General features: G+C 46.7%; 2 protein-coding genes across 2 annotated transcripts in view; one reads left to right on the top strand and one right to left on the bottom strand.

The window, feature by feature from the left end:
- Positions 1-55,932: 55,932 nt before the first annotated feature.
- Positions 55,933-260,928, top strand: STARD8 (StAR related lipid transfer domain containing 8). Its single transcript, XM_030208740.1, has 15 exons — positions 55,933-56,086; positions 78,047-78,080; positions 200,205-200,276; positions 205,519-205,600; positions 215,142-215,205; positions 225,749-227,052; positions 234,056-234,229; positions 245,040-245,199; positions 246,634-246,832; positions 247,099-247,309; positions 250,930-251,044; positions 253,677-253,889; positions 256,354-256,571; positions 257,876-258,052; positions 259,352-260,928. Exons 1-15 carry the CDS (start codon positions 56,039-56,041, stop codon positions 259,467-259,469), a joined length of 3,189 nt encoding a protein of 1,062 aa, XP_030064600.1. The 5' UTR covers positions 55,933-56,038; the 3' UTR covers positions 259,470-260,928.
- An 8,717-nt stretch (positions 260,929-269,645) lies between these two features.
- Positions 269,646-288,358, bottom strand: part of LOC115473702 (relaxin receptor 1-like) — a 106,151-nt gene continuing 87,438 nt past the window's right edge. Inside the window, exons 14-18 of the mRNA XM_030208741.1 lie at positions 285,374-285,445; positions 281,848-282,077; positions 278,123-278,533; positions 275,291-275,506; positions 269,646-270,657 (exon numbers count right to left, since the gene is read on the bottom strand). Of these exons, the coding sequence (XP_030064601.1) occupies positions 270,470-270,657; positions 275,291-275,506; positions 278,123-278,533; positions 281,848-282,077; positions 285,374-285,445 (1,117 nt within the window). The 3' untranslated portion in view covers positions 269,646-270,469. The remainder of the gene's footprint in view (positions 270,658-275,290; positions 275,507-278,122; positions 278,534-281,847; positions 282,078-285,373; positions 285,446-288,358) is intronic.

The raw sequence follows: 288,358 nt of genomic DNA, 5'->3' as shown, positions 1-288,358 counted from the left end.
ATACCTGTATGAACACTCTGTAGGGTGTTCTTCACGCTTCCACATATATTTCACTTCTAATAGATAAAGCTTTATTGTTTACCATTTATTCTTTTAATTACAGTTACTGTCTCCTTTTACTCGGTGTATTTCAGCATGTTATGTATTGTGGTTTTTTTTTTTACTAGAGATTTGCATATAATGGAGGCAGTGTATGCAAATCAAGTTAATGCATATTCATTGTAGATATCCTGAAAACCCGGCTGGCAAGGGCTGCTCCAGGACTGGACTTGGGAAACACTGGTGTAGGGGACTTGGTGCCTGTCTTCCAGGAGTGAAGCCTGGGTTGTTTTCCAGCAGATAGCCAAGACCTGTCACTTCTTCCTCTTTAACATCAGCAAAATTTGCCCTTTCCTCCCTGAACACACCACCCAAACTCTCGTCCACACTCTCATTACCTCTCGCCTTGACTACTGCAACTTACTCCTCACCAGCCTCCCACTTAGCCATCTATCCCCCCTTCAATCCATTCAGAACTCTGCTGCACGTCTTATATTCCGCCAGAACCGATACACTCATATCACCCCTCTCCTCAGATCACTTAACTGGCTTCCAATCAGATACCGCATTCAATTCAAGCTTCTCCTTACCTACAAATGCACTCAGTCTGCAGCCCCTCATTACCTCTCTACCCTCATTTCCCCTTACGTTCCCGCCCGTAACCTCCGCTCACAGGACAAATCCCTCCTCTCAGTACCCTTCTCCACCACCGCCAACTCCAGGCTCCGCTCATTCTGCCTCACCTCACCCTATGCTTGGAACAACCTTCCTGAGCCCTTACAACAAGCCCCCTCCCTGCCCATCTTCAAGTCTTTGCTTAAAGCCCACCTCTTCAATGCTGCGTTTGGCACCTAACTCTTACCGTTCAGTGAATCCAGACTGCCCCAATTTGACTGCCCCTATCGGACCGACCGTTCACTTGTCTATTAGATTGTAAGCTCTTTGAGCAGGGACCGTCCCTCTATGTTAAATTGTACAGCGCTGCGTAACCCTAGTAGCGCTTTAGAAATGTTAAGTAGTAGTAGTAGTAGTAACAGTTAGTCTCACTTGTGTCCATTCACAGTACAGAGATGGAAGCAGAAATGCTTTGCAGCTGCCACCAGATGGCAGCAGCGCAAGCCAATACAAGGGAGAAAACACCTGAAAGCAGAGCTGCAGGTCCAAAGCCATAAAACGTGGAAGTTTGCATACTATAGGTAACTAAGAATTACAATCGGTGGTTCATAGTTTAGGGGGTCTAGCATGACACAGAACAGAGCGGTGACTGTCAGATAAAATTCTTTTTTTATTCATTGTTCCTGAGCTTTGCGTGATCTACCTGATTCATTCCTATTTTTTCTTCATATGACATGCAAAAGACAGCTCATGCCTTCATTCTTCTTTTTTTCAAGAATCGATTATTCACTTTATCTGGACTTTTCTACAATTCTATTTCTAGGATTCAACTACTGCAAAATACAGCAGCAAGGATTTTGCTTTATAAATCAAATTTTGACAATGTAACTCCATTACTTAAAACTCTACATTGGCTTCCTGTCAGGGCCGCCAAGAGACTGAGCCAGGTCCGGGGCAAGGCTGCCCCCCGGGTCCCGCCATCCCCCCCCCCCAATTGCTACTCAGGCCGCCGGCGCCGCAGTCCCCAGTCTCCACCCGCCCATCCCCAGCCCCGTTGACAGCTGCCCTCCGTCCGGCACCAGGCCCCCTGCATTCAAATCGGCAGCAGCAGATTGCCTCCCTTCGGGCCTTCCCTCCCTATGTCCCGCCCTCACGGAAACAGGAAGTTACATCAGACGAGGACGGGACACAGGGAAGGCCTGAAGGGAGGCGATCTGCCGCTGTGCTTTCACACGGCGGTGAGACGCTGCTGATTTGAATGCAGGGGGCCTGGTTGCGGACGGAGAAGGGCTGTCGACGGAGCCTCGGGCAGGTGAGACCAGGGTCTGCAGCGCTGGGCCCCCCTTGGAGGCCCGGGGAATTTTGTCCCCCCTGCCTCCCCCTCTCGACAGCCCTGCTTCCTGTCACCACGTCACCCAGGATAGAAAGGTGCCCACCTCTGGCTTATGCACGAGGGCTAATGATGGTGGTAATGATTAGTGCAAAACCTTCACGAGAACAAAACATCCCTGATGCAGCCATAGGCCATGTTGAACATGTTTGGGAACCCATTGCAGTAGTAGATAAAGCACAGAAACTGATGAAAAAATTAAGAGGATTAAAAGTCCACCTAAGAAGATAAAAAGCAGCTAGTGTACCGCTATTATCATGCTGTAAATCCTGTATTTGACGATAGAGGGTACATGAAGAGAGCTCATCAGAAATTGAAGGAAAGAGGAAATATATCAAGCTTCAAAGGGCAACTGATGCCAATCTAAGGTCCTTGACTGGACAAATTAAACAATGGTACCTGATCCTGCAGAAAGAGAAATAGGGAGAAAAGGGATTCAACAAGGAACGTAGGAGGAGAGGTGCCACAGAATTTTGAGGCACCAACGGGGAAGGTTTCTGTGATGGCTGAGGTGGAGATGGAGAGGAAAGCTCCAGAAATGCAAGACAGCTTGATAAAAGAGGGGACAGGAACAGAAGTCAACTGAAGAGGAGAAGGACCCAGAGGTACAGCAATTAGCTATTGAGATATGGAAATATATGCTGGGCTCCTGAAGAAAGAAAGGTTAACCGTTGGATTTAACACCTAGAGTAAGGAGTTTGATAAATAAAATGAATAATACCTAATAGGATCATGGTTGATATTGTGTATCTGGATTTTCAAAAGGCGTTTGACAAGGTACCTCATGAAAGTAAGTTCTGGCATCTCCCTTCCTCCACCCCGCTCCCTGATTTTACCTTCTTTTTATGGTTTAAAAAGCCGGAAGCGATTCCCATATGCTGCCCTGCCCCTGGCCTCTCCTCTACTGTGGCTGCCTCTGAGAAAACAGTAAGTTCAGTCAGAGAATCGGCCACAGTAAAGGGAAGAGGCAGGTGCCTTGAAAAGCCTGATGTGCAAACTAGAAAACTCCTCCATGCCCACGAGGTCATCTATAAGAATCAGTGTATGCCTAGACTGTACATTCCTAGATCTGACGGAGGGATGGGTCTCACAGAAATATATTACACCTATTGAGCTACTATTATAAGTCTCCTAATGGTATCATCAGATCCCACATGCACAAATGTTGAAATATGAATGAAAACTTCCAGAATCCAGTTCCATCATTAAACTTGGACAAATATTCCAATGAGTAGAAGGAACAGTTGAAAATTCATCAGTACTAAAAGGGAAGGAAGCAGTGGCGTACCAAGGGGTGGGGGCGGTCCACTCCGGGTGCACGCCGCTGGGGAGTGCCGCGGCGCGCGCCTGTCAGCTGCGAGTTTGAATCGCTATGCTAAATTTTCTCGTTCGCTGCAGCTCCCTCCCTCTGCCCCGGAACAAGTTATTTCCTGTTTCGGGGCAGAGGGAGGGAGCTGCAGCGAACGAGAGAATTTAGCGTAGCGATTCGAACTTGCAGCTGACAGGCATGCGCTGCGGCACCCCCCCTAGTGGCGTGCACCCGGGGGGGGGTGTCATTTTGCCTGGGGGGCGCACTGCACCTTGGGGGGGGGGCGCATCGGCGATCCGCCCCGGGTGTCGTCGAGGCTAGGAACGCCACTGGAAGGAAGCAACAGAATTTGTGACGGAACAGAAAAATTCTTCAAGGAATTGGATCAGCAGAGGAGAAATGTCACGTATGTGGCCGTGACCACCCTCATATTTACCCTGTTTCTGGGAGTCAGTGGCTGTGCTGGCTTCTGCTTGTCTCTGTGTCTGTGTCTGTCTTAGTTTCTCTCTGGCTCTGTGTGCTGTTTGCCTTAGTGGACCTCACCTGTGTGGGCTATGCCTCTTCCAAGATGGCTCCTGCTTGTCCTTCCTGTGGGCTCACTTTTCTGTGTGTCAAGCCTCTGTTTGGAGGCAAGGAATTTCCTGCTTCTGTCCTGCTGGTGGTGACTCATCGGTGAGTTCCTTTATAAGGAAGGCCTGTGCTTGCAGTCAGCGCCTTCGCATGGTGTCATTGTTTGGTGTCATGCCCAGAGGACTACAGGTTAGTCAGTATCTTGCCTGCCAATGCCGCTCCACGGTACTGGCCCAAGGACTCACGAACCCAGTGCTCCCGGGGAAGAAGCCTGACAGTATGCCAAGAAATAACAAGTGGCAAATGCATAAGTACAGTAGGAAATACAAAATGTTACTCCGTGAACCATTTGTGGATCAACATCAGACACATGAATGGTTAAGGAGAGATGGGTGATTGATAGTTACAGCCCAGGACAACGGATTACAGGCAAGATGGTTGACTGCAAGCACTGAAAAAAACTGGTGCCACGGACATCTGTAGACTCTGTAAGAAAGAGCTAGAAGCAGTTACTCATTTCGTAGTTGGCAGTGAAGTGCTGATGGCGGAAATGTTTTATACAGAAAGGCACAACAAGGTGGAATCCAATAGGTTACAAGATCTGAGACAACATGGTTTTATAAATCATGCCAAACAAATCTGATTGAATTCTTTGACTGGGTGACCAGAAAATTGGATCAAAGACATGTGCTAGATGTAACCTAGTTAGATTTCAGCAAAACCTTTGACACGGTTCCTCATAGGAGGCTCTTGAATAAACTTGACAGGCTGAAGTTAGGACCCAAAGTGGTGAACTGGATTAGGAACTGGTTGACAGACAGACGCCAGAGGGTGGTGGTGAATGGAATTCACTTGGAGGAAGGAAAGGTGAGCAGTGGAAAGCCTCAAGGATCGGTGCTGGGGCCAATTCTGTTCAATATATCTGTGACCGACATTGTGCAAAGTGATGCATTTAGGGAGCAGAAATTCAAGGGAGACATATATGTTAGGTGGTGAGAGACTGAAATGAACAGGTGGGGAGAGGGATCTTGAGGTGATAGTATCTGAGGATCTGAAGGCGACAAGATAGTGTGACAAGACGGTGGCCATAGCCAGAAGGATGCTAGACTGTACAGAGACAGTGGCGTAGGAAGGGAGGGGCGGCCCGCCCTGGGTGCACGCGCTTGGGGGGTGCCAGCCCCGCTGGTTCCCTGCTCTCTCTGCCCCGGAACAGGTTACTTCCTGTTCCGGTTCAGAGAGAGCAGGGAACCAGCGGGGCTGACGCAGCTCCGAGTGACATGTACTCAGGGCGGATTGGCCCTCCCGCACGTAAGAATGTGGTCTGGGGGGGGGGGGGGGGGGGTGCGCAGTGCCAACCCGCCCCGGGTGCCATTAGCCCTCGCTACGGCACTGTATAGAGAGATGTGTAAACAGCAGAAGAAAAGGTGTTGATGCCCCTGTCCAAGTTGTTGGTGAGGCCCCACCTGGAGTACATTGTTCAGTTTTGGAGGCTGTATCTTGCTAAAGATGTAAGAAGGTGATTAATAAATCCCAATAAGTAAATAAAAATAAATAAATAAAATTGCAATTGGCTGTATGATGTGTTGAGATGCAGAGACAGAGCAGAGAATGGCCACCAAATCCAAGCCAGTTTTCACACTGCAGGAACAAAAATCATAAAACCTCAGGAACAATTTAGCAGCGGTAACAGAGGGCAAGCTTTCAAACTTGCAGTCACCCATCAGTAAAGTGAAAGAACTGGACTCAAGCACAAAAATGCATAAGCTGAAAGCCTGACTTTGTGCCCCAAAAAGACCTTGTAAAAGCTATGGAGCGATGGACGTGTGGCAGCCCCTTCCCAGGAGAGGAGAATGAAAAGGCAAAGCCTGCCAGGGGTACATCCCTGTGATACTGCTGCGGATGCTGGAGGGGAGCACACAGAAAAGGACAGAGAAGTCTTAACAAGCTGAGACCAATAGTGTAACCCCTGGAGTCTCATGTGGTGTGATTATATTATTTCTTACCTGCTTTGCAAGTTGTGAGATCTGTCCCCTAAACATTTTTGCAAGTTTCCTCTTCTAATTAGTTCCTATTAGAGAACCTTGTATTAATTAATTTATTTAGATTTTGCTCACACCTTTTTCAGCAGTAGCTCAAGGTGAGTTACATTCAGGTACTCTGGATATTTCTCTGTCCCAGGAGGGCTCACAATCTAAGTTTGTACCTGAGGCAATGGAGGGTTAAGTGACTTGCCCAAGATCACAAGGAGCAGCAGTGGGATTTCTGGTGCTGTAACCACTAGGCCACTCCTCCAGCCCAAAGAATCTTGTTACTCTTTGGGGTTCTACATGGAATGTTGCTACACTTTGAAATTCTGCATGGAATCTTGTTATTCTTTCGAATTCTAGAATCTTTATTTATTTAGATTTTGCTCACACCTTTTTCAGTAGTAGCTCAAGGTGAGTTACATTCAGGTACTCTGGATATTTCTCTGTCCCAGGAGGGCTCACAATCTAAGTTTGTACCTGAGGCCATGGAGGGTTAAGTGACTTGCCCAAGGTCACAAGGAGCAGCAGTGGGATTTGAACCGGCCACCTCTGTTTTGCAAGACCGGTGCTCTAACCACTAGGCCACTCTTCCACTTTGACCTACTAGTGCACTCTACCCACTCTAATTTTATAATACAACTTGAGTTTCAGACTTGTATTCTTTAGTTTCTCTGTTGTAAGCCACGTGAATGCTGATAAATAAGTAAGCCTGTCTCACATAGTACCACAGGTCCATCCAGTCTATCCGAGAAGATAAACTCATTACATAAGGTATGAGGTGATACAAGATATGTATACCTGATCTTGATTTGGCCTTGCTATTTTCGGGGGACAGACTGTAGAAGTCTGCCCGACACTTGTTCTAAAACTTCTGAAGTTGTCACGTCTGTGGCCGTGACCACCCTCAGACTTACCTTGTTCCTGGGGGTCAGCTTCCTAGCTGGCTCCTGTTTCTTCTGTCTGTCCTTTCTGAGCTAGCTCTGGCTCTCTGTGCTGGCTGCATCCAGCAGCATGACACTAATTGCTTCACTATACTGCACCTGTAGGTGTTGCCTGGGTTAGATCTTTCTCTCTCTCTGTGTGCTGGCTGCTTCCAGCATGACTCTAATTGCTTCACTACACTACACCTGGGTGTGGGAAGCCTCTCTGTGTTTCACTGTGCTTTCTGTCTGCTCTGTGGTTTGTGCCTGAACAGCCTCCTTAGTTACTTAGAGATTGCTGCAACTGTGTCTCTGGTGTTGAAGGGCTTTATTAAGCACTTAGAGACTGCAGCCTTTGCATTGTATAAGGTCCCTGGTATGCTAGAGTGCTCTGTGCACTGCTCATTGTCCAGTTCTGTGTGATTGACTAGTTAGCTTGGGCACAGCCTTGCTTGGTAGCCTGTGTACAGCTTACTAGTTCTTCTGTGGTTGCTCTGTGTGAGTTCCTAGTGTTTGCCTAGTTAGCTTGGGCACTGCTCTGCTTGTTAGCTTGTGTACAGCTTCTAGGTCTCCTGAGTTTAGCCTCTGGTTTTCCCCGGTGGGGTTTCCTTGGTTTCTGGAGCTTCAGCCCTAGTCTTGTCCTTTGCCAGTTCTCCTTGTTACTGGAGCTCCAGCCCTAGTCTTGCTATTGGTTCTGACCCTTGCCTGTACCTATCTACTGCTCTGTTAGCCGCCTGTCCAGAGACTCCTGCTTTGAACCTGACCATGCCTGTCTCTGCCTATTGCCTATACTCAGATATTCTCTGCCAGCCACCTGTCTCTGCCTATTGCCTGTACTCAGATCTTCTCTGCCAGCCACCTGTCTCGGACTATTGCCTGAACCCGGACATTCCCTGCCTGCCTGTCTCACGTTAGCCTAGGTTCCTGGGAGCACGGCTGGATCCTGACTCCGGTTGTTCCTGTTGCTGGTTCCAGTTCTGGTTTTTGCTGTAAGCCCTACCGGCTGCTCAAACCTGAGGGCTCAACCCTCGGGGAAAGGCAGCTAAGCGTAGGTGAAGCCTACTCCAGTGTGTTCCAGTCCGGTGCGTTCCAGTCCCAAGTGTTCCAGTGCAGGACTCCAGTCCGGGGTTCCAGTCCAGCCTTGTCTCTTCTCTGCTCCGAAGGTGATCTTGCCTGCCACTGCCACTCCTCGGCCGTGGTCCAAGGACTCACGTATCCAGGGTTCCCGGGGAAGAAGCCTGACAGAATGCCAAGGTCCTCGAGAACACGACAGAAGTTGTCATCGAAGCCCTTGAAAAGCTCCAATCCAGCCCATCCAAATCTATCTAGCCACGATCAAGGCACAGACCCAGCACTGGCTTTGTTTCCCAGCTACCGGTGAAGCCACCTAACATCTGCTAAGCTTCTTTGGAGCGATTCCTTCTAAACAGGATTCCTATGAGTTTATCCCACACGTTTTTGAATTCTGTTATAGGTTTCCCCCACCACCTGCCACAGGAGAGCATTCCACCACCCTCTCAGTGAAAAAATACTTCCTGATATTATTCCCGGCCGGAGGGCTCAGGGGCTGGAAGGATTGGTTGGCTTAAAAGAAGCCAGCCAGCCCTTGAGCCTGATTCTTGCTTTCGATTAGAGGAGAGGTAGCTGGGGGCGGGGCAGTGGGGAGGGAATGAAGGCTGGGCTTCCTCCGAGGCTCAGGGCATTTCCTGATCCTCGGAGGTGGCTTTGCCCTCCCTCCCGTCCGCCCTCACATTTAATTGAGGGGGCGAGGCTTCCTTTGTTGTGTTGTAGAATTCTGTTTTTCAGGTGAATGGCGTTGGATTTATCTCAGTGGCAAAAACCCGAGCTACAGGAGCAATAGCTCTTGGGTCTGAGCCAGGGCATTAAAGGTGGGTCGGGTGACCCGGAATAAATGTGTGGAGGTCCACACAGGCCAGGGCTCCTGCTGTTAGGGCGGAGCCTGGAAGAGGAGGAGTTGCGGACGGTGACAGCAGGAAGTGGAAGTTGCTGCTTTGCTATCAAGGCGAGCGGTGGAGGAGGGCAGCTGTTGATGTTATGCTTTGACAACTGTAGCTCGGGGGGGGGGGGGGGGTTATCCTTTACTGATGTTAATTGAAAGTTTTAAATTGTTTATAAATCAAGCTGCGGCCTATGGTTATCCCACAATTGCGTGCAGAAAAGTTATGGATTGATGAAGTATTGGGGGTGGGGGGGGCAAGCTCCAAGGGTTGTCAGATCCCACATTCTGACTCTTGCTACTTTGTATCAAAATCCAGAGTGATGTGGGCTGGAAACCAGGCATTTCTTTTACCCAACAACCAAGGGATAAACACCATCAGCAGTTGTGACCTGTTTCATAGCTTTGGTTCACTCCCCTTCCTCTCCCCCCAATTATTGAAAGGTGCTGAGTTTGTTCCCCCCCCCCCCCCCCAAATACTCTGAAATCACTCACTAGCTTCAAAGTGCAGACAAGTCCAATATCCCTCCAAGAAACAACTTACTTTCACACAAATTGTAGTGGGTCGGGGGGGGGGGGGCACATAAAACACATGCATTTCTTAGTTAAACCCCCTCCCCCAATTGCTTAGGACCTACCTCTACACAGTGTTTGATCCAATCTTAGAAGGCGAGGAAGGGGGAAGTGAGAGGGGACCACACACACATGAAAACACAGATTGTAACACCAGTACAATGTGAGAAATCTCTCTGAATGAACCAAGCTTAGAACTGAAGGAGATTGAGCCATGCTGACAGTCACATGAGGATGGGAAATAGATATGCGAGCTCCTTGCTAACAGCATAAAAACATTTTCCAGGACAAGGGTTCGGTTTCAGGATATCCGTACGCGTGAAATAAATGCGCATCAGCACCTCAATTGTATGCAAATCTCGCTCATGACTATTCAGTGTGGGTATCCTGAAAACCCGACTGCTGGGTGTGTCCCCGAGATTCCTCACATCAGGTTATCAATAGAAGTCAAACCAAATAAAACATGGAAAAGAAAATAAGATGATACCTTTTTTATTGGACATAACTTAATACATTTCTTGATTAGCTTTCGAAGGTTGCCCTTCTTCCTCAGATCGGAAATAAGCAAATGTACTAGCTGACAGTGTATATAAGTGAAAACATTCAAGCATTACTGTGACAGTCTGACAGGGTGGGAGGATGGGGGTGGGTAGGAGGTATGCATGGGGACATCAAAGCATATCATTGATATTCTAACAGGATAGGTGTGGATAGGTGAGGGGTGGGGTGATCAACAGAGAAATACAGCTTTATCTCCTCAGTCTTGAAAGGGTTAAGCCCTACCTGGTGCTGCTTTCTGCAGTGGAAGCCAGAGGTGACGTCATGTCATAGCCACGCCTTCTTTTCCTCTTCCCTGGAGAAGCCGCGGGATCCCCGGGCTCACAGGAGCAGCAGTGCAGACACCCCTGGGGTGCAACTGGTCAGCCTATGGACATCTTCCTTGAACCTCCAGAGTCTGGCACAAGGAACAGTTTCAGAGGATTTCAAAGCAAAGGTAAGGTAGGGAGAACTCAAAACTTGACTGGCCCCCGAGAGTCTTCTGAAATTGCACTGGATCGCCCCCCCCCTGCAACACAGGAATAAACATATCCGGTGTGTAACGTGTGTTCACTTTTTGGATTCGAGCACCAGAGCTGCAGAACACCGATCCCGCTTTGCATAAAGAGTGCACTGAACAGACACACAGGACTGTCCCGAGTCTGAAGCTGAGGTGCAAGCTAAAATGCACTCCAGCCCATGTTTCCCCATCTCTCACTTTACTTGACTGTATCTGGGTGAGGGGAACTGTAAGCGTATTATTTTCCCTTGATTTAAATGTGACTGTTCACTGTTCCTTTACACATCGAAGTCGGGTACAATCAAAAAGCAACATTTAAAGCTCAAATGCCTGATAGTAGGTGGAGGCTTCTCTGCATCTTTCTTACCACACTTCACAGATATGGGTCACAATTCCAGTCATAATTGTTTCTCATGGTGCAAACTTCAATATGAGAAAAGGGCAGCTGCAAGTTTAGCCATGCCGGGATTGGAACCCCTGAGCCTCAGGCATCCTAAAAGGTACAATAGTACAGCTCTGGCAGGGTTAAGCTAGGAAGTTTGGGGCTAATTTAACGAGAAAAGCATTGCACTTTTGGTCTGTTGCCTTCTAGAATGGATTTGGTATAAATTCAAACCTGCACTTTCGGCATGTGAGGTTGGGGGCATTTGAGCTACCCACTTTGGTTTGTTGGAAATTTGATAACTCTTTGATGACCTCATCAATGAAGCCATACTCCTTCAGAGACTTTCTGACCTTAGGAGTGGCCTAGTGGTTAGGGTGGTGGACTTTGGTCCTGGGGAACTGAGGAACTGAGTTCGATTCCCACTTCAGGCACAGGCAGCTCCTTGTGACTCTGGGCAAGTCACTTAACCCTCCATTGCCCCATGTAAGCCGCATTGAGCCTGCCATGAGTGGGAAAGAACAGGGTACAAATGTAACAAAAATAAAATAGATACTATTGGAGATTCTACATGGAATGTTGCTATTCCACTAGCAATATTCCACGTAGAAGGCTGCGCAGGCTTCTGTTTCTGTGAGTCTGACGTTCTGCACGTACGTGCAAGATGTCAGATTCACAGAAGCAGAAGCCTGCGCGGCCACATTGGTGATCTGCAAGGGCCGACTTCTACATGGAATGTTGCTAGTGGAATAGCAACATTCCATGTAGAATCTCAAATAGTAGCAACAGTGGAGGAGTGGCCTAGTGGTTAGGGTGGTGGACTTTGGTCCTGGGGAACTGGGTTCAATTCCCACTTCAGGCACAGGCAGCTCCTTGTGACTCTGGGCAAGTCACTTAACCCTCCATTGCCCCATGTAAGCCGCATTGAGCCTGCCATGAGTGGGAAAGCGCAGGGTACAATTGTAACAAAAATAAAATAGGAGATTCTACATGGAATGTTGCTACTATTGGAGATTCTACATGGAATGTTCTATTCCACTAGCAACATTCCATGTAGAAGGCTTCTGTTTCTGTGAGTGTGACGTCCTGCACGTACGTGCAGGACGTCAGACTCACAGAAGCAGAAGCCTGCGCGGCCACATTGGTGATCTGCAACGGCTGACTTCTAGTGGAATAGCAGCAACATTCCATGTAGAATCTCAAATAGTAGCAACAGTGGAGGAGTGGCCTAGTGGTTAGTGTGGTGGACTTTAGTCCTGAGGAACTGAGTTTGAATCCCACTTCAGGCACAGGCAGCTCCTTGTGACTCTGGGCAAGTCACTTAACCCTCCATTGCCCCATGTAAGCTGCATTGAGCCTGCCATGAGTGGGAAAGCGCGGGGGTACAAATGTAACAAAAATAAAATTTAAAAAAATTTATATCCTCATGCCTCTTCACACTTGGACAGATTCAGTCAATTTGATCTATATTGGAACCCACGTCTCTTCTTGTCCTTTTACATGCCTTAGTGGAATCCAGACTAGACTACTGTAATTCCCTTGCTTATTGATCTCCCACACGCCTAAATACATAGACTACAATTAAACTCATCTACAGCCATAAAACATGTGATCACATTACTCCCCTTTTCTTAAGTGAACACTGGCTTTCTATTGCCTATCAAATACCATACAAAATACTTGTCCTTTGCCATCAACATTGGTCCTCGGGTCTCCCCTCTCTTCTGGCTAGTCTCCTCATACTCTATTCTCCAAAAAGGACCCTTCGTTCATCCCAGCAGAATCTTCTTACTGTTCCTTCGTTCTGTCTTGTTCACGTAGATGCCATCAGAACCTTGTACTTTAGTATGGTCGAACCTACTCTCTGGAATAATCTCCCCTGTATCTCAGACTTGAAGCTTCTCTCAATACATTTAAGTTCCTTCTGAAAATGCTCTATTTTTTTGTTGGTTTTTCAAGCCTCCTCTGTTTTCACATGGCCTCATGGACCAACAACTAATAGCAAACAAGAATTTGTAATCCCCTTCTTTCATGTCTTCCTTCCCCACCTTTCCCTTGATCGCATTGTAGGTTTTCCATTTCCTTTCTTTCCTTCTGTGTATGGCCAAAGTACTGACCTATGTTTGATGTCCTGCACTATTGTCTCTGTCCTTTGTGTTGTATTCTTTCCCTATGTCTTTTAACATTTGTAAACCACTTACATTTTCAATATATAAGTGGTACATCAAATGAACTGAACCCCCGCTATGCTGGAGACTGAAGACCAATGTTCTCACCGGCACCATAAAAACATAAGAATAGCCATACTGGGTCAGAGCAATGCTCCATCTAGTCCAGTATCCTTTTTCCAACAGTGGCCAATCCAGGTTCACAAGTATCTGACAGAAATCGAAATAGTAGCAACAGCCGTGCCTAAAACCAGTTCTGGTAGATTTACCTTCCAAATACTGACGTATTCTAATCAATAAATAGAAAATAAAATTCCTTTTTTCCTTTGTTGTCTGGTCATTTTAGTTTTCTTCTTGTGTTGGTCCCAGTCTCTGGTTTCTGTTTTCCTCTGTTTTCTCTTAATTCTCTTGTCAAGGTTTCCTTGTCCATTTGGCATTGCTTCTCTCTTCAGGTCCATCATTCATCTTCCCTCTGCATCCCTACCTTCCCACCATGTTGAGCATTTCCGCTTTCAGGGTCTCCATTCTTACCCTGTTCAGGATCACCTTTCTGCATCCTTAACCCCCTCACATCCAGCATTACCCTTTTGTGTCTCTATCCCTTCCCCCACATGCCCAGCATAGCCCCTCTCCTCCTGCCATGTTGATCATCTCACGTCTCTGTCCATTTTCTTGTCCTCACTCTTCCCTTCCTCCTGAACTGCCCCCAGGGCCAGCATCTCTCCATCTCTTGTCCTTACCTCTTGTCTCCTCCCTCTCCTGGGGGACAGCAGCTCTCTTCATTTCCTCCTCTCCACCCCAAGGGCCAGCATTTCTTTTCCTTCGCTCCAGTCCCCTTCTCCAAGGGTCAGCATCTCTCCCTACTGTCCCCCATAGGGGTTCAGCATCTTTTTTTTTTTCTCTCTCTCGCGCCTTCCCCTGCAAGTCCCAACACCTTTTCCTTTCCTCCCCCCCCCCCCCCGACTGGTATCACTTCCTGTTTCCTGCCCTGGCTGCTCACCAACTTTGGCTAGCAGCATTGAAGATATGCTGCCCCTGGCTGGCCCAAGCTTCTTCCCTCTGCTGTGTTCCACCCACCAGAAATAGGAAGTTGCACCAGAGGAGGCGGGATATGGCAGAGGGAAGGGAATGGAGGCAGCATGTCTTTAACACTCCTGGCCAAGGAAGCAAGGTTGGTGGGCCGCAGGGGAGGGTGAGAGATGCAGGGCCATGGGAGGAAGTAAGGCGAGAAGGAAAGAGAGGGAGCAGCTGGGAGCCAATGCATGTGATGAGGGCATTTAAGCATGTGAGCTGGAGAAGAGGCCCATATGCATGTGGCTTAGCATGTCACACTTCACACTAGACATAAACTCAAGGGAGGCTTCACAGAAGGCAAAAACTGAGCCCTAGAGTCACACAGCTTCTCTTAACTGATCCACACAAATCCACCACACACTCCCGGAGGGGGATGCTGTACCCAAATGTGCTCTGGCTTGGTCTGGTCCTGAAACCAGGAGCTCACTGGGCTAGTGAGGGTCCTGAAATGAGCCTGACATTTCTTTGCACTCCCAATTTTTCCTTGAGAAAGTAAGCGACAGTACAAGACAGGTAGAGGTCTTCTCTTATTCTCTGTGCACGGAGCTGAGCTTTGCCTCCCGTTCCATGGACGTATTTCCAGTAACTCTTCCCGTTTACCCCACAGATCATGTTGTGACTTTCATCTATCGCTTTCTCCTCCCCCTACCAACATATTTTAACATTTCTTCATCATCTGCCTATAAGGATTTTGATTTTCCTTATGTTGCAGTTAAATCTTCAGCTCTGAAGAGTGAGCCATGGATGACCAACTGTGGAAGTCCCCTCCCATGCTACTACCGATCAAGAGCCCGTTAACCTGCTGACATGTCTGGGGAGGTGGCACGGAAGGTATCTTTGGACGGACAGAGCAGGCTGATCTCCTGAATGTGTCATGGATCTGGCGAACACTGCTGAGAAGGGTCCAAAGCCTGGTGCTCACACCCGCCCCCCTGCTCCTGACCATGCTGTGGAGGCAGGTGCGCATGGGGTCTTTTGTCTACAGTGTCCCTTGGGTGACCCAGTAGATGATCCGGACTATACATCCTTTGCGGGAGACTGTGCCAAGCTTTCCCCTGAGGGGCATCCACCCAAGAGACATTTGAGAGTCCTGAAGCACAAACCAAGCGCTATCATCTTTACCAAGAGCTGTGCATGGTCCAGGGGAAGTGGAGCTGTCACGTCCGGACTGAACCATAGCAGCACGTTCAGTATCTGCCACGAGCTGACCCAGACACTCGAAGGAGCAGGTCCCTGGGAGACAACAGAAGCTGGGAGATGGCAGAGCCTGCATGCCTGGCACAGAAACTCTCCCTGCACTGGCAACCCCTGTCTGGTAAGATTTTTAAAAATGTTCTAGACAACATGCACTGTGTGGCCTCAGGCGAAGCCCCTCTGTCTCCCCACCTCTCACTTTATATGTCTGTAGCTGGGAGACAGGAACTGTAAGAATATTTCCTCTTTATTTAAATTTGATTATTCACTTTTCCTCAATGAGATTGAAGGGGGGCAGACTCAAGAAAAATGTCAAGAAGTATTTTTTCACGGAGAGAGTAGTGGATGCTTGGAATGCCCTCCCGTGGGAGGTGGTGGAAATGAAAACGGTAACGGAATTCAAACATGCGTAGGATAAGCATAAAGGAATCCTGTGCCGAAGGAATGGATCCTCAGGAGCTTAGTCAAGATCGGGAGGCGGGGCTGGTGGTTTGGAGGCGGGGATAGTGCTGGGCAGACTTATACAGTCTGTGCCAGAGCCGGTGGTGGGAGGCGGGGCTGGTGGTTGGGAGGCGGGCATAGTGCTGGGCAGACTTATACGGTCTGTGCCAGAGCCGGTGGTTGGGAGGCGGGGATAGTGCTGGACAGACTTGTACGGTCTGTGCCAGAGCCGGTGGTGGGAGGCGGGGCTGGTGGTTGGGAGGTGAGGATAGTGCTGGGCAGACTTATACGGTCTGTGCCAGAGCCAGTGGTGGGAGGCGGGGCTGGTGGTTGGGAGGCGGGGATAGTGCTGGGCAGACTTATACGGTCTGTGCCCTGAAGAGCACAGGTACAAATCAAAGTAGAGTATACACAAAAAGTAGCACATATGAGTTGTCTTGTTGGGCAGACTGGATGGACCGTGCAGGTCTTTTTCTGCTGTCATCTACTATGTTATGTTACTTTTCCTCTACACATCACAGTGGGGCACAATCAAAAGACAACATTTAAAGCTCAGATTCCTGATAGCTTCTCTGCATCTTACCATACTTCACAGATGTGAGTCACAATGATCCAGTTGTGTTCTCATGGTGCGAACCTTAAAATGAGAAAAGGGCAGCTGCATTAGCCGTGCCGTGATTGGAACCTCTGAGCCTCAGGTGTCCTTAGAAAAGTACAGCTCTGGCAGGGTTAAGCCAAGGAGTGTGTGTGTGTGTGTGTGTGTGTGGGGGGGGGGGGGGGGGTTAATTTAGAGTATGAAAAACAGCAGAGTAGCACTGCCATTTCCATCCAGCTATCCTAAAGAGAAGTATTAGACCATCATAAATAAACCAAAGGTCGCAGTTAAGGCTGTATTTATCAAAAGAGCACACACTACACCCAGCACACTGACGACTTCCCTATGAAGAAAGGCTGAAGCGGCTAGGGCTCTTCAGCTTGGAGGGAGATATGATAGAGGTCTATAAAATAATGAATGGAGGGGAATCGTTTGTTTACTCTTTCCAAAAATACTAGAACTAGGGGGCACGCGATGAAGCTGCTAATTAGTACATTTTAAAACAAATCGGAGAAAATGTTTCTTCACTCAACGTGTAATTAAACTCTGAAATTTGTTGCCAGAGAATGTGGTAAAGGCAGTTAGCTTAACGGGGTTTAAAAAAAAAGGTTTGGACGGCTTGTTAAAGGAAACGTCTATAGACCCTTATTAAAATAGACTTGGGGAAAATCCACTGCTTATTTCTGGGATAAGCAGTATAAAATGTATTGAACTTTTTTGGGATCTTGCCAGGTATTTGTGACCTGGATTGGCCACTGTTGGAAACAGGATACTGGGCTTGATGGACCATTGTCTGAGCCAGTATGGCTATTCCTGTGTTCTTGGTGTTATCAGTGCAGTGAGGACTCTTTTGGTAAATCAGCTTCTCGGTGTTATTAGTGCAGTGTGCACTCCTTTACTGAATCAGCTTTTTAGTATCAGTGAAGTGTATGCTCCTTTATTAAATCAAACCCTGCTTTCAATGAGGTTATTATCTTTCTCATTTCTCATCTAAAAAGATTCCATCTCTCCCTCCCTCCTTATCATTCCCCTCTCTTCCTCCATCCTCCGATTTCCTGTCTCTCACTCCACTGTCAGGTTCCTCTCCATCTCTCCCCCCTCATCTGATTCTTCTCTCTCATCTTACTCTCAGGTTTCTCTCCCTCTTCCCCTACATCCTCGGATTTCTCTTCTCTCGGAAGGGGCTCTGACGAGTCCCAGCTCTCACCGAATCATTTCTATGGTGTCTGGTTTTACGAAGCTTGACCCCCCCCCCCCCCCCAAGCATTCTGGGATTTGAAATCCTTTTCTCAAACTTCCGGTACCCAGGGAAGGTAAAAGCCCTCCTTCCCCCCCCCCCCCCCCGAGATGACAGTTGATGCCCCTCTTCCCCCTCCCCCGGATGCTCTGTGGGTTAAATATTTCCAGTGTATCCTGCATGGGTGACCCCTTTTAGAAACATGGTATTCACAGCAAGTCCTCTCAGCCCTTGGACCCTCTCATTTCTTCCTTGGCCTCCTGCATTTCTGTGGCCTTGAACAGACTCTATCCTTGCCACATTTCCTTTGTACAGTTCAAGAAAACTTGTTTGCAAGCTCTTCTAAATATGTTTCTGGAATAAAACATCATCCTTTCCATGCCTCTCTTTCCTGCTGTAGTGGCCGGTTGAGCACCTCTCCAGTCCACCTCTGGGATCATCTTTCTTCTCTTACACACTGAACCTCCGAAACAATTCAGCAGCAAAACTGGTTCAGCCTGTGACCTGCTCCTGGGGCCTCAGCTGTGTCACTCAAGGGTCCTTTTTCTAACTCAGTGTGGTAGAGAGAAGTTACCTGCACTCCAGAGAACGTGGGGCTCCCTGGCTGCATGTCTGCAAAATTTCTCTTTGTACTTACTGCAGTGGAGAGGTGTGGTAGCCGTGTCAGTCCACTCTTAAAGGTTATCAATAGAAATCAAACCAAATAAAACATGGAAAAGAAAATAAGATGATACCTTTTTTATTGGACATAACTTAATACATTTCTTGATTAGCTTTCGAAGGTTGCCCTTCTTCCTCAGATCGGAAATAAGCAAATGTGCTAGCTGACAGTGTATATAAGTGAAAACATTCAAGCATTACTGTGACAGTCTGACAGGGTGGGAGGAGGGGGATTGAATATTTTAACACCCAACAGAAAGGACTTAACAAGGATCTGGGGTTCCTAGCCCATTATAAACCATAAAGCTGTATGTCTCTGTTGATCACCCTCCCCTCACCTGTCCACACCCATCCTGTTAGAATATCAATGATATGCTTTGATGTCCCCATGCATACCTCCTACCCACCCCCATCCTCCCACCCTGTCAGACTGTCATAATAATGCTTGAATGTTTTCACTTATATAAACTGTCAGCTAGCACATTTGCTTATTTCCGATCTGACGAAGAAGGGCAACCTTCGAAAGCTAATCAAGAAATGTATTAAGTTATGTCCAATAAAAAAGGTATCATCTTATTTTCTTTTCCATGTTTTATTTTGTTTGATTTCTATTTATAACCTTTAAGAGTGACTAACAGGGCTACCACACCTCTCTATTAAAGATAAGGTAAATTACAAAGTAGTTTTGCATTAAAGGTCTTAAATGATAGAGTAGATTATAGAGTAAATTAGACGATCAAATATAGAAGGTTCATCCGCATAAGAAGTAAAGTGGTAGTGAGTAATGCGTAGCGTTCATTAGTGGCTGTGTAAATGAAGCAGTCACGTGTAGAGAGTTCCGTTTTGGTGAAGTTTCGTTTTCTAGTATTTAGGATGGATCATTGTGGTATGCTTTTTTGAACAGGTTGGTTTTCAGTAGTTTTCGGAAGATTGTTAGGTCGTGCATTGTTTTTATTACATTTGGCTGCCTGTGCTTCTTCGAATATGTTCTAAAGCACCGTTTTTGGTCCATCGGGTCTTGTACTCAGCACTGCAGTATTTTGTTCAAGCAGTACATGTTTACTCTCCATTACGTTCGGAAAACACAATGCGTTTGTCTCTAGACACAGTAGGGAACGTTCGTTATGTTGAATCGAAGCTATCTGCCTTTTCTGTCGCTGGGGTTCATTTACGGAATGCCCTTCCGGGACCACTTTGCCTATGTAGCGAGGTGGCTCAGTTTAAGAAATTTTGGCAAAAACACAGTTGTTTGTAGAAGCTTTTATGTAACAGCAGTGGGTGTTAATAGTACTGATGCAGAGCAATACTTCCAGTACTGTATATGCGATTTGTCGTTGAGGAGTGGCCTAGTGGTTAGGGTGGTGGACTTTGGTCCTGAGGAACTGAGTTCGATTCCCACTTCAGGCACAGGCAGCTCCTTGTGACTCTGGGCAAGTCACTTAACCCTCCATTGCCCCATGTAAGCCGCATTGAGCCTGCCATGAGTGGGAAAGCGCAGGGTACAAATGTAACAAAAATAAAATAGATACTATTGGAGATTCTACATGGAATGTTGCTACTATTGGAGATTCTACATGGAATGTTGCTATTCCACTAGCAACATTCCATGGAGAAGTCTGCGCGGCCACATTGGTGATCTGCAAGGGGCCGACCTCTACACGGAATGTTGCTAGTGGAATAGCAACATTCCATGTAGAATCTCAAATAGTAGCAACAGTGGAGGAGTGGCCTAGTGGTTAGGGTGGTGGACTTTGGTCCTGAGGAACTGAGTTCAATTCCCACTTCAGGCACAGGCAGCTCCTTGTGACTCTGGGCAAGTCACTTAACCCTCCATTGCCCCATGTAAGCCGCATTGAGCCTGCCACGAGTGGGAAAGTGCAGGGTACAAATGTAACAAAAATAAAATAGATACTATTGGAGATTCTACATGGAATGTTGCTACTATTGGAGATTCTACATGGAATGTTGCTATTCCACTAGCAACATTCCATGTAGAAGGCTGCGCAGGCTTCTGTTTCTGTGAGTCTGACGTCTTGCACTTACGTGCTGGACGTCAGACTCACAGAAGCAGAAGCCTGCGCGGCCAGATTGGTGATGTGCAAGGGCTGACTTCTACATGGAATGTTGCTAGTGGAATAGCAACATTCCATGTAGAATCTCCAATAGTAGCAACATTCCATGTAGAATCTCCAATAGTATCTATTTTACTGTCATAGTAATGCTTGAATGTTTTCACTTATATACACTGTCAGCTAGCACATTTGCTTATTTCCGATCTGAGGAAGAAGGGCAACCTTCGAAAGCTAATCAAGAAATGTATTAAGTTATGTCCAATAAAAAAGGTATCATCTTATTTTCTTTTCCATGTTTTATTTTGTTTGATTTCTATTTATAACCTTTAAGAGTGACTAACAGGGCTACCACACCTCTCTATTAAAGATAAGGTAAATTACAAAGTAGTTTTGCATTAAAGGTCTTAAATGATAGAGTAGATTATAGAGTAAATTAGACGATCAAATATAGAAGGTTCATCCGCATAAGAAGTAAAGTGGTAGTGAGTAATGCGTAGCGTTCATTAGTGGCTGTGTAAATGAAGCAGTCACGTGTAGAGAGTTCCGTTTTGGTGAAGTTTCGTTTTCTAGTATTTAGGATGGATCATTGTGGTATGCTTTTTTTGAACAGGTTGGTTTTCAGTAGTTTTCGGAAGATTGTTAGGTCGTGCATTGTTTTTATTACATTTGGCTGCCTGTGCTTCTTCGAATATGTTCTAAAGCACCGTTTTTGGTCCATCGGGTCTTGTACTCAGCACTGCAGTATTTTGTTCAAGCAGTACATGTTTACTCTCCATTACGTTCGGAAAACACAATGCGTTTGTCTCTAGACACAGTAGGGAACGTTCGTTATGTTGAATCGAAGCTATCTGCCTTTTCTGTCGCTGGGGTTCATTTACGGAATGCCCTTCCGGGACCACTTTGCCTATGTAGCGAGGTGGCTCAGTTTAAGAAATTTTGGCAAAAACACAGTTGTTTGTAGAAGCTTTTATGTAACAGCAGTGGGTGTTAATAGTACTGATGCAGAGCAATACTTCCAGTACTGTATATGCGATTTGTCGTTGAGGAGTGGCCTAGTGGTTAGGGTGGTGGACTTTGGTCCTGAGGAACTGAGTTCGATTCCCACTTCAGGCACAGGCAGCTCCTTGTGACTCTGGGCAAGTCACTTAACCCTCCATTGCCCCATGTAAGCCGCATTGAGCCTGCCATGAGTGGGAAAGCGCAGGGTACAAATGTAACAAAAATAAAATAGATACTATTGGAGATTCTACATGGAATGTTGCTACTATTGGAGATTCTACATGGAATGTTGCTATTCCACTAGCAACATTCCATGGAGAAGTCTGCGCGGCCACATTGGTGATCTGCAAGGGGCCGACCTCTACACGGAATGTTGCTAGTGGAATAGCAACATTCCATGTAGAATCTCAAATAGTAGCAACAGTGGAGGAGTGGCCTAGTGGTTAGGGTGGTGGACTTTGGTCCTGAGGAACTGAGTTCAATTCCCACTTCAGGCACAGGCAGCTCCTTGTGACTCTGGGCAAGTCACTTAACCCTCCATTGCCCCATGTAAGCCGCATTGAGCCTGCCACGAGTGGGAAAGTGCAGGGTACAAATGTAACAAAAATAAAATAGATACTATTGGAGATTCTACATGGAATGTTGCTACTATTGGAGATTCTACATGGAATGTTGCTATTCCACTAGCAACATTCCATGTAGAAGGCTGCGCAGGCTTCTGTTTCTGTGAGTCTGACGTCTTGCACTTACGTGCTGGACGTCAGACTCACAGAAGCAGAAGCCTGCGCGGCCAGATTGGTGATGTGCAAGGGCTGACTTCTACATGGAATGTTGCTAGTGGAATAGCAACATTCCATGTAGAATCTCAAATAGTAGCAACAGTGGAGGAGTGGGCTAGTGGTTAGGGTGGTGGACTTTGGTCCTGGGGAACTGAGGAACTGAGTTGGATTCCCACTTCAGGCACAGGCAGCTCCTTGTGACTCTGGGCAAGTCACTTAACCCTCCATTGCCCCATGTAAGCCGCATTGAGCCTGCCATGAGTGGGAAAGCGCGGGGTACAAATGTAACAAAAAAACTTAGTTTTTTTTTGTTTTTATTATGTATTGTAAGCCGCCTAGGTTCTAGGCGATATATACATTTTAAAAATAAATAAATGAAAGCTGTAAACGTTCCTGGGGCCGGTACGTGTATTTCATTGCAGGGTTTCCTCACTATGAATTCATTTACCGTTGCCAGCTGCTCTAAAGAACAGATTGGCCGCTTGTCTTCCCATTAACCAACTCATTATCTTGTGTTGTAGGCTTTGAAAAGAAAACTTGAGCCATGCTGTCATATTTCAGGTGTTTTTGTGGGTTCTCATAACCCACATCTGAGACAGGCGCCAGGATGAAGAAATGCTTTCTTGTTATTGTGAAGCATCTCAGACACAACACTGCAGTTTGCAAGGGAGGAGGTGGCAAATCCCTCCGACATGAACAAACGTCGTTCCTCTGGAAGCGCTTTAGAATTTCTGTTGCTCTTTTTAGCTCTGCCAGAAAGCACAATAGAAACCATCCCTTCATCTGCTCCCACACAATGACGTGGATTATAAGGATCGCTCTCTTTCAGAGCTGTGCCAAGGAAAGCACACGCCTGTCAATCAGCAGAAAACTAGTGCTGCGGGCTGGCTTCACATGGAGGCTGTTAAGAAGGATGCTTGAGGGAGGGGGGGGGGGGGGGATGCAGTGGGCAGAGCCAGGGGCCTCAGGTTAAAGAGGAACAGGTTCTGCTGATAGTAGCTGGTTTGGAGTCAGAGGGCCACGGGGCACTTGTCTTGAAGGCCTCACATAGAACTTCAGCAAGTGCATCATCCCATTTTCCTCCTGAAGTCTGAGGGCCCCACCCTGAGCTTCAGCAAGTGTATCGTCCCAGTTTCCTTCTGATGGCTCAGGGCTCCACACAGAGCTTCAGCAAATGCATCGTCCCTGCTTCCTTTGAGATCTGAGGGCCCAACCCAGAGCTTGAGGAAGTGCATCACTCCAACTTCCTTCTGAAGTCTGAGGGCCCAATACAGAGCTGCAGGAAGTGCATCATCCCAACTTCCTTCTGAAGTCTGAGGGCCCCACCCTGAGCTTCAGCAAGTGTATTGTCCCAGTTTCCTTCTGATGGCTCAGGGCTCCACACAGAGTTTCAGCAAATGCATCGTCCCTGCTTCCTTTGAGATCTGAGGGCCCAACCCAGAGCTTGAGGAAGTGCATCACCCCAACTTCCTTCTGAAGTCTGAGGGCCCAATACAGAGCTTCAGCAAGTGCATCATCCCAGCTCCTTCTGAGGACCCCACCCAGACCTTCAACAAGTGCATCGTCTCAGCTTCCTTCTGAGGTCTGAGGACCCCACCCAGACCTTCAACATCATCTCAGCTTCCTTCTGAGGTCTGGGGGCCCCACCCAGAACTTCAGCAAGTGCATCATCCCAGCTCCTTCTGAGGACCCCACCCAGACCTTCAACAAGTGCATTGTCTCCGCTTCCTTCTGAGGACCCCACCCAGACCTTCAACAAGTGCATCGTCTCAGCTTCCTTCTGAGGTCTGAGGACCCCACCCAGACCTTCAACATCATCTCAGCTTCCTTCTGAGGTCTGGGGGCCCCACCCAGAACTTCAGCAAGTGCATCATCCCAGCTCCTTCTGAGGACCCCACCCAGACCTTCAACAAGTGCATCGTCTCCGCTTCCTTCTGAGGACCCCACCCAGACCTTCAACATCATCTCAGCTTCCTTCTGGGGGCCCCACCCAGAACTTCAGCAAGTGCATCATCCCAGCTATCTTCTGAGGTCTGAAGGCCCCACACAGAGCTTCAGCAAGCGCATCATCCTGGCGTTTTTCTGGGTTGTGCCACTGAATATCACCGCTTACTGCTGAAATCAAAGCTGGCTATTTTATATAATTATACATTAAAAATAGGGACAGTGTTAGGGTCTGAAATTAACAATTTCTCATGACAACACTTCTTCCATATTAGGATGTTATACCTGACCTGCGGGTGATCCAGGGGTGGAGTCAGCACTTATGTGGTTACATGCCAGTATTTGCATTTAGCCACCTAAGTTTAGCAGTGAAATCAGACTACATAAAAGTCAGTCCTATCTGTAGGTAGTTAAGTGCTGAATATCACACTTAACCTCCAGTGGCATAACCACACCGCGGCGGGAGGGGATTCACAACCCAAAGTGGGGAGCACATTTTAGGCCACCTCCCCCTGCCGCCAGCATTGCAAGGCACCTTTGTTGGCGGTTGTCGCAAAACCTCCGCCAGCCGAAATCTTCTTCAGTGCTGGTCTCCGGCGCACCGCGTTCGCTGCTGATCTGTGCTTTCTTTGAGTCCTGACATCCTGCATGTTCTTTAAGTGAAACTGAGCAGTGTCACTTAAAGGAACATGCAGGACGTCAGCACTCGAGAATGCACAGATCAGCGAACGCGACGCGCTGGAGACCGGCGTTGAAGAAGGCTTTGGCTGGCGGGGGTTGGGGACCCCCCCACCAGCAAAACCAGGGGCCTGGACTAAATCTGTGGGGTCCAGACCCCCGTGGCCCCACATAGCTCTACGCCCCTGTTAACCTCATAAGAAATAGGCAGCCACATAAACCCAGATATTCAAAGTCAGTATCTGGGTATGGCCTGCAATTAAACATCTGCGTGTGAAAAAATGCTCATCGCTGAATATTGATCCTAGAGACGGTGGAGAGATTGTGGCAGAATTTCTCCTTCAGTGGGTGACCACCAGTATCAAGTATCTTGGGGTTGAAATAACAGTGAACATAGCCATACTAGGTTAGAACAAGGGTCCATCTAGCCCAGTATCCTGCTTCCAACAGCGGCCATGCATCAAGGTCAAGTACCTGGCACTGCAGAAACCCAAATAGTAGCAACATTCCATGCGACCAATCCCAGGACCAACAGTGGCTTCCCAATGTCCACCTCAATAGCAGACTATAGACTTTTTGTCCAAGAACTTGTCCAAACCTTTTTTTTAAACCCAAATACGTTAACTGCTGTTACCACATCCTCCGGCAGGGAGTTCCAGAGCTTAACTATTCTTTGAGTGAAAAATATTTCCTCCTGTTTGTTTTAAAAGTATTTCCATGTAATTTCATTGAGTGTCCCCTGGTCTTTGTACTTTTTGTTGTTGTTACATTTGTACCCTGCGCTTTCCCACTCATGGCAGGCTCAATGCGGCAGGCAATGGAGGGTTTAGTGACTTGCCCAGAGTCACAAGGAGCTGCCTGTGCCTGAAGTGGGAATCGAACTCAGTTCCTCAGGACAAAAGTCCACCACCCTAACCACTAGGCCACTCCTCCACTGTTGCTACTATTGGAGATTCTCCATGTAGAAGTCGGCCCTTGCAGGTCAGCAATGTGGCCGCGCAGGCTTCTACATGGAATGCTGCTAGTGGAATAGCAACATTCCATGTAGAATCTCCAATAGTAGCAACAGAATCTCCAATAGTAGCAACATTCCATGTAGAATCTCCAATAGTAGCAACATTCCATGTAGAATCTCCAATAGTATCTATTTTATTTTTGTTACATTTGTACCCTGCGCTTTCCCACTCATGGCAGGCTCAATGCGGCTTACATGGGGCAATGGAGGGTTAAGTGACTTGCCCAGAGTCACAAGGAGCTGCCTGTGCCCAGGGGCGTATCTGCGTGGGGCCACAGGGGCCTGGGCCCCCGCAGATTTCGCCCTGGCCCCCCTCCCCGCCGTCAACCCTCCCCTGCTGCTTACTTTTGCTGGCGCCGAGGTCCGACCCGCAATCTCCGTTTTTCGTCTTCCTCCGTGGCCATGCTTCCAGGAAGTAACGCTGCAGTGCTGATTCGTTGAATCCAGTTCGGCGTCTGACGTCAGACGTCGAACTGGGGTCAACGAATCAGCACTGCAGCGTTACTTCCTGGAAGCATGGCCACGGAGGAAGACGAAAAACGGAGACTGCGGGTCGGGACCTCGGCACCAGCAAAAGTAAGCAGCGGGGGAGGGTTGACGGCGGGGAGGGGGTGGAGAGAGGCGGCGGCGGGGGGGGGGGGGGGGGGGAGGGAGGCAAAAATGTGCCCCCCCTCTCTGGCTCTGGCCCCCCCTACCGCCAGATTCCAGATACGCCCCTGCCTGTGCCTGAAGTGGGAATCGAACTCAGTTCCTCAGGACCAAAGTCCACCACCATAACCACTAGGCCACACCTCCAATACTTTTTTTTTTTTTAAGAGTAAAAACATTGTTGGTCTTATTTTGCATCCCTCTCCTCTAGCATCCTGTCTGCTTTTTTGGAACCCTCTAGACTTTATAAAGCAAACTATGGTCCCCTTATTTAATCAGTAGGAACACCTGACCCTATCTTATTTGAACGGGATAGTTCAAGGGTAGACAACCTCTGGCCGGCCCCTCAGCCCAAAGCCAGCCATCACTGAATTTTATGCAGCCTCGAGATTGGAGTTAAAAGAGCTCTCTATTTGAGCTTCTCTGAAGGGGAACATGGGGACACAAGGCTATAAGGCGTTGAGGAGTGTCCATGAGGTTAGATCACTAGTCTTGACGTCCATAGGTGGCCGGTTCAAATCCCGCTGCTACTCCTTGTGATCTTGCACAAGTCACTTAACTCTCCACTGCCTCAGGTATAAACTTTGATTGTGAGCTCCCAGGTACAGGGAAATACCCAAATGCAACTCACCTTGAGCTACTACTGAAAAAGTTGTGAGCAAAATCCAAATAAATAATATATTTAAAATATACAGCATGTTACAAGGAGGGACCCTAGAAACACCAAACCTTATTGCAGTTTGAGAAGAAGAATTAGGACTGAGTGGAGGAAAACTAGAGTAGAAAAAGGTTTTTTACAAACATTAGAAACATTTCTATTTTGGCTAACCTGGTTGAAAACAGGTGGAAAATGCTCTCTCACTGGCATCTCACACTGGAATGTTTGGGGGAAATTCATAGGACTTGGGAAGGGGTCTGCTGGTGGAATTGCCCTCCCGCGGGAGGTGGTGGAGATGAAAACGGTAACGGAATTCAAACATGCGTGGGATAAACATAAAGGAATCCTGTTCAGAAGGAAGGGATCCTCAGGAGCTTAGCCGAGATTGGATGGTAGAGCCGGTGGTGGGAGGCAGGGCTAGTGCTGGGCAGACTTCTACGGTCTGTGCCCTGAAAAAGACAGATACAAATCAAGGTAAGGTATACAGAAAAAGTAGCACATATGAGTTACATTGTTGGGCAGACTGGATGGACCGTGCAGGTCGTCTTCTGCCGTCATCTATTATGTTACTATGTTACATATGCTGTATACCTGATTGTCTTAGGATCTTGTTGTTGTAAATTCTACCCATTTCTTTCCTTTTGAGTGGAAATATATTTTTTTGAAATAAAATAACTAACATTTACCCACTAAATCATCAAAGAAAATAAAAAAAAATCTAAATATTCTCACTTCATTTATCATTAAGAAAATTCTCTGATTTCAATGTGTCCAAGTCTTGATAAGTAATTAAACACGAAGAAAATAGGCCTTCACTATGTTACATATTGAAGATTAAGAGGTCACCCTAGTGGAAATATCGTCTGAAGAGGATTGAAAAAAGCTGTAAGATCTATCTATAGCATCAGAAGAAACAAGGACATCGTTGTCACCATCTGCTGCATTCCTAATCACAGATTTAGATGGAAAATAGGAACAGTGTTAGGGTCTGAAATTAACTATTTCTCATGACAACACTTCTTCCATGTTTCCCTAGGAGACAAAAGACAAGTCCTAGGACGTTTCAAAAAATGAAGATTCCTAGTTCACATCTGATCCATCATTGATACACCAAGTTATCCCTTCATATTGACAGTGCCGAAGAAAGCAACTCTAAGATCCAAGTGAGAGGGTGCCACCTGCTTTTCACGTTCAAAGAGCTTGGCAACGGTCTTCTTAGCAAAAGCAGTGACTTTATCCATAAAATCTGACAATCTGTCATCAATCCAAGATACTATTTTGTAAATGTTCACTAAACATATCTCACTTTGCTAACATGAATGAGAGTGGGCCCGGTGCCCAGGAAAGACAGCCACTCAACAGTTGCACGTAAAGGAAAATAACATTTATTAAAGCCGTTAGGTCAGGGGTCCTGTTCCATTTACAGGTGGGAAGCTACGTAAAACTAGTCCATACATGTAACAGTGTCCTCGTGTGGCCTTCTCCTGCAGGGTCACCGTGTACCTTACTGCCTCTCAGCTCAACAGCACACTTTACTTGTCCCCCTGGCCTGGTTCCTCAAAGTTACCAGTGTAGTCTTTAGCAATTACTCAGGTCAAAGTACAAACTCTGCAAGGTTCCCAGGGGAGCTTGGCCTAGGGTTACCATATGGCTCCAGAAAAAGGAGGACACATTGATCCAGTCCAGGTTTTGCTTCCATTTGGGTTCCAGAAAAAGGAGGACACATTGATCCAGTCCAGGTTTTGCTTCCATTGAACGCAATGGAAGTAAAACACAGGCTGGCTCAATCTGTCCTCCTTTTTCTGGAGCCATATGGTAACCGTAGCTTGGCCTAGCTCACTGTAGCAGTTGCAGCTCACATATAAGGGGTGGAGGTGCATGGCATCGCTGCTTCCCTCCAGATCACCTTAACCTAGCTATGGCCTCGGCTTATATACTTCCTGGACCATGCCCTCCTAGCTCCACCTCTCACATGTCACTTCCCCCTCGGGCTGGACTATTGGTTTTGAGGTGGCTCCGACGTTTTGAGGGAATGCTATTAAGGGAGAGGGTACGCATCCTATTGACTCCCTCACACTTACCAATGGCTCATTAGGGGCAGAAGACAACAGCTCCATTGCTATTGTGGGGAGAATCACAAAACGGAATTTGGTCCACTCCAGACAATTCCCCCTCTCTCCGGATCAGGGGTTTTAATTAGTTTCTGTGAGTCAGTACCAACATAGTGTCTATTAAGTCTAAAGGCAGAGGGTGGAGGAGTTCTAGAAGCAGGGCTTACAGAAGCCCCAGAAACATGGGTGAAGATGTTAAAACAGAGGCAGTAGCTGAAGTTGTTCACAGATGGTTATCTGTGGATCCTATTATTGCCTTTGACCACGCCCCTTAGGCCACACGCCAACAGCTAATGAGTGTACCACAGGGGGGGAGGGGAATTGAATTTTGAATGGATACTCTGGCACCACAACAATGACGTCACCTAGGTAGGCGTGGTCTCCTTACTGGAAAGCTTAGTCAAACTACTCCACCTCTGTCGGTCTCCCATGGGGTCCCCTGATCTCAGTTTCCACAGCCCCCGAAAGGCACTCCTTCCTCCCTCTCCTTCTCTTCATATTTCTATGTCTCGTTTGTGGTCATTTAGTCTGCATTTGGTGTGGGTCTGTGTTCTGCGTGTGAGTCAGAAGTAAGGTATTCTCCTAATGAGTAGTTTTAGGGATTTGTAGCAGTCCGGTTAGTTCTATTTTTACTGTAGGGGTTGTATTGGTGTTCTAGGGCTCATGTAATATTTGCAGTGTTGCCTTTTCAACTAGAAGTTTTGAGATTTGAGTTCTAGGAGTTACTGCTGTTTTGATATGGCAGGTTTGTTATACAGATTATTGGATGGTTTTGTGTTCCTTCACCAAGGGGATAAATTCTGTAACTGTGCAGCTATATATAAGTGCCCAGGGGGCACCCGATTGTTAAATATTTGATAAAGGAATGTAGGTGCCTACTTTTATACTGTCTTTAATACAGAGACCGCTACAGAATAATCAGATTGACACTGAGATTCCAATACAACCACTTTACTATTCACAGAGTCAATCCTTTTGGGCCAAAACCTGAAATTTGGTAAGTGACTCAGTTATAAATATGCACAACCGAGAGACTGTGTATTGCATCACATCCTTAGTCCTAATAAGAACTTTCCAAATATCCATCAAAGAAATTTCCAAAGTAATGTCAGATGGACCAAGAAGTAACTCCAAAGATGGTGACATCATCACAACTTTAGGGACAGGGGTTAGACCATATAGAGGGGCATTTTCGCGCCGCGAAGGGGTGGAGCCAACCGTATTTTCGAAAAAGATGGCCAGCCATCCTTTTTTTTTCTCGATAATACGGTTGGGGCCGCCCAAATGTCAAAGATGGCTGGGTTTGAGATGGCCGGCATCAGTTTTTGCCCTTAATGGAAACCGAAGCCGGCGATCTCAAACCTGGCCAAATCCAAGGCATTTGGTCATGGGAGGGGCCAGCATTTGTAGTGCACTGGTCCCCCTCACATGCCAGAACACCAACTGGGCACCCTAGGGGGCACTTCTAAAAAGTTTAAAAAAAAAAAAATTTAAATGGCTCCCAGGTGCATAGCTCCCTTACCTTGGGTGCTGAGCCCCCCCCAAAACCCACTACCCACAACTATACACCACTACCATAGCCCTAAGGGGTGAAGGGGGGCACCTACATGTGGGTACAGTGGGTTTTGGGGGATTTTGGAGGGCTTTTTACCACCACAAGTGGGGGTGGGCCTGGGTCCGCCTGCCTGCAGTCCACTGCACCCACTAAAACTGCTCCTGGGACCTGTATACTGCTGCGATGGACCTGAGTGCATTTGAGGCTGGCATAGAGGCTGACACAAAAAGTTTTTAAAGTTGTTTTTTTGAGGGTGGGAGGGGGTTAGTGACCACTGGGGGAGTTAGGGGAGGTGATCCCCGATTCCCTCCGGTGGTCATCTGGTCAGTTCGGGCACTTTTTTGGGACTTGGACCTGAAAAAAAAAGGGACCAAATAAAGCAGACCAAATTCTCGCCAGGGACGCCCTTCTTTTTTCCATTATCGGGCGAAGACGGCCATCTCAAAGCACGCCCTCGTTCCGCCCCCGTCCCGCCTTCGCTACGCTACCAACACGCCCCCTTGAAGTTTGGCTGCCTCTGCGACGGAAAGCAGTTTGAAGCCGGCCAAAATCGGCTTTCGATTATACTGATTTGGCTGTCTTCAGGAGATGGCCGGCCATCTCCCGATTTGTGTCGGAAGATGGCCGGCGATCTCCTTCGAAAATGAGCTGGCTAGTGCTCCTGTAGAGGAGCTGAATTCAGTTGCTTCTGCCCCACAAAGGCTGATAGGGTGGTAATTTTCAAAGAAGACCCCCTGCTAGTATTGAAAGTCCCAGGTGGTAGAGATGGAGACCTTCCACCAGAAATGAGGAAAGCAACCTAAGCTAAAGCTGGATAACCTTTACCTGTTCTTTGCTTCTCCACCACCCTTCTCCACCACCGCCAACTCCAGGCTCCGCTCATTCTGCCTCGCCTCACCCTATGCTTGGAACAACCTTCCTGAACCCTTACGCCAAGCCCCCTCCCTGCCCGTCTTCAAGTCTTTGCTTAAAGCCCACCTCTTCAATGCTGCGTTCGGCACCTAACCCTTACCGTTCAGTGAATCCAGAATGCCCCAATTTGACTGCCCCTATCGGACCGACCGTTCACTTGTCTATTAGATTGTAAGCTCTTTGAGCAGGGACTGTCTCTCTTTGTTAAATTGTACAGCGCTGCGTAACCCTAGTAGCGCTCTAGAAATGTTAAGTAGTAGTAGTAGAAGTAGCTTCAGAGGCTGGAACAGCACGTTACCCATGGGCCCTGCCATTTTAGGAGTTGAGAATGCTTTCATGAATTCTTAGTTCATATATTCTAATCATTTAAACATAAGGACTTTAGTATCGCTATACTGGAACAGACCAAAGGTCCATCGAGCCCATTATCCTGTTTCTAACAGTGGCCCATCCAGGTTACAAGTACCTGGCAAGATCCCAAAACAGTACATTTTATGCTGCTTATCCTAGAAATAAGAAGGATTTTCCCAAGTCAATTTTAATAATGGCTTATGGACTTTTCTTTTAGGAAGCTATCCAAACCTTTTTTAAAACCCGCTAACTGTTTTTACTACATTTGCTGGCAATGAATTCCAGAGCTTAAACACACGTTGATAGAAGAAATATTTTTCCAATTCATTTTAAATTTACTACTTTTGTAGCTTAATTGCTTGCCCCCTAGTCCTAGTATTTTTGGAAAGAGGAAACAAGCGATTCACGTCTACCCATTCCACTTCACTCATTATTTTATAGACATCTATCATATTTCCCCTCAGCAAAAGCTAATAACTTCTCAATTCAGCATCATTGTAGTGTAATAAATAGAGGATCCTCTGAAAAGGCAACTTTCAAGTGAGCGGTGTTTTAACTCACTACCGCTGGCATCATCGGTCTCCCCAATTTAATTTTCAATTTTTTTCAAAAATCTTTCTAATTTTGTATGTTAAAATACTGATAACTTATATATAGTGTGCAAAATCTGTTCCAGAATGAGTCGCTTAACTTAGGAAAACATTCTTAAATTCAACATTTTAACATGTTTTGTAAATCTGCGTCAGATTGTTATAATGGAGGAGAGAAAATTATAGAGCTAAGAACAGACCAACACTCTGATGCAGATTACAAAACATTGGCCATGTTGGAATGTTGAACTGAAGAATGTTTTCCTAAGTTAAATGATTCATTTTGGCATATATTTTGCACACTATATATGAGATGGGAATAACTAGTGAGGTAATTAAATTCGCCGATGACACAAAATTATTCAGGGTCGTCAAGTCGCAGGAGGAATGTGAACGATTACAGGAGGACCTTGCGAGACTGGGAGAATGGGCGTGCAAGTGGCAGATGAAGTTCAATGTTGACAAGTGCAAAGTGATGCATGTGGGTAAGAGGAACCCGAATTATAGCTACGTCTTGCAAGGTTCCGCGTTAGGAGTTACGGATCAAGAAAGGGATCTGGGTGTCGTCGTCGTCGAAGATACGCTGAAACCTTCTGCTCAGTGTGCTGCTGCGGCTAGGAAAGCGAATAGAATGTTGGGTGTTATTAGGAAGGGTATGGAGTCCAGGTGTGCGGATGTTATAATGCCGTTGTATCACTCCATGGTGCAACCGCACCTGGAGTATTGTGTTCAGTACTGGTCTCCGTATCTCAAAAAAGATATAGTAGAATTGGAAAAGGTACAGCGAAGGGCGACGAAAATGATAGTGGGGATGGGACGACTTTCCTATGAAGAGAGGCTGAGAAGGCTAGGGCTTTTCAGCTTGGAGAAGAGACGGCTGAGGGGAGATATGATAGAAGTGTATAAAATAATGAGTGGAATGGATCAGGTGGATGTGAAGCGACTGTTCACGCTATCCAAAAATACTAGGACTAGAGGGCATGAGTTGAAGCTACAGTGTGGTAAATTTAAAACGAATCGGAGAAAATTTTTCTTCACCCAACGTGTAATTAGACTCTGGAATTCGTTGCCGGAGAACGTGGTACGGGCGGTTAGCTTAACGGAGTTTAAAAAGGGGTTAGATAGATTCCTAAAGGACAAGTCCATAGACCGCTATTAAATGGACTTGGAAAAATTCCGCATTTTTAGGTATAACTTGTCTGGAATGTTTTTACGTTTGGGGAGCATGCCAGGTGCCCTTGACCTGGATTGGCCACTGTCGGTGACAGGATGCTGGGCTAGATGGACCTTTGGTCTTTCCCAGAATGGCACTACTTATGTACTTATGAGTTGAGTATTTTCACGTAAAAATTTATTAGAAAGATTTTTGAAAAATGAGAGAGAAATTGGAGAGACCGACGATGATGCAAGCGGTAGTGAGTTAAAACTCCGCTCACTTGAAAGTTGCCTTTTCAGAGGATCCTCTATTTATTATAACACTAGTAAAAAAAGGCCCGTTTCTGACACAAATGAAACGGGCGCTAGCAAGGTTTTTCTCGGAGTGTGTATGTTTGAGAGAGTCCTGCTTATAATCGAATGAGAAAAACGCCCAAGTTCCGACCTAAATCGGGAGATGGACGTTTATCTCACAAAAACGAATAAAGCGGTATAATCGAAAGCCGATTTTTGGACGTTTTCAACTGCAATCCGTCGCGGATGCGGACAAAGTTGATGGGGGCGTGTCAGAGGTGTGGCGAAGGCGGAACTGGGGCGTGATTATCTGCCGAACAGAGATGGGCGCATTTCACCGATAATGGGAAAAAAGTATGCGTTTTTAGCTAGAATTTAGGACACTTTTCCTGGACCCTGTTTTTTCACGAATAAGGCCCCAAAAAGTGCCCTAAATGACCAGATGACCACTGGAGGGAATCGGGGATGACCTCCCCTGACTCCCCCAGTGGTCACTAACCCCCTCCCACCACAAAAAATGAAGTTTCTCAACTTTTTATTTTCACCCTCAAATGTCATACCCACCTCCCTGACAGCAGTATGCAGGTCCCTGGAGCAGTTGTTAGGGGGTGCAGTGGACTTCAGGCAGGTGGACCCAGGCCCATCCCCCCTACATGTTACAATTGTGCTGCTTAATGCTTATTAGTCGTCCAACCCCCCCAAACCCACTGTACCCACATGTAGGTGCCCCCCTTCACCCCTTAGGGCTATAGTAATGGTGTAGACTTGTGGGCAGTGGGTTTTGAGGGGGATTTGGGGGGCTCAACACACAAGGAAAGGGTGCTATGCACCTGGGAGCTCTTTTACCTTTTTGTTTGGTTTTGTAAAAGTGCTCCCTAGGGTGCCCGGTTGATGTCCTGGCATGTGAGGGGGACCAGTGCACTACGAATCCTGGCCCCTCCCACGAACAATGCCTTGGATTTATTCGTTTTTGAGCTGGGCGCTTTCATTTTCCATTATCGCTGAAAAACAAAAACGCCCAGCTCACACATTGTTGAATAAAACATGGGCGTCTATTTTTTCCCAAAATACGGTTCGTTCCGCCCCTTCACGGACCCGTTCTTGGAGATAAACGCCCATGGAGATAGGCGTTTTCGTTCAATTATGCCCCTCAGTGTGTGTGTGAGAGAGAGAGTGAATGTGTGTGTGTGAGAGAGAGAGAGAGTGAATGTGTGTGTGTGTGACAGAGAGAGAGTAAGACCGCTGGGTGTGAGTGTGTCTCCTATCTCCCCTGCCCCCCCTCCAGGCACCCAGCGATTGTCCTCTCTCCCCTGCCCCCCCCTCAGCCACCCATCGATTCTCCGAGTCCCGCCTGCTGAAGTCATTTCCTGTTTCTGCGAGGGGAGGACTCTGAGGGAACGAACTCGAAGGGAAGGCTATAGATGTTGAGGTTGTACCTCGTGCTGCTATCCTGTGGTTGGTCAGTGCTGTTTGTGACGAACCCGGAAGTGCGTGACGTCAATTCAGGAGATGGATAAAGCATTGGAGGTAGCACGAACCCTTCAACCTTTCACTGCCATGGAGTCAGCTTCAGAACGTTGGAGGTGCTTTTTATTATATAGGATAATGCTTTTGAATTGATACGTTATTAGCTTTTAAATGATTAGAAAATATACACTAAGAATTAATGAACATATTTTAAACTGCTGGATATACGTGGCTGATTGTGTATTTGTAACCCCGCAGTATCAAATTTGGACCTTTTAAATTTAATTTATCATTTTAGGAGTTGAAGCAGTTGGATGTTTACTTTTGATCTTCCATTTTCCCACGACTCCACCATACAGTAGAAAGGTTGAATCCAACATGAGCTCTTCAAAACTACATTCGGGCTTCCCAGTCTCCTCAGATGCTCTGAAGGGGATCCAAAGGGGCCTGAGCCCGCCCCTTTGGGCATGTGCCTGTGGCCATGCACCACAGTCTCAGTGTGCTTTTAACACCATAAGGAGGTTGGGTCAGTGATGTCACAGAGAGGTGACCCTCCTCAACACCCGTTCTTTTCAGCACAGTGGTGTTTCAGGCACGTTTGAGCAGGCAGGGGTAATACCTTCCCAACTTCTTTTCTCCCTGAATGGAGATTAGTTCTTACATTTTGGGGTATATATTGGCCCCTAGGATGTACATGTCTCTATTGATTTGATTTTCTAGATTCTCCCTCTGTAATGGGGGCTGGATTTATGATGGGTTTTTTCTTAATTTGACACTAATCTAATTTCTTGGTTTTTTTTGCTTTTTGTTTTTCCTTTGGATTTCATTTTTTAATATATTAAAATATTTAAAATGAACCCCCCCCCAAATATTAAGACAAAAACTGAATTTACTCAATGCTCTCCCTCCCCCAAGCCAATATCCCCATCTCCTTCTCACGCTCCTCCAGCCCACCAAGGCCAGTATTAACTGTACCCTTTTTTCCTGCCTCACCCAAGCAAGATCGGTACTAGCTGTGTCCTTTTCTCCAACAAGGCCAGCACTAGTAATGGTTACTAGTATTCATTTTGAGGTGGGTGGGGGAAGGCGAGGCAGATGCTCCATCATATTATATTTTAAAATTCTATGAACGTTTGTTTTGACAAGGCAGTGTTGTTTTGATTGTCCTTGTTCACTGATGCAGTGGACAGTGGTTACGTTGGTTGTGGGGAAGGGCTGTGATATTAGTTATCAGACCCATTGGGTGTGGCACCTTCTAACCACTCGGTAACATGTTACGCAGAAAGTTTTATGGACGGAAATACCAGAAAGAACCGACCAAAATTTCACCTAATTTTAAATTGTTTAAAAGCCAGCAGTTTCCTGCAGCTCCTTTGACTTCCAGCTCAATTGGAACCAGGCTTGGCATCTGATGCCATGAGCCTTCCTTGGCAGACGCCCTGGGGTTTTCCCTTTGTTTTTAGAACATTCTGACTAGTTCAGCCAGTAGGTGTCACCGTTGAGCAATGACTGAGATTTCCTTCTGCTGTGGGGCTGTGAGTGTTGCCTTAACAGCATCCCAGTGCCAATCACTCTGAAAATCAAACCCAGGCTTTCTACACAGCAGCGCATCGCACGGGCTAGCCCAAAAGTTTACATTTCTAAATTCTTGGTGGGCAAATACTGCTGACATACTAAGAAGGAGAGATAATTATGCAGCTCTGCTATTGCCTTACGTTCTTAAATTTCTGACAGGCCTGGGTTAAGAGTGGAAAAGAATACCCACTTCTATCTAACCAATGTGGTCTGGCAGGCTGCCTGCCCAGCGAGAAAGAATTGTAATAACAGCATTCAGATGCTGCAACTTTTCCGAGCACTGAGCAGGACGGCAGTCTCCAGACAGCCTGGAGGAGAAAACCAGCTGCTACCAACTCTCTGTGAAACGGGGGAGTTCCTTAGCTTAGAGAACCTGTGACTTTCTGGAGAGGGCTTTCCTCCTCCTCCTGCCCATCCAGATATCCCTGCCCTTCCCCTCTAGAAATCCATTTTCTAGGAGAATGAAATGCAGACACAACCAGAACCTGAGCTGAAATGTAGGCTTAGAGAGTAGAGCAGGAAGTCCATGACCTAAGATAAAAATATTACTAACAAACGTCCGTTAACTGATATGTCTGTTTAGAGCTGCACGTAACAGACATGACTTCTTTTAGATTCAAGATTTATTTATTTTGACTTAATATACCGCCCTTCCTGTAGGCATCACAGGGCAGTTTACAATTAATATATATCAATAAGTAGAGGCGTGTGGTAGCCGTGTTAGTCCACTCTTAAGGTTATCAATAGAAATCAAACAAAATAAAACATGGAAAAGAAAATAAGATGATACCTTTTTTATTGGACATAACTGAATACATTTCTTGATTAGCTTTCGAAGGTTGCCCTTCTTCATCAGATCGGAAATAAGCAAATGTGCCAGCTGACAGTGTATATAAGAGACTGTCATAGTAATGCTTGAATGTTTTCACTTATATACACTGTCAGCTAGCACATTTGCTTATTTCCGATCTGAGGAAGAAGGGCAACCTTCGAAAGCTAATCAAGAAATGTATTAAGTTATGTCCAATAAAAAAGGTATCATCTTATTTTCTTTTCCATGTTTTATTTGGTTTGATTTCTATTGATAACCTTAAGAGTGGACTAACAAGGCTACCACACTCCTCTACCAATTAATTTATAAAATCAATACAAGATAGAAAGCAGAAAGGAATGCCGAAATATGATGAGAGGCTGAGTTAACATGACCACTGAGGAAGGGTTAAAAATGAGCCTATTTAGCCTGGACAAATGAAGACTGGTCTCATTTGATAGAGGTATTCAACTGCACAGAAACGTTTATATAGATATGATCAGGAGCAGCTTAACCTTTAGGTAGATTAATTTAGGTGACAGCTCGGGGGGACGGTAAAACGTGACTGGAGACAAAGCAAAAAAACAAGAGATCTGGACAGTCCCATGGAGAAGCATCAATGAATACTTTTATCTATGCAGGAAGATGATAAAAGCCGTGGAGGGGCATAATCGAACGGGGACGACCATCTCTAAGGGCGTCCATCTCTAAGGACGTTCCGGCGAAGGGGTGGGGAAACCCGTATTATCGAAACAAGATGGATGTCCATCTTTTGTTTTGATAATACAGTCGGGGACGCCCAAATCTCAACATTTAGGTCGACCTTAGAGATGGTCGTCCCCGGTTTTCGGCCGTAATGGAAACCGAGGACGCCCATCTCAAAAACGACCAAATCCAAGCCCTTTGGTCATGGGAGGAGCCAGAATTTGTAGTGCACTGGTCCTCCTCACATGCCAGGACACCAACCGGGCACCCTAGGGGGCACTGCAGTGGACTTCACAAATTGCTCCCAGGTATATAGCTCCCTTACCTTGGGTTCTGAGACCCCCAACCCCCCCCCCAAAACCCACTCCCCACAACTGTACACCACTACCATAGCCCTTAGGTATGAAGGGGGCACCTACATGTGGGTACAGTGGGTTTCAGGTGGGTTTTGGAGGACGCACATTTACCACCACAAGTGTAACAGGTAGGGGGGGATGGGCCTGGGTCCGCCTGGGCTGCCTGAAGTGCACTGCAATACCCACTAAAAACTGCTCCAGGGACCTGCATACTGCTGAGATGGAGCTGGGTATGACATTTGAGGCTGGCATAGAGGCTGGAAAAAAATGTTTTTTAATTTTATTTTTTAGGGTGGGAGGCATAGGCGCCCGGTATAAGAGACTTGGGGAAGCTACGCCTCCCCTGCTGCAGCAGGATGGATCAGCTGTGGAGTCCCGCTGATCTGGGGTGGGGGGGGGGGGGCGCGGTTTAAATTGTTGATTTACCTCCATCCTCACAACAGGAGCTGCAGTGAAAGCCCATCTTTAGCCTTGTGTAACCAGTTGTAGAAATTGGTTTATGGCTTAATTTGTTTACCTTACCGCTGGGAGAGCAGGGGGGGGGGGGGGGTTGGCTGGAGGTGTCCTGAGTTGCCAGAGAGATATTTAAGGAGGATGACTTCCTGACCTGCACTGAGGACAGATAGCAGCAGAATCGGATACTGGGCCAGCATGATCAGAAAAAGTCACCAGACAACAAAGGTAGAAAAGATCATTTTATTTTCATTATAGTGTTTGGAATATGTCCACTTTGAGAATCAGGTGCTCAACATTAAAAGTTTATATTTATTTACTTATTTATGGCATTTTATCCCACATTAAACATGAATTAGGGTGTTTTGTGGCTCTACATGAGAATTGTGATGATATGATCCCTTGTTTCATATTGTTGATGGTCTGCATTTTCCGTATGGGTGGTATATTGGTGTATTAGGTTCTGCCCAGTGTAATATTTATGGTACAGTAAGGTTCTGAGTGTGTTTTTGGACAAAGTTGTGCATAGTGTTTTGCAGTTGAGCGATTGTGGTTAGAATATGCTTTGAGCAACCACTTTATTCTTTGACATATGATACATATCTAATATCTAAATTTAATAAAAGGTATTAATTGTGACTTTTATTTGTATTTATTTTTTCTGTATGTTATCAGACAATTATGGATTTAAGCTCCACCCCTGGCCCCACCCCTAACCCCGCCCCTTTTAGCCTTCCCAAACAGTTGGGCCACCGACCGCCTATGGTGGGAGGGGGTTGGTGACCACTGGGGGAGTAAGGGGAGGTCATCCCTGATTCCCTCCGGTGGTCATCTGGTCAGTTCGGGCACCTTTTTGAGGCTTCGTTTTGAAAAAAAGGGACCAAGTAAAGTCGACTAAATGCTCATGAGGGGCGCCCTTCTTTTTCCCATTATTGGCCGAGGACGCTGCACTGCTATGGATTTACAGCCTGCTTCACTGACACAGACTACTCAGTAATTACTGTGGATTCTTTTGGATTCGTATTAGATAAATGAAACCTTTATTAGAGGAGCTAAATTCTACAATGATTAAGATATATACAATGATTATCTATATAAACACAATGATTAGCTATATAACTGAAAAGAAACAATACCTATAACTGAAAAGAGACAATACCTATCTGTAAACAATTATTACATCACCAATCATCACTGGTCCTTACGTCTTCCAGGCTCTTATCAGCTGGGGGGGCCCATTACAGCGAAAGCCAGGAGCTTTTTAGACCAGGAACAGATCCTCTGCGCAGTATGTACATTACTCACAGATGAGCTCCTGATTTCACTGCAAGAAACTTCCCTTGTTATTAGGCTCAGAGCTCATGTACAGAGCTGAGGAAAGTTACAGAATGCTTCTCTGTTTAGGTAAGCAAGCCATACTATGGGAATGTGGTCACATGCTCCCCAAGTCCAGGTGGCCAAGCTGGGCCTGGAAAACAAGTGCCATACTCCTCTTCACATACCAAATTAATTAGAGCTGTGTCTTATCTTCTGCATTTCAACTTGTTTTCACATAATCAAAGTTAAACAACCATTTTTAAACAGAATTACTTCTAATCAACAATACAGACCCCGAGTGTACTGGTCGGTCAAGACAGAGATGAAAAACAATCTTTAAAATTCACTTCCATTACAGACGCCCATCTCTTAACCACGCCCCTGTCCCGCCTTCGGTACCCTGACGACACGCCCCTGTGAACTTTGGTCATCCCCGCGATGGAAAGCAGTTGAGGATGTAAAAAATCGGCTTTCAATTATGCCGATATGGGCAACCTCAGGAGAAGGATGTCTATCTCCCGATTTGTGTCGGAAGATGGGCATCCTTCCCTTTTGAAAATAAGTTAGATAGTGAGTCAGACCAAGGACCATCAAACCCACCTTTCTGTCTCCAACAGTAATCAGCCCAGCAGATCCCATAAAGTAGATCTAGATCTAATAGATTATTTTCAGGGCTGAGCAATGGTGCTCCCAAGTCTACCAGACTAAACTAAGGAGCACGCAAAAGGATCAAGTTGAGCTCCTTTGTGCACTCCTTCATGTGAACCCTGTGTGCACACCAATTACTGATAGTCTGCTCTGTATTTGTAGCTTTCCCTGCTGTGTCCAACATCTCCTCCATCTTGGTACAAGGGCAGCTCAACGACCCAAGGCCCTTCATGCTGTCCTCCCCCAGGTAAGGTTCCTGTGTTATCTTCCTAGGGCTACTTTCTGTGGAACCGTCTCTCAGCTCTCCACTTCTTCTTTTCAAGTGGGACTCTTGAACTTACGTTTGCTTACAGGCAAACAATTCTTAGTTAAGGACGTAATTAAAGACCACCGTTTAGATGTTTCATGTTTGGTAGAGAGTTAGTTAAATGACATTGATATCTTATATAGGCCACACCCGCAGGATCTGAGTCTCTTCATACTAATAGGATGGATAGGAGGGGAGGTGGTTTGGCCATCATTTTCTCTTCCACCCTTCAGTTATGTGCTCAATATGGTTTAGTTAAAAACCTTTTATTTAAAACTAAGACCATGTCTAACCTTGATTTCCTTTTCCTCTATCACCCAGTTCCCCACACAGCTGCTTCTGAAATTGAGCTTCAAGAATTGTCCTCCCCACATCTCATTGCGTTAGGGGACCTGAATTTACATATGGATAACACTATTGCATCTTATATCTACTGTTTTCTATTATTTATGCATGATATACATTTAAGGCATTTTATCACCTCCACTATGCACGTTAAGGGTCACACCTTAGATGTGTTTTTTTTTCTAACCTACCCATAGATAAAATATTGTGTCCCATTTTCTCTGACCCCTGGCCACATACAGATCATTTTTTTTTATTACATTTAAGATCACTCACCTTTCTCAGACGTCATAGAACTCAACTGGCTCCAGATCTATCAGAAATCTGGAAGCAATAACCATTGATTCCCTAGAGTCTGGCCTTGACTTAGATTTGGAACGTTTTAATGGGCTATCCTTGGAGCGTCTAACGTACACCTGGCATTCATCGCTTTCTACCAGCTTGGCCCCGCTGAAGGAAATTTCCCCCAGTCAAGTATGGAAAAAGCCATAGTTCAATACCAAACTCTACCTTATGAAATGTCAACTTTGTCATCATGAATGTAGATGGAGGAAATATCATTCCATCATTCTGTCAGACCTATAAGTATGTGGCTTAATTATACAAAAAAGAGTTATCTGCAGCAGGGCCAATTTTATTCCTATGGACCGTACTGTAGATAGCCCGAGCTAAGCTTTAGTAAAAGACCCTTAATGTGACAAGGCAGTGGCCACGGCCAGAAGGACTGCATAGAGAGAGAGATGATGCCCCTGTACAGGTTGTTGGTGAGGCCCCACTTGAAGTATTGTGTTGAGTTTTGGAGGCCTTATCTTGCTAAGGATGTAAAAAGACTTGAAGCGGTTCAAAGAAAAGTGACAAAAATGGTATGGGGGTTGCATAGCAAGACGTTTGAGGAGAGACTTGATGACCTGAACATGTATACCTTGGAGGAAAGGAGAAACAGGGGTGATATGATACAGACGTTCAAATATTTGAAAAGTATTAATCCACAAAAAACCTTTTCTAGAGACGGGAGGGTGGTAGAACTAGACATGAATTGAGATTGAAGGGGGGCCGACTCAGGAATCAACAGGGATTTACTCAGTAATCCCCAACCTAACAGGGGATTACAAGAAGTTGGAGAACAAGGCCACTGCTGGGTCTGTGCCCTGATCATGGCTGAATAGTTTTGGATGGGTTGGAGTAGAGCTTTTCAGGGGCTTCGATGATAACTTCTGAAGTTTTAGAACAAGGACTGTGCCGGGCAGACTTCTATGGTCTGTGCCCTGAAAATGGTAAGGACAAATCAAGATCAAGTATACATATGAAGTATCACATCATACCTTATGTAATGAGTTCATCTCATTGGGAAGACTGGGTGGACCATGATAGAGGTCTATAAAATAATGAGTGGAACGGGTAGACGTGAATCACTTGTTTACTTTTTCAAAAAATATAGGACTAAGGGACTCACAATGAAGCTAGAAAGTAGTAAATTTAAAACAAAGAGAAAATTTTTTCTTCACTCAATGTGTGGTTAAACTCTGGAATTCCTTGCCATATAATAATAGTAAAAGCAGTTAGCTTACCAGGGTTTAAAAAAAGGTTTGGATGGCTTCCTAAAGTCCATAGACCATTATTAAAATGGAGTTGGGGAAACCCCACTGCTAATTTCTGGGATAAGCAGCATAATATGTTTTGTACTTTTTGGGATCTTGCCAGGTATTTGTGATCTGGATTGGCCACTGTTGGAAACAGGATGCTGAGCTTGATGGACCTTCGGTCTGTCCCAGTATGGCAATACTTTTGTACTGTCATCTACTATGTTACTGTTACATTCGGTCTTCAAACTGAACTCTGTTTACCACTACCCTCTGCCATCTGTCATTCAACCAGTTTCTGATATTAAGCAGTAGAACGGACCCTTGCATTGAAGAGCCTTAGAGTGGATGCCTCCTACAGATATAGGCATGGGAGTGCTGAACAAAACACAGTGCAGCCTGCAGGAGGTGCTCACGGGCTGCTAGACTTCCTCAGCTTGGCTCAGGTTCTCTGTAGAAAGCCATTCATGTCAGATCGCTGGTCTGGGAGCGTGGCTACTAGGTGGCTTGGGATATTAACATGCATTGACATTCCACTTCTGCTATGCAAAGAATTTCTAAAAAGGTCAACAGTAAATCAGTACCACTACTTGTACACAAGAAGCCTTTGCTGAATGAAGGAACAGTGGCTCTTTCTCTGATGAAATGCTCGGTGGTGGAACACACTGGAAAGGGGAAAGGGGGTGGGGGGCATGGCCGATACACACAGCAGCTGCAAACAGACCTCTTTCACCCCATCGTATCCACACAGAGGAACAGGTCGTGACAAGCTAAAGACAGAACTCTGCTCCTGAAATTCCAGGGGCTGCAAGACGCGCTGGAGGAAAGCAGCTGCGCAGTGGGCTGATTGCGGCCAGCGCCAGGCGGAATGTGGCCCTAGCTGGCTCTTGTGCTTCTGCCCAGCTCTCTATTACTGTCTTTCGGGATGGTTTCAAGTCACTTAGGACGAGCTGATCACCAGTCCATAAGCCATTATTAAAATGGACTTGGTGCAAATCCACTGCTTATTTCTGGGATACACAGCATAAAATGTTTTGTACTTTTTTGGGATCTTGCCAGATACTTGTGACCTGGATTGACCACTGTTGGAAACAGGATTCTGGGCTTGATGGACCGTCGGTCTGTCTCAGTATGGCAATACTTATGTACTTCTTGTGTCCCTGATCGCATACACAATGGTCATGAAAGAGCCCAGGCTCTGAACACTCAAATGCACACTTGGAGAGCACCCCCCACCCCCCCCACACAGGAGAAGCACTGTCTCCAGCCAGTCCTCAAAGGCTCAAGGGAGATTGTGGACGGAGGCTCGTACTATAGCCAGTAACAGCTCATTCTTTGCAAAATGTGGGAGACACGGGCTACAGAGTCTGAGCTGTCCAGACAAATAAATACAGCAATTTGAATGCCAACTATGTGAATCCGAACATGCAATTTCTATGATTTCTTTGTATTTGCACAATAGAGAAGGAAATGTATTTCTCTGCAGGCAGAGTCTAGATTCTTGCAGTTTCCAGTTCTGCAGATTTCTGTTTCTATTATGTGGTCATTTATTCTGGATGTTGTGAAAGTCAAGGTTAGCACGATCCACTCTGCAAACTGTGTACCTGCAGGAGGGCAGTAGAGGGCAGTCAAAACCCGAAACTGAATCTGTGGCCAAAGTCCACCGCACAGCTTCAGCTGAAGTTGAAACTGAAGCCAGGAGGTATTGCCCCCACAGTCTCCCTCCATAGAAAGGTGCCACACCCCTCCCAGTATCCATAAGCCCTCTCCGGGCCTACCCTAAAAACCCAATCACTCCTGCCCATGCCAGCTCCACATTCCAAATAGCTGACAGGGCCTCTTGCAGCAGCCATTTTGAGGTTGGAACCAGCATGGACAAGAGCCATCCCTAGTCATTCCCGTTTATGCTGGCTCCAATCTCAAAATGGCTGCTACAACTTTCTGTGGCAGTGTCGGCAACCATTTTGACTGTGAAACCAGCATGGCCAGTAGTGACTGGGGATTGCTCCTGCCCTGAAAAGGTCACTAGACCACCAGGGCTTCTAAGGTAGGCCCAGAGGGGGCTTATGGGTGGGGAGAAGGTGGCAGCTTTTAGGGGGCGGAGATGGGATGGAGAGAGAAAAAGAAAGAAAGAGGGGAGATGTTGGCTCATGGGGAAAGAGGATAAAGGTGGGAGATAGGGAGATGCTGGAATGTCTGGGTCAGAGCAAAGAAGAGATGCTGGACATGATGGAACTACATTGGAGTGGCTATAGGGAGGTAGGGATGGCAAGGATATGAGTGAGAGGAGGATAGTGTGGAAATGTGGTTAAGGGAATTAGATGAAAGACAGAATTAAGAGACCAGAGAAATGGGAGAGCTAGAGGGCAGGAGGTGAGAGAAGGATATAGAAAGTGGATAGATAGGTGAAAAGTTATTTTAAAAAAGGAGGTAGATGACTGGAGGATGAAATTTGAGTGAATAACAATGCAGAATAAATAAATAGATGAAAAAGGTAAAAGGCAGAGATCAATATGTCCGAAACAGATGTAAAAGAGGAAAGGAAGAAGACAAAAAGAAGAAGAAATGGCAAATGGGCAGCAAATACTGGAAAGAGATGCAGAAGGAGAAAACAGACAGAGGAAAGCAGAAAAGAGAGACTGGGACCAGCAAAACTGGAAAATCAAATGTCCAGACAACAAAGGTAGAATAAAATTGTTGAATTTATTAACTGGAATATATTAGCTTTGGGAATGTGGATTGTGGATGTCTTTGTATTATGTTCAGTACAAGAGGAAATGCATTTCTGTTTTTTATTTCACTCGTGTTGCAGTATATGCCCAGTTTGATTTCTGGAGATTCCCAGTTCAGTTTTTGTCTTCATATTTCTATTTCAGGCAAGGTTTATGTTTAAGGTTTTTCAATAATTTAATTATTTCTAAAGTTTGAACAACAGGCCAAGCAGTTTACTTACGGACAAAGCGGTCAGCAGCGTAACTTGTCCAGATAGTGGCAATATTTAGTCTGCTTCCCAGATGACTTAGGACAGCTCTGGCTGATATTCAAAGCCATTTAACTGGTTAACAGATATTGCTTACCAGATATTACTACTGAATAATCCTTCTGACCAGCTTATTACTATCCAGACAGTGCCAGGGCGGTTGATGAGTGGAGCTTGGGCGTAGGTTATCCAGTTAGTGGAAATATTCAGACCAGTAACACGATAGCTAACCAGATAAAGTTAAGACAGAAAAAAGGCTGCCATGGGAATCAAGATGGCATTAGGCATAGATGCTCAATTTGGATGGATTGCACTGCTGAGTGTTCCCTGAGATGGGAAAGAAGAGGATGGTGACTGCCTTTACCTCGGTGTCCACACAGCTCACCCTTGAAGCACGCAGTTCAAGGATTGAAACTGGCCGCTTATTCGACTGGGTTGGTGGATTGCTACGTGGACGAGCCCTATACAGACAGTGCCCCTGCAACCCGGGAGTGCTGATGGAGGAGAGAGGCACAGTGGAGTCGGGCTGGTATGGACACCATGCTCTCTAGGGGGGGTCTCCCTATGGCTTCTTCCTCTCCCATTACAGGGGACATAGGGATATCATCTCTGCAAGGAGCTTTTGCTTCTGATGGTGGATCTGGAGAGAATCGAGTGGGAGAACTGCAGTCCGGGATTCTTGAGGTAAAAAGAAAAGTCTGTTGTTATGTTAGGTTATCGAGTTCTCATAACCCGCCAATTCTCCCAAAAGGAATTCAAGGCGCGGTAACAAGACACTGAGTTGTTATCAGGAAGTTACAAAAGAAAAACAAATGAACAATAAGAAGCAGTAACCAAATTACTTCAATTAAAACATAATCCAGAAAATAAGTGTGTTTTTAAAGCCTTCCGAAAAAGAAAAAGGTTCATTACATAGTAACATAGTAGATGACGGCAGAAAAAGACCTGCACGGTCCATCCAGTCTGCCCAACAAGATAAACTCATATGTGCTACTTTTTGTGTATACCCTACTTTGATTTGTACCTGTGCTCTTCAGGGCACAGACAGTATAAGTCTGCCCAGCACTATCCCCGCCTCCCAACCACCAGCCCCGCCTCCCACCACCAGCTCTGGCACAGAACGTACAAGTCTGCCCAGCACTATTCCTGCCTCCCAACCACCAGCTCCGCCTTCCACCACCAGCTCTGGCACAGACCGTATAAGTCTGCCCAGCACTATCCCCGCCTCCCAACCACCAGCCCCGCCTCCCACCACCAGCTCTGGCACAGACCGTATAAGTCTGCCCAGCACTATCCCCGCCTCCCAACCACCAGCCCCGCCTCCCACCATCAGCTCTGGCACAGACCGTATAAGTCTGCCCAGCACTATCCCCGCCTCCCAACCACCAGCCCCGCCTCCCACCACCAGCTCTGGCACAGACCGTATAAGTCTGCCCAGCACTATCCCCGCCTCCCAACCACCAGCCCCGCCTCCCACCACCAGCTCCGCCTCCCACCACCAGCTCTGGCACAGACCGTATAAGTCTGCCCAGCACTATCCCTGCCTCCCAACCACCAGTCCCGTCTCCCACCACTGAATCTGAACTGGCAAATTTTTCCAAAGGTGAACAGCAAAAAAACAAAAAGCAAGAAAACTTTGCTTTAAACCGAACAAATTTGGCAGATGGAAAAACCAAAGATAAATAGTTTCATGTTGTGACTGTTGATTTGCTCTGGGAAGTGATTCAGGTGGTGAACTGTTCTTTTCAGCAACTAGTGAGTGACTGTAGAGATTTTTAAAAAGTTCAGCAGGATCAAGCTACCTCTTTGGAACATTATATTTTTACATTTGAATCCATGTGCCCCCTCACCTCGGGCTCTGGACCCCCCTCCTGCCGAAGTCTGGCTACGCCCCTGGTTGGAGAAATTGTCTGTATTTCTTTATTCACTTTGACTAATTGCGAATTATTTTTTCAAAGCATAAAGAAAAAAGGCTGCCATAACTTTAACTGGTTAGTTATCCGGTCAGTGACCTGAATATCAACACGAACTAGATGTCACCCACCGGTCAGTGCCGATTCCCAGATATTCAGTGCTGGCTGGTATTCGGATACTGGCACCTAATAGCAGGAGGTTTAACTGGCCAGAAATGGCTCCTGGCTGATTAATTCGCTTGTTTGGGGCCAATGGATCATATTCAGCAGCACTTAAGTGGGTAGCACTGCTGAAAATGTCCGCTTAGCACTCAAGTCTGGGCGTTCTGGGGTTGGAGTGGACACTTGGCCGGTTAAGTACCGATATTCAGCACTTAAGCGGCCAAGGTAACCTCATAAATAGGACCACATGAAACTCAGTCATCTTTATGCAGTTCACCATAGCCAGTGAAATGCTGAATATTGGATTTAGCCGACTATGGTTTCACCAGCTCCGTAAACCCGGAAGTTCAGTGCCAGAGCCTGGATGTGGCCTGGCACATATTGTCACTATCTGGATAATTTCTGGGACTGCCCTGGTTCTGCCCACCCTCTAACCCAGCACTATCTGGTCTGTAAGAATATTCGGAGACACTATCCGGATAGTACAGAGGGGATCTGTAAGGATATTCGGTAGCACTATCCGGATGGTGAGTCTGAATATCCCAGTCGGCAGCTTATCTAGATTGCACATACTGTTACTGTATCTGGACAAGTGCTTTTGAGTATTGACTACTACTACTACTACTACTATTTAACATTTCTAAAGCGCTACTAGGGTTACGCAGCGCTGTACAATTTAACATAGAAGGACAGTCCCTTCTCAAAGAGCTTACAATCTAAAGGACAAATGTACAGTCAGTCAAGAAGGGGCAGTGAAGATTTCCTGAAAGGTAAAAAAGGTTAGGTGCCGAAAGCAACATTGAAGTGGTGGGCTTTGGGGCTGATATTTAGACTGCTGGAGTTAGCCAGGCCTGCCTCCCATGGCTGGCTCTGAGTCTGGATATTCAATACCAGGCTGTTTCTGGTGACTGGCATTGAATATCCGGTTTATTTTTGGACGGTTTCAACTTAACCCGCCAAGTCACTATTGAAGGTTGGCCAGTTTATTTATTTATTTATTGCATTTGTATCCCACATTATCCCACCTCTTTGCAGGCTCAATGTGGCTTACAATTCGTCATGGATACTGGAAATAGAAGAGAATATACATTTGGTTTTACAGAGGGTTATGGGTTACATGGTGGTAAGATACATGAGAGTGTTAAAGCAAAGGGCATTAAATGACATTTCTGGATATATTAAGGATTGTACAGTTACATGTGTTGACCGTTATAATATATCTTGTCGAAGAGATAAGTTTTCAATAATTTACGGAAATTGGTCAATTCATAAACCGTTTTTAGGTCACGTGGCAACACGTTCCAGAATTGCGTGCTCATATAAGAAAAGGTAGATGCGTACATTGATTTGTGTTTCAGACCTTTACACTTGGGAGGATGCAAATTGAGGGGTGGGCGAGAAGATTTTTTTGCGTTCCTGGGTGGTAGTTCTATTAGGTCTGACATGTAGGCTGGGGCGTCACCATGGATGATTTTATGGACTAGGGTGCAAAGTTTGAACGTGATGCGTTCTTTAAGTGGGAGCCAGTGTAGTTTTTCTCGTAGGGGTTTCGCGCTTTCATATTTTGGTTTGCCGAATATAAGTCTGGTTGCCGTGTTCTGGGCTGTTTGGAGTTTTTTAAGTATTTGCTCTTTGCAGCCAGCGTAGAGTGAGTTAGAATAGTCCAGATGACTGAGTACTAATGATTGTATCAAGTTAAGTTAAACCGGCTAAAGATAGGCCTGATGTTTCAGCGATGTGCTGAATATTCTGATAGCTGGCTATATTGCGCGATATAGCCGGTTATCCGCTAAGAGCTGACCGGGAATGCTCAACGGGAGATAAGCGGCAATCTCCTGCTGAATATTCACAGATAGCTGGTTAAGCGCTATTTATCCAGCCAGGAGCCGTTCCTGGTCCGTAAAATAGCAGTGATTATCGGGCTGTCTCTGTTTAAGCTTCGAAGACATGGAATGCCTTACCTTGAGAACGTAGACTTTCTGGAGACTGTTTGCGTTTTGTGAAATTTGGTTAAAGCTTGGCTTTTTAATTTGATGTTAATAATTTTTTGGTAGCCTGGGCTGGCAGTTGGGTGGCATTTATTTATTTTCGATGTGCTGGTGATAGATTTTATTTGCCTTTTAACATTGTTTTATGTGAACGATTGTACGTTGCCTAGAGCAGGTTTTTCTGAGAGCAAATAAATTAAATAATTCTTGACACTAAAGTACAGAACGTTGACCCAGCAGACTGATTTATAGTTTTGCTTTAGGCAGTGTTATTTCAGGAGATCAATAGTCCCTCCTAGACGAACAAACTGCTAGCACTGGACGACTGGCTTAATGTGCTGTCAGGTGGGAGCTTCATGGTGCTGGTGTAAACATTATTAGCAAATGTGGTCTGATAACCTTATCAGGTCAGTGTAGCTCCTGTGTGTTGATGATGTTGTGTATGCAGGGCCGGTGCAGACCAGTTCAGTGGACCCCTCCACCCGTGCCCGCCCGCCAACATAAGCCATAATTTATCAGTTTAAAAGGAGGTTTAGAGCTCTCGGAATCCCACCTCACCCCGTACCTTGATGTGCGTCCATCAGGTTTCAGTAGAGAGCGGCAGACAGTGGCAGCGATTTTCATATCCCATCAGCTGCCGAGCCTAGAGCCTCTTCGCTGCTGCATCCCGCCCTTGCGGAAGCAGGAAGTGACATCAAAAGGGGGCGGGATGCAGCAGTGAGGAGGCTCTGGCCTTGGCAGCCGATGGGATATGAAAATCTCTGCTGCCGTCTGATGCTCTCTACTGAAATGTGGATGCACATTAAGGTACGGAGCAGGGAGGTGTTCCGAGAAAGGAGGACAGATGTACCAGACATGGGGGGGAGGGGGGGGCCCTAGGGGGGGGGGCCTAGGAGCACGAGGCCCTGTGCAACCACCGCTGTCGCCCCTGCCTAAGTCCGGCCCTATGTGTATGGGTATAGATGCAAAGTCAGAAGAGAGTCTGAATAGATCAAGTTTCACATGATATGATATATTTATATATAAATGCTCATAGTAACATAGTAGATGACGGCAGAAAAAGACCTGCACGGTCCATCTAGTCTGCCCAACAAGATAAACTCATATGTGCTACTTCTTGTGTATACCTTACCTTGATTTGTATCTGCCATTCTCAGGACACAGACCATAGAAGTCTTGCCCAGAACTAGGCCCATTTTCAGGACACGGACCGTAGAAGTCTTGCCCAGAACTAGCCCCACCACCCAAACACCAGTGGCATAGTAACAAATTCTCATCATCTCGTACGCGTTTCACTGACATTCCAAGAGCTCCTGGGCCAACATCAGCCTTATTTTCAGACCTGGACCGTTCACATACTGTATGTGCACAGGACCTTTGTAGCTGGAAGGTGCGAGGAGAGCAGTAGCTTTGGACCACTTAAAGGCTTCCCAGGCTACAAAGGATCCAGATTTTTGCTCTGCCCGCAATTCAGTAACAGAGCACAGATGAAAAGTTACCCAGGTCCCAGAGGGCGTCTTGAATCCAGGCCTAGATTTTTGACAATCCCATTCCTGGAGCATTATGGGACCTGCAGTATGGATTTTAATGAGTAGAACGAGGGATTAGAAATTCCACACTGCTCTGGGATTTAAATTCAAAACCAGGAACGGCCAAAACATCTCTCTCTCTCTCTTTCTCTCTCTCTCTCTCTCTCTCTCTTGGAACTGTGCAGAAGCAAAGGGAGAGTGACAGGAAATGCCAATCTCTGTCTCATCTGCTGACACTTCCTCTGTCTTTGCTGTGTGAAGAAGGTTTAGCACTGCTGAAACCATGCCAAAATTCTCCAAAGAGAAAGGAGTAAGACCTTCATGTTTAGGGGCACCTTCTGCTCTCCAGGGCCACTTCGTAGGAAGCCAGTCACTGCATGAGTACAAGGGTGTCCTTCTCTAAACCAGTGGGGCCTGGGCCCAGGATCTGCAAAATCCTTTTTCTTATAAAGTGGTCGCATATCTGAGACGTTCAATCCACAGCATATTGTCTCACGCTGTGAGACGCCTATTGTAGCAGTCACAGGCTGTCCGTCTTGGTCCTGGAGAGACTTTTTGCAGTGCAAAATTTTCAGAACAGCACAGGATCTTTCTAACCTAACCGACTCCATCTCTTCCTAAAGCAGAATCCTTCATGACACAATGAGAAGAGTGTTTCTGTGTATGCACAATGAGTGTCATGGACAGGGGTTGAAGTGTTGTCTGTCCTGTTCGGATACCAGCACTACAGAAGGAGAGAGGTGCCCTGCGTTCTCCAAAGCGAATGAAACTTTCTGGGAATGACAGTTCATACATGTAACACATAGAGGGGTAGATGTGAGAAAAGGCATCAGAAATTCAGCGTGAGAAATATGGGTAGACGTGAATTGCTTGTTTGTTCTTTTCAAAAATACTAGGACTAGGGGGCATGCAATGAAGCTAGAAAGCAGTAAATTTAAAACGAATCAGAGAAAATATTTCTTCACTCAATGTGTAATTCAACTCTGGAATTCGTTGCCAGAGAATGTGGTAAAAGGAGTTAGCTTAGCAGGGTTTAAAAAAGGTTTGGCTAGCTTCCTACAAAAAGGCTATAAGCCATTATTAAGATGGACTTGGGGAAAATCCACTGCTTATTTCTAGGATAAGCAGCATAAAATGTATTGGACTGTTTTGGGATCTTGCCAGGTATTTGTGACCTGGATTGGCCACTGTTGGAAACAGGATGCTGGGCTTGATGGACCTTTGGTCTGTCCCAGTATGGCAACACTTATGTACTAAGCCCCAATAACAGCAAATCCACACACAACTGGGATTGTAGAACAGAGTGTGTCAGCATGCATATGTCTAACTTTAGGTGTGAGCCCTTATGCCGTGCCTAGAGTTAGTGGCTGCGTGGGTGGGTGATAGTATTCTGTAATTTACATCCGCCTCTGATCTGTTCATGGACACGCCCCCTTTTAGAGTTATGAGCTGTAGCGTTTAGGCGCTATGTTTATAGAAAAGCACTCGGATGCAGTTCCACTCGTAACAACAATTTAGTGCCAATTAGCATCCATGGATGCCATTTAAGCAGGGGCATAGATACTGTGGGGCCACGGGGGCCTGGGCCCCTGTAGATTTGGCTCTGGACCCCCCTGCCAATGACCCTCTCAACCCCCCCTCCCACTGCCAACCCGCCGTCTGCTACCTTTGCTGGCGGTGGACCCCAACCCCCGCCAGCCGAAGTCTTCTTCCTTCGTTTTGTTTCTGAGTCTGACGTCAGACTCGGAACGAAGGAAGAAGAGGACCTCGGGTGGCAGGGGTTGGGGTCCCCCGCCAGCAAAGGTAGGCGATGGCTGGTGGGGGGGGGGGGGTCGAAGTTGTTGGTGGTGGTGCTGGCAGCGGCGGGGGGGGGGGGGGGGCTAAAATGTGCCCCCTCACCTTGGGCTCTGGATCCCCCTCCCGCCGAAGTCTGGCTACACCCGTGGGGCTTTATTATTCTATTCTATTCCGATGCTTCTGTACTGCCTTTAACAGTCTTCAAGACAGTTAACAGCAAAGATAATATCCTAGTCGGATATGACCAACAATTGTAAGCCTTTCAAAGCTTTCCAAAATAGAGCATAGTTAGATATCAATCACATAGAAATCGGTATATTAAAAAGTTTATTCCCAAATAGATTTCAATTTGATTTTCTTTATAAAAGGAATGCCAAGTGTCAAATTTTTTGAACTTTTCATTTATCCTCTCAGACCTGGAGATGGTGTTAATTGCCCCACCATAACCAAATTCATTCCATAAAGACATTTATAAACTTGACAAGGAACGTTAAATTGAAGACGTTCTTCTAATCTTAACCAACGTAATTATTTCAAAAGAGGACTGACTTCACTCAACTTTCCCAAGCCAAAAAGTCAGCCGAACAGCAGTACTTTGCAAAAGCTGTAAACGACGCAATTGCTGTTTACTAATATTATAACCGCAAAAACAAAGTGGGGTTCGCAATTTCCACAAAAGTCCAACAGCACAAAAGGAAGTGGAAAAGAGACCAACTCCAAGAGATCAAACAAAATGCAAGGATAAGATGTTTTGTTTGATCTCTTGGAGTTGGTCTCTTTTCCACTTCCTTTTGTGCTACTAATATTATATTACAATGAATTACAATAGTCAAGTAAAGGGATCAAAATCGTCTGTGCAACAATTCGAAATCCAGATGAACTCAAAGACGTTTTAGTAACTGAAAGTTCATGTAAATGGAAGGAAAGCTTCCTTACTAGAGCATTAATCTGATTTTCATAAGACCAGAATCCCAAATTATTCCAAGCACTTTAGATTTGAATCAATCTTAAAAGATATTCCTGAAGTACTTAAGGACACCTAGGGGCCTACACGCGTCCAGCTTGCTCCAAATTGACATGACCGCCCAGCTATCGCGTGCCCTGGGTGGTAATTGTGAATTTGGCGCATGCCAAAAACACACGGTAGATGGCAGTTAGCGTGCACGGCATTCTTACTGTCTGGGTAGCGTATGAGACCTTACTGCTAAGTCAATGGGTGGCGGTAAGGTCCCAGGCCAAAAATGGACCCACGCTGGTTTTCATTTTGCTGCACGTCCATTTTCCGGCCCATTAACAACATTCCCTTTTTTCCAGACGCGGTACAATAAGGGTCCGACACTGCCGCAGACCAGTTTTTGGCACACCTTTGTAAAAGGGCCCCCCAAGTTAGATACTCAATTGGCGCTATTCTGGAACTTGCTAGTCAGACATATAGAATCACCCAACGCATAATTAAACTCTGGAATTCGTTGCCGGAGAACGTGGTGAAGGCGGTTAGCTTGGCAGAGTTTAAAAAGGGGTTAGACGGTTTCCTAAAGGACAAGTCCATAAACCACTACTAAATGGACTTGGGAAAAATCCACAATTCCGGGAATAACATGTATAGGATGTTTGTACGTTTGGGAAGCTCGCCAGGTGCCCTTGGCCTGGATTGGCCACTGTCATGGACAGGATGCTGGGCTCGATGGACCCTTGGTCTTTTCCCAGTGTGGCATTACTTATGTACTTATGTAAAATGTCTTAAATGAAAAGTCTCTCTGACAGTTCTGTTGTGTGTCTCTCTCTCAGCATCACCCTCCTCCCTTTCTCTGTGTTTTGCTTTTCATTCTCCGCTCTGTCCCCTGCATTTGGACAGGAAAGGAGGTTCTGTGCCTTTAACTTCTTGGGAATATCAGTTATCTCCTGCCAAACACAGAGCTATTTCCAGCCAGCTGAATAACGTGCAGGATTTAAATTCTCTCCTGGTCCCACCCCTCTCTGGCCCTGCTCCCTCCCCAATAGCTCTGTTCTCCAGCTGTTCCCTGCCCTGGTGCTGCTCTCAGCAACATGCAGCTGCCAGGGAAGGATTTCTGCCCAGCCAGGGGCAGCTGCTAGGGCTTCTTTCTGCACGATTTGCCCCCTCTCAGGGTCTCCCTCATGATGCCATTCCTGGATTTTTTCTGGGCCTGCTTCAAACGGGCAAAGGTAAGACCTCCACTTCCAAACTTTTAGTAGCTGCCTGGGGCGGAGGGGCTATGCCTCTGCCTGGCCTCAAATAAACCTCCGACTTGGCAACCAGTCCTGGAGAAGTATATACTGGGCAGTTCTATAAATATATACCGTGTGGTCCTATATATCTGTACTGTGCATTCTGTTGCTTGGCTGTCTGAGGCTGGTGCTTGCGAATAAATAAATATCTACCCCTAATTCAGTATAGTACACGTAACGTTTGCCTTCTCAGACTTAACCTATGCACCAAAAGCAGGTGAAACAGTAGTTAGATGTCTTAAGTTCTCTTAGACGCATTTCTGTTACTTAGCACCCAAGTGGATCTAGAGCATAACTGCAGTGGGGGAGGGAATTCACATGGGCAGGTCTTGGGCATTCCCACTATTTAACCCCCTACTGTCAGGCACCTTAACTGCTGCGTTTAGACGCTCCCATTACACCTGCCAGGGAGCAAGCGCAAGTGGTTGCACTTTTAAATTTGGGCGCCTAATTACTGACACCCACTAATATTCTGTAATGCATTAGACACAGAAATTTTGCGGTTATAGAAAAGCAGCGTAGCGCCTAGATTTTGGGTGCCTAACTTTTACTGCCCTTTGTAGAGTTGCCCCCCCCCTGCACCCTTTAAATGGCTTTTCGAGTATGTTGCAGACGGACACTGTGACTGTGGAAATTACATGCAAATATTGTTTTCACTCAACGAATGGCTAAGCTCTGGAACTCGTTGCCAGAGGACGTGGTAACAGCGGTTGGCGTATCTGAGTTTAAAAAAAGGTTTGGACAAGTTCCTGGAGGAAAAGTCCGTAGTCTGCTGTTGAGATGGACACGGGGAAGCCACTGCTTGTCCCCGAGGTCAGTAGCATGGAATGTTGCTACTCTTTAGGATTCCAGAATCTTGTTAGTCTTTGGGATTCCGGAATCTTGCTACTCTTTTTGGGATTCCGGAATCTTGCTACTCTTTTTGGAATTACGGAATCTTGCTACTCTTTGGAATTATGCCAGGTACTTGTGACCTGGATTGGCCACCACTGGAAATAGGATGGACCATTGGTCTGACCCAGTATGGCTATTCTTATGTATGTTCTTATCTGGCACTGTGTACCATACATACCAATACCTGCTGTAGCTGAAAGTAATTCATCTCGAATTACTACTGGGAAGGTACGAGCAAAACACTAAATTAAAAAAAAAAAGTATCTTTCCTGTGCATGATCTATGCTTGCCAGAAGCTCACCTATTTGAGGTTGCACGTGGTGGCTACATGCCCTGTGCAATGCAAACCAGAGCTGGGAGTAGTTTATCAAAGACCCCCATGCGACTGCACGGTCTGCGGCACAGATACTGCGCTGGAAATCAGCACAATGCAAGTGAATCCCATTCTGAATAAAGATTATCCCAGGTGGACTATCACTCGGCACCTTCATGGAAAATGATGTGGGGGCTTTTGTATACAAGACCATTAAAAAAAAACTTTCAAAGAGGGACAGCCGAAAATATGCTAAAGTTATGTGGTTAGAAAGGCGCTTGACTGGATGGAGTCAAGCGGGGGGGGGGGGGGGGGGGCTGTGCCTATGTTAGAAAAATCTGTGTACATTATTATTATTAGCGTTTGTATAGCGCTACCAGACGCACGCAGCGCTGAACACCTGACACAAAGAGACAGTCCCTGCTCAAAAGAGCTTACAATCTAAATAATACAGACAGACAAGACAGTTACGGGTGAGGGAAGTAATGGGTGAGAAGGGAGGAAGGAACAAGGGAGGGCAAATGAGTAGAGGCTAGGAGCCAAAAGCAGCAGTGAAAAGGTGGGTTTTCAGCATAGATTTGAAAATAGGTACAGATGGGGCTAGACATATAGGTCCAGGAAGTCTGTTCTAGGCATAAGGTGCCACGAGAGAAAAGGAACGAAGTCTGGAGTTAGCAGTGGAGGAGAAGGGGGACGACAAGAGGGATTTGTCCAGTGAGCGGAGTTCACCGGAAAGAATGTAGGGGAGATGTAGGGAGGGATGCATTGACTGCTGAGACCCAGGCTCCAGAAAGGGGCTAATTTAGGAGCAGATATATCTGGCCACTCTGCAGTTGTCAAATGCTTCGATCTGGCCAGCTAATGTCTTCTTTAACCAGCTGGACCCCTTTCACATGCAGTTAACGTGTGCTCTGTATTTAGTTATAAATCACCCACTGGTCCCTGGTACACTGGGAGCATCTGTGATTCAGTCACCATATGGCTCCAGAAAAAGGAGGACAGATTGGGCCAGTCCGGGTTTTACTTCAAGGGACGTAAAATCCGGACTGGCTCAATCTGTCCTTTTTTTTTTTTTTTATGGAGCTGCAATATCTTATTGGATCACGTCTGGGTTATGCAATTTCTGATCTCATTAGGAAGAACCAATGAAATCCCGAGTGATGTTTGAAATGTTGATCAGCGCTGAGTGGGTTGCCACGTTCTGTTCTGCACTAGCCAAGATTCTTTCACCACTGATGAATTCACATAGCAGCTGCCTGCTGGTTCCCAGGCTCTTAACAGCTGAAACGCACAGCGCTGAAAGCATTACACTTCACTCTATTACAGGGCTTCCCAAACCTGTTTTGGGGACCCCACAGTCAGTCAGGATTTCCATAATGAGCACGCATGAGAAAAGCTGCAGATCCTGAGCCTGCAGGGCATACAAACGGTCTCCTATATATTTATTGTGGATATCATGAAACTCTGGCTGGTTGTGGGGTCCTCAGAACAGAAGCCCTGCTCTCTTTCATAAATTTTGGGTGGTGTCAGAGCCCCTTGTACCTAGGCCTGGCTCCGTCCCACATATGGTTTCCAGCTGCTAGGCACTATGTCCCTGTATTTTGTCACGCTAGATTATGTGGTCCTTTGTGCTTTAATCATGGCTCATTCAGCACAAACAGGGCAGGCACTACAGGTCAATATGGGCCTACAGTCAGCACTTGCACAATCTATCAGGCAGGTCAGGCGGTTGCCTAGGGTGGCAAAACAGCTCTCCTGGGAGTGCCTACCACTGCTGCTCCTTGTATCCCTATTACCCCCCCCCCCCCTTACAGTAGTGCGTCTCTTTTCCCCTTATTGGTCACTGGTGTCCACAGAGATGTTGAGATACCCAGTTCCAGCCTGGGGATTTTACTACTACTACTACTTATCATTTCTATAGCACTACTAGACGTACGTAGCGCTGTACACTTGAACATAAAGAGACAGTCCCTGCTCCACAGAGCTTACAATCTAATTAGGACAGACAAACAGGACAAACAAGGGATAAGGACAGAGTTTCAAGATTCCGGAATCCCAAAGAGTAACAACATTCTGTGCAGAATCCCAGAGAGTAGCAAGATTCCGGAATCCCAAAGACTCCTATTACTACTCATCATTTCTAAAGCGCTACTAGACCTACACAGAGCTGTACACTTGAACATGAAGAGACAGTCCCTGCTCCACAGAGCTTACAATCTAATTAGGACAGACAAGCAGGACAAACAAGAGATAAGGGAATATTAAAGTGAGGATGATACAATAAGGGTTCTGAACACGTGAATAAGGGTTAGGAGTTAAAAACAGCATCAAAAAGGTGGTTTTTGAAGACGGCCAGAGATGGAGCTTGACGTACCGGCTCCTTGATTTCAAACCACCTCATCCTGGTACATTATGGAACTTGCAGCAGTGATTTCAATGGGCAGGGTCAGGCACTACAAATCCCACACTGCTTTGCAATGTAAGTTCCAAACCAGGACTGGCCCAAAATCTCCAGCCTGGAACTGGGTAACTTGGCATCTCTGTGTCCATGAAACTGTGCAGCAGGAAACCAAGGCCGTTGCCTGGCATCTGAGCACAGAGGAAATGCCAGCAGAATACAGGAATGGCAACTGGAGCCCAGGGTCACAGGGCAAGTCACTGGCCTACAAATGAGAATGACAAGGTACAGAGCGAGGGAGGAGGCAGGCGCTGGACTGGGGACTGAACAGAACTTTATTTAACCAGTACCAGACCTGGAGAGGAGAAAGAAGAATTTGACTTTCAAAAAGTATTTTTGTTTTTAAAATGTTTGTCCTTCTAATCTTTGATTCACCAGAACATTTCCAATAGGTGAAATATTTGTGTTTCCAGACTTAGACTTTTGAAGAACCGTGTGGTGCTGGTAGGGTTAACTTGTGCTCTAGGGCTCACTGGTGGGCAGGGCTTCTGGTGGTCTATTTTGGAAGTCAAGGGCCAGCTCCCTAGAGCTATACACAGTCCCCAACAGACCTGGCTTCTCCCTCACAGGAAGTGGGCCAGGAGGACTGTACAGGGTGCAGTAAAACAGTGCCTGGGAAGAATGCAAACTCTTCAGCACAGGCTGGAAAATGCAAAGCCTGCCAGTCCCTGGACTCTCTCAGATCCTAACCAGCTGCATGAAACAACGCTCTGCTTATAGCAGCTCCAGCCCCTCGTGGGGGATGGGAAATGTCATGCTTTCGGCTTTGGAATTCCAGTATTCCATGCAAATATACACACATTCGCATAGATATAAGTACATGTATATATAGAAAGAGAAACAGAACATTGAGATTTCACAAATACACACACACGCCTTTTTGGGTTACTATTTGTTCCAAATATTCCTATTCGATTCAGCCCCGAATAGTACCCGGAATACATTATTCGTATTTGACCAATATAAATTCAAATACAAAGAATCTAGGGCTCTACTGTGCTAAATCCTACTGAATAAACACTTGGGACTTGATATTCAGACTGCAGGAGTTAGCCGGGCTCATTCCTGTGGTCAGCTCTGAGCCTGGATAGTCAATGCTGGGTTGTTTCCGGTCCCCTGCATTGAATATCTGGGTGAAACTTAACCTGCCAAGCCGATATTCAGCTGTGGCCGTTTAAATTTGAACCAGCCAAAGACAGGTCTGGTATTCACACAGCCAAATATCAAATATTTATTTGATATTCCCCTTAAGGTCATGCCATCAAAGCAGTTACAATCACAGACAATTAATGGAAAACAGAAGAGGACGCCATTCCATAACAGTTGCAAACAGAGGCGGCCTGACCATTAGGCCACTTGAGGCGGGGGCCTCAGGCGGCACGTTTCTGGGAGTGGCATCTCCCCCCTTCCTTCTTCCACTCTGTTCCCAAGTTTACATTCTTTTAATATTTTTTTATAATGGCGGCGGTGGTAGTGATTCCCATACGCTGCCTTGGCACCGGCCTCTTCTCTTTACTGTGGCCCGCCTCTCTGATGTAACTTCCTGTTTCCTCAGAGTAGAGAAAAGGCTGGTGCTGGTAGCAGGACAGCATATAGGAATCGTTGCTGCCTCCAGCTTTTGAGATACAGAGAAGGTAAACTTGGGGAAGGGGGGAGATGTCAGAACTTGGCCCCAGGGGGAATGGATGGACCGGCATCTCAGCCCTGCCTCAGGCGGCATCTTGCCTTGGACCACCCCTGGTTGCAAAGAGGGACAGGAAAGGGAAACTTAGGTGGCGATACACTGACAATTGGAAGATATCTGGTTATATTGTGTGATAAGGAGGGGCATAATCGAACGAAAACGTCTATCTCCATGGGCGTTTATCTCCGAGAACGGGTCCGTGAAGGGGCGGACCGAACCGTATTTTCAAAAAAAATAGACGTCCATGTTTTATTCGACAATTTGTGAGCTGGGCGTTTTTGTTTTTCAGTGATAATGGAAAATGAAAGCGCCCAGCTCAAAAACGAATAAATCCAAGGCATTTGTTCGTGGGAGGGGCCAGGAGTCGTAGTGCACTGGTCCCCCTCACATGCCAGGACACCAACCGGGCACCCTAGGGGGCACTTTTACAAAAACAAAAAAAAAAAAGGTAATAGAGCTCCCAGGTGCATAGCACCCTTCCCTTGTGTGTTGAGCCCCCCAAATCCCCCTCAAAACCCACTGCCCACAAGTCTACACCATTACTATAGCCCTAAGGGATGAAGGGGGGCACCTACATGTGGGTACAGTGGGTTTGGGGGGTTGGACGACTAAGCATTAAGCAGCACAATTGTAACAGGTAGGGGGGGATGGGCCTGGGTCCACCTGCCTGAAGTCCACTGCACCCCCTAACAACTGCTCCAGGGACCTGCATACTGCTGCCAGGGAGGTGGGTATGACATTTGAGGGTGAAAATAAAAAGTTGTGAAACATCATTTTTTGTGGTGGGAGGGGGTTAGTGACCACTGGGGGAGTCAGGGGAGGTCATCTCCGATTCCCTCCGGTGGTAATCTGGTCATTTAGGGCACTTTTTGGGGCCTTATTCATGAAAAAACAGGGTCCAGGAAAAGTGCCCTAAATTCTAGCTACAAACGTGTACTTTTTTTCCATTATCGGCAAAAGGCGCCCATCTGTGTTCGAGTGATAACCATGCCCCAGTCCCGCCTTCACCACGCCTCCGACACGCCCCCGTCAACTTTGTACGCTTCCGCGATGGAGTGCAGTTGAAAAACGTCCAAGTTCGGCTTTCGATTATACCGCGTTATTCGTTTTTGGGAGATAAACGCCTATCTCCCGATTTAGGTCGCAATATAGGCGTTTTTGTCTTTCGATTATAAGCTGGAAAGCCACCTATCCGTTAGCTGCTAACCGCAAATTTTCAGCAGGTCATGGCGAGCCATAGCCCAATGAAAAAAATTGTGGATAGCTGGTTATGGTGCATTTCACCGGCCAGGCGCTGATTCTAGCTGATTGAATGTTTTTGAATATCAGGGGGTTGATCTTTGGTTTCACGTTGCTTCTTTTATTATCGGCTATGCTAAAGCTTAATGCCAATTATTTATATTCAGAGTTCATATTCAGCCAAATAGTAAAATATACTTTTCAGTACAGCTCTAGTTTCTTACACTGTTTCTTAGAATACATTTGCTGGATTTATATTTGACCTATCTCAGTTTAACACAAGAAGGGGTTTGGATTCAGTGTGGCATTGAGGGTTTACTCTAAGATTCATGCACTGCAGTGTTTTTAAAAAGCTATAACTTTGTTTCTTAAAAGAGCAGGCAAACAAGAAGTATATTCTGCACTGGGACAGAAATGCCTGCTGCAGCCACTCCTCGAGGTGGATTGTGAGCTGCAGCTCCAGGGATTTATAGATGTCATGTGCAGGGGGGATCCCTCTCCTCACCTCTTCGAGTTGGGGGGTCCTGAAGGGACACAGTCTTCTGGACGTACACCCCACACCCCCAGTGTCTTGCTCCTATTGACTGGGTGCCAAAGCCAATTCCAGGACCTCTACTGTCCACACCAGAAAGCTGTGTCTAACTGGAATTCGTTGCCGGAGAACGTGGTGAAGGCGGTTAGCTTGGCAGAGTTTAAAAAGGCGTTAGATGGTTTCCTAAAGGACAAGTCCATAAACCGCTACTAAATGGACTTGGGAAAAATCCACAATTCCAGGAATAACATGTATAGAATGTTTGTACGTTTGTGAAGCTCGCCAGGTGCCCTTGGCCTGGATTGGCCGCTGTCGTGGACAGGATGCTGGGCTCGATGGACCCTTGGTCTTTTCCCAGTGTGGCATTACTTATGTACTTATGTCCTCTACTTGGCTCACTTTTATTACATAGAGCAGTGATTTAACCTATTGTGATGTCATAGTGGCTCATTCCACCAATAAGAGCCAACCTCATTAGTGATGTCACAATGGCTTGATTTTATAGAATGTTTGTACGTTTGGGAAGCTTGTCAGGTGCCCTTGGCCTGGATTGGCCGCTGTCGTGGACAGGATGCTGGGCTCGATGGACCCTTGGTCTTTTCCCAGTGTGGCATTACTTATGTATTTATGACATCTTTCAGCTTTGTTTTGTTCACCTTCAGTCTGTGGAAAAGACAAATGAAGGTCTATCAATTTCTTTAATTCACCCAATAAAGATATATCTGGCTGAATGAAAGAAATGAATAAACCTTCATTTGTCGTTTCCACAGGTAGAAGATGAACAAAAGTTTAAAAATAAGCGTGCAGACAGCCCTGATTCCAATGCAGCTTTGCAGTAGAATTAATACCGCTGCCCGACAGAGATGTTAAGGGAGGGAGGGAACAAAATCTGCAGCATGCTTGTGGGTGGCTGGGGGAGGTTGAGTTGCAATACTAGTGAGCAGCAGGTGGAGGAAAAAGTGGCGGATTGGGCTGCGGAGGCGTGGAGGGGCATAATCGAACGGGGCGCCCAAGCTTTCATGTGGGCGTCCTCGCAGGACAGCCCCGCGAAGGGCGGGGAAACCCGCATTATCGAAACAAGATCGATAATACGGTCGGGGACGCCCAAATCTCAACATTTAGGTCGACCTTAGAGATGGTCGTCCCCGGTTTTCGGCCATAATGGAAACCGAGGACGCCCATCTCAAAAACGACCAAATGCAAGCCCTTTGGTCGTGGGAGGAGCCAGCATTCGTAGTGCTCTGGCCCCCCTGACATGCCAGGACACCAACTGGGCACCCTAGGGGGCACTGCAGTGGACTTCACAAATTGCTCCCAGGTGCATAGCTCCCTTACCTTGGGTGCTGAGCTCCCCAAAACCCACTCCCCACAACTGTACACCACTACCATAGCCCTTATGGGTGAAGGGGGGGCACCTACATGTGGGTACAATGGGTTTTGGAGGGCTCACATTTACCCCCACAAGTGTAACAGGTAGGGGGGGGAATGGGCCTGGGTCCGCCTGTCTGAAGTGCACTGCACCCACTAAAACTGCTCCAGGGACCTGCATACTGCTGTCATGGAGCTGGGTATGACATTTCAGGCTGACAAAAAATGTTTATGTTTCAACAATTTTTCTTGATGAAGCAACAAAATGAACAATCACCATCTTCAATATATGAAAAAAACGTTAGTGACCGAGTTATCCGGATGCAGACATGGTAATGGTTACATCATCACATTTTCGGAACAATAACCCCCTCTCCCCCTACCTAAACCTAGAACCCAACTCTCCCCTATACAAAAAAAAAAAATTTACGTTTTTTTTAGGGTGGGAGGGCGTTGGTGACCACTGGGGGAGTAAGGGGAGGTCATCCCCGATTCCCTCCGGTGGTCATCTGGTCAGTTCGGGCACCTTTTTGAGGCTTGGTCCCAAGAAAAAATGGACCAAGTAAAGTCGGCCAAGTGCTCGTCAGGGATGCCTTTCTTTTTTCCATTATCGGCCGAGGATGCCCATCTCTTAATCACGCCCCAGCCCCGCCTTCGCTACGGTTCCGACACACCCCTGTGAAGTTTGGTCGTCCCCGTGCCGGGAAGTAGTTGAGGAAGCCCAAAATCAGCTTTCGTTTATGCCGATTTGGGCGATCCTGAGAGAAGGACACCCATCTCCTGATTTGTGTTGGAAGATGGGCGCCTTCTCTTTTGAAAATAAGCCTGATAGTCTCCCCAAGTCTCTTATACCGGGCGCCTATGGGGCGCACCATTGTCGGGTGTGCCTGAGCCTAAAGTGGGTTGGCCTAGGCCCACCCGTGGCTACACCCCCTAGTCGCCTCCTGTGCATTTATGCCGCATAGGTATTTAAATGTTTCTATCTCCCCTCTCCTGCCTTTATTCCAGAGTATACATATTGCGATCTTTAAGTCTGTCCCCATATGCTTTATGATGATGACCACTGACCATTTTAGTAGCCGCCCACTGGACTGGCTCCATCCTTTTTGAAGGTGCTTCTCCAGAATTGTACACAGTATTTTCACGGAGAGAGTGGTGGATACTTGGAATGCCTTCCCGCGGGAGGTGGTGGAGATGAAAACGGTAACAGAATTTAAAAAACGCGTGGGATAAACATTAAGGAATCCTGTTCAGAAGGAAAGGATTCTCAGAAGCTTAGCGGAGATTGGTGGCAGAGCCGGTGGTGGGAGGCGAGCTGGTGGTTGGGAGGTGGGGCTAGTGCTGGCAGACTTCTACGATCTTGCCCTGAAAATGGCAGATACAAATCAAGGTCAGTATACATATAAGTAGCACATATAGTTTATGTTGTTGGGGCACACTGGATGGACCGTGCAGGTCCTTCTCTGCCGTCATCTACTATGTTACTATGATAAGGTTCACCAGAGTCTTACACAGGGGCATCATCACCTCCTTGTCATATGGCCATTCCTCTCTCTAGTATAAATAGCCAATATGTCATACATTTGTACGCAATCAGTTAGATCAGTCCTATGGCTGGTTATAAATGCTTGTGTCTGGATTTTAGCACAAGTGCATGTAAATTCTATAATTTACATGTACACCTGTCCACTCTGCCCAAACTCTGCCAATCACACACCCACCAACAAAGTATGAACCATCAAAGCATAGCTTGTACTTTCTTCTAGTCATATTCTGTAAGACTTAATTTAGGTGCATAACTGGCTTCTCACACCCATGTGAATGACTACAATGTCACCTTTTCTATAGGTAGCTCCTTATATAATTACCCCTATAGGGAGCAGGGTCTGGATGTGAAGGGCACAGAGAGGAGCAGCTTGCTCAAGGGTTGGGGGCCATGAGGATAGACATGTAGGCATATTTTCAAAGCACTTTGGGAGGCTAAGTTCCATAGGTTTCTATGGAACTTTGGGAGGCTAAGTGCTTTGAAAATGAGCCTGATATCATAGTGTGAGGTGAGAAGAGAGGTAGTGAAGAGATACAGAGTTGAAGGCACTCGTGAGAGGAAATAGTTTGAGCTGAAGGTGGAATCAGGTAGGAAGCAATGTAGAGCCATGAGAGGAGGGAGTCACGGCCATGATGATCCTGGAGGAAAAGTCACACAGTTGAATTCTGGATAGACCCAACGGTTGTCATGGCAGAGGTGTAGCCATGGGTGGGCCTATGCCCCTCCTCTTTCACCTTAGGCCCCTCCAGCCAGAGGAGCACCATTTGTGAGGGGATCCCCCTGCTGAAGACATCCTGAGTCCATTGCCCCCAGTCAGCAAAGGACAGCAGGCACTCAGTTCATGGGCGAGAACCGAGTATGTCTACAATCCTGGCATCGCTTTTCTGACAGGAGACAACGGATTTTGCATGCCTTCAGCTGGAAGGGGCTGGGGATCCTCAGCAATGTCTCTCTCCTGCTCCTGAGTATCAGGACCTGAGTGATTGCGCTAACCCAATAGCCCAGGTCCTGGCACACAAGAGCAGGAGAGTGACAGACTGAGGGAGGAGCAGATGCAGGAAGGTAAGGGGGCTGAGGGTGGCGGGTGTGGTCTGAGTCGAGTGGGGGTGGTGGCAGTGGTGGCCTTGCCCTGGGCCTGGCTCTATTTCTTGGCAGCCCTGTTGGGAAGCACTGAATGGCTGATGCAGTGCACGGATGTCTGAACCCGTGGCTTCTACTGCAAGCATTATACTGTGCCAGGTTCAATATATGTGTGGAAAACTTGCAGCTAATGGGGGAGGGGACTGTGCCAGACCCATGTGCACAAAGTTTTCATGGTCACAGCAGTTTTCACACACACGTGCAAACAAAACTGAAAGTGTAAGCAGCAGTATCGGCATCCGATTTCTGCGTATAAATTTACGCCTTGCAATAATGTACGGGCAGAAAATGTTTGTGAGGCTCATATTTCGATGCAGAACAGACACCAACGATGTGTGCTTTCACTTTTTGTTCAAACACACACACACACATGTGATACCTCCTGTCTGCCTTTGAAACTTCTAGGTGCTTTCTTCTGGTTACAAAAGAAGACAAAACTGGCAGCTAAGTCTAAAAAACCAGCATAAAATCCTCTCTGCTAATGTCCATTAGTGCTTTAGTTAAAAGACTCATAAGAACATAAGAGTAACCATACTGGGTCAGACCAATGGTCCATCTAGCCCAGTATCCTGTTTTCCAAACAGTGGCCAAGCCAGGTCACAACTACCTGGCAGAAACCCAAAGAGTAGCAACATTCCATATAGAACCCCAAAGAACAGCAAGATTCCAAAATCCTAAAGAGTAGCAACATTCCATATAGACCCCCAAAGAATAGCAAGATTCTGGAATCCTAAAAAGTAGCAAGATTCCATGTAGAACCCCAAGAATAGCAAGATTCCGGAATCCTAAAGAGTGACAAGATTCCATGCAGAATCTGAGAGTAACAACATTCCATACTACAAATCCCAGGCCAAGCAGTTGCTTCCCATGTCTGTCTCAATAGCAGACTATGGACTTTTCCTCCAGGAATTTGTTCAAACCTTTTTTTAAACCCAGATTACACTAACCGATGTTACCACCTCCTCTGACAAAATATTTCCAGAGCTTAACTATTCGTTGAGTGAAAAAATATTTCCTCTATTTAATATTCCTAATCTATACCAGAACCTTGCCTCCTATCCCATGACTTTATTTTTCTCAGGAGTGTCTCATGCAGAACTTTATGTAAAGCTTTCTGAAAATCTAGATACACCACATCAACAGGCTCACCTTTATCCACTTGTTTATTCTCTTAAATGCAGTCATTACCATACATATTAATGGAGTATGTGGCAGTGGAGTGGAGGAGTGGCCTAGTGGTTAGAGCACTGGTTCAAATCCTACTGCTGCTCCTTGTGACCTTGGGCAAGTCACTTAACCCTCCATTGCTTCAGGTACAAACTTAGATTGTGAGCCCTCCTGGGACAGAGAAATATCCAGAGTACCTGAATGTAACTCACCTTGAGCTACTACTGAAAAAGGTGTGAGCAAAACCTAAATAAATATGCAAATTAATTCATATGCTCAACCCCATTCTGTGTTCAGCCTCAATAATGTGCACATATACCCCATGGTAACTGCGCAGCTGAGCTCGCAGTAGCCTCTGCATCAGCCTTGAGATGGTTCTGCAGGAGACCCTTGAGGAGGCGGTGATTACGGTGTATTATTTGATAGACATGTTCTCTCATATGAATGATATAGACTTCTGTTAGCCATAGGTATTGTCACAAAATAAATCATAAATGATTTTAACAAGAGGCCTCATCAGTCCTAGGGAACCACCAACTCAGTGGACACACCTAACAAGGCTTATATCATGGGCCAACCAGCGCCTCCGAAAAACCTACAGAGTGAGATAAGTAAAAAAAACAGAGGGTGGTATCATAACACATAAATGATAATTGACTATAAGCAAAGAGAGAGAGATTCTAAGAGATTGAGAGAGACTGTTTATGAGAAAGATTACTGTAGACTGAAGTTTCCTGCGGCTGATACCTTGGCATTTTTAGAGGAGCCTCTCGCGGATGTGAATCATTTTTCTTCCCAGGTCTAAAGCGAAGTATTTCCTTCTTTTTTCCCCTCTTTGGTTTCTGTTCCGCAATAAGTATTTTACATTCAGTCCTCTCTCTCTTAAATATTTTGGCCTTACTCTTCCGATACTCTGTATTACATTGATATGACTCAAGTGATATTTTCTGTGCTTATAGTCAATTATCATTTATGTGTTATCATACCACCCTCTGTTTTTTTTACTTATCTCACTCTGTAGGTTTTTCGGAGGCGCTGGTTGGCCCATGATATAAGCCTTGTTAGGTGTGTCCACTGAGTTGGTTCCCTAGGGCTGATGAGGCCTCGTGTTAAAATCATTTATGAAATATTTTGTGACAATAGCACAGACAATACCTATAGCTAATTAGAGCAAGTTTCTATATACTTTTTGCTCTAAGCAGATTTGTTAATTTTTTGATAATACACTTCTGTTAGCCATACTGGACCTTAAGGAAAGAGACTGCTGAAGCCCTGAGCTTTCAAGGCCACACAGGTCTCTTAGACACAAGGCCAAAGGAAGGTAGCGAACTACGTTCTCAGGTTAGAGCGCTTCCTTCTTTCAATCTTGCAGTCACATTTCAAGAACGACCTTGGCTGATCTCAAAAGTTCATTTATTACAACTTCTGCTGCCTGCAGAGAATCCAGTGCTGTAAGGCAGGGCTTCTCATCCCAGTCTCGGGGCACACCAAGCTTCATCGTGTTTTCAGGATAGCCACAATGAATGTTCATGAGATAGATTTGCATACCAAGGAAGAAGTGCATGCAAATCTGTCTCATGCATATTGATTGTGGAGATCCTGAAAACCAGATGGGACTTGATGTGCCCCAAGGATTGGGTTGAGAAGCCCTGCTCTATAGGGTTACCAACTGGATCCATTTTTGCCTATCAGGGTTGATCCAGTGCTGAGTTTACTCTATTGCATGCAGGGACTTTCAGTCTTGATTTTCTTAGGGAAAGCAATACAACAGGGGCCCTCAAATCCACAACCCGGCCTGGTTTTCAGGATATCTGCAATCAGGGGCGTAGCCAGACACCCAATTTTGGGTGGGCCTGGGCCCAAGATGGGTGGGCAGAAGAACTCTGCCTTGGCCAACAAGTGATTTGGTCTCACCCTCGCTCACCTGCATGCCATATGGTCTCTCAAATATCCCCCTCCCCTGCATACCTTGTAAATAGCGGATTTTCACTGGCAGCAAGCAGCAGCTAATACACACTACTCATGTTGGCCCCACAGTCTTCCCTCTGATGCAACCTCGTGTTTCCGCATAGGTGGGAATACATCAGAGGGAAGGCTGTGGGGCCAGTGTGAGCAGTATGTATCAGTCGCTGCTCACTGCAGGCTAAGATCTGCTACTTAAAAGGTATGCAGGCAGGACAGTTGTTGGGAGGTTTCGGCTAGTGGGGCTTGGGGATCCTTGTCAGCCACATCATAGGTACGTTGGTACTGGGTGGGCCTGAGACCAAAGTGGATGGGCCTGGGCCCACCCTTGGCTACGCCACTGTCTGCAATAGCAACATAAGAACATAATCTGCGCCATACTGGGTCAGACCAAAGGTCCATCAGACCCAGTATCCTGTTTCCAACGGTGGCCAATCCAGGACATAATATAGCAAATGGTACATTTGGGACAGATTTTATGCTGCCTATCCTAGACATAAGCAGTGAATTTTCCCAAGACCATCTTAATAATGGCTTATGGACTTTTCTTCTAGGAAGTTATCCAAACCTTTTGTAAACCCTGCTAAGATAACTGCTTTTTACCATGTTCTCTGGCAGTAAGAGTTCTGAAGCTATCATTGAAGCCCCTTAAAATTTACACTCAAGCCCATCCCTCTCTATTTAGTTACAATCAGGGCGTAGACCGTAGAAAACTGCCCAGCGCTGGTTTTGCTTCCTAATTACCGGCGTTGCCACCCAATCTCTGCTAACATTCTGTGGATCCATTCCTTCTAAAGAGGATTCCTTTGTGTTTATCCCACGCATTTTTGAATTCCGTTACTGTTTTCATCTCCACCACCTCCCGCGGGAGGGCATTCCACGTATCTACCACCCAGTAGGGTAAACTGAGGACTGGATCAACCTTGCTGGGTGAATCTGGAACCAGTTAGTATCCCAAGGAGAAAACCTTACAAGGACCAGTTGCCACAGGGCTCTCTTAGATTCTGAGTGGCCTGTAGAAAACAATCTTTCAGTTCCAGCAATTCTGCCCCTTGCAATATATGTGAAGGGCCAGGGATATGAGGACAACACCACACGTACAGAAATGCAGCCCCACTCCTTAAATAACACAAACTCCTCTTCTGAAGGACAAATATGTAGCCTGAGAGGGCCTGGGGCCTGGGAACAGCTGCGAATTTAGGAGGGAGAAAGCTCAGCTGTTCTGGGATGACATCTCTATTTAACTATTTCACTGAAAGGGGGGGGGGGGGGGGGGATGAGCTTTTCCTGATGTCTTCATGTAAGCTGTTAGCGCTCCTGTTGCAGCCTTAAAGAATTCAGAAACAGGCAATCTGGCTTTCCTGTTTTTCTCAGATCTGGTAGAATCTGAGGCACAGGGAGATGTGATTTACCCAGGCTCACAAAGTCTGTCACAAAGCAAATACCCGGATCCTAATTCAACATATCTGTTCTCTTAAAAACTAAGGCTAAGCCTGACACATTAGCCAGAAAAAAACTACATTTTTTTTCACGTAAATGAAATTTTAACTGGCTCTAACTTATCTGCTTAGCTTCTAAATTTCAGATATGTGTTTGTCCGGCATTAGGAGAGGGATAACTTCTCTGTTCACTCAGCAGGGAATGGGATTAGCATTTAGGGTCAGAGCCGTGGGTTTGTTCTGGGTTGCTGGAGAGAGGAGGGAACAAGCTCTTTCTTTCTTGCAGCAAAACCAGCAACCAGCAGATGGCACCATTCAGCTGTACAACAATAGCAGGTTGAATGGAACTTAACATTACAGTAAAATTATTAAGACTTATTCAATGCATCATTCAACATTTCCTGATATAGAGAGGGAATTCTGGAGTCTTATCATTACCTCCAAACTCTACAGGATGGGACAGAAGCTTGTACATCCAGTTCTGCACTAAGGGGATGCAAAGCAGAATCCTTCCTCTTAAACGCACACACACACTTTCATATTGATATAGATAGACATAGCCAGCAGGTCCTCCAGTTGGGGGGGGGGGGGGGGGGGGGCGGATGAGAGGGACCCCAGAGGCGGGTACACACATTACATTTGGTGTCTGTGACTGTCTCTTGCTGTGCACACAGTACAAAGGTGTAATGGTTTGGTGGCTGGCTTAATAGTCTCTGGGCATGCACACGCAATCACACTAGGTGTTAAACCCAAAAATTCAATGTTGGGTCATGTTGGTGCAGCAGCATTAAATTCCCAGGTTTCCACAGTCAGCTTAAGTATAGCTGGTTAGCAGGGCCGCCGAGAGATGGGGCTGGGCCTGGGGCAGGGTTGTTGTGGCAGCTGCTGCCACCCCACTTGGGCCGCAGCTGCCCCGCCTCCATTTGGGCCACCACCGCCCTCTCACTCGGGCTGCTGCCACCCCCTTCCCCCTTACCTTCCTGCATCTGCTCCTCCCTCGTTCTGTTCCTCTTCTGCTCCTGTGTGCCGGGACCTGGGTTATCGCATTAATGCAATCATCTGGGTCCCGATAGACAGACCCCTCTTGGAGGCCGGGCCCAGGGAATCTTGCCTGCCTCCCCCATCTCCCCTCTCGGTGGCCCTGCCAGTTACGTGTAATCGGTGTTTAACCGGCTGTGAGTTACCACATAAAGATAGGGCTGACTGTATGAGGTCGTCCCCACTGTACCCCCAAAATAGCCAGTTTTGAGTTCAGCACTAACCAGTTATGTTCAGCGGCAGTAACTGGAAACGAGTGTGATTTTATCCAGCCAGGAGCTGATTCTGTCTGGTTAAATCACTGTGAATTCAACCTCGTACATTTTAGTGTCCAGGTCCAATGATATGTCTACAGGTACAGGTAAAGGTTGTCCCCTATTCACAAGTCCCAATCTAGGAAGGACTCGTGGGGGCTGCTACTTGTGGGATTATTGGCAGGTTGTTAACGGGAAGGTTGCCATTGCTTTCCTAGTCACCTTTAATCCCTGGCTAAGGCTGGGGGGCTCATTCAAAAATGCTCTAAAAACCCACCTCTTTTCTTCTGTTTTTGACCTACAGTCCTAATTTTCTTTCTGTTCCTTACTATCTGTTACTTTGTTCTGATTTGCTGTTTGTCTTATGTCTTTTATCCTATTGAAACTGTTTTTCCTTTCCTTTTTATTAATTGGTTTTCATTTGTAGGCCGCTTTGCCATTTTCTAGGAAAAGCAGTATATTAAGCTCAATCTCAACCATTAACCATTTACTGACTGACTGACTGAAAGTGGATGCATGGCTGAGTTGGCCAGAGGCTGGTTACCTGACTGAAATCCTAGTACAGGATTCAAATTCAGGTGATGGACACAGTAGGCAAATGACCTACCATATACACTATTTATTTATTAGGATGTATTTACTGCCTTTTTGAAGGAATTCACTCAAGGCGGTGTACAGTAAGAATAAATCAAACATGAGCAATTTCAAGTAATATGTAGTATACTACTTACAATGCCAACACAATACATAATAAAACATTTTAATAGACAGCATAGGGTGTAAACAAAGATGAATCATATAGATAGGTAAGAGAGTATAATTAACGTATAATTAAACTCTGGAATTCGTTGCCGGAGAAAGTGGTGAAGGCGGTTAGCTTAGCAGAGTTTAAAAAGGGGTTGGACGGTTTCCTAAAGGACAAGTCCATAAACCGCTACTAAATGGACTTGGGAAAAATCCACAATTCCAGGAATAACATGTATAGAATGTTTGTACGTTTGGGAAGCTTGCCAGATGCCCTTGACCTGGATTGGCCGCTGTCGTGGACAGGATGCTGGGCTCGATGGACCCTTGGTCTTTCCCAGTGTGGCATTACTTATGTACTTAGAAAATAAGGTGACTAAAGAAAGTTTATTTATTTAGATTTTGCTCACACCTTTCTCAGTAGTAGCTGAAGATGAGTTACATTCAGGTACTCTGGATATTTCTCTGGCCCAGGAGGGCTCACAATCTAAGTTTGTACCTGAGGCAATGGAGGGTTAAGTGACTTGCCCAAGATCACAAGGAGCAGCAGTAGGATTTGAACCATTGCAAGACCGGTGCTCTAACCACTAGGCCACTCCTCCACCCCAAAGAGTCTTGTTACTCTTTGGGGTTCTACATGGAATGTTGCTACACTTTGAAATTCTGCATGGAATCTTGTTATTCTTTAGAATTCTAGAATCTTTATTTATTTAGATTTTGTTCACCCCCTTTCAGTAGTAGCTCAAGGTGAGTTACATTCAGGTACTCTGGATATTTCTCTGTCCCAGGAGGGCTCACCTGAGGCAATGAAAGGTTAGGTGACTTGCCCAAGATCACAAGGAGCAGCAGCAGGATTTGAACCGGCCACCTCTGGATTGCAAGACCAGTGCTCTAACCACTAGGCCACTCCTCCACTCCAAAGTTGCACATGAGATCAGAAAGGTATCTTTATGTATTCAAATTTTGGTATCATCTCAACAGCGACACAAATCACTTTCACCACCAGGCAGTTCGGGATGTAACACAAAATCCTGGAAAGAGCACACGTAATGCATATACCACATATGACAAACTTGCCCTGCTAACTGTCAGGCTTATTTTCGAAAGTGATCACTGGCCATTTTCCCACATAAATCGGGAGATGGCCAGCGATCTCTCAAAAGCGGTGAAATCGGTATAATCGAAAGGTGCTTTTTTAACGCCTTTGCCGCTTTCCCGTTGCCGAGCCAGTGAAAGTTCAAGGGGGCGTGTTGGTGGCGTAGCGAAGGCGGGACTTGGGCGGGCATGGGCGTGGCTACCAGATTGCCAGCTTTCGCCGGGTTTACTTGGTCCTTTTATTTTCACGACCAAGCCTCAAAAAGGTGCCCCAACTTACCAGATGACCACCGGAGGGAATGGGGGATGACCTCCCCGTACTCCCCCAGTGGTCACCAACCCCCTCCCACACTAAACAAATAAAAATAAAAACCTTTTTTTTGCCAGCCTCAAATGTCATACCCAGCTCCCTGACAGCAGTATGCAAGTCCCTGGAGCAGTTTTTAATGGGTGCAGTGCACTTCAGGCAGGCAGACCCAGGCCCATCCCCCCCCTACCTGTTACACTTGTGGTGCTAAGTGTTGAGCCCTCCAACCCCCCCCCCAAAAACCCACTGTACCCACATGTAGGTGCCCCCCTTCACCCATAAGGGCTATGGTAATGGTGTGGAGTTGTGGGGAGTGGGTTTGGGGGGGATTTGGGGAGCTCAGCACCCAAGGTAAGGGAGCTATGCACCTGGGAGCTATTTGTGTATTTTTTAAAATTTTTTAGAAGTGCCCCCTAGGGTGCCCAGTTGGTGCCCTGGCATGTGAGGGGGACCAGTGCATTACAAATGCTGGCTCCTCCCATGACCAAATGTCTTGGATTTCGCCGGGTTTGAGATGGCCGGCATTTTTTTCCATTATTGCTGAAAAACAAAACCAGCGAACTCTGGCATTTGGCCGGGCCAAACCGTATTATTGAAAGAAAAGATGGCCGGCCATCTTTTTCGATAATACGGTTCTGGCCAGCTGTTGCGTCGCCGCCAAAATAGATCGCCAGCGCCGTTCGATTATGTCCCTGTGTAACACTCAGTACCCAGACAGCAGCACGAAGCCTAGAAAGACAGGCAATCCACGCACTGCACTGTAGCCAGAGCATCAATGCAGCTCCTACTGACAGGCACAGATAGGAAAAAAAGAGCAATCTGGATTGCACAACTACACACCAGCAGTCACACACGTACAGCACGGAGAGATGCTCAGCAGATACAGAGTAAGTGATCACAGATTAGAAATAGAAACAAGAAAGTAAAAACTGAACTGGAAAACCCCAGAAGCCAGAGTTCCTGAAACTGACAAAAGTCTGAGCAGGGAAAACTTTGTATAATCCAGAGGGAAAGAGGAGAAACAGCAGTGACAAATGTGACCCACTCAGGGACAATACGAGATAGCACCAGAACCTGGGAATTATCTTCTCCGTGCCTTGTAATGTCATTTTAACGTTACTCCTATGTTGTACATGATTTCTTTCTGTTTTATACCTTAGCTGTTTAGGTCCTGAGTTTACAGTAAGACACTTATATGAGAGGTCCACAAAGCTGCTTTTCTTAAAGTCCAGTGTGGTTGCTGTGTTGGCCCACTTCGAAGATGAATAAGTAAAAAGGAGGACCTTTTTATTGGACTAGCTTAATTCTTTTTTTTTTTTTGGCTAGCTTCCAGGAGCCAAAACCCTTCCCGCTTCCCTTTAGTTCAGGCCAGAATAGATAAGTTGTTTTTATCAGAAAATAATGCGAACGGCAGTCCAAGGGGGGAGGCTGGTAATGTGATAGGAATCCTAGATCTTTCTCCAGACTTTTTTTGTTATCTTCAAGTGTCTGATCACTTAAACTTTAGAAATCTTCTGCTTTTCTGCATTATTTTTCAGTTCTCATTTCGCTTCCTGACCAGAAGGTCATTGGTGCACTGCTCTGGTCTGGAGACGAGCCCGCCCCCCCCCCCCCCAAGTTTGTTCTGGGGTGTCCAATGTGCTGTCTGTGTAAATGGTCTCTTCATTAAACCTGCAGCACGGAAATGGTGATGACAGATTTCTCTCTGCTCTGAAGCAGGTGTCAATGTGTGTGTTCTCTGTGCACGTGTGTGTTCTGTATACATGTGTGTGTTCTCTGTGCACGTGTGTGTTCTCTGTGCATATGTGTGTTCTGTATACATGTGTGTGTTCTCTGTGCGTGTGTGTTCTCTGTGCACATGTGTGTTCTGTATACACGTGTGTGTTCTCTGTGCATGTGTTTGTTCTCTATACACGTGTGTGTTCTCTGTGCAAGTGTGTGTTCTCTATACACGTGTGTGTTCTTTGTGCACATGTGTGTTCTATGTGCACGTGTTTGTTCTCTATACACGTGTGTGTTCTTTGTGCACATGTGTGTTCTCTCTGCACGTGTTTGTTCTCTATACACGTGTGTGTTCTTTGTGCACATGTGTGTTCTCTGTGCATGTGCTCACATGTTTTATGAATTCTGTGCATATACTTAACTCCACCCCTGTATTGTCTATCCCGCACCCTCAGAAACCCCCTACTCACAGCGTTCTCACTTTCTGTACACCATGGGGCAGATTTATCAAAGAGCTTTTCCAAACATAAGACCACCTTCAGAAAATTACCCTCCTAATGTGCTGCTTTGGCCAGACGTAAAATTGTTATGCCAGTGAAATTATGTAAATCTGAAAGCTGAGTGAGGTTCCTTCCACCCAAAAAAAGCCTGTGAACCAAGACTTCCTTCTCCCTGCTCGTGTGCGTGTGTCCCTCCCTCGCCCCAGCATCTCCTCACTTCTGTTTCGGGGTGCTAAATGGGGTGTGACAGTGGCTGATCTCTGTTGTAGTGAGCAGGAATCTGAACCCCAACTCCATGGTGTGACCCCACCCAGCAGCTAGGAGTGAGAGGAGTAATCAGACCCCCCTCCCTGCTCTCTTGTCCTCCTTATATTGAGACACTGCCCCCCCCCCCCCACACACACACACAAAGGGGCAGGGTACAATGTAGATTTTGCACTTCAGGGCTGATAAATGAGTGTTTTTGATTTTTAGCATTTGATTTTTCTTTTGCAGTGTTTCACGTTCCCCGACAGTAAAAAAGATGCGGGTAAGTGAGGCCTGTGGGTCTGATTCTTCTGTCTGTCTGTCTCTGGAAATTAAATAGCTGCCTCTATTGGGAGGAGCAGGTGTTAGACATTCAGGGGCTCAGGGCAGAAAGTGGAGAGGGGGTCCGAAAGGCCACTTACAGACTAATCTTTCTTCAGTTTGAGTCAGACCTGGGGACCCCTGTGGCATGGGGGCCCAGGGCAATTGCTGTGTTTGCCACCCCCCCCCCCCCCCCAAAACCAGCCCTTGGGAAGAGGGTCAAGGATGTACAGACACCTATCATGTATATATTAACTCATATTAGTTTTGTTCTGTCTATGGTCAGGTCATTATTTCAACTCCACAGTTGGCGGATAGTCACCAGATAAAGTTAGGAAAGCAATTTTTCCATCCTAACTTTATCTGGTTAGCTGTCTGAAATATTGCCCTGTCCAGATAACTCAAACAAAGAAACCCCGTGCGGCAATTGCATGTGACTTTCCCTGAACGTTTGAAATGAATTTATTTCCTCTTGATATTTGTCTGCTCTGTCCAGATAACTGCCAGGCAGGACCAGCCTTACCAATTGCAAGGCCCTGTGTAGACCAGTTTGCACCCTCCCCGGTGGTCGAATATGTCCTCCTGTCTCTGAACTCCCCCACCTTAAAACATGCCTCTCTCCATGGAGGGCTCAGAGCAGCAACAGTGATTCGCATAGGCCATCTGCCGCCGACCATGGAGCCCCCCCCCTCTCTTCTGCACCCCGCCCTTATAGAAGCAGGAAGTTATGTCAGAAGGGGGTGAAATTCAGCAGAGAGCAGGATCCGGAGATGGTAGTCTGTGTGAATCAGTGGCGTAGCCACAGGTGGGCCTGGGTGGGCCGGGGCCCACCCATTTAGGGCTCCGGCCCACCCATCAGTAGCACATGTTTAGCAGTAGCTGGTGGGGATCCCAAGCTCCACCAGCTGAAGATTTTGTGATGGTGGTGGGGGAGGGGTAGGGAGAAAACTTGGTGCCCACCCACTTCTTGCCCAGGCCCACCCAAAATCTGTTGTCTGGCTACGCCCCTGGTGTGAATCACTGCTGTTACCTTGAACCCTCCAAGGAGAAATGCACATTTTAAGGTGGGGGGGAGGGGAGATAGGGCCGTGTGCGGCTACCCCTGTCGCCCATGCTTAAGGCCAGCTCCTGCTGCCAGGTCTCCCCTCGTTGCGTCCACACACTGCCTGCTAACTATCCGGACAGTGCCACTGAATATATGTGGCCAGCATTAGGTAAGGGAAATATTCTGATAAAGGTGCATTGTTTGGATATTTTCCTGTGCAAAATATTTCTGTTCAACTTTTCTGTTTTGCCTAAACGTTTGATCATGGCGATTATGGCTTCCTGTCAGATACAGAATCCACTGTAAGATTTTCTGTAGTGGTTCACTCACACAGCTCAAAAACATTTTAGCTTGTGCTCGTTTCAAATGAGTTTTCTTGCTTGTTGGGCATGTGATGACGCTACAAAGTAGTAAATTTAATACGAATCAGAGAAAATGTTTCTTCACTCAATGTGTAATTAAACTGGAATTCGTTGCCAGAGAATATGGTAAAGGCGGTTAACTTAGCGGGGTTTAAAAAGGGTCTGGACGGTTTCCTAAAGGAAAAGTCCATAGACCATTATTAAATTGACTTGGGGACAATCCACTGCTTATTTCTGGGATAAGCAGCATAAAATGTATTGAACTTTTTTGGGATCTTGCCAGGTATTTGTGACCTGGATTGGCCACTGTTGGAAACAGGATACTGGGCTTGATGGACCTTCGGTCTATCCCAGTATGGCAATATTTATGTACCTTTGTTTTTCAATTGAGTGTGGTGTATTGGTCTGATATAATGCCTTTTGATTGCACAATGCACCGCGCGCATGCTGTGCGCAATTGACTGTACTTGCATTAATTTGTAAGTGCACTTCAGATTTTAGGTACCTAAAAGAACAGAAGCTCCTGAACTAGCTGGTCACCTTGGATCTTTTCAGGCTAATGCATTTGCCCTCCACTCATTTTGTCAGCAGTATGATGCCAGGCCTTGAAACGTTGCTTGTTACCTTAGCCATTAGATGAGAAATGAAGTCCATTTTGGTTCTGTGACTTTCGGTCATGCTGCAGTGATGTTCTAGTTATCTGGGGTTTCTGTGGTTTAGACTGGCTGCATTATAGGGTTAAACAGTGGCATTCCTAGCTTGCTTGCCACCCGGGGTGAGTCATCACTGCACCCCCCCCCCCCAGGCACATCACTCCCACTCCCCAAAGTGCATCACCCCCACCACCCTTCCTCCTATCAAGGGGGTGCACGGAGCAGTCGTGCGGCTGTCGGCTCCGCCGGTCCCCTGCCCCGGAACAGGAAGTACTACTACTTAACATTTCTAGAGCGCTACTAGGGTTACGCAGCGCTGTACAAAATAAACAAAAGGATGGTCCCTGCTCAAAATATGTCAGAGAGGGCAGGGGACCGGCACAGCTAACAGCAGTGCGACTGCTCGAGCGGACCACCCCCACGACCCTGCCTTTGGTACGCCACTGGGGGTAAATATTCAGCTGGCGGCTGTTTTGCCCAGAAATTGACTGCTAGACTCTGGGTTTATACAGCCGGCTGTTAGAAGCATAGAAAAATGAAAGTAGATAAGGACCGTATAGCCTATCCCGTCTGCCCATGCCATGGGTGGAGAGGAGAGAGGGACAGAGTGGAGGGGATGGAGGGAGAGAGGACTGGGAGTGGGGGTGGAGGGCATGTAAACAGGCTTCCCTGTGCCAGGTGAAATAATGCCTCGTTACAGCTGTGCAGAGAGCCTGGGTTTGAATCCTGGGTCTGTCAGCTAGGGCAGGGGATGTGGTGGAGGGTATCATTTACATCTGTGAGCCCCAACCATTGCTGGATTTAAGGCTCATGATATCAGCGGTTCAGTGTGGCTTGTGTCTCTGGCTGAAGACTATCACTGCAGTGCTGGGGCTCATTTAGTGTAATAGAGAAGAGGGGCTAAGAATCAGGGAAACCAGGGTTCGAATCCACAATATCTCCTTGTGACTTTGGCCAAGTCAAGTAACCCGCCATTGGTTCAAGTACAAAAGGGGACAGAGAAATACGTAGTTTACCTGTTGTAACTCACCTTGAGCTACTACTGAAAAAGTAAATCCAAAAGCATAATACAGAGGGAAATAGTGAGGTATATTTGTGAAAAAAATTCTCAGTGCCATAGTCCCAAAGAGACCCCTTGTGACTGAACTGGAAGAGGCAGCAGGAAGCTGAGAAAAAAAAAGCAATTATCACAGCTTTGATTTCTCTCTTGAGGGGTGAACAAGGAGGAGCAGCCTAGTGGTTAGTGCAGTGGACTTTGCTCCTGGGGAACTAAGTTTGATTCCCACTGCAGCTCCTTGTGACTCTGAGTAAGTCAGGTAACCCTCCATTGCCCCTGGTACAAAATAAGTACCTGAATATATGTAAACCACTTTGAAAGTAGGTTGCAAAAACCACAGAAAGGCGGCATGTCAAGTCCCAGTTCCCTTTCCCTATTTGAGATCCTGCATGGAATGTTGCTATTATTTGAGGTTCTACGTGGAATGTTCCTACTATTTGAGATTCTGTTGCTACTATTTGAGATTCTAGATGGAATGTTGCTACTATTGAGATTCCACGTGGAATGTTGCTATTATTTGAGGTTCTACGTGGAATGTTCCTACTATTTGAGATTCTGTTGCTACTATTTGAGATTCTACATGGAATGTTGCTATTCCACTAGCAACATTCCATGTAGAAGCCTGCCCTTGCAGATCACCAACGTGGCCGCGCAGGCTTCTGTTTCTGTGTGCAGGACATCAGACTCACGGAATCAGAAGCCTGCGCAGCCGCGCTACTAATCTGCAAGGGCAGGCTTCTGTTTCTGTGAGTCTGACGTCCTGCACGGCCGCATTGCTGATCTGCAAGGGCAGCCTTCTACATGGAATGTTGCTAGTGGAGGAGTAGCCTAGTGGTTAGTGCAGCAGACTCTGATCCTGGGGAACTGAGTTTGATTCCCACTGCAGCTCCTTGGGACTCTGGGCTTTGAACTAATGGGTCAGATGACCTGGTTTGAATTAGGCCGACGTTATTGGCCCTTGCTTGGCTGAGGCGGGGCTATGCTAATTTCATACCACTTTGCTGAGAGGGTGCAAATGTGGATTCTTGGACATTTATTTATTTATTTATTTTATTGCATTTGTATCCCACATTATCCCACCTCTTTGCAGGCTCAATGTGGCTTACATATATCATGGATAGTGAAAATGAGAGGAGAATTGACATTTAGTGTTACAGAAGTATTCTGGGTAGCATGGTAATGGAAAACAAGATAGTGACATAACATAAGGCATTCTTAACATTGCTAGATATGAATGGGGATTTCACAAGTTTTGGTTTTTGTGGTATATCTTGTCGAAGAGATGGGTCTTCAGTTGTTTGCGGAAGTTGGTCAGTTCATAGGTCGCTTTTAGGTTCCGTGGCAGTGCGTTCCAGAATTGCGTGCTCATATAGGAAAAGGTTGATGCGTGCATTAGTTTATATTTTAGGCCTTTGCAGTTAGGGAAGTGAAGATTAAGGAATGTGCGTGATGATCTTTTAGCATTCCTGGGTGGTAGGTCGATCAGGTCTGACATATAGGCTGGGGCTTCGCCGTGGATGATTTTATGTACTAGGGTGCATACTTTGAACGTGATGCGTTCTTTGAGTGTTAACCAGTGTAGCTTCTCTTGTAGGGGCTTTACGCTTTCGTATTTTGGTTTTCCAAATATGAGTCTGGCTGCTGTGCTCTGGGCTGTCTGGAGTTTTTTGAGTATTTGCTCTTTGCAGCCAGCGTAGAGTGAGTTGCAGTAGTGTAAGTGACTGAGTACTAATGATTGTACCAAATTCCGGAAAATGGTTTTAGGGAAGTATGGTTTTACTCTTTTTAATTTCCACATTGAGTGAAACATCTTTTTGGTTATGATTTTCGCGTGATTCTCTAGTGTCAGGTGTTGGTCAATGGTGACTCCTAGGATTTTCAGGGTTTTTGAGATTGGTAGATTTAGTTTTGGGGTGTTGAGGGTGGTAAATTTGCTCGTATTGTGCTGGGAGGTGAGTATTAGGCATTGGTTTTTTTCTGCATTGAGTTTTAATTGAAAGGCGTCTGCCCATGAATGCATGATGTGTAGACTTTGGTTGATTTCATTGGAAATTTCTGTCAGGTCTTGTTTGAATGGGATGTAGATCGTTACATCATCAGCGTAAATATATGGGTTGAGGTTTTGTTTTGATAGTAGTTTGGCCAAGGGTGTCATCATTAGGTTGAATATAGACGGTGAGAGGGGAGATCCCTGTGGAACTCCACATTCAGGTGTCCATGTGGCTGATGTAGTCGAATTTGATGTCCCTTGATATGAGCGTGTGGTTAGGAATCCTTTAAACCAGTTGAGAACGTTGCCTCCGATGCCGAAGTATTCAAGGATGTGAAGTAGGATTCCATGATCAACCATGTCGAAGGCACTTGACATGTCGAATTGTAGAAGTAATATATTCTTACCGATTGCAATCGTTTGTTTGAATTTAGTCATGAGCGTAACTAGTACTGTTTCAGTGCTGTGATTAGAACGAAATCCTGACTGGGACTCTTGTAGTATTGAGAACTTGTTTAGATAGTCTGTGAGTTGTTTGGTGACCATCCCTTCTGTTATTTTGGTTATTAGGGGAATGGATGCTACTGGTCTATAATTGGTTAACTCACTCGCATTTTTCTTTGCGTCTTTGGGTATGGGGGTGAGTAGGATGTTTCCTTTCTCCTTTGGGAAGCGTCCATTTTGTAGCATGAAATTCACATGTTTCGTTAGATCTGTTATGAAGTGTTGGGGGGCCGATTTCATAAGGTTATTTGGACAGATGTCTAGTTTGCAGTGAAATTTGGCGAATCGTTTAAGCGTTTGGGAGATGAGGACTTCCGATAGTGGCTCGAATTCAGTCCAGATCCTATCTGCAGCGTATGCTCCAGGGTCTGGATCCAGACAGTCTAGGAGTGCAGTGCATTGTTATTGTAGCTCAGGGTTGGTTAACATTTAAATTATTGTTCCCCCCATACAGGTGTTCAGTCTCATCATTTTGGTAAGAGTGGGCTATGTGGGGGTTAAAAGAGGATTTGAAGGGGAGGGGGGTTAAGAGGGAAGGAGGGATCCCCATCTCTGAAGTTAATAGGCTGAAGAGGGTGGAGAGAAATAAAACCGAATGCAGGAAGAAAGGAAACAAAATCCAGGCTGAAGTGAGAAACCAGCAAACTACAACTCCCAGCCTGCTGTGTGCTGAGGCTGGGGGAGGGGAGGCACTTTAAAACCTGGCTTCAGCTCCTGTGAGACCGAAGGAGTAAAAAGTCCCTGAGATCAGATGAAACCTCACAGAGGAACGTGAAGGAAGGGAGCCAGCAGGGTCTTTCTCAGAGAAGGGAAGAAGACGTCTGGCAGCTGGCATTTGTTGCGCTCTGAGATGCGACAGCAGAATGGATGAGGATGTGAGGGGATCCAGCGGGGCTGAGGGCTGCCTGACGCCCTCCTTCAGGAAAAAGTGGAAGCAGCGAATGTCCAGGATTTGGGAGCACCTGCTGCTGAGCCCATCCACTGATCGCAACTGCAAGTTAGGTGAGTTCGAATCCCCACTTCTTCCAAGGAACCGAGAAACTGCGGAGTGTTAAGGTCTTTGGGGGACAGGGGAGCCTACCCTGGGTGCTGCTGGGATCACGTTTCATTTCTCTGGTGCACAGGTTTTGGGGTTGTTTGACAAGTGAGGGGGGGGGGTACAGGCATGGTTTGCTAAATTGTGACAGAAGATGGAGTGGTTTGTGCCAGGCTTAATCCAGTGGGGGTGAGCAGCATGTGTTTTGGTTTAGGGTTTTTTTTTGTTCAATCCTTTTATTGAGATTTATATAAACACGTAACATGTAAAACAGTAAACCTGTAGCAACAACAAAAATTGCAGTTTATCATAAGTTTAGTGAGAGAGAGAAATCAAAAGACGGACCACAAACTCTTGCAATCATTATGTACATTTTGCTTAGAAAATGAGTCCAATGGTGCCCAAGTTTTCACAATACAGTGTAAGGGTCCTGTTTACTAAGGTGCGGTAGCTGTTTATTTATTTATTACATTGTACCCCGCGCTTTCCCACACATGGCAGGCTCAATGCGGCTTACATAGCAACGATTTAAAGAATTACAAAGTCTTAAGAATAATGTACAATTTGTAGTGAACTCAATATTGATGGGGTTAACGGATAAATAAATTGATCATGGGAGGAATTGGATGTAGAAGGAAAAGAACGTAGGGAGGTAGGCGTCGTAATAGCGTGTGCTAAACAGGGATGTAGCTACATGGGGCCACAGGGACCTGGGCCCCCTTAGATTTGGCCCGGACCCCCCTGCCGCCGACCCTCTCGACCCCCCCCCTCCCACCGTCAACCCGCAGTTGCTTACCTTTGCTGGCGGGGGACCCCAACCCCCGCCAGCCGAGGTCCTCTTCTTCCTTTGTTCTGTTTCTGAGTCTGACGTACGTGCAGGACGTCAGACTCACAGAAACAGAACGAAGCCTTGCAGATCAGCCAGCGAGTTCCTCTTCTTCTGGCGCAAGGCTTCGTTCTGTTTCTGTGAGTCTGATGTCCTGCACGTACGTCAGACTCAGAAACAGAACAAAGGAAGAAGAGGACCTCGGCTGGCGGGGGTTGGTGTCCCCCGCCAACAAAGGTAGGCGATGGTGGGGGAGCATTGGCGGTAGGAGGGGGGGGGGTCGAAAGGGTTGTTGGCGGGGGGGGGGGGGGGGGGTCAAAGTTGGTGGTGGTGGTGGCAGTGCCGGGGGCTAAAATGTGCCCCTCCCCTCGGGCTCTGGACCCCCCTCCTGCCGAAATCTGGCTACGCCCTTGGTGCTAACCATGTAAATGTCTATAATATTCCTATGGGCGTCTACACGGTTAGCGTGTGCTCATTTTTAGCATGTGCTAAAAACACTAGCGCACCTTAGTAAACAGGGCTCCAAGTTTCCTTTTTTTTGTAATCCGGTTTATTATAAACAGTCCAACATTTACCAAAAGAATTGTTAAAATGAACAACACTTATTTGATTAATACACTAAAGCTCTGAAAAATACAGAAGTAAAATCCCCGACCTCTGTGGTTGTAAATTTTTCTTTTTCAATAAAACCATATCCTCCTCCCCCCAACCAATTCTAACATTCACAGCCAGCACCAACAATTTTCACATAAGACATAGCTGACCCCCACCCCCCCACCCCACCCCCATTCGTACAAAGATAATTCAGTGGGATCCTTCCAGTTTGAAAGAAAGTTGTAAAGCTGAAACTATCACTGTATCAAAAGCTTAAAATGTTTCAGCATTTGTGATATGTCTGTGTGCCTGGCTGTCACCCCATGAAAAATTTAGGCAATACAGGTACAGAGGCTGCCAGCCCCTACGTGCATTGAGCTCAGTTTCACGCAATGAGTGAGACAGAGCTGGGATTGAAACCATTTTGCTCCATTGCTGTTTGATACTTATTTTAAGTTTGTGGTTTGGGAGGGAACATTATAATTAAGCACTATTTACTTATTGCTCTGAAAAGTTTGGGTCATTCGGGCAGGGACTGGCAGTGAGCCTGGTAGCTCCCTTTGACCCGGCCCATTGGGCTTTGGACCCTCTACAAAGTGAGTCTTTCCTGCTCTGAGAACTTGCTGGGATGTTTCTCTGGCAGAATTCCTGATCCGGTGCTTATAGGGTCACAAGATGTTACCGAGGGGGTGTGACTCTGGGACTTTTGAGTCACCAGCCGGCAGTACTGTGTATAGCTCTGACACAAGCCACACAACGCTCGACTGTGACACTGCGTTACAAACTGAAGCTGTCTGTGTCTGAGTATTTGGGTCACCTGTTGCCGTTTGTGGTTCTGTGACCCTCAGGTCATGTGATGCTGCTGTGGTGTTGTGTGCTTATTTTTGGGACTCAGTAGGTAACACAACCAAGAGAATAAGGGAAGTGAAAGTTACTCTGTCAAATGCAGTCCTGCGATCTATAGAATTCATTGAGCTGTCACTTGCAGTGTGATTTTTATTCTGACACTGAGCCTAAAGTTAGGAGAGAGGGGGGTTCTGATCTGAGCAGTATCTGGCTGGTGACACAGGCACTGACAACGAGGGGTCCTTCACAAGTCACGACCCGTTTCTTCTTAAAGAAGCTGAGTTTGTGGTTGACTCTGCTGCTTTGGAAAGTCGAAGCTGTGTTCATTTTTTTTTTAGAAAATGTGGTCATGCGTGTGCACTCATTAACACGCTCTGCTCTTTCTTGTGCTGGTTAGACTGTAATGTGACCTGTTTCCACCCTGAAGGAATCGACTGATAATGAGGAAACTCCCCGGTCATTCTCAGGAACTGAGCCCCAAGTCCTCCTCATAGTGAGCCACAGCGCTGCCAATGAGCAGCCAGGCCGGCCCAGTAGCTCTAAATTTTACGTACATTTTTGAAATACTTTATTTTGATATGCATAAGGAAATATTGGAGAATAATGCAGCACAGGTATCAGAATTGGAGTATTAAAGCCAATAAACATAACCTATGAACCATAGGAGCCAACTTTTCAAAATTAGTGGGGGTGCTAAGCCCAATGGAAATAACCCGTCCTTGGACACACACAAGGAATTTTCTCAATATTGGGGGTGCTCAAGCACCCACAGAGTCGGCTCCTCTGCTATGAACTGCAATGCAAAGCAACCCTTAATTTCCAGCAGAAATAAACATAAACGTAGAAACATAGACAAATGTAGGCAGGTAAAGCCCATATGGCCTATCCAGTCTCCCCATCCATGCCATCTACTCTATTCCTCCATTACAGATCCTTCGTTCTTGTCCCAAGCTCTCTTGAATTTAGATACTCCATCTCCTCCACTTCCACCCAGGGCCACCAAGAGACTAGGCCGGGCCCGGGGCAAGGCCGCCCCGCCTCCGCCCCCCCCGGCCGCTGCTGACCCGTCGCTCCCCCCGCCGCTGCAGTCCGCGGTCTCACTTGCCTGCCTCCACGGCTCCGGACCCCCTGCATTCAGGGCGGCAGTTGCAGATGGCCTCTCTTCTGGCCTTCCCTTCCAGTGTCCCACCCTCGTCTGATGTAACTTCCAGTTTCTGCAAGGGCGGGACACAGGGAGGGAAGGCCTAAAGGGAGGCGATCTGTGACTGCCGCCCTGAATGCAGGGGGCCCGGAGCCGTGGAGGCAGGCAGGTAAGACCGGGAACTGCAGTGCTGGCGGCCTGCGGACCCGGGGAATTTTGTCTCCCCTGCCCCCCCCCCCCTCTCGGTGGCCCTGCTTCCACCGGGAGGCTGTTCCACAAATTCACCACCCTTTCCGTGACCTTTTTAGTAGCCGCCCCCTCTGGGCTGACTCCATCCTGTTCTCCATTCCTTTCCTAATAATCCCTAACCTTCCATTTGCCTTCTTCGCCACCGCTGCACACTGAGCAGAGGGTTTCGACGTATCATCAACAACCACATCTAGATCCTTTCCTGGGTGACTGGTTTACTGCAGGAGGCCCAAATTTTATTTATTCGTTAGGATTTATTTACCGCTTTTTTTGAAGGAATTCACTCAAGGTGGTGCACATTAAGAATAAATCAAACATGAGCAATAGGCAATTACAGCAGTAAAAATACTCAAATGATAATACAAAGTATGGCATAGTAGACTACTTACAATGTCAACACAATACGTAATAGAACATTTTAATTGATAGTGACGGATAAAGCAAAGATGGAGCATATAGATAAATAGGAGAGTAAGAGGAGTTAGAAAATAAGGTGACTAAGAGGGGCATAATCGAACGGCGCCAGCCATCTATATGGCCGACGCTGTAAAGCGGCGCACCGACCGTATTATCGAAAAAAGATAGCCGGCTATCTTTCGTTTCAATAATACGGTTGGAGCCGGCCAAATCTCAGCATTTGGGCCGGCTTTAGAGATGGCCGGCATTGGTTTCCGGCGATAATGGAAACTAATACCGGCGATCTCAAACCTGGCCAAATCCAAGGTATTTGGTCGTGGGAGGAGCCAGCATTTGTAGTGCACTGGTCCCCCTCACATGCCAGGACACCAACCGGGCACCCTAGGGGGCACTGCAGTGGACTTCAAAAATTGCTCCCATGTGCATAGCTCCCTTACCTTGGGTGCTGAGCCCCCCAAATCCCCCCCAAAACCCACTCCCCACAACTCTACAACACTACCATAGCCCTAAGGTGTGGAGGGGGCACTTACATGTGGGTACAGTGGGTTTTCGGGGGGGGGGGGGGGTTGGAGGGCTCCCATTTACCACCACAAGTGTAACAAGTAGGGGGGGATAGGCCTGGGTCCACCTGCCTGAAGTGCACTGCACCCACAAAATCCGCTCCAGATACCTGCATACTGCTGTCGAGGAGCTGGGTATGACATTTGAGGCTGGCATAGAGGCTGGCAAAAAAATGTTTTTTATTTTTTTTTTGGGTGGGAGGGGGTTGGTGACCACTGGGGGAGTAAGGGGAGGTGATCCTTGATTCCCTCCGGTGGTCATCTGGTCAATTGGGGCACTTTTCTGAGGCTTGGTCCTAAAAATAAATGGACCAAGTGAAGCCGGCGAAATGCTCCTCAGAGCTGGCCTTCTTTTTTCCATTATCGGCCGAAGCCGGCCATCTCATAACCATGCCCCCGTCCCGCCTTCCCTACCCTTCCGAAACGCCCCCCCCCCCCCTTTAACTTTGGCCGGCTCTGTGACGGAAAACAGTTGGAGCCGGCCAAAATCGGCTTTCCATTATACCGATATGGCTGGGTTCAGGAGATGGCTGGCCGTCTCCCGATTTGTGTCAAATTTTATGGTTTATAATGTGATAGAAAGCCCAAATCTTTGTTAAATCCTGTCTGGTGGGTGTCAAAATATTTCAGCATTTTGATTTCAAAGGTGCTACATTCCTGGATTTTTTTTAAAGTTCCCTTTTAGTATTCTCATCATAAAATCATTGATATAGTGTTCTGGTTTTGTAAAGTGCTGTCCCATAGGTTTGACGTCCTGGTCGGCTGGGGCTTTTCAGCTTGCAGAAGAGACGGCTGAGGGGAGACATGATAGAGGTATATAAAATAATGAGTGGAGTGGAACAGGTGGATGTGAAGCGTCTGTTCACGCTTTCCAAAAATACTAGGAGCAGGGGGCATGCGATGAAACTACAGTGTAGTACATTTAAAACAAATCGGAGAAAATGTTTCTTCACCCAACGCGTAATTAAACTCTGGAATTCGTTGCCGGAGAACGTGGTGAAGGCGGTTAGCTTGGCAGAGTTTAAAAAGGGGTTAGACGGTTTCCTAAAGGACAAGTCCATAAACCGCTACTAAATGGACTTGGGAAAAATCCACAATTCCAGGAATAACGTGTATAGAATGTCTGTACGTTTGGGAAGCTCACCAGGTGCCCTTGGCCTGGATTGGCCACTGTCGTGGACAGGATGCTGGGCTCGATGGACCCTTGGTCTTTTCCCAGTGTGGCATTACTTATGTACTTATGTCCTCTACTTGGCTCACTTTTATTACATAGAGCAGTGATTTAACCTATTGTGATGTCATAGTGGCTCATTCCACCAATAAGAGCCAACCTCATTAGTGATGTCACAATGGCTTGATTGTATAGAATGTTTGTACGTTTGGGAAGCTTACCAGGTGCCCTTGGCCTGGATTGGCCGCTGTCGTGGACAGGATGCTGGGCTCGATGGACCCTTGGTCTTTTCCCAGTGTGGCATTACTTATGTACTTATGAGTACTGGTGAAGTGTTATTTCCGATTTTTTTCCTTTGGAGTGGTTTATTATTATTTTAATTTACAGTGTTTATTCATTAAAACCTTGAGTAAAGTGGTGAATTTCTGATCTAAAGAAGAAGGGTATTGCTTTCAAAAGCTAATCACAAACCCCCCTATTTAATAAGCCGCACTCTAATGCCGACGCAGCCCATTCACTTTGAACAGAATGTGTCAGCATCGCCACGCGGCTTAGTAAACAGAGGGGGAAATGTATTAAGTCCAATAAAAAGGTATCATCATCTTCTTGTTTTATTTTATTTCTATTTATTTTCATTACAACCTGAAATCAGAAGTTGTAATTATAAATTCTCATTTGCAACTAATTATGAAGAATCCCAGTATAAAATGCTGTCCAGATCCCAGTTAAGTCCAGTGAAAACAGGACGATTCCACATTGAGCTGAAGGGGGTGTGGAGGTGCAGGAACCCATTCCCTATATGGCAAGAATACCCTATAATTAAAGATTTACTGGGCTGAGACTAGAAACTGGATTTAAAAACTCACAAACCATAATGTGTAGCTGGATTAAAACTTTTCCATCTGGTCTTCATGGTGCTGAACAAACACTAGCTCCGGAACCTTCCTTCGGCCTCATCCTTCACTTGTTGAACCGCTAGAACCTGTGGGCGTTCAAAACCAAAAGTGGCCCAAGTCCTGGAAATGGAAAACAGAAAGAGAGGGATGTCTGACATCTCCCAGCATCCTGAGTTTCTTCTTAATTTTAAGTAGAGGAGTGTGGTAGCCGTGTTAGTAGAACTTTGTTGCTCAAACCGTTTATATCCTGACGGGAGGTTTGATTTATTGGGATGCAGCAGGAAAAAAACATGATTTCATTACAGATGTTCATGTGGATATTTGGATGAAAGATGATATTTGGGAGCTCTGTGGTTTTTCATAGAGATGAGATTTTGTTCATGCAAAAATTTGATGATTTTGTTTTTCTGCACTGCCCTTTTCACTAAAAATGGGACTCAAAATTGGTTTACAAAAATAAATATTTCACAATGATTAATCTCTAATACAACATTTCCTACCTTCACCTCTCACTAGAAAATAAAGAGAAATGATCTACTGCAGTAAACCAGTCACCCAGGAAAGGATCTAGATGTGGTTGTTGATGATACGTCGAAACCCTCTGCTCGGTGTGCAGCGGTGGCTAAGAAGGCAAATGGAAGGTTAGGGATTATTAGGAAAGGAATGGAGAACAGGATGGAGTCAGCCCAGAGGGGGCGGCTACTAAAATGGTCACGGAAAGGGTGGTGAATTCGTGGAACCGCTTCCCGGTGGAAGCAGGGCCACCGAGAGAGGGGGGCAGGGGAGACAAAATTCCCTGGGTCCGCAGGCCGCCAGCACTGCAGTTCCCGGTCTTACCTGCCTGCCTCCACGGCTCCGGGCCCCCTGCATTCAGGGCGGCAGTCACAGATCGCCTCCCTTTAGGCCTTCCCTCCCTGTGTCCCGCCCTTGCAGAAACCGGAAGTTACATCAGACGAGGGCGGGACACTGGAAGGGAAGGCTAGAAGAGAGACCATCTGCAACTGCCGCCCTGAATGCAGGGGGCCCGGAGCCGTGGAGGCAGGCAGGTGAGACCACGGACTGCAGCGGCGGGGGGAGCGAGAGGGGACAGCAGCGGTGGGGGGGGGGGGGGGGGGGGGGGGGGGGCGGAGGCGGGGCGGCCTTGCCCCGGGCCCGGCCTAGTCTCTTGGTGGCCCTGGGTGGAAGTGGAGGAGATGGAGTATTTAAATTCAAGAGAGCTTGGGACAAGAACGAAGGATCTGTAATGGAGGAATAGAGTAGATGGCATGGATGGGGAGACTGGATAGGCCATATGGGCTTTACCTGCCTACATTTGTCTATGTTTCTACGTTTATGTTTATTAAAATATTTGCTATACTGCCTTTCAAAATGAAATCAAAGCAGTTTACAGCCTAATCAATAAATACAGGAGCCCTTTTACTAAGCTGCGCAAAAGAGGTGGCCTGCGATATCACTATCATGTCAATTTCCCTGTGCTCTGAAATCACATTTAGCATGGCTGTAAAATGGTCAGATTTTTATTTCTTCAATTAATGGCCACTCCCTGATTTCCCAATTAGTGTAGGAGCCTGTACTGACACCTGTTTACCAGGCGATAAGGGCTCTCGCGCTAACCGTGAACTCATCAGTTGTTGCGTGGCAATGCAGCTGCTCTAACCAATTAACGCTGGGCATGCGCGCACTCTGCCCGCAATCACGCCCCCAGCGCTAAAAATACAAAGTATCATTGGACGCCTGAGCGCGCCCTGCAGTAGGAAATTCTCCCGCACAGTAATCACACATCGGTGCTTAGCACCACTTAATAAAAGGACCCGATGAGTAAAATCATATTAGAAAATTAAAAATGATGAGAGAAAACAGAACAAAAGGAGGAAAACAAATCAAAAAGCAGCAAAACAATTAACAACCTAGTTCTGGTCCAGCAGTGCACCTCCAGCGACTGTCAATCGAATCCAGGGGTTTTCAACCCAGTCCTCGAGAAACACCTAGCCAGTCAGGTTTTCAGGACACCCACAATGAATATGCATGAGATTAATTTGCATGCACTGCCTCCATTGTATGCAAATCTACCTGGTGCATAGTCATTGTGGATATCTTTAAAACCTGAACCGAAGACTGGTTGAAAACCCCTGATCTAATCCCAATTTCTTATACTAAAAATACTATTTGAATGCCAGGCCAAAATAATACGTTACCTTTCCTAAATTCAGTCTAAATAAAACAGGGCTCTCGTGTAACGTCTACCCTGGTTCGATTCAGAGATGGAACAGCCAAACGATTTTGGGTCAGTGACTGCAGCGTCCTCTGTGGAGGTTGTGAAAAGCCTCTATAAAACACCTTTTGATTGAGAACTAATGCCTTAAATCTTTAATATTCCCTTATCCCTTATTTGTCCTGTTTGTCTGTCCTAATTAGATTGTAAGCTGTGTGGAGCAGGGACTGTCTCTTCATGTTCAAGTGTACAGCGCTGCGTACGTCTAGTAGCGCTAAAGAAATGATAAGTAGTAATAGGAGTCTTTGGGATTCCAGAACCTTGTTACTCTTTGGGATTCCGGAATCTTGCTACCCTTTGTCCTTATCCCTTATTTGTCCTGTTTGTCTGTCATAATTAGATTGTAAGCTCTGTGGAGCAGGGACTGTCTCTTCATGTCCAAGTGTACAGTGCTGCGTATGTCTAGTAGCGCTTTAGAAATGATAAGTAGTAATAGGAGTCTTTGGGATTCCGGAATCTTGCTATTCTTTGGGATTCTGGAATCTTGCTACTCTTTATCCCTTATTTGTCCTGTTTGTCATAATTAGATTGTAAGCTCTGTGGAGCAGGGACTGTCTCTTCATGTCCAAGTGTACAGTGCTGCGTATGTCTAGTAGCGCTTTAGAAATGATAAGTAGTAATAGGAGTCTTTGGGATTCCGGAATCTTGCTATTCTTTGGGATTCTGGAATCTTGCTACTCTTTATCCCTTATTTGTCCTGTTTGTCTGTCCTAATTAGATTGTAAGCTCTGTGGAGCAGGGACTGTCTCTTCATGTTCAAGTGTACAGCGCTGTGTACGTCTGTAGCGCTTTAGAAATAATAAGTAGTAGTAGTTATCCAGTAACTGACTGGCAACCAGTGATATACTTTTAAAAATTGGTTTAACTGACAAAATCTGCTAGAGCCCGAAATTAACTTACTTGCTGTATTCTGAATGAGTTGCAAACAATGCAGGGTTGTTTTTATAACACCATTATACAATGAATTATGATAGTCTATACGGCTAATCACTACTGCAGACACAACAGAGCCTCGTCTTGCAGAAATGGTTCAGTCGTTTTAATATTACTTGGCACAAAATAAAAAATGCCTACCACCGCTGCAAGGGTCATGGATTTGATACGCTGCCTTTCTGCGGTACAGCCAAAGTGGTTTACGTATTATATTCAGGTACTTTCTCTGTCCCTAGTGGGCTCACAGTCTGAGTTTCATACCTGAAACAGCGGAGGGTTGAGTGTGCCCAGGGTCAGAGGGAGCTGCAGTGGGAATCAAACTCTTTTCCCCAGGTTCTCAGCCCACTGCACTAACCGTTAGGCCCTCCTCTTCCACTCACAAAAATGCGTTTGGAATCAAAATCTGCTAAGGTTTTTATATGTGGCCCAAAACTCAGGGAGATAAGATGGAACCGACAACTCACCAGTAATTCACATTGGTGTTTGTACTGTCATATGGATCATGTCCAAGTTAATTTCCCCTTCTTATTGCCCGGGGGGTGGGTGGGGGGGGGGGGGTGGGGGCTGGCATACAGCCAGTCATTATTCCTCCAGGAGCTTTGCTGTGCTGATAATGCTCTGTGCTTTTCTGTTTGGCCAGCAGAGGGCACCTCAGCTGAAGGTTTGTCCTGCTGCTTCTATTACAGAGTCTGAGCCCTCTGGCTTGGGGTGTACAGCTGTACAGTCTCTTCTTGTGGGGACAGGGCTTTGCAGTCTCTCTTGAAATGTTGATGTCATCCTCCCAGGTCTGAGAGCTCTTTATTCCCTCTGAAAAGGGCTGACATTCTTAGACTATGACTGCATCTGTCCTGGAGACTCCCTCCTGTTTAAACCAAAAATGTGTAATATACTTTCCACTAGTCTTTTCTGAAAATTTCCCAGCCCCGGGGCATATGCAACCCCTCCTGCTGAGCACCAAGGGCTGTCCAGTCCTGGAGCATTAAAGGGGGAAAGGGAAATGGGGCTTAATATACTGCCTTTCTGAGGTTTTTGTAACTACATTCAAAGCGGTTTACATATATTCAGGTACTTATTTTTTACCGGGGCAATGGAGGGTTAAGTGACTTGCCCAGAGGTCACAAGGAGCTGCAGTGGGAATCGAACTCAGTTCCCCAGGATCAAAGTCCACTGCACTAACCACTTGGCTACTCCTCCACTCATTCCACCAATAAGAGCCAACCTCATCAGTGATGTCACAATGGCTTGATTGCCTGATACTTGGCTCACTTCTGATATTGTGATGTCATAAGGGAAAGGGGGAAAGGGAAATGGGACTTGATATACCGTCTTTCTGAGGTTTTTGCAACTACATTCAAAGCGGTTTACATATATTCAGGTACTTATTTTGTACCAGGGGCAATGGGAATCGAACTCAGTTCCCCAAGATCAAAGTCCACTGCACTAACCACTAGGCTAAGGAGAACGGCCATGAGCTTGGACTGCAGTCCTCTACAAAGCTGCGTCTAAGATAACGTATTTAAAGGTCCTTTTACTAAAGGGCGGTAGAGCTGCCATGTGGGTAGCACATGGCAAAACAGCTTCACAATGGGGGCGTGCTGTGATCAGTGCGCTAGAAAGTAGAAATTATTTTCTAGGTTAGGGGGCGGGGAGTAGGCATGTCCTGTGGTAATCGGGCAGCGAATGCCCATCACTGCACATTGCCTGAGTACTACAGAATTAGCACGTGAACCCTTACCGCCAACTAAACAGATGGTAAGGGCTGAGACGGGAATGGCCACATGCCAATTGTGAAATTAGTGCATTTACTGAAGCAAATAACAATTCTGGCATTTTTCGCCACACTAGAAAGTAGCTGGAGTGCATGGCAAACCCAGGTGCGAATCGCAGCACCGGCCACTTTCTAGCGCGGCTTGGTAAAATAAACCCTTAATGCCTGCAAGAGTAGATGAAGGCTGCGCCAAAGTGTCTGCTCGGCCTAACTGATTCTCCTTGCCACTGAATATGGTAAAGGCGGCTAGCTTAGCGGAGTTTAAAAAAAGGCTTGGACGGCTTCCTAAAGGAAAAATTCATAGACTGTTATTAAATGGACTTGGGGAAAATCCACTATTTCTGGGATAAGCAGTATAAAATGTTTTGTACTTTTTTGGGATCTTGCCAGGTATTTGTGATCTGGATTGGCCACTGTTGGAAACAGGATGTTGGGCTTGATGGACCTTTGGTCTGTCCCAGTGTGGCAATACTTATGTACTTATGTTTTGGGGATTCTGAATGGAATCTTGTTACTCTTTGGGGTTCTACATGGAATGTTGCTACACTTTGAAATTCTGCCTGGTATCTTGTTATTCTTTAGAATTCTAGAATCCTGCTACTCTTTGGGGTTCTATATGGAATATTGCTATTCTTTGTTTTTCTGCCAGGTACTTGTGACCTGGATTGGCCACTGTTGGAAACAGGATGCTGGGCTTGATGGACCTTTGGTCTTTCCCAGTATGGCAATACTTATGTACTTGGGATTCTGAATGGAACCTTGCTGTTCTTTGGGGTTCTACATGGAACCTTGTCACTCTTTAGGATTCCAGAATCTTGCTACTCTTTGGGGATCTTGCCAGGTATTTGTGACCTGGATTGGCCACTGTTGGAAACAGGATGCTGGGCTTGATGGACCTTTGGTCTTTCCCAGTATGGCAATACTTATGTACTTATGGGGGTCCGTCCTCTGTTTTGAGGGGATGCTGGTGTGTAAGGCCTCTTCCACATTAATCTGTTCAGACACAGGCCTCTTTCCCAGCTGAAGTGGAAGGGGCGTTGCGTACCACGGCTGATGCACATCAGCCTAAAGAACTGCTGAACAGCCATCTTGTAAGACAGACAGAAACCAAAGCAGGCAAAAGACTTGTTTTAAAGTAGGGCTGCATTTCGATTAAAAAATGTAATTGCAATTAGTCAAATGCTTAAATGTATTTTATATATGCATTTTATTTATTTATTTATTTCCCACTGCAGGTCACTTAACCCTCCATTGCCCCAGTTACAATCTAAACACTTGTATATAATATGTAAACTGCGTTGATTGTAACTACAGAAAGGTGGTTTATCAGATCCCACCCCCTTCCCTTTCCTAAAGGATTGATAATCTCCCTCCCTCCCTACACCAGTTCCAACATCTCTCCCTTTCTCTTCCTTCCCTCCCTCTCCTCTTTCTCCTCTTCCCCCAGCAGATTGCCAAGACCTGTGGTTTCTTTCTTTACAACATCCGTAAAATCCGCCCCTTTCTTTCCGAGCACTCTACCAAAACCCTCATCCACACTCTTGTCACCTCTCGTTTGGACTACTGCAATCTGCTTCTTGCTGGCCTCACACTTAGTCACCTCTCCCCTCTCCAGTCGGTTCAAAACTCTGCTGCCCGTCTCGTCTTCCGCCAGGGTCGCTTTACTCATACTACCCCTCTCCTCAAGTCGCTTCACTGGCTCCCTATCCGTTTTCACATCCTGTTCAAACTTCTTCTACTAACCTATAAATGTACTCACTCTGCTGCTCCCCAGTATCTCTCCACACTCGTCCTTCCCTACACCCCTTCCCGTGCACTCCGCTCCATGGATAAATCCTTCTTATCTGTTCCCTTCTCCACTACTGCCAACTCCAGACTTCGCGCCTTCTGTCTCGCTGCACCGTACGCCTGGAATAAACTTCCTGAGCCCCTACGCCTTGCCCCATCCTTGGCCACCTTTAAATCTAGACTGAAAGCCCACCTCTTTAACATTGCTTTTGACTCGTAACCACTTGTAACCACTCGCCTCCACCTACCCTCCTCTCCTCCTTCCTGTACACATTAATTGATTTGATTTGCTTACTTAATTTTTGTCTATTAGATTGTAAGCTCTTTGAGCAGGGACTGTCTTTCTTCTATGTTTGTGCAGCGCTGCGTACGCTTTGTAGCGCTATAGAAATGCTAAATAGTAGTAGTAGTAGTAGTAGGTCTGTTCCTCTCTCCCTCCCTCCCTCCCTTCTCCTCTTTGAGCAGCGGCACACAGGGCCACCAAGAGACTGGACCCGGCCCGGGGCAAGGTCGCCCCTGGGGGCCCTGCCCCCCGCCACCGGGCCCCCCTGAATTCAGATCATAGCGCCTCACCTCGACCTTGCTCCATGTGAAAGAAGCGCAGCAGCGGCAGTCTGCAGATCACCTCCCTTCAGGCCTTCCCTCCCTGTGTCCCGTCCTCACGCAAGTTACGTCAGACGAGGGCGGGACACAGGGAGGGAAGGCCCGAAGGGAGGTGATCTGCAGACTGCCGCTGCTGCACTTCTTTCACACGGAGCAAGGTCGAGGTGAGGCTTATCATTTGATTTCAGGGGGGCCCGGCCCAGTGGTGGACAGAGGGGTGCGGCTTGGAGGCCTGGGCTCGGGGAATTTTGTCACCCCTGCCCCCCCCTCCTCAGCGGCCCTGGCGACACAAACTTGGTGGTGAGCAGGCATCAAGCTGTTCTTGTTGCTGCTGGTGCTCAGCACCTTGGCCGTAGCTTCCACCGGTGGCCCCTCACTTCTGCTGTCGGATCTGCAGCTCACTCCCCTCCCCCACCCAGGGTTCTACGTCTGCTTCCCTCTCAATTTCTCCCCCCTCCTGTCAGTCTACCTTAAAGGAAGTCTTCTGTTGGTTTCTGGCAGCAGATACATTGCACATAGCTGCCTCCAACCCATCCCACCCATGCAGAAACAGGAAGTGATGTCAGAGGAGGCGGGATGAGCCAAAGGCAAAGCTTTGGACCAGGTCACAGGCAGCCCAACAGAAGACCAGCCCGGGGGTTGGGGAAAGATGCTAGATCATGCCTAGGTCAGGGGCTGAGAGTGGAAGAGAACAGAAGAGATATTTGGAGGAGACAGGAGATGCTGCAAAATGATTAATTATTTTAATCACAATTAATAATTAATGCAGTAACTTGCTGCCTTACTTTAAAGATATACTAAAAGCAAAGCTGATGGGATGGGATTTTGGCAGCTAAATATAGGGGTATTTGGCTGCAGTTAATTAAAGAAGGCATCACAGTCATACATAGTAACATAGTAGATGACGGCAGAAAAAGACCTGCACGGTCCATCCAGTCTGCCCTACAAGATAAACTCACATGTGCTACTTTTTGTGTATACCTTACCTCGATTTGTACCTGTCTTTTTCAGGGAACAGACCGTATAAGTCTGCCCAGCCCTATTCCCGCCTCCCACCACCAGCCCCGCCTCCCATCACCAGTTCTGGCACAGACCGTATAAGTCTGCCCAGCACTATCCCCGCCTCCCACCACCAGCCCCGCCTCCCATCACCAGTTCTGGCACAGACCGTATAAGTCTGCCCAGCACTATCCCTGCCTCCAGCCACCGGTTCTGGCACAGACCGTATAAGTCTGCCCAGCACTATCCCTGCCTCCCGCCACCGGCTCTGCCACCCAATCCAGTTCTTTAAGGAAAACCATGTTAACCTGGATACAAAAAAATCGCCAGGCGTTCTCATACTGTATTTTTCCCAGCTCAATATTCAACAGTCAGCTAAACCAGCCCACTTCACAGAAGAGTCTCAATCTAGTGTCAAGTTTAGTTTAATCTGATAACAGTGCGTTATAGGCAGACCATGGAGGCAGTTAACAACATAAATAATCACAAGAAAATAGAGCAAAGTGGAAATGATGAAGTGCAGTTCAGCTAGGAAAGAGGGAGAGAGAATACTCTGTTGCTGTATCCACAGGGCCTCAACATATCAGTATCCATATCCCCCCCCTTCCAAAATCAGGGGGAACATAATAGCCAAATGCTCTTAGAAAGAGAGAGGTCTTAAGGGAGTTTTGAACTTCTGTTCTGAAGGTTCTGAATGCAAGAAAAAGGGGAACCCATTCTACAACGTAGAACCGGTGACACCGAGCGTTGTGTCCAGCTGATTAATACATATAAGTCAAGACAAGTGACTTCCTGTGTGCAGTAGATTGAAACCAGAGTTCTGTCCAGGCAGACAAATCCATCTGAATTAATTACTTCAGGTCAATAACCACTGACAGGAAGGACTTTCTTTGCAGGACCTTCATATGAGCGGATGTAAGTGAAGGCTGCCAGCACCATTGCATCTCTTATATACCACATATATCGATTTGAGATCATTGCGGTTAACGAAAAAGAGAAGTAGGAATTACAATGCAGTCCTTCTCTAAAATAACATGAATTGCCAAATGGACATAATCTCAATTTCTCTAGAACAAATTTTTTTTTAGAGATGAATTTTGAGATTTTGTTTTTTCAAAAGATCTTATAATTCACTTTGGATCTTAAGGCTAAAGACGATGAATCTCAAACAGGTGAAAAGATAAGGGATTTGCAGGGGTGGGGAAAGGGAAGAGGATGCTCATGTGACTTGGCTTGCTGTGCTGGGGGCCAATATGGAGATTTTCTCCCTTGGGCCCCCTCCCAGAGGGATGCGGAGGATTGCCCAAAAGGCTAGAACCTTAGTCTGCTTCCTGATCATTCTTCTCGTTACTGTTTTGGTGGAGTTCCTGTTCTGCAAGACTGCCCTGTTGGGTTTGGTTACAGTGTTCCTCCTATGCCCCAGCCCACCTCCTGTCTCCTTCTATCGGATGACCCGCATCTACTCAACCTCTGTGGGAAATACCTCAGGCTCATGCTCCTCGTAGCCTCCAAATAATTCAGGGCTCAACCCAAAGGGAAAAAGGGGGCTTATAGGTGAAAAATGCATGACCTAGGCCTGGGGTCCCTGGTGTTCCTCATGGTGGTTGACCTGGCCATGACACAGGGAAGCCAGTTAGATCTAGGAATGTTCACAGAATAAATGTTGGGTCTGGCTGTGGGACTACCTACCCCCATCACTGGGAAGAAAAACATGAAAAGTCCCTGGAGCCCCCCAATCTCTTCCCTGATCTGTGGTGTCTTCTTGGTGTAGCAGCAATCCTCAGTGGGTCCTGTCCTATTCGTGCTGTTCCTCAGAATAGATCTAATGCAGTGCTTATTAACCTTTCTACAATCAATAAAACTGTGCGACACCCCCCCTCCCCTGAAGGTGCAGAATAATGATGCACCTATAGAGAGCCCACCCAAGTCACAGTTTTGCGACCCCATTTGGGAAGCTCTGGTCTTGAGACTGGTGTTGTTTTGAAATTTTTTTTACAGAACGATTTGACACAGGCCTCTTTTATCTAGTGTCATTTCAATATATGGCAAAATTCAGCCTCAGCCTGACATCCCCATTTTGGGAAACAGCGCCAGAGAGGCCAAAGTGACTGGGAATTCTTCTCCGTGAAGATACCACAGATGGAGTAAAAGAATAGGAGTGGATGAGTTACTGGCCCAGGAAGGTTTTCTTAGTTTCTTCTTTTAGGGTAGGGATAGGGGCTTAAATTTAAATCTGAGACTGGTGATCTTTGTGTCTGAACTGAGCTCCAGTGCTTGTCTTCCGAGAACTGGGCCTTTAAGAACCTTTTCCGGAGATGGGAAGGTGGTAGAACGAGAGGACATGAAATGAGATTGAAGGGGGGCAGCCTCAGGAAAGATGTCAGGAAGTATTTTTTCACGGAGAGGGTGGTGGACGCTTGGAATGCCCTCCCGCGGGAGGTGGTGGAGAGGAAAACGGTAACGGAATTCAAACATGCGTGGGATATGCATAGAGGAAACCTGTGCAGAAGGAATGGATCCTCAGGAGCTTAGTCAAGATCGGGAGGCGGGGCTGGTGGTTGGGAGGCGGGGATAGGGCTGGGCAGACTTATACGGTCTGTGCCAGAGCCGGTGGTGGGAAGCGGGACTGGTGGTTGGGAGGCGGGATAGTGCTGGACAGACTTGTACGGTCTGTGCCAGAGCCGGTGGTGGGAAGCGGGACTGGTGGTTGGGAGGCGGGGATAGGGCTGGGCAGACTTATACGGTCTGTGCCAGAGCCGGTGGTGGGAAGCGGGACTGGTGGTTGGGAGGCGGGGATAGTGCTGGACAGACTTGTACGGTCTGTGCCAGAGCCGGTGGTTGTGAGGTGGGGCTGGTGGTTGGGAGGCGGGGATAGTGCTGGACAGACTTGTACGGTCTGTGCCAGAGCCGGTGGTGGGAGGCGGGACTGGTGGTTGGGAGGCAGGGATAGTGCTGAGCAGACTTATACGGTCTGTGCCAGAGCTGGTGGTGGGAGGCAGGGATAGTGCTGGGCAGACTTATACGGTCTGTGCCAGAGCCGGTGGTGGGAAGCGGGACTGGTGGTTGGGAGGCGGGGATAGTGCTGGACAGACTTGTACGGTCTGTGCCAGAGCCGGTGGTTGGGAGGTGGGGCTGGTGGTTGGGAGGCGGGGATAGTGCGGGGCAGACTTATATGGTCTGTGCCCTGAAGAGCACAGGTACAAATCAAAGTAGGGTATACACAAAAAGCAGCAAATATGAGTTATCTTGTTGGGCAGACTGGATGGACCGTGCAGGTCTTTTTCTGCCGTCATCTACTATGTTACTATGTTACTATAAAACAGACTGAAAATAATTGCTTTCTAGAAGATGGTCCTTGTTTAAGAATTACTGTCATAAGAAGAGAGCAATGACACAAAGGAATTCAAATTGTAGCGCTAATGGTTAATGCAGGGGAACTGACTTCAGCTCCCACTGCAACTCCTTGTGGCCCTCAGCAAGTCACTTAATATAGAAAATGAGGGCAGATAAAAGCCATATGGCCCATCAATATCATCCATTATCTCTTCCTCTCACTAAGAGATCCCACATGCCTGTCCCATGCTTTCTTGAATTCAGTTACAGTCCTTGTCTCCACCAGAGGCGTAGCCAGACCTCGGCGGGAGGGGGGGGCCAGAGCCTGAGGTGGGAAGGGCTCTGTTTAGCCGCCGCCTCCCCCTCCCCCGCTGCCGCTGCCGCCACTGCAAAAACCATCCCCCGTCGCCACCAGGTACCTTGTTTGCTGGCGGGGGTCCCCAATCTGTGCCAGCCGAAGAGTCTTCTTCAGCGCCGGTCGATGCTGGCGCCTTCGCTGTGTGATGATTTGTTTCGAACTCCTGACGTCCTACACCGTGCACATCCTGTATGTAGCCCCGTGCAGGACGTAAGGCATCAGAAACAGATTATCACAAAACGAAGGTGCTGGAGTCGACCGACGCTGAAGAAGACTCTTCGGCTGGCGGGGGTTGGGGACCCCCGCCAGCAAACAAGGTACCTGATGCAGCGGCTGGGGGGGGGGGGTCAATTGTAGAGGGGGCCAGGGCTTAATCTGTGGGGGTCCATGCCCCTGTGGCCCCATGCCCCCGTGGCCCCACGTAGCTACGCCCCTGGTCTCCACCACCTCCACCGGAAAGGTTGTTCCATGCATCCACCAGCCTTTCTGGTACACAACTTAGACTGGACAGAGAAAGTACCTGTAAATATATGTAAACTGCTTTGCACCACAGAAAGGCAGTATATCAAATGCATTAGCCATTTTCAAGACGATTATGGCCCAGCTACAATGGAGACCTTCATTTGCTTAGCAGTCTTTCATGACATTGACAGACACTCTGCCTCCCTTTTTAGCGTATTGTACTTTCTGAAGCTTTATTGTTTTGGTGCCCTGGCTACAAGAATGTTCAGGCCGTGTCGGGGAAGACATGAAAATCCTGACAGAGGGATAGGGGCTTATTCCAGATCCATTTGTCTCAGACACTAAACTGCTTTAGTTCTGGGTGGACACCTTGTTACAGCATAAGCTCAGTGAAGCAGCTGCATTTCACTTACTCTAATGTGTACATGTGTTTCGTATTTACAGTTTTCAAAACTCTGCATGAGCCAGAACAAAAAGTAGCAGGAAACCAACTCAGGGAGTTTGAACTGAACTAAAATGGCTGCCTCCATGGCAATTAAAAAGTCCTAGAAAATCTTGGAAAACCCGCTGACTCTTTGACTTCTATGAGTATGGGGGTGGGGGTGTCATACCTGGAATCTTTATCCCTGAGAGGTCATATGATGTCCTTAACTTCCCATGGATGCTACTTGCTCAGCAATTTAACTGCAAGCCAAGCATGGATGGTGACTGTGGCCTCAGATCCTGGGTTAATTAGAGTAGGGATGGGGTGGTATAAGGTGTTACGGCTACCAGCTGAGTAAGGACAAGGCCAGCCCCAGACACAGCCGGTATCAGTTTTCCTCTATGTGGTTGTCTTTAAGCTACAGTATGGATGTTAAGTATCTCTACAGAGGTAGCATGTTTGGTTGAGTAATCTAAGTTGGGGGGACGTGTGAGACTTTGGCCCGGCAGAGGGAGGTGAGTACCCATGATCTTCTCTGACTGCTGGGGGTGGGGCAGAGAGTGCTGTCATTGAGGGAGGTGGTACGGCAACCTTTTGAAAAGTAAATTTTTTGCCTCACTTTTCCTCTACGTTTTGGAGACTTGGGAACTGGGGGCCAGGCTGGGGGTTGGGAGATAGGTGGCATTCCTGTTGACACCACCACCACCTTGAGGGCCTTAACAAAATTTTGTTTGTGGGGCCCCTCATTTGGAGCAATGATTTCAACGACCTCCCAAGGGGGGGGGGGGAGCGCTGTAGCACAAAGGTGCACCCTGTTCTGCTCTGCTTAGCTTAACCTTTCTACAGGGACCCACTAATCTAGCTGAGTTCCCTGTGGGACCACAATGTTTAATTGGTACTTGATATACCACCTTGTCTAAGAAGGTCAAAGCGGTTTACAATAACAATAATCAAACATATAAACGGCAAGTGACCGACTCACCTGCAAATGCACAGTAGAGACTTCCCTCTCTGTCCCGCCCTTGTGTCAACGTGATGATGTCAGAGGACGGAACAGAGAGGGAAACGGAGTCGGAGTCACTGTCGGATGCTGCCGCCTGGAAACGAACATCGCGCGCACCAACCACCACCCTCCCCCCCATCCCCGCCGCCGCTCCCACCCTCCTCCTTATCGGGCCCCCTGCACTGACCTGACAGTGCCTCTCACCTCCGTGTGGAAGCGCTGCAGGCAGCAGCAGAGAGCGATCTGCTGCTGCCTGCAGCGCTTTCACACAGAGGTGAGAGGTGCTGTCAGGTCAGTGCAGGGGGCCCGGTACGGAGGGGGGAGGGAGCAGCGGCGAGGAGGGTCGCTGGAAATCTTGCCTGTTTTAACGGGCTTAACGGCTAGTAAGAATATAGCAAGGAAAAGAACTCTATTTTAGGATAGGAAAGACAAATTCAACAAGTGATTCAATCAAACAATAAGTTAAAATTATAAGTAGCAAAGCTGCAATTGCTCTATATTACAGGGGGGACAATCCGGAGGCCAACTGAAAGCCAGTTGAAAGTAATAGGGTCTTCAACGGGATTTTAAAACATGGAAGGAAGAGCTCAGATCTTCCGAGGGCAGGTTATTCAACAAAGAAGGTGCTAAAACATAAATCCTAGTAGATTCCTGATGCTTCACCCTAAGAGAGGGTAGGACTGGACGACTGGAATGTCAAGAACGGAGTCCTCGAGTTAGGAATAGGGGATGATTATAGAAGATAAATACGAAGATTTACCTGTATGTAAAACTTTATGAGTAAGGAGAAGGACCTTGAATTGTATTCTGTATTTTGCCGGAAGCCAAAGAGGTTGTTTCAAAAAGGGGTCATGTGGCCAAATTTCTTTACTTTACAGAGAATTGTGTAGGATTTGTAGTCAGCATAACTGGAAATGAGGAAGGCCATTGTAGATCGCATTGCAGTAATCTAGTCATGATATAACGTATGCGTGAACCAAAGTTTGAAGGAAGGTGGAGACGATGTAATGGGAAATAGAACGGAGGCGACGTAGCCAAAAGAATCCAGTCTTTATGACATGTGAAATCTGTTTGCCAAAAGAGAGATTAGTGTCAATGATGATATCAAGACCCTCTCAGGAAAGAGAAATAGCCACAGTACCTGAATGTAATTCACCCTGAACTACTTTTGAAAAGGCCTGTGGAAATCCAAGATAAATAAATACATTTCAAAAGGAATTACCTTGTTTTAAGGTCTATAGTGCTGTCCCTTCCCAGGTAGCTGATTAATTTATTTGGATTTTGCTCACACCTTTTTCAGTAGTAGCTGAAGGTGAGTTACATCCAAGTATATTGGGTATTTCTCTGTCCCTGGAAGGCTCACAATCTAAGTTTGCACCTGAGGCAATGGAGGGTTAAGTGACTTCTCCAAGATCACAAGGAGTGGTGGTGGGATCTGAACCGACTGGTGCTCTAACCACTAGGCCACTCCTCCACCCCAAAGAATCTTGTTACTCTTTGGGGTTTTACATGGAATGTTGCTACGCTTTGAAATTCTGCATGGAATCTTGTTATTCTTTAGAATTCTAGAATCTTTATTTATTTAGATTTTGCTCCCACCTTTTTCAGTAGTAGCTCAAGGTGAGCTACATTCAGGTACTCTGGATATTTCTCTGTCCCAGGAGGGCTCACAATCTAAGTTTGTACCTGAGGCAATGGAGGGTTAAGTGACTTGCCCAAGATCACAAGGAGCAGCAGTGGGATTTGAACCATTGCAAGACTGGTGCTCTAACCACTAGGCCACTCCTCCACCCCAAATAATCTTGTTACTCTTTGGGGTTCTACATGGAATGTTGCTACACGCATGGAATCTTGTTATTCTTTAGAATTCTAGAATCTTTATTTATTTATTTAGATTTTGCTCACACCTTTTTCAGCATTAGCTCAAGGTGAGTTACATTTCTCTATCCCAGGAGGGCTCACAATCTAAGTTTGTACCTGAGGCAATGGAGGGTTAAGTGACTTGCCCAAGGTCACAGGGAGCAGCAGTGGGATTTGAACCGACCGGTGCTCTAACCACTAGGCCACTCCTCCACCCCAAAGAATCTTGTTACTCTTTGGGGTTCTACATGGAATGTTGCTACACTTTGAAATTCTGCATGGAATCTTGTTATTCTTTAGAATTCTAGAATCTTTATTTATTTATTTATTTATTTGGATTTTGCTCACACCTTTTTCAGTAGTAGCTCAAGGTGAGTTACATTCAGGTACTCTGGATATTTCTCTGTCCCAGGAGGGCTCACAATCTAAGTTTGTACCTGAGGCAATGGAGGGTTAAGTGACTTGCCCAAGGTCACAAGGAGCAGTGGTGGGATTTGAATTGGCCACTGCTGGATTGCAAGACTGGTGCTCTAACTACTAGGCCACTCCTCCACTTCACTTCTAAGTATTGAGAGAGATTTTTGTGCCCCAGGTGTCTCTCAGAGCTGGGTCTCTCTCTCTGTCTCTCCCCTCTTTGCTTTTCACTTTGATCTTTTTCCTCCTTTTTTGCTGCTGATTCTTCCCTTGTCCTCTCGTGGTCTCTGTATCCCTCCACGATGGCGGCTTCATCTCTTTGCTTTCTCTTTCCCCCTCTTTCTTTTCTCTCTCCCTCCATTTTACCAACACACTTTCCGTTCTCTCTGCCTGTCTCTCCTCATGGTCCGTCACTCCTGAGCTGAATGAGGTGCACTAGCGCAGGGCCGGACACGCTGCTCTTCTCATTCCACTGTGCATCGGAGCCCGGCCTTTGGCACTCTGCCAGTTTCCACACATTGGTTCTGAACTATTAATATCTTTCCTCTGTGTGAGCCCTCTCAATGCTGTCCATTCACAACATTGGGGGTGGAGGTGGCGTTCACTGACTTCTCCAAATGTCAGCTGCTGCTCTCCCTTCCCTGCTAATAACAGACACTGGCTTAATGCGTCACCCCACCCCCTCCCCTCTCATCGGATGTGGGTGACCATGCGATGGAAGCACAGCAGCTCCTGGCCCTGTGTCACAGTTTGCCTACACCTCTGGTCTGCTGGCTGCACTTGGATTTGAAACTGATCAGTGGGTGATGCCCAGGAGAGGGAGGAGGGTCTTCGAGTCTCACGTCCAGACCTTATTTTCAGGACTCAGGCTGGAGGTGCCACTTCCAGCGTTTTAAAAATGTCTGCTTTTTGGAACTGGATACTAGAGCCATTCAATTATTCACCCAATAGGTACAACACATGTGCACAAACCCACAAGAACACACATACAGAGGTAGGAAGGCAGACGCAAATGCACTTGTAAGCTTCACGTACACTTCAGTCTGGTGGGAAAGTGTCCCTGACCTCACCTGGGAAGACCCTCAGACCCCTGGCTCGTTCCTTACCAGTTCTCTATAAGAACGTAAGAGTAGCGATACTGGGTCAGACCAATGGTCCATCTAGCCCAGTATCCTGTTTTCTAAACAGTAGCCAAGCCAGGTCACAAGTACATGAAAGAAACCCAAATCGTGGCAACACTCCATACTACAAATCCCGAGGCAAGCAGTTGCTCCCCATGTCTGTCTCAATAGCAGACTATGGACTTTTCCTCCAGGAACTTGTCCAAACCTTTTTTAAACCTAGATACACTAACCACCGTTACCACATCCTCTGACAAAGAGTTCCAGAGCTTAACTATTCGTTGAACGAAAAAATATTTCCTCCTATTTGTTTTAAAAGTGTTTCCATGTAACTTCCTCGAGTGTCCCCTAGTCTTTATACTTTTGGGACGAGTAAAAACTCAATGTAATTCTACTCATTCTACACCACTCAGGATTTTGTAGACCTCAATCATATCTCCCCTCAGCCATCTCTTTTCCAAGTTGAAGAGCCCTAACCTCTTTAGCCTTTCCTCATACGAGAGGAGTTCCATCCCCTTTATCATTTTGGTCGCTCTTCTTTGAACCTTTTCTAATTCTGCTATATCTTTTTTGAGATACGGCAACCAGAATTGAACACACAATACTCAAGGTGCGGATGCACCATGGAGCGATACAAACGCATTATAGTATTTTCAATCTTATTCACCATCCCTTTCCTAATAATTCCTGGCATCCAGTTTGCTTTTTTGACCGTTGCCGAGCAGCAGATTTCAGCGTATTATCTACAACGACACCCAGATCTTTTTCTTGAGTGCTGACCCCCGAGGTGGACCCTAGCATCAGGTAACTATGATTCAGATTATTCTGTATCTACCAGGATCCTTTCCTTCCAAACCTGCAGCCCTTGCGAGTAATACAGTACAGGAACACTATGATTCTTGCAGGGCAGATGCCGTGAACTTGCATTAAAGTTAGCACACGGCTTCCTAACGCAAGTGTAATGTCACAATTTATGCTTGCTGATGAGTAACCAGATTACATAGTAAGAGACCCTGTGCAAAACTTGTCTATTAATCTGGGAGGGCACACTGGACACGTGTGCACACAGGTCGAAAAAGAAAAGCAGTATCAGCTTGTTCTGGAGTGTCATTCTGTGCACGAAATGTTTATAATCCTAATATAGCACCCCAGCACATGCACAGATCTGAGCTCATACCGTCTATTTCTGCTCAGACTTGTGCTCAGCTCCAACTGCCCTTAGCACAGAACCGATTGCTCTGAACAGTGCCGCTCTTCCAGCACACCTCCCCCTCAGCTCTGTCTGATTTTTAACCATATTCTTCATTGTGGTTCCTGTATGCACACAGTGAAAAGAAGAAACAGGCATGAAATTCTACTACTAATACTTATCATTTCTATAGTGCTACTAGACATACGCAGCACTGTACACTGGACATAAAGAGACAATCCCTGCTCAACAGTCTAATCAAGACAGATAAAACAGGGCAAATAAGGGATTAGGACAAAGAGTAGCAAGATTCTGGAATTCCATAGTAGCAAGATTCTGTGCAGAATCCCAAAGAGTAGAAAGATTCTGGAATCCCAAGGAGTAGCAAGATTCCAGAATTCCAAAGAACAGCAAGATTCTGTGTAGAATTCCAAAGAGTAGCAAGATTCCGGAATCCCATAGTAGCAAGATTCTGTGCAGAATCCCAAAGAGTACCAAGATTCTGGAATCCCAAAGAGTAGCAAGATTCCAGAATTCCAAAGAACAGCAAGATTCTATGTAGAATTCCAAAGAGTAGCAAGATTCCGGAATCCCATAGTAGCAAGATTCTGTGCAGAATCCCAAAGAGTACCAAGATTCTGGAATCCTAAAGAATAGCAAGATTCCAGAATTCCAAAGAACAGCAAGATTCTGTGTAGAATTCCAAAGAGTAGCAAGATTCCGGAATCCCATAGTAGCAAGATTCTGTGCAGAATCCCAAAGAGTACCAAGATTCTGGAATCCCAAAGAGTAGCAAGATTCCAGAATTCCAAAGAACAGCAAGATTCTATGTAGAATTCCAAAGAGTAGCAAGATTCCGGAATCCCATAGTAGCAAGATTCTGTGCAGAATCCCAAAGAGTACCAAGATTCTGGAATCCCAAAGAATAGCAAGATTCCAGAATTCCAAAGAACAGCAAGATTCTGTGTAGAATTCCAAAGCGTAGCAAGATTCCGGAATCCCATAGTAGCAAGATTCTGTGCAGAATCCCAAAGAATACCAAGATTCTGGAATTCCATAGTAGCAACATTCCGGACTCCCAAAGAGAGTAGCAAGATTCTGGAATCCCAAAGAGTAGCAAGATTCTGGAATTCCATAGTAGCAAGATTCTGGAATCCCAAAGAACAGCAAGATTCTGTGCAGAATTCCAAAGAGTAGCAAGATTCCGGAATCCCATAGTAGCAAGATTCTGTGCAGAATCCCAAAGAGTACCAAGATTTCAGAATCCCAAAAAGCAGCAAGATTCCGGAATCTCAAAGGCTACTATTTCTATAGCGCTACTAGACATATGCAGCACTGTACACTGAACATGAAGAGAGTCCCTGCTTATCAGAGCATACAGTCTAATCAGGACAGACAAAACAGGTCAAAGAAGGGAATGACTAAGGTGGGAATGATAAAACATGGGTACTGAACAAGTGAGTGAGAGTTAGGAGTTAAAAGCAGCATCAGCTCAGAAGAACGAGCTCTCCTTCTATGCCGTCTCAGACTCGGCATTAAAGCCCTGGCATTATGCTCTGCATCTGCACAGAACAGTTAATGGCTTCGTTAACATGGTTTTAATTAAGTTTTGCACATGTATCTAACGCAGTGCTTTTTTTCACTTGTGCACCCCCCCTCCACCCACAGTGTGCACTAAAGCCCGCACTAACTCTGTGCAAATCCTAGTGCACTTTCTTTCATGAGGTCTTCCATCTGGTTGTCCAGCAGTCAGCTTCCACTCACTCTTCCATAGGCAGCAGAACGGGGTGGGTCATGATCCCACCAATATGCCCAGCACAAGGTCAGCTGCCAGAGAGCTTGGGGCGGGCTGGAGGTTGGTTTACTTGGCTTCTCCTTCCAAGCCATTTTCTGCTGCCCCTGCTCTCTTGTATGTACAAGAAATGAGTGCCCGGGACTTTGACTGGAGTCTGTTGAAGACCTCTGTACCGTGATGTACCTGGGAACGAGAGGTGCTGCCAACAGGACATAAGGTTCCTCCTCCCCTGACTTTCTGTAGCAGAATACTGAATGGTACCTGCTACTGGACTGAACACTGCTGGAAACAACCAGGCTAGAAACCAGTGGCTTTTCTGACCAATTGTACATAAGTATTGCCATACTGGGAAAGACCACAGGTCCATCGAGCCCAGCATCCTGTTTCCAACAGTGGCCAATCCAGGTCACAAATACCCGGCAAGATCCCAAAAATGTACAAAACATTTTATACTGCTTATCCCAGAAATAGTGGATTTTCCCCAAGGCCATTTAATAATGATCTATGGACTTTTCCTTTAGGAAGCCATCAAAACCTTTTTTAAACTCCGTTAAGCTATCCACCTTTACCACATTCTCCGGCAACGAATTCCAGAGTTTAATTACACGTTGAGTGAAGAAATATTTTCTCCGATAGTCCGATTCGTTTTAAATTTACTACATTGTAGCTTCATCGCATGCCCCCTAGTCCTAGTAAGTTTGAAAAGTGTGAACAGATGCTTCACATCTACCCGTTCAACTCCACTCATTATTTTATTGATTTCTATCATATCTCCCCTCAGCTGCTTTTTCTCCAAGCTGAAGAGCCTCAGCCACTTTAGCCTTTTCTCATAGGGAAGTCGTCTCATCCCCTTTATCATTTTCATCGCCCTTCTCTGCAGCTTTTCTAATTCCACTATATCTTTTTTGAGATACGGCGACCAGAATTGAACGCAATATTCGAGGTGCGGTCGCACCATGGAGTGATACAAAGGCATTGTAGCATCCTCATTTTTGTTTTCCATTCCTTTCCTAATAATACCTAACATTCTATTTGCTTTCTTAGCCGCAGCAGCACACTGAGCAGAAGGTTTCAATGTATCATCAACGACGACACCTAGATCCCTTTCTTGGACGGTGACTCCTAACGTGGAACCTTGCATGACGTAGCTATAATTCGGGTTCCTCTTTCCCACATGCATCACTTTGCACTTGCTCACATTAAACGTCATCTGACATTTAGACACAGAGTCTCCCAGTCTCGTAAAGTCGTCTTGTAATTTTTCACAATCCTCCTGCGATTTAACTACTTTGAATAACTTTGTGTCATCAGCAAATTTAATTACCTCACTAGTTACTCCCATCTCTAGATCATTTATAAATATGTTAAAAAGCAGCGGTCCCAGCACAGAGCCCCGGGGAACCCCACTAACTACCCTTTGTGTTGAATTTGCTTTGAAAGCTTCAATTTTCAAGCTGTCATGTAGTATTTTTACTTGGAGAATGTTTGGGGAACACTAAAAATACCTGGGATGCTTATGACCATTGAAGAAGTTGTGTAAGTTTGCTGTTGGTGACTCTATACAACTTGTTATGACTCTAAGGAGCTGGAGCTGGTTCCGTCATGGAAGACTTTTGGTGTTTGTTGCCATTTGTATTTTAACATTATGTTCTGGGAGAATGCAAAATGATTAATATATGATAAGATACAGCCTTTGTCTAATATTATGTATTAGCTGAGAGCTGAGTTACATGTGTGTACATTTGTATCATGATATTGTTATTCCCAGGGGGGAGGTTTTGAATGCTTTTGGTCTTAGTGGGAATTTATATGATGTATGTTTTAGGATATTGATTTTGGTAAAATGAAAAGTAAATATTATTTTATTTATGTATTTATTGCATTTGTATCCCACATTATCCCGCCTATTTGCAGGCTCAATGTGGCTTACAGAATTTTGTTATGACATTGTCATTCCAGAATATCAGATACAGGTTTTTTTTTTTTTGTTACATTTGTACCCTGCGCTTTCCCACTCATGGCAGGCTCAATGTGGCTTACATGGGGCAATGGAGGGTTAAGTGCTAGTGGAATAGCAACATTCCATGTGGAAGTCGGCCCTTGCAGATCACCAATGTGGCCGCGCAGGCTTCTGCTTCTGTGAGTCTGACTCACAGAAACAGAAGCCTGCGCAGCCTTCTACATGGAATGTTGCTAGTGGAACACAACATTCCATGTAGAATCTCCAAGAGTAGCAACATTCCATGTAGAATCTCCAATAGTATCTATTTTATTTTTGTTACATTTGTACCCTGCGCTTTCCCACTCATGGCAGGCTCAATGCGGCTTACATGGGGCAATGGAGGGTTAAGTGACTTGCCCAGAGTCACAAGGAGCTGCCTGTGCTGGGAATTGAACTCAGTTAGTAGTGTGTAGGGATTAAGTAGGGAAGAAAGAGGAAGTGATTAGGTGGGTGAAAGTAGATGTAGATTTTCATAACTGGTTGGGTTGGGAAAGTGAATTAGTGAGGCTGTTGGTTCTCGTTGTAGGCCTTGTTGAAGAAGTGGGTCTTCAGAGATTTGTGAAAGTTATTTGTTTCGACAATTGATTTCAGGTCTGTGGGTAATGTGTTCCATATCTGCGTGCTCCTGTAAGAGAAGGTGGTGGCATGCATCAGCTTGTATTTTAGTCCTTTACAGCTGGGGAAGTTCAAATTGAGAAATTTGCGGGATGTCCTTGTGGCGTTTCTGGGAGGTAGGTCCACGAGGTTTAGCATGTAGATTGGGGCGTCTGCATGAATGATTTTGTGCACAATCGTGCAGATCTTGAACGCAATGCGTTCTTTGTGGGAGCCAGTGTAGTTTCTCTCTTAGGGGTTTTGCACTTTCATATTTAGTTTTTCCAAATATGAGTCTGGCGGCCGTATTCTAGGCTGTTTGGAGTGTTTTGATAGTCTGTTCTTTGCAGCCCGCATACAGTGCGTTGCAGTAATCCAGATGGCTTATTACCATTGACTGTACCAGGGTGCGGAAGACGTATCTCGGGAAGAATGGTCTTACTCTTTTGAGTTTCCACATGGTGTGGAACATCTTTTTCGTCGTGTTCTTCACATGGGTATCGAGAGTGAGGTTTCGATCAATAGTAACTCCAAGAATTTTCAGGTTTTGATAATAGGATACTTTATGAATGTTTTATTTATTTATTTATTGCATTTGCGTCCCACATTTTCCCAGCTTTCGGTAGGTTCAATGTGGCTTACGTAGTACAAGAGAGACGATTACAGAACTTCAGTTTGATGATGTCCATCACTTAATACAAATGATCAGTAGTAGCGTAGACTGCGCTTACGTAACGGATAGGGAGACTAGGTGGTATTTGCAGGAGTGAGGTATGCATCCAAGGTTTTTCATTTATGAGGTTGTTTCATGTAATTTATCGAGGTTAAGAGGTTATGATGACGTGGAAGGAAGGAACTTTCTGAAAAGATGTGTTTTTCGTTTTTTTCCGGACGTTTAGGTAGTTGTCCATGAGTTTCAGGTGTTTTGGCTATAAGTTCCAAAGTTGGGTGCCCATGAAGGAGAAGCTGGAGGCTTATGACGATTTGTATTTCAGGGGTAGTGAAGGGTTAGGTATGATCTTGTTATTGTTTTTTTTATAAACTGTTGTTTGATATTTTCAACCAATTTTATGTTGATTTATTTGAATTGTTGATTGTTTTTGTTTGGTAGCCCTTTGTATATTATTCATGCATATCCATTGTGGATATCCTGAAACCCTAAGTGACTGGGGTTCCCCCAGGACTGGTTTTTGAGAACCCCTGGCATATACACAAAGGCAGACTTTCAAAAGTGTGTTTTTCATTGCATGTTTGCTGAACTCATGCACTGTGTGGGATCTGGACTTTTTGGTGCAGATTGGTGGGGGAGGGGGCCATGGCATGTCAGTGTGCTTTGGAAGACAGTGCAGTTCTTGGTGTGCCGAAATATTTCAGAAGTACACAGTGACTGTTAATATTCACCGTAGCAACATTTGAAACCTCCAAGTCAGGGTTTGGGAAAATTCCTTTCAGCTTCTGTGCCCTGGTGGAGGCTGTTGAGTAATGCTGACAGTTATGTGCTCAGTGTGGTGGTTCTGGTATCACGGGTATGGTCATGGTCCAGCTTAATTACAGCTGGGCTGGATTTAACTCCCTGTGTACCAGGGAGCTGGCTTTGTATCAACTGTAGCATTTGGATCTGTAGTTATACACTTTCTACCATGGCCAGTCTGGAAAGCTGGATGGCTGGCAAACCCCCTTCCTTAGACTCAACATGTACCATGAGGAGAGCTGCTGACTGCAGGGAGGTATAGGGTCGGGATCTAAGATATTTAAGGAATGTTCCTATATTGCTGAATGAACTGGTATTACCATCTGGGCTTGGAGTCCTGGCCCAAACCTTTGCACAGCTGTATAGTGACACCGGCAGATGTGAAAGCAGATCTTTGCAGCAGATTGGCAATGCAGTGTGGGGGGGGGGGCGGATTGGGGGGGCCTCATTTCGGGCTGGAAAGCACACCTTGCCCTCCTTAGCAGCTGAGGTGCCTCTTGCCCTCCCCCCCCCCCCAAAGCTTTGTGCTCCCTAAGATTCAGCATCCGCTCCCCCTTGTCCGGTTCCCACTTTCCTGATCGTTTACCCTCCGAGCTCCCAGTTCAGATTCCACATTGCGCGCACATCTGGCAACCAGAGCCCCGCTGCAGCGAGCCGTGGCGGGGCGGAGCGGAGCCTGGCCGGCTTCCCATTGGTCGCTGCCGCCGAGGGGCGGGGCCTCGATCTGCAGCAGGAGTTCGGAGCCCTCTAGGCGCGTCAGTCGCCGCCGGGACAGGGGAGAAACAACTGGGCAGCGGCGGCTCTGGGATGCGGCCCCGGCGCCCTGGACACAGCCTCGAGGTAAGGGGGATGCGGGTGCAAGTCAGTGGCTTACTTACTCTTTCTGCTCTCAGGGACCAGTTGCCCACATGGCACCCTGTCAGTCTGTCTGCGCTGCTGGCCCCCAATTGCTACCTGTTGGTCCCTGTGCCATGCCGGCTACCCTCTGATTCCTGTTAGCACGACTCTGCGTCCTGTTGGCATGACTGTGTGCTGCCAGCCTCTTTCTGCGCCCTGCAGTGTCCTGACCTTCTGCCTGCACTTAACGTCTTTTGGAGACCAAATAGAGAGTCTCAGGGTACTGGGATATATCTGCTTTGCCCTCTGGGGATTACTAGATTCCGAGTTTGAAGCACTGGTTTCCTACTGGTTGATTCTGGTAGATGTGGACGGCAGCTGCAGTGCTGGAGGATCTTTTCACTGCTTGCACTACTGATTATTTCTGTAGCACTACTGTACAGAAATGTGTAAGAGGCAGTCTGTGCTAGACAGAGTTAACAATCTGTTCAGGACAAATATGGGATTATGCAGTATAATTTGTCATGAAAAAAAGATTAAAAGAACCTGGGTGCTGAACAGGTGAATGAGAGGTTATGATGTGTTCTGCTTCCTGGATTTCCCCTGACTGCTTCACTCAGAAGGCACAGATTCTTCTGGGAGAGACCAGTAACTGTTTAACCTACTGTAAGGGACAGCAGACTGGCCCGTTTCTCTGGTCCAGTGGTTTTAGAGCTGGGAAGTGAGATTGGTTACCAGAAGGAATCCTGGCTCTCTCCCCCCCCCCCCCCCCCCCCCAGTGTGCAGCCAGCTGTGTGTTTCAGCTCCCAGGAGAAACTCTTGTGGTTAGGGCAGGCTGGCATTTCTTTTCTTGCAATGAATGAACATTTCTGCAGCAGGGTTTGTTTTTCTCAGCATAGGGGATGCATTCTAAAGGTCCCTTCCACCCAGTCCAGGCCCAGGTCAGAAATGGAGATCTAGAGGTGTCAGAGGGATATACACAGGTCTGTGTTACTTACCTGTGCCCTCCTCCTGAGTCAGGCGGCTGACTGGGAATTCTGCTGGGATCAGTGAAATGCCCACCTGGCACCTTTTCTTCCTTAACAGCCCCCCCCCCCCCCCCCCCTAGGCTGTTGGTGCTGGTTCTGTCTTTCTGCTCCTTCTCTTGGGTTTGTTGTGATCTGGTTGTATTTGCAGGATTTCACCATGGAAAGCGTTTGGAGTTTTTACTACTTTCTGAAACGATCTGATTTGATTTTAAGCACAAATTGTTCTTGTAAGCTATGTATCAAACATGTGCTCTGATTAAGAGCCTAAGAATTGCCATACTGGGTCAAATTGAAGATCCATCTGTTTCAGTATCCTGCTTCCAACAGTGGCCGATCCAGGTCACAGGTACACGGCAGAATCTTAAGAGAAACAAGATTCCAAAATCCCAAAGAGTAACAAGATTCCGTGCTACCGATCCCAGGGATCAGCAGTGGCTTTCTCCAGGTCTAGTCGATTAGGATTAAGCTGAGGAATGATATGTACGTTAAACCTGAACAACTGACGAGGAGCTACTGGCACCAGAAGGCTTAGTCTCTCCATTTCTCCCCCTTCTCCATCCACTTTGTCAGTAAACGAGTACCTGGCCTTAGTGCACAATTCAGGTAGCCACATAACTTGGGGGTAGGGGGGGAACTGGTTCTGAGTAGTGTACAGCATGTTAATGGTAAGAATTATCCAGAGGGCTGTGCCTGTCCTTTTCAGAGCAGGTAGCTCAATTCTGGGTAATATTTTTGTCTGGCCATTCAAAGGTATCGCTTCCTGGAGAGAATCCAGTCTCAGGCTGTCCAGTTCACTGTTATAGCAGCAAGAAGGTACCAAGAGCTGGTGGTGTGTGGAAAGCTGTGGTCTGCCCCTGGTCTCCTGGCATGTTCTGAAATGTCTTAGTGATCCAGCTGCTTCTGTGTTGTGTGGTCTGGGGTTCTGCTTAACCCACGAGTGCCCAATGTTCCCATCAATTTGTTCCCAATGGGTTTTTAATGCAAGGTTAGAATCCAAGACTGAACTGCTATGTTACTTCCATCTGGAACACAGAATTAGCATGTTCAGCCGCTCCCCAAGTCTGTGAACATTTAGGATTAAACCGAGGAATGATATGTATGTTAAATCCCAGCGATCGGTCAAATACTTTGTCTGTAATGTTGGAGACATGAGGAGCGAGTGGCACCGTAACGGAGGGTGTCCTTTTCTCCCCTTTCTCCCATTCATTTCTGTTCCTTTTCAGCTTGCTCCCTTCCCCTCTTTCCACAGTCTCTACAGATTAAACAGAAGAAGTTCATGGTAGGGACCTGCTGTGTACAGTTATCCCATCGTTAACAATAATCCGATTTCCGTTGCTCTTTTTCTGTTACAAAGTCTACCAGTCTGAGCCAGCTGACTCTTGTCAAGTCTTAAGAGGGGTGAGAATGCAGGCACAGGGGGGGGCTGGGTCTTTCCTGAACTACCCCAATTACAGATGGCAACGGGCTGCTTCCAGCGGCCTACGTTTGGGGTGTCTTGTAATTTGTCCTGCTTTCACCGAAACAGTAAAGGAATGGAAGTGGCATAGCTGGTTCCTGACTCCCTCACCAAGGAAACCCCTCCGTGCTGTGCATTTCACCAAGGGCTCCGAAGGGACGGTGCGAGGAGAAAAACGGGGTCCAGTGGAAAACAGAAATCTCTTCACATGGGGAGAAATGGGAAGCTTAGGAGGGAACTTTTCTGTATCTGTCCAACAGGAAAATTCTTTCCATATTGCTTATTAGCAGACATAAGGAAATACCTAAGTCTGTTTGGCTAATAATTATTATTGGACTTGTCATTTTTAAAGCCAGTTAGGCTCCGGCAACAAATGCCATTGTGTGTTGAGTGACAGAAATACTTTCTCTGATTAGTATTAAATGTACTATTCATTAGCTTTGTAGAATGTTCCCTCTAAACTTAGAATAAAACTGTCCCATCCCTCCACACCACAATTATATACCGTCAATCAGTGTGAAACAGGGTCATCCGCTCTGGATTTTCCAGCCTAAGCAACACTTATCGTTGCTTCCTGAAAAGCATCTGGGTTGAGACCATGTGATAGTCTGGGATGTGAATTCTGTTTTCTGGAGCCTTCATATCGTAACACCTGACTTTATATCATCTTCCCTTTCTGTTAATAACAGTTAAAACATTTGTGCACGTGGTTTATCTCCCAAATCCAAAGAGTTTCCGCTTTGTTTCAGCACAGAGACAAAGGGATTTGTTCAAGGTCACACAGTTCGTGGGTGGATATGGGGGATGTACGTGGGGTCTCCAGCTCTGGAAAACAGAGCAAAAAAGTGCCTTTAACTCTCCTTTCTCTTATGGGCTCATGTAGTCGCAGACTGACTCACCAGGGCGTGGGGCATTTCTCCACCCCAGCTTGCTGCCCACAGCTGTCGCCTTTCTTGTCCACCCTTGTGATACTGAGAATTATTTTATAGTTCAGGGGTGGGCAACCTGTGGCCTGCGAGACCATGGGAAGTAAACGCAAAACATCATTAACCAGAGTTTGGGTGATTGTAAAATACTGAAGTTTACGCATATTCTCTCATCAGCTCCTGTACCAGCTGCTCCAAAAAGCTGGCCTTGATTTCATCAAGGAATTTTACCTCCCTAGCATGCCCCGATGTTACATTTACCCAGTCAAATATCAGGGTAATTGAAATCACCCATTATTATTGTGTTGCCCAGTTTGTTTGTGTCCTTAATTTCCTTTAACATTTCTACATCTGTCTGTTCATCCTGGCCAGGCGGACGGTAGTACACTCCTATCACTATCCTTTTCCCCTTTACACATGGAATTTCAATCCACAGTGGTTCCAAGAAGTGTTTTGTTTCCTGCAGAATTTTCAATCTATTTGATTCAAGGCTCTCGTTAACATACAATGCTACCCCTCCACCAATTCGATCCACCCTATTACTACGATATAATTTGTACCCCGGTATGACAGTGTCCCACTGGTTATCCTCCTTCCACCAGGTCTCAGAGATGCCTATTATATCTAATTTTTCATTTAGTGTAATATATTCTAACTCTCCCATCTTATTTCTTAGGCTCCTGGCAGTCGCATATAGACATTTCAAACTACATTTGTTGTTCCTATTTACATCATACTTAGTACTTGACAGTATTAATTTGCAATCTTTTGTCTGATTTTTATTTAAGGACACCTGATCTACTACGGTCTCTTTTGCAACCTATCAGGATACCCTATCTTCCTTGTTTTGGTGATATCTTTGAAAGATACCTTATCCCGAACCATGCTCTTTTGAGCGACTGTCGGCCTTCCCCCCATTTCTAGTTTAAAAGCTGCTCTATCTCCTTCTTAAACGCCGATGCCAGCAGCCTGGTCCCACTCTGGTTAAGATGGAGCCCATCCTTTCGGAATAGGCTTCCCCTTCCCCAGAATGTTGCCCAGTTCTTAACAAATCTAAAGCCCTCCTCCTTGCACCATCGTCTCATCCACGCATTGAGACTCCGGAGCTCTGCCTGTCTCTTGGGCCCTGCGCGTGGAACGGGTAGCAATTCAGAAAATGCTACCCTAGAGGTTCTGGATTAGAGCTTTCCACCTAAGAGCCTAAATTTGGCTTCCAGAACCTCTCTCCCACATTTTCCTATGTTGTTGGTACCCACATGTACCAACAAATAGTCAGTGTCAGATGTAAGAAAGGGTTTCCCCTGTTTCCTGTTCCTGGGAAAGTGTTTGGTACCTCTGGCCCTAAGACAGAAGTAACACTGGTGCTGGTCCCTTATCTGTTCTAACAATATCACACTCCTTTGCAGGATCTTTAAATATGAATATCAACAATTGACTGCAAATAATGTATTTGAGATATTGAAAGACCCAAATTCTTTTTTTCTTTTTTAAACTTTTTTTTTAACTTTTTTCTTCGGAGGAAAAGGTCTCAAAATTGCCCCAGTGCCAGGACGAACTTCCTCCTCAATGTGTCTCAAGTCACACTCCAGGCTCAGCTCATCACAGACCACAAAAAGTGTCTTGTGATGAGCTGAAAAGAAAAACAAAAAAAGGCAACAGTCTACTTGCTACATAAAAGTCTGTTATAAAAAGTAGACCGAAACACATATATAAAAACAAAGAAATAATTTATTCAAATCAAGATAAAAGCAGTACCCGAGGTGGCCACGTTTCGCCCTCAGGCTGCGTCAGGGGTAAAACTAAAAATCAGCGGTGATCAACATACCCCTTCAAAAAAAGCTGTGCTTGATAACAGACACTGCTCTGGATCAATTATTTCTTTGTTTTTATATATGTGTATCGGTCTACTTTTTATAACAGACTATTGTGATGAGCTGAGCCTGGAGTGTGCCTTGAGACACATTGATGACGAAGTTCGTCCTGGCACTGGGGCAATTTTGAGACCTTTTCCTCCGAAGAAAAAAGTAAAAAAAAAAGTTTAAAAAAGAAAAAAAGAATTTGGGTCTTTCAACATGTCAAATACATTATTTGCAGTCAGATGCTCGTCCCTTATCTGCCATCGTTTTCGCTTTTTCTACAGTTCAGCCCTGAATTGAGCTGTGAAAAGTTGGACTCGTATTTGTGCAGTGCATACAAGCCCTCTGCAGAGCCAGCGGTTAAGACTAGTATTAGAACTTAAGTAAACAAAGTAAGAGCGTCCAAAAAGATTATTCATTAAAAAAAACCAAAAACTGACCCAAAAGACCCTACACGGGCCGTGTTTCAGCAACAAGCCTTCTTCAGGGGTCAATAAGGTTCAGATAAGTCGGCATCGCAGAGAAGGTCAGTTTGTTTTCATGAATAAACCCTTTGGACACTCTTACGCCTTGTTTGCGTCGGTCATTTGGAATTTTTTCCACTTTCACCCCTGCTGTTTTGTGCTTGTTTCTCCTGTGGAAGCTGTGGACCCATTTTCCTCCTTTTTATTTCCCTAGCACTTAAGAAAAGCCATGCTGGGTCAAACCAAAAGGACCAACCTGGCTCAGTCAGTCTGGGTCCTAGGAAGTACCTTACATATCCCATGGAATGCAGGGCTGGTGAGAGAGGATTAAATGTCTAGGGCATCCCTCAGCTTTGCATCTTCTTCGGTTACTTTCAGACCCCCTAGCCCCCTACCTTGCGAATTTGATGAGTAACTAAACAATCACGATCGGTGCAGTGTCACCCGTCATGGAGCAAATTGGTGAAAATGCATAATTGGATACCGGCGTTTGAATATTAAACTATAGATAAACAATGAGGGCAGTTTCCAAAAATCATTTGGCCATGTGAAAGTTGTTGAACCCCTCTGCATGTAAAAATACTCGCTGATGAGTCTTTACCCTTGTATAACAGGCAGGGTCTTTGCTGCCCCCTGAAAACTTCTGCCTTGTCTGCCTGATGGTTACGCTTGCTGGTCAGTGATGCCTGGTCAGCTTGGCTAATAATTATTTATGGACTTCTCTAGAAATTTGTCCAAAGACCTTCTAAATGCGGGATTGTTAGAGTTCTTGACCGCACCCTCTGGCAAAGCTTGGCTGCTATGAACCATTCTGTTGTCTGGAACCTTGTTGGCGTGGATAACCACAATCCTCCCAGTTGCAGCTGGCTATTTTTAAGGTGTTGTGGCCGGTAACATTCTCTCCTGGGCCCCAGTCTCCAGACTGCTTCTGCTGCATTCCTGGTCCACCTAGCCCAGTTAATGATTTCTGTCTTAATTTGCTCTGAAAGGTCACCTCTAGCTCCAGCTGTGATCCTGCTCAAGAGCCACTTGTACAAGTCTTAAAGGGACAGGGCAAGCTTTATACGTACCCAAAGCTACACCGATGCCAAATCCTATAGAGCTTTTCTGAATTTTCCTTCTAGTGCCTAGGGGTATAATTTCCCTGTAATAAGGTATACTAAAAGCCCTAGAAGAGCCTAGTGGCATGCATAAACTATAGTTATTCCCTGTATCTTCTTCCTGGATCAGGCCAAAACGTTTGAACGCTACCAGTCTGGTGGTTATTATGGCTTCGCACAGCCTACCAGGTGCTCTTTTGCTGGGTTTGGCATTGTGAATATTGAGTCCTTCTCAGGGACCTAGGAGTTGGGCAACCTTGTGTAGTTGACAGATGGTGATTCTGTCAGTGACCAGTGTGGTTAGATGTTCCAGGTCTTTCAATGTTACTCCAAGGGCAGCAATTGCTACACAACTCTAGGTTTTCACCAGAGTTGCTCATCTTCAATCTTCAGGTCTTGGTATTTTGTGATCTCCTCCAACTGTTTGTCTTCAACGTGGATCCCTCCTGGTATTCGCCACCTGCTTCTTTTTAACCACACTGATAACCAGGTGTTTGTCAGGTTGTATCCTGAAGCCTCGGAGAATTTTGGCTTGTAAATTTTCTACCACGCTTTCAATTTTGTGGTTATCAATAGAAATAAAACATGGAAAAGAAAATAAGATGATACCTTTTTTATTGAACACTAGTAAAAAAAAAGGCCCGTTTCTGAAGGCAAGGAAACGGGCCCTAGGCAGACAATTTCTCCCGCCCCCCGCCGCCGTTGGGGACTACCTGTGCTGACGGGGGACCCAAACCCCCAACAGTCGAAGTGCTGTTGTGCCCTTCACAGGGTGGGGGTGGATAGGTGAGAGGAGGGTGACAAACAGAGCAATTTATACAGTGGAGTTTGAGTGTCATGGATGCCTCTTTGTTGTGTCTTGTCTTGCGATCTTTTTCCAGTCAGTGACCGGGGGCTCCGCAGTGTCTTCCGCTCCTTGCTGTCCTTAGATGTTTTATCCATTTTAGCCTTTATTGCATTTGTTCAAAGTGCTTCTTCTTTTGCTGCCTAAGTTCTCCCTTTCTTCAGCCACGGTCACATTATGGATTTGTCAACTTTTCCTTCGGTGTCTTCTGTATACTGTTATTTTGTCACTTCTCTTTGATTTCTTGTTCTTGTCTGTAGATTTGCTTGGCTTCTTTGGTTTGTTGATTTACTAGGTTTAGTACATCGTCTGTGCTGTTGTTAATGTAGGGCTGCCGGAGGGGGTCTCGTCTCTCCTTTTCCACTGTTTGTAGGACTTGCCGCAGTCCCTGTTCCACCTATGCTGTGAGAGCGATAAAGCCTGTTAACATCACTGCAGAACATGGCTGATTTGTTATGATTTTTTCACATTTTCGATCCAATTTCTAGCTCTGCCTGAGTCCAATTCTCAATTCCCGCACTGCATCTAATGACAGGTGTGACTCGAATGTTGATGGCCCTGATGGTATTTCCACCATTTGAGTTTAGCCTCCAGAATTTTCCATACGCTTCTAAGGCCTTAGAGGCTGACTGAATTTTGGTTTCAGTTTTGCTGCTGAAATCGACCCAAAGTCCTAATTCAGTCTTGTTTGGGTTGAAAATGTGTGTTTTTCAGCTGAAACCGAAACAGTGGTGCAGCTCCCTTCCAAGGCATCCGCCTCCTTGGAACAAAAGCAGCTCCCTCCTGTAACCCCCCCCCCCCCCCCCCCCACAGGGCCTTACCTTTCAAGCATTGGTGGTTCAGTCAAGGCAGGAATGATCCCTACTTGCTTCTGCCCTCGCCGGCTCCATTGTCAAAATGGCTGCCATGACCTCTGGCAGTGGATGGAGTTGGCAAAGACAGGAGCAAGTGGGGAGATGGCACGACTGCATCACTGGACTGCTGATACTTGTAAGATAGGCCTCCTGGAGGGGGAGGAGGAAGCTATGGGTGGTGGTAGTGGTGGAGTTCTGGGGGGGTGGGGAGAGAGAGAGACTGAAGGGGAGTTGCTCCTGTTCGTGGGGGGGGGGGGGGGGGGGGGGAAGGGGTACAGCATGGTTGCAGTTATAGCTTTGGTTTTGGCCATAAATGAACAATGAAATTTGGTTGCAGTTTCACTTTAGGCCGAAACTGAGAAAAATGGTTTTGGTCATCTTCTGTCTGAGGTATTGTTTGATTGTGGGCCCCTTTTACCAAGCTGCGGCAAAAGGGGGCCTGCACTGGCGTGTGACGTATGCCAAGGCCCCCTATTACCCCAGCTGGTAAAAGGGTACTCTTTCTTTTCTGCAGGAAATGGCCGTACGGCAAGTAAAGCACTTGCCGTGTGGCCATTTCGGTGGGGAGCCCTTACCGCCACCATTGAGGTGGTGATAAGGGCTCCCATGTTAACCCAGCGGTAACCGGGCAGCGTGCAGCACTGCCCTATTACTGCTGGGTACACCCTGACAAAAATAAATATATTACCAGTAGGTAATCGGGCAGTGCTGTGCAGGAGTGGGAAGTAGCCCTGTGGTACTTCCTGTTTAGCAAGCAATAAGCCCTACCCACATTGTTAAAGGGGCCCTGGTATGTTTGATGTTTTTTTTTCCCCCCTGGAGGGTGGTCAGGCTTCTTCATTGCTTTTGTTCAGATGGATGACAGTAGCAGTATTTTGAAGTTAAGTCACAATTGTCTTTGATGTCATTACTGTATTTTATGATATTATATTTTGTATTTGTTGTTTTGGTTGGTTTATTGTTATTGTGTATGTTGTTGCTTGTACCTTGCCTAGAATTTTTGAGATGGCGCAGGCTATAAATTGTTAAAATAAATAAATTGGCCAATCCCTTAATGATAAGGCATTTCTAGGCCTTCAATGTCAACCATGTTCCTTTTTCATAGCTAGGGTGGCACATTTGTCTAATCCAAACTTCATGGCAATATCTTCACCGAAAATTCGGACAGTATTTATTTAGCGGTGATTCGCTTTCCAGTTATGTTTTTCCGTAGAGCTTTGAATCACCCATGTACGTACAGCATTATTTGACTCGCACCTTTTGAATAGCAGCGGAAGACGCTTTCTCTTCAGGTACAGGACGTATTGTCCCATCTCTGGAAGGCAGACTTGATGCTTAGCGGTTGGTGTATTAGATGCTCGCTGAACCCTTGGAGATATCTCCGAAGGCTCCTCAGGGTGACAAGGGCAGTGAGAGCAAGTAGGAGGGATTTTAAAACACCAGCACAGCTGTACACTGGGTTATCTGGACCAGTGCAGGCTGGTTCCCGGAGGCATAGGTGGTGATTTGAATGTGGGCAGGGCCTGCAGGGCACAGATGGGTTGAACCTCTGAAAGGATCATGATGCAGAAGGGATGGTTTCAAACTGTACTGGGCAAATCTTCTTCCATTCCCTACTCCTCGTTGAGGTCTGGAAAAGAGACTCAACGTCTAGAAAGGAGAAAACGGCTAAAAGTGAGCTGGAGCAGGTGGCTACAGAGACATCACCGGGGAGGGAGTCATTCTTCCTTTTTGATTTTGCGATTAATAGTTGCATTTTGGTAGATAAAACTCTATTTTACTGTCACTAGTGCAACTCGTGCTCCTCTGGTAAATTAGTGATTAGTTAGTGGAGCCTGGAACTGGGGCTGGTAGTGCAAAACTTTTCACTATTCTAACGATAAGGGAGCACTGGGTGTGCCAGGATTTCAGACACGGTGCAGATGGATAAGTACATATAAGTACATAAGTAATGCCATACTAGGACAAGACCAAAGGTCTATCGAGCCCAGTGGCCAATCCAGGTCAAGGGCACCTGGCAAGCTGATTTTTCCCAAGTCCATTTAGTAGTGGTCTATGGACTTGTCCTTTAGGAAACCGTCCAACCCCTTTTTAAACTCTGCCAAGCTAACCGTCTTCACTACGTTCTACGGCAACGAATTCCAGAGTTTAATTACGCGTTGGGTGAAGAAATATTTTCTCCTATTTGTTTTAAATTTACTACACTGTAGTTTCATCGCATGCCCCCTAGTCCTAGTATTTTTGGAAAGCGTGAACAGACGCTTCACATCCACCTGTTCCACTCCACTCATTATTTTATATATCTCTTATCATGTCTCCCCTCAGCCGTCTCTTCACCAAGCTGAAAAGCCCTAGCCTCCTTAGTCTTTCTTAGACTTAGAGGGAACAGTGGTGAGCCCTCATCCCATCCCCCTCTGCAGTACTCACTGCTTTAAATCAGGACCAGTAGCAGTTGGCACTGATGTAGGGAAGGAGAGATGAGATGTTGGACAGCTAAGTATAGGGTAGAGGGGAAGGGGAGATGCTGAGAACCTTGGGGGGGAGGGGAGGTATAGAGCGGGGAAAGGGAGATACTGGCAACCTGAGGGTGCAGAGTAGAGAATGACACAGGGACAAAGTGTGTCCCTGTCCCCTCCCCTTCCCATGGATTCTGTCTTCATCCCCGTCCCGTCCCAACGGGTTTTGTCCCCATCCCCGGTCCCCGCAGGCTCTGTCTCCATCCCTGCAGGCTCTGTCCTTATTTGAAGATCAAATCAAAGTACAAATCAAAGTAGGGTATACACAAAAAGTAGCACATATGAGTTATCTTGTTGGGCAGACTGGATGGACCGTGCAGGTCTTTTTCTGCCGTCATCTACTATGTTACTGTGTTCATAGGGAAGTCGTCCCATCCCCGCTATCATTTTAGTCGCCCTTCGCTGCACCTTTTCCAATTCTACTATATCTTTCTTGAGATGCTGCGACCAGAATTGAACACAATACTCAAGGATGGTAGTTTAATTCCCTCCCCCCAGGAAAAGTCTGATATTGAAATCCCTGCTCTCTCCCTCTTCCCCAGCAAATCCTGCTCCGTCTTAGTGGTGTGGGTTTAATAAGTGATGTATTAGCTCTGGAGCGTGGCTGGCAGCTTTCATCGACTGTTATGTTAACTGCACTGTTTAACCAGCCATTTGTAAGATTCCTTATCAGAAATGACAACGCATTTGGAGCCACAAACTGGAACACACTGCTGGGAGAGACTGGGAAGGACACCATTAAAAGTAGCCATGACAGGTGGGAGGAGGGGCTTGTAGTGCCACCAGTACCAGAGGCCACGAAAGCCGGGCATATTGAGAATGGCTGTAGCAATGCTTTCTCTCCTGACCCCATTCCTGCCTGATTGTGCACTAGGATGGAGAAGTGGACATTGCAAGGTGTGGGATAGACAGAAGTGCAGGATGCAGGGGACAGTGCAGCTCACTGACCAGAGGGGAAGTCGCTCATGGTATCTGCAGGATGTGCGTTAGGCTTTGCTGCCACCAATTGATGCTTTGGGAGATTAGTGTTGATCGATACAGGAGCATCTGTGCAAATTCAGTGGCTAATTTCTCTATACGTTGGTTATTGTACCATAAAAAAGTACCTAAAGACATTTACACTGACTTTTTGTACAGGTATTTTTTTCCAAAACTAAACTATGCATGCAGTGCCCCCCCCCCCCCCCCCCCATCCTAAGCCCACCCCAGTAATGGCTTCTATACCCAGGTTAGTGACATACTGTACGTACTTTAAGTGGTAATCGAAAAGCCCATTTCTAAAGATAAAAAGTGTGTGTTACCTATAGAAAAGGCTTTGATTCCTGCCTGTTGGTGGGTAGTTGCCTGGGTTTCTCGCCTGGCTGTTTGTCATAATTAAGGTTCAAGAAGTGGGGGCTGTCTGTTGTTTGTATCTGTTGAGCGCTGTGTACACTTGGTAGCACTATATAATAGAGAGAGAGAGAGAGAGAGAGACTTACATTGAGCCTGCAAATTGGTGGGAAAATGTGGGATTCAATGCTATAAATAAATAAATAGAAACACATCAGAATCAACACGATCATATCGAAATCTGCTCTACCCAAGCTGCAAAGGACTGAGGTACAAATCAACTTACGCATCCAGCTTTTCCTACATAACTGTGGAACGCACTACCAAAAGCCTTGAAAACGACATTCGACCACCTAAACTTCCGGAAATCACTAAAAACTAACTTGTTCAAAAAGGCATACCCCACCGATCCAACGTAAATGCCTGATTCCTGCAACACAACAAAACTAAAGTACGTAATGGACAAAACTCATTTCCCCAATGTGGCCATGCCACATGAACTTTATCTTACCATAACATCACCCTGTATTTGTTCTCACCGGAGTCTGCAAAGGCCTCTCCGGTACTATGTAAGCCACATTGAGCCTACAAATAGGTGGGAAAATGTGGGATACAAATGTAACAAATAAATATATATATAATATATGTATATGTATATATACACACACATACACACAGTGGGGAGGGCAAGGATGATCTGTGATCTTTGAAGCTGCAAAACAGGTTTTCAAAAATTCATCTATTTATTATTTTTGAGTTACAGAATTGAACAGTACATTGTATAGAAATAGGTCATGGTAAAAAAAAAAATTGGCAGTATGCCATATAAAGTACAAATCTGAGAAAGGGAAAAAATCTTTTCATATCTCTCATGTAACCTTCAAGTGCACAGTGATGGAGCAGGAAAGATTAATTAAGTGAATCAAACACATAGAGAAGTGGAGACCTACTGGACACAGTGCCAGGAACTTTCACAGTCCAATCTCGTGGTCTTCGCTATCTTAAGATGAAACAAATGTTGGTGCCAGAGGGGCACCCGCCACCCACTTGGTGTTTAACAAAAACATCAACCGTGACATTGGCAAAATAAATATACTTTACCTAAGCTCAGTTAACACCACATTTGCAAGAGGACTTTAGCAGAAAGATGTCGTGTCCCCCCTCCCCCCCCCCCAGCTATAAGACTCCAAGTCTGACTGTACAAGTCAAGAAAGTAACAGCACAATTCGTAACAAAGGTTCACAGAAGTGGAGCCGTCACATCCAGGATATCCGCATCTTGAGAGGTTTCCTGCCAACTGCCCAGCGATGGGTGGAACAGTCTCCGGAGCCTTTTCCGAATTTCATTCCTTCAGGGGAAACGAGTGGTAATTTTGGAAAATTAATAAGGCAAAGCTTACAACACTTTGCATTTTCCAAAGCCTCAGTTTTATTATGTAAAGCAATGTTATCTTTATAGCAAAGATGCATCCTCAGATTATACTCTTGAGCATTCAGCGCTCTCTGATTTTAGAAATCTGTCTCCTCAGCCCCTTGGATTCGTTTATTCATGTTTATTTATCTGGAGAGTCGTCGTTTTCACCAAATCTTAAATTATCTCCCAACTTCTTTCTGTCCTGAATTGCTTTGGATGTGGTAGTTACAAAATTTAAGCTAACTGCTGAGTCTTGCTCTTCTGTAACTGCTATACATACAACTAGCAAGATAGAATCCTCTGAGCGTTATTTTTGGAGGAAGAAAGCCTTCAGAAACTCTGTATTCACTTTAACAAGCTTGTGAATCATAGACTGTCATAGATCTCCCTCAATACCTTTTGTCGGAGACTGTGATACAGGTTCCTCGTTAGTCTAAAAAAAACCTCCAAAGTGACCTTAAGGGGCTGTATTATTCTAATACTCTATCTTGTCAAAATATTACAAGGTAGAATACACCTATCTGAGCTGTGGCGTTATCCGGAGGGACTGCTCGACAAAACATAGTAACATAGTAGATGACGGCAGAAAAAGACCTGCATGGTCCATCCAGTCTGCCCAACAAGATAAACTCATATGTGCTACTTTTTGTGTATACCTTACCTTGATTTGTACCTGTCTTTTTCAGGGCACAGACCGTACAAGTCTGCCCAGAACTATCCCTGCCTCCCAACCACCAGCCCCACCTCCCACCACCGGCTCTAGCACAGACCGTATAAGTCTGCCCAGCACTATCCCACTTCTGTTTCCCCCCAAAAATGCTTCATCGGGAGCTGAGCCCTCATTCGCCAATAAAGCCCTGCAAAATAGATAAAAAAAGACGCGGACAAAACCTAGGTGATAAATTAAAGCAACATAGACACACGGGTGAGACTGAAGGGCGCGGACAGCATAAGTGCAAGGGTTGCCCATATGTTATGGAGACCTGCAGTGTGGAAATTCCCAATCAAAGATGTCTGAGACTATTTCAGTTATGGTCCTCTACAGATTGCGATTCGTCCTATGTAATTTATGGTATTGTTTGGCCATGCAATTTAACGTGCAGAGGACAAACAGTGAAAAAGATAAAACACAGAATAGCACAACACCTGAGCAATATTAGATTACTGAAAGTCGACACACCGCTTGTTAAACACTGGCAGGACAGACAACACAAGCTGGAAGATTTGAGATTTGTGGTGTTATTACAGATAGACTTAAGTAGAGGGAATGTCTTACACAGAATGATGCAGAGTGCGCAACGATTGATACACGATTGGAGAACAGTGACACCTACAGGTTTGAATAAGGAAGTGGAGTGGAGCTTAGCCTAGAATGGGTGGCAGAGCTGGTGGTTGGGAGGCGGGGCTAGTGCTGGGCAGACTTATACGGTCTGTGCTAGGGCTGGTGGTTGGGAGGCGGGAGGCGGGACTAGTGCTGGGCAGACTTATACGGTCTGTGCCGGGGCTGGTGGTTGGGCGGCGGGGATAGTGCTGGGCAGACTTATACGGTCTGTGCCAGAGCCGGTGGTGGGAGGCAGGGATAGTGCTGGGCAGACTTATACGGTCTGTGCCAGAGCTGGTGGTGGGAGGCGGGACTGGTAGTTGGGAGGCGAGGATAGTGCTGGGCAGACTTATAGGGTCTGTGCCAGAGCCGATGGTGGGAGGCAGGGATAGTGCTGGGCAGACTTATACAGTCTGTGCCAGAGCTGGTGGTTGGGAGGCGGGGATAGTGCTGGGCAGACTTATAGGGTCTGTGCCAGAGCTGGTAGTTGGGAGGCGGGGATAGTGTTTATTGTATAAGTTAATGGCTTCCAATCAGATACCGCATTCAATTCAAGCTTCTCCTTCTTACCTACATATGCATTCAGTCTGCTGCCCCTCACTACCTCTCCTCCCTCATCTCCCCCTATGTTCCCGCCCGTAACCTCCGTTCACAGGACAAATCCCTCCTCTCAGTACCCTTCTCCAACACCGCCAACTCCAGGCTCCGCTCATTCTGCCTCGCTTCACCCTATGCTTGGAACAACCTTCCAGAGCCCTTACGCCAAGCCCCCTCCCTGCCCATCTTCAAGTCTTTGCTTAAAACCCACCTCTTCAATGCTGCATTCGGCACCTAACTCTTACCGTTCACTAAATCCAGACTGCCCCAATTTGACTGCCCCTATCGGACTGTCCGTTCACTTGTCTCTTAGATTGTAAGCTCCTTGAGCAGGGACCATCCCTCTATGTTAATTGTACAGCGCTGCATAACCCTAGTAGCGCTTTAGAAATGTTAAGTAGTAGTAGTAGTTAATGTAGTAAAGATGAATAATACTGCATACGTTAAATGTCTTTAGAATTTTTTGACTGGCATTAGAAGTAGTGTATGAAGTGTACGCACAGTCCTAATACGATAACTCCTTTAGTATTAAATGCATATTCATTAGGGGTACCCTGCGAACCTGACTCATTTGTGACCCTCAAGAAGGGGACGATCGCAGCCCCGCAAAAGGTGGGTTGGTACATGTGTACCTGGTAAGCCTAGGCCAGGCAAGTCCTGAGATTTTCTGGGCTTGGAGGGGGGCTGTTGAAAGCTGTTTCTGGTAAATTGGTGCCTTTTTGGTGGGTGTGGTGTAATGCAGAACTATCTTTTCCTTGTAGTGTAGCCTTCTGAGTAAATACAGTAAAGGTTTAAGTAGAGGGAAGTGAGGAGGGAGAGTAGAGAAGGTGGAATAGTGGCAAGGGAAACAGACTGAGATGGAAGACATCTTATTTTCACCTCACTATCCCGTAATTTGGCCCTTCTCACAAGCTCTGTATTAGGGTTGCCATCTGAGCCCCCCGCCCAAAAGAAAGAACATAATTCTCTCTTCTACTACTTATCATTTCTATAGCGCTAGTAGATGTTCACAGCGCAGTACACCAAATTCGTAAGAGCCAGTCCTAGCTCGACAGACCTTAGTCTATAATTAAAATAGACAGACCGTAGTCTAATTAAAACAGACAAACAGTGGAGTGGAGGAGTGGCCTAGTGGTTAGGGTGGTGGACTTTGGTCCTGGGGAACTGAGGAACTGAGTTCAATTCCCACTTCAGGCACAGGCAGCTCCTTGTGACTCTGGGCAAGTCACTTAACCCTCCATTGCCCCATGTAAGCCGCATTGAGCCGGCTGTGAGTGGGAAAGCACAGGGTACAAATGAAACAAAAATAAAATAGATACTATTGGAGATTCTACATGGAATGTTGCTATTCCACTAGCAACATTCCATGTAGAAGGCTGCGCAGGCTTCTGTTTCTGTGAGTCTGACGTCCTGCGCGGCCACATTGGTGATTTGCAAGGGCCGACTTCTACATGGAATGTTGCTAGTGGAATAGCAATATTCCATGTAGAATCTCAAATAGTAGCAACAGTGTAGGAGTGGCAACAGTGTAGGAGTGGCCTAGTGGTTAGGGTAGTGGACTTTGGTCCTGAGGAACTGAGTTTGATTTCCACTTCAGGCACAGGCAGCTCCTTGTGACTCTGGGCAAGTCACTTAACCCTCCATTGCCCCGTGTAAGCCGCATGGAGCCTGCCATGAGTGGGAAAGCGCAGGGTACAAATGTAACAAAAATAACAAACAGGAAAAATAAGGGAGTAAGAATTACTAATGGTGGGAACAATTAAAACAGACATGGGCACTTTACAAGAAAATAGGAGTTCAGGAGCTAAAAACGAAAAGGTGGGCTTCAACCTAGATTTGAAAATGGCCAGAAATGGAGCTTGGCGTATTGACTCGGGCAGTCTATTCCAGGCATACAGTGCAGCAAGATAAGAGGAATGGCGTCTAGAGTTATCAGTAGATGAGATGAGTACAGATAGGAGAGATTTACCCAGTGAACGGAGTTCCCGTGGAGGAGTGCAGGGAGAGATAAGAGTGGAGAGGTACTGAGGAGCTGCAGAGTGAAGGCACTTGTAAGTCAATAAGAAGAGTTTGAACTGTATGTGGAAATGAAGAGGGTTAATGTGAGTGTAGCGACACTGGTGGAATATAAGTTGTGCAGCAGAGTTTTGAACAGATTGAAGGAGGGAGCTGCTTTAGTGGGAGACCTGTGAGAAGCAAGTTGCAGTAGTCTAAGTGAGAGGTGATAAAGAGTGTGGATAAGGGTTTTTGGTAGTGTATTCATAAAGGAAGGAACACATTTTGGTGATATTCTAGAGAAAGAAACCATAGGTTTTAGCAGTCTACTGGATTTGTGTAGAGAAAGAGACGAGTCGAAGATGACCCCGAGGTTGCGAGCTGATGAGACAGGGAGGATGAGAGTGTTATCCACAGAAATAGAGAATTGGGGAGGGGGCGGGGGTTAGGGGGAAAGATAAGAAGCTCAGTCTTGGTCATGTTTAGTTTCAGGTGTTGGCGAGACATCCAGGCGGCAAGGTCAGACAGGCAGGCTGAGACCTGGGCCTGGATTCTTGCAGAAATTTCTGGTGTGGAGAGGTAGATCTGGGAGTCATCAGCACAAAGGCGATACTGAAAACCATGGGAGGAGATTGAACCCCAATCCAAACTGAGAAGCTGCAGTGTTGTGATCTGGGAATGTGATTCAGCTGCTTTGCTCCGGCACCAGAGACTAAGCTAGGCTGATGTAGATTTCATTCAATGTGCTTTATATTAACAAAAAAATGAATGAAATGCTAAGCAGAAAATTCTGCCCCAGTGCTCTTCCCTGCGGAAGGAGTAGGGGGTATGGTCCATTCCTGTCCTCTGCCTTCTAGAAATTCCAATGCTCCTTCCCATACCCTAAGCACATCTAAATATTGTAAGCAGAAGTACGTACTACCCCCCCCCTGCACTGTGGGGCCTTGAGGCCGCCCCACCCCCTTCTCCACTAGAGTCTCTTGGCATAGTGGGATGGAAGGAGTTAATACAGACCCTGACCCTGACATTTCCTGTCTGGCTCCAGGCCTTAGGATTCAAGGGAGGTGGTGTTTGGGCCATTTCCTGCCTGCAGATCTATTTGGAGCAATGGTGGAGAAGGGGGAGTAATGGAGAAGGGTGGGGAGGGGTGACCTTGGGACCTAAGAGTGGAACATAATAATCTTTAATCAAAAACAGGGCAAGGTAAAAATAAACTGGGCCTTTCAGCTGAGTAGGACAGGAGGGAGCCGGCATTGATTCACAGTCCCTTCCAGCACACCTCTTGTTTCATCAATGTTCAGGTTCTGGTTCTTTGGGACTGTTCTAAAATTAGGCAGTTGTAATGTCCCTCCTGGGTATTCTCAAGAGAGTGGGTCACATTCATGTTCCCCCGTTGTGCTGGAACAAGGTGAATGTGCTGTTCCACACAGGGCCAGTGCAAGGGTAATGTCACCCTAGGCAAATGCTTAGCCTCTGATAACTCTGACCCCCCCTCCTGTCAACCCACTCAACAGGAGATTTAAGTCCCACCCCACTCTGCCCACCCATAGTCTGCCCAGCTCCGCCTACAACTCCGCCTATCCCGACCCATTGCTCCATCCCAGCACAGCTGATTTGCGACCAGTGGCAAAAGGAGTGGTCTCCTTGTCCAGCGACAGCAGGAAGCTCCTTCATAAAACATCTCCTGCTTCTGTGGGATCAAAGGCAGCATGAGATGGTGCTTCATGAAGGCATTTCCTGCTGCTGCTGGACGGGGGGGGGGGGGGGGGGGGGGGGGCACTCGGTGGAAGATCCCGACTTCTCGGCGGGAGTGTGGGAGATCACCCGCAAAAGCGGGAGACTTGGCAGGTCTACTACTACTACTATTAAACATTTCTATAGCGCTACTAGACTTACGCAGTGCTGTACAAATTAACATGAAAAGACAGTCCCTGCTCAACAGAGCTTACAATCTAAATTGGACAGACGAACAGACAGCTAGGGGTGGGGAAATTGCAGTGGTAGGGGTGATAAGTGAGGGTAACATTTTACGTCTGCAGGAGTCTCTCTGACTCTTCCGGTGAGCACTGACCAGTCCCGTCCACTATGGTCAGTCCTGGGGGCAGGGCTGCTAAGGAGTCCTGATTTCTTTTTTTAAAGCAAGATTGATTGATTTTAGGACACGCCCTGCCCAGTCCACTTCCTGGCTCCACCCCGGCACACCTTAGATCTGTGGTTGTGATATCAACAAACTGCCTCCCCCTCCGGTAACAGGAGATGCCTTAATAAAATGTCATCTCCTGTGGGACCAGTCTCTGTGATAAGAGCCCTGAGATGTTGCGGTTCTTATTGTGAGACTGGTCCTGCGGCAGCAGGAGAAGATGTCTTATTAATGTATCTTCTGCTGCCGATGGAGGGGGAGGCTGTTCAGTGATAATTCCTGCCTCCCGAGTGGAAGATGACCTGCAAAAGCTGAATTCGGGAGACCTTGCAAGTCTGTGGGAGAGGGTGGGGGCAGTCCTCTCCATCCTCTGCCTCTGTTCTCATGGATTTCTCTGTTGGGAAGAAAACTCCATTTATACTCCAGTGGACACCAAATGCAGAGCTTGCTTGAAAGCCATTTAGGTAAAATAACCACGAAGGAATAGTTCCATGGAATCTTAGCGGAGATTGGGTGGCGACGCTGCTAATTGGGAGCTGGGCAGACTTCTAAGGTCTACACCTTGATCATAGCTCAATAGATAGGGATGGGTTGGAGTGTAAATTTTAAGGGGCTTCGACATTAGCTTCTTAACTTTTAGTACAAGAACAGTGCTGGGCAGACTTCTACTACTACTACTACTACTTAGCATTTCTATAATTTCTAATTGGGATTCTGGAATCTTCAGAACTTTTATTACAAGAACAGTACTGGGCAGACTTCTACGGTCTGTGCCCTGGCAAGGACAAATCAAGCTCAGGTATAAAGTATCACATACCATGTAAAATGAGTTTATCTTGGGCAGACTGGATGGAACTTACAGGTCTTTATCTGCCGTCATTTACTATGTTGTTACTCATTGGGGTTCTACATGGAATGTTGCTACTAATTGGGATTCCGGAATCTTGTAACTCTTTAGGATTCCAGAATCTTCAGAACTTTTAGTACAAGAATAGTGCTGGGCAGACTTCTATGGTCTGTGCCCTGAGAATGGCAAGAACAAATCAAATTTGGGTATAAAGTATCACATACCATGTAAAATGAGTTTATCTTGGGCAGACTGGATGGACTGTACAGGTCTTTCTTTATCTGCCGTCATTTACTATGTTACTATGAAAGGTAGAGAGGATTCAGCCACAGTACACTGCATACTATGCTTTTAACTCTTCTGAACATTTTTCTGCTAACACCACACTAGGTACAGGAAGGGGGAAGAAACCGAGTGGTGTCTGCCTGACCCTATAGCTTGTGAGGCCTTGTCTGATCTTATAGGTTTTCAATGTGCGGGAGATGAGCCTGTGCTCCGAAGCCTCTGTTCTTCCCTGGGGATTACGTTCTCGGGATGCAAAGATCTGCAGCTTTTCAGACAGTCTGGCCGGCTGTCTGTGGCCTGCAATCTTTTCATGTGGGCAAAGGTGAAATTGATAGGAAAGGCCCCTGCGATTTTTGTCCTCTTGCCTAATGTCCTTGGAAAGGGCTGAAATGGATTGCAGAAAGAGTTCACGGGACCGAGTGTGTCCCTAGACAGCACATGCCGTTTCTGGAGTGACTGGGTAGGCGTTTTCTGTGCACAGCATCTGGAGGATGTACGATTCAGTGGAGTAGAGTGTTACCCAAAGGAGGAGCAGCCCAAAAAGAGCCTTAAACTGATTCCATTTACTGTCCTTTCTCTGGAGCCTCCTCACAACTGAGGGTCTGATTTAGAAACATGTTTTTTTTCTCCCACTACATCGGGCAGGACCGCAGATCTTTGCACTAAGGCATGTGCTGTGGAAACCAGCTTTTGTCAGGTAGCTGAAGGTGAGTTGCATTCATGTACAGCAGGGGCGTAGCCAGACTTCGGTGGGAGGGGGGTCCAGAGTCTGTGGGGAGGGGGCACATTTTAGCCCCCCCCCGGTGCCCCCCCCCGTCTTTGCGACCTGCCCCCCTCCTGCCACGAACCCACCTTCGCTTTTGCTGGTGGGGGACCCCAATCCCCTCCAGCCGACGTCCTCTCCGTCCTGCTGCAGTCAAAAAAGTGTTCTTCCTTCTGTTGCATGCTGACGTCCTGCACGCACAACGTGCGTCAGCATGCAACAGAAGGAAGAAAACTTTTTTGACTGCAGCAGGTCGGAGAGGACGTCGGCTTTCGGGGATTGAGGTCCCCTGCCAGCAAAAACGAAGGTAGGCGGGGGCGGGGGCGGGTTCACTGGGAAGGGGGGTCCAGGCCCCCTCAGGCCCCACGTAGCTATGCCACTGATGTACAGTAGGTAGTTTTATGTCCCCAGGGGGTTTACAACCCTTTTTCTTTACTAGGGAAAGGAAAGAGAATGGGACTCATATGCCACCTTTCTGTGGTTACAATCAAAGCATAGTATATACAGGTACTTATTTTGTACCTGGGGCAATGGGTTGATCCCTGAATTCTATATAGTGCGACCAAGTTGCGCACTCCAATCCAGTTGTATTCTGGATTTGTGCGTGGACAACTTAATTAAGCCAATCAGCGCCAATGATTGCCACTAATTGGCATTAATTATAAATTTACACACACAACTGTCTAAGAGTATTTTGTAACGTGATGCACAAGTCGCATCGTTGAAAAGGGGGCATGGCCCTGGGCGTTTCTAAATTTTATGCGCATTGTTATAGAGTACACCTGGTCTGCGCATAATTTAGGCGTTGGCGTTTGCTCCGAGTTTCACTGCCTGTGACTAAATTTGGTCATGCGGACAGGCGTAGCCAGACTTCGGCAGGAGGGGGGTCCAGAGCCCGAGGTGAGGGGGCACATTTTAGCCCTCCCCCTCTGGCGCCGCCGACCCCCCCCTGCCATTGCCGACTTCCCCCCCTGCCGCCGACCCTCTTGACCCCCCACTCCCACCGCCAACCCGCCGTCGCCTACCTTTGCTGGCGGGGGACCCCAACCCCCGCCAGCCGAGGTCCTCTTCTCGCAAAAGGCAGAAGGAAGCCTTTTGCGAGAAGAAGAGGACCTCGGCTGGGGGGGGGGGGGGGGGGGTTGGCAGCGGGAGGGGGGGTCGGGCGGGTCGTCAGGGGGTTCCAGGGCCATATCTATGGGGGCCCAGGCCCCTCCCAAGCCCCACGCCACTGGTTTGGCGTATCCTATGAATTGCACAGAAACTTAGGCTTATTTTATAAAGTACGCCTAGGTGTGTTTTGTTTCGCTGCCAATTTTTCAGGCGTGATATATAGAATAGTCCTAAGTGACTTGCTCAGAATCACAAGGACCAGCAGTGGGACTTGAACCCTGGCTTCCCCGGATCTCAGCCCATTGCTCTAAGTTCTCGGAACACACCAAGCCAGTCAGATTTTCAGGATACCCACAATGAATATGCATGAGTTGAATTTGCATGCACTGCCTCCTTTGTAGGCAAATCTATCTTATGAATATTCATTGTGCATATTCTGAAAAGCTGACTAGCTGGGTGTGACCTGAGGCCTGGGTTGAGAACCCCCTGCGCTAGGCACTTCACCTGTGTCTTCCCCCTAAAATAGCATTGCAAAGAGTGTACCCATCTCCCTGCCTTGCATGTCTGTCTCCTGCCCCTCTCCCAGAGTTTTGACGGGGTTCCTTCTTCCCTCCTGGATGTGCATTGTCTGGGAGGTGCCTGGATACAGGATCAGGAAGTGCCCTCTTGCCAGTAGACTGGAACCTGTGCGTTGAAGGATTTTCCGTGCCGTTCTCCCGGTGCTTGTGAATTTCCGTTCCGAATCAGCATCATTGGCTCTAATCGAGGCAATTTCCACAGGGTGGGAGGGAGGTGGAGATTCGTGGAACAATGACTGTTGTTATCATTGACCAGATGAATCAGATTTTCCACCAACTGCAAGGGAAGAGAAAGTCCGCCAGATTTCTCTGGCAGGGTTTGGGCCAGGAAGCCCTTGTGTTGGAGGGTGGGGTTCAGGAAGACATTGCACCAGTTCAGCGATGGTGTGCCCTGGAGCTGTTCGGTGGCTTGTTCCTAGTGTGAGACCACCTTGGCCTTCCCAGTTAATCTCTCTGATGTGCATTTGCAGCCTGTCATCAAGGCAGCAAAAGGTAAAATGTGGTGGATTTATAATGTAGCCCAGAGGAAGGTGGGGGGGGGGGGGGGGGTCCAGGTCCCTGAGGTGGCCATACCAGCTTGCTTTATTCCACTCAATTCTGAAGAACCTAATAATGACTGGCTGTTATTAACCCCTTAAAAACGTGAGCCTGAATAGCCTACAATTTCCATGTTAGCAGGTTTTGGCTGCCCTGGGGCAGTGTAGACATATTTCACTGTGCTTAAATACCACAAGAGTCCTGATTTTTGTTGGAGGGTGGCTGTACAGCCTCATTTACCACCCTGAAGATTTCTGAACCTGCTAAGTGGGGGAAGCTGGCTGGAAATGTGCACAGAATCCCATACAAATTCTACACCTCTCTTTTTTATATAGTGGGGTGCAAAGACTTTTTTTTTTCTTTTTTTAAGTTCTCCATCAGTAAGCTGATGGAAACCACTTAGATTTCTGCAGTATATCAAATAAAAGAGAATGGGACTTGATAATACCGCCTTTCTGTGGTTTTTGCAACTCCATTCAAAGTGGTTGACATAATATATACAGGTACTTATTTGTACCTGGGGCAATGGGGGGTTAAGAGGCATGGGCAGGATCACAAGGAGCTACAGTGGGAATTGAACCCGGTTCCCCAGAATCAGAGTCCGCTGCACTAACCACTAGGCTACTCCTCCACTAGCAGCATTCCATGTAGAAGCTTGCCCTTGCAGATCAGCGATGCGGCCGCGCAGGCTTCTGTTTCTGTGAGTCTGATGTCCTGCAGGACGTCAGACTCACAAAAACAGAAGCCTGCGCGGCCGCGTTGCTGATCTGCAAGGGCAGGCTTCTACCTGGAATGTTGCTAGTGGAATAGCAACATTAACATTCCATGTAGAATCTCCAATAGTAGCAACATTCCATCTAGAATCTCAAATAGGGAAAGGGAACTGGGACTTGACATACCACCTTTCTGAGGTTTTTGCAACTACATTCAAAGCGGTTTACATATATTCAGGTACTTATTTTGTACCAGGGGCAAAGGAGGGTTAAGTGACTTGCCCAGAGTCACAAGGAGCTGCAGTGGGAATTGAACTCAGTTCTTCAGGATCAAAGTCCACTGCACTAACCACTAGGCTACTCTTCCCCCACTGTAGTGAACCTGAACTTCATGCTCTAGGTCTTTCTTTTAACTTCTGTTCCAGGGCATTTTGGTCCCAGTAGCCCTATTTTGGGTTAGTTATACCTTAAGCCGGTTGTCATTTCTCAGCCCTGATGTAACAGCACTGAACACATTTCTGACTCTGTTACGGGAATATTTCTCCATGTTGCGCACTACGCAGATTAATGCGATTCAGTATTCCACTTCCAAAATGTAGCTGAGCTGCTACGGTCTGCAACACAGTAATTGGGCTGGGATCAGAGCTGTGGCATGGGCAAAGAACGTGACCACTCCATGTGGACAGTGGTGTGATAAGTGACATCATGCACACAGTTGAACCTATCGGACTGTGTGTGTGATGTAGTGTAGTGTATTTTTACGCATATACCCCGGATTCTATACAGCGCGACTTAAAGTCACCTGTTCAAATCTAGTTGTATTCTGGATTTGTGTGTACAATATAATTGGTTAACAAGCCAATCGGTGGTGATAATTGTCAGTTAAGCAATTATTGACACTAATTGCCATTAATTAGAATTTACGCACACAGCTGTCTAAGCGTAACGTGATGTGCATAAATTGTAACTCGTATAATTGAAAAGGGAGTGTGGCCATGGCATGGAATGGGGGCGGGTCATAGACATTTCTAAGATCTATGCGCATTGTTATAAAATAAGCCTTGTCTGCACCTAATTTAGGCATCCTGCATTTATACCGAGTTTTACTTGGCGTTATTGCCCGTGACTATATTTAGTCACATGGACAGGTGCTCGATATATTCTATAAAGTACGCCTAGGTGTATTTTATTGTCGCTGATTGTCTTTGGTGTGATGCAGTGGCGTAGCTACATGGGGCCACGGGGGCCTGGGCCCCCGTAGATTTGGCCCTGGACCCCCCTGCCGACGACCCCCCCCCCCCGCCTCCAACCTGCTGCCATTGCCTACCTTTGCTGGCAGGGGACCCTAACCCCCACCAGCTGAGGTCCTCTTCTTCCGGCGCAAGGTTTCGTTCTGTTTCTGTAAATCTGACGTCCTGCACGTACAGGACGTCAGACTCACAGAAACAGAACGAAGCCTTGCGCCGGAAGAAGAGGACCTCGGCTGCCGGGGGTTGGGGTCCCCTGCCAGCAAAGGTAGGCAACGGTGGCGGCGGGGGGAGGGTTGGTGGTGGGAGGGGGGTCGAGAGGGTCATTGGCGGGGGGGGGGTCAAAGTTGTTGGTGGCGGCAGCAGGGGGGTCGGCAATGGTGGGGAGGGGGGGTTGGCGGCGCCGGGGGGGGGGGCGGATAAAATGTGCCCCCTCACCTTGGGCTCTGGACCCCCCTCCTGCCGAAGTCTGGCTATGCCCCTGGCGTGATGTATAGAAACTAGTCCATAACATGCCCACACGTATAATGAACAGATACATATAATGTGTGCTGTACTAGTTAATTTTTCTAAGACATGCTAATTGCAAAGCTAGCATATTTTTAAAAGGGCTTTTCTTTTCAGGTTCTTACAGACATTGTTTAAAAAAAAAACAACAAACCCCCCCCCCCCCCCAACATACTGGGTCAGACCAATAGTCCATCTAGCCCAGTATCCTGCTTCCTACAGGGGCCAATCCAGAAACCCAGATAGTAGCAACATTCCATGCTACTGATCCCAGGGACAAGCAGTGGCTTCCCCCATGTCTACTTCAATAAAAGACTATGGATTTTTCCTCTAGTAACTTGTCCAAACCTTTTTTAAACCCAGTTATACTAACCGCTGTTACCACATCCTCTGGCAGCGAGTTCCAGAGCTTAACTATTCATTGAGGGGTGGGGGGGGGGGGTCTTGGAGTGGAGGAGTAGCCTAGTGGTTAGTACAGTGGACCTTGATCCTGGGGAACTGAGCTCAATTCCCACTGCAGCTCCCTGTGATTCTGGGCAAGTCACCTAACCCTCCATTGCCCCTGGTACAAAATAAGTACCTGAACATATGTAAACCGTTTTGAATGTAGGATGCAAAAACCACAGAAAGGTGGCATCCCAGTTCCCTTTCCCTATTTGAGATTCTAGATGGAATGTTGCTACTATTGAGATTCTGTTGCTACTATTTGAGATTCTACATGGAATGTTAATGTTGCTATTCCACTAGCAACATTCCATGTAGAAGCCTGCCCTTGCAGATCAGCAACGCGGCTGCGCAGGCTTCTGTTTCTGTCAGTCTGACGTCCTGCACATACGTGCAGGACGTCAGACTCACAGAAACAGAAGCCTGTGCGGCCGCATTGGTGATCTGCAAGGGCTGACATCTACATGGAATGTTGCTAGTGGAGGAGTAGCCTAGTGGTCAGTGCAGCGGACTCTGATTCTGGGGAACTGGGTTCGATTCCCACTGCAGCTCCTTATGACTCTGGGCAAGTTACTTAACCCTCCATTGCTCCTGGTACAAAATAAGTACCTGAAAGGAGGAACAGGGGTGATATGATACAGACGTTCAAATATTTGAAAGGTATTAATCCGCAAACGAACCTTTTCCGGAGATGGGAAGGCGGTAGAACGAGAGGGCATGAAATGAGATTGAAGGGGGGCAGACTCAAGAAGAATGTCAGGAAGTATTTTTTCACGGAGAGGGTGGTGGATGCTTGGAATGCCCTCCCGCAGGAGGTGGTGGAGATGAAAACGGTAACGGAATTCAAACATGCGTGGGATAAACATAAAGGCATCCTGTGCAGAAGAAAGGGATCCTCAGGAGCTTAGCCTAGAATGGGTGGCAGAGCTGGTGGTTGGGAGGCGGGGCTAGTGTGGGCAGACATATACGGTCTGTGCTGGGGCTGGTGGTTGGGAGGCGGGACTAGTGCTGGGCAGACTTATACGGTCTGTGCCGGGGCTGGTAGTTGGGAGGCGGGGATAGTGCTGGGCAGACTTATATGGTCTGTGCCAGAGCCGGTGGTGGGTGGCAGGGATAGTGCTGGGCAGACTTATAGGGTCTGTGCCAGAGCTGGTGGTTGGGAGGCGGGGTTGGTGGTTGGGCGGCGGGGATACTGCTGGGCAGACTTATACGGTCTGTGCCAGAGCTGGTGGTGGGAGGCGGGGTTGGGGGTTGGGAGGCGGGGATAGGGCTGGCCAGACTTATACGGTCTGTGCACTGAAGAGGACAGTAGAAATAAAAAAAAGTAGCACATATGAATTTATCTTCTTGGGCAGACTGGATGGACGGTGCAGGTCTTTTTCTGCCGTCATCTACTATGTTACTATGTATATGTAAACCGCTTTGAATGTAGTTGCAAAAACCTCAGAAAGGCGGTATATCAAGTCCCATTTCCATTCCCCCCTTTCCCTTATGACATCACAATATCAGAAGTGAGCCAAGTATCGGGCAATCAAGCCATTGTGACATCACTGATGAGGTTGGCTCTTATTGGTGGAATGAGTGGAGGAGTAGCCTAGTGGTTAGTGCAGTGGACTTTGATCCTGGGGAACTGAGTTTGATTCCCACTGCAGCTCCTTGTGACTCTGGGCAAAGTCACTTAACCCTCCATTGCCCCTGGTACAAAATAAGTACCTTTGAATGTAGTTGCAAAAACCTCAGAAAGGCGGTATATCAAGTCCCCGTTCCCCTATAAAGCTGTGCTACCGTTTTTAGCTGACAGTAAAAATTAGCTGACGGTAAATCCTGAGATGCCCATTATATTCTTTCGGGCGCCTCGGCGTTTACCGCAAGCTGATTTGTAAAAGGCCCCCTGAGTGAAACAAATATTTCCTCTCCTATTTGTTTTAAAAGTATTTCCATGTGATCTCATTGAGTGTACTTTTTGAAAGAGTGACAAATCCGTTCACTTTTACCTGTTCTACACCACTCTGACCTCAAATTATTTCTCCCCACAGCCATCTCTTTTCCGAACTGAAGAGCCCTAACCTCTTTAGCCTTTTAGTGCATGAAACCTGCAAAAAATTCATGAAAAGAAAAGCCTTAAAAACAAGTATTCTAATTTTGCAGCTAACGTGTCTTAGTCAAAATATACCGGTATAATACACCCACGCATATAGAGGGCAGGGGCGTAGCCAGACTTCGAGGTGAGGGGGCACATTTTACCTCCCCCCGGCGTCACTGACCCCCCAGCATCGCAACCTTCTCGACCCCCCTTTCCGCCGCCAACCCTCTCCCGCCACGTACCTTTGCTGGCAGGGGACCCCAACCCCCGTCAGCCGAAGTCCTCTTCTCGGCTGTGCGGCGTTGCCGAATGATCTGATCAAGTTTGAATCTGCTTCTGTGCGTGCGTCTGACATCCTGCACATACAACATGCAGGACGTCGGACGCACACACAGAAACTTGATCAGATCATTCAGCAAGCAACGCCGCGTGGCTGAGAAGAGGACTTTGGCTGGCGGGGGTTGGGGTCCCCCGCCAGCAAAGGTACGCGGCGCGGGAGGGTTGGCGGCGGGAAGGGAGGGTCGAGAGGGTCGCGGCAGGGGAGCCAGGGCCAAATCTACGGGGGCCCATGCCCCCGTGGCCACATGATAGCTATGCCCCTGATAGAGGGCAGGGGGTGCCTGCATTTTGTAAAAACATGTAAAAGGTACGCATTATTTGCATGAAAATAAAATAATTTGCTGCGTGTCTCAGAGGTGATCTGTCACACAGTTCTGCTTTCAGGGGTAGAGGGGACATGCTGCAGGGTGGCCAAATGATGTAACAGATACAGGCTGGGAGCTCTGATGAAATATTCCACAGGGAGCTGGAGGGATTCCACTGCCCTGACTCTGAGATCTAGCAGTGAGTTGGGAGAAGGACATGCCCAGATTAAAAACAGCAGGAAAATCAGAACATTGAAGAGTTTAGCTAACCCCTGAAATGGAATTGTTGGCTTTCCTTTTTTGTGTTCAGATTTATATTTTTGAACATAAATAAAACATGGAAAAGAAAATAAGATGATACTTTTTTTATTGGACATAACTTAATACATTTCTTGATTAGCGTTTGAAGGTTGCCCTTCTTCGTCAGATTGGAAATAAGCAAATGTGGTAGATGACAGTATATATAAGTGAAACATCTCAATGACAGCCTTCAAACGCTAATCAAGAAATGTATTAAGTTATGTCCAATAAAAAAGGTATCATCTTATTTTCTTTTCCATGTTTTATTTTGTTTGATTTCTATTGATAACCTTAAGAGTGGACTAACACGGCTACCACACTCCTCTATTTTTGAACAAAAATAAGTGATTTTTTTTTTCATCACTTTTTCTACATGTTACCGTTGTGATTTTAGGAGAATCAGGGATTGTGGTGTAGCCAATCACCAGAGCCCTCCCTCCATTCCTCCCTAAAGCAGCTGTCACACTGATCCACATAAAGCATGAATACAGCACGGACAGCTGATCCACGTAAAGCATGGACAGCTGAAGTTGGATCTTCATTAGAGCTCCATGCAAGCCTTGCATTGATCAATCTAAAGCATGAAGACAGCACAGAGAGCTGAAGTGTGGATCATGCTTCTGTAGTTCATTTTTCATTCCATTTCATGCTTTTGTACCACCTTTTCTCTAAAATGTAGGATCCAAAGTGATTTTAATAAAGCACGGACTCATTTGGGCTATATTCTGAATAAGGAGTGAAATAGCCAACTAAAATTCAGGTCAATGCAGAGAACATTTATTTATTTATTTATTACAGTTATCCCAAAACAGATTTCGGTTCAATGTGGCTTACAGTTTTCAGTTAGCATATGTTACATTTTTGTACATACCGTTACTTTGCAATCATTACATTACCATCAGTGTCGGACATTTGTATCATGTATGGTTAACCATAATATTTCTTGAGGAGGTAGGTTTTTAGGCCTTTCCTGAACTGAAGGTATTCGATGATGCTTCTTATCACCTTGGGAATCGAGTTCCACCACTTATTTTTATTTTAGTTACATTTGTACCCCGCGCTTTCCCACTCATGGCAGGCTCAATGCGGCAGGCAATGGAGGGTTAAGTGACTTGCCCAGAGTCACACAAGGAGCTGCCTCTGCTGGGAATCAAACTCAGTTCCTCTGTTCCCCAGGACCAAAGTCCACCACCCTAACCACTAGGCCACTCCTCCACTCCACTTGGAACCCAGGTAGCTGAATCCAGCCGTGCTTTCTCTCTGTAATCCTGCACTGGTTTGTCCAGCCGCTGGTCAGCATGTAGCGTTGGGATGGTTTGGGTGTTGCTTGAAATGTCAGTTCTCGGCTTTCTAATGATATGGGACGTGAGGACAGATTCATAGTGACTGCTGAAATACAGGCAGTCTGCCTTTTGTCAGTGACTGGGGGTCTCCGGAGGACCACTTGAGACCTTGGCAGGTTCCCTGAGCTTCGGTGAGAGTGAAGGACCTTGGAATTAAGCTGTCCTTTGAACAAGCTCCCAGGGCACTTTTACAGCATGCAACCAGTCCGGTGAGGAATGGCAGTGGGCCCGGTTTTGGTGGTCCTCGCTGAGCTGGTTTGCCCCGCTCACTCCCAGAGCTTCAGATCTGAAAATAACTTTTGGCAGCTATGGGGAGCAGATATTGAGTAACTCTGAATTATAGAAAATTATCCAACTTTTGTTTTCATGCCAAAACCTTAACCCGTCCACAACTCGAACATTACAATGACATCTTTGTGAATTTTACGGTTTGTGTGATGAATTTGGTTCTTCTGTTCTTTCTGGGTGCTTTGCTGTGCATGTTTGGAATTTTTTGAATAATGATTTAGCTTCTTAAGCGCCCTTTTAGTTTATTAAGGAAACAGCTGTAGGTGATTATCCCAGGGGATTTCTGTGTGCCAGTTTCCAAGTAACTTGTGTTTGAGATTTTGATCCGTGTTAAAAGCCGCTGGCTTGTAAGTCTTAGGCTAGGCCCCGAGCTCTGAGTACACTTTTCTCTGCATATTAGGAGCACGGTGAGTTCTGGTGTGTTTGTGTCAAAAATAGGCCATGAAAACACAAATTACTCACACATGTAGGGACCCCCAGGTGGACCCTGGTCAAGGGTAATATGATGGGGCCTGTGAGGTGGGGGAGAATTATGTCCAAGGCTCTCACTCTACAGCTCTCGGGCTCTCTGGTTACTACATTGTCCCTTCCCCCTCCCCCGAGGTTTATTTATTTATTTTTGTTACATTTGTACCCCGTGCTTTCCCACTCATGGCAGGCTCAATGCGGCAGGCAATGGAAGGTTAAGTGACTTGCCCAGAGTCACAAGGAGCTGCCTGTGCTGGGAATCGAACTCAGTTCCTCAGGACCAAAGTCCACCACCCTAACCACTAGGCCACTCCTCCACTGTTGCTACTATTTGAGATTCTACATGGAATGTTGCTATTCCACTAGAAGTCGGCCCTTGCAGATCACCAATGTGGCCGCGCAGGCTTCTGCGAGTCTGAGTCTGACATCCTGCATGTACGTGCAGGACGTCAGACTCACAGAAACAGAAGCCTGCGCAGCCTTCTACATGGAATGTTGCTAGTGGAATAGCAACATTCCATGTAGAATCTCCAATAGTAGCAACATTCCATGTAGAATCTCCCATAGTATCTATTTTATTTTTGTTACATTTGTACCCTGCGCTTTCCCACTCATGGCAGGCTCAATGTGGCAGGCAATGGAGGGTTAAGTGACTTGCCCAGAGTCACAAGGAGCTGCCTGTGCCGGGAATCGAACTCAGTTCCTCAGTTCCCCAGGACCAAAGTCCACCACCCTAACCACTAGGCCACTCCTCCACTGGTTGTAGTGATATAAATAGTCTACTCCCCATATAGAAACATGACGGCATGGACAGGCAACCGAAAACCTCAATTTTAATAGTAACCCAACAGGCTCAAACTTCAGGAGTATACATCAATCAGTAGTAGCTCTATGAACACTTGATTTCATCACAGGATAATATTTTCAAGAGCATTCGTCTCTTCCTACTGTCGCAAACACTCATCTTCCTTGTGCTCCTCTCACTCATTTCTTTTTAAGCTGAACAGGGAACTTCCCGGGACCCCGGCTGATTTAGTATATACTGGATCCACTGGCGAACTGATTATACCTGAGGCTCTATTTCTCCTTCCTATGTTTATATATGATGATAATTTCAACATTCTGCGTCCATGCCAGTCTGGTTTCCACTCGGGCCAAAGCACAGAATCTGTTTTAATTGCCCTACTCAGTGAGGTCCGATCTATCTTTGACGCCACATCTGGTCGCCGCATCTCAAAAAAGATATAGTGGAATTAGAAAAGGTGCAGAGAAGGGCGACGAAAATGATAAAGGGGATGGGACGACTTCCCTGTGAGGAAAGGCTAAAGCGGCTAGGGCTCTTCAGCTTGGAGAAAAGGCGGCTGAGGGGAGATATGATAGAGGTCTATAAAATAATGAGTGGAGTGGAACGGGTAGATGTGAAGCGTCTGTTCATGTTTTCCAAAAATACTAGGACTAGGGGGCATGTGATGAAGCTACAATGTAGTAAATTTAAAACGAATCGGAGAAACCTTTTCTTCATTCAACGTGTAATTAAACTCTGGAATTCGTTGCCAGAGAATGTGGTAAAGGCGGTTAGCTTAGCGGAGTTTTAAAAAGGTTTGGACGGCTTCCTAAAGGAAAAGTCCATAGACCGTTATTAAATGGGGAAAAATCCACTATTTCTGGGATAAGCAGTATAAAATGTTTTGTACATTTTTGGGATCTTGTCAGGTATTTGTGACCTGGATTGGCCACTGTTGGAAACAGGATGCTGGGCTTGATGGACCTTTGGTCTGACCCAGTAGGGCATCTCTAATGTTCTTCTGAATACTTATGTACTTATGTACAGACACACATACATGAAACACAAATAAACATATATACACACTACTACAAAGAAGACACAGACACACTTTTTGGGGATCTTACCAGGTATTTGTGACCTGGATTGACCACTGTTGGAAACAGGGTGCTGGACTCAATGGACCTTTGGTCTTTCCCAGTACGGCAATACTTATGATGTAGCATTAGGAGTCTCTCTTGACTTAATTGCGGCATTTGACATGGTGAACCACACACTCTTGTCCAGACTCAGCTCTGTTGGTGTTACTGGAACGGTTCTTCACTGGTTCACAACCTTTCTGTCTGGTTGATCATCCGCAGTCTCCCAGGGCTCTCCCACTTCATGTCTTCACCCTTTCCACTTTGATGTTCCACAGGGTTGTGTTAGCTCCTTTACTGTTCAGTATCTTCTGGAGCCCCCTTACCACCCTCATTCAAGATCTTAGTTTCAGGGCTTTCTACAACGCTGACGAACTCCTGCTTCTTACCTGTTTTGGCCCTTCTTTCATTGGTCTCGTTGACTTACAAGCTTGCCTTGATATAGTTGCAAACTGGTTAGCTGACAATTTGTCCACTTTTGAATCCTTCAAAAACTGTTGCCGTGTGGCTCATAGATGGAGCTAATGGTCCATCTTTGGCTCCATGGATGGTCAAGACTGGATGGATCTTATGGCCTTTATCTACTGTCATTTTCTCTGTTTGGTTAACCAGTTTAAATGCCTGGGAGTATTTCTTGATCACCGACTGACTTTTCAACCCTAGTTAAGAAAAGACTTATGATTCTCTTGACAGTTCGTATCAATCTTCTATTATCTAGACTCATCCTCTCAAATAACCATTTTATATGTTCTGATGATTTCCTCCCTTGATTATTGCTGTGTCATCTATGCAGGTCTGCCACTCTACTGGCTTAAATGCTTACAAGACCATTCAGAACACAGCAATATGACTCTTGCTAAAAAAAATGCAACCACATCACCCCCTCCTGATATGCACCATCATTAGCTACCTATTTAATGCAGAATTCAATATAAGAATCTTATGGTCGCCCACAAGATTATGCATAGTGGCTCCCCTCCTTATATTGCGTACCTCAACGAGAATGCAGCACTCACTCCATGACGATTGCCTCTGTATATCCTCTATCCACCAAGCATGGCGCGACTCAACCTACCACAGTGCCCCTTACTCTGGAGCTCACTTTCAGGTCTTTCTTAGAGCAAAAGATTCCTTTAGTAAATTCAGAAGCAGCCCTGAAGACATCTCTTCCAACAGGCCTATCCCAGCCCCTCCCCTAGCTCAGTAGTAAGTTGCCAGGGCTACGGGTTTCTTGCCCAATTGGGCTCCTTTCTGCGACCCGCTGTGGCTTTTTCATGCCGCGTGCTTTTTTTTGCCCCGCTGCATTTTTTTCGCCAGACGCGTTTTTTTCGCATGGCCGCGGGTTGGCTGGTTTTCCCACGGCCAATAGAAGCCCCACGGAGGCGGGCTTAATGACGTCATTTGTATGCAAATGACCTCAATATTTATTAATGATGTCATTCACATGCAAATGACTTTGTGCGGTTTTTGGGCTGCTTTGAGGCTGGTTTTGGGAGTGGAAACTTTTTTCCATCTGGCAACACACTGAACTCCTGTTTCTACACTATTCAATCTCCTTCTGTCTCCTTTTTTTTTCTATCATTTTATGGCATGCATTCCATTTTCCTAAGGATTATTTTAATGTACACTACCCTGTCATGTTGGCAGGAATGGGGGGGGGGGGGAGGACATATCAAATACGATAAACATACATATGAGAACGACAGGGAATCTCCTCGTGTTTTTCTTTTGCCTTGTGAGCTGAGATCCAGCTCAGTAGAAAAAGGAACCCTTCCACTTGACTTCCTCCACACTACCTGGGATAATGCTGAGCCGGGAGTCAGAGCATCCAGGTCACACTACAGAAGTAAGTCTCCGCCTAGACTACTTAATAAGGCAAAAATGTCCTTATATGGCAGACTGATCCTGCTTGGTGTGGTGGCATAGAGGCAGGATTGAGTGGGCATTGCTTCTGCCTCTTTGAAGGTACACATGGGAGGGTGGGTGCCATTGAACACCAGGGTTTTTTTTCTAAAATGGTTGGGTTAGGTGGAAGCCACTACATACCAGGGATTTTATTTTTGATTTCAGGAGCAGAAGAGTGGGTCGTGGTAAGGGGGGGGGGGGGGCGCTACGTACCAGAGACTAATGCAAAAAGTTGTCAGAGGTCAGAGGTTGGCTTGGGGGAGGAAGAGGGTGTGCAACTAGATGATACCCGGTGAAAAAGTTCTGACGTTTTGCTTGTGTCAGAAAGCCATTTTTTGTATTGTGGGGTAATAGTTGACCATATTACCATTTATTTAAGCAAGCTTATCCAAATGACCCAAACTAATCTTATGAACCCATTGTCCCAACACATACCCAGAAGACAACGACATTGCTCCAGACTAAATCTCCCACCTTCCTCCCTTCCACATCACCTATCTTTACCTACTTATCTCTTTCATTACTCTGTTATATTTGTTATATTATATTGTTACATTGTTCTTCCCATTACTATGTAAGCCGCATTGAGCCTGCTTTGATGGGAAAGCGCAGGATACAAATGTAATAAATAAATTTATTCTGTTGTGGTGTGTGGTCATGTTAACTCCTGTACTCAACTGCTTTCTACATTGGTTAACCACTGCTTTCAGCATCGACTAGCCAGTTAGCTTGATTCCATGGCAAACTGATCCCTCCTGATTATCAGGGTTCAGGACAAAAATATTTTCCTTCCGAAACCATGAGAGTATATAAAGTACTCTGCCAGTCCCTCCTGGCTTTCTCTCTGGAAAAGTACAAGATGTGGCTTTTTTTTATTTTTGTTACATTTGTACCCTGCGCTTTCCCACTCGTGGCAGGCTCAATGTGGCTTACATGGGGCAATGGAGGGTTAAGTGACTTGCCCAGAGTCACAAGGAGCTGCCTGTGCCTGAAGTGGGAATGGAACTCAGTTCCTCAGGACCAAAGTCCACCACCCTAACCACTAGGCCACTCCTCCACTGTTGCTACTATTTGAGATTCTACATGGAATGTTGCTATTCCACTAGCAACATTCCATGTAGAAGTCAGCCCTTGCAGATCACCAATGTGGCCACGCAGGCTTCTGCTTCTGTGAGTCTGACGTCCTGCACATACGTGCAGGACGTCAGACTCACAGAAACAGAAGCCTGTGCAGCCTTCTACATGGAATGTTGCTAGTGGAATAGCAATATTCCATGCAGAATCTCCAATACTGGCAACATTCCATGTAGAATCTCCAATAGTATCTATTTTATTTTTGTTACTTTTGTACCCTGCGCTTTCCCACTCATGGCAGGCTCAATGTGGCTTACATGGGGCAATGGAGGGTTAAGTGACTTGCCCAGAGTCACAAGGAGCTGCCTGTGCCTGAAATGGTGGGAATCAAACTCAGTTCCCCAGGACCAAAGTCCACCACCCTAACCACTAGGCCACTCCTCCATTGTTGCTACTATTTGAGACTCTACATGGAATGTTGCTATTCCACTAGCAACATTCCATGTAGAAGTCGGCCCTTGCAGATCACCAATGTGGCCGCGCAGGCTTCTGCTTCTTTGAGTCTGACGTCCTGCACATACGTGCAGGACGTCAGACTCACAGAAACAGAAGCCTGTGCAGCCTTCTACATGGAATGTTGCTAGTGGAATAGCAACATTCCATGCAGAATCTCCAATAGTATCTATTTTATTTTTGTTACTTTTGTACCCTGTGCTTTCCCACTCATGGCAGGCTCAATGTGGCTTACATGGGGCAATGGAGGGTTAAGTGACTTGCCCAGAGTCACAAGGAGCTGCCTGTGCCTGAAGTGGGAATCAAACTCAGTTCCCCAGGACCAGAGTCCACCACCCTAACCACTAGGCCACTCCTCACCCTAACTTTGACTCTGGAACTCATTGCCAGAGAAGGTAGTGACGGCAGCTGGCCTTGCTGAGTTTAAAGGGGGTCTGAATAGATTCCTGAATGAAAAGTCCATTGATCGTTATTAAATTTTGGGTTTTTGCCAGGTTCTTGGGGCCTGGATTGGCCGCAGTCGGAGATGGAGTGCTGGGCTTGATGGACCTTGGGTCTTTTCCCAGCGTGGCGGTGCTTATGACAGTACAAACTAGACAAAAGTTCAGTGAATAACCTTACATTTAACAAAATACCAAGCTGAAAATTCTTTTAAAAAACTTCTCACTGTGAGACTTTTTGTGCTGTGGTTGGCGTGAATTGAGCTATAAGACTCTATGTTGGATTGCGGCATAAAATGAAATCATTGGGAAGCACTTAGTCCCCTGACGAAGCGCAATGCATAAGTGAAACAGAGAGCCCCGTTGGGCAGAAAGTCAAGCTAAGTGCATTCAAACATTCAAATTATTTCTAAGCAGAAAGTTGAGCTTAAAAATGCCTTTAAATGTTTAAAGTACCCTCTAGAATTGGAATTGAAGAAGTTTGTTGAAAGCATATATCAAAAAAACTATAAAAGTCACAAAATTATTTTTATAAAATGGAAGTTTTTGACTGATGGTAATATCGGAGTCCATATAGAGCTGACATTTAGAAATTTTGTCTGCTGCCGAGCGAGGACTTTTGAGGTCTTTTCCTCCTTTAACACACAAAAAATTTTAAAATTACAAAAAAAGTTTAGAAAACTGAAATGAAACTTAGGTTTAAATAAGTCTCACAGTGAGGAGTTTTTTTAAAAAGAATTTTCAGCTTGATATTTTGTTATTATAAGAGAGAGACATTTCCACGGCTGTTCCCCTTACGTGCGGTGCATCTGTCCTTAAATAACTGCAATTTAGTAGAAGGATCGAGTGCTGCTATAATCTGCCTGCCATGAAATGCTTCCAGGATGAATAGAAAGATCAGAGTCCTTCTCTGGGACACCCACACGCCCCGGTTGCTTCTCCCCACCATCCCACACGTGCTATTCAGTGGGCCTGGGAACGATAGAGCAAGTGAAAAAGCAAGCTCTTTCCTGTCATGGCCCTCCGCTTCTGCATCCGCCTGGAATCTGAAATTGTACTGTTGCTTGCAGCCAGTTCATCACATCCTGTTTTGAAAGATTTTCGTGACATTCTCTGCATTCTTGGCAAGAAAGGACTTTTCTCTCTGTGGCACTGTTTCTTTGACAGTCTTTCAAAACCCTTCCCAAAAGCTGTTTGGTCCAGTTTAGCCTGGGTCTGATGGCTGGTAATGAAAGGGAATCCAGGTCTCCACACTTCCTTCGCTCAACCCCGGAGGGGAGGGCACATCGGTCTGCAGCCCCCAGCTCCCACCCAAGTGCTGGGAAGATGTGGGTGAGACTGGAAATTGGCCATGGAGTGCCTCAGCCTAAAGAATCCAATATTACAGCAGTCTAGGTGCCCTTCCACAGTGGTGGCTGCGAGTAGAACATTCCAGGAATAAACTTTTAATTTCTCACCTGTGCTCGTGATTTGAAGAGCAGCACAGAGAGCTTAACTTTACTACACAGTCCAGTGCTGCCTGATGTACAGAACTACTTTTCTTTCTCCTGCTCTGTCTTGGTGGGTAACATTGTGTCATCATTCTAGTAGGATACATGGGGAGGGGGCTTATGTTTCATTAATAGGTGGTTTTCTTTTTTTTTAATGTATTTTTTTTTTGTGTGTATGTGTTAGTGTGTATTATTTATAGTGCACTCCAAAACCAAAACCCACCTTCATATTTATACCTACCTCAGGAGTTTGCTCTTACCCTCCAAACCCCCCCAAAACACTAGTACTACTACTACTACTACTTAACATTTCTAGAGTGCTACTAGGGTTACGCAGCGCTGTACAATTTAACAAAGAGAGACAGTCCCTGCTCAAAGAGCTTACAATCTAATAGATAAGAGTGAGACAAATATAGGACAATCAAGCCATTGTGACATCACTGATGAGGTTGGCTCTTAGGCATTGGTGGAATGAGGCATTATGACATCACAATCTCAGCTCTGGATACCAGAGACTGAAACTCTTCACACTAAGGGGGGAAGTGGGCCAAGTATAGGACAGTTGAGCCATTGTGACATCACTGATGAGGTTGGCTCTTAGGCATTGGTGGAATGAGGCATTATGACATCACAATCTCAGCTCTGGTTAAATCACTGCTATATGTAATACTACTACTACTACTTAACATTTCTAGAGCGCTACTAGGGTTAAGCAGCGCTGTACAATTTAACAAAGAGAGACAGTCCCTGCTCAAAGAGCTTACAATCTAATAGATAAGAGTGAGACAAATATAGGACAATCAAGCCATTGTGACATCACTGATGAGGTTGGCTCTTAGGCATTGGTGGAATGAGGCATTATGACATCACAATCTCAGCTCTGGTTAAATCACTGCTATATGTAATACTACTACTTAACATTTCTAGAGCGCTACTAGGGTTACGCAGCGCTGTACAATTTAACCAAGAGAGACAGTCCCTGCTCAAAGAGCTTACAATCTAATAGATAAGAGTGAGACAAATATAGGACAATCAAGCCATTGTGACATCACTGATGAGGTTGGCTCTTAGGCATTGGTGGAATGGGGCATTATGACATCACAATCTCAGCTCTGGTTAAATCATTGCTATATGTAATACTACTACTACTACTTAACATTTCTAGAGCGCTACTAGGGTTACGCAGCGCTGTACAATTTAACCAAGAGAGACAGTCCCTGCTCAAAGAGCTTACAATCTAATAGATAAGAGTGAGACAAATATAGGACAATCAAGCCATTGTGACATCACTGATGAGGTTGGCTCTTAGGCATTGGTGGAATGGGGCATTATGACATCACAATCTCAGCTCTGGTTAAATCATTGCTATATGTAATACTACTACTACTACTTAACATTTCTAGAGCGCTACTAGGGTTACGCAGCACTGTACAATTTAACAAAGAGAGACAGTCCCTGCTCAAAGAGCTTACAATCTAATAGACAAGTGAACGGTCGGTCCGATAGGGGCAGTCAAATTGGGGCACTCGCAACTTACTGTTATTGCTTTTGGTCCAGAGGGGTCACCGTTTTTGAATAGGCTCGGGCAGGGCTGGTGGAAGTCTGAGAAGCGAGAGGTTGGCTTCCAGCAAGCAGAGAGGGTTTTCGGAAAACAAAAAAAAATTGGTGGCCCATTTAGTTGACTGGGGAAAGGAGTTTCCGGATGAGAAACTAACACAATTTTGTTTTTTTGATTTCATGTCATTTTGAAAACAAAATCAAAGCAAAATAGGAAATGTCATTTGAATTGAAAGCCCATCTCTATCTCCCATACCCCCTTGGTCCACACCCCTGGGGTCATCTTTGACATTTTTTTTCTCTAACACCACCAAAATCCTTATCCACTTCCTCAGCATCTCTTGCTTGGAATACTGCAACCAGCTCCTCACAAGTCCCTCCACTGAACCATCTCTCTCCCCTTCAAAATTCAGCTGTGCAACTTAGTGATGTGTGAACGCTTTTTCCCTCCTCCTGATTTCCCCTTTTATTGGGGCAACAGAGGGTTAAGTGAGTTGCCCAGGGTCACATGGAGCTGCAGAGGGAATTGAACCTGGTTCTCCAGGATCCATTAGGCCGCTCTTCCACTCTACTGTATTTAACATAACATAGTAACATAACATAGTAGATGACGGCAGAAAAAGACCTGCACGGTCCCTCCAGTCTGCCCAACAAGATAAACTCATATGTGCTACTTTTTGTGTATACCCTACTTTGATTTCTACCTGTGCTCTTCAGGGCACAGACCGTATAAGTCTGCCCAGCACTAGCCCCGCCTCCCAACCACCAGCCCCGCCTCCCACCACCGGTTCTGGCACAGACCGTATAAGTCTGCCCAGCACTATCCCCGCCTTCCAACCACCAGCCCCGCCTCCCAACCACCGGCACTGGTACAGACCGTATAAGTCTGCCCAGCACTATCCCCGCCTCCCAACCACCAGCCCCACCTCCCAACCACCAGCTCTGGCACAGACCGTATAAGTCTGCCCAGCACTCTCTCTGCCTCCCAACCACCGGCTCTTGCACAGACCGTATAAGTCTGCCCAGCATTTTCCCCGCCTCCCAACCACCAGCCCCGCCTCCCAACCACCGGCTCTGGCACAGACCGTATAAGTCTGCCCAGCATTTTCCCCGCCTCCCAACCACCAGCCCCGCCTCCCAACCACCGGCTCTGGCACAGACCGTATAAGTCTGCCCAGAAATATAGTCAAAGGGAACCTAAGAAAACACATAACTGTTCCTTAAAACAAAGTTATTTATTTATTTATTTATTGCACTTGTATCCCACATTTTCCCACCTATTTGCAGGCTCAATGTGGCTTACAAAGACCTGTTATGGCATCGCCATACCAGGGTACCATACCATTAACATTAAACATGCCTCAACCCTCCCCCCAACATCTCTTCCTCTTGTCCTTCCTTATACAACTGCATTATCTTTGTGATACTTTGTATCCATACATTGTGTCTATACATTGTAAGCTGCACTGAGCCTGCTATCGAGCGGGAAAGAGCGGGGTATAAATGCCAGAAATAAATAAATAAATAAATACAATCGGTGTTACAAAGAGATCAGGAAATACAAGAGGATCTGGTCAAGCAGTTATAGAAAGAGACATTCTGAATAAAGGTGTGTAGGTGTTGTGTTATAGTTAGTTATGGATTATCGTGGTAGGCCTTGTTAAAGAGAGAGGTTTTCAGAGATTTGCGGAAGTTAGTTAATTCGTTGTGATATCACCTTTTCATAAAGTATCCACCCCTAAACGTAACAACTGGCTGCTGTAATAATTGGATGGTCTTATGGACAAGTGGGCTAATCCTCAATTTTGCTGATGTAGAGCTTTATGGATTTAGTGCATCAAGACATAAATGTGCCTATGGGCAAGTACACTAAGCTAAAAGCCGATGGGCTCGATATTCAGACTGTGGGAGTTAGCTCGCCAAGCTCAGATATTCAGTGCTGGGCCATTTCCAGTGTCTGGCATTGGCCGGCCAAGCTGATGTTGAGCACTGGCTGGTTAAACCGGCCAAAGATAGGCCTGGTATTCACATGGCCAAATATGGCCACCAAACTTGCACTGAAAATTGGCGGATAGCCGGATTTACCGTGCAATATAACTGGCTATTTGCTAGCTGCTAACTGCGAATTTTCAGCAGATCATGGCTGGCCATGTCCCACTCAAAAATTTGTAGATTGCCAGTTATGGGGCATTTTAACTGGCCAGTTAAATGCTTTGAATATCGGGGGTATGAATTTTGCAGATTTTTGCATGTGATTGAACAGGCTATTCCCATTGGCCACACGGACAACTGGGCCAACCACCTTAGGTCTGAAAAATGGGTTAGCCCGCTTGTCTGTAGGACCTTCCAGTTGTAACCCAATGCTTCCTGTAATTCGACTTCAATTTTTCACGTCGCTGTTGAGGAGTCTCACCACTCTTCCTTGCAGAACTGCTTTAATTCAGACACATTCGTACGTTTTTCTGCATGTATTGCTCTTTTCGGGTCCTGCCACAGCACCTGTACTGAATTTAAGCCAGGACTAGACCAGTCCAAAAGTTTAATTTTGTTTCTCCTCAGCCATTCAGATATTGACTTCTTTTGTTGTTTTGGATCATTGTCTTGCTACAGTACCCAGTTATGCTTCTGCTTCAGCTCATGGACAGACGTTCTCTTGAGAATTTTCTGGTACAGTGCAGAATTCATGGTTTCTTCAGTTACGGCAAGTTTTCCAGGCCTGAGGTAGCAAAGCATCCCCACACCACCACACTACCACCATCATGATTGACTGTTGGCCTGATGTTCTTACTGTGTAATGCTAAATTTGCTTTAATAATGGGACCTGTGTTGTCCAAAGTGTTCCACTTTTGACTTGAGTGTCCATAGAACATTAGGCCAAGAGGCTTTGGGGATCAACCAGGTGTGTTTTTGCAAATGAGAGACGAGCACTGATGTTACTCTTGGATAGTAGCAGTTGCTGCCTTGCTACTGTCTCATGAAACCCAGTTTTGCCCAGTCTCTTTCTTACTGTGGAGTCACGAGCTGTCGAGCACTGACCTTAGCTGAAGCTAAGAGTACATAAGTATTGCCATACTGGGAAAAGACCAAAGGTCCATCGAGCCCAGCATCCTGTCCCCGACAGCGGCCAATCCAGGTCAAGGGCACCTGACAAGCTACCCAAACGTACAAACATTTTATACAAGTTACTCCCGAACAGAGGCCTGTAGTTCTTCTGGGATGTTTTGTAACTTCACAGGTGAGATGTCACTGGGCCCTCGGAGTAATTTTGACAGGCTGGACACTCCTGGGTAGATTCACCACTGTGCCAGGTCTTCTCCTTTTGGAGATAATGGCTCTCATTGTGGATTGATGGAGTCTCAGAGGTTTAGAAATGGCTTTTGTAACCCTTTCCAGTGGGGTTCCTGGGGGGGGGGGGGGGGGGGCGGACCGCCCCGGGTGCATGCTGCTGTCCTCCGTTGGTCCATGCTTCTTCTCTGCTCCGGAACAGGTTACTTCCTGTTCCGGGGCAGAGAAGAAGCATGGTCCAACGGAGGGCAGGCGCGCACGGCACCCTTCCCAGCGGAGTGCACCCGGCGGGGGGGGGGGGGTTCCTTCGTGGGGGGGGTGTCCGTGCTGCATCGGGGGGGGGGGGGGGGCGCTGCACCCGGGGGGGGGGCAGGGCGCATCGGCGATCCACCCCGGGTGCCAGCCCCCCCAGGAACGCCACTGATTTCAACAACTTTTTTTCTCACCTCTTCTGGATTTTCCTTTGATCAAGGCATAGCGTTCTTATAGTAGAAAGTTTATGGTGACTACACTTCACTCTCATGTCAAGGTTTAGGTGAGATTTAGCCCCAATAGGGGAGGCTGCAGTCAAGCCTGGCTGTGTTCTAGGGTTACCATATGGCTCCAGAAAAAGGAGGACGGATTGAGCCAGCCGGGTTTTACTTCCATTGCTTTCAATGGAAGTAATTGAGGCAGCCGGGTTTTACTTCCATTGCTTTCAATGGAAAGCAATGGAAGTAAAACCCGGCTGGCTCAATCCGTCCTCCTTTTTCTGGAGCCATATGGTAACCCTACTGTGTTCAATTCGATGAATCTAATTACATTTGGTCAACTGGTTGATGAGTAACTAAGGGGGCAGTTACTTTTTCACATGGTGATATGGGTTTTGGATAACTTTGTACCTTAAGTAAATGAAGTTATAATTTAAAAAAAATATTGTGTGTTTATTCAGGTTCCCTCTGTCTAATGTTACTTTTTTGTTTTAAAGATCAGAATCTTTCAGTGTGACATATATGCAATAATGGAGGGAGGTGGGTGGGGAATTTTCAACTTCACTGTATCACACATCCCGTCTTCTCCGGATTACTACTTCGACTCCTCATCCACTTCCAGAGACAGTTCACCTTTCTCTTACTGACCTATGGTACCACTGCATTCACTCTATGGCTCTTCATTGCTCTCCTCTCTCTCCGGCTGACGGTGCAGGAATGATCCCTCACCTTCCTGGAAAATTCTCCTTGTCGGCTGTATCACTCTGTGCCCTTTTTCTCCTCTGCCGGCTCCAGACTGTCCTTTCCACCTTGTTGAGCTGTGTGCTTGAAATGGACTTCCTGAGCTGGTGCGTCATGCTCCCTCTCCGGACTTCCTGAAATCCGGTCCAGCTTCCCTTCCTTCTTATGGTGGCTTCTTTTAAACATGACCCCAGCTTTGTTGATGTTATCCATTTGCTTAAATGAAATCTCTTTAGTCCTGTGTGCTTCTCCTGACTGGACTGTAAACTCTCTGGAGCAGAGACTTTCTCGTATGTGTACAGCACTGCCCACGTCTTCTGGCACTGATAAGTTGGCATACTTGCTGTGTATAGTGATGGCCCAGTATAAGATGACTGAACATAGTAACATAGTAACATAGTAGATGACGGCAGAAAAAGACCTGCACGGTCCATCCAGTCTGCCCAACAAGACAACTCATGTGTGCTACTTTTGTGTATACCCTACTTTGATTTGTACCTGTGCTCTTCAGGGCACAGACCGTATAAGTCTGCCCAGCACTAGCCCCGCCTCCCAACCACTGGCTCTGGCATAGACCGTATAAGTCTGCCCAGCACTAGCCCCGCCTCCCAACCACCGGCTCTGGCATAGACCGTATAAGTCTGCCCAGCACTATCCCCGCCTCCCACCACCCACCGGCTCTGGCACAGACCGTATAAGTCTGCCCCGCACTATCCCCGCCTCCTAACCTCCAGCCCCGCCTCCCACTACCGGCTCTGCTATCCAATCTCGGTTAAGCTCCTGAGGATCCTGAGGAACATTCGGGCAACCGGGCAATGCCTGAGGGCCCAGAGGCTCTGCCCGGATGCCCGCCGTGCACCGGTTCTACCTTTAAAGGCCCACCTCTGTTGATCTAGTGGCCTCTGTTTGGGGGGGGGGGCATGTTCTTTCTTGCCTGTTGTGCTGCTACTATTCCCCCTGCCCAGCACCGCAGTATTTTAAACATGGCTGCCGAGACTCCCTAGACCCGCGAGACTATTGCGGGAAGTCTCGGCCGCCATTTTGAAAACTTGGCGGTGCCGGCTGGTGGGGGAATAGCGGCAGTGCAGCAGCCAGGAAAGAACATGCTCGCCCCCTCCCCCCCCCCAGAGACCATCAGGGCCTTTCATGTAGGACTGAGACAGCGGGGGCCCAGACCACTCTCAGTCCGCCCCTGGCTGTGTATAGGTCACACCTGGGCCAGTCCTGACTGGGCAGCTTGGGTCTGGATACTGGTGTATCTACAGGCAGGACGATAGGTGTGGTGGAGCCCTGAGTGAACAATGCAGGTCATTACCAGCAGAGGAGGAGGCTGGAGAAGACTTTTCATTTGTAACGTGCATCAGAGGTCACTGCAGCCACTTCTTAGGTCCTTCCTGTTCTGTCTCTCTAAATGCTGATAGGGATATCTGGGATAGTAACATAGTAGATGACGGCAGAAAAAGACCTGCATGGTCCATCTAGTCTGCCCAAGATAAACTCATATCTTGAATTTGTACCTGTCTTTTTCAGGGCACAGACCGTATAAGTCTGCCCAGCAGTATTTCCCGCCTCCCAACCACCAGTCCCGCCTCCCATCACCAGCTCTGGTACAGACCGTATAAGTCTGCCCAGCAGTATTTCCCGCCTCCCAACCACCAGTCCCGCCTCCCATCACCAGCTCTGGTACAGACCGTATAAGTCTGCCCTCCCCTATCCTAGCCTCCCAACCACCAACCCCTCTTCCCCCCACCTGCTCTGCCACCCAATTTCAGCTAAGCTTCTGAGGATCCATTCCTTCTGCACAGGATTCCTCTATGCATATCCCACGCATGTTTGAATTCCGTTACCGTTTTCATCTCCACCACCTCCCGCGGGAGGGCATTCCAAGCATCCACCACCCTCTCCGTGAAAAAATACTTCCTGACATCTTTTTTGAGTCTGCCCCCCTTCAATCTCATTTCAATGGCACATTTTCTGAAAATGTGAGTCTGCAGTTTGCTGCAGGTCTCCAGCTTGGTTCTGAAAGCCCTTGGAAGGTGAATCCTGGCATTGGCCTTGGAGGATAGTTGGGGACCAGACATGCCTCTGTCTCTGCCATTTCTATCCCTGCTGCAGCAGCCGTGCTGTAAGGCCGGAAGATCGGTAGGCGCCGGGCCTTGGCGAGGGGCTCTTTCCTGAGAGGAATGGCAGCCGGTGGACTCCGTGAGCAGACTGGGAGGGGGATAAGGAAACCTCCACCTCCTAAGAACAGTTGCCCGGGTTCCTGGTTTAAATGCCGCTAAGATCTTATTGTCTTGGTTTCCTGCTGGAAAGACTAGAGGAAGGCTGACCTCTGACTGCATCCGGTATTCTTATATGTAATGGATTCAGGATGCTGAGGTGGAATGAGGGAACCTGCCCTCCCCCCCTACACCAGCCTAACTGTTTCTTGCTGCTTCATTCAGGGACAGCTTGACACTGCAGCATGATGGGCAGGAAAATGAATACGATGGAGATGCTGAGAGAGCGGACATGAAAAAGCCATGGTGAGAAAGGTGGTTTACTTTTTAAAGCCATTCTCCTCTTTATAATTGGAAGGCTGCCTGGGTTAAATGGTCTTTTTGTGCTCCACAGTAAACCAGTAAGTGGAGGTATATGAGCCACATTGGTTACCAATAAGAGAGAGAGAATATTTTTCAAATTGTGTGTTTTCATTCACCAAATTCTGTTGGTCAAGCCCCGTCATATATGAATCTTATCGAATTACCCCCTCGTAATGCTGTGTCATCATCTGAGAATATCTTGTCTTCCATTTCCCTATCTGTAAGAATGTGATATATAAAACAATTCGCTCCGCTAATTTCTCCTATCAAGGCACCAAAATGTGGAATTCTCTTCCTAAATCAATCAAGTTTACAGATCATTACCTAACTTTTAGAAGTCTTCTAAAAACACATTTCTTCAGTCTGGCCTTTCTGAATACAAAGAACTCTATTTGAATTTTCCCCACACCCTTTTCTTAATCTCGTTTCCCATCTAGTCCAGCCTAATTATGCTCTCACCTGTTCACCCTTAAATATTTGTTTGTCCTTGAGAAAGTCTAAATCCCTGGTTACTCACTGCACATGTATTAATTTGCTTCTTGAACTTATTGTAATTTTTGTTATATTCTGTACGTTATGTTTTATTCACTTGAGTCTGTTCCGGGCTAATGTGGAGGTATAAATGTCATGGGTAAATAAAAAAAATATGAAGACCATTTGGCCGATCCAGTCTCCCGGTTCTCTTCCTCTTGGGGTAGGTGAACATAAGTACATAAGTAGTGCCATACTGGGAAAGACCAAAGGTCCATCTAGCCCAGCATCCTGTCACCGACAGTGGCCAATCCAGGTCAAGGGCACCTGGCACGCTCCCCAAACGTAAAAACATTCCAGACAAGTTATACCTAAAAATGCGGAATTTTTCCAAGTCCATTTAATAGCGGTCTATGGACTTGTCCTTTAGGAATCTATCTAACCCCTTTTTAAACTCCGTCAAGCTAACCGCCCGTACCACGTTCTCCGGCAACGAATTCCAGAGTCTAATTACACGTTGGGTGAAGAAAAATTTTCTCCGATTCGTTTTAAATTTACCACACTGTAGCTTCAACTCATGCCCTCTAGTCCTAGTATTTTTGGATAGCGTGAACAGTCGCTTCACATCCACCCGATCCATTCCACTCATTATTTTATACACTTCTATCATATCTCCCCTCAGCCGTCTCTTCTCCAGCACTGCCCTCCATCTTTGTAAACCCTTTAAAAAGGGAGGGTCCCAGAGGTGACCCAGGAAATTCTAGTTGGTACCAGGCAAAATAGTAAAGACGATTATAATGAGACAACGCCAAGGTGGATGTGCAAAAGAGAACATCAATGGCAAATCCAGCTGTTGAGAAGTAAGGCCAGTGCAGGGCAGACTTTTCTTTTTTTTTTTTTTAATGGTCTAAGCCCCGAAAATGGCAAAAACATATCAGGATAAAGTATGCATATTTTTTAAAATAGAATATTCCTAACCCTTACCGTTCAGTGAACCCAGACTGCCCCAATTTGACTGCCCCTATCGAACCGACCGTTCACTTGTCTATTAGATTGTAAGCTCTTTGAGCAGGGACTGTCTCTCTTTGTTAAATTGTACAGCGCTGCGTAACCCTAGTAGCACTCTAGAAATGTTAAGTAGTAGTAGTAGTATTACATAGAGCAGTGATTTAACCAGAGCTGAGATTGTGATGTCATAATGCCTCATTCCACCAATGCCTAAGAGCCAACCTCATCAGTGATGTCACAATGGCTTGATTGTCCTATATTTGTCTCACTCTTATCTATTAGATTGTAAGCTCTTTGAGCAGGGACTGTCTCTCTTTGTTAAATTGTACAGCGCTGCGTAACCCTAGTAGCGCTCTAGAAATGTTAAGTAGTAGTAGTAGAATATTCAATGAATGTAGGTCCTGTATGTCTTGTCGGTGGAGGAGAAAACATCATAAAATGGGAACTTAGCAAATAAAATGTTGTAATAAGGCTGTTTGCTTATTGGTTCAATAACAATTTGATAGTGAATGTGACTGTTGGGCAAACTAAAAGGACTGTGCAGGTTTTTTTATCTGCCGTCATTTACTGTGGTTCTATAGATTTAGCCAAGGGAAATCTTGCCTCATCAATCTACCAAATTTCTTTGAAGTTCTGAATAAACACGTGGACAGGGGTGAGCTGGTTGATATTGTGTATTTGCATTTTCAGAAGGCATTTGACAAAGTATCTCACGAACGACTTCTAAGGAAATTAGAAAGTCGTGGGATAGGAAGAAGTGGTCTATTAAAAACTGGTTAAAAGATAGAAAACAGAGAGTAGGGTTAAATGGTCAATATTCTCAATGGAGAAGGGTAGATAGTGGGGTTCCCCAGGGGTCTATGCTGGGACTGCTGCTTTTTAACATATCTATAAATGATCTGGAAATGGGAATAATGAGTGAGGTGATTAAATTTGCTGATGACACAAAGTTGTTAAATCACAAGCGGATTGTGAAAAATTTCAAGACGACCTTATGAGACTGGGAGAATGGGCATCCAAATGGCAGATGACGTTTAATGTGTTCAAGTGCAAAGTGGTTCAAACATGCGTGGGATAAGCATAAAGGAATCCTGTGCAGAAGGAATGGATCCTCAGGAGCTTAGTCGAGATTGGGTGGCAGAGCCGGTGGTGGGAGGCGGGGCTGGTGGTTGGGAGGCGGGGATAGTGCTGGGCAGACTTATATGGTCTGTGCCAGAGCCGGTGGTTGGGAGGCGGGGCTGGTGGTTGGGAGGCAGGGATAGTGCTGGGCAGACTTATACGGTCTGTGCCCTGAAAAGGACAGGTACAAATCAAGGTAAGGTATACACAAAAAATAGCACATATGAGTTTATCTTGTTGGACAGACTGGATGGACCGTGCAGGTCATAGTAACATAATAACATAGTAGATGACGGCAGAAAAAGACCTGCACGGTCCATCCAGTCTGCCCAAGACAAACTCATATGTGTATACCTTACCTTGAATTTGTACCTGCCCTTTTCAGGGCACAGACCATATAAGTCTGCCCAGCAGTATTTCCCGCCTCCCAACCACCAGTCCCGCCTCCCATCACCAGCTCTGGTACAGACCGTATAAGTCTGCCCTCCCCTATCCTCGCGTCCCAAACACCACCCTCTCTTCCCCCCAACTGCTCCGCCACCCAATTTCAGCTAAGCTTCTGAGGATCCATTCCTTCTGCACAGGATTCCTCTATGCATATCCCACGCATGTTTGAACTCCGTTACCATTTTCATCTCCACCACCTCCCGCGGGAGGGCATTCCAAGCGTCCACCACCCTCTCCGTGAAGAAATACTTCCTGACATCTTTCCTGAGTCTGCCTCCCTTCAATCTCAGACTCAGGAAAGATGTGGGTTATGGAATGCTATCATCTGCAGGAGGATTTACAGCAGCCATTGAGGTGGCTTAGGCGTGTAAATGCAGACTTGCGCTAGTTTTCAGTAGTGGCACTTGCATGCAGAATTGCTGTTACAGAATTTGCACAGCTTGCATCATGCCGGTTCCTAAATTTGAATGACTTTTCAAGAATCCCATAATTTCCATGTGTTTTTAGTGATCTAGGTGCAGTCATTTACACCATAAAAACAGCCAGACTGGGTCAGACCAATGGTCCGTCTAGCCCAGTATCCTGCTTCCAACAGTGGCCAATCCAGGTGACAAGTGCCTGGCAGAAACCCAATTAGCAGCAACATTCCATGTTACCAATCTCAGGGCAAGTAGTGGCTTCCCCGTGTTCATCTCAATAACAGACTATGGACCTTTCCTCCAGGAACTTGTCCAAACCCTTTTTAAATCCAGATACTCATAACTGCTGTTACCACATCCTCCGGTAAAGAGCTTAACTATTCGTTGAATAAAAAAAAAATATTTCCTCCTATTTGTTTTAGAAGTATTTCCTTGCAACTTCATTGAGTGTCCCCTAGTCGTTGTACTTTTGGAACGATTAAAAAATCGATTCACTCCTATTCATTCTACACTACTTAGTATTTTGTAGACCTCAATCATATCTCCCCTCATCCGTCTCTTTTCCAAGCTGAAGAGCCCTAACCTCTTTAGCCTTTCCTCATTCGGGAGGAGTTCCAACCCCTTTATCATTTTGATCGCTCTTCTTTGAACCTTTTCTATTTCCGCTACATCTTTTTTTGAGATACGGCAACCAGAACTGAACGCAATACTCAAGGTGAGGTCGCACCATGGAGTGATACAGAAGCATTATAATATTCTTGGTCTTGCATTCCTCTCCTAATAATTCCTAGCATCCTGTTTTATTTATTTTTTGGCTGCTGTTATTCTGTTCTGAAAAGTAGGTGCCTGCTTTTCATAATTGAAAAGGCTCCACGTAGGTGCGTTTATAGGTGTGTAAATGTAGACGGTCCTTTTATAGAAGTATCCCCTTTGCAGGGCTTTTTTTGAGGGGGTACTTGGGGGTACTGAGTACCGGCACCTTTTCCACTGTCTGCTAAACTTGACCCATGGTTCTCGTATTTTAATGAAAGAGCTCAGGTTCTACACACCAATTCTGCCTTGTCATAGATTCTATGACTGGTTGCAGGGGGCCTGGCTATTGTAGGGTGGGTCCCTCAATGATCACTCCACCCCTGAAGGGTGGCCTAGCATTTGAGTACCGGCACCTTTTTTGCTAGACAAAATGCACTGCCCCTTTGTATACAGTATTAATGTCACTGAAATTCAGCATTTTACGTACAGCTGAGCTGACCTGAAAGGGTTATATAGTGCCGCTCAGACATACCTTCTGTGTGTCTGCTCTGTAAGCCCTCCTCAGAGGGGGAGAGACTGTGGGACTGGGGCAGGGGCTGCGGGTTCTGTCTAAATCAGATTTGCAGGGGAAGAGCTTGTATTTCTAGATCTCCTCTGCCTGTTCCGTGCACTCCTTCCTCTTCTATAAGAATAAGCCTCTGGATTCCCTGGTTCTTAGCCATTAAAAACCCTGAGCCCTTTCAGACGTGGGAGATTCTTGCTGTAATTTATTCAGTGACCCTGTAATGCACAAAATCCAGATTAAAATGTTCAAGCGTGGTAAGTCTCCTTGTTTCTGTACTTCTGTTTTTAGATATGGACCGACCCAGACTGGTTTATGTTTTATTCAAAGGTTTCTGCTGTCTGTCCTGACATTAGATGAAGGTTGGCACCGGGGGAACCAGCTGTTTTAATACATTTGGAAGGCTGTAGAGTTGGTTTAAATAGAGAGAGAAGTTTTTCCAGTTTTTCTTTCCCTGCTCGGATTCTGCTGTAGCTGTTTTCTTCTCGCTAATAAATGTGTGGGAGTTGCACAGCGCGATTCTCTTGACTATCGGATTTCTTGGTTTGCAGCCCCTTGGGTCGTCCTTTTCCAGAGCCTCCGTCTGGGTGTTCTGCGGTCTGGGTGAGCATTTCACACACTTTTTTTTTTTTCCTGCTGCCCTGAAACACCACAGTCAAATTCCGTTCTAGGCGTGTGTTGCTCGTTTTAGGAGAAAGCCACTGTTGAAAAGCCAGGAACAAATTTGGGCGATCTGGTGCGCAGAGAAAAATGATAGCGTCCCTCGGGGCGCCCAGATGGGGCAGTAAGGGGAGAGGATTCCCATTTCATAAGACTCCTCCAGAGGCAGATGGGGAGAGGCTTCTTGTGGGAAGTAAGAGTCCTACAATCGGAACAAAATCCACCAACCACTGCCTTTTAAGTTATCATTGGCAATACAGCTTTAAAACTCTCAGTTTTCTTCCTGCTGGTCCCCAGGGCAGAAAGCTGGGTTTGGCAAGGAGTGCTTTCAGAGCCATTTACAAACAGAGCAGAGCTTTTCCTGCTTTGGTTTCGGAGAGTATGAAATAAGGGAAGGATTCAAGTTTATCTTCTCTGGAGGGTGGGAGCGCCTGTAGCACTGGCCATCCTTGGAAAGTGGCAGCCCCACCCGTGGGATGCCACTTGCACATTATGAAGGGGTAGGGTTTCAGCGCTGGGTGGGATAGAGTTCAAGTTACTATGAACTACACAGAAAGTTGCTTTTGGGGCTGTTATTTTTCTTTCTTGGTGGTGGTGGGTGGGGGAGAGCATTGTGCCCCAAAAGCATCTGTCCTCCTCCCCCACCCACCCCAGTTCACTAGAATATTTATAGACTATGGTTAGGAGCTTTTGAATATGGTTTAAACAGTCAACTTCTGTCCTAATTTCACGCAGCTTTACTTGGGACCCGAGGAAGCCTTGACCAAACTGAATATTTGCCTTGAGAGCACAGTAAGTTGGGCAAAGGTGAACGGGGTAAAGTTAAATCCACAAAACTAGGTAAACTGCTGCTTAGATCCCCCTTGCTTTCAGCAGCCAGCTTTGCAGTTTAGGGGTCCACTGAGTTTCCCCATCTCTGCGTTCAATCGTCTGCGTCGCTTTCTTCCTAAATCTGTCTAAGTTTTAGCCACAGATTGTTGTGCATTAAAGACCTTTTGTCGGTACTGTTAACTTCATGAATGTTGGTGGACCTTGCAAAACACCCAGAAGGTTATGGTTGGTTAGGATGGGTACTGCCTGTCTGCAAACCGGTGGGAAGCTTTTTCAGAGGATCACCCCGTTTTCGAAAGTGACACATTAGCAGTTGATTAGTCAACATATATGGTTTAAAATGTTATTCCTTAGATTTATAGCCCTATAAAGATCGACTGGTGCTGTACGTTTCTGTTCCCCACATGTGATGCTGTTATGGAGGAAGCTTTGCTAATCTCTGATGAGGTGAACAGGTGCAGGGACAGACCTTCCTCTGGTGTGGATGCGTGTTTTGGTCAAACCCTCTGCTAAAGGACTTGTGCGTCACTGAAAGCGATCGAACCTTTTGGAAAGCTGTGCTTCCCACAGAGGAGCTGTGTTTTTATGGTGTGATAATTCTGTTGTAGTGTGCTTAGAGCATATTATGAAGGAATTAATATTACTGCATTAGCGTTGAGGTTTTCTTTTTAGTCTCTGATTTAGTTTTCTTATTTTCTTTCCTGTAATTTATGTTTGTAATATTCACCATCGATGGACCACAAAAGCAAAGGGAAACAATTGTGCACAGAACTAACAGCCCATGTAAAGTACTGGATAAACAGACTATCGGAAAGCAGCCATGAGCAGTCATCATGAATCATTCATTTTAAGCCCATTTAATGTGCTTTGCTTTTCCATTATCAGTCCATCAATCTGTAATTCATATCCAAATACCATTTATCATGTTTATTGTTTTTCCCAAGTAATAATTCTAATAAAACGAAGCACTTGGCTTAGTCAAACCCTAGTAACTTTCAGAGCTGCGATGGTGATAAATGTTATCACTGAGGGAAGCACCATTCAGAACAGTAATAAACCGCCATCCTGATTTGACCAAATTTTGTCACCTGCTTCAGGGGGTCAGCTTCAAATTGTCACAACTTGACTGAAAAACGGAGCATAGCTAGTGGGTTTAAGATGAGTTCATAATACCAGGAGATGTAGCTGCCTCACTCCACTTCTCCATCCGTTTCTTTCTCTTGTTCATAGTACCGGGAGGTGTAGCTGCCTCACTCCACTTCCCCATCCGCCTCTTTCTCTTGTTTATAGTACCGGGAGGTGTAGCTGCCTCACTCCACTTCTCCATCCGCCTCTTTCTCTTGTTCATAGTACCGGGAGGTGTAGCTGCCTCACTCCACTTCTCCATCCGCCTCTTTCTCTTGTTCATAGTACCGGGAGGTGTAGCTGCCTCACTCCACTTCCCCATCCGCCTCTTTCTCTTGTTCCTAGTACCGGGAGGTGTAGCTGCCTCACTCCACTTCCCCATCCGCCTCTTTCTCTTGTTCCTAGTACCGGGAGGTGTAGCTGCCTCACTCCACTTCCCCATCCGCCTCTTTCTCTTGTTCCTAGTACAGGGAGGTGTAGCTGCCTCACTCCACTTCCCCATCCGCCTCTTTCTCTTGTTCCTAGTACCGGGAGGTGTAGCTGCCTCACTCCACTTCCCCATCCGCCTCTTTCTCTTGTTCCTAGTACCGGGAGGTGTAGCTGCCTCACTCCGCTTCCCCATCCGCCTCTTTCTCTTGTTCCTAGTACCGGGAGGTGTAGCTGCCTCACTCCGCTTCCCCATCCGCCTCTTTCTCTTGTTCCTAGTACCGGGAGGTGTAGCTGCCTCACTCCACTTCCCCATCCGCCTCTTTCTCTTGTTCCTAGTACCGGGAGGTGTAGCTGCCTCACTCCACTTCCCCATCCGCCTCTTTCTCTTGTTCCTAGTACCGGGAGGTGTAGCTGCCTCACTCCACTTCCCCATCCGCCTCTTTCTCTTGTTCCTAGTACCGGGAGGTGTAGCTGCCTCACTCCACTTCCCCATCCGCCTCTTTCTCTTGTTCCTAGTACCGGGAAGTGTAGCTGCTTCACTCCACTTCCCCATCCGCCTCTTTCTCTTGTTCCTAGTACCGGGAGGTGTAGCTGCCTCACTCCACTTCCCCATCCGCCTCTTTCTCTTGTTCCTAGTACCGGGAGGTGTAGCTGCCTCACTCCACTTCCCCATCCGCCTCTTTCTCTTGTTCCTAGTACCGGGAGGTGTAGCTGCCTCACTCCACTTCCCCATCCGCCTCTTTCTCTTGTTCCTAGTACCGGGAGGTGTAGCTGCCTCACTCCACTTCCCCATCCGCCTCTTTCTCTTGTTCCTAGTACCGGGAGGTGTAGCTGCCTCACTCCACTTCCCCATCCGCCTCTTTCTCTTGTTCCTAGTACCGGGAGGTGTAGCTGCCTCACTCCACTTCCCCATCCGCCTCTTTCTCTTGTTCCTAGTACCGGGAGGTGTAGCTGCCTCACTCCACTTCCCCATCCGCCTCTTTCTCTTGTTCCTAGTACCGGGAGGTGTAGCTGCCTCACTCCACTTCCCCATCCGCCTCTTTCTCTTGTTCCTAGTACCGGGAGGTGTAGCTGCCTCACTCCACTTCCCCATCCGCCTCTTTCTCTTGTTCCTAGTACCGGGAGGTGTAGCTGCCTCACTCCACTTCCCCATCCGCCTCTTTCTCTTGTTCCTAGTACCGGGAGGTGTAGCTGCCTCACTCCACTTCCCCATCCGCCTCTTTCTCTTGTTCCTAGTACCGGGAGGTGTAGCTGCCTCACTCCACTTCCCCATCCGCCTCTTTCTCTTGTTCCTAGTACCTGGAGGTGTAGCTGCCTCACTCCACTTCCCCATCCGCCTCTTTCTCTTGTTCCTAGTACCGGGAGGTGTAGCTGCCTCACTCCACTTCCCCATCCGCCTCTTTCTCTTGTTCCTAGTACTGGGAGGTGTAGCTGCCTCACTCCACTTCCCCATCCGCCTCTTTCTCTTGTTCCTAGTACCGGGAGGTGTAGCTGCCTCACTCCACTCCCCATCCGCCTCTTTCTCTTGTTCCTAGTACCGGGAGGTGTAGCTGCCTCACTCCACTTCCCCATCCGCCTCTTTCTCTTGTTCCTAGTACCGGGAGGTGTAGCTGCCTCACTCCACTTCCCCATCCGCCTCTTTCTCTTGTTCCTAGTACCGGGAGGTGTAGCTGCCTCACTCCACTTCCCCATCCGCCTCTTTCTCTTGTTCCTAGTACCGGGAGGTGTAGCTGCCTCACTCCACTTCCCCATCCGCCTCTTTCTCTTGTTCCTAGTACCGGGAGGTGTAGCTGCCTCACTCCACTTCCCCATCCGCCTCTTTCTGTTTTTGTAAAATGAGGAAGAAACAAATATCCTGCTTTTTCAGTTCCCAAATCATATCTGAACTAGCACTCGCCTGCTGACCATCATTAATCTTTAGTTTCCTCTGTACCCCCACACCAGTATGTTCCCTCTTCAGCCCCACTTTTTACTCAGCCCTGTCGATTATGATCACCAAAAAAACAGATGGACAAGCCGTCCGCCACTCCCAGTAGAATGGAAGATGAAGAAGGCAGACATAGTAACATAGTAGATGACGGCAGAAAAAGACCTGCACGGTCCATCCAGTCTGCCCAACAAGATAAACTCATATGTGCTACTTTTTGTGTATACCTTACCTTGATTTGTACCTGTCCTTTTCAGGGCACAGACCGTACAAGTCTGCCCAGCACTATCCCCGCCTTCCAACCACCAGCCCCGCCTCCCAACCACCGGCTCTGGCACAGACTGTATAAGTCTGCCCAGCACTATCCCCGCCTTCCAACCACCAGCCCCGCCTCCCACCACCAGCTCTGGCACAGACCGTATAAGTCTGCCCAGCACTATCCCCGCCTCCAACCACCGGCTCTGCCACCCAATCTCGGCTAAGCTCCTGAGGATCCCTTCCTTCTGAACAGGATTCCTTGATGTTTATCCCACGCATGTTTGAATTCCGTTACCGTTTTCATTTCCACCACCTTCCGCGGGAGGGCATTCCAAGCATCCATCACTCTCTCTGTGAAGAAATACTTCCTGATATTTTTCTTGAGTCTGCCCCCCTTCAATCTCATGATGGAAGATGAAGTGTGACAAGGCGGTGGCCATAGCTAGAAGGTTGCTGGGCTGTATAGAGAGAGGTGTGACCAACAGAAGAAAGGAGGTGTTGATGCCCCTGTATAAGTCGTTGGTGAGGCCCCATCTGGAGTATTGTGTTCAGTTTTGGAGGCCGTATCTTGCGAAGGATGTAAAAAGAATTGAAGTGGTGCAAAGAAAAGCTACGAGAATGGTATCGAATTTTACGTTACAAGACGTATGAGGAGAGACTTGCTGACCTGAACATGTATACCTTGGAGGAAAGGAGGAACAGGGGTGATATGATACAGACGTTCAAATATTTGAAAGATATTAATCCGCAAACAAACCTTTTCCGTAGATGGGAAGGTGGTAGAACAATATAGAAGAGGAGGTTTTTATGATGACAGATCGAACTCCTATGAATTGATAGCCTTAGAGCTAAGTTTCAGGAGTCTGTTGAGGCTTTTTCCTCCGGGTACAACAACACATAGAAGTTCCTAGCTTAGGAAATATATAGAGATATACTGAGTAACTGATCCTAGGCTACGCTGAGTGAGTAGATACAAATCAAGGTCAGGTATACACGAAAAGTAGCACATATGAGTTTATCTTGTTGGGCAGACTGGATGGACCGTGCAGGTCTTTTTCTGCTGTCATCTACTATGCTACTATGTTAATTCTCCCCATTGAAGTGCGGGTTTTGTCTTCTTTTGCCAGGGTAAGGAAGCCCATGCAACTTTAATCGCCAATAATGAGAAAGAAACGTATGCAAGTCTGAGCAAAACTGAAAGTGAAAGCGCACATCAGCGCCTATTTCTCTGCGCTTAAATATAAGCCTTTCAAAAAATTGTAAGTGCAAACGATTTTTGAAAGGCCATATTTAAAAGCGCAGAAGAACACACTGATGTGTACCTGCCCTTCTGGTTTTATCTTGACATGCGCACGTGTCGCGCTTCCCGCAAAACTCTTACGTGCATGTGGTAGTCACATTCCTTCCCTTGCTTTCAGTTTGTTAGCACAAATTAACTGCCCATATTTGTGTATCGCTTCTTTTGAGCATCACTTGGCTATTTTTTTCCACTGTTGTTGCGCTATATGCTATTGCGTTGTGGGCTTTAGCGTTTGGCTTTCAGCATCGACCCCTCAGTGCAATTAGTGCTGTACTGCTTATTTTGTGTTTCTCACTTGATGCGCTGATAAAAGCGAACCTGTGAAACAAATAATTGCCTGGAAGTGCATTAAAAGTGACGTGTACAGGGGTGGTATTTAGCTGACAGCGGTCAGTGTTTTTTGAAATATTGGCTGCCGCTGGCAGGAGTATAATGTATAATATGCCTCCTTTTTGAAGGAATCCACTCAAGGTGGTGCACATTAAGAATAAATCAAACATGAGCAATAGGCAATTACAGCAGTAAAAATACTCAAATGACAATATAAAGTATGGCATAATATACTACTTACAATGTCAACACAATATACTACTACTACTACTTAACATTTCTAGAGCGCTACTAGGGTTATGCAGCGCTGTACAAATTAACAAGGAAAGGACGGTCCCTGCTCAAAGGAGCTTACAATCTAAAGGTGTAATAGAACATTTTAATTGATAGTGAAGGGTAAAGCAAAGACGGAACATATAGATAGGTAAGAGGAGTTAGAAAGTAAGGTGACTAATTTTAAGGAAGTTGTACATGGTGGCAGCAGTTATTGCTGAGGATAGTTGGGTAGCAGAAATAAGACCAGTTATGGTGATTTTGAGAACCTGGCTCTCAGGATCTCTGGGCTGTCCAGTTTGCAGACACAGATTTATTTATTTATTTAGATTTTGCTCACATCTTTTTCAGTAGTAGCTCAAGGTGAGTTATATTCAGTACTCTGGATATTTCTCTGTCCCACCCTCCTCACAATCTAAGTTTGTACCTGAGGCAATGGAGGGTTAAGTGACTTGCCCAAGATCACAAGGAGCAGCAGTGGGATTTGAACCATTGCAAGACTGGTGCTCTAACCACTAGGCCACTCCTCCACCCCAAAGAATCTTGTTACTCTTTGGGGTTCTACATGGAATGTTGCTACACTTTGAAATTCTGCATGGAATCTTGTTATTCTTTAGAATTCTAGAATCTTTATTTATTTATTTAGATTTTGCTCACACCTTTTTCAATAGTAGCTCAAGGTGAGTTACATTCAGGTACTCTGGATATTTGTCTGTCCCAGGAGGGCTCACAATCTAAGTTTGTACCTGAGGCAATGGAGGGTTAAGTGACTTGCCCAAGATCACAAGGAGCAGCAGTGGGATTTGAACCATTGCAAGACCAGTGCTCTAACCACTTGGCCACTCCTCCACAGATGGCTGTTAAAGAAAGCACAGTCCTGCTGTCTATACCAAATTGTTTGTGAGGCACCTCCTACCTCTTGGGGACATTTTTGTCTGCAAGGTTTTCTGCCTTCTTTCTTCCTGTCGCTTTAGTTATTCTTTCAGCCGTACTGAGTGAGAGCTGTGTGGCCACACAGGATGCAGGAGAGTTGGGGGGCACCAAAATTGCTCCCCATCCATTGTCTCCTCTTCCTGGCCATGGTGCAGGGGGGAGGGGTTTTGCGCAGGGTGCTCTTCCAGCTTGGCACGGTCCTGCTGTCTGGTGCTTGGGCAGCCCGTACAGGGGCCGAGAGCAGTTCTCAGCATATGGCCGTGGCCCCTCTGTTTTCTTGATGCCTCCTGAAATTCACGGTCTCATAAGAGCGCCAGAGCCCTTACCTCTCAGGCGCCCCCGATGCCCTCTGGTACTTCCAGAGTAGGGTCACAGTCTTGTCATTACACTCCCTGGTGTTGTCAGACCAGGGTACAGCCTTACCTTGCAGCGAGCAGGGCCACAGCCGATCATTCCTGTGGCTCCTGATGCCTCCCTTTGTGTGATCCTGACCTTCAGCCTTTGCAAGTTTTGAAATGTATTAAATTAATCCAATAAAAAAGCATCATCTTTTTTTTGTTTTATTTCTGTTTATTATCTTTTCATATTCTCAGAGCAGAGCTGTGCAGCTGGACAACCCCATGGTGTTATGCTTCAGTAATGCACACTTTTTTGATGGGGGGAGGGGGTGGGGGAATGAGAAGAGGAGACACAAACTAAACTAGCAAAGCCCCTACAGCTGTTTCTCTGGCTGGATCTGAAAAGAGAATTAGTACATTATGAGGGAGAGAATCGTTTTCCTTTCACTCCCCCCCCCTCCCAATTTCCCGTCTTTCATTAGCACTCATGGGGGATTTCCTTCTTTTGACTGCACAGCTGTTGGTCAGGTGTTGAAGTTGCTATAAATTCAGTTAACTCCTGAGCGACTCTGGTCTGGTCTCCTAGTCCTAGGGAGTTGAGTTGAGATTTTGGGATTGTACAAACAGCTTTTCTTTGAAAAGTTAATTGCAATTTTTCAACCTCTTCATGGATGTTTAGGAAACTCTCAAACTCAACTTTTGCTGAGTTTTATGAATTCCTCCCCCCTCCCCCCATTTACACTCACATACATACTACTACTATTTAACATTTCTAAAGCGCTACTAGGGTTACGCAGCGCTGTACAATTCAACATAGAAGGACAGTCCCTGCTCAGAGAGCTTACAATCTAAAGGACAAATGTACAGTCAGTCAAATAGGGGTCATCAAATTGGGGCAGTCTAGATTTCCTGAAAGGTATTGAGGTTAGGTGCTGAAAGCAACATTGAAGAGGTGGGCTTTGAGTATGGATTTGAAGATGGGTAGGGAGGGGGCTTGGCGTAAGGGCTCAGGAAGTTTATTCCAAGCATTTTGCTAAACCTCACCCACTGCAGAGATAAGAGTTGGACTGTGTGTGTGTGTGTGTTTTTTTTTCCTTTTTCCCCCAAGGTGCAGCACTAGGTCTCGGGGACCTAAGATTCAGTGACAGGGTGATGATATGTGGAGAAACCAGAACACAGCTTGCACTTCCTCTGCCATTAGCTGTGCAGTACAGATGGGAGACTTAATCAGTAGCATCAAGGAACATATGCTGAAAGCCCAGAAGGGATCCTGCTTATGCACCCAGGGGTTGTGCTCTTACAGAAGACTCCTGTTGGGGGAGGGGAGGTGCTTTCCGAGTGTTTGGATGGAGATTGTCAGCTAAATTAACCACCTTAAACTATAATCAGTCCTGTTTCTGCTGGAACAGCAGTCACAGAAAGCAGAAACCCCACTAGTGATGTCTGATGCTGAGATAAGATGTCTTCTCACATCTTTATCTGTTTGGAGCAGGTGATATGTGGATGGAACGAGAGAGAAGTCTTACAGGAGATCTATAAATTTTCATGCACCACTTCTTGTTTTCTTTTTCTTGTTTTACTTTTCCACATGTGCTGTTTGAGCTCAGTAATGGACAACAGCACTAGGCCAGAATAGAATAGAGACGCCATGACTACCGTAATGTGATCAGGAGCCCAATGGCTTCTATCAAACTGATCGAAAGAAGGTGACAAACCAGCTGTAGGAATGCTTCATCCAGGACACAGTATCTAACAGTCATGAAAGTCTGATCCAGTCCATGTGAGACTCTCCGGGATCCGCACTTCAGGAAGTGTCTGTTCCGCAAGGTCCTTGAGTTGTGGAAAGTCTCGAGAAGACGTTTGACCCGTGGCCTTTTTCTCACAGTGCAGAGCTGCACCTTGGGGAAAGGTATAAAGATTTTTCCCTGCGTAAAGTGCATTTTACAAGTGGAAAATGGCTCTTAGAAATTAGTCTGTGCCTACTTTTCCCAGGGAAGGGATCAGCTCATAGGTGTTTGCAGGGTGGAAATAGTTTGGGCAGAGCTGTGACGCAGCTGCAGTGTGTACACAGACGTCTGCATAGGGGAAAGGGGACTTTTGATATACCGCCTTTCTGAGGTTTTTGCAACTACATTCAAAGCGGTTTACATATATTCAGGTACTTATTTTGTACCAGGGCCAATGGAGGGTTAAGTGACTTGCCCACAGTCACAAGGAACTGCAGTGGGAATTGAACCCAGTTCCCCAGAATCAGCGTCCGCTGCACTAACCACTAGACTACTCCTCCACTAGCAACATTCCATGTAGAAGCCTGCCCTTGCAGATCAGCAATGCGGCTGCGCAGGCTTCTGTTTCTGTGAGTTTGACGTCCTGCACATAGTGCAGGACATCAGACTCACAGAAACAGAAGCCTGCGCGGCCGCATTGCTGATCTGCAAGGGCAGGCTTCTACATGGAATGTTGCTAGTGGAATAGCAACATTCCATATAGAATCTCAAATAGTAGCAACAGAATCTCAAATAGTAGCAACATTCCATCTTAAATCTCCAATAGTGGTAACATTCCATCTAGAATCTCCAACAGTAGCAACATTCCATGTAGAATCTCAAACAGTGGCAACATTCCATCTAGAATGTCCAACAGTAGCAACATTCCATGTAGAATCTCAAATAGTAGCAACAGAATCTCAGTAGTAGCAACATTCCATGTAGAATCTCCAATAGTGGCAACATTCCATGTAGAATCTCCAATAGTAGCAACATTCCATCTAGAATCTCCAACAGTAGCAACATTCCATGTAAAATCTCAAATAGTAGCAACAGAATCTCAGTAGTAGCAACATTCCATCTAGAATCTCCAATAGTGGCAACATTCCATGTAGAATCTCCAATAGTAGCAACATTCCATCTAGAATCTCCAACAATAGCAACATTCCATGTAGAATCTCAATAGTAGCAACGGAATCTCAATAGTAGCAACATTCCATGTAGAATCTCAATAGTAGCAACATTCCATGTAGAATCTCAAATAGGGAAAAGGAAATGGGACTTGATATACTGCATTTCTGAAGTTTTTGCAACTACATTCAAAGCGGTTTACATATATTCAGGTACTTATTTTGTACCAGGGGCAATGGAGGGTTAAGTGACTTGCCCAGAGACACAAGGAGCTGCAGTGGGAATCGAACTCAGTTCTCCAGGATCAACGTCCACCACACTAAGGAGAGTGAATGTGTGCTGTTATCTTTCATAAAATAGGCACCTTTGTGAATGCTTCACATTGGCGTCCTGTTGTGATAATCACCCCCACTAGTGCTACCGTAATGGCTATTGGGCTGTTGTTACCTAACAATCAGCTCTTCTTTCACATATTTGCATGCATGAACTGTTCATACTATGATTTAGGACTGTGATCTTTTCCCCTTTTTCAAACGGAGCCACTTTGGCGGAAACGTTGGATGTGAAAGACTGATAAATAAGAGACACTTTTATCGAGCTATGGTGAAAACGGCCCTGTTGTAGTGGCGTTGTGCATTTTTGTTTTGCACCAGGGCCCCTTTTACCACACCTGGTAAAAAGGCCAAAAAAAAAAAGAAATGACTGTGCGGTACATTCGCACTTGCCCCGTGGCCATTTACATAGTAACATAGTAGATGACGGCAGAAAAAGTTTGCCCAACAAGATAAACTCATATGTGCTACTTTTTGTGTATACCTGACCTTGATTTGTACCTGCCATTTTCAGGGCACAGACCGTAGAAGTCTTGCCCAGCACTAGCCCTGCCTCCCCACCACTAGCCCCGCCTCCCCACCACCGGCTCTGCCACCCAATCTCCGCTGAGGATCCATTCCTTCTGAACAGGATTCCTTTATCGCATTTCATGGGAAGCACTTATGGCCACCCATTGAGGGTGACAGTAACGGCTCCTGACTTTAGGTTACTAACGAGCCTGGCTTTAGGCATATGGGCAACTGCCTCTGGCGCCAAATTTTGATTGGCATGAAAGTATCTGTGCTGCTGTTAGGTTTGATTAGCGATGCCGTCAGGAAGCGCAAGCAAGTAAGTTCATGGGGGAGCCTGCCTGTGCTCACCTGCTGAGGGGCCCTGTGTGGCCCCGCCCCTTGCATCGGAGGCTACGCTGACAAGAAGCACATTTGGCATAAGGGAGCAGATGCGACAGGGCCTGTCAGCAGGTGAGGGCCCCCATGCTGAGCTCGTTCGAAGAAGACATGTTCCTGTGCCAAGCCTGTCACTCTTCCAGAGGGTGGTACAGGGAATGGAGACTTTTTAATGGGAGGGGGCAAAACAAACCAATATCCAGCTCCTTACTGGTTCTAAGTTGGCAAAATATTGGTTGGCCAGGGGTCCAGGGGGATGACCCGAGAGGGGAGAATTGAGACAGAGGTTATGACTCTCCTCCTTCTGTTGTCTGTGGCTAAACTTGATTTTGATTATGCCCTGGCTTTTTAAGTTAGGTATTTGCAAAAGAGCTCTTTGCCCGACCTTGTACCCTGACCTGAGGCCCCCCTTGGCCCCACCTTTGGTTTAGGGTCTGCGGTTTGCTTTCCTCACTGTTGGGGAACAAATCTATGTTGCTGACCTACGAAACGTTAAAATGAGCTTCTGGATTTGATTAACTACTGCCTTTCAGGTGAGTGATTCAGGTACCGTGGGTATTTCCGTGCGCTTGAGAGCTTTCAGCCCACGGTGGTACCCGAGGCGATGGAAGGGGGGCAGAAGTGCAGTTTGAACCCTGGCTTCCTTGGTTCTCAGTCTCTGCTCTAACCATTAGGCTGCAGACTAGGTGAAGGATCGGGTTGATGAAATTGTCTGCCCTGCACTTCTGGAGCAATACTGCATGAGGTCAGGTGTCGGGTGCTAAAAACGGCAGATTTGGGGGCTGTTGCCTTTGTGTATATATCAATTTCCTCTGCGTTTTTTAAACCAAGCGCACTTGGGGTCAGGGAAATGAAGACATCAGCAGTCCTGGTGTGAAAACAAGTGTTGATTTAGACGCTGGACTGGAGGCTGTTTGTTTGATTTGGGGCTCTGTTTGCTGCAGTGGGTGGTGGATTCAGAAGGATGGTACTAAAATCAGCTCATGGAGGCCCTTCCCCCTGTACGTCAGCTGGAGAAGATGTGATCAGCTGGACATTTGAAAGCATGGGGAGGGGCTTTCATTAGGGAGCTGATGGAACTGTTTGATCCTTCACTGGATTTTATCTCCTGGGCCAGGACCCGCTTTGCTAAGTCAGTTGAGGGCCGAACCGGATGCACCATCGAACCTGGTGAGGTGATCTTTCTTAATAGGATGTGCTGCTGTTTGATCTTTTCCTCCAGTGAAGTTCGTTAACAGATGACTCTCTTTTGATGTGGTCTTCCCTCAGCTAATCCAGAAAAGATTTAAGAGGTCATGGAAGGTGGAAACCTGTCTGCTTTTGGGCTTGTGATAGGAGTAGCCTAGTAGTTAGACCTGAGAACCAGCGACACCGGTGTTCAGATCTCCACGTCCCATGGATCTGCCTTGTGGCTTTGGGAAGTCACTTCATCCTATCTTGCAGTGGTTCGCAAACCTGGTCCTGGAGGCACCCCAGCCCGTCAGGTTTTCAGGATACCCCCAATGAATCTTTGTGAGACAGGTTTGCATGCAAATCGATCTCATGAATATTCATTGTGGATATACTGAAAACCTGACTGGCTGGGGTGTTGGGAGGTGGGTACAAACTTTAGAGTGTAAGCCCTCATGGGCAGGGCCCTAACAGCTGTATCTGAATTTGTAACTTGCTCAGGTCCAGATTTGGAAACATGAGTGAATCCCAAATTCACTTCTCCTTTATCTTTCCACCCCCACCACCTCCTCAGAGAAGTGCGAGCATGGAAGGCTTCCCCAGATTGGACCATCAAACATATAAACGGCAAGTGACCGTATTCACTTGCAAATGCGCAGTACAGATTTCCCTCTCTGTCCTGCCCTTGCGTCAAGACATCATGACGTCAGAGGGCGGAACAGAGAGGGAAACGGAGTCGAATTGTCGGACGTCGCCGCTGCCGCCTGGAAAGGAACATCGCACGAAACAACCTCCACCCTCCCCCCCATCCCCGCCGCCGCTCCTGCCCCCCTTCGTATAGGACATGTTGTCCTTTAGATTGTAAGCTCCTTTGAGCAGGGACTGTCCTTCTTTGTTAAACTGTACAGCGCTGCGTAACCCTAGTAGCGCTTTAGAAATGTTAAGTAGTAGTAGTAGTAGTATCGGGCCCCCTGCACTGACCTGACAGCGCCTCTCGCCTCCGTGTGGAAGCGCTGCAGGCAGCAGCAGAGCGATCTGCTGCTGCCTGTAGCGCTTTCACACGGAGGTGAGAGGCGCTGTCAGGTCAGTGCAGGGGGCCCAGCACGGAGGGGGGAGGGATCGGCGGCGATGAGGGTAGCTGGACATGGGGGGAGGCCAAGGGAAAAAAGAGGGTCGCTGGATATGGGGGGGAGGATCGGTGGACGGGGTGAGGCCAGGGGAGAGAGGAGGGCTGCAATACTCGCCCGTTTTTACGGGCTTAACGGCTAGTCGAGCTATAAAATGCACAGGTGATGGATACTGTGTGTCTGTGTGCGGTGGATGGATATTTTCTGCTTTCTTTGTGTGCTGCTGTGTCCAGTAACTGAACCTGAATGAAACCGTCCGTTTAGCTGGCTCCTGCCTCTTGCATTGCTCACCTCTGCTCTGGTCTCTGTCCTTCCACTCCTAACCTGAGAGAGGGCAATTGCCTTGAGTAGAGAAACCTCTGCTCTGGTCTCTGTCCCTCCACTCCTGATCCAAGACAAACCTTTGCTTTCCTGACTCTGCCTGAGGTAGGGACTGTTCAAATCCTCCCAGCTCATCTTATAAGCCTGGTCTTGTAAAGAGTTGATTTCCTGCCCAGCCTCTGTTCTGGTTTTCCTTTAATGAACTGTATTATTGTTTTTCATTTTTTTTCTTTGAGGGGAGGGGGACGGACTTTAATATGATGCACGCCTTCTGCTTTTTAAGAGAACAGTTCAATACATCGCTCAATATTTGCACAACTCAGAGCACAAGCTAGCAGGGGTAGGGGTTATCCAGTTTTCAGGCGGTCAGACTTCCCTGTGGTGTGACTGCGGAGGATGGGTGGAGGCCTCAGAATGATAAAATCTCATTTTCTGTTTATATTCTTTACAGGGTCCCTTAATACACGAAAGCTAGGGACCCACCAGCCTGGTCTAGAGAGGGCTTTGTACAGCAGGGTGTGCCTTCCCTGTGAAACACTGCACCGGAGAGAGCAGGGAGGGGACAGATGATTTCAGATATAACCAGTGTGTGCTTATGAGCTTATTCTGTTCCTTGAAATTAAGGGTCTCTATTTCGTCATATGCTGCCACTTATCAGAATGCAGATTACAGCTGAACTTTCCCCAAACTCCACAGACTGTGTCCAAATACACAACGCTGTTATACAGAATGATACACAGTACTAAAAGTAAAGTCCTTTGAGTTTTTACATGGTGTTCCCCCCTCCCCCCCCAACTGGGTCCTGTCTGGAGGCAGCATGCATACAACTAGGTCCAGCAGAACCTGAGAAGGACCTCAGACTCCCAGCAAAGGTAACTCCTGAATCATGGAGTGAACGAAGCCGTTTGTGAGCAGGAAGTGTGATTGTAGGAAATGGACGGAGCGATGCCCCGGGGAAAACTCTAGTTTTGGATCTTTGGTGAAACGGGGACTTGCTCAAGGTGACACAGCAAGAGCGGGCAGAGCTGGTATCGGGTCTCGGGTTTCAGCAAGCCTTGTTATTCCTGGGATCAGGCGTTAGGGTGGGGAGTTGATATCTCTCCGGAGTATTAAGTGAAACTGTTTTGGGGTCCCATATTCTAAAGCTCCAGAGACGCCTCGTGTTGACTGTTTGTGAATGGGATACTTCGGGGGGGGGGGGGGGAGTCAATGCACTCGCTGGTTCTGTTTTGGACTCCCTGAGCTATACATAGCTGCAAAAGATCTGCTGCTGTCACTCAGGAAGGGGGATTCCAGCAGACCTAGTGTCGCATAGGAACCGTAGACCCTTGGGTGACACGTTGGGCACGAGTAAAGGAGGGAGCTAGGGTGTTTCTGTCTGGCCCTCTGGCATCTGACTAGTTTGATTATTTTTTCCTTACTAAATGTTCACCAGCTTAAAGCTTTGCCCTGTTACTGGGGTCTCATTCTTCGGCAGGGTTGCATCTGTGCATCTGCCCTGGGGTTCACAGTCGGGCACGGTTTCCTGTCTAATGGGGGGGACGATAGCAAGGGGTGGGGATGGGGGACCTCTGCTTGGAACTCCTGTCACCGGCACATCAGAATGTTCGTTTTCAATTGCAGGGCGAACAGTCGAGAAGCATAGAACGGAACTGAGCCCAGGCTCTTTATTTAAGACAATAATGTTAAGAATATGGATTCTTACATATTTAACAAAGTAATGCCTATTGTTTTGTTTTAGTTTATTTATTTATTTGTGTGTTTAATAGTGGTTAGGGTGGTGGATTTTGGTCCTGGGGAACTGGGTTCGATTCCCACTGTAGGCACAGGCAGCTCCTTGTGACTCTGGGCAAGTAACTTAACCCTCCATTACCCCATGTAAGCCGCATTGAGCCTGCCATGAGTGGGAAAGCGCGGGGTACAAATGTAACAACAACATGGAATGTTGCTACTATTGGAGATTCTAGATGGAATGTTGCTACTATTGAGATTCTGTTGCTATTATTTGAGATTCTAGATGGAATGTTGCTACTATTGGAGATTCTAGATGGAATGTTGCTACTATTGAGATTCTGTTGCTATTATTTGAGATTCTACATGGAATGTTGCTTTTCCACTAGCAACATTCCACGTAGAAGCCTGCCCTTGCAGATCAGCAACGCGGCCGCGCAGGCTTCTGTTTCTGTGAGTGACTCACAGAAACAGAAGCCTGCACGGCCACATTGAGTGGCCTAGTAGTTAGAGTGGTGGACTTTGGTCCTGGGGAACTGGGTTCGATTCCCACTGCAGGCACAGGCAGCTCCTTGTGACTCTGGGCAAGTCACTTAACCCTCCATTACCCCATGTAAGCCGCATTGAGCCTGCCATGAGTGGGAAAGCGCGGGGTACAAATGTAACAACAACATGGAATGTTGCTACTATTGGAGATTCTAGATGGAATGTTGCTACTATTGAGATTCTGTTGCTATTATTTGAGATTCTAGATGGAATGTTGCTACTATTGGAGATTCTAGATGGAATGTTGCTACTGTTTGAGATTCTACATGGAATGTTGCTTTTCCACTAGCAACATTCCACGTAGAAGCCTGCCCTTGCAGATCAGCAACGCGGCCGCGCAGGCTTCTGTTTCTGTGAGTGACTCACAGAAACAGAAGCCTGCACGGCCACATTGAGTGGCCTAGTAGTTAGAGTGGTGGACTTTGGTCCTGGGGAACTGGGTTCGATTCCCACTGCAGGCACAGGCAGCTCCTTGTGACTCTGGGCAAGTCACTTAACCCTCCATTACCCCATGTAAGCCGCATTGAGCCTGCCATGAGTGGGAAAGCGCGGGGTACAAATGTAACAACAACATGGAATGTTGCTACTATTGGAGATTCTAGATGGAATGTTGCTACTATTGAGATTCTGTTGCTATTATTTGAGATTCTAGATGGAATGTTGCTACTATTGGAGATTCTAGATGGAATGTTGCTACTGTTTGAGATTCTACATGGAATGTTGCTTTTCCACTAGCAACATTCCACGTAGAAGCCTGCCCTTGCAGATCAGCAACGCGGCCGCGCAGGCTTCTGTTTCTGTGAGTGACTCACAGAAACAGAAGCCTGCACGGCCACATTGAGTGGCCTAGTAGTTAGAGTGGTGGACTTTGGTCCTGGGGAACTGGGTTCGATTCCCACTGCAGGCACAGGCAGCTCCTTGTGACTCTGGGCAAGTCACTTAACCCTCCATTACCCCATGTAAGCCGCATTGAGCCTGCCATGAGTGGGAAAGCGCAGGGTACAAATGTAACAACAACATGGAATGTTGCTACTATTGGAGATTCTAGATGGAATGTTGCTACTATTGAGATTCTGTTGCTATTATTTGAGATTCTAGATGGAATGTTGCTACTATTGGAGATTCTAGATGGAATGTTGCTACTGTTTGAGATTCTACATGGAATGTTGCTTTTCCACTAGCAACATTCCACGTAGATGCCTGCCCTTGCAGATCAGCAACGCGGCCGCGCAGGCTTCTGTTTCTGTGAGTGACTCACAGAAACAGAAGCCTGCACGGCCACATTGAGTGGCCTAGTAGTTAGAGTGGTGGACTTTGGTCCTGGGGAACTGGGTTCGATTCCCGCTGCAGGCACAGGCAGCTCCTTGTGACTCTGGGCAAGTCACTTAACCCTCCATTACCCCATGTAAGCCGCATTGAGCCTGCCATGAGTGGGAAAGCGCGGGGTACAAATGTAACAACAACATGGAATGTTGCTACTATTGGAGATTCTAGATGGAATGTTGCTACTATTGAGATTCTGTTGCTATTATTTGAGATTCTAGATGGAATGTTGCTACTATTGGAGATTCTAGATGGAATGTTGCTACTGTTTGAGATTCTACATGGAATGTTGCTTTTCCACTAGCAACATTCCACGTAGAAGCCTGCCCTTGCAGATCAGCAACGCGGCCGCGCAGGCTTCTGTTTCTGTGAGTGACTCACAGAAACAGAAGCCTGCACGGCCACATTGAGTGGCCTAGTAGTTAGAGTGGTGGACTTTGGTCCTGGGGAACTGGGTTCGATTCCCACTGCAGGCACAGGCAGCTCCTTGTGACTCTGGGCAAGTCACTTAACCCTCCATTACCCCATGTAAGCCGCATTGAGCCTGCCATGAGTGGGAAAGCGCAGGGTACAAATGTAACAACAACATGGAATGTTGCTACTATTGGAGATTCTAGATGGAATGTTGCTACTATTGAGATTCTGTTGCTATTATTTGAGATTCTAGATGGAATGTTGCTACTATTGGAGATTCTAGATGGAATGTTGCTACTGTTTGAGATTCTACATGGAATGTTGCTTTTCCACTAGCAACATTCCACGTAGATGCCTGCCCTTGCAGATCAGCAACGCGGCCGCGCAGGCTTCTGTTTCTGTGAGTGACTCACAGAAACAGAAGCCTGCACGGCCACATTGAGTGGCCTAGTAGTTAGAGTGGTGGACTTTGGTCCTGGAGAACTGGGTTCGATTCCCACTGCAGGCACAGGCAGCTCCTTGTGACTCTGGGCAAGCCACTTAACCCTCCATTGCCCCATGTAAGCCGCATTGAGCCTGCCAGGAGTGGGAAAGCGTGGGGTACAAATGTAACAAAAATAAAATTTATCACATTTATACCCCGCATTTTCCCACATGTTTGCAGGCTCAATGTGGCTTACAATGGACCGAAAAGGCTATCGCCATTCCAGTAGTTATACAAATACAATAGATTGTGGTAGTCAGAGTGGATAGAAAGAACAGGGTATAAGGGAAAAAGGGTAAAGGTAAGAGAGTCCAAAATAGTCCATTTATATGCTGTTTTGAAGGACTTTGGGTTTTATGTCGGAGCCTGGGGGTAGGCCTTCCGGAACAGGCTGGTCTTGAGTAATTTCCTAAAGTTGAGATGGTTTTGAGTAGTTTTGACAGCTTTTGGCAGTCCATTCCATAATTGGGTGCTGATAAAGGAAAAGGAGGAAGCGTAAGGGGATTTATATTTGAGGCCGTTAGAGGTAGGATAATGGAGATTTAGGAATGAATGGGATGTGCTTGTATAAATAAATATATTTATTGTAGTCACCAAATAAACAGATTACAAACTGCAAAAAACATTATCACAATCAATGTAACCGAACAATATAATTTTAACCAGCTATAGGACACGTTTTATGTTTTGGTTTCGTGTGGGTTGGGGACGGGGACCAGATTATGTCCCCATGCAAACTGGGGGAAACGCAGTGCAGAAAGGTTTGTACAACTTGGGAGTCACCCCAGGGAGGAAAGTGTTACATGTTAAATATTAGCTTTTAGCTGAAGTCCCTTTTCTTTCTTCCAGTTTCTTGGAACAAAGCTTGTGGTGTTTACTTGGATTTAGGGAACACCTTATCATTGGTAGCTCAAGGCAAGTTACATTCGGGTATAGATTTACTAATTAATGCGTGTTTTAACTAATGGTACTTATGTATCTTAGCTCAGGTTAGTAACAAAGCAACAATTTTGAGTTGCTACAGGTCACAGGGGCAGCAGTGGGATTTGAACCCTCGCTTCCCATCTTCTCTGCCCTCTGCTGTTAAGGACTAGGCTATTCTCCCACTCTCCAGTGTCACTGATGCTTCACTCCACCTTTTGCCCCGCCAATTCATGCTCTCTGCTCGGGACATCAGTTTCATCAAGCAGAAATAACGGTGGGAAACCCTGAATCCATCAGCAGAGCCCCAGGCCCTCTCAACACACCATTGCAGTGTTCCCAGCAGATAAGAAGGCCCTTCAGCCACCATTCCACCTGCCTTCCCTCTGCCTCCTCTTTTCATTATTCATCATCACACCGTATCAGTTATGTTGAAATTTTCTTTTAAAGGTCCATGTGTGCCGTATGTACTACCTGTGTGTCCTCCTGCATCCAGGAATCCAAATTCATGTCGGGATCTGCAGTCTGAAAGGGCTCTGGAGTGGAGTGGAGGAGTAACCTAGTGGTTAGTGCAGTGGACTTTGATCCTGGGGAACTGAGTTTGATTCCCACTGCAGCTCCTTGTGACTCTGGGCAAGTCACTTAGCCCTCCATTGCCCCTGGTACAAAATAAGTACCTGAATATATGTAAACCACTTTGAATGTAGTTGCAAAAACCTCAGAAAGGCAGTATATCAAGTCCCAGTTCCCTTTCCCCCTTTCCCTTATGACATCACAATATCAGAAGTGAGCCAAGTATCAGGCAATCAAGCCATTGTGACATCACTGATGAGGTTGGCTCTTATTGGTGGAATGAGTGGAGGAGTAGCCTAGTGGTTAGTGCAGTGGACTTTGATCCTGGGGAACTGAGTTTGATTCCCACTGCAGCTCCTTGTGACTCTGGGTAACTCACTTAACCCTCCATTGCCCCTGGTACAAAATAAGTACCTGAATATATGTAAACCGCTTTGAATGTAGTTGCAAAAACCTCAGAAAGGAGGTATGTCAAGTCCCCTTTCCCTATTTGAGATTCTACATGGAATGGATCCTCAGAAGCTTAGCCAAAATTGGGTGGCGGAGCAGGTGGGGGAAGAGAGGTTGGTGGTTGGGAGGCGAGGATAGTGGAGGGCAGACTTATACGGTCTGTGCCAGAGCCGGTGATGGGAGGCGGGACTGGTGGTTGGGAGGCGGGAAATACTGCTGGGCAGACTTGTACGGTCTGTGCCCTGAAAAAGGCAGGTACAAATCAAGGTAAGGTATACACATATGAGTTTATCTTGTTGGGCAGACTGGATGGACCATGCAGGTCTTTTTCTGCCGTCATCTACTATGTTACTATGTTACATGGAATGTTGAAACTATTTGAGATTCTGTTGCTACTATTTGAGATTCTACATGGAATGTTGCTATTCCACTAGTAACATTCCATGTAGAAGCCTGCCCTTGCAGATCAGCAACGCGGCCGCGCAGGCTTCTGTTTCTTTGAGTCTGACGTCCTGCGTGGCTGCATTGCCAATCTGCAAGGGCAGGCTTCTACATGGAATGTTGCTAGTGGAGGAGTAGCCTAGTGGTTAGTGCAGTGGACTTTGATCCTGGGGAACTGAGTTCGATTCCCACTGCAGCTCCTTGTGACTCTGGGCAAGTCACTTAACCCTCCATTGCCCCTGGTAGAAAATAAGTACCTGAATATATGTAAACCATTTTGAATGTAGTTGCAAAAACCTCAGAAATGCGGTATGTCAAGTCCCATTTCCCCTCTGTCTTGTCTCCCTAACTGTGAGCTGGGTTTGTCCTGTGAGGGTCTGTATAGGGGGGGATAGCGCTGGGGTTGTCTGCAGCTTCTTGGAGATTCCTCTGCCCCTCCCCGGAGACCCATTCATTGAAGGGTGGTTTTGGTGCTACTTCCTGTGTTGGGAGAGATGATTTACAGGCGAAAGAGGAGGTTTGGGTGACCTCATTGAGTCACACCCAGAAGAAATTTTAGCATCTTATCCCCCTGGCCTCTTGCTTGTTTTAAGTGCTGCAGTGTCCAATGTGTTTGGTATTCCAGCTAAGCCACAGACCTGCATTAGAAAGAACTGAGTGTTTGACTGTGTGCCTGGGATGATCCTTGGTATCTGTGGGCCCTGAGCCCCAGGGATGGGAGGAAGGAAGATGGAATGTCAGACAAGAGAGGTGTGAAGGCCGTACAGTACCCTCTTGGTCTTGGCTTCCATTTCACCTCGGGATTCAGTTTAAGATACTAAAGTTGATTCCTAAACTTTCTCTGTGCTATAGCTCCTGCATAAGTCTCCTCTCTGGTTGTGCCTTACGTTCCTGTCCGATCCCTTTGTTCTTCTCATGAATCGCGTCTATCCAGTTTGCATCTACTAGACAGTTGACCTTCTTTTTACTGAGCTCCAGCCCTGTGGAATTCCCTGCGTTCAGAGCCCTCCTACTTGAAATACAGATCAGGATTAAAAAGCTTACGAAACCTCAGTTTAATGTGAGCAAGTGCAAAGTGATGTATGTAGGAAAGAGGAACCCAAATTATAGCTATGTAATGCAAGGTTCCACGTTAGGAGTCACCGACCAAGAAAGGGATCTAGGTGTCGTCGTTGATGATACGTTGAAACCTTCTGCTCAGTGTGCTGCTGCGGCTAAGAAAGCAAATAGAATGTTAGGTATTATTAAGAAAGGAATGGAAAACAAAAGTGAGGACATTATAATGCCTTTGTATCGCTCCATGGTGCGCCCGCACCTCGAATATTGTGTTCAATTCTGGTCGCCGCATCTCAAAAAAGATATAGTGGAATTAGAAAAGGTGCAGAGAAGGGTGACGAAAATGATAAAGGGGATGGGACGACTTCCCTATGAGGAAAGGCTAAAGCGGCAAGGGCTCTTCAGCTTGCAGAAAAGGCAGCTGAGGGGAGATATGATAGAGGTCAATAAAATAATGAGTGGAGTTGAACGGGTAGATGTGATGCGTCTGTTCACGCTTTCCAAAATTACTAGGACTAGGGGGCATGCGATGAAGCTGTAGTAAATTTAAAACGAATTGGAGAAAATTTTTCTTCACTCAAAGTGTAATTAAACTCTGGAATTCGTTGCCAGAGAATATGGTAAAGGCAGTTAGCTTAGCGGAGTTTAAAAAAGGCTTGGACGGCTTCCTGAAGAAAAAGTCCATAGACCATTATTAAATGGACTTGGGGAAAATCCACTATTTCTGGGATAAGCAGTATAAAATGTTTTATACTTTTTTGGGATCTTGCCAGGTATTTGTGACCTGGATTGGCCACTGTTGGAAACAGGATGCTGGGCTTGATGGACCTTTGCTCTTTCCCAGTATGTACTTAGTTTGAGTCGGGCTCCTGGTTCGGACTGCTGTCTGCTCTATCTTAGGGCTTAGTTTGTTCCTTCTCTACTATCCTGTCCTGTCCTAATATTGGCGTTCTTTTCTCCTATTTGATCAGCATTTGTACTGCCTTTTGTATCCCTGCGTTTAAGCAATATATGAAGCGACTGCTAAACAAACAATGTAGGACCCTTTACCTGGGATCGTATCGGAATATCCCATTGCTTGGAGCTTACAAGTAATGTGTAAGCATTTCTGTCAAGACTGCTTTTACTGTAGGAATGGTATTGCCTTGTCCTGTGGGGAGTTGATGGATGTGAAGGGGATAGAGCTGCACATAGTGACTTTCCTCAGATCTGTTTTAGTTTATGGACTTTTCCTCCAGGAATTTGTCCTAATCTTTTTTTTTTCTTTAAACCCAGCTATATTAACTGCTTTTACCACTTGCTCTGGCAATGAGTTTCACAGCTTAACTATACACTGAGTGAAAAAATATTTCCTTCTATTTGTTTTAGGTGTCCCCTAGTCTTTGTACTTTTTGAAAGAGTAAACACTTCATTGACATTTACCCATTTCACTCCATTCAGGATTTTGTAGACCTCAATCGTATCTCCCCTCAGCTGTCTCTTCTCCAAGCTGAAGAGCCTTAACTCACCTTTTCTCATGTGAGAGGAATTCCATCCCCTTTCTCTGTACCTTTTCTAATTCCACTATATCTTCTTTGAGATGCGTTTTGCTCACAATGTTCGAGGTGAGGTTGCACCAAGGAGCAGTACCAGAAGCATTGTGATATTGTGTTTTATTCTCTATTCCTCTCCTAATAATTCCTAACATTTTGTTTTCTTTCTTGGTTGCTGCCATACACCGAGCAAAAGATTTCAACGCATTGTCCACAATGGCACCTAGAACGTTTTCCTGAGTGCACTGCTGACTCCTAATGTTTGTGTAGCGCTGCGTACGCCTTATAGCGCTATTGAAATGCTAAATAGTAGTAGTAGTAGTAGTAAATCTAACATCACGTAACTCTAATTAGGGTTATTCATGTTGACACTCGGTTATTCTTTCCCGTTTAAGCAGTCCATCAAGTATTTGCACTTGTCCACACTAAATGTCATCAGCCATTTTTGGATGCCGACGTCTTCCAACCTCCCAATGTCCTCCTGCAATTTCACGCAGTCCACAGGCAATTTAGAATCTTTGAATAGTTTTCCGTCCTCTGCAAATTTGATCACCTCGCTCCGTCGTTCCCATTTCCAGATCATTTATAAATGTGTTAAAAAGCACCAGTCTCGGTATAGATCCTTGTGGCACTCCACCTTCCTCCATTTAGAGAATTGGCCATTTAGCCCTTCCCTCTGTTTTCTATCTATTAACCGGTGGCGTAGCTATGTGGGGCCTGGGGGGGCCTAGGCCCCCATAGATTCAGCCCTGGCCCCCTGCCGACGACCCTGTTGAACCCCCCTCCCGCCAGCAACCCTTCTCCGCCGCCCCACCACCGCATGATATATACCTTGTTTGCTGGCGGGGGGCCCCAAACCCCGCCAGCCGAAGAAGAGTCTTCAGCGCCGGAGTTAGTAGACTCCAGGACGTAAGGCGTCAAAACCAGCTGATCTTCACATGAACTTCGTTGAATGAAGGCGCTGGAGTCTACTAACTCCGGCGCTGAAGAAGACTCTTCGGCTGGCGGGGTTTGGGGACCCCCGCCAGCAAACAAGGTACATCATGCGGGGGCACGGCGGGGGAGGGTTGGTGGCGGGAGGGGGCGGTTCAAGAGGGTCGTCGGCAGTAGCGAGCGGGGGGGAGGGGGGAGGGGGGTCGGCGGCGGGGAGGTGGCTAAACAGTGCCCCACCACCACCTCGGGCTCTGGCCCCCCCTCCCGGCGAGGTCTGGCTACGCCCCTGCTATTAACCAGGTCCCAATCCACAACAGGGCATTGCCTCCTATTCCATGGTTTTTAAATTTTCTCAGGATTCTCTTACGAGGGACTTTGTCCAAAGCTTTCTGAAAATCTAGATACACTACATCAACCGGCTCACCTTTACCCATATGTTTTAATTAAAACCTTGAAATAACTGTAGCCGTTGGTGAGGCAAATTCATGTTTGTTTATGTGTTAAGTAATTTTGTTCTTTATAATAGTTTTCTTCTATTTTGCCTGGCACTGGGGGTAATAATGAAACTGCCCATACTGGGGCAGTACTATGAGAACTTTTTTACCTGCATGATTTACATTACTGTGCTGGTAGGTTTGCTCTGATTTAACCCCCCCGCCCCCCCTTGAAAAATTCAGGTTTTTTTTCTGTTGGAGTAACTTTTCCAGAGGAAGCGATGTGTGGTTTACAGAGTTACATGTGGCACTGTGCCATCTCTTGGATATCGGGAATGTTCCTGAACAATTTGAGCATTGATGGTGGGACATTTTTGAGGTCCTCATTTCTGAGATTAAAAATGCTTGTTAACCCTGGAAATAGATTTGACAATTACCAGTACATTGTGCAGCCGTCTCAAAGCTACCTCAAAGGTCACCAGTAACATCCTAATTTACAAAGCCAGAGATTGGTCCTGCGTTCGGGGTCAGAGCGATTTCTTATCTTGAGTAGAAGCACCAGGGAGCCTCTGTTCTGAGAGGCAGTGACATCCCCTCATCTTGCTTCCTTGTTCCCCCCACCCCCAGCCCACCCATCCCAAGCGTAGGAAAGGGATGAGCTGACATATGATTTATAATTTGGGGGAATATTCTGCTTATGTTTGTTGGTGTAAATCTGCCCTGAGCTGTTGGCTTGGGTGGAATATAAATGCTAGCACAGAATACAAAGGCATCATCGGGTTGAAAAACTGCTGAGGCCTTGAACGTCTCACGCCGCCAGGCACACGCACTGACTGTACCTTGATACTTAGGGTATGACGCTGTTCTTTTTTCCCTGTGTGCAGTGCTAAGTGGCAGAGTCTGTCACTCTGTGGTACCATTGAATAATGGCACGGTCCTTTCTTTGCCCACACATAGGGCTGGTTTTTCCTCTGCCACTGAGCCAGCTTTGGCTGTTCCTGGCACTGTGCTGTATTTGTCTTCGGTCTGTCCCTGGGCTCTCGTGTTCCAGGCTGTCAAGAAGAAAGCGGATTACAGATAACTAGAGCTGAGAGCTGTACCAAAGGATTCTTCTCCAGCATCTGGCAGGGACTTTTCAGTATGATGAAAGTGTCAGTCAGTCTTTCCATATTACTGGTCATGGAGATGCTCTGGTCGAATGTCTCATTGTGGATTGTGCTTAATTTTCCCCTCTTGTAAGAGTGATCTCTGGAGAGTTTTATGATACCCGCAGTGCTCAAGTTCAGTTCTCACTTCCAGCAAAACTCCCAACAATGCCTGCAGAAAAAGACCATCCAACCCACCCAGTCTGCCCAGTTAACTGTGTCCACTTTTAAGGACATCTCCCAGCTGACAGCACAGAGTGTGACCACCTGCGAGATTTCTCCTTATCCAAAATTGTCTTTTTGTCTGCCCTCCTTGGTAATCCATCATCTTGGGTAGAAAAGGATACGACTTTTCCACCTGGGTCCCACATTTTCCCCGCATCTAACCACAGGGCTCCGATTTACCCTAAATACTCAGTTGTGCAAAATAGAAAACTTTTCACTAGTTGGTTGGTCTCTGGAAATATGGATTCCCTCAATGTCTCCTGGAATGAAGAGCGCAGGCGTCCTCTACTCTAGGGTTTTCAGAATGTTTTCAGCTGCTCTGAATTTCGTTTCAATTCATTTTTATGGTACCTGTGTCCTTCGCCTGTGCTTACTGCACCAGCCTGGAGAGCAGAAGATTTATATTCGGCAGGGCGGCAGCTATGTAAAGATATGACGCCATCTGCTTTTTCTGCCGGATTTTCAGCTCGCCTCAGTCAGGCTGCTGGAATGTGGTCATAACTGTAAGCAGATAACTTACCCGTTTTAGGGGTCCTTTACTAAGGTGCGCTGAAAAATGGTTTTGGACACGCACTGATCCATTTTTCAGCACATCTCTAAAAATGCCTTTATTTTAAATTCAAGACTGAAAATGGACGTGCGGCAGAATGAAAATTGACGCGCGTCCGTGTTGGGTCTGAGACTTTACTGCCAGCCATTGACTTAGTGGTAAAGTCTCACGCGTTAACCGGGCGGTAAGGGTCAACGCGCTTCAAATACCTTTTACCACCCGGTAGCGCCGTGCACCAGAAAATAAAAATTATTTTCTGGCGCGCATCAAAAACGAAATTACAGCTGGCACACGCAGTGGCCGGTTGGTAACTTGGAATCGGTGCTCATTGGACCTCCAGCACACCCCAACTCCTCCCCACCTCCCAGCGTTGTCTGAAGAATCCCTGGTGGTCCAGCGTAAAAAAGAACTCCCTCCTGGCCCCCCTACCTTAGTTGGAGGAGGAAGCTAGCCTGCTTGCCTCCCTCCTCTTCCATGGGATGACGCCACTGCAAAATGGTGGCGCCCAGCTCCGCCCAGTGCATCCTGGGATGTGCTGGGCGGGGCTACAGACCATATAAGGGAATTGCTCCCACCAGGGATTCTTCAGACAATGTTGGGGGGGGGGGGGGTTGGGGTGGGCTGGAGGTCCAATGAGCGTCGATTCCAAGTTCTTGTTTATGCTGGACCACCAGGGATTCTTGACAGTGCTGGGGGGGGGGGGGGAAGTTGGGGTGGGCTGGAGGTCTGCCGGACCTTCAGCCCACCCCTGTTGCTCGCTGGGGGGGGGGTGTTTGGCCGGCGGCCACCAGGGACCATTTTATGGGTTTTTGTGGGGGCTGGAGACCCACCGGACCTCCAGCTCTCCCTGAACCTGGGGGGGGGGGTGGGATCGAGCCCCCTGTTGGCAGGTTTGCTTTGGGAGGGAACGGGGGCCTGCCAGCATGGGCTCACCATTCCTCCCCAATGATCTGCAAACCCTAACGCCAGCTCGGAGCTGGCGTAGGGTTTGCCGTGGCCAGCGGCCCAAATTTTGGCGCGCTGACCGCTGATCATTGGCAATGAATGCACTAAGCCCTGTTTAGCATGTATTTGCATACTACTCACGCAAAGAGCCCTCGAGTGCGTTGTTTCATGTGCTCGAGGGCTCTGATCATGTGGCGGTAGCAAACGCCGGCGCTAGTATGGCGCTAACAGCCTCTAGCGCCGGCGTTTGCTTTTGATCATCTGCCTTTTAGATTGTGAGAAATATCCAGAGTACCTGAATGTAACTCACCTTGAGCTACTGCTGAAAAAGGTGTGAGCAAAATCCAAATAGATAAAAAATGTGTTCTACAATTGTTTTTTAAATTTAGGGCTAGAAAAACGTCCCAAATGCTGCTTTATGCCACTTTTTAGACATTTTTCTCTTTCAGAAATGAGCGCACACTGTGACAACTGCCCAAATGTAACATTTTATTGATACCTTTGGGGTTGTGGCAGTGGTGTGCTGGAGCAGGGCTCTCACAGGCTCTCGAGAGCCGTTTTTTTAAGAATTTTGGGAGCCGGTTCTCCATGGCTACTTTAACAAATGGATCCCAAAATGTGGCCTTGGCCCCTCCTGAATTCTCTTTTACTTTGCTGGCGAGAGAGAGCCCCCTGTTAACAATTTACCAGCACACCCCTGGGTTGTGGTATAGATTTGTCACCAGTTTGCCATTAATGTACCTGATGGTTATGTCCAGGAAGGAGACCCTCCTCTTTGGTGTAATTGAACTCAGATCCTAAGTTTGCATCCTTTGTGTTAAGCCAACTATGAAATTTGTGTCCCAAATTAAAAGAACACCGTCTACATATCATCTCCATAATTTGATGTGTTCTTCGTGTGGATTATTAGAAACTTCTCTTCAAAATTGGCAGTTTATGGATTCATAGTGGCTTCCATTCCTGTGCCTTTTACTTGTTTAAAAAATTGTCCTTCAAAATAGAAATAGTTTCTTTCAAAGCCAAAGTGGCAAGCTCCATGATAAATTCTGTCGGTACTCTCAGATCTGCGTCTTAAGGATTCTCTTATAATGTTCAGTGCCTCAGTTTCAGTCCCTTTATACTAACATCCCCCAGCGTCCAATGTGGCAAGAATTTGTACCCTCTTTTACTTCAGTTTCTTTGAGAATATCGAGGACATGTATGGAGTCTCTTGTATAAGATGGAATCTGGGGAACTAGAGGTCTCAAAAATATATTATTTATTTATTCATACTTGTATCCCATAATTATTCAAAAACGAGTTCCAGTTGTACGTGCAGGACGTCAGACTCACAGAAACAGAACGAAGCCTTGCAGATCAGCCACCGAGGTCCTCTTCTTCCGCCGCAAGGCTTCGTTCTGTTTCTGTGAGTCTGACGTCCTGCACGTAAGCGAAGCCTTGCGCCGGAAGAAGAGGACCTCGGCTGGCAGGAGTAGGGGTCCCCCGCCAGCAAAGGTAGGCGACGGTGGGTTGGCGGCGGGAGGGGGGGGTCGAGAGGGTCGTCGGCAGGGGGGTCCAGGGCCAAATCTACGGGGCCCGGGTCCCCGTGGCCCCACGTAGCTACGCCACTGGGTAGAAGGCGAAGAAGGTGCCATGTATTACTGTCAGCTCCTGCTTTCTGGACTGGTCAATGGTTTTCTGCTGCCCCTTGGGTCTGACCGTTGCAGCCTGGCTCATGGACCAGTCCAGGTGCTGCATCTGGGTTGTGGGAATTGCTGGAGCTGCTTATTCTGTACAGGGCAGGACTCAGGAGGTGGATGGGGCTGTGAGGCTGCTGCTTCTAGGGGCAGAACCCACTTTCCTGCCTATTTGTCTGACCTTATTTCCTGAACAAGTTCTTTGCCAAGTGTTCTAAAGTGTGTTTTGTTCCTTTTCAGAGGTCGAGGCCAAGAAAGCGTGTGACTGGCTGCGAGCAGCGGGCTTCCCGCAGTATGCACAGCTGTATGAAGGTATGGAGACCCCACCCCATGTCCTGTACTGGCAAGGGGTGGGGTGATCTGACAATTTTAATAGGGCTGGTCCTTAAAGAGTTTCCTTTATTTGCAGATCCAGTACACCAGAGTCAACACACATGCACATGCCTGCACACACAAACTCACATGCACGCACATGCTTGCTTGCTCATGTGCACACGCACTAGCAACTGTAGCTGTTCCATGGTGTGCAGTGGCCAAATCCTGTGAAGCTACTGTCCTCCCTTCTATTGCCATCACAAGAAAAACATGGACACAGCGGCGTACCAAGGGCGGGGCGGTGGGCGTGGTCTGCCCCATGTGCACGCTGCTGGGGGGGGTGGGGTGCAGAGATCAGCCGCGCATCTGTCGGCTCCGCTGGTTCCCTGCTCCCTCTGCCCCGGAACAGGTTACTTCCTGTTCCGGGGCAGAGGGAGCAGGGAGCCAGTGGAGCCGAGAGCCGTGCGGCTGCTCCCAGCAGCTAAAAATGCACCGGGGGGGGGGGGGGGGGGGGGGGGGTGTGCGCACATCAGCAATCTGCCCCGGGTGGCAGCCGACCTAGGATCATCACTGCATGGACACTTGGCCTCATGGCTCAACTCTTCCTTTCCTGCTGTTCATCGACGCTCCTCGTGAATTGGCTCCGCCTTGAGGTCTTGTGCTCCCCGTACGTGTCTGCTCCTGCTTCAAAGTCATGTCCTTCCTGCATATGTTGGCTCCCATTTCGAGGTCTTGTCCTCTCGTCGTGTGTCGGTTCCCGCTTCGAGGTACCCCTTCTGCTTTTGGGGAACCCTGATGAAATCTTTAAGGCTGTAGGTTCTGCTCTCTGCAGGTCGGCCCCATCTGCCTCATTTTGCATTCTCTTTCCACTATAGATCCTTTCAGGTCACCATTGAAAAGCACTTGGATGTTTAGTGCCAGGCTGAACCTCTATGTACCTTATTTTTTATAAATTTGGGGGGGGGGGGTGATTTTACGTATACCCCCAATTCTATAATTGTGTGCCCTTCATGTGCATTAATTTACATTTGCTCATTGAAGTACCAGCAGGGCACTTAAGGTGCTATTCTGTAATGAGCATGTAAATGCGAGGGGGCGTGTATATGGGTGGGGCATGGGCGGGGAAGTGGGCGGGGCTCCCTCTTACCTAAGTCATTTACAGAATCCTGTCTGTGAAGTGCAATCCTGCCACATTTATAGAGCTGCAGTTATATCGTGTTGGATTGGATTTATGAATTTGATTGATATACCACCCGCTACTAACATGTCACAGTTTAGAACCAAATCATATACATATATCATACGTCATACAATATATGTCACTCAAAAACTGCATCGTTAAACATTTTTAGGATTATCTAAAATATTCCTGAAATAATTAGGGCTTTTCGAAAACCACAGTATGAAGAACAGTCAGAAAAACACTACAGCCACGAATGTCTATGGCTTGCATAAGTGTTGGGAGCACCATGATGGCAGGTTAACAGAATCAGGGCCACCTAAATAGATCTGCCTCCATGGTGTTATAGCACTATTCAGATATAGGTAGAACAAAGGGGTTGGGGTCTTCTGGTGCTGAAATCCAGCCTTATATGCCTGTAGATAATGTTTGACCTGGGTGGGGATTTATTGATTTATTTAGATTTTGCTCACACCTTTTTCAGTAGTAGCTCAAGGTGAGTTACATTCAGGTACTCTGGATATTTCTCTGTCCCAGGAGGGCTCACAATCTAAGTTTGTACCTTTTTTTTTTTATTTTAGTTACATTTGTACCCCGCGCTTTCCCACTCATGGCGGGCTTAATGCGGCTTACATGGGGCAATGGAGGGTTAAGTGACTTGCCCAGAGTCACAAGGAGCTGCCTGTGCCTGAGGTGGGAATTGAACTCAGTTCCTCAGTTCCCCAGGACCAAAGTCCACCACCCTAACCACTAGGCCACTCCTCATGGAGGGTTAAGTGACTTGCCCAAGATCACAAGGAGCAGTGGTGGGATTTGAACCAGTGGATGAGTGGCCAAGTGGTTAGGGTGGTGGACTTTGGTCCTGGGGAACTGAGTTCGATTCCCACTTCAGGCACAGGCAGCTCCTTGTGACTCTGGGCAAGTCTCTTAACCTTCCATTGCCCCATGTAAGCTGCATTGAGCCTGCCATGAGTGGGAAAGCGCGGTGTACAAATGTAACAAAAATAAAATAGATACTATTGGAGATTCTACATGGAATGTTGCTACTATTGGAAATACGGTTGCTACTATTGGAGATTCTACATGGAATGTTGCTATTCCACTAGCAACATTCCATGTAGAAGGCTGCGCAGGCTTCTGTTTCTGTGAGTCTGACGTCCTGCACGTACGTGCAGTACGTCAGACTCACAGAAGCAGAAGTCTGCGCGGCCACATTGGTGATCTGCAAGGGCCGACTTCTACATGGAGAATCTCAAATAGTAGCAACAGTGGAGGAATGGCCTAGTGGTGGACTTTGGTCCTGAGCAACTGAGTTCAATTCCCACTTCAGGCACAGGCAGCTCCTTGTGACTCTGGGCAAGTCACTTAACCCTCCATTGCCCCATGTAAGCTGCATTGAGCCTGCCATGAGTGGGAAAGCGCAGGGTACAAAAAGCTGTCCTGTTCAATGGCATTCCTTGGTCGGCTGCCACCCGGGGCAGATCGCCGCTGCGCAGCCCCCCCCCCCCCCCGGTGCAGCATCGTCCGCTCCCCATCCCCAGGTGCAGCATGACCCCCCCCCCCCCCCGCACAGTGTCGTCCACACCCCGGTGCCTCACCTCTAAGCCCCCCTCCTCTGTTGCTTCTTCCTACCTGCTGGGAGCAGCTCCGCTGGTTCCCTGCTCCCTCTGCCCCGGAACAGGAAGTAACATCAGAGGGAGCAGGGAACCAGCAGAGCCGACAGCCGCATGGCTGCTCCCTGCACCCCACCTGCCGCATGCACCTGGGATGGACCACACCACACCCACTGCCCCGCCCTCAGTATGCCACTGGTCCTGTCTTTGCCTACTATTAACTTAACCAGCCAGTGCTGAATATTAACTTGGCCGGTTAAGTTTAAGCTGGCCAAATAAAAAAGGATATTCAATGCTAGTCTCGGCTCAGTGCCGATCATGGGACTTAGCCAGCCTGCCTCTTGCGTGCTGAATATCGGCCACATAGTGTCTCCAGTTAACCGTATGATGTATCATGTGATGTCGAGACTCTTTTTAGTGCAGTTAATGTGGGACAACCTGGTCTTGTTCCGTGGGAGACTCTGACACTCCTCCTGATTCTTAGCTTGAAATCTTCCTTTAACCTGTTGTGTTTCTTGTGTATCTTCCCACGCGGTGTGTGTGTGCTGGGAGAGTAGAAATACCTTTGCTCACTGGCTTTTCTGTGGGGAGCTCAGAGGGTTTCGTGGTCTGTGACTGTCTACCCCTCTCCATTTCTGTGCCCTTTGTGGTGACCGTGACTTCCATTTCCCTGGCAGGACAGATTGTGAAATGAGAAAAGTGAGCTGTAACTGATGTTATTGTGTAACTCGTGCTGTGCCTTTTAGGCAACGCTGCTCTTTCTAGACTCTTTTGGGTCAGGGCTGATATGCCAGGCTCTCCAGGGACTGTCTTGTTTTCCTGGGCAGAGTGGGATAAGGGTCCTTGGCACCGGCTGGGTTGCCTGTGCTGATTTCTCAGGGGCCATGTCAGGGGATGGACTAGTGCAGCAGAGCTCACTTCCTGTCCTCCACTGGAGTTTGTTGAATTTAATTACCTTGCCAAATTTGAGTTCAAGGTGAGTTAAATTCCGGCACAGTGTGTACTTCCGTGCCCAAGCGTACAAGCTAAATTGTACCTGAAACAATAGAGGGAGAGGTGACTTGCCCAAGGTGACAAAGAGCCTCGCTGGGAGAACTGGGATTTGAGCCCTGGCTTCAGTGGTCAGCAGCTCCACCATTTCTCTGGGATTGACGCGAGGTTTAATTAGGGCAAAGGTACATAAGTACATAAGCATCGCCATGCTGGGACAGAACAAGGGTCCATCGAGCCCAGCACCCTGTCACCGACAGCAGCCGAAAGAACAAGCAATTTGTCCCGCCCATCCCAGAAATACTGTATTATTCCCTCGTCCATTCAATAACATTCTATGACTTTTGCCTCCAGGAAGCCGTCCAACCCTTTTTTCAAGTCCGCTAAGTTAACCGCCTTAACCACCTTTTCCGGCAGCGAATTCCAAAGTTTAACTACGCATTGAGTGAAGAAAAATTTCCTCCGATTCGTTTTAAATTTACCACACTGCAGCTTCATCGCGTGCCCCCCTTGTCCCAGTATTTTTGGAAAGCGTAAATGTAATCTGCTCATCTCTCTCCCCATTACTGATGTTCAGAAGGGAGACTGTGAAAAGTGCAAACATTGCTGGGGGAGAGATTGCCGGGGGGGGTTCTAGGAATTGAGGTGCGTTTCTATATTATGACCAACATTACCACATTCCTGTGGTTCTAGCCTGTGTGCCACCGGAGGGCTCTGGTGCAGGCCCAGGGGTGCTGGGGTCAATTTCCTGCTGACAGCTTAGTCTTCCCCTGGTGAGCGGGGCCAGCTGGCATGATCTGGCACCTCCATTCCCAGAAACCCTTCAGTGCAGGGAGGTCAGATGCTGCTTTCCTGTACTGGGCTATCTGTACCTTGCACTTGCACATTGTGTGTATGTTGGGTTGGGGGAGGGGAGGGATGGTGTCACCTCTGTGTTTTGTTTGTGGGAGGGGGGGGGGGGGATTCTCATGAAACTGTTCCTGGAATTGAGACAGATTGAGTAGATTCAGTATCTACAGCAGATCACAGCCTGGGGTGCAATGGGGAAGTTCCTGGCGTACAGCATGCTTTCTGGGAATGGAATGAGCAGGGAAGGATCCGACAGGGTGTCCCTCCAAAACGGGACTCAAAGAGTGCTGGATCCCATTGTAAGCAGCTTCTGGGTTATAATCCCCTTATTAAGGATCCCCTCGCAGACCACTGCAATATCTGCTGACAAAGCTCTTTCCTGCTGCTTAATCTGGCTCTGTGAGGGTGTGAAACAATCTTCCACAAGCAGGAAATGAGCCCAAGCAGAGCCACACCTTCTTTTGCCCTGTTGCATGCTGGGACGTGTAGTTCTGTTTGGCCTATGAGATGCAAGTAGTGTGGTAGATCTCTATTACAGAGCGACTGTAAAGCAGAGAACAGATTACCGAATGGGGAATGACCCTAACCCTCTTCTTCTGTATTGCAGACTCATTCTCCCCTATCGACATCGCATCTGTGAAGAGAGATCACAGCTTTCTGGACCAGGACGCCCTCACATCTCTCTGCAGGTAACAAATAAAAAAAACAGAGGTAACAGTTGTTCGATAAGAACTGGACATAAATGATTGCACGTCAAAGGTAACCACAAAAAAAGGAGAGGAAAGTCCTCATGGATAAGTAGAAATGGGGATACAGTGAGGTAAATAAAAAAAAAAAAATGGTTCAAAGAGTCCATAAGATGCAAACATCTCACTGAATTTTATTCTTCCATCAAATAAAAAGAAGAATCCATACGTCTATCAGCATAGGTAGAATGAGTGGAGATACGACCAGTGGTGTGCTGGAGCTGGCTCGCAAGAGCCGGTTGTTAAATTTTTTAGCATTTTGCGAGCCGGTTGTTCTGGCAGGACGAGCCGGCTCTCCTCTTCCCCTCCCCCGCCCCCCCGAGCTACACGGTCCCAGGCTCCAGCACATACCTGAAGAAGGCAGCCACCCTGGTGGTCCAGTGGATTCTTCGGGGCAGGAAGGATCCCCAGTGTTTCCTGCCCGCTGCCGGCGCCGACCCTCCCGCTGCGGGATCGCTCTTTAAAAATGGCTTCTGAGACTTCCAGCGGCGGCCTCGCGAGACTTCCGCTGACGTCTTGGAGGCCGCCCTTGTAAGTCTCGGCAGCCATTTTGAAGAGCGATGCGGCAGGGGGAGAGTCAGCGCCGGCAGCGAGCAGGAAAGACTGGGGATCTTTCCTGCCCCGAAGAATCTACTAGACCTAACAGTGTGGCTGCTTTGAGGTATGTGCTGGGACCCTGCAGCTCAGGGGAGCGGGGAGTAAGTCTGGAATAGGTCGGGTGGGTGGGGTGGGGACCGTGGGGAGGATACTGTTGAAAAAAAAAAAGTTGTATTTTCAAACATGCCGGCTTGTGCAGCATATGGATATACACAGAGGAAGAGTATTAAGGGAATAACTTTTCATAGGTAGAGTAGTAATCCTATATAATAATTCTCACCTGGAACTTTCTGAAGCTCACTCTGTGGGAGGGAAACGCTGAAGGCTAGGCTGCCAGCAACACTCACTCTCACTCATGCACCACACTCACTGTCACTCAGGACCCACCCTCAGCCACGCCCCTTCCGGATATAATTCGCAACCCCAACGTTCTAAATGAAGCCTCAAAAGCCCCTCTAAACCGGAACAGTGAGGCGCCAGAGATATCCTGTTTGCCCATGCCTGCAAATTGGAAGTCTGAACTCTGAAGCGCCGTAAGTCCCGCCCTCGCGTCACAACGTCATGACGACGAGGGCGGACCACACTGCAGGAGACAAACGCGATCTGCGGCGCCCCACACTGCACAAAAGTAACGCGCCATCTCGACGGAAACACCATCACGGAGCTCGCATGTGCCTCGAGGGGGATTGGGGGACAGCTGCTTCCATGACGGACGGGGGGGGGGGGGGGTTGGGGGACAACTGCCTCGCTGACGGCCGGTCGCGAGGCTCCAAACGCTATCTCTCAGTGCCTGCAGGGTGCTTCGGGGACACCTGGCTCGCTGAACATGCCTCTACAGGCTGCAAATCCCATCTCCCCCTGCCCCAAAACCTTACTAGCGCCCGTTTCATCTCTCCCAGAAACGGGCCTTTCTTACTAGTTTCTTATAAATCGTAATCGGTGTGTCATGTGGAGGGGACACCCTAGCCCTGTTATATTGATGTAGAGATTTTTTTTTTCTCCTGGTAAAGGGCTTCTAAACCAGACACCATGTTATGGGAATCAGGTGGTCAACATTCAGAGTTTCTATCTATTTATTTACTTATTTATGGCATTTTATCTCACATTAAACATGAATTAGATTGGAAACTGGGAGCATTTAATTTTTGTTTTGTTTTCCTGGAGAGAGTAATGCATTGCCCCCCCCCCCCCCCACCCCAGGCTCTCTCCCCAGATATAGCCAGCTCTGCAATTTGGGGGGAGGGGCGCAGAGGTGGACCGGGGAGAGAGCCTGTTAAAAATTTACCAGCACACCACTGGATACGACTCAACTTGACATGGCCATGTTTCGGCAAGGATGGCTGCCTCAGGAGTCTGTTATTCCAGTTGTTTCTTAAGCATGCTGAGATGAAGTATCTGTATCCCCAAGTAACAACGTCCAGGAGTCATCACCTCAGACCTTCCTAGATAACCAGTTAAAAAATTTTAATGTGCATTACAAAATTTTTATTAAAATGTTTGAAACAAACTGAAAAAAATGTCTGACAGTTGGTGGGGGGGGGGGGGGGGGGGGCGGGAAGCCAAACTAACAAAAAGAAAAGTGTTCTGTGCACATCCCTAAAATAAATTATTTTTCAAAATATTTTCAATAACAAAATGACATTTTTTAGTCAGTGTCAACAACCCAAAAGATTCAGAAAGCCACCACAGACTCGAAAAAAATCTCGGTAGATTTCTGTTTCTGAAAGAATCCAACTGCGCTGCCCTTGAAAAAGGGGATATTTTTGCCATCAAATCCTGAAGTTATAAAGTGTCTTTCTCTGCCCAGCTGTGGCGTTCTCACATAAACAGTGGCAGCTGTTTTAAACTCCGTTGCTCTGATCGATTAGATCAGGATGGGTTGCTGCACAAAAGAAAACAAACAAAAAAAAACCCCTCCGGTCAAGGGTTCGTTCAGCTACAAAATACTGTTAACTGCCTGGAGTCAGTTAAATGTTGAATTAAGAATAAAGTGTTTATTCTTCTTAGATTGACGATCATAAATTACTGTCCAAATGGACGAGAATTGTAAGGCCCCGATATTCATCCCAGGGCAGTAAGTGACTGGCCACAGGCTGAGCTAACCTCAAACATTCAGTGCCAGGATCTAAGTAATTCCCGGCATTGAATATCCAGGTATGACGCTGACCTGGAAGTTAACTGGGCAACGGCCAGTTTTCAGATCGGTGCCCGGTTAACTCAGCTGTTTTGCTGTTCTAACTTTACGCGGCTACTTAGCTGGTTAGTAGACTGAAAATTAACCGACTAATGGGCCGATGATCAGAAGCAAACGCAGGCGCTCGAGGCTGTTAGCGCCATACTAGTTCCTGCGTTTGCTACTGCCTCATGATCAGGATGCACTGGGCAGGACTGGGCGTCGCCATTTTCGAGGCAGCGCTGATGGAACAGGAGGGAGGCCACCTTCCTCCTCCAATGAAGGTGGGGGCTGGGGAAGAGGGCTACTAGACTACCAGGTCGGGGGGGGGGGGGTTGATTCGCAGCTCACTGGGCCACCAGGGCTCTATTTGAGGGGATGCTGGGGGGGGGGATTAGGGGGGCTGGAGACCCACTGGATCTCCAGCTCCCCCTGAACTTGTGTCATGTGAGGGTAGGGGGGGGCTGTAGGTCTGCCGGAGCTCCAGCCCCCATGTCGCTTGGCTCGGGGTGGGAGTGCTGTTTGGGGTCTGGTGGTTCCATGGACCTCCAGCTCCTGTGTTTGACAGGTCTGGGCTTTTGACAGGTAAGTGAGGGAGGATCCTCCCGCACTTTACCCTATGATCATAGAGACACGTTATAATGCCTTTGTATCGGTCCATGGTGCGACCACACTTCGAATATTTTGTTCAATTCTGCTCACCTCATCTCAAAAAAGATATAGTGGAATTAGAAAAGATACAGAGAAGGGCGATGAAAATGATAAAGGGGATGGGACGGCTTCCCTATGAGGGAAGGCTGAAGCGTCTAGGGCTCTTCAGCTTGCAGAAAAGGCAGCTGAGGGGAGATATGATAGAGGTGTATAAAATAATGAGTGGAGTGGAACGGAAAGACGTGAATCGTTTGTTTACTCTTTCCAAAAATACTAGGACTAGGGGGCATGCGATGAAGCTACAAAATAGTAAATTTAATACGAATCGGAGAAACTTTATCTTCACTCAATGTGTAATTAAATTCTGGATTTCGTTGCCAGAGAATGTGGTAAAGGTGGTTAGCGGGGTTTTAAAAAAGGTTTGGACGGCTTCCTAAAGGAAAAGTCCATAGACCATTATTAAATTGACTTGGGGAAAATCCACTGCTTATTTCTGGGATAAGCAGCATAAAATGCATTGAACTTTTTTTGGATCTTGCCAGGTATTTGTGACCTGGATTGGCCATTGCTGGAAACAGGATGCTGGGCTTGATGGACCTTTGGTCTGTTCCAATGTGGCAATACTTATGTACATCTCCTTCACCTCTGGGCTGAGAAACCAGGCCTTCGGAGCTCCTAATGCCCGGAATATACTGAGCTCTGGTGGTAGGAGGCAAAGCGTCTGGAGGCATTTTCAATATCTCCACTGTGTACTTCTCAAACATCTCAATAGTAGGCAAAAGTGAGGACCTGGGAAAGTTCAGTAATCTCAAATTGTCTTCTATCCTGATTCTCCAAATATTCCAAATGTCATTAAGTAAAAATGTTCTCCTTAATTGAGACTGGCTCCAAACTTTCCACAGCTTGGACTTTAGATTTCAGGGAATCCAATTCCTGGGCTAATTGGTCAGTTGCTCGTGCCTACTAACCTACAAATGCACTCGATCTGCAGCCCCTCCTTACCTCTCTACCCTCATCTCCCCTTACGTCCCTACCTGTAACCTTCGCTCTCAAGACAAATCCCTCCTTTCAGTACCCTTCTCCACCACCGCCAACTCTAGGCTCCGCCCGTTCTGCCTCGCCTCACCCCATGCTTGGAACAAACTCCCTGAGCCCATACGCCAGGCCCCCTCTCTACCCATCTTCAAATCATTGCTCAAAGCCCACCTCTTCAATGTCGCCTTCGGCACCTAATCACAACACCTCTACTCAGGAAATCTAGACTACCCCAACTTGACATTTCATCCTTTAGATTGTAAGCTCTTCTGAGCAGGGACCGTCCTTAGTTGTTAATTTGTACAGCGCTGCGTAACCCTAGTAGCGCTCTAGAAATGTTAAGTAGTAGTAGAAATTATACCTACGTACTTAGTATTTGCCGAGTAATATCCAGTAAGAAAAATGCATGATGCCTATGGTTTCCCACAGTGACTCTAAGGTCACTGTAGCAGGTTTAACCAGAATCCGACTTCCTTCATCAGGAGCCTGGCTCACAGAGTCAATTTACTTACAGTTCCTTCTCCGAGGATTCTGTTTGCAAAAAGCTGGTTGTCCCTCAACGTAGGAGCCGCACTTGCAACTGGGTTGCCCCCCTTGAGCGCCGAGTTCTTCCTCCATCTGAGGCATCTCGGTTATTCGCATACCCGATGCATAGCTACTTCCTGGTTGTGGAGATGTTGTACATTCAAAGGGGCTCAGGGAGACCCAGCTCAAAGTTCTGCTCGAAGCTTCCGCGACAGGCAGGGGCGAAGAAGCAGCGGCTACGGAGCCCTGCTGGTGCTCAGAAACACCCCAATGTTACTTGTCTCCTCGGGGTCCTTGAGGAGGAAGGAGCTGGGGGAAGCCCTTGAGCCTTGGCTCTCCTCTTACCCATTATTGATCACAAAGAGTCAGAAGAAACCCACAGGACATGGAGAGACAGAGTGCCTGCAGGTATGTCTCTCCTTTACGGCGCCATCTTGGATTGCCACTCTAGATGGTCTAATTGGCTGGTTTCCTTAGTGCTGGCAGCGTCTCAGAGCCTAAATACAGGTGTTAGCTGTCACTTTGCAGTTCACTCGGCTGCGTGGTCTGGCTAGTTGGCTTCCTTCTAGTTCTCTTGACTGTAGGAACAGTCTGTTTTTTGGGGGCCAACACTCCATCATGGAAAGACAGCATTCTGACTCCCTTTTCAAACCTTGCATCTGATCTCTGAATCTGACACCTTAACTGGCTGAGAACACGCAAGAAAGGTGCACACGCCTACGCGTCCGTCTTTCCGTCTGCCTGTCTCTCTCTTCCACTTCCCACTGCCAGAAAAAGTTCACAGCATTAATTATTTGACTTGGGACTTTGATCAGATGCCAAAAAAAAAAAAAAAAGCAAATAAATTGTCTTTGCCCTTTTGCAAGAGAGAGGGGGAGGGTAGTGAGGCTGGGGTTGTGGCTGCCACTGCTCCACAGAGTGCTGAGCACTAACTAGAATCCAGTCGTTTGGAGAGGAAGACGCAGATTCGAGCAGGGGTCCAGCTGCGTCTTCAAGAAGGGGACATGTAGGGTAGGGCCACCATTCAGATTGGAAGCTGCAAGTGGGGCTTAGGGTCCAGCCCAGGGGTGAGCCCTTGATGGGGCGGGGGGAGCAGAGCTCAAGGTGGGGGGGCACATTTTGGCCTGTCGCCCTCCTGCTGCCGCCTCCGCCCCCCCTCCCACCGCCACTGCAAAGGTACCTTGGCTGGCGGGGGTCCCCGACCCCTTTCACCTAAATCGTTTGTCCCGAGCTGGTCTCACATTGCCTGGTGCCCTGTTCTGTTTTCAGTTTCTGTGCACGCTCATCCCTAGGGCACCAGGCAATGTGAGACCAGCGCAGGACAAACGCTTTAGCTGGCAGTGGTTGGGGACCTTCACCAGCCAAACTGGGGACCCCAGAGCCAATTTCGTGGCCCTCTGTAGCTACGTCACTGGTCCAGCCATTGAGGGTATAAGGTGCAGCATGAGGCTTTATCTGGCTATATAGGAGGGGAACAGAACAAAACTGAGAATATTAGTATCGCTCCATGGTGCATCTGAACCTCAAATACTGTGGACAATTTTGGTCACCACATCTTAAAAAAAAAGGTATAGTGAAACTAGAAAAGGTACAGAGGAGGGCAACGAAAATGGTAAAGTCTTTTGGCTGCTTTTAACTCTTAACCCCTATTCGCTTCTTCAGTACCCATGTTTGTTTTAATCATTCCCACAATAATTAACTCCCTAATCCTTTCTTTGTCTGATTTGTCTGGCTTGAATAGATTGTAAGCTAGCTGTGTGTTGAGCAGGGACGGTCTCTTTTGTGTTTGTGTACAGTGTTGTGTAAATCTAGCTATAGAAATCAGTAGTAGTGATAGTATCTTTCCAAAAATAGAAAGACTAGGGGGTATTCAGTGAAAGTACTAAATGGTGAACTTAATAGAAACTTGAGAAAAAATTTCTTCACGCAGCATGTAATTAAATTCTGGAATTTGTTGCCAGAGAATGTGGTAAAAGCGGTTAGCTTAGCAGGGTTTAAAAAAAGGTTTGGCTAACTTCATAAAGAAAAAGTCCATAAGCCATTATTAAGATGAACTTGGGTAAACCTTCTGCTTGTTCCTGGGATAAGCAGCAATAAAATCTGTTTTACTCTTTTAGGATCTTGCCAGGTACTTGTGACCTGGATTGGCCGCTGTTGGAAACAGGATACCAGGCTTGATGGACCTTCAGTCTGAACCAATATGGTTATTCTTATGTTATGTGCATTGTTTTCATATAAAACATGTTTAACTCTTGCAGAAAACACTTTTTTTTAAACTAACTCCTAAATGTCACCCTTAAGCAGTGCAAGGACTTGAACTGCACTGTGAAACACTCTCCAGACCGCCTGGGGAGCAAAAGACCCAGCTTGGGGATTGAATTGAGGACCACATGCCTGGCAGTGCACAACTCTTTAATACCTGAGCGGCTGGATCAGCTGTCCATGGCCGTTAGTGAATGTTAGGGATTATACAGCTCCCTTAATACCATTGTCCCCTCTCGCTGTATTATACAGTGTTATGAACAGCAGGCAGGCTACAGAGAGAGAGGTTAATCTTCTCTGAGCAAAATAGACTACAAATGGGGCCTCTCAGAATCTGTTAATAACAGGTGGCTGGTCACTGAAGTCGGGAAAGATTCTTCTCCCTGACTGTTGTGCGCTGCTGTGCAGAGAAAACAGTTCACTTTTCAGTGTGGGTTTTCTGAACCTCAAGATGGGAGTGCTGAGGAGTTGGCTGGGGAGAGGGAGACACCCCTCAGTACACGAAGCCTGATCTGAGGCCTATCGCTGCAGGGCGTTGGCTGAGGATGGAGCAAAGTGTGCTGGGAAGAATTTTATTTATCTGTTTCCATTTGTTTTTTCAACTTATGACAAGGAATTCAAAGTGATTTAGAAATACATTTAAAAAAATCAATAATCCTATCTATTCACACAATTCAAATAGGAGGGGAATGTCTTGGTGGTGGCACCAGATTCCTGTCCCGGTTCCAAAACAGCTGGAGCTGGAGAAAACTGTTGGGTCAGAAACTATTTTTTCCTACTTCAAGCTCCCCCCCCCCCCCCCCTCTTACAGAGGAATACTCCAGGATGACATTTCTGTAAAAGGGGTGGGGGGGGGGGGGGGGGTGGAGTACCGGCCTGGCCTGCCTGTGGAATAATTGGGGTTTCTCTCAGTGCCAGGGGAACCTCAAACTTGTTTATAATTTGAGAAATCTCAGAAATGTTATTAACTAAGGGCCAAATTCTATAAATGCCGTCTTAAAAATCGGCACCGGAAAACCATGCATTTAGCGCAGTTCTATAAACTACGCCTCAAGTTAGACATAGTTTATAAAATATGCTCATGCGCCGTTCTGGTGACTAAAATTTAGGCCACCTAAAACCAGACCTAAATACCTGTGCCTAACTTAGGCGCGGATTGGGTGTATTCCATAATAGTGCGCATAGTTTTTTGGAAACACCCACAACCCACCCTGTCCACATCCATAGCCATGCCCCCTTTTCGGCTGCACACATTAGAATTTATGCACCAAAGATTGGGTCGCTGGCCACGACAAACCCTACGCCAGCTCCGAGCTGGTGGTAGGGTTTGCAGATCATTGGGAAGGAATGGTGAGCCCTGTCCCCATTCCCCCCTACAACAAACCTGCCAGCGAGGGCAGTTGAGGACGTCCAAAATTGGATGTTTCTGTGAGAAACGTCTTTCTCATAGAAACATCCAATTTTGGACGCCATTAACTGCCCATCGCAGAAACGTCCAAATTTTGGTTGTCCTCAACTGCCCCGTCGCTATACCTCTGACACCCCCTTGAAATTTGGCCGTCCCTGCAACAGGGCAGTTGAGGCCGTCCATCTTCCGATTTAAAGATGGGCGTCCTTCTCTTTTCATTGGTCTCCAGCCGAGACCTGTCAAACAAGTGCGGGAGGATTGTGCTGAGCGCATGCTCAGGCACAATTCTCCCGCACTTCTACCCCATAATCAGAGATAATTGTGCTGCTTAAATTTGCATGCATTATCTCTGATCATGGGTCTAATAGCATCCCGTGCTGTTCCAGCGCTATTTTAGAGCGCTGTTTGGAACAGCGCGGGGCTTCTGATCATCTGCCTGTCAGTTAGTTCTGAATTTAATGTGTTCCTGCTTCTGGCAGTACATGTCCTATCCGGGTACTGAGTCTGCTCCAGGAGCTGCTCTTGGTACATTCCTGACAAAGGTGCAAGATCGGTCTTGGTCTGTGGAAGGAGAGAGCATGACCAGACGTCACTGGAGACAGCTTCTGAGTGAGAAGGGGAGGGGGCCATCTGTTTCCATTTGCAGCCATTGATTGAGGGTCTAGAAAAGGGATTTGTAGTATTAACTGACCCTTTTCCTGCATTTTCAGAATGATTTCAATTATCTTCTCATAAGTTTCCTATGATTAATATAATCCTGTGGATTCGAGTGACTCTCATGTGTGTTTGTTGAGCCACCAGGGTATCTCATGCCGTTTTTCTCTGATTTTTAGGAGGCTGATGACCCTCAACACTTGTGCGTCCATGAAGCTGGAGGTCCACTTTCAGCGCAAACAGGTAGGTATGTGGGCCAAGGGCCAAACCTTGTAGTAAATTCTGGAAACCTCTTTTGAGAGCAACTTCCTTGTTATGGTGAGTGTTCCCGGCACGTGGCAGATTCTTGCAATGGAAACCCTGCACTGTTATGCTAAACCTTTCCGCCTTGTTGTTCGACAATGGGGAATGAGGTTCAGAATGAGATTACGAAGCAGCACGATTCCCTCTCTCTGGCTGGTGGTGAACTACGTCCTCAGTAACCTGGGCTGACCCATGGCGTGGAAGACCCGTCTTGAGGATTGAACTGAGGAGGACCTTCTGCCATGCGCTGCTACTAAGAGGGTGGGCCGGCCCGTTCTGCTCAAACGTTTACATTCATCTTAAGATCTTATGACATCCTCTATGATAAAATTCCCCAAATTTAAATCACGTGAGGCCAGGAAATTATGGAGAGATTTAGCAACAGTTTCATACCTAGTGCTTTTGAGCTTTGTAAGAGGTCAGTTATGAAATGGGGAAGGTGTCTTTCATTGCGATGCTCGCTGCGAACATTTCCTGAATTAATTTTCTTGGCTCTCACTCTAATATTGTAATTTACAAAGTCCCCTTTTGTGCTCTGAACTTCTGAGAGCTTGTCAGCATCTCAGTTTGGTCTTGCCTGTGTCTTACCCGATGAATCTCAAAGAATGCTGAATTTTCCAGTTTTCTCCAGAATGTTGTTTTTACCGGAGGGGTCACACCCAGAACATCAGTTCCTTATCATTTCTGCAAACTGATCTCTCAAATTCTACTTTACTAGATCTCCTTTATCTTTCCTCATTTCTAAGAAAGCGTTGGTGGCCCTTTCCTTCTGTCATCCTAACTCTACTCTCTGTCAGAGGAGCCTCTGATAATGTCAGGCAAACCGTCCTTCATTTCCTCTCCACATAATCGAAAGCGTTCTCGGAATCCTTCACAAAAGTTATTTCTGCAGCGTTTACCCTTTCTCTGTGTTCAAGTTGTATCATTTCCAGTTTTCAAGCTTTATTTCTCTAGTGTGCTGCATCTTGGACCCATTTTCGCTAATCTAAACCCTCTGTTCTGATCCTTCCATTTCCTGCATTTTCAGAATTGTGTAGTGTCTTTCCATAAGTTTCCTATGACATATAATCCTGTCAATTCAAGCGTACTCTACTGGACTGACTTGTTCACTGAAGCCATTTTTTTTTCAAGTTGCAGTTTCGCTCATGAGTTGGCCCGTGTCCTTGGCCCAGCACTTTCAAAGTTTCAGTACATTACGCAGTGTCATTTCATGTGGAGCTGGCAGGGCCTAGAACAGGAGAATTAATGCAGATCCGATGTATGTGAAAGCTTTTCCACTACCTCCCATTTACCTCCTCTGCATCAGCCCTGAAAAAATACGGTTCCTACAAGTACAAACCTACACTCAAGTGGTGCCTTAACCTACCACCCTTTCAAGGCCAGCATCCTCTCACAGGGGGGTGGGACCCAGCAGTGCCCCAGCACAGCCCTGCACTTACCAGACCCACACAATGCTACCTCCTTTTTAAGGTTATGGGGCCTGTACTTTTCAGACCCACACAGCGCTACTTCCTGTTTAAGGTTATGGGGCCTGTAATTTTCAGACCTAATCCATTTTTCAACGCGCCTGTAAAAAAGCCCTTTTTAAAATTTTTGCTGAAAATGGACGTGCGGCAAAATGAAAATTGCCGTGTCCATTTTAGGTCTGAGACCTTACGGCCAGGCATTGACCTAGCGGTAACGTCTCATGTAACCAGACGGTAATGACCTATGTGCGCCAGAAACTAAAAAAATATTTTTCAGGCCCGTGTAGCGGTCGCGCACCAAAAATGAAATGACTGCAAGGGCCACACAGTAGACATGAGGCAACTCCATTTTGACACGCATTGGGCTCGCTTAGACGCTTACGCGGCTTAATTAAAGGGCCCCATAGTGCTGACATCTATGAGAAGCTAACAGCGGTATCGGATTCTTTCCATCCAGTGAAGCAGAACTAAGAAAAGTTGTCTGCTGAGATGGTTCAAAAACTATATTTACAACTGTCATACCAAATGACACACTTACAGGGAAATTTAAGAAGAAACCAGGCCCCCAGTTGAAGAACCTGGGGCTAAGGTATCAAAAATTGCTTTTGCCTTTTCTGAGTGTTCTTAACGACATTGGGATATTCCCTTATAATATGGCCAAACGTCAATATTTTATCCCTGAAGAAAAAAGAAGAGGTTCACACCTTCCACAAAATCTTTGCAGTTGTATTTGTTCGCAGTGATCGCTAGTGACCGTTTTTGTCTCGGAGTTTGACTTTGTGTTATTTTCAGTGCTCCAGTAGTATCATATGCTCAACAGAACATCAGCATATTGACCCCTGATGAAGGCTCTATAGCCGAAACACGGACCGTGTAGGGTCCTAATAAAGTCTACTTGGAGTTTTCATTTTGTGAGTTTTGACTGGTTTCTTGGATTGGATTTTCTTCCACTCTGCATTCGTTTTCCAATATTTTATCCCTAACATTTTCTGATGTACGTGTTGCTAACAGATTAAATGACTCAAGAGAAGTAGTTTTAGCATTAACATTAACTAATTTAAACTATCTTTAAACAAATCTAATCCCAATGATTGATAGCTGTCACCTTCAGATCTTGGGGGAGGAATGTAAAACAATCGAGGCTGGTGAAGAATCAGAAGCCATTCCCAACATGTCAACCATGTGTTTTTGTAACATAGACTCAGCGGATAGTCCAGTCTGTTGTGGGAAATTAGTAAACCAAAGACTTTTCATCCTGGACCGATTGTCCAATAAGTGTTTTATCGTTGATTAATGCCAAATTTAAAGTCAGTCTTGTCAGCTTTCAATTCGAGTGAGTGTAAATGTTTCGCTTGATCACATGTACTAACCATTTGTTCATTAACTGTCTCAAAGAGAGCAGCTAATTGTTCTTCAACAGAACCAAATCTTCCAGATAGAACTTTGACCCAAATTATCAGTTGCTTCTCACAATGTCTCCAAAGTAACCACCTCAGGCTTTTGAACTGATAGGAAGAGACGTCTAGTCAGATAAGTTCACACTTTCCCCCGTGGCTAATACTTGAAGAGACTTTGTTTTTGGGGGTCTCATCAGTTACCCGTACTACAGATGCCGTGTGTTCATCATTGAACCAGGGGATAGGTAATCCAGCAGAGACAGAACCAGACTCCATTGTCACAGATGCTGAAATCGCAACACCAGGCTGATCCGGGGTAGGGCTACCATATTTTGTCCCCCCAAAAGGAGGACACATGCCCTGCCTCTTTCACGCACCACCCTGCCCCCTTTCACGCCCTCGCTCCGCCCCTGTCACATTTTCCCCTCCCCCCTGTCACACACCTTGTCACTCCCCCTCCCCGTCACCCCCCTCCCCTTACCTTACTACTTCCCTGGTGGTCTAGTGACCTCTTTGGGGCAGGAAAGAGCCCCCTCTTTCCTGACTGGAGCGCCACCCTTCCAGTTGGTGATCTCGGGGGCCAATTCAAAATGGCCGCCGAGAGTTGAAGTCTCGCGAGGTCACTTAACTCTTGGTGGCCATTTTGAATCGGCACCGAGATCACGAACAGGAAGGATGCACGCAGGGCAGCGCTCCGGGCAGGAAAGAGGGGGCTCTTTCCTGCCCCGAAGGCGGAAAGGTCACTAGACCACCAGGTCAGTAGTAAGTAAGGGGAGGGGAGGCTAGCAATCTGCCCGTTTGTCCGGATTTCTGGACAAACGGGCAGATTGGCAAAACCCGCCCGGTTGCCCGGACATGTCCTCAAAAAGAGGACATGTCCGGGTAAATCCGGACATATGGTAACCCTAATCCGGGGGCCTGTGCACCTCCGGACAGCATGAAACTTCCGACGCCAAGAGGGACACCACCTCTCCAGCTTGCAGTAATTCTCCCATAGGCTGCCTACCTGAGGGTAACCTGTGTAGCTTGACCACAAAGCATAAAGGCATCCATTGGGCCTGTCATCACAGGCATTGCAGGATGACTTGGGGTTTGAGAAGTTGCAAAATATGTACAGTTGCCATTTTTCTTATTATCGCAAGAGAGAGTAAGCCAGCACGGACCGAGTCATCAACTCTGGTGACCAATAAGATAAGGAAGAGTGATACCTATTAATTTACCAGAGTTGTGTCGGCCATTTTGCCGTTTTAAGTTTGGATACTTTTGTCAGTGAATGTTTGGCCCTCTGGTACCCAGTAGTGAATTTGAAATATTAGGTGATGGAATTGCCAGTCCATAGGTACACTGACAGGACAGAGGAAGCTGGAGACTCCGACTGACTGCAGTTTCCTCCCAGACCACACTGATGGGTCATATGCTGTGACCCCCATGGCCATTGTAAACCTGCATCTTACTGTGGGTCTGTGCCAGGCTGGCAGTCTGGTGTCTGGACCATATTTAGAAATGTCTAGGAGCTGCAGATGTTTCTCATAGATCGGGCATAAAAGGTCACCAGGGTCTTTCCTTCTAATGTAAAGAGTCTGGGGGGGAGAAGGGGGAGGGAGAGCATTCCTCCCAGAAAGGAAACCTTTCACAATAGTGTCTCTTGTCTAGAGGTTATTGGGTAAGGGTTCTTTAAGAGAGAGGAGCCGCCAGGCAGGAAAGCCTCAGTTAGTGGAGAGTAGTGAGAAAAGAATTAGGAAAACTGTCTTCAACAGTTCTTTGTGCTGAAGCTTGACACATACCGGGGGGGGGGGGGGGGGGGGGGGGGGGGGGGAAGTGATTTCTCTGCCTGCAGTACTCCACTTCTCCTCTGAGCCAGTCAGCGAGTTCAACCCTTCCTTGGCTGCCCTGGGGTCAGGAGGCAGCTCGACATGGAGCCCCAGAGGTACAGAAAATGAACTTCATGTAACAAATCTTTGCTTGTGAGAGATCCAGGCTCCTATTTTCAGTTTGTTTTTTGTAGCAAAAAAGGCGCTGGTACTCAAATGCTAGGCCATCCTTCAGGTGTGGGATGATCACTGAGGGACCCACCCCACAATAGCCAGGCCCCCTGCAACCAGTCACAGAATCTATGACAAGGCAGAATTGGGGTGTAGAGCCTGAGCTCTTTCATTAAAACTTGGGGGTCCATGGGTCAATTTTAGCAGACAATGAAAAGGTGCCATTACTCAAATGCCAGTCCACCCTTCAGGAGTGAGGTGATCACTGAGGGACCCACCCCGCAACAGCCAGGACCCCTGCAATCAGTCACAGAATCTATGACAAGACAGAATTGGTGTGTAGAGCCTGAGCTCTTTCATTAAAACTTGGGGTCTATGGGTCAATTTTAGCAGACAATAGAAAAGGTGCCGGTACTCAGTACCCCCAAGAACCCCCTCAAAAAAAGCCCTGCCTATTTTAATGCGATACATGCACACGGGGAGACTGTTTCAGGCTGTCAGCCAGGGTTTGGGGTTCCAGTCGCTCATGTGCCAGTCCCCACTGCCTGCGTTGACTTCAGAGTAGGCCTGTCCCGCATGCCCTCTAGTAGCCATGTTGGATCCCGTGCGGTATATCAAGCTCCTGGAAATAAATAAATAGCATCACTTTACACAAAAAAATCAAAAATGACCCGCTGTAATAACAAAAATATGGGTGAACACAGAAGATATGCCTAAAGGAAGGAAAAAGCCACAAAGAGCTCCAGACCCACAGATCTATAGAGCTAAAGGCGATCGCAATGATCTGTTCCTCATCGTTGGCTAAAACCTTTCCCAGTGTTCAAAGAAAATTTACTATATAACTTGCTGTGTTAAGTTGCATCAAAATATCCAAAGTGCAAAGCATCAAAGAAAAACACACATTTGATTATAGTTCTCAATACACACTGAGGTCAAAAGCCAACACGGTGCAAAATGCAAGAAACTTCAGGGTTAATACTTAAGCTCGGAAACTCAGATGGTCGTCTCTCCTGAAGTCCTAGTTCCAGCCTTAACCAGTCCCCCAGACCCTCGTTGGCCAGCGTTTCGCTTTAGCTCAAATTAGCAATGCTGCTTCAGGGTCTTGAAGATCGGGGTAAAGACAAACGGCATCTCTGAAAAAAAAAACCCCTCTGTCCTTTTGGATTATTTTGTAATAAATAATTAGCGGCAAGTCCTATCCCTCTTTTTCCTAGCTTCAGGGTTGATATTCAAAGCGATTTAACTATTCCTGGCTGGTTAAATTGCTCATTATTTTCCGGTTACTGCTGCTGAAAATGACCAGTTAGCACCTAACGTAAAGTCGGCTATTTTGGGGGTGGAGTCAGCAGTTGGCCAGTAGCGCTGATATTCTGCGCTTAACCGGTTAGGGTAAGCACATAAATTGGACCACATAAAAGTCAGTCCTATCTTTACATGGTGCCCCTTAGCAGGACGTCAGACTCACAGAAACAGAACGAAGTGCCAGAAGAAGAGGACCTCGGCTGGCGGGGGTTGGGGTCCCCCGCCAGCAAAGGTAGGCGACTGCGGCGGGGCGGGGGGGGAGGGGGGGGGTCAAAGTTGATGATGGTGGTGGCGGCAGCGGGGGGGGGGGGTCTGCAGCACCGGGGGGGGGGGGCTAAAATGTGCCCCCTCACCTCGGACTCTGGACCCCTCTTCTTGCCGAAGTCTGGCTACGCCCCTGCTTTATACGTGCTGCCAACAGCTGAAGACCTTGGTTTCAAGATCCACAGGATTCAAGCCCATGGGTTAGTATTCAGAACTGAGGATTCCTCACACAAGTTCCAAACTACGAATGGGCTAAACCTTAGAAACATTATAACAGTCTCCAGCCCCCCTTCCACCGCAGTCTTCCATCTGGGTTCCAGCTTCTGTATGCAGCCCAAATGCAGGACCCTGTATTTTTTTTAGCATTAAATTTTAGCTGCCAAATTCTGGAAGCTTGAAGAACGGTCCAGAATTTGACAACTAAGCTACAGATGTAAAAAAAAATTCAGGGTCATGCATTTGGGCTGCAAAAACCTAAGGGAGCAGCACAGTTTAGGAGGTGAAGTACTTTTGTGGACGAAAGAGGAGCTGGACTTCACTTGTCTGCTCTGAAGAAGGGATAACTTTGTGTGTACATCTGTACTCCGTGCATAAATATGTGTATTTTATAGAATATACCTATTAAGGACACTGAATTCTTTTAAGGAGTTCTCTCAAGATAGCAAAAGACTTCAATCTCCCACAAATTATAAGTTTACCACAAACCTCAGTGGTGACACCCACTGATTTATGTCTTAGTTCAGCAAGAATTACGCACCCACCTCCTCCTTGGTACACGGCGAAACAATTTTCTAATGCCAAATTGTCAATTTTTAACTTTAGTTTTTTTTTAAGAATAATTTTTTTAAATAAAATGATTTAAATAAAACCTTTACTCTTTCTGTTTTCTGTGTGTTTGCTTTACTCCATTCTTATGATTTTTATAAAGACTTAGCGGTCTGTTTACTAAGCAGCGCTAGCGCCGACACGGGCCATGTCGGCCCTAGCGCATGGACAGCCGCTAGCGCTGCTTAGTAAACCGGAACGTTAATTTAGATGTATTTTAGCCGGCTGAAATACATTTTTTAAGTTAAGTATTGTAGATTAACTTCTTATAAAAATTATAAGTTGCTGGCTGTAGCAACGAGTTGAATGAACCTGAAAAATGATTGGCTTATCCAACCAGAAACACACCCAAATCCACGCGAACATACCTAAACCTCCCACTACCCAAGCTGCAAAGGACTTAAATACAAATCTACCTATGCATCCAGCTTTTCATACTTAAGCACACAGTTGTGGAACGCACTACCAAATGCCATGAAAACAACGTATGACCACTTAAATTTCCGGAAATCAGTAAAAACCAACCTGTTCAAAAAGACCTACCCTACCGACCCAACCTAATTGCCCGGACTCTGCAACACAACGAACCCAAAGCACGAAATGGATATAATATAACTCTTCCGCTCAATGACGACATAACTGTGTTTGTTCCACTCCAATCTATAATACCCAACATTATTTTGTATTCTGTTTTTCTCACCGGATTTGTCTTCCTTACCGGACACTACTTTGTATTTGTTTTCTTACTGGAATCGGCAATCGCCTTTCCGGTAACATGTAAGCCACATTGAGCCTGCAAATAGGTGGGAAAATGTGGGATACAAATGTAACAAATAAACTGTCAAGTGCGTTGTAACATTCTTGTCCATCTGAAAGTCCAAAATTCATCCGTTCCTTCAGTGGTTGACTAGTGAACTAGGCTGCTTAAATAGGAGACCTGTTATTGACTGCTAAAAAGTTAATCAGTTAACAGTGAATATCAGCATAAACGGTGAACTTTTTAGCAGCCGAAATAAACCTGGATATTCAACGCCGGTCGCCAGATACGACCTGGCATTGGAATAGCCGCATTTTTAACGCAGTCAGCGGACAGCAAACGTGCTGCCCACCTTGAATATCAGGCCCAGTATATTTCAAGGTCTTCTTAATCTAGCCTTACAACGATCTCGTATAGAAAATTAAACCGTACGGCCTATCCACTCTGCCGAACAGTCCCTTCGTGTCCCTGAGAGTTCTTGTCCCAGGCCTTCTTGAAATCAGATACAGGGGCTCTTCCATGACTCCACCGCCCTTTCCATAAAGAGATATGATAAGCTACATTATATAAAGTCACATCTGGTAGGGCCAGGCCCCCTCCCCCCCCCTACCAATACATTCTTGTGTGAAAATGTAATTGTTATTCATGATCTTTTAACTGTCCTAGAAAACACCGCTCCACACATCTTCGTCTGTCTTAACGCATTGCCAAAAGCAATAAAAACTATGCTCGACTACCTATGTTTTTGGAAAGCACTAAAGACAGACCGACCCAACATAAAAATACCGGTCACTTGTGACACAATGCAACCAAAGACCGTAACGAACATTACCTGACTCTTCTTCCCCCTTTCCCTCTCTAAGTTCCCCCCATCTGTAACTACCATACATGTAACTCATTCTACCACAATATCACTTTGTATTCATTCATACCATGTATTTGTTCAGACCGGAATCGGCTAACGCCGTTAACGGTTATATGTAAGCCACATTGAGCCTGCAAAAAGGTGGGAAAATGTGGGATACAAATGCAACGAATAATAATAATAAACCGCAATAGAAACAGCACTAAAGGACATCTCTCAGCACTGGCATTAGGAAGGTTTTTCTAATAGTGGTTCAATATTGTCCAGATTCTTAGAAATATTAACCTTACAGGGACATAGTTAGACCTCGTGGTGGGAGGGGGCCGGGACACATTTTGGTCTGCTACCCCCCCACCACCTCCCCACCCATTGCCGCAGCAAATATCTTGGCTGGCGGGGGTCCCCAACCTCCGCCAGTTGAAGCGTTCCGCGCCTTTCTCCAGTGGCGCCGCATTGTCAGCCTTTCTCTGTCTTCCCCCTCGCTTCCTGGCGGCACGCTCCTTTTAGTTAAATTGAGCATGCTCAGTTTCACTAAAAGGAGCGTGCCGGATGTGAGGGGAAGACAGAGCAGGGCAGGGAACGCGGCGACCGGCGCTGGACCAAGGCTTCAGCTGGCAGGGGTTGGGGACCCCCGCCAGCAAAACCAGGGGGCCAGAGAAAATTTTCTTTGGAGGGGGCCAGGCCCCTGTGGCCCCCCCCCTTTACACACATTCTTGGTATTATTTGGGTCTTAAATTCTTACATATTTAATAATACCAGTAGCCCATATCAGTGGGAAATCACCTTGAAACTCATTATCAGGGCTGAATCCATAGGCAAATCTTTAGCCTTTTCAGAATTGATTTTTGGGCTTGGAGAAAGTTACTGGTAAAGGATAGTGGCAGTTGACGTAATTTAGTTCTTACTTTAGAGTATCCTCATTGAGAATTGGCCTCCTAAATTTTTCCTAACCTGAATTTGCCCCTGGGCCTCTCCAGATTTTTGGTGGTTGTATTTTAACAAGCAGCCCACTCAGGGGCCCTTTTACTAAGCTGTCTATGCGCATCCAACACGCGTCAAAATGGAGTTACTGCCCGGCTACCGCGTGGCCCGTGCGGTAATTTCATTTTTTATTTTACGCACGCCCGAAAATATATTTTATTTTCTGGCGCGCGGTAATTCTGACTTGGCACGCGTAGGCGATTACCGCACGGTTAATGCGAGAGGCCCAACGGCTGGCGGTACGGTCCCAGACCCAAAATGGACACATGGCAGTTTTTATTTTGCCGCACGTCCATTGTTGTCAAAAAATTTTTTTTAAAAAGGGGCGTATTTTGCAGGCGCTCAGAAAAATGGATCTGCGCGCGCCCAAAACCCCCACCAACGCTACCTCAGGCCATTTTTCAGCGCACCTTATTAAAAGGACCCCTTAACCGTTTTGTCGATATGTTTCCTATTGCAGATCATTTTGAGTGTGTATTGTATTGGTACTGACTCAGATTGAAGGGATCCTTTCTCTTGCTTTTGTACTTTGCGTCTGTCCTTCAAAAGATGTTGTTTCAAGACGTGAGTTTCTGCCTGTCCTTTTTTTTTTTTTTTGAAGATTAAATGCTGACTAGTTTCAACCTTTCATTTCCTGCCTTTAGAATGAAGATTCTGAGGATGAGGATGTGTGCGCCATTAGTGACCGATGGGCTTTCCAGAGGGACAGCAAGAGGTGGTCCCGGCTGGGCTCCATGGACCACCTTTCACATAGCTCTGAGGTTCTGAGCTCCTCGTTGCGGGGAACATCCAGTCACGAGAGCATCCTAACAGATCTCAGCGTAGACCTAGAAGCAACTTCTCTGCTCAGCCACACCAGCAGCTGTGGAAGCACTGGTGGGCTTCTGCCCATCGTTATCACCCCACCAGAGCCGTCTTCTAATCATGTTCTAACGGCAGCTAAATCCAACCAGAGCCTGTGTGACCAGTCCCCAGGGGACCATCCTGTTAGCCAATGCCTTTCTAAGGAGAAACCAAAGAAAAGGAAGTCTCGCAGCTTCCTCAAGAGGATAGAGTCCTTCCGAAGGAAGGATAAAGAGAAGCAAGACTGTAAGGCCAAAGAGTTGATTAATGGTGGGCCACCAACTTCAGCTGGCCATGATTCTCCAGGTCGTAATAAGAACCTCACCATTGAGACCGCAAGGGACCCTGATAAGGGAATTCTTTCATTTCGTGAAAAGGACTTCCTCCATTCAAGCTTTAGGACTAAGTGGCTGTCCAGTTCCAGTGGGAGCAAGCCTAAGTTTGACAAAACACATAATGGGGTTTATTTGGAGGACTATGAAATGGGTCAGAAAACCACCAAGTGGCCCACAGATGTTCACCATAGGCCTAAACACCAGGGGGACTATTATGTTTGCATCCCTCTGGATCACAAGCCAGGGACCTTCCCCAAATCTTTCTCCATCGAAAGCTTGTGCCCCACAGACAGTGATGCTCTGGCGAGCTGGAGGTCAGATAATATGTTTCTGGAGAACTCTGGCTGTAGTGTTGACTCTCAAGGATTTGCGCTTCGGAAGAGGCGGAGCTCTTGCAATTCCCTAGGGAGTCGGATGAGCCTTTATGACAACGTGCCTTCCTCTAGTGGTGGAAGAGATGTGTTTGACTTGGATAAAGAGGACATCTTTGAGCATTTGGATGACGTCTTGGAGCACGTCCACGGACTGCTGCAGAAGGTGGATATCTGGTCAAGAGCTGTTTGCCCAGATTTGGATGTGGAAGCAGACCCGGAAGGAGAAGCAATCTTTTCTCCCAATCACCTTGCCTTTGAGGAGCAGTCCATGTCTGATGCAGGCACTTCAGCCAGTGACTTTGACAGCACTGGGAACTCTCTAAATGAAACGGAGGAGACCGAGATGAGAGAGAGGAGGGATTCTGGTGTGGGAGCTTCACTGACCAGGCCTTGTAGGTAGGTCATTAACCTTGCGACAGTTGCAGATGTATTTCTGATTTTTCTGGGGAGGTCCTCGGCATTTGATACCTTTCATTACATTTAGATATTAAGATTTGTATTATCTGCAATTATTTTACTGATCTTTCTTTCTGCATGTTGTCAGACAATTAAGGACTCAGGCCCCGCTGCAGCCCCACCTACTTCAGCCTCCCCAAACAGCTGAGCCACCAACCGCCTATGCACCAGAACCTCTTTGAGCTGTTTCAGTATCCTTGGGCGTATCTTATCCTGCCCCACGGCTTTGTCCACTTTCAGTTTTTCCAGAGTCAGCCTATCAGGGATAGGGGTGTAGCAGCACTGGGTTGGGGGCTGGGGTTCAAGGTGGGGAAGCATGTAGAGCATCCTCATGAAATTATTTCCAGTCCCTTTGTGTGCACACATCTGTGACAGAGAGTGGAGGAGAGTTTGAAAGGAGCAGTTCCCTACTTGCTCAGTTTCAGCCTATCAAAGTTCCTATGCCGGAGAAGCTTAATCTGCTTCTCCCATAGAAATGCATTGGGCCATTGTTTGGGCTTTACTTTTCTGGGCCGTTTTGAACTTTAGGTGCCTTTCAACTGGTTCCCCCCCCCCCCCCCCCCCCCCCCACACACACACACCCACATACACACCAAATTTGGTCCTACTCCATTATATTTTGAGTTATTTTGCCGCCCAACGGACACAGACAAGACATTCTGAACCTGTTATGCATAATTTTCATTACGCAGATTCCCACTGTTCCAGAATCTGTGGGATATTTTGTCCGTCAACCAGCAAGTGGAGATTGATGGACACAGCTCAGTTTTTAGTTCTCTGTCTCCACCTGCTGGTTGAAGGACACAACTATTCCACAGATTGTGGAATAGTAGGAAGGACTATTGGAAAGAAAATGATCAGGTAAGACCTAATTTCTGCAGCATTTGGATTACAGCTTCTGTAATAGCTCCTTTTTTTTCTCTTGGCTTCCTTGCTGGGAGTCTGGAATGGACAATGGCGGGGGATGTCTTTCTAACACTGATAACGTCTGTGTCTGAAATCATATTTTCTGTTATAGATTAGCACTCCGCTTCATGTGGGTATAAAGCTTGAGGTGAAGTGGAGCGACAACCACCAGGGCGTCTATTGCAGGATATTTTCTGACGCTTTAACACTAGATCTGAGGAGAGTATAAGGTTAGCTTTTTCTTCTGACGTCAGTGTTAGTGAAGGTTTCATGCCTGTTTCTTCTCTTCACTACAAGCATACAGGACCCCAGGGGCGTAGCCAGACCTCACGGTGAGAGGGGGCCAGAGCCCGAGGTTGGGGGGCACATTTTGAGTGCCATCCTGCCACCTCCTCCCCTTGCCTTTCCACTGCTTCACCTCGCCTACTTGCCCACCCACCGCCTCGCCTCACTCCCTCACAAACAAATACCTTTGCTGGTGGGGGAGTCCCCAACCCCCGCTAGCCGAAGCCTTCTTCGGTGCCGGTCTCTGGCGCAGTCAGCGTGCACAGGAGGAGCAAGAAGAAAGAAGAGCAGGGAGCAGGCATCGAACGCGGGTGCACCAGAGACCGGCGCTGAAGAAGGCTTCGGCTAGCGGGGGTTGGGGACCCCCCCACCAGCAAAGGTATTTTTTTGTGAGGGAGTGAGGCGAGGCGGTGGGTGGGCGAGTAGGCGAGGTGAAGCAGTGGGGAGGCAAGGGGAGGAGGTGGCAGGACGGCACTCAAAATGTGGCTCCTCCCACCGTGAGGTCTGGCTACGCCCCTGGGGTCCTGTATGCTTGTAGTGAAGAGAAGAAACAGGCATGAAACCCTCACTAACACTGACTTCAGAAGAAGAAGCTAACCTTATACTCTCCTCAGATCTAGTGTTAAAGCGCCAGCGTCAGAAAATTCTGCGCTCGGCCTTTGGGTCTTTTGTAAGTGTCTCTTCATCTGCCTTTAATAGCTCACAGAAACAGAGAAAAAGAAATGCAGATAAAGACCATGAGGCCTGTCCAGTCTGCCCATCCGTGCCCTCTACTCTATTACTCCCTTAGAGATCCTATGTGCTGGTCCGAAGCTCTCTTGAATTCGGATACTGTTTTCATCTCCACCACTTCTACCAAGAGGCTGTTCCACAAATTCACCACCCATTCTGTGAACAAGTATTTCCTCAGGTTACTCCTGAGTCTGTCCCCTTTCACCTTTATCCTATGCCCCTTCGTTCCAGAGCTTCCTTTCAACTGAAAGAGACTCGCCTCCTTTGCAGATAACATAGTAAATGACGGCAGATAAAGACCTGAACGGTCCATCCAGTCTGCCCAACAAGATAAACTCATTTTACATGGAATGTGATACTTTATACCCTAGTTTGATTTGTCCTTGTCATTCTCAGGGCACAGACCGTAGAAGTCTGCCCAGCACTATTCTTGGACTAAAAGTTCTAAAGATTCTGGAATCCTAAAGAGTTACAAGATTCCGGAATCCCAATTAGTAGCAACATTCCATGTAGAACCCCAAAGAGTAACAGTAGTAACATAGTAAATGATGGCAGATAAAGGCCTGTACTGTCCATCCAGTCTGCCCAACAAGATAAACTCATTTTACATGGTATGTGATACTTTATACACGAGTTTGGTTTGTCCTTGCCATTCTCAGGGCACAGACCGTGGAAGTCTGCCCAGCGCTGTTCTTGTACTAAGTTCTGAAGATTCTGGAACCCTAAGAGTTACAGGATTCCGGAATCCCAGTTAGTAGCAACATGTAGAACCCCAAAGAGTAACATAGTAACATATAGTAACATAGTAAATGACAGCAGATAAAGACATGTACGGTCCATCCAGTCTGCCCAACAAGATAAGCTCATTTTACATGGTATGTGATACTTTATACCCGAGTTTTCTTTGTCCTTGCCATTCTCAGGGCACAAACCGTAGAAGTCTGCCCAGCACTGGTTTTACTCTCCAATTACCGGCGTTGCCATCCAATCTCCGCTAGGATTCCGTAGATCCATTCCTTCTAAACAGGATTCCACTTATGTACTGCCAGGGGTATTTAAATGTGTCTTGTCATATCTCTGCTCTCCCACCTTTCTTCCAAATTATACATATTGAGATCTTTACCTCTGTCCCCATATGCTTTATGACGAAAAACACTAACCATTTTACTAGTCGTCCTCTGGACCGACTCCATCCTATTCATATCTTGTTGAAGCTACGTCTCCAGAATTGTACATGATACTCTAAATGAAGTCTCACCAAAGTCTTACACAGGGTTATCATCAGTCGTATGTGGTTTGATGTTTCAATTTAAATTCTTCATGTCCTCCTTGCCATGTCAGTGCAGAACTCTCCAACGTAACTGAACGTATAAAACAATGCCCACATTTCCTTTGAATCGACCAAACGTTCAACTTGCTCAATTTATCCTGCAGATTACAATTGCAAGCATAAGAAACCATTAATGTTTGTTTCTTAAATACTGTATGTGTTTGTAAAATTGTTTATTTTTTTTTTTATTTAAACAAGAATCTTTATTGAATAAATAAGACAAAATGTAAATACAGGCACAACAGTGAACTTCCAGGCTTTAGTACATACTGCAAAACCTGGAACTTGTTTCTTCAATACTCATTCATTGAGTAATAAAACATTCAATATTCTTGGTGTTTTACATATTTTTCCCCCCTTCTTCCCCCTAAACAAACTGCAACAAAACATTTCCACGTTATTGGTCAAAATACCCTCCAAATCCCCCTTCCCCTTACAGTGTCTAAGGTAACAACAGTGATACAACATATCAAATGTTTCTCTATAGCTCATTTACGTCTTCGGTATATCCAAAGGTTCCCAGATCTTAGTCCATTTCGACAACTGGTGTCTCTCTTTTGCCATCAGTCTTTCTCTCTCTGCAATGTTCCGCAATAGGGTCATCCATTAGACAACAGACGGGCTATTTTTTTTGCTTCCATGAGTGAGCAATAAGCAATCTTCCCGCACATAAGCAATGTTTGATTAACAGTTGACCAAAGTCATTTACCCCCAAGATAGTTTTATGAAACAGAAATACAGCAGGGTCATATGGTATCTCAACTCCCACCCAGTATCTAATCCGGGCTTGGACAGCTTTCCAGAAGGCTTTTACTTTGTAACATGTCCACCAAATATGGCCCAATGTACCACGCTGGCCACATCTACGCCAACAAGTCGGGGAAGCTGTTCCAAACATATGATTTAACCTTACCGGGGTTAGATACCAACGGTATAGTACTTTTGTTAAATTTTCTTGAACATTAACAGCTGGAGAAATGCGTACGGAACGCCTCTCCATTCTCTGCCACTCCTCAGCTGAGTAACTGACCCCTAATTCTTTCTCCCACAGCACCCTGTGCTTATGGCTAACACACATGTTATCTCGCAAGTGCCCATAGATCAAAGTAATAAGGCCACATGTCCCTTGCTCTCGAACACAGAGTTCTTCTAAAAAGGTCACGTCACCCATTAAATAGGCACGTCTGCCTTCTGATGACAAAAAATGAATCAATTGAGTGTAGGCATATTGATCTGTAGAGAGTAACCTGTATGTATCTGCCAATTCCTAGAATGATATGAAGGTATCTTTATTAATCAATTGCCCCCATAGATCTAACCCTTGCTTTTTCCATCTAGTGAAAACTGAGCGTGTGCAGCCTAATGGGAATGCTAAATTACAAACAATAGGTGATAACCGGGAGCAATAGATTCGTTTTAAGTGTTCCATTTTATCCCAGCATGACAAAGTGAACTCAATGATCGGGCTCACCTCCTCCCCCAAGCGACGATGTTAGGCGGCAACCAGAGTAAGTGGCCTAATTTCAAAGGGCTATGTAGTATATATTGTTCCATCTTTACCCAAAGTTTGTGAGGGGCTTCTTGAAACCATTCCACTGCGGATTTAACCTGAGCCGCTCTATGATATAAGTCCACTTTAGGGATCCCTAAACCACCTTTGGTCTTACGGTCTGTATACATTATGGAGGGGTGGATTCTAGATTTGCCTTCTTTCCAGATCAACTTCTCTAATCGTTTCTGCAGGGAGTGAAGCACATGGTCACTAATAGGGAGTGGCAAAGCCTGGAAAAGATACAGTAATCGCAGTAATATATTCATTTTCACTGTGGCTATTCTCCCAAACCAAGATAAACCAAGGGGCTAAAATTGTTTATTTTTTTATATAATTGAAGTTATAGTCGACGACTGTTTGGTAAAGCTCAAAATACAAGGAAAAACCTCAGATTTCTTTCTAACCCTAGGTTCCAAAAGAAGATCTCGATTTGTTATATAATGCTCTTTCTTAAATTAATTTCTCCAGGTATCACTTTTCCCAAAATTTAACTTTCACCTTCTCAGAAGATTGATTGTATTGTTGGGTAGTGCCACTGATTCTCCTATATCTTAAAAATTGTGAAAAGGGACAACTGTTAAGATGAACCAGATGCATACTTTTATATGCTAAAAAATAATTTCTATCTGTGGGTTTGGAATAAACGTCCGAGCTCAGATAACTGCCTTCTTCTTTAATCCACACATCTTGAAAATTGAAATGTTGAGTGGAGGAGTGGCCTAGTGGTTAGGGTGGTGGACTTTGGTCCTGAGGAACTGAGTTCGATTCCCCCACTTCAGGCACAGGCAGCTCCTTGTGACTCTGGGCAAGTCACTTAACCCTCCATTGCCCCATGTAAGCCGCATTGAGCCTGCCATGAGTGGGAAAGCGCAGGGTACAAATGTAACAAAAATAAAATAGATACTATTGGAGATTCTACATGGAACGTTGCTACTATTGGAGATTCTACATGGAATGTTGCTACTATTGGAGATTCTACATAGAATGTTGCTACTATTGAGGTTCTGTTGCTACTATTGGAGATTCTACATGGAATGTTGCTATTCCACTAGCAACATTCCATGTAGAAGGCTGCGCAGGCTTCTGTTTCTGTGAGTCTGACGTCCTGCACGTACGTGCAGGACGTCAGACTCACAGAAGCAGAAGCCTGCGCGGCCACATTGGTGATCTGCAAGGGCCGACTTCTACATGGAATGTTGCTAGTGGAATTTGAAATAGTAGCAACCGTGGAGGAGTGGCTTAGTGGTTAGGGTGGTGGACTTTGGTCCTGGGGAACTGAGTTCGATTCCCACTTAAGGCACAGGCAGCTGCTTGTGACTCTGGGCAAGTCACTTAACCCTCCATTGCCCCATGTAAGCCGCATTGAGCCTGCCATGAGTGGGAAAGCGCAGGGTACAAATGTAACAAAAATAAAATAAAAATAAAATGTTCATAATAGAAATTACAGTCAAACTTGATGGTAGGATAACATCCATTAAGTTCTTCCACAAATTGGAGTAACTCAGCCAGTAGTATTCCGTAACAAAAAAGTCATCTATGTAACTCCCCCAGTACACAACCTTATTGTACCCTGGTGTGGGATAACCACACCTGATTCACTTCTACCTCACTTGACCACAACATAATCTTGTATTTGTTATCCACCGAAGTGGCAAACGCCATTACTGTACTTTGTAAGCCACAGTGAGCCTGCAAATAGGTGGGAAAATGTGGGATATAAATGTAATAAATCACCTCCTTTTTCCTACTGGCCATTCCTCTCCCTGTGCACTCGAGCATCCTTCTACCTTTCGCCTTCATTTTTGTGGGACTGAAATGAGCTGTACCCTCACGTCAGCACGAGTCTTTGTGCGTAAAATTCATTTGGCACAGGTGGCCCACGGTTTTGCACAAAATCGTGCCACGCTTCATTTGCATCCTCCCTGCTGTCCCAAAGCTGCGAGATTTGGGGACCCTGTAGGTCTGTGCCTGTGTTACTGGAACCCAAACAGCGTTTACTGGGTTCCAGCAGAGTCTGCAGGGCATTTTACTGTGTAGAAAATTTACCATGACTTTCCTAGCCTGGCTAAGTTGTCATTTTCAAATAGTTTTGTTTCTTCAGGCCTGCAGTGAAATGTCCTGTCCTGTCCATTTCGCAGAAAGCTCCGCTGGCACAGCTTCCAGAACTCTCACCAGCCCAGTCTGAACGCTGCCTCCCTGGAGATCAACAGGCAGTCATCGGCACAGCTGAACCTGCTACAGAAATTCTCCTTGCTCCGCCTGACAGCCATCATGGAGAAATATCCTGTCCCCAACAAGCAGGGCTGGGCATGGTGAGTACCAGGCAGTGGGCAGCTCCATTTCCCTCCGCAGATGCACAGTATCACTGTAATAACTATGTTTAAGGGGTGTCGCTATGGGATTGTAGTGCAGCATATCACTGTAATGACTACGTGGAAGGGGTGTCGTCCTGGGATATAGTGTAGAGCATCACTGTAATAAGTATGTGCAAGGAGTGTCACCCTGGGATTATAGTGCAGAGCATCACTGTAATGACTACGTGCAAGGGGTGTCGTCCTGGGATATAGTGTAGAGCATCACTGTAATAAGTACGTGCAAGGGATGTCACTGTGGGATTATAGTGCAGCATATCACTGTAATAAGTATGTGCAAGGAGTGTCGCCCTGGGATTATAGTGCAGAGCATCACTGTAATGACTACGTGCAAGGGGTGTCGTCCTGGGATTATAGTGCAGAGCATCACTGTAATGACTATGTTTAAGGGGTGTCACTGTGGGGTTATAGTGCAGCATATCACTGTAATAAGTATGTGCAAAGAGTGTCACCCTGGGATTATAGTGCAGAGCATCACTATACTGAGTGCGTGCAAGGGGTGTCGTCCTGGGATATAGTGTAGAGCATCACTGTAATAAGTACGTGCAAGGAGTGTCACCCTGGGATTATAGTTCGGAGCATCACTGTAATAAGGGGTGTCACTGTGGGATTATAGTGCAGAGCATCACTATACTGAGTGCGTGCAAGGGGTGTCACTGAGATTATAATGCAGAGCATCACTGTAATTATTGCATGGAGAGGAAGTGACTTAGTTACTCCCGGAAATCACTTCTCTAACAGTGTTCCTGTATTTAGGGTCTAGAAAGTGTCTCTTCTATATTGTAACTGTCCTCTATAGAATGCCTAGTGCAATAGTGAAATACACGCCTATAGTGTAGACATGAGCACTGATACCAGCCATAGAGATGGTGTAAATACTCGTTCTTAAATTGGTAAAAAATGCACTTCAATTATAATTTGCACGTGTAACTTGCGCCGCCCAAGGTCTGCCCGGATTTCACCCATGTGTTCACCCATCTTCGAACTGCCCCCTTGCATTGGACCCCTTTTTATAGAACAGCTTGTAACCAGAATATTGGCAGTTACTTGTATACTTGATACCTCGGTGTTGGTACCACATTGTAGGGTGTCCCCCCCCCCCCCCCCCCCCCCTTAATCTGAATCTGGCTGTTCACCAGTTCAGGGCAGTCTGTGTGTCATATCCTCGGTGTTCACTGGGTACGTGATGTTCTGTAGGACTAAAACTGATGCACCGAGGAAGAATAGAAAGATGTGTGTAAGGTGGAGGTGGGGGAATGTGAGCTACACTGAGTATATGCACCCTGCTTCTGTACTAGCGTCATTCACACCCTGTAACTTAGATCAGTTCCTCATATCTTGTTTAATTGTACAAAAGAAATTGCCTTTAGTTTAGCCAAAAAAAATCCGCAGTCAAGCGGAGAATTCGAACGCCCCACGGGAGAACACAGGTATAGAAGAAAGTGGGATGTTTGACCACGGCAAAACAAAACCTGGAGAGATGCCTTTAATACTCTGGTATTTGATTTTGAATTTTTATCTATATAAGGTTTGCTTTTATATAATTTCCATTTAATTTTAATTTTCATTCAATGTTTATTTGTATATGTGTGTGTTTTGTAGACTCCTGATGCAGGCCTAATGGTCGAAACACAACGGTTGTGTCGAGTCCTTTTTTTCATCAAGAAACAAGTATTTTTAAGATCCATCTCTCCGGGTTTTGTTTTGCCGTGGTCAAACATCCCACTTTCTTCTATACCTTTAGTTTAGCCACCCCCTGGTGCACGCTGCTGGGGGGGGGGGGGGTGCCGCAGCGCGCGCCTGTCTGCTCCCAGTTCGCTACACTCACTAAATTCTCTCGTTTGCTGCAGCTCCCGCCCTCTGCCCCTGCCCCGGAACAGGAAGTAACCTGTTCCGGGGCAGAAGGAGGGAGCTGCAGCGAACGAGAGAATTTAGCGAGCGTAGCGAACTGGGAGCAGACAGGCACGTGCTGCGGCACCCCCCCAGCGGCGTGCACCCAGGGTGGACTGCCCCCCCCCCCCCTTGGTACGCCACTGATCCAACATTTTCCCACCTATTTGTAGGTTCATTGTGGCTTACATAGTACCTGAGAGGCCTTTGCAGGCTCCGGTGTGAACAAATACAGGGTGATGTTGTGGTAAGATCAAGTTTATGTGGCACAGCCGCATTAGGGAATCGGAGAACAGAAGAGTTGTGTTATGTCCATTACGTGCTTTAGTTTTGTTGTGTTGCAGAGATTAGGCATTTATGTTGGATCGGTAGGGTATGCCTTTTTAAACAGGTAAGTTTGTAGTGATTTCCAGAAGTTTAGGTGGTCGTACGTACTTTTCAAGGCTTTTGGTAATGCGTTCCACAGTTGTGTGCTTATGTAGGAGAAATTGGATGCATAAGTTGATTTGTATTTGAGTCCTTTGCAGCTTGGGTAGTGCAGATTTAAGTAGGTTCGTGTTGATTCTGATGTGTTTCTAGTTGGTAAGTCGGTCAAGTCTGTCATGTATCCTGGGGCTTCACCATAGATAATTTTGCGAACCAGGGAGCAGATTTTGAAGGCAATGCGTTCTTTGATTGGGAGCCAGTGTAGTTTTCGTGGAAGGGTTTTGCACGTTCATATCACGTTTTTCAAAATATAAGCCTAGCTGCCGTGTTCTGAGCGGTCTGAAGCTTCTTTAAGGTCTGTTCCTTGCATCCCGCGTAAATTCCATTGCAGTAGTCTAAGTGGCTTAGTACCATTGATTGTACCAGGTTGCGAAATGTTTCCCACGGAAAGAATTGTTTCAAGCGTTTCAGTTTCCACATTGAGTGGAACATTTTCTTTGTTGTGGTTTTATTGTTCTATTGTGTTGCTTATTAGTGTTTCGTTGGTATTATGCTGACACTGTTTTATGTCTGTTATTTGAATGTTCTTCTATGCTGTGTATTATGATATTTGTATTGTACTGACATATTTCCAAGTTTACCTCATTTACTGTATTTATGTTTAGATTTGGTCATTATTATTATTTATTGCATTTGTATCCCACATTTTCCCACCTATTTGCAGGTTCAATGTGGCTTACATAAGTACATAAGTACATAAGTACATAAGTAGTGCCATACTGGGAAAGACCAAAGGTCCATCTAGCCCAGCATCCTGTCACCGACAGTGGCCAATCCAGGTCAAGGGCACCTGGCACGCTCCCCAAACGTAAAAACATTCCAGACAAGTTGTACCTAAAAATGAGGAATTTTTCCAGTCCATTTAATAGCGGTCTATGGACTTGTCCTTTAGGAATCTATCTAACCCCTTTTTAAACTCCGTCAAGCTAACCGCCCGTACCACGTTCTCCGGCAACGAATTCCAGAGTCTAATTACACGTTGGGTGAAGAAAAATTTTCTCCGATTCGTTTTAAATTTACCACACTGTAGCTTCAACTCATGCCCTCTAGTCCTAGTATTTTTGGATAGCGTGAACAGTCGCTTCACATCCACCCGATCCATTCCACTCATTATTTTATACACTTCTATCATATCTCCCCTCAGCCGTCTCTTCTCCAAGCTGAAAAGCCCTAGCCTTCTCAGCCTCTCTTCATAGGAAAGTCGTCCCATCCCCACTATCATTTTCGTCGCCCTTCGCTGTACCTTTTCCAATTCTACTATATCTTTTTTGAGATACGGAGACCAGTACTGAACACAATACTCCAGGTGCGGTCGCACCATGGAGCGATACAACGGCATTATAACATCCGCACACCTGGACTCCATACCCTTCTTAATAACACCCAACATTCTATTCGCTTTCCTAGCCGCAGCAGCACACTGAGCAGAAGGTTTCAGCGTATCATCGACGACGACACCCAGATCCCTTTCTTGATCCGTAACTCCTAACGCGGAACCTTGCAAGACGTAGCTATAATTCGGGTTCCTCTTACCCACATGCATCACTTTGCACTTGTCAACATTGAACTTCATCTGCCACTTGCACGCCCATTCTCCCAGTCTCGCAAGGTCCTCCTGTAATCGTTCACATTCCTCCTGCGACTTGACGACCCTGAATAATTTTGTGTCATCGGCGAATTTAATTACCTCACTAGTTATTCCCATCTCTAGGTCATTTATAAATACATTAAAAAGCAACGGACCCAGCACAGACCCCTGCGGGACCCCACTAACTACCCTCCTCCACTGAGAATACTGGCCACGCAATCCTACTCTCTGCTTCCTATCTTTCAACCAGTTCTTAATCCATAATAATACCCTACCTCCGATTCCATGACTCTGCAATTTCTTCAGGAGTCTTTCGTGCGGCACTTTGTCAAACGCCTTCTGAAAATCCAGATATACAATATCAACCGGCTCCCCATTGTCCACATGTTTGCTTACCCCCTCAAAAAAATGCATTAGATTGGTGAGGCAAGACTTCCCTTCACTAAATCCGTGCTGACTTTGTCTCATCAGTCCATGTTTTTGTATATGCTCTGCAATTTTATTCTTAATAATAGCCTCCACCATCTTGCCCGGCACCGACGTCAGACTCACCGGTCTATAATTTCCCGGATCTCCTCTGGAACCCTTCTTAAAAATCGGAGTAACATTGGCTACCCTCCAGTCTTCCGGTATTACACTCGATTTTAGGGACAGATTGCATATTTCTAACAGTAGCTCCGCAAGTTCATTTTTTAGTTCTATTAATACTCTGGGATGAATACCATCAGGTCCCGGTGATTTACTACTCTTCAGCTTGCTGAACTGACCCATTACATCCTCCAAGGTTACAGAGAATTTGTTTAGTTTCTCCGATTCCCCCGCTTCAAATATTCTTTCCGGCACCGGTGTCCCCCCCAAATCCTCCTCGGTGAAGACCGAAGCAAAGAATTCGTTTAATTTCTACGCTACGGCTTTGTCCTCCTTGATCGCCCCTTTAACACCATTTTCGTCCAGCGGCCCAACCGACTCTTTGGCCGGTTTCCTGCTTTTAATGTATCTAAAAAAGTTTTTACTATGTATTTTTGCTTCCAACGCTAATTTCTTCTCAAAGTCCTTTTTTGCCCTCCTTATCTCCGCTTTGCATTTGGCTTGGCATTCCTTATGATCTATCCTGTTACTTTCAGTTGGTTCTCTTCTCCACTTTCTGAAGGATTGTTTTTTGGCTCTAATGATTTCCTTTATCTTACTGTTTAGCCACGCCGGCTGACGTTTAGTCTTTTTTCCCTTTTTTCTAATACGTGGAATATATTTGTCCTGAACCTCCAGGATGGCGTTTTTAAACAGCATCCACGCCTGATGCAAGTTTTTTTACTCTGCGAGCTGCTCCTTTCAGTCTTTTTTTCACCATTTTTCTCATTTTGTCGTAATCACCTTTTCTATAGTTAAACGCTAGCGTACTTGATTTCCTAGTTTCACTTCCTTCAATGCCAATATCAAAACCGATCATATTATGATCACTGTTATCAAGCGGCCCTCGTATCGTTACCCCCCTGCACTAGATCATGAGCACCACTAAGGACTAAGTCTAGTATTTTTCCTTCTCTTGTCGGCTCCTGAACTAGCTGTTCCATGAAGCTGTCCTTGATTTCATCAAGAAATCTTATGTCCCTTGCGTGTACAGATGTTACATTACCCCAGTCTATATGCGGGTAATTGAAATCCCCCATTATTATTGTGTTGCCCAGTTTGTTTGCGTCCCTGATTTCCTTTAACATTTCCGCATCCGTCTGTTCGTCCTGGCCAGGCGGACGGTAGTACACTCCTATCACTATCCTTTTCCCCTTTGCACATGGAATTTCAATCCACAGTGATTCCAAGGAGTGTTTTGCTTCCTGCAGAATTTTCAATCTATTTGATTCAAGGCTCTCGTTAATATACAATGCTACCCCTCCACCAATCCGATTCACCCTATCACTACGATATAATTTGTACCCCGGTATGACAGTGTCCCACTGGTTATCCTCCTTCCACCAGGTCTCAGAGATGCCTATTATATCTAATTTTTCATTTAGTGCAATATATTCTAACTCCCCCATCTTATTTCTTAGGCTCCTGGCATTCGCATATAGACATTTCAAACTATGTTTGTTGTTCCTAAGTACATCATGCTTAGTACTTGACAGTATTAATTGGCAATCTTTTGTCTGATTTTTATTGTTATTTAAAGATACCCGATCTACTACAATCTCTTTTGCAACCTCACTATCAGGATACTCTATCTTCCCTGTTATGGTGATATCTTTGAAAGATACCTTATCCCGAACCATGCTCTTTTGAGCGACTGTCGGCCTTCCCCCCATTTCTAGTTTAAAAGCTGCTCTATCTCCTTCTTAAACGCCGATGCCAGCAGCCTGGTCCCACTCTGGTTAAGATGGAGCCCATCCTTTCGGAATAGGCTCCCCCTTCCCCAGAATGTTGCCCAGTTCCTAACAAATCTAAAGCCCTCCTCCCTGCACCATCGTCTCATCCACGCATTGAGACTCTGGAGCTCTGCCTGTCTCTTGGGCCCTGCGCGTGGCACAGGTAGCATTTCAGAAAATGCTACCCTGGAGGATCTGGATTTCAGCTTTCTACCTAAGAGCCTAAATTTTGCTTCCAGAACCTCTCTCCCACATTTTCCTATGTCATTGGTACCCACATGTACCAAGACAGCGGACTCCTCCCCAGCACTATCTAGAATCCTATCTAGGTGACACGTGAGGTCCGCCACCTTCGCACCAGGCAGGCAAGTCACCAGGCGATCCTCACGTCCACCAGCCACCCAGCTATCTATATGCCTAATGATCGAATCACCAAGTACAACAGCTGTCCTAACCTTTCCCTCCCGGGCAACATTTGGAGATATATCCTCGGTGCGAAAGGATAATACATCCCCTGGTGGGCAGGTCCTGGCTACAGGAGTACTTCCTACTTCACCAGGGTGATGCTCTCCTTCTAGGAGACCTCCCTCCTCCAAGGTAGCACAGGGGCTACCTGACTGGAGGTGGGACTTCTCTACAACATCCCTGTAGGTCTCCTCTATGTACCTCTCTGTCTCCCTCAGCTCCATCAAGTCTGCTACTCTAGCCTCAAGGGAACGGACACGTTCTCTGAGAGCTAGGAGCTCTTTGCATCGGGCACACACATATGACACCTCACCAATTGGGAGATAATCATACATGTGACACTCAATGCAAAAGACTGGATAGCACCCCTCTCGCTGCTGGACTGCTGACTCCATCTTAGTGTTTTTTGAGTTTTTCCGTAATTTAAAACTTGCTAAAGTATTAAGGATATCAGCCTATCACTAACTTACAGTTCCTCCTTTAAACCCCAATCTTCAAATTCCGAAAGCACAAGCAAAATTTGTTCACTTACCAGAGAAATATCCTCTTCTCCCAGAACTTATTAGAAGGAATTTTGTTAATGTCATTCCAAGATATTAGATACAGTTAGTATTGTGCAGAGATTAAGTAGGGAAGAGAGAAGAAGGAAGGGAGTGATTAGGGTAGTTATAGAAGGTGGGCTTTCATAACTGAATAGGTTGATGAGGTTATAGAGGTCATTTTGGTGCTGTTATGATGTTAACAAAATTGTACGTTTTATGGTACATTACATTGGCATTTATATTTTGCAATTACCTAAAAGTTCAATGTGGATAACAGTAAAAAAAACAAACAAACCAGTCAGTCAGACTAGAAAATTACAAACGAAAACATCCAGCACATTAGATTATTATAAAATACAAAAGAAATAAAATTCAGTTTTCCAAAAACCGAGTGAATAATCAAGTTTTCAGTTTTTTCATAAACTTTAAATAGTTAGATTCTAATTGAATTCGGTTTCATCAAGAGTTCCAGATACTGGAAGTTTGATAGACAACAGAGGTGGAGTAACCTATGACTTTTTGTGCTTTGAAAATGAGTTTAGTGTGTGCTCGCTTATATTTCACCCTTAACATTGAGGGAAAGTTAAGTTTTAACTGACTCTCTACTCAAAGGCCCTTTCTCAAAGTAGAGAATGATACTAAAGACATTAACCACGAAAGAGCTGGCCCATTTACAACATTTTAAACCCACACACATAGTTTTAACAATGATCCTGCCTCAATAGGAAGCCACTGTAATTGCCTTAACAAGGGGTTACGCTGTCCCATTTTGAAGCCTGACAGATCAATCTCGCTGCCATATTTAGCAGTGTGTCTGTAAACAATGAACCACTAGGCTTTGAACATACAACAGATTACAGTAGTCGAGCTGGCTTAAAACTAGTGCCCAAATTGATTGATGTTAAAATGGTCCTGCTGTACACTGCCTTGGTGGTTAATAAAGCCCAATAAATAAAATATGCCCTCCCCCCCACTCACTCTCGGCACGTGCCAGCATCAATACATTGAGATCAGCTATGTGACATCTACTGTCCATAAAGACTTGGTTTTTGCTGCCATCTAGTGGAAGATAAGTGTCATAGACTTTCATTCCTTTCAACAGTGTGACAGCGGTGGCTTAAATCAGCAAGCAAGGCAGGACCCGCAGTTGTCTGATGGTGGTGGAGGTGGCCTCCCTCATGAGTTGGGTGGGAAAAAAAATCTCTGCTTGTCTGCAGCTCACATCATGAGGTCCTTGAAAGTGGAGGCGGACTTTCTCATCAGGCACTCCGTGGACCTGAGAGAATGGGTGCTATCCACCTAGGGTTTCCAGCTGATAGTGGACCAATGGGGTTCTCCGCTTCTGGACTTGATGGTAATGAAAAGGAATGCCAAAGTGCCCAAGTTCTTTAGCCATTGGAAACAACCAGACTCAATGGGGATCGATGCCCTACTGTAGCCCTTGCCGATGACACATCAATTGTATGTCTTCCCTTCTTGGCCCATGGTAGGCTGTGTGTTGAAAAGGATCTCATCACACCAGGGTTGAATAATTCTCGTAGTCCCGGGTTGGCTACAGAGGTCGTGGTACACGGACTTGATATGACTGCTGGATGGTGGACCTCTCCGTCTTTCGCAAGTACATGGCCTACTGAAGCAAGGTCCAGTGCTCATGGAGGATCATTGCCTTGTTGGTCTTACGGCTTGGCCATTGAAATGGCTTGGTTGTGACACACGGGTTTTTCTGATTCAGTCTTGCTATCTTGCTTTGGGCTTGGAAATGCTTCACATCCATGGTGTATGTGAGGGTGTAAAGGATGTTCGAGGGCTGGTGTTCCATGTTCCTGAGCACACAAAATCTCCTTCTCTGCTCAGATTGCACACATCCTAGCGTTTCTCCAAGAAGGCCTTCAGAAAGGATTGGCAGTGGATTCTAAAAGTTCAGTTTGTGGCTTTGGCCTGTTTCAGGGGCTGACTACAGAAGATGTCTCTTGTAGCTCACCCAGATATCATTTGATTTTTGAGGGGAGTGGGCCACTTGCAGCTGCCCTTTCGTATGCCATGTCCAGAGTGGAACCTTAATTTAGTCCTTTGGAGTCTTCAGAAGCCTCCTTTTGAGCCACTCTGGAAGGCCTTGAAAGGTCTTATAGAAACATAACGGCAGATAAGTGCTAAAGACAGCGTTCTTGGTGGCTGTTGCATTGACATGTAGGGTTTTGGAGCTTCAGACTTTCTTTTGTCAGGATCCCTTTCTTTGCTTTTTTGAGGCAGGGGTCTCCCTGGGCACGGTTTCTTCATTTCTTCCGAATGTGGTATCAGCATTTTATCTCAGCCAATCTGTGGAGCTTCTGTTCTTTTGCAGAGAGGATGAAGAGGCTCAGCATTCTTCCTTGAAGCTTCTCGATATGCATAGAGTCTGTGTTTATCTGGAAGTTACAAATGAGTTTCGCAAATCAGACAGATTGTTTGTGCTTTTTGATAAACAGAGAATTGGCCTCATGGCTTCCAAGCCCACAATTGCTAGATGGCTGAAGGAGACTATCATGTTAGCTTATTTGCTTGCAGGGAAGCAGGCTCCTTAGGCCTTGCGGGCTCATTCTACGAGGCATACAGCAACATCTGGGCAGAGACTACCTTACTGTCTCCAGTAGATATTTGCAAGATGGCGACGTGGTCAATGCTGCATACCTTTGCCAATCACCTAAAGGGTGGACATTGCGGTGTACTTGGAAACCAGTTTTGGGGCTTCGGTCCGCAGGGCAGCGGCACCTGGATCCCACCCACTCTAGGGATTTGCTTTTGAACATCCCACAGGTTCTGGAATAGTGGGAAGCTACATAATGGAAGGAGAAATTAGGTCTTACCTGATCATTTTCTTTCCATTTGTCTTTCCCATTATTCCACAGGCCCACCCGAGGTTTCTGAGATGTTTAGTCAGTTCGAAGCAATGGGTCAGATAACGACTGTCATCTTGCATGGTGCTTCCTGTGTATCTCTTGTCCTCTACAAGTTGTCCAGCAACGAGAGAGGTCCACGCATGTTTGATCATCGGGTTAAGTGTTTGGTTAGCGAGTTGTTTAAGGTTGTTGTGTTATTTTGAGCTTCTCCTTACCTGCTTGTCTACATAAATACTGGGGAAGTGGACTGGATGCCAAGAGAGATGTCTCAGCTCAGTTTTCAGTTCTCTGTCTCCACCTTCTGGTTGATGAACTCAACTGTCTCACAGGTTTTGGAATAGTGGGAAGGACTAATGTAAAGAAAATGATCAGGTAAGACCTAATTTCTCCATACAAAATGATTCTCTAAGAGACTGCACGCTTCATGTGGGCTGAAAGCATTTTAGTTTGATAAATATGGGGACGGGGGGGGGGGGGGGGGTTGCACACAAGTGGGGAGCAGAGTACCTTGTCTGAGCCTCTATTTCACCCCACCCCTTGCAGGACGGTCCCCAAATTCATGAAGAGAAGCAAAGTCCCAGATTACAAGGACAAAAACGTGTTTGGCGTTCCACCGATAATCAACATGCAAAGAACAGGACAGCCTCTTCCACAGAGTATCCAGCAGGCGATGAGATACGTCCGCAGCCAGTGTCTGGATCAGGTGAGGAGGGACGGGGGCAGAGTGTGCAGAGGGAATGTGAGATAAGTCTGGAGCCATCAATCACCTGCGGGGTCATGAAAATCTAATTTCTTTGAGCATATTTAGAAAAGGGGCATTGTAAGTAATCACCAAGGTGTGTGGGCAGGGTGTAAGCTCTGTGGAGCAGGGACTTTTCTCTTCATGTTCAAGTGTACAGCGCTGCGTACGTCTAGTAGCGCTATAGAAATGATAAGTAGTAGTAGTAGTAGGGTGGATTTACACTGCAGCTTCATGAAACAAAATAGTCCTTCTCCATTCCATCTGTCCGAGCGTGTGCTGCAGATGTAAGATGCTCAAGTCAAACTGATCCACAGACTTAAGCACAGTTTTGACGCTGGCTGCAACTCATTGTTAAGGGTTAGAGGTCATACACTGAGCCAGAGGGCACACCATGCTCCCAGTCAGCGTTGCCAAATGGCAAAAGGTTTTCCAGCCCCAAACCAGCCCGATATTAATGTAAATATTAATAAGGTCAATATGAACATTAATAAGGCCAATATGAATATTATTGAGGTGAATACGAATATTGTATTAAATATTATATTATAAATATTAATAAAGTAAGCACAATCATAAACGGATCCCCCACCTACGAAGAAAAGAACTTACTGAACTGACTGCACGTGGCAGACTGAAGAGGTAGAGTGACTCTGTGTGAGACTCTGAAAGGGTTCCTGCTGCCGCCCAGGCATTTAAAAGAAGCCTGCAGCCCGCCTCCATGGGTTTCTATTGGTCCATGGGAAAAAAAACAGCCAACCCGTGGCTGTGGCGGCAAAAAGCCGCCCAATATCCCGTGGCCCGTGGCTTTCAAAGAAAACTGCGGCGGTCGTGTGAAACCCGCCCAGTTGTGCAGCTGAACCGCGGAATTGGCAGCTTTGCTCCCAGTTCCTGCCTCCCATGGAAAGGCCAGGAGGGGGCTGGACCGCTATAGGTCAAAGGTCAGAGAGCACAACAACTCCGTGGTCTGTTCTCCATAACACTGTGCTGTAACTGCTAGTGGACCATGATGGAGCACCAGGACTGGATGTGCTGCCGAGGAAGTTGGGGGGGGGGGGGGGGGTGGCAGAGAGTGGAAATGAAGGGTGACTTTTTTTTTTTGGTGCAACGTTGGTAACCCTGATGGGAATATAAGATGAGGTAACTTTTGTGGATGATTTTTTTTGTCCTTAAGAAAACAAAACCTTGGCTCACATTCAGGTCATTCTGATATATTATTTCTGTCCAAAATGGTGACAATAACGACGTGATCACATATTTACCTGAAGGGCTCAGACTGTTAATTGAAAACATAGAAAGTTGAATCACCTTTAATTCTACGCTATGACGTTGAGGGTTCAGAGTGTGCCAATGTACCTCCTTGTCCACATGATCCATCTCTTGGCTTATTCTGTTTAGGTTGGAATTTTCCGGAAGTCTGGGGTGAAGTCTCGTATCCAGTGCTTGCGTCAGATGAATGAGGCATCTCCTGACCACGTGAAATATGAGGGGCAGTCGGCGTACGACGTTGCAGATCTTCTGAAACAGTATTTCCGGGATCTTCCAGAACCCATCTTCACCAGCAAGCTAACCGACACGTTCCTTCAGATCTATCAGTGTAAGCCCAGCTCCGTTCTTCTTATTTAGCTGGGCCTGGCCCTCGGACGTGGGGGCGCTGGCTGCGGGGAGACATCACTAGTGGTGACACTTTGGTATCTGGGTCCTTGTTGTGTCTTGAAGATCCCCTTGATTCAGATCATTGTCTTTTGAGATGGTTGTGGCTTCTAAAGTCTAAGATGGTTGTGTTATAGTGTTTCAGTTGTGTGTCCTGGAATACCTGCTGACCTGTGTGCATCTCTTCCTTCTTTCTTCTCGTTCCTACAGTCGTGCCAAAGGAGCAGAGGCTGCAGGCTGTCCAGGCAGCCATTGTGTTGATGCCAGATGAGAACCGGGAGGTGCTTCAGACTCTCCTCTATTTCCTGAGTGACATCGCTTCTGCTGAAGAGAACCAGATGACACCCGGGAACCTTGCCGTCTGTCTTGCCCCCTCCATCTTCCATCTGAATGTCTCCAAAAAGGACAGCACCTCACCAAGGTAGAGCTGGGCCACAGCTTCTCTGTTCTTGCTGAATTGCCATAGTCATGTGCACAGACATCGCTAGATGGATTTTGCTACAGAGTACAGCAGGGGCGTAGCTACGTGGGGCCAGGGGGGCCTGGGCCCCCGTAGGTTTGGCCCTGGACCCTCCTGCCGACGACCTTCTCGACCCCCCCTCTCGCCGCTAACCCTCCCCCGCCGTCACTGTGGGCTACATTTGCTGGCGGGGGACCCCAATCCCCACCAGCTGAGGAGGTCCTCTTCTTCCGGCGCAAGGCTTCGTTCTGTTTATGTGAGTCTGACGTCCGACGTCAGAAACAGAACGAAGCCTTGCAGATCAGCCAGCGAGGTCCTCTTCTTCCGGCGCAAGGCTTCCTTCTGTTTCTGTGAGTCTGACGTCCTGCACGTTGTACGTGTAGGACGTCAGACTCACAGAAACAGAACGAAGCCTTGCAGATCAGCCAGCGAGGTCCTCTTCTTCCGGCGCAAGGCTTCCTTCTGTTTCTGTGAGTCTGACGTCCTGCACGACGTCAGACTCACAGAAACAGAACGAAGCCTTGAAGATCAGCCAGCGAGGTCCTCTTCTTCCGGCGCAAGGCTTCGTTCTGTTTATGTGAGTCTGACGTCCGACGTCAGAAACAGAACGAAGCCTTTGCGGGAAGAAGAGGACCTCCTTGGCTGGCGGGGATTTGAGTCCCCCGCCAGCAAAGGTAGGCGACGGTGGGGAGGGTTGGCGGCAGTCGTCAAAGTTGGCGGGGGGGGGGGGGGCGCTAAAATGTGCCCCCTCACCTCGGGGACCCCCCTCCCGCCGAAGTCTGGCTATGCCCCTGGAGTACAGTGAGCCAAAAAAAGAACTCCAGCAAATCAACTGAGGCCTTTGTGGGTCCTGATGTTCTAACCAGACGCCTACATGTGAAGTGGAAAAAGATGACTATTTTAAGTCTATTTTATAAAGGCAACATAGGCTTCTACATGCCTTTACAACATGGGCTCCCAGACTCCGTCCCTGTAGTTCACAAAATCTGATATACACAGTTAACACCTGCTCCAATGTGTGCGTGTCCTCTGAGTGTACTCGTGTTCTGTAAAGTATGTACGTACCCTGCAACAGTGCCTACCCCGGCTCCAGGCAAAGCCTAAACACAAGCGTCCATTTAGGCAAGTACCATCATTTTGCAATTCATGTGTGTACGCTTGTAAACAGCTGGATAAACTTATAAACAGCATATAAATGCAGAAAAAAGCTTTCTAAAATTACACTCTTCACCCCCCCCCCCCCCCCCCCATAAGGCTAATGAGCTTTGGGAAGGAGACTGGAAAGGTCCCTGCCTCAGGCTATATCTTGCTGCTACAGACATGGCAGAGCTCGGTTTGAGAAGTGCTTTAAATAATATCACAGAGCCAAGGAAGAAATATTGAGTTTTTGCAGCTTCTCTCTTATTTCAGTAAAAAGAAAATAGCACAGACCAAAATGTCAAACTTTTAAGTTTTGACGGTGACATTGAGCCAAGACAGGTCATGAATGAGTATTAGAGCCACCTGGTAAGGAGCAGTTCAGGGCCTCAGTCTTTGAATCTGGGCAGCATCCCAGTCTCTTGGCCCCTCCTTCTCTCTGTGAGTACTGGTTTCCACTAAAGGCTGATGTGGTGGCGGGGGGGGGGGGGGGGGTGTCAAATGTAGAGGGGGCCAGGGCGTAATCTGTGGGGGCCCATGCCCCCGTGGCCCCACGTAGCTACGCCCCTGGTTTTAAGTACTTTTTTTTTATTTTTTTAATGAATTCTGTTTTTCTTATTTCTTCTTTCCTGTATATTATTGGAGTTTCTTTCTAATTGATTTTAGTTTGTGAACAACTATATTAAGTATTAGGAAAAGCGGTATATCAAATAATTTTAATTGGTTGTTAACTGGTGCTAGGCACAGAGGGTCTTAATTACTTTTGAATAATGACCCGCATTTTGCATTTGAGACCTGGTGCAGACTTTGTGAATAAAAAGCACGTTCTCCCTATGGGTTGAGTTTGAACATTTCCCCATTGTATGAAGTCTATGAAAATGGAAGTAATGTCACTCTAACCCCCCCTCATTCTGTAACAGGGTGTCTAAATTTAGCTGCTATCTGTGTGCTTAAAATTATGAAATACCGCCATTCATACGGGTCATTGACACATATACGTAAATGGCAGTCACGCGCCTACCCGATATTCTGTAATTACTCGCTGAAATGACTTAGCCCATAATTGTTAGAGGGTGTGGATGTGTTATAGGTGTGGCCGACATTTAAACGGGCTACTTCCAGAGTACAGGAAATTACATGTATAAAAGCCACATTTAGCACTCGCGCTTATGCCAGCCATAGGCCTGGTGTAACTGAGCATTCGTACATTCAGGCTAGTATTCTATGAGATCTCTTACACACGTAAGTGGCGTTAAGAATATTTATTTATTTTATTTTGGATTTTGCTCACACCTTTTTCAGTAGTAGCTCAAGGTGAGTTACATTCAGGTACTCTGGATATTTTTCTCACAATCTAGGTTTGTACCTGAGGCAATGGAGGGTTAAGTGACTTGCCCAAGATCACAAGGAGCAGCAGTGGGATTTGAACTGACCTAGGCCACTCCTCCAGCCCAAAGAATCTTGTTACTCTTTGGGGTTCTACATGGAATGTTGCTACACTTTGAAATTCTGCATGGAATCTTGTTATTCTTTAGAATTCTAGAATCTTTATTTATTTAGATTTTGCTCACACCTTTTTCAGTAGTAGCTCAAGGTGAGTTACATTCAGGTACTCTGGATATTTCTCTGTCCCAGGAGGGCTCACAATCTAAGTTTGTACCTGAGGCAATGGAGGGTTAAGTGACTTGCCCAAGATCACAAGGAGCAGCAGTGGGATTTGAACTGACCTAGGCCACTCCTCCAGCCCAAAGAATCTTGTTACTCTTTGGGGTTCTACATGGAATGTTGCTACACTTTGAAATTCTGCATGGAATCTTGTTATTCTTTAGAATTCTAGAATCTTTATTTATTTAGATTTTGCTCACACCTTTTTCAGTAGTAGCTCAAGGTGAGTTACATTCAGGTACTCTGGATATTTCTCTGTCCCAGGAGGGCTCATAATCTAAGTTTGTACCTGAGGCATTGGAGGGTTAAGTGACTTGCCCAAGGTCACAAGGAGCAGCAGTGGGATAGGTACCTGGTTCTAGACATGCCGCCTAATTGCACATCTGTAGACTAAAGGCTGGAGCCTTAGATAAGTCTTTAAGTTCAGCCTCGAGACATCTACAGACCCAAGGAGACTATACATACACGGTTTTATTTCTCTCTCCATCAATAACCAGATCATTGATTATCGCTCCCTGGGACCAGTCAGACCTGTTGCCTTTTAAAGCCTGCCTTTCTTAGTCTGTTCCATCACCTTAGAAATTCTGGGATTCTCACCCTGGAAGCTCTGGGACTGAGGAAATTAGTTAGACCTGTCACCTAGAAGGCCTGGAATTTTCTGCTTCAGAGCTCAAACCCTCCAGGGTCACTCAGTCCCTCTCACTTGGCCAAGTTACATTTAAGTTTTTTTCTTATTGATTTACTTTTTAACTGGGGGATCTTTTGTGCTTGTTTTCTAGGATGATTCAGAAGCGAGGGACCATGGGGAAACCAGACCAAAAGGACCTGAATGAGAACTTGGCTGCCACCCAGGGTCTGGCGCACATGATCAGTCAGTGCAAGAAGCTCTTTCAGGTATTGGAGAAACACTTGTTCATATGCCAGTGTGTGTGCCAGCAGAGTGAGGTGGGGATTCTGGTGCCACTGGGAACATTGCAGCCCAGCCAGCAAAATCTTCAAAATGAAAACTGATTCTCCAATAAAAGTTACATACACCGTGCAGAGCCAACACGGACATGCATGGGATAAACATAAAGGAATCCTGTTCAGAAGGAATGGATCCTCAGGAGCGTAGCCGAGATTGGGTGGCAAAGCCGGTGGCGGGAGACGGAGATGGTGCTGGGCAGACTTATACGGTCTGTGCCAGAGCCGGTGGTGGGAGGCGGGACTGGTGGTTGGGAGGCGGGGATAGTGCTGGGCAGACTTATACAGTCTGTGCCAGAGCCGGTGGTGGGAGGCAGGGATAGTGCTGGGCAGACTTATACGGTCTGGGACAGAGCCAGTGGTGGGAGGCGGGACTAGTGCTGGGCAGACTTATACGGTCTGTGCCAGAGCCGGTGGTGGGAGATGGGGATAGTGCTGGGCAGACTTATACGGTCTGTGCCAGAGCCAGTGGTGGGAGGCAGGGATAGTGCTGGGCAGACTTATACGGTCTGTGCCCTGAAGAGCACAGGTACAAATCAAAGTAGGGCATACACAAAAAGTAGCACATATGAGTTATCTTGTTGGGCAGACTGAATGGACCGTGCAGGTCTTTTTCTGCCGTCATCTACTATGTTACTATGTTTCAGCAGTGTGCCTTCCTCAATCACCTAGGTCCCGGCAGGAGCAGGAGAAAGACAGGCGCCGGGTCCCTCTTAGAGACTGGGGAGGAGCAGACTGGATTCAGGGCCCTTGGTTTGGCTGGTGGGGGTACCCAAGCTCTGGCAGCAGAAGCCCTCACGTTGTGAATGCAATGAACTTACGCGATGTGAGGGGACGCACTGAGCAGGGCAGGCAATACGGCGGAGAACAGTGCTGGAGGAAGGCTTCTGCTGGCGGGGCTTAAGGACCCCCCCCCCCCCCCCACCAGCCAAAATATGTGGAGTTGTAGCTGGGGTTAGGAGGTGGGGCAACATGTACCGCCCCCCCAATCTTTCAAGTCTGACTATGTGCATGGAGGCAGGGGTGGCCCGAACGAGTGAGGGAGAGATGACAACTGCGACTACATCATGAGTTGGGGGGGGGGCCTGAGGGGAGGGGTGGCTGTCCTGCCTCGATAAGCTCTGTTTAGAACATCATTCCTTTTAAGTACAATTTTCCTCATTCACTCCTGGCCCTGTTATAAAGAGAAGACCCCTCCCCACTCCCGGGTCTAGTTTATGCAAGGCCTTCTGGCTCCTGTCCCAAACGGAAAGTACCACAAAGAGAACACCCTCCCCGGACCTACCTTTCAGCCCGGGGCAGGAGCAATCCTACGCTCCTGCCCATGCAGTCTCCTTAGTGAAAATGGCTGCCGCGAGTTCCCGCAGCAATCTCGCGAGACTGCCCTGAGTTCACGGTAATCTCATGAGACTGGCACCGAAATTTTTACTAAGGAGACTGCATGGGCAGGAGCGTAGGAGGATGGCTGCTGCCCCAGCTGACCACTGGACCACCAGGGCTGTAAGATGGGGAGGGGGTGATTCTCTTTGTGGCAGTTTCCATTTGAGGTGGGAACCGGCAGGCCTTGCAGACACTTGAAAATGGTAACTTCGGTTGTCTGCATACTCCGGATAAGTGCAAGTGAAATTTCGGTCCGGAGCCCTTGCACGTAACCGGATTGTGCTGTAGGTCCATAAGCCCAGCAGTCCCGAACCAGTTTGGTCCACCAGCACAGATATCTGTGTGTCACTGGTGCCAGTATGCATGACAGGATAAAGGGGCGAGTATATGAATTCTTTCCTTTATTAAATACTAGTCTAGCAGAGCAAGTAACATGTGTATAATTAGTCCAGCCACAGAGCTGATTTAAATACCCGCACCTAGGCTGTGAAAAAGATTACAGGAAGATTACGTAGTCTATCATTTACGCATGTAACCGTACCACGATTTGACCTCACATTTAGCTGCCACGGTATGGAATAGTGCGGAGCTGGAATTTTGGCATTTGGGTTTGTAAGTGCCTGTGATGGTATTCTGGTCATTTTATGTGTGTTCTTGGCATGTTGGCAGCCTCTTTATAGAATTAGACACCTTGGGGCCGATATTCACACTGCAGGAGTTAGCTGGGCTGTCTCTCGCGATCAGCGGTGAACCCGTAAATTCAATGCCAGGCCATTATCTAACAACCGGCATTGAATTTCCGGGGGGGGGGGGGGGGGGGGAGGGTTGTGGCTGCTATGAACATAGCCACTTAAGCTGATATTTATCAGCTGACCAGCTAGGTTATAGCAGCCAAAGAAAGAACCTGCTATTTACGCGGGCCTACCTGACCGTTAAGCTTAGCCGGTCAGCCAATGAATATTGGCGACATAGCCAGTGACCAATCTAGCCACTAAATGATAATACTCAGATTAGCTATCCAGCTATCTCACACTGGATATTATCGCTTAGCCAGCTTAAGGCTATTTAAGCTCCTGGCCGGTGAGACATCAGGAATGAATCCCAGGAAGCCCCGGCTTGTGTGATTGAGCGTCTTGGCGTGGCCAGGCATTTATAACCCTGGCACGATGTCTTGTGTTCTCAGATTCCTCAAGACCTGATGCTGCAGTCGCGGAATTCGTACGTTGCGGCAGACGCTCACCCTGTGTCACTGGAGGAGCTGAGCCGCAAGGAAGGGCAGGACGTCCAGTCCTACTTGGATGACAGTATTCAGAGTTTGCTGCGCGAGTCTGCGGAGAAGTTTAAAGGTTGGCTGAGCATCCCCGGGCCCGAGAACACAGAGCTGGCCTGTAAAAAGGTGACTTCTGCAACCACACACGACGCACTCATCTGGCACCACAGGGGTCTTAGGAGACCACTTGTTTTTTTTAAATGCACAATTTTGCCATTTAATGCATGTTAAAATGCACTATATCAGTAACTAGCCCTGTATTCAGTTCTTAGGAATCCTGTTCAGAAGGAAAGGATCCTCAGAAGCTTAGCTGAGTTTGGGTGGCGGAACCGGTGGTGGGAGGCGGGGCTGGTGGTTGGGAGGCAGGGCTAGTGCTGGCCAGACTTCTACGGTCTGTGCCCTGATAATGGTAGATACAAATCAAGCAAATACCTACAGAAGGTGATCTCTCCACAGGAGAAATGAGAATCAAATAGACGCGGATCCAAAAAGAAATGCTCTCACAAACGGTGTTTCCTAAACAAGGTCTTTATCCACATCAAATCAATAAAAACGACCCGACACGAATCGTGTTTCGGCCGTAGTGGCCTGCCTCAGGGGTCTATTGATCTTTGATGTAAAAAAACTGATAAAACAGATGACTCACAATCAAATGTATTCAAAACAGAGATATCACGTGCAATTCGCCGCTGCACAAACCTCTCTGTCAGTTCTAATATGCCAAACGAAATCGCCGAAAGGGATTTGATGTGAATAAAGACCTTGTTTAGGAAACACCATTTGTGAGAGGATTTCTTTTTGGATCCACTGTGCCTCTGTTTGAGATACAAATCAAGGTCAGGTATACACAAAAAGTAGCACATATGAGTTTGTCTTGTTGGGCAGACTGGATGGACCGTGCAGGTCTTTTTCTGCCATCATCTACTATGTTACTGTGTGTTGCTCCTTAGTTCTGAGTATCGAGGCACATTAGAAGTCATGCCAATATCAGCGCTCTGCTTAAATTTTAATACTGCTGTTTCCTGTCCTGTACCAAATGGACTTCCATCTTCTATTTCTCTATCATCTACTTCTATCTAGTCTCATCGCTTCTATTCTCCAGGCTTGATTTTAACTTTTTATGTTATATGGTGTTATTATAAAACTCTCTGAAGGCCTCTGCCCAAGGGTATAACAAAAATTTAATAAAACCGAATGCTAAATATCGGGCTGTACGTTTCCAGCGTACACGTGGATAAAACAATATTTATTGAAAATAGGTGGTAATAAAATTAAAAAGCCCGACACAGGCTGCGTTTCGCCCAACTGGGCTGCATCAGGGGCTACAAGACAAACAATTATATATACATTAATAACTTAAAATTTAAAATGTAATCTCAGCTAATAACACTAAACACCATGAAAAGACATATATATCAAAATTAGTGAAATATCTTCAAATCATATGTACATATATATCACAATATAATCATAGTTATGTCATAAATAATCTTAAATATTAAATGGATACATATTATGATAACTGAAATAGTCTTTAGATTTTTTTTTATATAAAAACTTTTATAAAATGTTTAATATAACATGATTATAATTTAAAATAATGAATTATTCCAATTATAACATCAAATTACATGTAAACGTAAATATGGGGCTGTACGTTTCCAGCGTACAGACAGGAAGAAGCTTTTCAGACTTGTGCCTGATTTTCTAAGGCTGTTCTCCCTTTCTCTGCTTAGCACATCAGACCCTCAGCCATCTGTTAGAGAAATTCCCCACTAAACAATGACAGATGCAGGAAGTGGTGCTCTTGGGAAAGAGAGGGGTATTCTGGGGCCTTGAATTAAATTGTGCCTGTAGACCTGGTGTTTACATCTCCGATTTTCACTTTGCCTCTCTGTGTACATAGTTACCGGATAAAATTCAGTGTGTGCAGATACCCAACATTTGAAAATCAGGCTTTCACATCTAAGTGTAACATTCGTTGCCAGAGAATGTGGTAAAGGCGGTTAGCTTAGCAGAGTTTAAAAAAGGGTTGGACGGCTTCCTACAGGAAAAGTCCATAGACTATTATTAAAATTGACTTGGGGAAAATCCACTACTATTTCTGGGATAAGCAGCATAAAATGTATTGAACTTTTTGGGGATCTTGCCAGGTAGGTATTTGTGACCTGGTTTGGCCACTGTTGGAAACAGGATGTTGGGCTTGATGGACCTTTGGTCTGTCCCAGTGTGGCAATACTTATGTACTTGGGATTCTGAATGGAATCTTGCTGTTCTTTGGGGTTCTACATGGAATGTTGCTACTATTTGAGTTTCTGCCAGGTACTTGTGACCTGAATTGGCCACTGTTGGAAAAAGGATGCTGGGCTTGATGGACCTTTGGTCTGTGCCAGTGTGGCAATACTTATGTACTTATGTAGATAGTAATCTGCCATGTGCTATCTGTAAAATGCAAACTATTCCTGTCAGGTAACACACTGCAGACTGTCTTAGCCAGGAAGACAGGCCCCTCATCCTCTAGCGCCAGGATTCACCTTTGTATGTTAGGCATTCACATGGCTGAGCCCCCTTCTCCTTCTCATTTTCACAGGTGGGTGACGGGCATCCCCTTCGTCTGTGGAAAGTGTCTGTAGAGCTGGAAGCCCCGCCCCCCGTGGTGTTGCAGCGAGTGCTGCGTGAGCGGCATCTCTGGGATGACGACATGTTACAGGTGAAGGTGATCGAGGCGCTGGACCAGAACACGGAGGTCTATCAGTATGTGACGGATTGCATGGCACCCCACCCCCGCAGGGACTTCGTAGTCCTCAGGTACAGTGGAGAATGTGAGCTGCTGCTGCTGCCTCCCCCCCCCCCCCCCTTTACCTTTCCTCACCTCTGTCACCTGTACAGAATCAAACCTGGAAAGTCCAGAAATGCCATGCGAGGGCCACGCATGTGTCAGTAGGAGGCGGGAGCCCAAGAGATTGGAGGAGCTGCTAACGAGGCCTAGTAGATATCTGGAGAGAGCTAGAGGGAGGATAGAAAAGAGAATAAAAGGGGGGAAGGAGAAGGAAAAGAAAAAGAAGAGGGGGGGGGGAGAGACAAGAGGGAGAGGAAGGGAACAGTAGTCGCTTTTCCTCCTTTTGATCAGTCTCATTGGACAGGGTCCCTTGCTGTTCCTCAGGAAGGTGTGCATGATGGAATGGAAAGATGCAGTGTCACTAGGTGACCAGTGTGTGGTGTCTAGTTGAAGAGGAACCATGGCCTCATGAGAGACCCCAGTTCCATTTTTCTTTTTGTTGATGAATAGTGATTGCTTTTTTTGTTGTTGTTGTTACATTTGTACCCTGTGCTTTCCCACTCATGGCAGGCTCAATGCGGCTTACATGGGGCAATGGAGGGTTAAGTGACTTGCCCAGAGTCACAAGGAGCTGCCTGTGCCTGAAGTGGGAATCAGACTCAGTTCCTCAGGACCAAAGTCCACCATCCTAACCACTAGGCCACTCCTCCACTCCATTGAGGAGTTCAGTATTTGAAGTAGGTTAACTGGGCAGGAGAGGTTTCTACTCTGTTAGATCATGCTGAGTGGGTCGGGAGTGGATATTCAGTGCCAGTTAACCAGACAAGGCTGCTGAGTATCTACTCTGACAGTTGCGATATTTGCCGATTAGCACCAGGGCAGTCTCGGGGTGGAGCCAGGAGTTATATGGGCACTGGTGATATTCACTACCCACATAGGTAACTGGGCAAGTTGGACCACATAACCAGAAGTCCTGACTTTGCGCCCAGTTAGCAAGGCGGGTACAGGCGCTGAATATTGGTCGTTCCTAGATAGCTTTTGTGCAGCCAAAGACCAGACATTCGAGGCCTGGCACTGATTATCTGGGTGACCGCTGCCAGCTGAATGTTGACCCCTAAATGTTAGTATTAAAGTCGCTAGGACAATCCTTCAAATGGGTTATCAGACTTCCAGTAGTGGTTTGGGGTTTCTTGGTGTTGTCACACTGTGGTGACACTCGCTTCAAGCTGAATTTATCCATCATTGGCCTTGTATGTGGAGATTGATCGTTGTATGCCTTCTTCTTGCTTGTATTGAAGGTGTGATCACAGATTTTGTGTTTTCTATGGTACAGGAAATGGTGCATAGATTTGCCCCGAGGAGCTTGTGTCTTGGTCTCTATGTCAGTGGAACACAAGAAAGTGCAGCTGGAAGCAGGTGTGAGGGCCATGGTGCTCGCCTCTCAGTACCTTATTGAACCGTGTGGGATGGGACGCTCCAAACTCACGCACATCTGTAGGACAGATCTCAGGTAAGAGACCGTCCGCCCTCACACAGAGCAGATCTCAGAGAGGGACCCTCCATCCTCACACAGAGAAGATCTCAGGGAAGAGACCCTCACACAGAGCAGATCTCGGAGAAGAGACCCTCACTCAGAGTAGATCTCAGGGAGGAGACCCTCACACAGAGCAGATCTGAGCAGATCTTAGGTAAGAGAGTCTCCACCCTCAATCAAAGCAGATCTCGGAGAAGAGACCCTCACACAGAGTAGTTCTCAGGGAAGAGACTCTCCACCCTCAATCAGAGCAGATCTCGGAGAAGAGACCCTCACATAGAGTAGTTCTCAGGGAAGAGACTCTCCACCCTCACACAGAACAGATCTCAGAGACCCTCACATAGAGCAGATCTCAGGAAAGAGACCCTCAAACAGGACAGATCTTGGGTAAGAGACTGTCCACTCTCATGCAGAGCAGATCTCAGAGAGAAGACCCTCACACAGAGCAGATCTCAGGGAAGAGACCCTCAAACAGAGCAGATCTTGCGTAAGAGACTCTCCACCCTCACACAGAGCAGATCTTGGGTAAGAGACTGTTTACCCTCACACAGAGTAGATCTCAGGGAGGAGACCCTCACACAGAGCAGATCTTAGGTAAGAGAGTCTCCACCCTCAATCAGAGCAGATCTCGGAGAAGAGACCCTCACACAGAGTAGTTCTCAGGGAAGAGACTCTCCACCCTCACACAGAGCAGATCTCAGGGACCCTCACATAGAGCAGATCTCAGGAAAGAGACCCTCAAACAGAGCAGATCTTGCGTAAGAGACTCTCCACCCTCACACAGAGCAGATCTTGGGTAAGAGACTGTTTACCCTCACACAGAGTAGATCTCAGGGAGGAGACCCTCACACAGAGCAGATCTTAGGTAAGAGAGTCTCCACCCTCAATCAGAGCAGATCTCGGAGAAGAGACCCTCACACAGAGTAGTTCTCAGGGAAGAGACTCTCCACCCTCACACAGAGCAGATCTCAGGGACCCTCACATAGAGCAGATCTCAGGGACCCTCAAACAGAGCAGATCTTGCGTAAGAGACTCTCCACCCTCACACAGAGCAGATCTTGGGTAAGAGACTGTTTACCCTCACACAGAGTAGATCTCAGGGAGGAGACCCTCACACAGAGCAGATCTCGGGGCAGAGACCCTCACACAGAGCAGATCTCAGGGAGGAGCTCTATCTGCATTTCCTTATTTCCCCCCCCCCCCCCCCCCCAATTACTTCTCTCTTTTCGTTTGCGTTTCATGTTAACTAGCAATGCTGTCTTTTGATCTTGTCAGGGGCCGCTCTCCGGATTGGTACAATAAAGTTTTTGGATACCTTTGTGCTAAGGAGGCTGCGAGGATTCGGAATTCCTTCCCAGGCCTCAGCCCGTGTGGGCCAGAGACCAAAGTCTGACTGTTCTACGAGATGTGTTCTGCTTATCCCATCTGACTGGAGTTCTGGTGAAGATCCCGCCACAATGCTGGAGATCGCTGGAGTCGCCTCCCAAGTTCAAGCTACTGGCCATGGACCTCAAATTTGTGACTTCTAGGAGAAAGCAGCAGGGACGCTTTCGCTGTCCCTGCCCCGTGGAGGACAGTCCCACCCCTCACAGAGAGAGGGGAGGAAAGAGAGGAAAAGACAGAGGAGAAGTGATGAAGACCTGGAACTGATCCCCTCTGCCATCCGCCAAAGGGCATTGATAGATCTGTATGACTCGGCTATCTCTAGTCTAGAAAGATGTTCCGCAAAGGTGTGCAAGCTGACCCTTCCCTGTGTGACCCACCGTAGCGCAGCTGACAAAATGTCCCTAGGAGTGGCAAAGGCAAGTTAGAGAGAATAGCTCAGGAGCAGATTCTGGGTGTTTGAGACCCAAGGTTAGTTCATTCTCCGTTGCATGACAATCAGTTCTTTATTTACCCGCTGTCGTGTCGTGCCTCAGGAGTCCACAGACTGATGGTGTCGGACAGCTTTAAGGTAAGAGCTGCTACAGACACTCATCTGACAGACCTTGGATGCTGGCGGGTGCCAAATATGTGGGTCTGGGGGAGAAGGGAGAGAGGAGGGGCTGTACCCAGTGAGCCCAGGAGCTCTGGGATACGCATGATTTGCAGGATTCCCAGTGACTACCTTGTATTTCTGCACGGATGTCTCTCAGAGCTGGAAGGGGATTTTACTGAGGTTTGTCGTGGCGAAGGCTCCTGCTTCGGTGACTTTAATGCAACCCTTTCCCCCGCAGCTCATTAAATGTTCTCAGGGTCTTTTATTGAAGAGAGATTCTTTTTTTCAAAGGTGCAGAATAGGGAAAAAGGTTCTTTTTGAATAAGGCCCTGAACATTTCCAGAACCTCTCTTTTCAATTTATATATTTGAATATGGTCAGAAATCTTTTTTTTTTTTTTTGGTCTGGAAATTTAAAGATTTTCATAGGTGTGAGAAAAGCAGAGCACCTTGGGTAAGAATGATATGTCCTTGGCTAGCCCAGAATTGTGGGGTGTTGAATAGGGATTGGAGGGTGGGGGGACATCTCTTGAATTTCTAGTTACATATGCAGTTGAAAGGGGTTCATTAGCTGTGGGGCTGTGGTAGTGAGTCGTCTCTAGACTCCTGTAAGCAATCAGACTTTGAAAAACCTTTCAGAAGGTGCCAAGCCTGAGACAGGACCGAGTGTCCGCTCTCTTCCTTCTCCGGGAATACTGTACCCACACACTGCACACACGTAGCCATCCAGAGACTGGAAAAACACAGAAAATCTGTTTGCTGTTTTCCTCGATCTCCTTTGTAGCTCCGGTAAGACATGACGACAGGGACAAGCAGCACCTGGATCTAACTGAAAGAAAACCGAGAAATTACACAGGGATTTTTTTTCCACAAAAGACCTTGACTGTTGCTTTCTGCAACGTTTTCTTACGGAAACAAAAAGCCTTGACTGCTTAGTAAGAACAGGCAGCGCCCTGCATGAGAGAAGCTCACAGCGATGTGGAAAAGCCGCCTGTCACCCTCATTTCAGTGACACTTGTTGCCTCTGGCGGCTTCCTCCTACCCTTGTCCACATGGATGTTTGGGGAGCAGTTTTGCTCTGTCCCTTAACGCTTTGTCTTACAGCTTCCACAGGCTCTCGTTTCCATTTTTTTAATTTGATGTGAAAGTGTGTTTGATGCTCTGTATCCTCGGCACTGAAGGGCCTGTCTTCCCCTTCCTGGGGTGGTGCCCATGAAATACCAGGTGCAGTTGGTCTATATAACAGTCATAATCTCTGGGGTGAAGGTGGGGGGGAATCAGAGGGACAAATCCACGCCAGTCGTGGTACCCAATCCTGACCATTCCATCACACACGTACACAGGCCGATACATCCACACAGAAGCACCCATAGACTCGTACTGTAATATGTACGCACCCCCACACACATATCAGGGGTGTAGCTACGTGGGGCCATGGGGCCTGGGCCCCCCAGATTTGGCCCTGGCCCCCGCCAGCCCTTTCGACTCCCCCCTTCCCACTGCCGTTAACCCTCCCCCGCCGCCGCCATTGGGTACCTGTGCTGGTGGGGGACTTGGGGGAGGGTTGGCGGCTGTGTGAAGGGAGGGGTGGGGGGGTCCATGCCGCTGGGGGGGGGGGCTAAAATGGGCCCCGTCACCTCAGTCTCTGGCCCTCCCCTCCCGCTGAAGTCTGGCTATGCCCCTGACACATATACTGTGATATGTGCGATTCCCACTGAAGCTGCTTGTGACCTTGGGCAACTCACTTAACCCTTCATTTTACCCCAGGTACAGAACTTAGATTGTGAGCCCCCTGGGGACAGAGAAAGTACCTGCGTAAAATGTAGTGCTATAGAAATGATTAGTAGTCATAGTACACACCCACCCCCTACACACATAGACCTGTACTGTAATATATGTGTGCACATCAGGGGTGTAGCCAGACTTCGGTGGGAAGGGGGTCCGGAGCCCGAGGTGAGGGGGCACATTTTAGCCCCCCCCCGGCACCGCCGACCCCCTCCCCGCCGCCTCCACCACCTTTGACCCCCCCCTCCAGCGCCAACCCTTTCAACCCCCTCTTCCCCCCACCACCAACCCTCCCCTGCCATCGGGTACCTTTGCTGGTGGGGGTCCCCAACCCCTGCCAGCCGAAGTCCTCTTCTCCGGCGCTGCCGCGTTGCTGATCTCCGGCACGGCCGCGTTGCTGATCTGCAAGGGCAGACTTCTGTTTCTGTGAAGGGATTGGTGACGGAAGGGGGGGTTGGAGGGGTTGGCGGCGGGGGGGGGGGGGGGGACAGAGCCAAATCTACAGGGGTCCATGGCCCCACATAGCTACGCCCCTGGTGCACATGCTCACACACACACACATGTAAATCCACAAACCTATACGCAGCACACACATCTGCAGAGACCCATAAACCCCACCACCACCACACACACCACACACACACCCATTCAGAAAAGCACCATGCCAGCTCTCAGCCCTTACATACAAGCATATTGTGTAAACGAGACCCAAGTCAAGGCCGTTGCCAGACCAGCTTGGGTCATCTTGGTAAAAACTGGATTACCAACCTCACTTGAAAGCAGTGGTGCAAGAGCACAACTTAGAAATTGTCCGTTTAGTTGTGAGGGCAAACATGGGACTGTAAACTAAATGCTATGTTTTTTTTTATATAAATAATGTACAGTTGGAGTATTAATATATAATGTGATTTTTTTTTGCTAAAGGACCAGTGCCAGATGGATAATGCACAGGATGTATTTTGTATTTAAGGTGTTTTAGTAACTTTAGCAGCCTGACTGACGCGGGACCGTTCCAGGCCCCATTGTACAAATGGTCTCATTTTCTGATGGGAGCAGGTAATCAGAATATGAAGAATTAAAACCTGATGTGCTATCTGCCAAGACTGACGTTTCATTTTTATCCAGTAAAAAAATAAGGAAACAAAGAGAACTGAGTAATTCAAAACACAAAGCCTGTCTCCTCTAGGACTAGAGGATTTAGGGGATGGACAGAGGGATACAGAGCCTGTCTCCTCTAGGACTGGAAGATCCAGGGGATGGACACAGGGATATAGAGCCCGTCACCTCTAGGACTAGAGGATTTAGGGGATGGACACAGGGATATAGAGCCTGTCTCCTCTAGGACTGGAAGATCCAGGGGATGGACACAGGGATATAGAGCCCGTCACCTCTAGGACTAGAGGATTTAGGGGATGGACACAGGGATATAGAGCCTGTCTCCTCTAGGACTGGAAGATCCAGGGGATGGACACAGGGATATAGAGCCCGTCACCTCTAGGACTAGAGGATTTAGGGGATGGACACAGGGATATAGAGCCCGTCACCTCTAGGACTGGAAGATCCAGGGGATGGACACAGGGATATAGAGCCCGTCACCTCTAGGACTAGAGGATTTAGGGGATGGACACAGGGATATAGAGCCCGTCACCTCTAGGACTGGAAGATCCAGGGGATGGACACAGGGATATAGAGCCCGTCACCTCTAGGACTGGAAGATCCAGGGGATGGACACAGGGATATAGAGCCCGTCACCTCTAGGACTGGAAGATCCAGGGGATGGACACAGGGATATAGAGCCAGTCACCTCTAGGACTGGAAGATCCAGGGGATGGACACAGGGATATAGAGCCCGTCACCTCTAGGACTAGAGGATTTAGGGGATGGACACAGGGATATAGAGCCTGTCACCTCTAGGACTGGAGGGCTCAGGGAATGGAGTTAGAAAACAAGAAGGGATTTGCTCTACAAGATTGTATATGAAGCAGAAGAAAGAAACACAGTTCCTTTGGTGGTGTTTCAAAGCTCCCAGGATTTACAATCCAGTGCCTGATATGGCCATGTTTCACCAACAATACAGGCCGCGTCAGGAGTTAACTAATACTGTAACACTGAACATAAAAACACATCAATAAAGAATTCTATATATATATATATACACATGTCAATGAATAAAAACAAATACCTGGAGTCAGGGGATGGACACAGGGATACAGAGCTTGTCACCTCTAGGACCGGAGAGCTTAGGGAATGGGGTTAGAAAACAAGAAGGCAACCAGTCTACCAGAGCAGACCGTAGTAAGAACAACAGTTTCACTAGTGTTTCAAAGCTCCCCTGGTTTATAATCCAATGCCCGACATGGTCATATTTTGCCAACACTACAGGCTGTGTCAGGACAACTAAACTGTGACACTGAGCATAAAAACATCAATAAAGAATTCAATAAATATAAACCTGTCTAAAAAGAAAAATGTATACCTTGTGTCAGAAAGATTTCTAAATATGTTTTAATTAAGACAATAAGTAATTAAAACACCAGCTAAATGAATATATAAAACAAGAAGTTGGATTTGATGTAACCAGTAGCATAAATGAGGATGGGTTACCCAGCTGGTGTAAAACAACAAACTTCACCAGTTCTGATTACCACTGAAAAACAAGTAAAATGTAATTGAATTAGAATCACTTGAACAAAGTGATCATAAATGGTGGAGCCACTATAATCACCTCCTCCCAAAGAGCAAATCTGAAAGAAATGAAAATGAATCTGTGAACGTACATGTCTCTGCCTGGGTCCGTTTCATACCATGAAAACAAACTTGCTGTGACAACCTACCTTAAATGTTGCAGTCGTATGCATATGTATAACCTGCCTCAGAAAAAAATAAAGGTACGTTGAAAAACATGTATAAGCTCTTCCAAACCGCACAGAGGCTGTTATCCAGTCTTTAAAATTGTGAGAATTGCAATGTGAAAAAATAAAATAGAAAGGGACTCGATATACTGCCTTTCTATGGTTTTTGCAACTACAGTGGGGGAAATAAGTATTTGATCCCTTGCTGATTTTGTAAGTTTGCCCACTGACAAAGACATGAGCAGCCCATAATTGAAGGGTAGGTTATTGGTAACAGTGAGAGATAGCACATCACAAATTAAATCCGGAAAATCACATTGTGGAAAGTATATGAATTTATTTGCATTCTGCAGAGGGAAATAAGTATTTGATCCCTCTGGCAAACAAGACCTAATACTTGGTGGCAAAACCCTTGTTGGCAAGCACAGCGGTCAGACGTCTTCTGTAGTTGATGATGAGGTTTGCACACATGTCAGGAGGAATTTTGGTCCACTCCTCTTTGCAGATCATCTCTAAATCATTAAGAGTTCTGGGCTGTCGCTTGGCAACTCGCAGCTTCAGCTCCCTCCATAAGTTTTCAATGGGATTAAGGTCTGGTGACTGGCTAGGCCACTCCATGACCCTAATGTGCTTCTTCCTGAGCCACTCCTTTGTTGCCTTGGCTGTATGTTTTGGGTCATTGTCGTGCTGGAAGACCCAGCCACGACCCATTTTTAAGGCCCTGGCGGAGGGAAGGAGGTTGTCACTCAGAATTGTACGGTACATGGCCCCATCCATTCTCCCATTGATGTGGTGAAGTAGTCCTGTGCCCTTAGCAGAGAAACACCCCCAAAACATAACATTTCCACCTCCATGCTTGACAGTGGGGACGGTGTTCTTTGGGTCATAGGCAGCATTTCTCTTCCTCCAAACACGGCGAGTTGAGTTCATGCCAAAGAGCTCAATTTTTGTCTCATCTGACCACAGCACCTTCTCCCAATCACTCTCAGCATCATCCAGGTGTTCACTGGCAAACTTCAGACGGGCCGTCACATGTGCCTTCCGGAGCAGGGGGACCTTGCGGGCACTGCAGGATTGCAATCCGTTATGTCGTAATGTGTTACCAATGGTTTTCGTGGTGACAGTGGTCCCAGCTGCCTTGAGATCATTGACAAGTTCCCCCCTTGTAGTTGTAGGCTGATTTCTAACCTTCCTCATGATCAAGGATACCCCACGAGGTGAGATTTTGCGTGGAGCCCCAGATCTTTGTCGATTGACAGTCATTTTGTACTTCTTCCATTTTCTTACTATGGCACCAACAGTTGTCTCCTTCTCGCCCAGCGTCTTACTGATGGTTTTGTAGCCCATTCCAGCCTTGTGCAGGTGTATGATCTTGTCCCTGACATCCTTAGACAGCTCCTTGCTCTTGGCCATTTTGTAGAGGTTAGAGTCTGACTGATTCACTGAGTCTGTGGACAGGTGTCTTTCATACAGGTGACCATTGCCGACAGCTGTCTGTCATGCAGGTAACGAGTTGATTTGGAGCATCTACCTGGTCTGTAGGGGCCAGATCTCTTACTGGTTGGTGGGGGATCAAATACTTATTTCCCTCTGCAGAATGCAAATAAATTCATATACTTTCCACAATGTGATTTTCCGGATTTAATTTGTGATGTGCTATCTCTCACTGTTACCAATAACCTACCCTTCAATTATGGGCTGCTCATGTCTTTGTCAGTGGGCAAACTTACAAAATCAGCAAGGGATCAAATACTTATTTCCCCCACTGTACATTCAAAGCGGTTTACATAGTATATACAGATACTTATTTATACCTGGGGCAATGGAAATTGAACCCAGTTCCCCAGGATCAAAGTCTACTGCACTAACCTCTAGGTTACTCCATCACTCCAAATCTGTTTGTTAAAAAAATGGTTAAAAACCAGAAGCAAAATATGAAAAAAAAGTCCTGAGATGTTTGCCATTCCATAACCACCAAAATCGTTGTAAAATTATAAGTAAAAACATCTCAAAAACACTTAAAAGCTTTTAAAACGTGGTGGAATACATTGAGATTGATTCTACGTGTTCCAATGATGTCACTGGTCCAGTGACATCATGAATGCATTCCAACCACACAAGAAGCCTCAGCGACCTAAAGCTTTCATTAAAAGTGTGTGGAACATCATAAAAAGTTCTTAAAACAAATGAGAACATCTTAAAAACATTGTATGCACATCTAAACTAATACTTATATATACACAATTTGTAAAACAGGAAATGTTAAAATCCTGATGAAGATTCTGAGTAAACCATTCTCTGAACGTAGATAAAACATCCTATGAAGACCAAACGTTCTAAATCTAACAAAATCCATTGACGTGAACAAAATATGTGTAAAACACTTGTCCACTGTTAAAAAGTGCTGAAACCAGCAAATTCATATTGAACAACAGCAAAAGTCCCATAAAAAATGACCCGACTTAATCTATGAGCCCATCCCATACCACCCCTTCCTCCCTTACCTCTACCTCCCCTACCCATTTCACTTATCTCAACCTATTCTAAGCAACCACATCTTACCTCTACCATTCTACAGCTGTGTTCTTTTTATGATACTTTGTAACCCATACTACGTAAGCCGCACTGAACCTGCTATCGAACAGGAAAAAGTGGGGTATAAATGAAACAAATAAAAAAAGAAATCAGAATAACAGAAAGAAGAGGCTTCATAAAAAAAAAAACAGCAGCAGCATCATAGAACGACTGAAAAGTCGATACCTTGATTCAGTCCAAATGGAGAAATAGTATTAAAATCATGGATGAACTGCTGCTCAGTTTGTAAAACCAACCTATCCAGGTCCCCGCCTCTCCATGAGGGGCGTGGAGTACATCCTTCCATTCAAAGATCTGTTCCTTACAATACATGATTAAAGGCTTCATTCCCCTTTTTTGAAGGCTCCTGGTACTACAGTGACATCATTGGAACACATAGAATCAATCTCAATGTATTCCACCACGTTTTAAAAGCTTTTAAGTGTTTTTGAGATGTTTTTACTTATAATTTTACAACGATTTTGGTGGTTATGGAATGGCAAACATCTCAGGACTTTTTTTTTCATATTTTGCTTCTGGTTTTTAACCATTTTTTTAACAAATAGATTTGGAGTGATGGAGTAACCTAGTGGTTAGTGCGGTAGACTTTGATCCTGGGGATCTGGGTTCGATTCCCACTGCAGCCTCTTGTGACCTTGAGCAAGTCAATTAACCCTACATTGCCCCAGGTATAAATAAGTACCTGTATATACTATGTAAACCGCTTTGAATGTAGTTGCAAAAACCATAGAAAGGCAGTATATCGAGTCCCTTTCTATTTTATTTTTTCACATTGCAATTCTCACAATTTTAAAGACTGGATAACAGCCTCTGTGCGGTTCGGAAGAGCTTATACATGTTTTTCAATGTACCTTTATTTTTTTCTGAGGCAGGTCATACATATGCATACGACTGCAACATTTAAGGTAGGTTGTCACAGCAAGTTTGTTTTCATGGTATGAAACGGACCCAGGCAGAGACACATGTACGTTCACAGATTCATTTTCATTTCTTTCAGATTTGCTCTTTGGGAGGAGGTGATTGTAGTGGCTCCACCATTTTTGATCACTTTGTTCAAGTGATTCTAATTCAATTACATTTTACTTGTTTTTCAGTGGTAACCAGCACTGGTGAAGTTTGTTGTTTTACACCAGCTGGGTAACCCATCCTCATGTGTGCTACTGGTTACATCAAATCCAACTTCTTATGGGATTTGAAGTAGTTCTTGTTTTATATATTCATTTAGCTGGTGTTTTAATTATTCGCATTGGCGTTTACTAAGCTCTTCTAGTCCTGAGTCAGTCTGTTCACTTTTAATGGGCTGTCTTGGCAATGCCGCCCAGAAGCCATTAGTGTGGGCTTAGTAAACAGACTCCTTATTGTCTTAATTAATTATTTATTTAGAAGTGTTTTTGATACCAGGTATATGTTTTTGTTCATAGAGATGCATATATTTACTAAATCCTTTATTGATGTGTTTTTATGTTCAGTGTTACAGTTTTAGTTGCTCCTGATGCAGCCTGTATTGTTGGCAAAACGTGGCCTTGTCGGGCATTAGAGTGGAAATCCTGGGAGCTCTGAAACACCAATAAAGGAACTGTTTTTCTTCATACAGTCTGCTTCTTTCTTCTGTTCGAGGAATACAGATTTTGTCATTGCTGGGACAGGAGAGCTTAGGGGATGGACACAGGGATACACAGCCTGTCACCTCTAGGACTGGAGGGCTCAGGGGATGGACACAGGGTCTGTCACCTCTAGGGCTGGGGGTTCAGGGGATGGACACAGGGATACAGAGCCTGTCACCTCTAGGACCAGAGGACTGAGAGGTTCTTTTCTGGACTGTGGCCTGATTATTGTGGGGCTCTTGGGCTGTCTGTTCTCAGTTCCCCATGAATTTGCATCTGGTAGTGTTTGTTGCACAGATTCACGTCTAGTGTGACAGTGAAAACACTAGTGAGGTGGGAACTTTTATTCCTGGTGCTTGTTTTATCCATTTATTTCTCATTGTTATATACCTGCTCCCTGTGGGTCCTGGAATTCTATGGAGCTTCATTATCCCCTTCCTTCTGTCCTCCCCTCCCCTCCCCCCTATCATAATATTGTTGTTCTGCCCCCCCTTTCCCCCTAATTTTCGCTGTTATGTCCTCTTCCTTTCTCTCACGTCCTTTCTTTCTATTTTGTATCTCTCTTTATTAGATTGTGAGCTGCCATGATGGCATCCCGAGGGCGGGATAAGAAATTCTAGATAGACTTGGACATCACCGTCCTCTTTTTTGTGCACAGAGATACAGTAGTGATTTGGTTAGGGGCTGCTGGTACCTAGGATTGCATCACATGGGTGACAGGAGAAAGAAACCATAGAGCAAGAAAGAAACAAGGCAGAATATTGATCTCTTTATTCCAGTCTCAGGTTTTATAATTGTAAAGATTTTGGGGTGTCAGTAAAAAGTACAAGTAATCGATGCAAGCAAGACTGTGGGGAAGTAATGCACAGAAGCCCAGTCCTTTCCAAAGTGGACAGTTCGGTCCCTCATGTAACCTGGCCCTGGGTCTTCCTGGCTGCCCCTTGTGAAGTACATTGTCCTCAGTTTAGAAGAGCTGACCACTACCCCCCCCCCCCCCCCTGCTTTCTGGTACTAATGTCCTTACTGGCCTTGGTGTTGCATTCTCCTAGACCTGGGCCACTTTTTGTCCACAGTGCTGGCCGTGGTTTTAGTGGTCATCGTCCCCCTGCCCTGCAGAATTTAGTCCCTGACTCCATCTGGAAGTCTCATACCTGGAGTCATTTTTGAAATGCTTATTACCAGACAAAATGAGGTGCTTTTCCCATTCAAGGAAGTTGAAATGCTCAAAGTAACCAGGTGTGACGTTTTCTAGCACGTGCTCTTAAAGTCCTTTTTGTTGTTCCAAAGATGACGCACAAGGCCGGTTAATACCCCTATGCCATGGGGTGACTGAGGAAGTACAGCTTCACCTGTACTCCTCCAACCATCCAGGTCGTTTTTGGCTTCAGTCACCAGACACAGTGTCTCTCCTTCCTCCCCTGTCTCCTGTCCGTGAGCAGTGTAAACATAACTGCTGCAAGGTGACAGCTTGGCATCACTGGCGCCCAGCTCCTTCAGACAGAGGGCAGCGTGGAGCTAGCAGCAGTGTCTGAGCCAATCCCTGCCTCATGCGGGAGATGGGTGGCCTCCGTGGGGTGCCGTTATTCAGTAGTGTTGGTGTGGATGGAAACGAGCGTGAAGCTCATTTTGCTTTCCAGCTGGCGCTGCTTCCGCTTCAGACCTTGCTTTAACCTCTCCAGGAAGGACGGTGTGGTGAGGGTGTACAGGATGGGGTTCAGAGCACTGTTGATGGGCAAGATGAAAATGACCACCCAGGAGGTCACTGTACCTGTTCCACAAGAAAAGACATTTAATAAGGAAACTTTGAGAGGGACCCACTAGATAGCACAGTTATGCAGAGCAAGACCTTCAGGGAGAGTTCCGAAATCAATTAAGTGAGCTTTTAAGCAGGGAAAGAGAGCAATGAAGTGTCTGTTTAACTGTTGAAACTGAAGCAAGCTGAAGGTGCAGGAGAGCCAGAGATGGACCATCACTGCTGGAGAACATGTAGCCACACATTGTTCTTTTAACCTGCCTCTGAATTGCCACTGTGAAGCACAGGGCACAGAGTGACACATTAGGCCTGGCTCTGGGCAAGTCACGTAACCCTCCATTGCCCCTGGTACAAAATAAGTAGCTGAATATATGTAAAAGTGCTTTGAATGTAGTTGCAAAACCTCAGAAAGGTGGTATATCAAGTCCCATTTCCCTTTCCCTATTTGAGATTCTACATGGAATGTTAATGTTGCTATTCCACTAGCACCATTCCATGTAGAAGCCTGCCCTTGCAGATCAGCAATGCGGCCGCGCAGGCTTCTGATTCTGTGAGTCTGACGCCCATCCACTTTCCCTCCAGGCCCGCCCATCCAACATCCTGCTGCTGTCGCTGCCTTTTCTCCCGCGGCTCCACCGGGTCCGGGAAGCAGCGTTGCCTGCCTACCTTTTAAAATAATTCGTCTCCCCAGGCTCCGCTGCATTTACTTCTTCGCCCGTCGCAAAGCGCTGCCATTCGCACAGGCAGCTCTGCTCCCCTTTGCTGCGTCCATCTGGCCCTACATATCCACTACAGGAAGTGGCTCAGAGAGGGCTGGATAGACGCGGCAAAGGGGAGTGGAGCTGCCTATGTGAACGACAGCACTTTGCAACAGGCGAAGAAGTAAATGCAGCGGAGCCTGGGGAGACGAATTATTTTAAAGGGCAGGCAGGCAGGCAACGCTGCTTCCCGCCACGCTGGTGACTGGCGCGGGGATGAGACTTCTCAAGCCTTGGGGGCCTCCAGAAGATTCTTCAGCTGGCAGGGCCCGGCGATCCCCGCCAATCCAGGTATTTATCCTTACGGGAGGGGGATGGACAGAGAGGAAATATGTGGGTCATGCCCACCCAGTCCACCCCCAGGCCCACCCAAAAATTGAGGTCTGGCTACGCTACTGCTGAGCTTGTAAGACCTAGTTGCTTAAACTAAGGTACAATTTAAATACCAACGAGGGGCACATGGTGAAGTCAAGCCAATGAGCTTTCAGTCACAGAGCGAGACAGAATGACATTAATCTAAAACGGGAGTGAGGGAAGAGGAAAGCGAAGTGATGTGAACCTGGAAAGGTTTAAGTCAGGTACAGACTGGAGAGCATGAGGAAGAGGAGAGGACAGGAGGGATTAGGGTTACAGAGGTCTGGGGGTGTAAAAGAAAGAGATCCTCACACTGATGTGGCAGAGGTGGAACAGAGGGGGATGTGGTCTGCCACATGGCAAGCCTCAGTCATTAACTGTTCTATGTAGGATAACAAAACAAAAAAGTACCAGGGGCTTTCAAGAAGAGGGGAAAAATAAAACCTTTAATCATGTGTTTAGATAAGACAATCCTTGAATGGACCTGACACGGTCCGTGTTTTGGCGCCCAGCGCCTGCGTCAGGGGTCACGAAGTCTAGCAGAGTGAGTACAGCTGTAATTTATAATACAGAGCATGTGCTGGAAGCAATATACTTCACCACCTCGCTGTCCCTTCGCGTAAGATCACGCCAAGAGATACTCTCGTGAGCGAACTACACTTGGTAACGTAATCAGTGACATAGGAGCCAACATTTCAAAATTATTGGGGGTGCTAAGCCCAATGGAAATAACCGCTCCCTGGAAACATACAAGGAATTTTCTCAATATTGGGGGTGCTCAAGCACCCACAGAGTCGGCTCCAGTGATCAGTGAGTTAAACCAAAGGCAGTTCGCTCACGGGAGTATCTCTTGGCGTGATCTTACGTGAAGGGACAGCGAGGTGGTGAAGTATATTGCTTCCAGCACATGCTCTGTATTATAAATTACAGCTGTACTCACTCTGCTAGACTTCGTGACCCCTGACGCAGGCGCTGGGCGCCAAAACACGGACCGTGTCGGGTCCATTCAAGGATTGTCTTATCTAAACACATGATTAAAGGTTTTATTTTTCCTCTCTTCTTGAAGGCCCCTGGTACTTTTTTGTTTTGCTTTTTGGACTTTTGTTTGTACTTTGCTCCCTCTCTTTGCTACACGATGTAGGATAACAGCAGCACCCTGGCATCCACCAGGACTCTTAAAGTCACCTATGGTGAAACCAGACCTGCCCTCCCACCAGAGTGCCGGCATCTCCCGCTGAACAGCAGGAAATGCTTTCATTAAATGTCATCTCCTGCTGCCGCTGGTCTCGCAGGAGCAGGAAATGATGTTTTAAAAGGTGTCTCCTGCTGTCGCTGGAAAGGGAGGCTGTGCCGGGGCAGAATTCTGGTGGTTATGGGCAGAGCTGTGGATGGTTATGGGCGGAGCTACGGGTGGGTCTTGACCCCCTTGGCAGCTCTGTGAAACACAGACAACCTTTATATAGGAATAATATCTGAAGTTATTTTCCTTTGCAAAAAATGAGACTAATGTGCTCCAACCCCAGAGCTCATCACGACATTTTCAAATTCAACAAATTTCATCTTATTTCAGCATTGACATGAATCGGTCCAGGGCAGTCTAACATGGAAACTACTGGTCAAGTCTAACATTTTTGGGTATGGGATAAACACGGAGAATTTTCTCAGTTTGTGGCAGGGCAAGAGAAAGTAAACTGGTCAGACTCGATCCAGCTTATAAAGTTTCATCTGCTGTCATTTTCCTGTTTCTGTCCAGCTCTTGGCTAAGGCATATGACTCATTTCAAATTAAAAATAAGATACAACCTATGTATCTGCAAAATCATTAAGGCTATAGCTCCTGAATCCCTCGCCCTGGACTAAGGGCTCTGATGGTGATGCAGGAGATCCAGAGAATTGATAGGTGACTCTCTCTCATATGCTGGACACACAGACAGAAAGCCTTGAAATATCACTCTTCGGGTACAAAGTCGTAGATTTGATATACCCACCTTTCTGAGGTGCAACTAAAATGGTTTACATTTTTTTGAATATGCAGGTACTTTGTCCCTAGTTATAAGTACATAAGTATTGCCATACTGGGACAGATCGAAGGTCCATCAAGCCCAGTATCCTGTTTCCAACAGTGGCCAATCCAAGTCACAAGTACCTGGCAAGATCCCCAAAAAGTTCAATACATTTTATGCTGCTTATCCTAGATATAAGCAGTGGATTTTCCTCAAGTCCATCTTAATAATGGCTTCTGGACTTTTCTTTTAGGAAGCCGTCCAAATCTTTTTTTAAACCGCGCTAAGCTAACTGCTTTTACTATATTCTCTGTGAATGAATTCCAGAGTTTAATTATACGTTGGCTGACAATCTAATTTTTTTGTACCTTGGGCAATGGAGGGTTAAAGTGACTTTGCTCAGGGTCACAAGGAGCCACAGTGGGAATCAAACTCAGTTCCCCAGGTTCCAGAGATGCCAAGTTACCCAGTTCCAAGCTGGAGACGTTTTGACCAGTCCTGTTTGAACTTACATATCCAACCAATGTGGGATTTGTAGTAACTGATCCTGCCCATTGAGAGCAGTGCTGGAAGTCCCATAATGCACCAGGATGGGGGTGGTCAAAAATCCAGAACTGTCGCAAAATCTCCAGCCTGAAACTGGGTAACTTGGCATCTCTTGGTGTTTAACCGTTAGGCTACTTCTCTGTCATACAACAGTAGCAACAGTCATGTCCATGCAGACTTCGGCGGGAGGGGGTCCAGAGCCCAAGATGAGGGGACACATTTGAGCCCCCCCCCGGCACCACCGACCCCCCTGCCATTGTTGACCCCCACCGCCACCAACAACTTTAACCCCCCCCCCCCCCCGCTGATGACCCTCTCGACCCCCCTCCCGCCACCAACCCGCCCCTGCCGTCGCCTACCTTTGCTGGCGGGGGACCCCAACCCCCGCCAGCCGAGGTCCTCTTCTTCCTTCGTTCTGTTTCTGAGTCTGACGTCCTGCACGTTGTATGTGCAGGACGTCAGACTCACAGAAACAGAACGAAGCCTGGCAGATCAGCCAGCGAGGTCCTCTTCTTCCGGCGCAAGGCTTCGTTCTGTTTCTGTGAGTCTGACGTCCTGCACGTACAATGTACTCACAGAAACAGAACGAAGGAAGAAGAGGACCTCGGCTGGCGGGGGTCGGGGTCCCCCGCCAGCAAAGGTAGCAGATGGCGACGGCAGGTTGGTGGCAGGAGGGGAGTCCAGGGCGAAATCTCAAGACAGCAAACTGTAGGAGCCAACATTTCAGAATTAATTAAGAATCACTTATACTCCTACCCATCTACCAATCTAGGTGGGTGCCAAACACAATAGAAATGACTCCTTCCTGGACACAGGAAGGTGCTTGCTCAATATTGTGTGTGTGTGTGAGAGGTGGGGGGAGGGGCATAGCACCCCCTGGCACCTACAGAGTTGGCTCCAGTGGATGAGAGGACAGCATAGACTAGCTGGAAGTTGTTCTTAAAACTTAAACTTTCGCTCCTACTCCCACTGCCCCTCTCCTTCCCACCTGACACTTCCATCTGCATGAGTGAGATGGTTTTCAGCAGAAAGATAGGGATCCAGCAGAGGGCGTCAGTGAAGACAATGAAGAAAAATCGCTTGGCAATGGCCACCTCCCTTGACAGGACACTGCGCTCCACCGTCTTTGCGCCCGTTTTATGGATGGAGTAGAACATGCTGGTGTACGAGACAACAACGATGATGAACGCCAAGAGATTCAGACCTAGGGCAAGGAAAGCAGAAGACATCCTGAGCGTGAAAAAGGGTTGCAGGTGCAATAAGTAACGGATTTGTTATACTGCCTTTCTGTGGTGCAACCAAAGTGGTTTACACATTATATGCATACACTTTCTCTATTCCGCAGAAGTCTTGCAAGGTCACTGCTTGACATCTCGGCAGCCATTTTGAATTGGTGCCAGGAGAAAGACAGTCTGCAGATGCATCGGGCAGGAAAGGGGGGGGGGGCTCTTTCCTTCCCCGAAGAGGTAACTAGACCCACCGGGGCACCACACTAAGGTAGGGGAGGAGAGGGGTAGCGAATGGCGTCATGTGGGTGGAGGGAGGTTAGAACATTGGGGAGAGGATCTACATGGGGGGGGGGGGGGAGAGGGAATCTGGCTTTCTTTGGGGCGGAGCAAAGTGATAGGGGGCGGGACAGAGTATGATGGGGTGGGTGTGTGATAGGGGTGGGGTGGGCTGTGACAGGGGGCGGGGCATGTCCTCTTTTTTTCTTAGGGCAAATAAGGTAACCCTAGCTAAAAGTCTCAACTCTAGAACAAAATGGTGTTAAGGCAAAGCCTCCAGAGAATGGTTTGCAGTAATAAGGTACAAAATGAAGGCAGATAAAGACCATATGGCCCATCCAGTCTGCCCATCCATGTCATCTACAATCCCTTCCTCTCCCTTACAGATCCGTCCCAAGATTACTTGAATTCAGGTACAGTTGTCATCTCCTCCAGGAGGTTGTTCCATGAATTCATCCCTTTTGCGTGAAGAAGTATTTCCTCAGGTCAGTGGCGTTCCTGGACTCGATGGCACCCTGGGCGGAGCGCCGATGCGCCCCCCACCGGGTGCAACGCGCCCCCCGCCCCGCTAGATGACACCTCCCCCCTCCGGCGAAATGACACCCGCCCCCGGGTGCACGCCGCTGGGGGGGGGGTGCCGCGGCGTGCACCTGCTCCTTCGAGTTTGCTAAACTTTGTTTGTTCGCTGCAGCTCCCTCTGCCCCGGAACAGGAAGTAACTTGTTCCGGGGCAGAGGGAGCTGCAGCAAACGAACAAAGTTTAGCGAACTCGGAGGAGCAGGCGTGCGCCGCGGCACCACCCAGCGGCGTGCACCTGGGGTGGACCGCCCCCCCCCTTGGTACGCCACTGCCTCAGGTTACTTCTGAGTCTGTCCCCTTTCACCTTCATCCTATGCCCCTCATTCTGAAGCTTTTCTTCAATAGAAAGAGATTCTCCTGTGCATTTATGCAGTGGAGGTATTTAAATGTCTCTATCACATCTTCTCTCTCCCACAGAGCATCAACACGTTTAATATTCTGCCTTAGGTATGTGTGTTACTAGGCAATTGTCATGTAACTGAGAGGGCTTTCTTTTACTCAGGAGTACACTAGCAGAGTATCTTTCCTTACCTGAGAGTATAATGGTAGGAGATTTTCTGTTACTAGGGAGTACACTAGTAGGGTACCCATCCTCTTGCAGGAATATACTGTAGAGTACTTTCCTTTACTGAGTACTACACTAGCAGAGTATCCTTCCTTACCTCTACCTCTCCACCCTCATCTCTCCTTACACTCTTTCCCAGGAACTCCGTTCACTAGGCAAATCTCTTCTAATTGCACCCTTCTCTTCCATCGCTAACTCCAGACTCCGTTCCTTTTATCTCGCCGCACCTTATGCCTGGAAAAGACTCCCTGAGCCATTACGTCAAGCCCCATCCCTGGTCGCCTTCAAATCCGGGCTAAAGGCCTACCTGTTTGATGCTGCTTTTGATTCCTAACTTGTCACTTGCTCGTAACCTTCCTCTCTTCAATAATCCCCTTTTCCCTATGTGTCCTATCTGTCTGTCCTACCCTTATCCCTTATTTGTCCTGTCTGTCTGTCCTGATTTAGATTGTAAGCTCTTTTGGGCAGGGACTGTCTTTTCTTCATGTTCAATTGTGAAGCGCTGCGTACGACTGGTAGCGCTGTAGAAATGATTTGTAGTAGCAGGGGCGTATCTGGACTCGGACGGTAGGGGGGCCAGAGCCAGAGGGAGGGGGCACATTTTAGCCCCCCCCCCCGGCGCCACCGATCCCCCCCCCCCGCCATTTCCGGACCCCCCCTCGCCACCAATGACACCCTCCCCTGCTGCTGTACTTACCTTTGCTGGCGGGGGACCCCAACCCCCCCGCCAGCCGAGGTCCTCTCTTCCATGCAGGCTGCGCCGCTGCAAGTTTCAACGCTTCCTGTTCTTCTGAGTCTGACGTCCTGCACGTACAACGCGCAGGACGTCAGACTGAATTCCAAATTCTGAGTCTGACGTTCTGCACATTGTACGTGCAGGACGTCAGACTCAGAAGAACAGGAAGCGTTGAAACTTGCATCCTGCACGGAAGAGAGGACTTCGGCTGGCGGGGGCTTGGGGTCCCCCGCCAGCAAAGATCGGCGACGGGTTGGTGGCGGGCGGGAGAGGGAGGTGGAGAGGGTTTGTGGTAGGGGGGTCCAGGGTGAAATCTGCGGGGGCCCAGGCCCCTGTGGCCCCACGCAGATACGCCCCTGTGTAGTAGTACCTGGGAATATACTGGTACTGGACTTTCTTTTACTCAGGAGTACATTATCAGTGTATCTTTCCTTACCCAGGAATATACTAGTAGAATACTCTCTGGCTGCCTGCTTCTCTGTCACTTCAGACTGGAGGGGGAAACAGACCCCATTCCTGCCATAAAAGTTGCCAAATGCTTCCTGGCTGAAGAAGGGGATTATGCTGATGAGAAAGCCCAGTATCCAGATGGCAGTGAGAGTGGAAAGCATCTGCTTTTTCCCCACCCGGTGATGGCTGAAGGGGAAGACGATGCAGAAGAACTTCTCCAGGGTCATGTAGGTGAGCAGCATGACAGAAACCTCCGAGGACAGCATGGCCAGAAATCCAACCATCTTGCACTGGCTGCTCTCCATCCAGGCCTGTGCGTACTTGTTATATTCCCCGTGATACTTCAGGTCGTAGGCCCCGATCAAGAAAAGGTAGAAGCCCATCAGGCAGTCTGCACCTGCGTTGCCAAACAAGACAAAAATCAGATATTACTACTACTACTACTACTATTTAGCAATATGCTTTTAGGGAGGCTACGGAGGGTGAAAAGAGGGCCGTAAAAGGCCGTCAGGGTTCGGGGGGGGGGGGGGGGGGGGGGGGAGATTAGTCAGAGCTTTGGGATAACTGAAGGGGGACTTTTAACTCCTAACCTTTATTCACTTGTTCAGTACCCATGTCTGTTTTATGATTCCCACCTTAAGTAATTCCCTTATCGCTTATTTGTCCTGTTTGTCTGTCCTAATTAGATTGTAAGCTCTGTGGAGCAGGGACTGTCTCTTCATGTTCAAGTGTACAGCGCTGCGTATGTCTAGTAGTGCTATAGAAATGATAAGTAGTAATAGGAGTCTTTGGGATTCCGGAATCTTGCTACTCTCTGGGATTCTGCACAGAATGTTGCTACTCTTTGGGATCTTGAAACTCTTTGTCCTTATCCCTTATTTGTCCTGTTTGTCTGTCCTAATTAGACTGTAAGCTCTGTGGAGCAGGAACTGTCTCTTCATGTTCAAGTGTACAGCGCTGCGTACGTCTAGTAGTGCTATAGAAATGATAAGTAGTAATAGGAGTCTTTGGGATTCCGGAATCTTGCTACTCTCTGGGATTCTGCACAGAATGTTGCTATTCTTTGGGATTCCGGAACCTTGTTACTCTTTGGGATTCTGGAATCTTGCTACTCTCTGGGATTCCGGAATCTTGCTGCTCTTTGTCCTTATCCCTTATTTGTCCTGTTTGTCTGTCTTGATTAGATTGTAAGCTCTGTGGAGCAGGGACTGTCTCTTCATGTTCAAGTGTACAGCTTTGCATATGTCTAGTAGTGCTATAGAAATGATAAGTAGTAGTAGTAGTCTTTGGGACTCTGGAATCTTGCTACTCTTTGGGATTTCGGAATCTTGCTACTCTTTGTCCTTATCCCTTATTTGTCCTGTTTTGTCTGTCTTGATCAGATTGTAAGTTCGGTCAAGCAGGGACTGTGTCTTACATGTTCAGGGTACAGCACTGCATACGTCTAGCAGCGCTATAGAAATGATAAGTAATAGTAATAGTAGACTTCAGCAAGATTATGTGAGGGCTCAAGCCAGGTAACAAGAAAGAGCAATCAGGGTGGCCAAGGGAGCAGTCAGCATTACAGAAGGATTGTAGCAGTAGAACATGCCTGACAGTACAGAGATTTCTTGACCATTCTATGTGTATGTACGTTTGAATGTGTGAGGGAGAAGAGTAAAGAGTGAGGAAGGGAGCAATGGGGTAGTACACAGGGTTTGGGGGATATATATGTAGAGAGAGAGGGAGGGGAAGGGGGCAGTACATATAGCAGAGAGATTTGACGGACAGGGTGTGTGTGAATGATTTAAAATGCGTCTGGGGGGTAGGGGTGGGAATGGGTGTAGATTTACTTATTGTACCTATTACATATTGTAAGTTAACTGAAAACCATTTACATATCATACGCATTGGTGATATATCAAATAAGGCTGAAACTTGAAGCCCGGGGGTTGTGGTGCACCAAGACTGGAGAAGAGAGGCAGAAACAAGCTCCACAGACACTGACAGTACAAATAAGCAGCAAATAGATTGATTGGTTCAACAGCAACAGGAAGGAGGAGTTGCTGTCGCTCCTTTTTCACTCCTTGTTCCTGTTGCATAATCGTGAGGGTTGGACCTTCTCATTTTTTTGCTTGGCTTGATTGGTTCAAGTGAATGTATAGAAGAACATAAGAGTAGCCATACTGATGGGAGAGTCCAAAGAGTAGGGTGGATAGGCTCTTCCAAGTAATCAAGGGAGACGTCAATTGATGGGAGAGTCCAAAGAGTAGCGTAGATAGGCTCTTCCAAGTAATCAAGGGAGACGTCAATTCAACAAGGTGATCTTTATTGAAACAACTTAACAGACTCGACACAGCTGCTGTGTTTTGGTGTTGAGAGTCTCGTGTTGTTCGTGGTACAAAGGTAGACAAGGTTTCCAAAGCAACTTTGAATCAACACAGTAGATCCAAAGTCAGTAAAACATGCAAATAAACTTCTGTCGGCAAAGTGCTAGTATCCTGCTTCCACAGTTGCCAATCCAGGTCACAAGCACCTGGCAGAAACCCAATGTTTTTCTGTCCCTTTCTTTTAGGTGGGGGTATGCTCTTGAGACCAGACTTGTTTTGACAGCTTAAGTGCCCCCGACGCAGGCACATCTGTACCAAAACATGTCAGGCATCTAATATTAAAGGAACTGGATGTTAGTATCTATTAGCATCTGTTTTTATACTTGCTGGTTGAATAAATTAGATTGAGCCAATCAATCCATTTGCTGGTACAGTATAGAAATGAATGAATATAGGGCGTAGGGGGTGGGGATGGGGTTGTGGATGTTGTAACTTATAGTGCAGAGATTGATGACTATAGTGTGTAGAGGGAAATGGTATATACCAGTGGTTCCAAACCCGGTCCTGGCAGGGCCGCCGAGATTCCCAGACCCGGGCCTCCAAGGGGGGCCCGGCACCGGGGTTTCTCTCTTTCTCTCCTGCTCCTGATGGGACCCGGGTACTTACATCCTGACAGGAGCAGGAGAGAGAAAACTCCGGCGCTGGGCCCCCCCCCCCTTGAAGGCTGGGAAGGACCCAGAGGAGCAAACACAGCAGGCTGGGGGGTAGAAGAGATCTTCCTGCAGTGCTGCTCTTCTTCACAGTCTGCTGTATTGCCTTCCAAGCAGCTGATTTCCTCTCAGGCCGCGCATGCTCGGTTTTGAAAGCGAGCATGCGCGACCTGAGAGAAAAAGCAGCCGCAGGGGCAGGCCATGGGGGAGAGTGAAGAAGAGCAGCGCTGGAGGAAGGCTCTTCTGCTGGTGGGGCCTTGGGATCCCCGCCAGCCAAGGTATTGCAGTTGCGGTGGACTGCGGTGGGCGGGCAGGCGGAGTGGTGGCAGCGACAATCCTCGAGGGGGCGGCAGTGGTGGTAGTGGTGGCGATGATCCTGGGGAGGGGGGAGCAGGTCTGGTGGCAGCCCTGCCCCAGGCCTAGGTCAGTTTCTCAGTAGCCCTGGGTCATGCAGCGGAGGTGGTGCATGCAAATCTCTCTCGCAAATATTCATTGTGGAAATCCTGAAAACCTGACTGGCTGGGGGGCCTCCAGGACCGGGTTTATGCTATAACTTTCACTATATTCATCAATCTGAGTGTGCTGGGTAGGGGGTGGCGGTGGTATGCTCTAACTTAGAGCACAGAGATTTGATGGCTATAGCGTGCAAGGGGGTGGGGGTGGGGTTGTGGCGGTGGTGGACTGCGACTTACAGCACAGAGATTTGATGGAGAGGACGTGGCAGCAGTTCTCTGTGACAATGAAGGACCTCATGCAGATAACAAACAGGTTCCCGAAGCAGGTGACACAGGCCATGACCCAGACAGAGACTCGCAGGACAATGTTGGCCAGCAGGTTTTCGAAAGAAGAAATGCCATCGGTGTTGGGTTTGCAGCTCCGGATGTGCGGTGCGTAAGAGCAGTACTGGAACTTCTTAAAGTAACTGTGGACAGAGTTTAGAGAGAGACTTTTGACAAGAGTTACCAGACGGCTGGAGAGAAGGTTAGCATTTTTCAAACACCCCAATTGAACTAGGCTGGAGACACAATTACTGTAAAGTCTGGATTGTCAACCCAGTCCTCAAGATACACCCAGGATATCCACAATTTGTATAATATGGAGGTAGTGCATGCAAATTTATCTCACCCATATCCATAACCTGACTGTCTGGGTCTGTCCTAAGGGCTGGGTTGAGAACGTGTGATGCAGTGGTGTAGCTAGGTGGGGCCGTGGGGGCCTGGGCCCCCCTTCAAATTTCCTCTGGGCCCCTGGTTGGCTGGCGGAGGTCCCCAATCCCCACCAGCCAAGGTATTTGCGGTGGCGGTGGGTGGCAGAGGGGGGACGGCAGCGGAGGGGGCAGCAACCAAAATGTGCCCTCCCCCACCTTGGGCTCTGGGCCCCTCCCACCTCGAGGTCTGGCTACGCCCATGATGTGATGTAGAAAAAGCAGCAGCGTCCGGTCTGAGCCAGTAACTCAGTACTAGGGCTGTAGGCTGTGATGCAGAAGAGCAGGGGGCAGGGCTCCGGAGCCTGGCTTCTGTGTTCTGTGTGTTGGATTAACTGAGGTGGAAATATTCACAGCCCTTGCAGGTGGGGGACAGAGTTGAAACAGCAAACAACGCAATAAGGTGTAACTAGAAGAGGGGGAGGGGAGGTCAATATTTAGCCCGTGGAGGTAAGCAGTTTGCATGCTGCTTCCACCCACGGCTGACCTAATCTGGTTATTCAACGCTCAGTCATGCGCTTCTCCGGGCACTGAATAGCTGGCTATGTCTGCTGACCCGGAATTTAACCAGGCACCAGCTGATATTCTGACCAGTGTCTGGTTAACTCAGCACATACAGTTCAGACACCTGTTTTGCTATCCTAACTTAAGACCCGATGATCGATTCCCCTCGCTGTTCCGGAACAGCGCTGTAAAAATAATTCCCCACACTGTCCTGGTGTTAACTCCCCAATTAGCAGCGCTAATAACATGCAAATTTAGGCGTGTTATTATCGTTGATCATCAGGGGAAAGCACGGGAGGATTGTGCCTGGGTATGCGCTCAGGTACAATCCTCCCGCACTTACAGGTCCGGGCTGTAAAAAAAAAAAAAAAAAGCTCGGACCTGTCAAACATTCCAAGGGGTTGGAGGTCTGGTGGACCCCCCCCCCAAAGGCAAGGCCCTGGTGTCCTAGTGCCCCCTCAAGTCCCCACACCTCCCTTAAATGGTTTGGAAGCCCCGCCCAGTGCATCACGCCGCCATTTTGGAGACAGTGCTGGAATGAGGAGGGAGTTCCTCTGGCATCTAAAGGTAAGGGGGATGGAGAAGATTCGTGGCCACTAGACCACCTGGTGGGGGGGGGGGGGGGTCGTGCTACACCACCAGGTGTGGGCTAGAGGTCCGGTGACCTCCAGCCCTCTCCTCTGTTGGGGGGATGTTAGGGGGCTGGAGGTCGATCAGACCTCCAGTCCCCCCATGTCAGTGTCAAGGGGTGGGTATGGGGGCTTGGGGGGCACTAGGCCACCAGGACCTTGCCTTTAGGGGGATCGTGGGGTCCATGGGGACAGCCCGGGCTGCCTGGCATGGATGGGGGGGGGGGGATGAATAGTGTCATAACTCTAACACCAGCTTTGAGCTGGCGTAGGGTTAAGGCGCTATTCCGCTAGTAAGGTCAGAGCGCAGTGCTGTGATTATACAGGTGAAATACCGATGAGCTACATTTAAATGTAATTTAAATGAACTCTGCGGGTATTCCTTGTGGCACACTCGTGCTCGACCACCTCAGATCATACCACACTGGTAAATGCAGGAGCTAGTTCGGTGCTAGTGACCTCTAGTGCCCGCATTTACCTCTGATCATCGTGTTTTTAATGCATGTACTTAGCCAATTAACGATCTGAAAGTCGCTGCTAACCAGCTAAGTCGACCCTCTGCCCTAACTCCACCACTGACCTCCCCCTAACCTAGCTGATTAGAGGATGGCTAGTTAGCAGAAATATTCAGCAGTGCTACCTGGTTAAGAGCTGGTGGATATGAATTGGATGAGGTCTAATAAATTACTCTGGTTCGGGGACATACAGAAGGCTGCATCAGTTAATATCACTTTGTTGTCTGGGAACATTCTTCTGTTAGAGGACAGATCTAAAGTTTTAGGGGTAAATTTAGATTCTCAATTGTCTTTTGAGCTACATCTTAGGGAAATTCTTTTTTAATGTATTTAAATCAAGAGCTATAAGATCATTTCTGAGTTCTGGAAATTTTCGGGTTATTGTGCAGGCATTTCTAACAGCCTATTTTGATTATTGTAATTCCTTGTATAGCGCTATTAACGTGAATGTAAAGAAAATATGTAAAGAAAAAAACACTTTCTGAAAATCTAGATACACTACATCAACCGGCTCACCTTTATCCACCTGTTTATTCACACCTTCAAAGAAATGAAGCATATTTGTGAGGCAAGACTTCCCTCGGCTGAACCCATGCTGACTCTGTCCCATTAAACCATGTTTGTCTACGTGTTCTGTAATTTTATTCTTTATAATAATTTCCACTATTTTCTCCAGCACTGAAGTCAGGCTTACCAGTCTGTAATTTCCTGGATCACCCATGGAACACTTTTTAAAAATGGCGTTACATTGGCCACTCTCCAGTCTTCAGGTAGTACTGATGGTTTTTAGCGACAATTTGCAGATCGCTAAGACAGATTACTTCATACTTATGGTTTTGCAAAGCTTTAAAAAGCCACTTGTTTTCTTTGTATTGAGTTTTGAGTGTTTTTATTTTCACGTTCATATTGCACTGATTGAATTTTATATTGTGAATGTAATTCTCTTCTGTTAGAAGTGATTCTTAGTGTAATCCGCTTTGCAGCTGTTGTTAAAGGCGGAATATAAATGATGTAAATAGAATAGCTGCTACTATCAGTGGGTGGGTAGCTCAGCAGGGTTTAAAGAGGCAGAAGCCTCTCCTTTTGAATATCGACCCCATGGTGTACATAAATCAGGTCTGTGGCTCCTGCCTGAGGCCATTTACTGTGAAGACTACATGGAAGGGTTTGGAGGTTAAATACCCAGGTAAGTTGTGAATGAATGAGATTCAGGACCCCAAACAGCAGTAGGAACCTGTAAGGCCAGCCTCCCAACCCTCTAAAAAGAAAACCCTGACAACTCATCAATCAAAGGTCATGAGATGCCTAGGGAGGGGCTATAAGCACCCACTGATCCCCCTTCCTGGTCCATCTTCTTCTTACTTACATGTGGGAGAGATTCACGACCTTGGCAAACATGCGATTCTGGATGTTTGGAATTTCCAATCCTTCAAGACTCCTACAACAGAAACAGAAACACAATTAGATTCTTTAAGTGCTGCCACCTCCCAATTCCCTAAACATCTGTGCAGCAAGGCCAAAGGTGAGAATGGGTGTGTCCAGTGGTGTGCTGGAGCAGGCTCTCATAGGCTCGCGAGAGCCATTTGTTAAGTTTGTAAGAATTTTGGGAGCTGGTTGTTAAAGTAGGCCTCCCCATAGCTATTCTAACAACTGACTCCCAAAATGTGGGCTTGGGTCCCCTCCTGAATTCTCTTTTACTTTGCTGGCAGTGATGCTGGCCCCACCAGCCAAGTAAATAGACTGCTGCTGCTCCCTGCTCCTTGTTTCTGACTCTGAGCATCAGGCTGGGACTTTTCATGCAAGCACAAGAAGGTTCCATCATGCTGCTCAGAAACAAGCAGCAGAGAATGGTGGCAGTCCATTTATTGGCTGGTGGGGCTTGACAAAGGTATGCCTAGCGTGCCCGCACAAGGGAGGGGAGAGAGAGGCATGTATTCCCCCCCCCCCCCAAAAAAAAAAGTTTCAGGGCCAGCTATGCCCGGAGAGAGAGAGCCCGTTGTTAAAAATTTACCAGCACACCCCTGGGTGTGTCCATTTCCACCTGCCATTGCACTGCAAAGTAGAGGACCATATCTAAATCTATGCTGAAAACCCACCTTTTCACCACTGCTTTTTTGCTCCTAACCACTACTCAATTCCCCTATCCTTGTTCCTTCTCACCCAGTACTTCCCTCGCCCTTAATTGTCTTGTCTGTCTGTATTTTTAGATTGTAAGCTCTATCGAGCAGGGACTGTCTCTCTCTGTCAGGTGTTCAGCGCTGTGTGCGTCTGGTAGCGCAATATAAATGTTAATAATAATAATATATGACAGCTGTTCACCTGTACTACCTCTGTGGGTGCTTCAGCACCCCAAAACTGAACAAACATCTTCATTGTGTCCAGGCATGGATAACATTGAGCTCAGTACCCCCAACAGTATTGATATGTTGGTTTCTTTGCTGCCACTAACTGATCACGTAACGAGGTGCTTTCTGCATCTGAGGAAGACATTGATGTAGATGGATGAAGTTAGTCAATTCCTATTTGACATGTGAGATTCGATGATGGCTCAGTCGCTCCCTCGGGCTTCACTGGGATCTGCTATAAGCCTTTATTTATTTATTTGTTGCATTTGTATCCCACATTTTCCCACCTATTTGCAGGCTCAATGTGGCTTATATTGTTCCGTCATGGCGATCGCCATTTCCGGAGTGAGAGATACAGTGGTATTACATTAGAGATCATGATTAGCATAGTAGATTAAACAGTCAGGTATAAAGAGTTTATATTCGGAGTAGGAGATAGGGTGGTATTGTGTTAAAGTTCGTTCATGGTAGGGTAGACTATGGTAGTCAAGTGTAGAGAGTTAGGTTTTATCTTTGTGAATAAAGGCAGGGTTGAACATGGGATAGAACATGGAAGAGATACGAGGGTGTGTGGACTGTCTTAGGGCTCTGTGCTCTCCCTTTCCTCACACCCTTCCCGGTTACTCAGTAGATGAGAAAGGACACTCTGGACATGGGACGATTAATTTGAGGAGAGGAGAATTTTACACTTCAAGCTTCTATCTAGAACACTGTCAGCTTCTCTGGCAGGGCTGGTAGAGGACCTCAGGGCTTGCCTGATGGTTATTCCTTCACCTGGAGCAGGGCTCTGTGTGAGCTGAACTGGGAGGTAGAGAGCTGCATGGGAGCTGGGACAGCAGGGATCACCTTCTTGTCCGAAGGGATCCCGCTGGGATGGACCGGGATCCACGGGGATCCTGTGGGGATGGACCTAGGTCCCATGGAGTTCCCACGGAACCACACAATTGAACCGACCTAGGCTTTCCCTCCCCTCACATACCTGAAGTCACCCAGGTGGTCTAGTGGTTTCCTTTGGAGCAGGAAATATCCCCACTCTTTCTTACCCGCTGCCGCTGATCCATCTCGCTGCCACCGCTTGTTTAAAATGGCTGCCAAGACTTCAAGCGGCGGCCTTACGAGACTTCAGTCTCGTAACCACTTGTAACCACTCGCCTCCACCTACCCTCCTCTCCTCCTTCCTGTACACATTAATTGATTTGATTGCTTTATTTTTTTTTTTGTCTATTAGATTGTAAGCTCTTTGAGCAGGGACTGTCTTTCTTCTATGTTTGTGCAGCGCTGCGTACGCCTTGTAGCGCTATAGAAATGCTAAATAGTAGTAGTAGTAGTAGTAGTAGTCTTTTGGCAGCCATTTTAAACAAGCGGCATTAGTGAGATAGATATAAGATTGAATGTCAGTAAGCACTTGCTTATTCCATCGGAAGCGCAATTTGCCAATTGTATTTGATAGCCCTTTGCATATTCATGAATATGACGTAAGCTTCAGATTTGATGTAAACCTTTTTTTTATGGCACAGTGTTCCATTTTTGTTTGAAATTTCCTTATACCGTCGTGTTTTTTGGTCAATCGGCAAGACTATTTGGTTTTTATAGTTTTTTTTTGAGTATTTGAATTGGCTTTCGATCGGATTTATTTATTTATATATTTAAATGTGACACACACACCCCCCCCCCCCCCACGTCTTCAGGCACAATGTAGTTTCTTAAAAGTATTTTTATATATATATATTTTTTTTTTCTAAGGTAGGTTTTTAAGTATTTGTTACTCTGTAGTGGTTTTTGTGTCATGAAAGCAATAGGATACATTTTTTAGACATATGATTAGTTTACCGGTACATTCTTTGACCTTTGGCATTTAAACAAGTATAAAGGAACGTTGTCTCTTTGACTCAGTTTTTTTCCAGCACTTGATGTATGCGATCATTAGATACCCGTCCTCAGAGCGCAGTGAGTTGTTGCTTTCATTTCTAGTCCTTCTCACGAGAGGGTGTATGAGTTGTGCATTA

The sequence above is a fragment of the Microcaecilia unicolor genome, chromosome 7, assembly GCF_901765095.1.
Source record: "Microcaecilia unicolor chromosome 7, aMicUni1.1, whole genome shotgun sequence".
Taxonomy (NCBI): Eukaryota; Metazoa; Chordata; class Amphibia; order Gymnophiona; family Siphonopidae; genus Microcaecilia; species Microcaecilia unicolor.
The sequence above is the reverse complement of the archived record's forward strand: the minus strand, read 5'-3'. Positions and strand labels throughout refer to the sequence as shown.

Bases quoted from the DNA above. Each gene is read 5' to 3' on its own strand.
- STARD8 (XM_030208740.1), top strand. From the start codon at position 56,039: ATGATGCCATTCCTGGATTTTTTCTGGGCCTGCTTCAAACGGGCAAAG. The intron at 227,053-234,055 runs GTAGGTCATTAA...TCCATTTCGCAG, and splicing joins TCACTGACCAGGCCTTGTAG to AAAGCTCCGCTGGCACAGCT. The intron at 256,572-257,875 runs GTACAGTGGAGA...TCTATGGTACAG, and splicing joins AGGGACTTCGTAGTCCTCAG to GAAATGGTGCATAGATTTGC.